Source organism: Heterodontus francisci, unplaced genomic scaffold (assembly GCF_036365525.1).
Source record: "Heterodontus francisci isolate sHetFra1 unplaced genomic scaffold, sHetFra1.hap1 HAP1_SCAFFOLD_745, whole genome shotgun sequence".
Lineage (NCBI taxonomy): Eukaryota > Metazoa > Chordata > Chondrichthyes > Heterodontiformes > Heterodontidae > Heterodontus > Heterodontus francisci.
Genome location: NW_027141721.1, coordinates 1,845 through 290,202, shown reverse-complemented (window position 1 = coordinate 290,202; position 288,358 = coordinate 1,845). Strand labels below are relative to the sequence as shown.

The following is a 288,358-nucleotide window of genomic DNA, read 5'->3' as shown; positions in this document are numbered from 1 at the left end:
AGTGCCAGGAAACAAAGGGTAATTGTTGATGGGTGTTTTAGCGACTGCAGGGCTGTTTGCAGCGGCGTTGCACAGGGCTCAGTACTGGGTTCCCTGCTTTTTGTGGTATTTATTAACGATTTGGATGTAAATGTAGGGGGGCATAATCCAAATGTATGTAGATAACACAAGGATTAGACCTGTGGTACATCGCGAGGTGGATAGCTGTAGGCTGCAGGAAGATATTGATGGTCTTGTCAGATGGGCAGAACAGTGGCAAATGGAATCCAACTTGGAGAGGTGTGAGGTGATGCATTTGGGGAGGTCAAACAAGGCAAAGGAATACACGATAAATGGGAAAATACTGAGAAGTGCAGAGGAAGTGAGGGACCTTGCAGTGAATGTCTACAGATCCCTGAAGGTAACAGGACAGGTCGATAAGGTGGTTAAGAAGGCATATGGAATCCTTTCCTTCATTAGCTGAGGTATAGAATACAAGAGCGGGGAGGTGATGCTGGAACTGCATAACTCATTGGTTAGGCCACAACTTGAGTATGTGTGAAGTTCTGGTCACCTCATTACAGAAAGAATGTAATTGCACTAGAGAGGTTACAAAGGAGATTAACAAGCATGTTTCCCGAACTGAAAATGCAGCTATGAGGAAAGATTGGATAGGCCGGGGTTGTTCTCCTTGGAACAGAGAAAGCTGCGGGGAGATCTGATTGAAATGTACAAAATATTGAAGGGGCCTGGATAGAGTGGATGTGAAGGGTCTATTCACCTTGGCAGAGAGGTCAGTGAAGAGGGACCATAGATTTAAAGTGATTGGTAGAAGAATTAGAGGGGAGATAAGGAAAATCATTTTTCACCCAGAGGGTGGTGATGGTCTGGAACTCACTGCCTGAAAGGGTAGTTGAGGCAGAGACCCTCAACTCATTCAAAAGGAGTCTGGATTTGCACCTCAAGTGCTGCAATCTGCAGGGCTACGGACCAAATGCTGGAAGGTGTGATTAGAATAGGTGGATCGTTTTTCGGCCGGCACTGATGTGATGGGCCAAGTGGCCTCTTTCTGTGCCTTATACCTTCTATGAGACTATTGGAGTGATAGAGTGTATGTGAAAGTGCCAAGGAATGAGAGAGAGACAGAGTCACAGAGGATGATATGGAGAAAAACAGTTAGAGAAAAAGAGAGTCTTTGATAGAGATAGATGGAGAGAGGGAGAAAAAGATATGCCTGTCTGTCTATCTATATAGCTATCTATCTATCTATCACTGTAGCTATCTGTCTATCTTTCTCTCTATCTATCTATCTGCATGGCTGTGTGTCTGTCTCTCTATCTGTGTCAGTTTGTCTCTCTATCTGTATGAATCCGTCTGTCTGTCTACCTACCTATCTTTTTGTCTGTCTGTCTTCATATTTACCTATTTGCATATCTGTCTGTCTATCTATCTATTTGACCATTTGCCTATCTATCTGTCTACCTATCTGTCTGTCTATCAATCAATCTGTCTGTCAATCGATCTATCTGTCTGCCTATCTGTCTACCTATCTGTCTGTCTATCAATCAATCTGTCTGTCAATCGATCTATCTGTCTGCCTATCTGTCTACCCATCTGTCTTTCTATTTATCTGTCTGTATATCTATCTATCTAATGTCTGTCTCTCTGCCTTTCCATCCATCCATCTATCTATCTATTTATCTATCTATCTATCTATCTGTCTATCTATCTATCTATCTATCTATCTATCTATCTATCTATCTATCTATCTATCTATCTATCTATCTGTTTGACTATCTATATGTCTGTCTATCGATCTATCTGTCTGTCTATCTATCTGCCATCTGCCTTTCTACCTTCCTAGCTATCTATCTGCCTGTCTATCTGTCGATCTAATGTCTGCCTGTCTGCCTTCCTACCTATCTATCTATCTATCTATCTATCTATCTATCTATCTATCTATCTATCTGTCTATCTATCTGTCTATCTACCAATCTGTCTGTCTGTCGATCTATCTGTCTGTCTATCGATCAAATGTCTGTCTATCTATCCATCTGTCTATCGATCTATCTATCTAATGGCAGTCTCTCTGCCATCCTAGCTACCTATCTGTCTGTCTATCGATCTATCTGTCGGTCTATCTATCTATCTATCTATCTATCTATCTATCTATCTATCTATCTATCTATCTATCTAATGTCTGTCTGTCTGCCTTCCTAGCTATCTATCTGCCTCTTTATGCTGCCTATGACATGGTGCAGCACACCAATTGGCTTCCGTGTTTTAAGTACACTGCTCTCTGAAATGACCTAGCAAACTCTTCAGTTATCTACAAGGCATCACGCACCTTCTCCAGGGCAATGAGTGATGATGAATAACTACTGACTTTCTGAGACCCAGGCACCCAGAATGAATAAAAAAAAATTAAAGCAAGAGAAGAGATAGCAGAGGATCTGACCATCATTTTCCAGTTGTTAATTGGCTGTTTTGGGGCACCTTGAAGTCGTGGAAGACCTTATATATATATATCTTTTCTTATTCGTTCATGGGACGTGAATTTCTTTTGCAAGGCCAGCAATTATTTCACAATACTGATTGCCCTTGAGAAGGTGGTGGTGAGCTGCCTTCTTGAACCGCTGCAGTACATGTTGGATAGGTACACCCACAGTGCTGTTAGGAAGGGAGTTCCAGGATTTTGACCCAGTGACAGTGAAGAAACGGCGATATAGTTCCAAGTCAGGATGGTGTATGACTTGGAGGGGAACTTGCAGGTGGTGGTGTTCCCATGAGTCTACTGCCCTTGCCCTTCTAGGTGATGGAGTTGGTGGGTTTGGAAGGTGCTGTCTAAGGACACTCGATGCTTTGCTGCAGTGCATCATGTCGATGGTACACACTGCTTCCACTGTTGTGAAGGGAGTGAGTGTTGAAGGTGTTAGATGGGGTGCTGATCAAGCGAGCTGCTTTTTTCCTGACTGGTGTTGAGCTCCTTGAGTGTTGTTGGAGCTGCATCCATCCAGGCAGGTGGAGAGTATTCCATCACACTCCTGACTTGTGCCTTGTAGATGATTGATACTCTATACATCACTTCACAATGGTGATGTAAACTATCTGTCTTATTTACATCATTAATTAACCTTTTAATTAATCAAGTATAGGACAGCGACTGTGACTCAGTTTTAACATACTCAGTGCCAGAAATTAAACAGTGCAGACGAGGACCTTGAAATTTTGCAGGGGATTAGGGTGAGCCCCTGCCGGCATACTGCCGATACCACAGCACAATACTCTTTCTACTGTCATTCTGGTAACAGTTTAATTCTGCTGGTTCGCCTCTCTTCACTGCCACCAGAGTTGGCCACTGGTGTATCACCTCTGCTAGAGTTTTGCCTTGAGAAATAAGGAGAATAGTTTAAAAAGTTTAGAACATATTGTGACATATGATAACCAACTATAACTATCAAAATAGATAAGTAGATAATACTAGATAACTATATAGGCAGAAAATAAATAGTTAAATGATATATTGGTAGATATATAGATAATAAACAGATAGATATAGTGACTGAAAAATAATGTAGCAAGTGACATGAGAGAGACAAATTAACCCAGAATTAGGGCAAACTTATCGGTTAAAGATAGCTGTAGTAGCGTCACGAATATATAAGTAACTTCCATTCAGTCAACAATTTCATTAAGTAAATATTATTTACAGTGAAAGTAAAGTATGTAGTTTAAGAAATGACAGAAAATCGACTGCAATGATGTTGTATCAATCTAGTTTGATAGAACTTAGTAGTGAATGAAAACACAGCATGTATTTTAGCAGAGGTATCTTTATGAAGGATGAATACCTACATGGAAGAAGAGAGCAGACGATTAGGAAGAGTTTGACTAACTGCATCCTGCAGACTTGGGGCTGAAACTGTTCATGAATCAATATCAGGCGGCTGAAGATAAAGCAGAGAGTGGAAATGACAGCACTGGAATCAGGGTTTCCTTCTGACCCCTCACTTCTGGGTATGACAGAATAATAACACCCCCTGGTCGAAAGGAGCTTGAATAAGGAACTGCTTCCCGTCTGTATCTGGCTCTCGTTGCTTGTGTCTGATTGGTGTTGCATAGGGTAGCTCTTTCGAACAGACGGGCCAGGCTCGATAGGCTGAATGGCCTTTGCCTGTGCTGTATGATTCTATAAATATATAAGACGCATCAAGTTGCTTGTTTGTATTAGGCAGATCAAAATTTATTTTCCCTGTGCTAAACAACAATTCAAGGGTTATGTTTTACATTGGGGTGAAATCTTAGATACTTTGAAAAGCGACAGTGTCATGAAGAAGTGGGTTAACTGTTTTGAACGGATGCTCAAACCACCGTCAAGAGGCAGGTGTTCCAGTGAGAGACCTATCTGGGGAGGTGTCTCACTTTTGCATTGTATGAATCACTGGGGACATGTACAACAGGGAGCTATGTGTAACTCTTGTCATAAACCACCGACAGCTCATTCAACAGGACCATGAACCCATTTACCCCACCTCGGAATCTGTTCTTGACAGGTAGAGGCTGCCTGAACGAGAAGGATCTGAGCACATTGCTGCAGCATTGTTAATAATTCATAATGTATTGATGTACTCTGAGTCGAAGGAGAGCAAGAAGATGAAACTATCAGCAAAATACAATTCATGATATATCAATAATTAAACTGGTATGGTGTGAATAATGGTGTTAGATAAATGATAAACGTCAGATATATGGTGGATGCATATTTAGAAAGGTGAGAGACAGGTCGATAAATCGATGGCAAATATATATATATGATCAAGGTAAATAGAGAGATAAATAGTGCAATATAACCAAAACTGGACAGAGAGACAGACAGATCGACAGATAGATAGATAGATCGATAGATAGATAGATAGATAGATAGATAGATAGATAGATAGATAGATAGATAGATAGATAGATAGATAGATAGATAGATAGATAGATAGATAGATAGATAGATAGATAGATAGATGGATAGATGCAGAGACGCACAAAGAGACACAGAAAATCGCAGATAGTCAGAGAGACAGAAAGACACAGAGATAGACAGACAGGTTTATCTCCCACAAGTGCTTTCCTCCTCCTTTAGAGTTTTTGCTGAACTCCGGCGCCTTTCTGAGTCACTGTGCAGACTCCAGGCACAGTAATACACGGCTGATTGATTCGCCCACAGGCTGGAGGACTCCAGGTAAAAATGGGTGTTGTCGGGCTTTCTGGCAGTGAAACCGTCCACCTCACCGGAGGGAATGACCGTTCCAGCGAGGTTGGAATAGAAAAGGTTCTCTGGATCACGGTCCGGATGCCACCGGTACCAGTAGAAATAGGAGCCAGCATCTGCCTTTGTGTAAACGCACTGGATACTGACTGGAGAGCCTGGGGAATGGGATATGGAAGCAGGAGTCTGTTGGATCAACACGGCCCCCACATCTGTAATACAGAGAGAGAGAGAAAGAGATTTACCCAGGGACATTGTCTATATCGTTACAAACAAGAAGAGGTAGAAGTGGGCAGAGAGAGAGAGAGCGCGCTGGGGACAAGTTAGAGGCAGAGAGGCAGAGATAAAGGCAGAGAGAGAGAGAGAGATTGAGAGACAGAGAAAGAAATATAGAGGGAGAAGGAGAGAGACAAAGACAGACAGAGACTGAGAAGCAGAGACACATGTACATCATTGTAACCTCACAGTTCAGACACCTCCTTACCCGTTAACACCAACAACACAACCCAGAGCTGAGAGACAGCCATCTCTGGAGGGTAAAGGATCCGTGTGGTTTTATATGAAGTGACTGAGCACTTTTATTGTAGAGTATCTCAAAGTTCTGGGCACTGACTGAAATTCACAGCTTTCCTCTCCATCACTTTATCATTCAGATAGGCGGGACCCAGTTTTCTTTCATTTCCGGGGTAGACTCCTGGTAATCGCTTTCTGGAACTGCAGTTCTGTTTCATTGACATCTGCAGCCCGATCATTCGGATCCCTGTCCAAATATGTGCACACAGTACTCCAGGTGTGTTCTCTCCAAGACCCAATACAAGTGTAATACGACTTCCTTATTCTTGTACTCCCATCCCCCATGAAACTAAGACCAACATGCCTGTAATTCAACAGAAGCACTTCATTGGCTGTAGAACTCCTTCGGAAGTTCCAGATCGGCTTTCCAACTTTCTCCCCTCTTTCAGATACTGACGTTGACTATATAGAACTGCAGACAATATAGAACACAGCATCAGGTGAACGGATCTATGCAGGTGTTGATGTTCCACAGATACATCCTTTCATCCCTCTTTATCTCATCCTCTCAGCATCTCCTGTCAGTCCTTTCTGCCTCGTATGTCTACTGGTTTCCCACTGAATACTATTTACCGCCACCACTGCCTGTGGTGGTGAGTTCCCCATTCTCACTAATCTCTGGGGAATGAAGTTTGTCCTGAATTCACGTTTGGATTTTTAGTGAGTATCTTATGCCTTATAATTCTGGTCTTTAGCCTCAAGTGAAAATATCTTCTCTACGTCTATCCTATCAAACCTATTAATAATATTAAAGACTTCTTATCTGGGCACCCCTCATTTCCAGAGAAGGACCCCAGCCTGTTCGATCTTTACTGCTATTTATATTTATACCGTGATCTAAATGTGGTCTAACCAATGTATATAGATTCCAGAACTGTGCATAATGCTCCAGTTGTGATCTAACCAATGTATAATGAGAACGGTACAGTGCACAGTTCTCCAAATGAAGTCGAACCAAGGTATGAGGAAACCTGAAATGTTGACAGTGCACCCAGTGTGTTTTAACCAAGGAGGTTGGAGACCAAAAATGTGCAAATTCCAATTTTGGAACCCAGGTTCTTGATGATAAAACTGTGGATGAGGCACTGCTCTTTGAGTTCTTGGGAAAATTACGTGAGTTTGAGGTCAGTCTGTGTGTGGTTCTTTGTCTCGACAGTGGATAACTCTGAACTGCTTTGTCCCGTCAGTCACTGCTCATAAATACACCTCCACATTGACCTTACCTTGGAGAACCGACAGTAGACACCTCAAAGCACAGGAGAAGTAACACCAGAGGTGCCTCCGCATTATCCTCCAACTCCAGTGGCAAGACAGGTTGTCCAACAGCATCGTGCTCTCCCAAACCAACCTGCCTCGTGTCAGGGCGCGAAACACCCCACACCAGCTCCACTGGCTGGGACATGTCATTCACATTCCTGCCACCAGACTCCCCAAAGCAACTGTTCTACTCAGAACTTGGTCGTGGCAGGAGACTCCCAGGAGGATAGCGGAAAGGCTTTAGAGGTGTCCTCACAGCATCCCTGGAGAGATGAAACATCCCCGTCGATTCCTTGGAGACCCAGGCTCCTGACCATCCCAGACGGAGGAAGGACAAACGGGAAGGCATCGGACACCACGAGGAACTTCAGGAACATGCAGAGGTAAGGCCGAGGCATCGGAGGGAGCGCACAAACCTGCAAACTACTCACCTACCTGATCCTACAAGCACCACCTGCCCCTCATGTGACAGAGTCTGCAGATCATACACTGGACTCATCAGCCATCTCAGAACCCATTGAACCGGAGTGGAAGCAAGTCATCCTCAATCCCGGGGGAATGCCTAAGAAGGTGAACTCTCTCCAGCTTCCTTGTTAATTTATTATTTTGCACTGATCTGCAAAAGCAAACATGCTCTTAAAACCTCAACATACTGAGTTTCACCTCCTCAATAAACAGACCTGATTAATACAGCCCCTCCACCGGCGGAGTGTGGATATCTCAACATGTCAGTGTGAAGCCTTCTGTTCTGAAAACTGTCTCTCACTTAATCACATGAAGTGAGCACCAGATCTCCCGTTATTCCACCTGGAGACAGGGAGCGTGGGGGGGGAAATGTTACTTTGCACTTGGCACGATAGATGTGGGAGTTGTGCTAAAGTCACGATGGACATTCAGGCTCTCTCCTAGTTTCCTACAAACACCTGGGACAATGTAATTGTAAAATAGAACCTGGAAATCTACAAACTGGCATCTGGGTGCAAATATTTCAAAGTTGGACAGATATTAATGTCACTTAATGCCCCCATAACGATCAGATTAAAGGCTCAATCTACCTTATATCAAATCATTGACTTTTTTCCATTGTCGGAATATTTTGTGTGAAATAGTTGAGAAGTGAAACATTTCAGAAGCAGCCAAGTTGACCTGTGGAGCTGTTGCGGGTAAAGCTCACTCTGAGCATGTTCTCGGCAGCGGCTGCAGTGGAGTAACACTGGCACCTAGTGGCTCCAGGTGTAACTGCAAGCACCGATTCTGCAGGCGTTTCAGTGTCAGACCCTGAACCTGTTTCAGTCATTAGTTATATTCTCCTACTTGACTCGTGTTGGCGCTTGTGGCACAGAACGAGATGGAAGTTAATGCACAGATCCGCGCCATTCGACCCGACGGCTCTCTGCTTCACTCCAGCCTCAACCAGTCAAATATATTTTGAAATGCAGTCGCTGTTGTAATGCAGGGAAGGAGAGAGACAAGCTGCAAGATCAAGTGCAGGGTTATTCAGAAAGAACAGGGAGTGGGAGTAATTGGACAAGGAAGATGAAAACCAGGGATCATAAATGTAACGTAGACCTTAATAAATCCAATTGGGAATTCAGGAGGAGGTTCATTAACTAAGAGAATCAGAGACCAAAAATAATGGGTTGAGGTTGAATAGAGACGATGCAGTTTAGGGGGGAGCTGAATAAATACATGAGTGAGAAAGTAATTGAAGAATCTGTTGATAGGGTAAGATGAAGAGAGATGGGAAGAGGTCGCTCTTCGAACAGCCAGGCCAGGATCGATGGGCTGAATGGCCTGGATTTGTCCTGCATGATTCGATGATCCAATAAGACCCGTCAAACTGCTGCCTTGTTTCAGGGTCAAGACAGATTCATTTCCCCCACCACCACCCCCATGTGCTAAACGGGAGTTAAAGGGTTAAGTTCTTCACCGCACTGAACTCCAGTGAATGTGAAAATTCTTCAAAAGAGTCCGAGAGACTGAGAGACAAGTGGGTTAACAGTTTTGAACAGATGCTGAAGCCGCCGTCTGGAGGCAGGTGTTCCAGTCAGAGATGGATCTGGAGAGGTTTCTCGCCTTTGCACTGTATGAATCATCAGAGACATGATTAAAGGTTCCAAGATCAACCATTTCCTATTTGTATGGACTTGTGTCCATTAGAGTAATGAGGGTAAGGGGAGATTTTAAAGATGTTGTCAGAAGTGTCTTGACAGAGGAACTGTATCCAGATGGTTGTATCTACTGTCAGGAGTGTCGATAAACCAGGGACCAAGAATTGAAGGCAATTGGGAAAGGAACCAGAGTGGGAGATGAGTGGAATCTTTCTCCTCAGTGAATTGTTATCATGTGGAGGGCACTGACTGAAGGCGGTGAAAGACCATCCAATAGTAACTTCCAGATGTCAATTGGAGAAGTAGATGTAGGGGAGATTTATTAGTGCAATGGAGAACTAGTCAGTGAATGGGAACTAGTTAGACAACTCTGTCAAAGAGCCAGTTCATTCAACAGTAGACATAGAAACTGACAGATAGTCAGAGTGATAGAATGACAGCCCAGATAGACAGGTCTATCTCCCACAGGTGAGCTCTCTCAATGTTTAGAGTTTTTGCTGAACTCCGGCGCCTTTCTGAGTCACTGTGCAAACTCCAGGCACAGTAATACACGGCTGATTGATTCACCCACAGGCTGGAGGACTCCAGGTAAAAATGGGTGTTGTTGGGTCTCCTGGCGGTGTAACCGTCCACCTCTCCGGAGGGGGTGACCGTTCCGCGGGGTCGGAATAGAAAACGTTCTCGGGCTTACGGTCCAGATGCCATTGGTACCAGTAGAAAACAGAGCTAGCTGTTGCTTCAGTGTAAATACACTCGATCCTGACTGGAGAGCCTGGGGAATGGGATATGGAAGAGGGAGTCTGTTGGATCAACACGGCCCCCACATCTGTAAAACAGAGAGGGAGAGAGAAAGAGTGAGATAAAACCATGGACAATGTCTATATTGTTAACAGCAAGAAGAGGTAGAAGTGGGCAGACAGAGAGAGTGAGAGAGAGAGAGAGAGAGAGAGCGGTGGGGACCAGTTAGAGGCAGAGATGAAGGCAGAGGGAGAGAGAATGAGAGACAGAAAAAGTAATATAGAGGGAGAAGGAGAGAGACAAAGACAGACAGAGACTGAGAAGCAGAGACACATGTCCATCATTGTAACCTCACAGTTCAGACACCTCCTTACCCGTTAACACCAACAACACATGGGTGGCACAGTGGCGCAGTGGTTAGTACCGCAGCCTTACAGCTCCAGGAACCCGGGTTCGATTCCGGGTACTGCCTGTGTTGAGTTTGCAAGTTCTCGTCTGTGTCTGCGTGGGCTTTCTCCGGGTGCTCCAAAAGGCTTGCAGGTTGATAGGTAAATTGGCCGTTATAGATTGTCATTAGTATAGGCAGGTGGTAGGGAAATATAGGGACAGGTGGGGATGTTCGGTAGGAATAGGTGATTAGTATAAATGTGTGGTTGATGTTCGGCACAGACTCGGTTTGCCGAAGGACCTGTTTCTGTGCTGTATCTCTAATCTAATCTAAACACAACCCAGAACACAGGTGTCTCTGGAGGGTGAAGGATCCGTGTGGTTTTATATGAAATGACTGAGCACTTTTATTGGAGAGTATCTAAAAGTTCTGGGTACTGACTGGAATTTACAGCTTCATCTTCAACATTTTCCTAGGCGGATCCAAGCTTTCTTTCTTTGCTCTTGGGCTCACCGAGGACTCGTCATTTCTGGGGAGTCAAACCAATGTTTGAGCCCCAGCTCATCGGTTTCTGGGCCTGCAGTTCTGTTTCATGTCTTTGAAAGTTGCAGAAAGGAAGGGAGCAAATGTGATGTAAACTATCTTCTGTGGTGGAGAGGTGATTAAATGGGCGGGTGTGTTGGGATCATCAATACCTTCAGTACTCCCATGATCATCACCGCATTCATCCTGACACCATCCTCACATTCATCATTACCATCTGAGGCCACATTATCACCCTCGTCCCGACCGCCAGTATCTGTGTCAACCTCACCCTCAGCAGCCTCATCACCATAAAGAGATGCTCACTCCACCATCATTATCAAGCTTGCTCACTTCCAATTGTATCTGAATGTATTCAGTGATGGGATGTGTGCATTGCTGGAAGGGTCATTTCAGAAAAGCTGAGATGTTACAAGAGCAAATGTTCACTATCTTTCTTAAATATCCATCAGGACTCGGTAACATGGAAATGTTAAAGGTTAGACCAGGAGTGGGGGTGACAAGTTAACTATTCCAGAGATGCACTTTCCATGAAGTGGGAAGATCATGGATGAAATGGGAAACATTCCAAAGTGTGTGGATTGAATGAGCAGTGGCGGGTTCCATCATCGCACCCCTGACCTTCTGGATTGGGCTCTGGGACTTTTTGTAAACTTGTCTGTTCCAATGAACAGCTTCGCTGAAATCCCTCACGCCCGGTCACCTCCTCTTAAATCTCCTTTGCACCCTCTCCATCCTCCCTACAATGTCATGTACAGAAGTGGACGCGCTACACCAGTTGAGGCCAAACCAGGCTTTTTATAAAGGGTTTAGCATCAATTAGTGGCGTTTGTGCTGCATTCAAAATTGTGTGCGTTAATTCTGCTTAATCAGAGGAAATAGTGTGAAATATGCATTTGTGTCCGAAATTTTTGGTCGGTGGATTTGTTTTGACTTACCTGCAGTTTTTTGGCACTAAAGTGTCAGCCTTTTCATTGGCTCCAGTCTGTGGAGTGGGTCCTTCTAACTCAGAGAGGAGAGTTCTATCCACTCAGGCAGCGCACGTTGAGTCTTGAGTACCTCACCTCCTGACTCCCCAAAGCCTGTCCACCATCTATAAGGTACAAGTCAGGAGTGTGTTGGAATACTCTCCACTCGATTGCAGCTCCAACAACACTGAAGAAGGTCGACACCATCCAGGACAAAACAGCCCACTTGATTGGCACCCTATCCACAAACATTCACTCCCTCCATCACCAACGCACTGTGGTAGCAGTGTGGACTATATACAAAATGCACTGCAGCAACTCCCAAAGGCTCCTTCGACAACACCTTCCAAACCCGCGACCTCTGCCACCTAGAAGGACAAGGACAGCAGATGCATGGGAACATCACCACCTGCAGGTTCCCCTTCAAGCCACATGCCATCCTGACTTGGAACTTCCTCACCGTTCCTTCACTGTCTCTGGGTCAAAATCCTGGAACTCCCTTCCTAACAGGACTGTGGGTGGACCTACCCCACATGGACTGCAGTGGTTCAAGAAGGCAGCTCGCCACCACCTTCTCAAGGGCAATTTGGGATGGATAGCAAATGTTGGACTGGTCAGCGATGCTCACATCTCAATAAAGAATGTTTTTTTTTAATGTAAATGAACAGAAGCTGCTTCTATAGGCAGAAGGCAACCAGGAGACATTGATTAAATGTAACTGGCAGATGAATTAGTGGGAGGAGGAGGGAGTTGTGATGATTTATTTAAGCAGCGAGTTGTTATGATGTGGCGAGCACTGTCTGAAAGGGTGTTGGAAGCACTTTGAACAAGAACGTTCAAAAGGCAATGGATTGCACACGTGAATGGAATCAATGTGCATGGCGATGGGGAAGTAGCAGGGGGGAAGAGCATTAACTGGAAGTTCTTTCAAATAAGCCAGTACGGGGAAGATGGGCCGAATGGTCTCCTTCTGTGCTGTTATCCAAGATGATTCATTGATCTGGTTCCAGTAAATGAGCAGTCAGTCTACTGCTGCCCCCTGCCGGTGGAAGATGAGTACTGACATTCAATCTACTGCTGCCCCCTGCTGGTGAATGATGAGCACTGAGTTCCAATCCACTGCTGCCCCCTGCCGGTGGACGATGAGCACTGAACTCCCGTTCATCCGCTGCAGGTTTTTGCAGCTGCGGATCCGCTTTCTCAAGCACTGTGCGATACTACAAGTGCAGAAATAGACAGCGGTGAGAGATGGAGCGGCGTCTCTCAGTGCCAAAGTAAACAGTGTATCGCTGGCTCTGACTGCCTGAAATGACTCGGACGTGTAATTAGTGACAGACCCTTCTGTAGCAGAATAGAACAGAGCTTCCAGTGCCCTGTCTGGTTGTTGTCTGTACCAGTACATATAGTAATATGCAGTATTGGTCAGCGTGCATCTGAGTGTTGTCGACTCTCCTGCAGCAATCGATAGGATAGAGGGTGACTGTTCCACATAGGAGGCGAGTATTCCTGTGGAATGGAACATCGATTAAATTATTATTTCAGTCTATAATGGATTGGAGCAGGGGCTGCATTATCAGAAAGAGAGGGATTACATTAATTTAGCGCCGTTCAGGACCTCAGGACCTCAGAAAGGGCTTTGCAACCAATGTAGTTACTCCCTCAGCACTGCCTCTGCGGAAGTGCAACACTCCCTCAGTCCTGACACCTGAGTTGTCAGCCCTGACTTTGAGCTGAAGTGTTCTGGAGTGAGAGTCAGACACAGGAGTGTTCCAGAACAGAATCACCGCTGACATTACAATACATTATTCTACAGTTTCAGACTTTGACTTACGTGGGAAGAATGCAGCCATCAAGATTAGACAGAGAACTTCATGCAACATGATTTCTTCATTCGATACTAACTCGATGTGTGAACGTGTGGAGTTTTCAACAACACACTTGCAGTCGGTTTCTATATTGTGTTCAATTAAATACCCAGCATCCGGTTGTCATTGTGATTGGCAGTCACTTACTGCGACACTCTGCTCCACCCCATTACTTTACATAGCAATGTCGTAGAATGAGACAACACAAGGGGATAGGGGGAGATTGAATAGAGGTGTTCACATTTCAGAAAGGGATTTGATAGAGTAGAATTCAGGGAAACACCCCTCTATACCCAGAGAGTGTGCCGATCCCTTATTGCCCTTGAGTTGGTGGTGGTGAACCATCTTCGGGAACACCTGCTGGGCCAAATCAGAGGGCAGTTAGTAGTCAACAACATTGCTGTGGGTCTGCAGTCACATATAGGCCAGACCGGGTAGGAATGGCGGATTTCCTTCCTTGAAGGTTGCTGAATCGGAGTTAAAGTGTGAAATTGTTCACTGGTCTGAACTGCTAGTTTCTTTGAAGAACACATTAAATGTGACTCGAGTCTGAGGTGAAAGTGGGTAAAGAGTTTTCAGCAGCTTCTGAACTCGCTGTCAGGAGGCAGGTGTCCCAGAGATGAAGTTATCTGGAGAGGGGTTTCGCCTTTGAACAGTGTAATACAGTGCTCACATGGTTCAGGGTTCTGAGCTGAGTTAGTTTCTGTGCATTGGGGAGTTGTTCACCTCTGTGCAGTGAAGGTTAGAGGGAGATTAACCAGACAGGTACCTGGGATGAGGGACTTCAGTTACTGTGGAGAGACTGGAGAAGCTGGGGGTTTCTCTCCTTGGAGCAGAGAAGGTTAATGGTAGATATGATACAGATATTGAAGATCATAGAGGATTTTGATAGATAATTGATAACACATCACATCATCTACTGGCCAATATATAGAAAATCTATGCAAAGATGGTCATTCATTACATCACTGCAGTATGTTTAATTAGTTCATACAAACTGTAATCACCTAAAGATATAGTTAGATAGTGACAGAGACAGAGAGATAGGTAACCAGGTAGAGAGATAGATAGATAGAGAGACAGAGAGATAGATAACCAGGTAGAGAGATAGATAGATAGAGAGACAGACAGGCAGGTTGACAGATAGTTATGAACACTGACCTTCAATCTACTGCTGCCCCCTGCAGGTGGAAAATGAGCAGTGAGACTCAAACCACTGAAATCCTGTTCATCTGCTGCAGGTTGATGCAGCTGCGGATCCGCTTTCTCAAACACTGTGCGATACTGCAAGTGCAAAAATAGACAGCGGTGTGAGATGTAGCAGCGTTTCTCAGTGCCAAAGTAAACAGTGTATCGCTGAATCTGACTGCCATAAATGACTCGGATGTGTAATTGGTAACAGTCACTTCTGTAGCAGAATAGAACAGAGCTTCCAGTGCCCTGTCTGGTTGTTGTCTGTACCAGTACATTAAGGTCCAGCCAGTATTGGTCAGCGTGCATCTGAGTGTTGTCGACTCTCCTTCTGCAATCGATAGGATCGAGGGAGACTGTTCCACATAGGAGGAGAGTATTCCTGTGGAATGGAACATCGATTAGATTATTATTTCAGTCAATAGCGGATTAGAGGAGGGACTGCATTGCAAGAAAGAAAGGGCTTACATTAACATAGCGCCGTTCAGGACCTCAGAAAGGGCTTTGCAACCAATGTAGTTGCTCAATCAGTACTGCCTCTGCGACAGTGCAGCACTCCCTCAGTACTGCCTGTGCGACAGTGCAGCACTACCTCAGTACTGCCTGTGCGACAGTGCAGCACTACCTCAGGACTGCCTCTGCGACAGTGCAGCACTACCTCAGTACTGCCTCTGTGACAGTGCAGCACTTCTCCAGTACTGCCTCTGCGACAGTGCAGCACTCCCTCAGTCATGCCACCCGGGGTGTTCAGCCTTGATTTTGAGCTGAAGTGTTCTGGAGTGAGACTCTGACACAGGAGTGTTCCGGACAGAATCACCGCTAACATTACAGTACGTTATTCGACACAGTTTCTGACTTTGACTTACGTGGGAAGAATGCAGCCATCAAGATTAGACAGAGAACTTCATGCAACATGATTTCTTCATCCGATACCAACTCGATGTGTGAACGTGTGGAGTTTTCAACAACACACTTGCAGGCGGTTTCTATATTATATCCAATTAAAAACCAGCATCCGGTTGTCATTGTTATTGGCAGTCACTTACTGTGACACTCTGCTCCTCCCCATTACTTTACATAGCAATGTTGTAGAATGATGCAACACAAGGGGATAGGGGGAGATTGAATAGAGGTGTTCACATTTCAGAAAGGGATTTGATAGAGTATAATTCAGGGAAGCAACCCTCTATACCCAGAGAGTGTGCCCATCCCTTATTGCCTCTGAGAAGGTGGTGGTAAACCATCTTCGGAATTACCTGCTGGGCCATATCAGAGGGCAGTTAATAGTCAACTACATTGCTGTGGGTCTGCAGTCACATATAGGCCAGACCGGGTAAGAATGGCAGATTTCCTTCCCTGAAGGTCATCAATGAATACGTTAGGTTTTTACGACACTCCATGTTCAGAATTGCTCTTACTTTCCATTACAGATTTTATTTATTTACTTAATTAAATTTAAATTCAATTTCTGCCCTGGTGAGAATTGAACTCATGTCTGGGGATCATTAGTCCAGGCCTCTGGATTACTAGTCCAGTAACATAACTGCTCTGCTACCGTGCCTCCTTGCTGAATGGCGGTTAAAGGGTTAAATTGTTCACTGGTCTGAACTGCTAGTTTCTTTGAAGAACACATCAAATGTGACTCGAGTCTAAGATGAAAGTGGGTAAAGAGTTTTCAGCAGCTTCTGAACTGGAGAGGGGTCTCACTTTGAACACTGTGAAACAGCGCTCAGATGGTTAATGGTTCTGCGCTGAGTTAGTTCCTGTGCATGAGGGGGTTGTTCGCCTCTGTGTAGTGAAGTTTAGAGGGAGATTAACCAGACTGGTATCAGGGATGAGGGACTTCAGTTACTGTGGAGAGACTGGTGAAGCTGGGGGTTTCTGCCCTTGGAGCAGAGAAGGTTAATGGTAGATGTGATACAGATATTGAAGATCATAGAGGATTTTGATAGATAATTGATGACTAACCACATCTTCTACTGGTCAAGATATAGAAAATCTATGAAAAGATGGTCATTCATTACATTACTGCAGTCTGTTTAATTAGTTCATACAAACTGTAATTACCTAAAGATAGAGTTAGATAGATAGAGAGACAGAGAGATAGATAACCAGGTAGAGAGATAGATAGATAGAGAGACAGAGAGATAAACAATCAGGTGGACAGATAGATATGAACAATAAGCTTCAATCTACTGCTGACCCCTGCCAGTTGAAGATGAGCACTGAACTCCCGTTCATCCGCTGCAGGTTTTTGCAGCTGCTGATCCGCTTTCTCAAACACTGTGCGATACTACAAGCGCAGAAATAGACAGCGGTGTGAGATGGAGCGGCGTCTCTCAGTGCCAAAGTAAACAGTGTATCGCTGGCTCTGTCTGCCTTAAATGACTCGGACGTGTAATTGGTGACAGACCCTGTTCCAACAGAATAGAACAGAGCTTCCAGTGCCCTGTCTGGTTGTTGTCTGTACCAGTACATTGCAGGATAGCCAGTATTCTTCAGCGTGCATCTGAGTGTTGTCGACTCTGATGCGGAAATCGATAGGATAGAGGGCGACTGTTCCACATAGGAGGAGAGTATTCCTGTGGGACGGAACATCGATTAGATTATTATTTCAGTCAATAATGGATTGGAGCAGGGGCTGCATTACAAGAAAGAGAGGGCTTACATTAATATATCGCCGTTCAGGACCTCAGGGCATCAGAAACGGCTTTGCAACCAATGTAGTTACTCCCTCATTACTGCCTCTGCGAAAGTGCGGCACTCCCTCAGTACTGCCTCTGCAACAGTGCAGCACTCCCTCAGTACTGCCTCTGCGACAGTGCAGCACTCCCTCAGTACTGCCTCTGCGACAGTGCAGCACACCCTCAGTACTGCCTCTGCGACAGTCCAGCACTCCCACAGCCCTGACACCTGGGGTATTAGTTTTGACTTTGAGCTCAAGTGTTCTGGAGTGAGACTCTGACACAGCAGTGTGATGGAACAGGATCACCGCTGACATTACAATACATTATTCGACACAGTTTCTGACTTTGACTTACGTGGGAAGAGTGCAGCCATCAAGATTAGACTGAGAACTTCATGCAACATGATTTCTTCATTCGATACTAACTCGATGTGTGAACGTGTGGCGTTTTCAACAACACACTTGCAGGCGGTTTCTATATTGTATCCAATTAAATACCCAGCATCCGGTTGTCATTGTGATTGGCAGTCACTTACTGCACACTCTGCTCCACCCCATTACATTGTATAGCACTGTTGTTGAATGATGCAACACAAGGGGATAGGGGGAGATTGAATGGAGATGTTCACATTTCAGAAAGGGATTTGATAGAGTAGAATTCAGGGAAACTACCCTCTATACCCAGAGAGTGTGCCCATCCCTTATTGCCCCTGAGAAGGTGATGGTGAACCATCTTCGGGAATACCTGCTGGGCCATATCAGAGGGCAGTTAATAGTCAACCACATTGCTGTGGGTCTGCAGTCACATATAGGCCAGACCTGGTAGGAATGGCGGATTTCATTCCCTGAAGGTAATCAATGAAGACGTTGGGTTTTTAAGACACTCCATGTTCAGGATTACTCATACTTTCCATTCTAGATTTTTATTTATTTAATTAATTGAATTTAAATTGCATTTCTGCCCTGGTGGGAATTGAACTCAAGTCTGGGGATCATTAGTCCAGGCCTCTGGATTACTAGCCCAGTAACATAACTGCTCTGCTGCCGAACCTCCGTGGTGAATGGGAGTTAAAGGGTTAAATTGTTCACTGGTCTGAACTGCTAGTTTCTTTGAAGAACACATTAAATGTGACTCGAGTCTAAGATGAAAGTGGGTAAAGAGTTTTCAGCAGCTTCTGAACTCGCTGTCAGGAGGCAGGTGTCCCAGAGATGAAGTTATCTGGAGAGGGGTCTCACCTTTGAACAGTGTGAAACAGCGCTCAGATGGTTAATGGTTCTGTGCTGAGTTAGTTCCTGTGCATTGGGGGGTTGTTCGCCTCTGTTTTGTGAAGGTTAGAGGGAGATTAACCAGACTGGTATCAGGGATGAGGGACTTCAGTTACTGTGGAGAGACTGGAGAAGCTGGGGGTTTCTGCCCTTGGAGCAGAGAAGGTTAATGGTAGATGTGATACAGATATTGAAGATCATAGAGGATTTTGATAGATAATTGATGACAAATCACATCTTCTACTGGTCTTTATATAGAAAGTCGATGAAAAGATGGTCATTCATTACATTACTGCAGTATGTTTAATTAGTTCATACAAACTGTAATTACCTAAAGATAGAGTTAGATAGATAGAGAAACAGAGAGATAGATAACCAGGTAGAGAGATAGATAGATAGAGAGACAGAGAGATAAACAATCAGGTGGACAGATAGATATGAACAATAAGCTTCAATCTACTGCTGACCCCTGCCAGTTGAAGATGAGCACTGAACTCCCGTTCATCCGCTGCAGGTTTTTGCAGCTGCTGATCCGCTTTCTCAAACACTGTGCGATACTACAAGCGCAGAAATAGACAGCGGTGTGAGATGGAGCGGCGTCTCTCAGTGCCAAAGTAAACAGTGTATCGCTGGCTCTGTCTGCCTTAAATGACTCGGACGTGTAATTGGTGACAGACCCTGTTCCAACAGAATAGAACAGAGCTTCCAGTGCCCTGTCTGGTTGTTGTCTGTACCAGTACATTGCAGGATAGCCAGTATTCTTCAGCGTGCATCTGAGTGTTGTCGACTCTGATGCGGAAATCGATAGGATAGAGGGCGACTGTTCCACATAGGAGGAGAGTATTCCTGTGGGACGGAACATCGATTAGATTATTATTTCAGTCAATAATGGATTGGAGCAGGGGCTGCATTACAAGAAAGAGAGGGCTTACATTAATATATCGCCGTTCAGGACCTCAGGGCATCAGAAACGGCTTTGCAACCAATGTAGTTACTCCCTCATTACTGCCTCTGCGAAAGTGCGGCACTCCCTCAGTACTGCCTCTGCAACAGTGCAGCACTCCCTCAGTACTGCCTCTGCGACAGTGCAGCACTCCCTCAGTACTGCCTCTGCGACAGTGCAGCACACCCTCAGTACTGCCTCTGCGACAGTCCAGCACTCCCACAGCCCTGACACCTGGGGTATTAGTTTTGACTTTGAGCTCAAGTGTTCTGGAGTGAGACTCTGACACAGCAGTGTGATGGAACAGGATCACCGCTGACATTACAATACATTATTCGACACAGTTTCTGACTTTGACTTACGTGGGAAGAGTGCAGCCATCAAGATTAGACTGAGAACTTCATGCAACATGATTTCTTCATTCGATACTAACTCGATGTGTGAACGTGTGGCGTTTTCAACAACACACTTGCAGGCGGTTTCTATATTGTATCCAATTAAATACCCAGCATCCGGTTGTCATTGTGATTGGCAGTCACTTACTGCACACTCTGCTCCACCCCATTACATTGTATAGCACTGTTGTTGAATGATGCAACACAAGGGGATAGGGGGAGATTGAATGGAGATGTTCACATTTCAGAAAGGGATTTGATAGAGTAGAATTCAGGGAAACTACCCTCTATACCCAGAGAGTGTGCCCATCCCTTATTGCCCCTGAGAAGGTGATGGTGAACCATCTTCGGGAATACCTGCTGGGCCATATCAGAGGGCAGTTAATAGTCAACCACATTGCTGTGGGTCTGCAGTCACATATAGGCCAGACCTGGTAGGAATGGCGGATTTCATTCCCTGAAGGTAATCAATGAAGACGTTGGGTTTTTAAGACACTCCATGTTCAGGATTACTCATACTTTCCATTCTAGATTTTTATTTATTTAATTAATTGAATTTAAATTGCATTTCTGCCCTGGTGGGAATTGAACTCAAGTCTGGGGATCATTAGTCCAGGCCTCTGGATTACTAGCCCAGTAACATAACTGCTCTGCTGCCGAACCTCCGTGGTGAATGGGAGTTAAAGGGTTAAATTGTTCACTGGTCTGAACTGCTAGTTTCTTTGAAGAACACATTAAATGTGACTCGAGTCTAAGATGAAAGTGGGTAAAGAGTTTTCAGCAGCTTCTGAACTCGCTGTCAGGAGGCAGGTGTCCCAGAGATGAAGTTATCTGGAGAGGGGTCTCACCTTTGAACAGTGTGAAACAGCGCTCAGATGGTTAATGGTTCTGTGCTGAGTTAGTTCCTGTGCATTGGGGGGTTGTTCGCCTCTGTTTTGTGAAGGTTAGAGGGAGATTAACCAGACTGGTATCAGGGATGAGGGACTTCAGTTACTGTGGAGAGACTGGAGAAGCTGGGGGTTTCTGCCCTTGGAGCAGAGAAGGTTAATGGTAGATGTGATACAGATATTGAAGATCATAGAGGATTTTGATAGATAATTGATGACAAATCACATCTTCTACTGGTCTTTATATAGAAAGTCGATGAAAAGATGGTCATTCATTACATTACTGCAGTATGTTTAATTAGTTCATACAAACTGTAATTACCTAAAGATAGAGTTAGATAGATAGAGAGACAGAGAGATAGATAACCAGGTAAAGAGATAGATAGATAGAGAGACAGAGAGATAAACAATCAGGTGGACAGATAGATATGAACAATAAGCTTCAATCTACTGCTGCCCCCTGCCAGTTGAAGATGAGCACTGAACTCACGTTCATCCGCTGCAGGTTTTTGCAGCTGCAGATCCGCTTTCTCAAACACTGTGCGATACTACAAGCGCAGAAATAGACAGCGGTGTGAGACGGAGCGGCGTCTCTCAGTGCCAAAGTAAACAGTGTATTGCTGGCTCTGTCTGCCTTAAATGACTCGGACGTGTAATTGGTAACAGTCCCTGTTCCAGCAGAATAGAACAGAGCTTCCAGTGCCCTGTCTGGTTGTTGTCTGTACCAGTACATTGTAAGATAGGCAGTATTCTTCAGCGTGCATCTGAGTGTTGTCGACTCTCCTGCGGAAAGCGATAGGATAGAGGGTGTCTGTTCCACATCGGAGGAGAGTATTCCTGTGGGACAGAACATCGATTAGATTATTATTTCAGTCAATAATGGATTGGAGCAGGGGCTGCATTACAAGAAAGAGAGGGCTTACATTAATATATCGCCGTTCAGGACCTCAGGGCATCAGAAAGGGCCTTGCAACCAATGTAGTTACTCGCTCATTACTGCCTCTGCGAAAGTGCGGCACTCCCTCAGTACTGCCTCTGCAACAGTGCAGCACTCCCTCAGTACTGCCTCTGTGACAGTGCTGCACTCCCTCAGTACTGCCTCTGCGACAGTGCAGCACTTCCTCAGTACTGCCTCTGCGACAGTGCAGCACACCCGCAGTACTGCCTCTGCGATAGTCCAGCACTCCCTCAGCCCTGACACCTGGGGTGTTAGTTTTGCCTTTGAGCTCAAGTGTTCTGGAGTGAGACTCTGACACAGCAGTGTTATGGAACAGAATTACCGCTGACTTTACAATACATTATTCGACACAGTTTCTGACTTTGACTTACGTGGGAAGAGTGCAGCCATCAAGATTAGACTGAGAACTTCATGCAACATGATTTCTTCATTCGATACTAACTCGATGTGTGAACGTGTGGAGTTTTCAACAACACACTTGCAGGCGGCTTCTATATTGTATCCAAATAAATACACAGCATCCGGTTGTCATTGTGATTGGCAGTCACTTACTGCGACACTCTGCTCCACCCCATTACATTGGTTAGCAATGTTGTAGAATGATACAACACAGGAGGATAGGGGGAGATTGAATGGAGATGTTCACATGTCAGAAAGCGCTTTGATAGAGTAGAATTCAGGGAAACAACCCTCTATACCCAGAGAGTGTGCCCATCCCTTATTGCCTCTGAGAAGGTGGTCGTGAACCATCTTCGGGAATACCTGCTAGGCCATATCAGAGGGCAGTTAGTAGTCAACTACATTGCTGTGGGTCTGCAATCAGATATAGGCCAGACCGGGTATGAATGGCAGATTTCCTTCCCTGAAGGTAATCAATGAAGACGTTGGGTTTTTCCGACACTCCATGTTCATGATTACTCATAGTGTCTCTGATAGATTTTTATTTATTTAATTAATTGAATTTAAATTGCATTTCTGCCCCAGTGGGAATTGAACTCAAGTCTGGAGATCATTAGTCCATGCCTCTGGATTACGAGTCCAGTAACATAACTGCTCTGCTGCCGAACCTCCGTGGTGAATGGGAGTTAAAGGGTTAAATTGTTCACTGGTCTGATCTGCTAATTTCTTTGAAAAACACATCAAATGTGACTCGAGTCTAAAATGAAAGTGGCTAAACAGGTTTCAGCAGCTTATGAACTCGCTGTCAGGAGGCAGGTGTCCCAGAGATGAAGGTATCTGGAGAGGGGTCTCACCTTTGAACAGTGTGAAACAGCGCTCAGATGGTTAATGGTTCTGAGCTGAGTTAGTTCCTGTGAATTGGGGAGTTGTTCGCCTCTGTGTAGTGAAGGTTAGAAAGAGATTAACCATCTGTTACCAGGGATGAGGGACTTCAGTTACTGTGGAGAGACTGGAGAAGCTGGGGGTTTCTCTCCTTAGAGCAGCGAAGGTTAATGGTAGATGTGATACAGATATTGAAGATCATAGAGGATTTTGATAGATAATTGATGACAAACCACATCTTCTGCTGGTCAATATATAGAAAATCTATGAAAAGACGGTCATTTATTACATTACTGCAACATGTTTAATAAGTTCATACAAACTGTAATCACCTAAAGATAGAGTTTGATACATACAGAGACAGAGAGCTAGATAATCAGGTAGAGAGATAGATAGATAGAGAGTCAGTCAGGTTGACAGACAGCTATAGAGAGAGGTAGAGATATAGGGAGATCGAGGGAAAGTCATGTAGGTAGAAAAATAACGAGCTAGATAGAGAGACAGTCACTGCCCTGTAAAAGACAGGGATGTTAATTGGCATTCTCTCATTTTACACCAGCTTGGTAGCGAGAGTGAGAGAGTGGGATGGAGAGAGAGGGAGAGAGCATGATGGCGAGAGAGGCAGAGATGGATGGCGAGAGAGGGAGAGAGAGGAATGGAGATAGGAAGAGAGAGGGATGGAGAGGAGCAGAGAGAGGGATGGAGAGTGTAGGAGAGAGAGGGATGGAGAGAGATGGAGGGAGAGAGATGGAGAGAGGATGAGAGAAGGATGGAGAGAGAGAGGGAGAGAGAGGGATGGAGACAGGAAGAGAGAGGATGGAGAGTGGGAGCGAGAGGGATAGAGAGAGAGGGAGAGAGAGGGATGGAGAAAGAGAGGGATGGAGAGAGGGAGAGAGAGGGTTGGAGAGAGAGAGCGAGGGGAAGTTATCGATCAGTCATGATCTCAGTGAAATAAAGGATTACTGACCCGAAAGAAGGGTCACTGACCCGAAACGTTAACTCAGCTTCTCTTTCCACAGATGCTGCCAGACCCGCTGAGTGGTTCCAGGATTTCTTGTCTTTATTTCATGATCACAGTGAAGGTCGGAATGTTTCCGAGGTGATGAATGAACTCCTTGTGTTCCCAGGTCACTGTTAAAGTGTGTTTCAGACTCTGATGTTTATCATGGTCCAACAGCGCACTCTACTGTCCCTTTGGAGAAAGAAAACACAGTGACATAAAACCACACCTTCAATATCCATTCATCAATCCATCCATCTCTCTCTATCTTTCCCTCTCTCTCTATCTCTCTCTCTACTTCTCTTTATCTCTCTCTCACTGTCTCTGTCTCTCTCCCTCTCTCTATCCGTGTCTCTCTTTCTCCCTCTCTCTATCTATCTCTCTATCTATCAATCTCTCTCTGTCTCTCTCTATCTATCTATCCATCTCTATTTATTTCCCTCTCTCTCTCTATCCGTCTCTCTTTCTCTCTCTTTATCTCTCTATCTATCTATCTATCTCTCTCTCTCTCTCTCTCTCTCTCTCTCTATCACTCTCTCTATCTATCTATCTATCTATCTATCTATCTATCTATCTATCTATCTCTCTCTCTCTCTATCTCTCTCTCTCTATATATATCTTTGTCTCTCTCTTCATCTCTCTCTGTATCTCTCTCGATCTCTCTATCAATCTCTGTCTCTCTCGCTGTTGTTTCTGATCTTCACTTCACATATTAAAATCTTTAACAATCTCTCTAAGACCGCTGAAGGTTTACCCTTCATTCTTCTCTTTTCTGGAGCAAAGATACCCCGATATTCAAACTATCATGTTCGCTTTAAACTCTGTGTTCCTGTAAAGTCTAATTCGCAATTCCTCGGTGCTTCGAAATCTAACCTCTCACTTTCTCTTTAAATCCGCGCTGACTTCTTGTGAAGAACATGTTCCCAATGATGAAATCACCCAACAAGACGCAGCACCGCCTGGTTTTATCTGAAACATGTGTTTCCTGCTGCCTTTGGGGTTTTTGTTGAACTGCTCCATCCCTCTGGGTCACTGTGAAGACTCCAGGCACAGAAATACACGGCCGAGTGATTCTCCCGCAGGCTGGAGGACTCCAGGTGGAACTCGGAGTTACTCCGTCTCTCGGCGGTGAAACCCTCCACCGTCCCCTCTGAGTTCACGCTTTGTCCACTTCGGGAGTAAAACATCAGCTGAGGCTCCTTCCCTGGCTGTTGTCTGTACCAGAACATGTCAGGGTTACTGCTGCCCTGCACGGTGCATTTCAGCTTCACCTGCTCCCCAGACAATTTGGAGACAGCGGCGGGAGTCTGGTGCATCGTCTGTGAGTTCACATCTGGGAAAGATACAGGGAGAGGAAGAGATCAATAAACAGGGACATTCAGTCCAGTGGGGAGAAAGGGGAGAGAGAGAAAATCAAAGAAAAATAAAACGAAAGAAATGTTAAGTAGAATTATTGTTTTAATAAAACGCCTTACGGTGAAACAGGGTGATCAGAGCCAGTAACAGATACATCTTTTACTTTAAGCTGCCCTCTGAATCAGCAAAGGGGAGAGAGCAGGAGTGATCAGTGTTGTCAATAACCAACCCACTCTTTACAAATCATTGGGAGGAACAGGAAGAGCATTAGGAAGTGATGCAGAGATGGTGACGCCCAGGTAAACAAGTCAGAGTGGAGTAGTTTGTCAATGTCTCTCTCTATCGATCTCAATCCGCCTTCCTCTCTCTTTCTTACTCATTGTTCCTCACTCTCTCTCTCTGCATGTATCGAGCTTTATGTCTCCCACTCTTTCAATCTCTTTCTCTCTTTTTCTGTGTGTGTGTGTGTGTGTGTGTGTATTTCTCTCTCTGTCTCCCTCTGTCCCGTTCTTTTACGTTGAGTTTTTCCTCTCTATGTCTCCCTGATTCACCCTCTCTGTCTCTGTGTTTCATGGGCGGATGTATTGATAACCAGAGGGCACTTACTGAAGGTAATTGGCAAAAGATCCAAAGGTGAACTGAGGAAACGTTTTGACACAGTGAGTGGTGAGGATCTGGAATGCACTACCTGAGAGTGCGGGGGAGGCAGGTTCAATCGTGGCTTTCAAAAGGAAATTTGGATAATTATCTGAAGGGAAAATGTGCAGTGTTATTTAGAAAGGGCAGGGGGAGTGGGACCAGCTGCAGAGACCAAATACAGCACCAAGGTGACAGCATTGTGGAACATCCTGCATTCAGGCAGCAAGAGTGACCCTGAGATTCTGGTTAGTGGACACTTTTAATTCCCATTCCCACTCCCACCCTGACCTCTCTGTCCTCGACCTCCTCCTCTGCTCCAGTGAAGCTCAACAGAAACTCGAAGAACAGCCCCTCATCTTTCAATCGGACACTTTACAGCTTTCTGGACTCAACAGCCAATTTAACCATTTCTGATCATAACCACTGCTCCGGTTTATTTGGACAGAGGCTTGTTGGTAATGATTGTGTTTCTGCCAGTTCTGCCTCTTCTGGACCCATCGTTTGTTCTTTACTTGACCCATTAACATCCATTTTGTCTTGCACCAGCCTCAGTTTTGTTATTAAATCTCTTTTGCATTTCTCCCATTCCCCCTCTCTCTGACTTTGTGCTGCTTAAAACTTAATAGATCTCTAAATCCTTCCAGTTCTGTTGAAAGATCTACGACCTGATATGCGAATGTTTTTTTCTCCCTCCACAGAGGCTGTCTGATCTGATTAACATTTCCATCCTTATTTATTTATAACCCAGAAATGCAACGAGCACCAATATAGTGACAGAGGACCCAGAACCGAAACCATCCAGCATCTGCGGTACCTTGTGTTCAGTTCACCAGTCTGTAACCGGGATGTAGTTATTTAATTATCAGGAGATGTTCATGGACAAGTTTCAAAGTCCCGATTGAAACATCATCAATAATCTGATACTTATCACGGTCCTACACCGCCCTCTGCTGTCACTGTGGAGAAAGACAACACTGTCAGTGAATAAAACACAACAGTGTCTGTATATCTATTTACCTATCTATCTCTCTTCTGATCGATCTACCTACCTATCTACCTATCTATCTACCCATTTATCTATCTAGTTATCTATCTATCTTCCTACTTATCTATCTATCTATCTATCTATCTATCTATCTATCTATCTATCTATCTATCTATCTATCTATCTATCCATCTACCTTACTGTCTATCTATCTATCTATCTATCTATCTATCTATCTATCTATCTATCTATCTATCTATCTATCTATCTATCTATCTATCTACCAACCTATGTATCTACCTATCTATCTGCCTACCTACCTATCTATCTATCTGTCTATCTATCTATCTATCTATCTATCTATCTATCTATCTATCTATCTATCTATCTATCTATCTATCTACCTCCCTATCTGCCGATCTAGCTACCTATCTATCTATCCACCTATTTATCTATCTACCCACCTATCTATCTACCTAGCTATCTACCTATCTATTTATCTACCTACCTACCTATTTATCCACTTATCTATCTACCTATCTATCTATCTATCTATCTATCTATCTATCTATCTATCTATCTATCTATCTATCTATCTCCCGACACGTCTATCTGCCTACCTGTCTATCTGTCTGTATGTCTGTCTATCTATCTATCTATCTATCTATCTATCTATCTATCTATCTATCTATCTATCTATCTATCTATCTATCTATGTACCTAATCTGCACTTCACACATTAAACCCTTTCAGAATCTCTCTAAGAACACTAAAGGTTTATCCTTCAGTCTTCTCTTTTCTGGTTCAGACTTCTTTGATCGTTATAACTTCTCAGTATCGGTTTCATTCCTCGAAATTCTATCTCGCAATTTTCCACTGTCTCTAAATCTAATCTCGTTCTATTTAAATCCGCCCTGTCTTCTTGTGAAAAACATGTTCCCAATGATAAAAACACCCAACAAGACGCAGCACCGTCTGGGTTTATCTGAAACAGGTGTTTCCTGTTGCCTTTGGGGTTTTTGTTGAACTGCTCCATCTCTCTGAGTCACTGTTAGGACTCCAGGCACAGAAATACACGGCCGAGTGATTCTCCCGCAGGCTGGAGGACTCCAGGTTGAACTGGGAGTCAGTCGGCCTCTCGGCGGTGAAACCGCCCACCATCCCCTCTGGATCCACACAGTTAGCAGTACTGGAGTAAAACATCAACAGCGGCTCCTTCCCCGGGTACTGTCTGTACCAGTACATTCCAGCAGTACTGGTGCCCTCCACTGTGCACCTCAGTTCCACTGCCTCTCCACGCAATCTGGAGACAGCGGCGGGAGTCTGGTGGATAGTCTGTGAGTTCACATCTGGGAGAGAGATGGAGAGAAGAGCAGATCAGTAAACAGGAAACTTCTGGGAATGAAAGGGAGACAGGGAGAAGAGAGGAAAGTTATTAACGATAGTTTTTGTATTTCACACTCACTTACAATGAAACAGGATTATCAGACCCAGTAACTGATACATCTTTCACTATAACCTGTTCTCTTAATAGACACAGGAGTGAGATCAGGAGCTTCGAGTCTTGTAACGGTCCAAATCCACTCTTTTCAAATCATTGGGAGGAACATGAAGAGCATTAGGATGTGATACAATGTTGGAGACGCCCATTCACCCAGTTCAACAAATCAGAATTGAATTGGCTGCCATTCTGCTTCTCTCTCTCTCTCTCTATCTATCTCTATCTCAGTTTACCTTCCGCTCTCTTGCACTCTCTCTCTGTCTCTCTCTCTCTCTCCCCTCATGTGTCTAGGTTTATGTCTCCCACTCTCTTCCTTTCTCAGGCTCTCTCTCCCATTCTATCTCAGTCTATCTTCGCTCACTTTTTCTCTCTGACTCTCTGTCTCCTCATGTATCTAAGGTTATGTCTCCCATTCCCTCCTTCTCTCTGACTCTCCCTCTCTCTTACTCTTGTTATCTCTTCAGTTTATTTCCCTGTCTCTGTCTCTCTCTTGATCTATCTTCCTATCTGTCGCAGGCTCTTTAGCTCAGTCTCTCTTTCTCTCCGTCTCTCTCTCAGTGTCTCTCTCTCTCTCTCATTATGTGTCTCTTGCTGTCTCACTGTCTTTGCCTCTATCTCTGTCTCCCTCTCTGTCTCAGTCTCTTTAACTCTACCTGTCGTTTTTCCTCTCTCTCACTGGATCTCGCTCTCTCTTTCACACACATACACTCTCTGTCTCTCTCTAAAGGAGTGGGTGTCCTTGTCCTGTTGATGTATATCAAGCTGGATCTGCATGATCTCCTGCTCTATTAGTTTTCTCACTAAATCCTTCTCAAAGCCATTGTCCGGTCTATGGTCCTGGATCCCCCTCTGCTGTCCCTGTGGAGAAGGTCAACACAGGGTCAGTGTATGAATACCCAGATTATTGTCATTGATTCCTGATAGTTACATTCTGAAATCTCGTGACATCCTTATTAATCGTTCTCTGCACCCTCGGCAGTACCTGTAAATCTAGTGTGTCACTACAATCATAACTCAACTCTTTTTATTGCAATAAACGCTATCACTCTGCATCAGGGAACGGTAGGTCAAGGTACCGAGCAATTTTATCTGAAACAGGTGTTTCCTGCTGCCTTTGATGTTTTTGTTGAACTGCTCCATCTCTCTGAGTCACTGTGATCTCTCCAGGCACAGAAATACACGGCCGAGTGATTCTCCCGCAGGCTGGAGGTCTCCAGTTTGAAGTCGTATTTATTTAGTCTTTGGGAGTAGATAGAGAGAAACTATTACCGCTGGTTTGGGAATCTAGGACTAAGAGGCCAAGACTAAAAATTAGAGCCAGACTTTTCAGGAGTGAAATTAGGAAACACTTTTACACACAATGGGTGGAGAGGTTTGAACTCTCTTCTGCTCACGGAAATTGATGCTGAATCAATTGTTAATTTGAAATCGGAGATGGATAGGTTTTTGTGATCCAAAATAAATATTAAGGGATATGGGGCAAAGGTGGGAACATGGAGTTAGATCACAGATCAGCCATGGTCTCATTGAATGGTGGTACAGAATTGAGGGCCTGAATGGCCCCTTCCTGTTCCTGCCTTTGTCTTAGCAGTTTCTGCTGGCATTGAATTCTGTATTTTGGGTAAAGAATTCTCCTCAACTCCCTATCGGATTTCAGTTTTTCTCAGCTTTTATTCTCTGTTTTGTTCCTATCCTCTTCGTCCCCTAGTCTTTGTACAATCAGCTAATGGGAACAGTTTTTCTTTGTCTACTTTATCTAAACCTCTCTTCATTTTGTACACTTCTGTGAAATCTCCCCTCAATTTCCTTTGCTCCAAGGAGAACAACCCCAGCTTCACCAAACTAACCATGTAGCTAAAATCTCTCATCCCTGGAACCATCCCGGTAAATCTCCTCTGCACCCTCTCAAGGACCCTACATCCTTCCGAAAGTGTGGTGACCAGAACCGGGCTCAGTACTCAAGTTGGGGCCTAACCAGAACCTCATATATGTTGAGCATAACCACCCTGCTTTTGTACTTTATACCTCTGTTCATGAATCCCAAGATCCCATAAGCTTCGTGAACCTCTCTCTCAATATGTCCTGCCACCTTCAAAGATCTATGCACATTAACCCCCAGGTCCCTCTGCCCTTGAACACTCTTCAGGCCTGTGTCATTAAGTCTGTATTTCCTCTCTGTCTCCCTGCTGCCAAAATGCATCACCTGATAGCAATGTAGTTCACTGTTAACTGCCTCTGAAATGGGCGAGCAAGTCATTCAGTTAAGGGCAATTCGGCATAGATAATGAATACTGACATTGTCAGTGATGTGCACATCCCTGAATGTGTTTCTTTATATGAAATTCCTCCTTCTCCATTTTTCTTTCACTGTTTTCTAACTTTGCTTCCCCTCTTTACTTCCTTCAGATCATTTGTTTTAGTATATCACAAGTGTTTGCTCAAACCAGTCACTATGAACGAGCAGACTTGGGGAAATCCAGTTGTCTATTTTGGGTGGAATGGTTATGATTTTAATCTGTTTCAGAGTTAGTGGAATTGACTATTTGGTAGATTGGTCAAGTCACTGCTGCTTTGCTCGCTCAGTCTTTTCAGAAGCAAGTGGGACTCAGACTGCGGTGGAGCTCCATCCCCATCTCGTGGCTGTAATGTGTAACTACAGGCACCTGAGATTTGCACAGTGCAATTGATAAAATAGGCATTATGAAGACATGCTTTGTAATTGCTCCGTCTTCCCATTTTTTATCCATTGCTTCGGCTGCTGACGCTGGTGACATCGAATTAGGCCGGGGTGAATCTCTACGGGACATGCGTTAGAATCTTACCAGGTCAGATGGTGGAATTTAAATTCAATTAATGAATAAATACAATCATTTCATCAGAAAATCTGCAATTGAAAGCTTGTCTCTGTTAAGGGGCCCTGACACCCAGCTGGCTCACTCATTTCTTTTAGGGAAGGAAATCCACCGTCCTTACCTGGTCTGGCCTACATGTGACTTGAGACCCACAGAACACAAGAAATTGGAGCGGGTGAAGACAATATATCCCATCGAGCCTGCTCCGTCATTCAATACAATCATGGCTGATCTTGGGCTTCAATTCCACTTTCCTGCCTGCTCCCCATATCCCTTCATTTCCTGAGGGATCAAAAATTCCAGCCTTAAATGTATTCAGTGAAGGAGCATCCACAACACTCTGGGGTAGAGAAATCCAAAGTTTCACAAACCTTTGAGTGAAGTCATTTCTCCTCATCTCAGTCCGGAATGACTGATCCCTTATCCTGAGATTTCTCACTGCCTCTTTTCTTGAAAAGCCGTGGAACATTTGTTAACTTTCATTCCGATGGGACCATTCCTGAATCTAAGGAATTCTGGCAAATCATAACCAGCGCCCACACTCTCTCTGCAGCTATCTCTTTTAGAACTCTGGTATATAATCCATCTGTTCCAGGGGACTTGTCAGATTTTAATCCCTCAGGTTTCTCCAAAAGTTTTTCTCAATTGATATGAATATCCTTAATTTCCTCACTCTTTTTAAGCCCCAGATAACTGCCTATTTCTGGGATGGAACTTGTGTCTTCAACTGTGAAGACAAGCACAAAATATTAGTTCAATTCCCCTGCTATTTCCCCATTCCTCATGATGATTTCACCTGCCTTTACCTCGAAGGAACCAACGTCAGCTTCAGCTACTCTCTTGCTTTTTATGTAAAAGCTCCGACCATCTGTTTTTATATTGCTGGTTAGCTTATTCTCACATTTTATTCCCACATCCGATGAAAGAACATGAACAATGTCTTCAACCAGCCCTATCAGTATGACGTGCTATTTCCTGCTCCCTAATGTTTTTATCCAGCATCCATTTATATATATCTGGTTATACACATCATTTTTCTGTGTGCTAGCGAATTCCACATTCTTACCACTCTGTGTAAATTCATTTCTTGGAGTTATTAGTGAGTATGATGTATTCATTACCTTCCTCACAAATGCAGACATCTTCTCTGCCCTGTCATATTCTTTCATAATCTTGAGCACCTCTATCAGGTCACCCCTCAGCCTTCTCTTGACTGGGGAAAAGAATCCCAGACTTTTCAATCTTTCCTCATAGTTATAACCTTTTGTGCTCCGGTATCATTCTTGTAAATCGTTTTTGTACTTCTGCTCGTATCTCTCTGTGTAATATGGAGACCAGCACTCTGCACAGCACTGCAGATTTGGTCCAATCAAGGTCGATGGAAACCAGAACTGTACACAGGGCTCCAAATGCGCACTAGGTAAGGTATTTGGATGTAAGAACTGTCCCCAGCACTTCAGATGTCGTCTACACAGGCATATTGAACTGAGAATTGTGCACAGTGCTCCAGGTGTGGTCTGACAGAGGTACGTGTTGAAGAGCCGTTCTATGAACCATTATTCAGGTGTGGGCACAGACAGTGTGTGTTGCCTGTCTGGAGGTTGTGGGGAGTTAGAACATGGGCGTTCTGCCACTCGAACGGGCACTGAACAGGTGCAGATCCGCATCCGATCAGCCAGGGCTGCTCTTCACGGAATGCTGGGTTAAATGCACCCGTTTGAAGGGAGACGTGTGAGGGTTTTTGTCAAGGCGGCCAATGACTCTGAACCGCTGTGTCCCATCACCAGCTGCACAGAAATACACCGCCTCGTCCGTGGCGTTCACACTCTCGATCGTCAGAGTGGATTTCTTATTGTTCAGAGTCCTGGTAATAACAAACCCGCTCTTAAATCCATCTTCATACTGAGGTTCACCTGCTGTATAGGTAAACCCGATTAACAGGAATCCTCCGCCGGGGGACTGACGATACCAGTACATGTAGTTGCGAACTGTTCCTTTCTGCAGACAGTTAATTTCCACGGGTCCTGGTTGTTTAACAGCCAGTGACTGAGGCCATTGATGTATCACATCACCTAGAAAGAGAAATTAGAGTGAATGAACTAGTATCGATGGAGTTACAATTGAGACGATGGACGTCGGTGTTGCACCGAATTAACGACGGAAATTCGGTCTGTGTCCTAATTTCCTGCAAGCACCTGGATCTTTACAACTGTAAAATAGAATCGTGGAATCCACAAGTTTGCAAGTGGGTGCAAACATTAAAGAGTTAACATCATATTAATAACACTTGTCTTCCCGAACTAGGGGACAGATGAATGAGTTCACTGTCTGATATGAAATAATCGATTACTGATTTCACAAGTCACCGCCGCTCAGTTTTATAGAGATTATTAATCATCCCTTTCAGTTAAACAAATGTAGAAGATTGATTGGGACAGAATTTTAACCTACTCAGCGCCAGAAGGGAAATAGCAAAGACGATGAAACTGAAAGACATGTTTGCTGTGGATCTGAGAGACTTTCTGCTGGTTACTCTGGGTTTTAAGGGAGGGAGAGAGATGAGGTGTAGGCAGAGCGGATCGTCATCAGAGGAAGTTATCTCAAGGCAATGATCCCCGCCCCTACCTTTAAGTTGTCCCCCATTCTTTTGTTTGCTTCCTTCCGCCCCTTTCCACTTGTTTCTTCTCTCCATTTCCCTCCTTCCTCCCCACTTTCTACTCTGCTGCCAATATCTTCACTCTCTTCCCTTTGTGAGCTTGCTTTCATGCTGAATCGAGGGAAATTTTGAAGGTAGCGAGGTGTTGGAGAGGGTAGGTGAAAAAAGCAAGGAGCGGTGCAACGATAGCTGCTTTGGGTGACTCCAGAGCTTATGGCGCACAACAGGGGATTATTAACATCCTTTTGCAAATTAAAATCAGTAGTGGAGGAAGAGAAGGTGGATAGTTCGATGGCAGCGGCGGCGGCTCATATAACATCACTGTAAAGTGGAAATCTAACTGCATTTAGCCTTTAAAGTGAAAAGATTGCGGAAGCAGAGGAATTGACTCATTGATCAGCGGCGCCAAAGCCTGTGGTGGCGCGAAATATAGTGAAGCCACTGCGCCGACCAGTGGCAGCATGGTGCAACTGCAACAAGCTGTGTTTGTTACTTTCCCAGTGAAACCCATGCTGTGGGCTTCTTCAAGTCAATTCCCGAAATTCATCCTCCTTCTCAGTGTTTCATCCTCTCCTGCAGAGGATTATTACCCGCAGAATTAACGATACAAATTCAGTCTTTGTCCTAATTTCCTGCCAGTATCTGTACAGATGTAAAGCAGAAGAGTGAAATCTACATGAGCAAAAGTGGGTGTAGATGTTATATGGTTAACAGTATATTCTTCACACTTTTGTTGCCAAAAAAGGGGGAACAGATTAATGAGTTCACTGTCTTATATTCAATAATTGATTGCTGATTTCACAAGTCACCGCCGCACAGTCTTGTTGAGATCATTAATCAGTTGATCAAATGTAGAACAGTGATTGTGACAGAATTTAAACATACTCAGCGACAGAAGGAAAATAGCAAACGTCGATGAAATTGAATGGCATGTTTGCGGCGGAATTAAGACACTTTCTGCTGGTTGCTCTGGGTTTAAGGGAGCGAAGCTGAGGGAGGAAACATTATTTGGATTAGCATCCTTGAAAGTTGATAAATCACCAGGGCCGGATGAAATGAATCCGAAGCTGCAAAAAGAAGCAAGAGAAGAAATAGCAGAGGGTCTGACCATCTTTTTGCAGTCCTCACAGGTGTGGTGCCGGAGGATTGGAGAATTGTTAATGTTGTGCCTCCGTTTAAAAAGGGAGAGAAGGATAGACTGACTAATTACAGGCCAGTCAGTCTGACCTCAGTAGTGAGAAAATTATTGCAATCTATTCTGGGAGACAGGAAAAACTGTCACTTAGAAAGGCATGGGTTAATCAAGGATAGACAGCATAGATTTGTTAAGGGACGATCTTGTTTTATCAACTTGATCTAATTTTTTGAAGAAGTAACAAGGAAGATAGATGAGGGTAGTGCAGTTGACGTGGTCTACATGGATTTTAGCAAGGCTTTTGAAAAGGCTGCACATGGCAGACTGGTTCAAAAAAAACAAAATCCCATGGGATCAAGGGAAATGCAGCAAGGTGGATACAAAATTGGCTTAGTGGCAGGAAACAAAGGGTAATTGTTGATGGGTGTTTTAGCGACTGGAGGGCTGTTCCCAGTGGCGTTCCACAGGGCTCAGCACTGGATTCCCTGCTTTTTGTGGTATGTATTAACGATTTGGATGTAAATGTAGGGGGGCATTTTCAAGATGTATGCAGACAACACAAGGATTAGCCGTGTGGTAGATCGCGAGGTGGATAGCTGTAGGCTGCAGGAAGATATTGATGGTCTTGTCAGATGGGCAGAAGAGTGGCAAATGGAATCCAACTTGGAGAGGTGTGAGGTGATGCATTTGGGGAGGTCAAACAAGGCAAAGGAACATACGATTAATGGGAAAATACTGAGAAGTGTAGAGGAAGTGAGGGAACTTGGAGTGAATGTCTCCAGATTACTGAAGGTAGCAGGACAGGTCGATAAGTTGGTTAAGAAGGCATATGGAATCCGTTCCTTTATTAGCTGAGGTATGGAATACACGAACAGGGAGGTTATGCTGGAACTGTATACATCATTGGTTAGGCCACAACTTGAGTACTGTGTGCAGTACTGGTCACCTCAATGCAGAAAGAATGTAATTGCACTGGAGAGGGTACAGAGGGGATTTACGAGGATGTTGCCAGAACTGGAAAATGCAGCTGTGCGGAAAGATTGGATAGGCTGGGGTTGTTCTCCTTGGAACAGAGAAAGCTGAGGGGAGGTCTGTTAGAAATGTAAAAAATATTGAAGGGGCCTGGATAGAATGGAGGTGAAAGGTCTATTCATCTTGGCAGAGAGATCAGTGACGAGGGGGAAGAGATTTTATGTGATTGTTAGAAGAATTGGAGGGGAGAAAAGGAAAACCTTAGAAGTGGTGGGGGTCTGGTACTCGCTGCCTGAAAGGGTAGTTGAGGCAGACACTCTCAACTCATTCAAAGGAGTCTGGATATGCACCTCAAGTGCCGTAATCTGCAGGGCTATGGACCAAATGCTGGAAGGTGTGATTTGAATAGGTGGATTGTTTTTCAGCCGCCACAGACACGATGGGCCAATTGGCCTCTTGCTGTGCCTTAAACTTTCTACGATTCTATTGGAGTGATAGAGTGTATGTGAAAGTGCCAAGGAATGAGAGAGAGACATAGTGCGAGACAGAGTCAGAGAGGATGATATGGTGAAAAACAGTTAGAGTAAAAGAGAGGCAGTGATAGAGATAGATGGAGAAAGGGAGAAAAAGATCTCTGTCTATTTATCTATACAGCTATCTATCTATCTCTGTAGCTATCTGTCTATCTTTCTCTCTATCTATATATCTGCATGGCTGTGTGTCTGTCTGTCTATCTGTGTCAATTTGTCTCTCTATCTGTATGAATCCGTCTGTCTGTCTTCATATCTACCTATCTGCATATCTGTCTGTCTATCTAACAATCTATTTGACTATTTGTCTATCTATCTGTCTACCTATCTGTCTTTTTATCTATCTGTCTGACTGTCTGTCTGTCTATCTATCTGTCTATCTATCTATCTATCTATCTATCTATCTATCTATCTATCTATCTATCATCTGCCTGTCTGCCTTCCTAGCTATCTATCTGCCTGTCTATGCTGCCTATGGCATGGTGCTGTACACCAATTGGCTTCCGTGTTTTAAGTACACTGCTCTCTGAAATGACCTAGCAAACTCTTCAGTTATCTACAAGGCAGCACACACCTTCTCCAGGGCAATTAGCGATGTTGAATAACTACTGGCCTTCTCAGAGGGACCCAGGTCCCCAGAATGAATAAAAAAAAATCAAAGCAAGAGAAGAAGTAGCAGAGGATCTGACTATCATTTTCCAGTTCTTAATTGGCTGTTAACTGTCTTGGGGCGTCTTGAAGTCGTGAAAGACCTGATATAACTTTTTTTCTTATTCCTTCATGGGACGTGAGTTTCTTTCACAAGGCCAGCAATTATTTCACAACACTGATTACCCTTGAGAAGGTGGTGGTGAGCTGCCTTCTTGAGCCATGGGGGGTAGGTACACCCACAGTGCTGTTGGGAAGGGAGTTCCCGGATTTTGACCCAGTGTCAGTGAAGAAACGGTGATATAGTTCCAAGTCAGGATGGTGTGTGACTTGGAGGGGAACTTGCAGGTGGTGGTGCCCCCATGTATTTGCTGCCCTTGTCCTTCTAGTTGGTACAGTTGGTTGGTTTGGAAGGTGCTGTCTAAGGACACTCGATGCTTTGCTGCAGTGCATCTTGTCGATGGTACACACTTCTGCCATGTGATAAAGGGAGTGAGTGTTGAAGGTAGTAGATGGGTTGCTGATCAAGAGGGCTGCTTTTTCCTGGATGGTGTTGAGCTTCCTGAGTGCAGTTGGAGCTGCACCCATCCAGGCAAGTGGAGAGTATTCCATCACACTCCTGACTTGTACCTTGTAGATGATTGATACTCTATCGATCACTTCACAATGGTGATGTTAACTTTCTGTCTTATTTAGATCATTAATTAACCTATTATTTAATCAAGTATGAGACAGCGACAGTGATTTAGTTTTAACGTACACAGTGCCAGAAATTAAACAGTGTAGACGAGGACTTTGAAATTTTGCAGGGGATCTGAGGCACATCTCTTTCTTTCCTTCTCTCTCTTCCTCGTACCTTCTGCTATTCCCTGTCATTCAGCCCTTGATGAAGGTTCAGGAATCCGGGAATCACCAGCTTGGAAAATGGCTGGTGTGGCAGGGAACCATTGTCACTGCTCCTGTCTGTCAGTCAGTTGTGTTGTTCACCCTGTTGGTTTTTGCACTGGCACTAAGGCAGTCTGCAGCGCTGTGCTCACTGGCTGCACAGTAATACACTGCCGCATCCGCAGCCTTAACCTTGAGGACCCTCAGGCTGCATCGTCTCTCCTTGGGCCTTAAAATCTTCACCTCCTCCTCAAATTTTCCTTCGTATGTGACTGGGATTCCATTAATAAAATGACCCATTAGGGTGAGCCCCTGCCCGGCATACTGCCGATACCACAGCATAACGCTCTTACTACTGTCATTCTGGTAACAGTTTAATTCTGCTGGTTCACCTCTCTTCCCCACCACCAGAGTTGGCCACTGGTGTATCACCTCTGCTAGAGTTTTGCCTTGAGAAATAAGGAGAATAGTTTAAAAAGTTTAGAACATATTGTGACATATGATAACCAACTATAACTATCCAAATAGATAAGTAGATAATACTAGATAACTATATAGGCAGACAATATATCGTTAAATGATATATTTGTAGATATATAGATAATACACAGATAGATAAAGAGATTGTAAAATAATGTAGCAAGTGATATGAGACAGACAAATTAATCCAGAATTAGGGAAAACTTATCGGTTAAAGATAGGTATAGTAGCGTCACGAATATATAAGTAATTTTTATTCAGTCATAAATTTCATTAAGTAAATATTATTGACAGTGAAAGTAAAGTAAGTAGTTTAAGAAATGACAGAAAATCGACTGCAATGATGTTTTATCAATCTAGTTTGATAGAAGTTAGTAGTGAATGAAAACACAGCATGTATTTTAGCACAGGTATCTTTATGAACGATGAATACCTACATGGAAGAAGAGAACAGACGATTAGGAAGAGTTTGACTAACTGCATCCTGCAGACTGAGGGCTGAATCTGTTCATGAACCAATATCAGGCGGCTGAAGATAAAGCAGAGAGTGGAAATGACAGCACTGGAAGCAGGGTTTCCTTCTGACCCCTCACTTCTGGGTATGACAGAATAATAACACCCACTGGTCGGAAGGAGCTTGAATAAGGAAATGCTTCCCGTCTGTATCTGGCTCTCGTTGCTTGTGTCTGATTGGTGTTGCATTGGGTAGCTCTTTTCCCTGTGCTAAACGACAATTCAAGGGTTATGTTTTACATTGGGGTGAAATCTTAGATACTTTGAAAAGCGACAGTGTCATGAAGAAGTGGGTTAACTGTTTTGAACAGATGCTCAAACCGCCGTCAGGAGGCAGGTCTTCCAGTGAGAGACCTCTCTGGGGAGGTGTCTCACTTTTGCATTGTATGAATCATCGTGGACATGTACAATAGGGAGCTATGTGTAACTCTTGTCACATACCACCGACAGCTCATTCAACAGGACCATAAACCCATTTACCCCACCTCGGAATCTGTTCTTTACAGGTAGAGGCTGCCTGAACGAGAAGGATCTGAGCACATTGCTGCAGCATTTTTAATAATTCATAATGTATTGATGTACTCTGAGTCGAAGGAGAGCAAGAAGGTGAAACTATCAGTAAAATACAAATCATGATGCATCAATAATTAAACTGGTATGGTGTAAATAATGGTGTTAGATAGATGATAAACGTCAGATGTATGGTGGATGCATATTTAGAGAGGTGAGAGACGGAGAGATAAATCGATGACAAATATATATATAATCAAGGTAAATAGATAGATAAATAGTGCAAATAACCAAAAATGGACAGCGAGATAGATAGACAGATAGACAGATAGACAGATAGATAGATAGATAAATAGATAGATAGATAGATAGATAGATAGATAGATAGATAGTTAGATAGATAGATAGATAGATAGATAGATAGATAGATAGATAGATAGATAGATAGATAGATAGATAGATAGATAGATGCAGAGACGCACAAAGCGACACAGAAACCTGCAGATAGTCAGAGAGACAGAAAGACACTGAGATAGACAGACGGGTTCATCTCCCACAAGTGCTTTCCTCCCCCTTTAGAGTTTTTGCTGAAATCTGGCACCTTTCTGAGTCACTGTGCAGACTCCAGGCACAGTAATACACGGCTGATTGATTCACCCACAGGCTGGTGGACTCCAGGGAAAAATGGGTGTTGCTGGGTCTCCTGGCGGTGAAACCGCCAACCTCTCTGGAGGGAATGACTGTTCCAGCAGAGGTGGAATAGAAAAGGTTCTCGGGCTCACGGTCCGGATGCCACGGGTACCAGTGGATATCGGAGCCAGCATCTGCCTTTGTGTAAATACACTGGATACTGACTGGAGAGCCTGGGGAATAGGATATGGAAGCGGGAATCTGTTGCATCAACACGGCCCCCACATCTGTAAAACAGAGAGAGAGAGAGAGAGAGATAAACCCAGGGACAATGTTTAAATTGACATCGGCCACGAAGAGGGGAGAGGCACGATGGGCTGAATGACCTGCTGTGTGCCCTAAATGTCCCGTGTTTCTTCGTAAGAAGGGAGAGGTGGGAGACGGGGAGCTGCAAAGAGAGAGAGAGACATAGAGTGAAAAAGAGTGAGAGAAAAGGAGAGAAGCAGAGACAGAGAGAGAGAGAGAGAGGGAAGCACAGACAGAGAGAGAAAAACAGCAACATTCTAGACATCGGCAACAGACATGAAGGAGCTAAGAGGACAGGGAGAGAGAGTAAGAGAGACAGAGAGACAGGGAGACTGGGAGGGACAGACATAGAGGAACATTTATTGTTAGACAGAGAGAAAGAGAGATAGAGAAAGGGATACAAAAAGAGAAAGAGAGCAGCTAAATTAACAATCACAGTGACGGTGCCTTGTAAGGGGGTAAACTCCCAATGGGGTCACACAGGGAAAGAGCAGTGAAGATGACTGACATCTCCCAGTCGAGGTCCACCTTACCCCTTAACACCAGCAACACAACGCAGAGGTGAGACACAGTCATCTCTGGAGGGAGACAGATCCATGTGTTCATTGTGTGAAATCACTGAGCTGGTTTATTGCAGAAAATCTCAATGTTCTGAGTGACATTTACTGTCTCCTCCTCCCCACTGTTTCATGTTCCCATTGGGGGGAGGGAGGGGGTGCAAATTCCTGATGGTTCATTGGCTCCCACATGTTGACATGTTGACAGGTCATTTCATGGGCTGAGCTAAGGAGGCCTCAGGCGAATCCGGGGTGCTCTGGTCACTATTAAAGACCAAACATGATGAAGTCCAACTGCGTTTTTTTTTTTGTGTGTCTGTGAAATAGTTGAGAAGTGAAACATTTCAGAAGCAGCCAAGTTGACCTGTGGAGCTGCTGTGGGTAAAGCTCACTCTGTCTGAGCATGTTCTGGGCAGCGGCTACAGTGGAGTAACACTGGCACCTAGTGGCTCCAGGTGCAACTGCAAGCACTGATTCTGCAGGCGTTTCATTGTCAGATACTGAACCTGTTTCAGTCATTAGTTATATTCTCCTACTCGACTCGTGTTGGCGCTTGTGGCACAGAACTAGATGGAAGTTAATGCAAAGATCCGCGCCATTCGGCCCGACAGTTCTCTGCTTCACTCAAGCCTTAACCAGTCAAATACATTTTGACGTGCAGTCACTGTTGTCATGTCGGGAAGGAGGCAGACAAGCTGCAAGATCAAGAGCAGGGTTATTCAGAAAGAACAGGGAGTGGGAGCAATTGGACAGGGAAGATGAAAATAAGGGATCATAAATGTAAGGTAGTCCTTAATAAATCCAATTGGGAATTCAGGAGGAGGTTCTTTAACCCAGGGAGCGGTGATAATGTGGAATTACAGACCAAATGGAATGGGTTGAGGTCGAATAGAGACGATGCAGTTAAGGGGGAGCTGAATAAATACATGAGTGAGAAAGGAATAGAAGAATCTGTTGATAGGGTAAGACGAAGAAAGATGGGAGGAAGTCGCTCTTTCGAGCTGCCAGGCCAGGATCGATGGGCTGAACGGCCTGGATTTGACCTGCATGATTCTATGACCCAATGCGACCCGTCAACCTGCTGCCTTGTTTCGGGGCCAAGACAGTTTTATTTCACCCCCTTCTGCTAAACGGGAGTTATAGCGTTAAGTTCTTCACCGCACTGAAGTCCAGTCATTGTGAAAATTCTTCACTGTCACTGGGTCAAAATCCTGAAACTCTCTTCCTAACAGCACTGTGGGTCAACCTACCCCACATGACTGCAGCGGTTCAAGAAGGCAGCTCAGCACCACCTTCTCAATTAGACGATTAGGGATGGACAATAAATGCTGGCCACAACCAAAATCTCATGAATGAATTAAAAAAGAGAAAATAACCTCAGCAGGGGGGAAAAAACTCCAAAAAATACAACAACATGCAAAAACCAAATTGAACAACAACTGAAGCAGGGAAGGAAACAAGTACAACAAAAACGTCAGCAGGGAAAACACCAACAAACACAACAACGACCTCAAAAGGAAAACAACGCCAACAAATTCAAGAACAGATCAGCAGGAGATTCAAACACCAACAAATTCAACAACAGATCAGCAGAAGATTCAAACACTAACAAATTCAACAACCTCAGTCGGAGAAAAGCACCAGCAAATACAACAACAAATACAACAACAACTTCAGCAGCAGATCTATACCAACAAATGCAACAGCAACTACTGGCAGCCAATGGTAGAGAGAGGGGCGTGGGTACCTCATCAGGGAGGAAGGTGTTGGACAAACCTGAATCACTTGCTTGAGTCTTCATGTGGCTTCTCACAAGACTCAAATCTCTTCTTTCCACTGATTTCCCAATTGCAGGATAAGCTTCCAGTGGAAGATGTATCTGTTACTGAGTCTCATGGTCTTATTTCAAAGTAAGGGATCTTTCTCACCTCCACCCCACACCCCCATTGTTTGTGTTAACAGCTCTCTTTCTTATTTTCTTTCTCTCTATCTTTCTCTCCTTCCTTCATTCTTCACATCCCAGATTGTCCCTGTTCACTGACCTTCTTCTCTCCCGGTCTCTTCCTTCAGGCGCGATCTCAGCGAGGGTCCGCCAGACTCCCACCGCCGTCTCCAGATTTCCTGGGGAGGGAGTGGGACTGGAGTGCCGTGTGGAGGGCGAGAGTAGCGGTTACATGTTCTGGTACAGACAGGACCTGGGGAAGGAGCTGCGGCTGATGTTTTACTCCGCAGTTACACCAAGTGTGAACTCAGAGGGGACGGTGGAGGGTTTCACTGCCAAACGACCGACTGGTTCCCAGTTCAACCTGGAGTCCTCCAGCCTGCAGGAGAATCGCTCGGCGCTGTATTTCTGTGCCTGGAGTCTGCACAGTGACTCAGAGAGATGGAGCAGTTCAACAAAAACACCAACAGAAACACCTGTTTCAGATAAAAGCCTGCAGCTCTGTATCCTGTTGGGTTTATCTACTGCAGTGTGAACATGTCTTCGACATGAAGAAGACACAGAAAGATGTTCAAGGATGATATCAGAACTGAGAGGTTTTAATGATCAGGAAAAGACTGAACAGACTGGGGCTCTTTTCCCTAGAAAAGAGAAGGCTGAGGAGTGACCTGATAGAGCTCTTTAAGATTATGAAACGGGTTTTGATCACATTATTGTGGAGAAGATTTTTTCCATTTGCAGGTGAGACCAGAAAAAGGGGGAGGGGTCATCAATATAAGACAGTCACCAATAAATCCAATTTGGAATTCGGGAGAAACATCTTCACCCAGAGAGTGGGGAGAATGTGGAACTCATTACCACAGGCTGAGGGGAATAGGCAAGATGTATTTAAGCTTGGGGGGATGGGGAAGCTGCATAGGACATGAGGGAGAGAGGAACAGAAGGAGATGCGGCTGGGGGCGAGATGAAGAGGGCGTGGAACGATGTTCGTGTGGACCAAAAAGGCCTACATGGACGTGTCTGGCCGAATGGTCTGTTTCTGTGCTGTAAATTCCCTGCAGCTGGAGCGAGGAGCAGGAACACCAACACTGTGGGACTAGTCAGTGGAGCTGGGGAACTGACTCCTGGGTGAGGAGCAGCTTTTCTTTGTGATCCTCATCTAAACCTGTCACAATCTTGCACACCTCTATCAGGTCTCCACTCAATCTCATTTTCTCCAGGTTTTCCAACCTAACCTTGTAACTAAAATCCCCCATCCCTGGAACCATTCTGGTAAATCTCCTCTGCAACCTCTCAAGGAAACTCACCTCCTTCCTAAAGTGTGGTGACCAGAACTGGATGCAATTGTCCAGTTGTGGCCTAACTAGAGCTTTATAAAGATTCAGCATAACTTCCCATATTTTGTAGGCTCTGCCGCTATTTATGAAGCCCAAGATCTCACAGTTTTGCTAATCTCATATGTTTTGCTATTCCCATATTCTTTGCGACTGTTTCGAAGTACAGCCACTGCTGTAATGCAGGAAGTGTGGCAGCCAGTTTCTACAAGGCAAGATCCCACGAACAGACAACGTGCAGAGCCTGCTGAGGTTGTTGTTGAATTTGCTGTTTTTTTCTCCAGCTGAAGTTGTTGTTGACTTTGTTGGTGTTTTTCCTGTTGAAGTTGTTGTTGCATTTGTTGCTTTTTTTCCTGTTGAGGTTGTTGTTGAATTTTTTGGTGTTTTTCCTGTTGAGGTTGTTATTGAAATTGTTGGTGTTTTTCTCCTGCTGAAGTTGTTGTTGAATTTGTTGATGTTTTTCCTGTTGAAGTTGTTGTTGAATTTGATGGTGTTTTCCCTGTTGAGGTTGTTGTTTTGAATTTGTTGTTGTTTTCTCCTGCTGAAGTTGTTGTTGAATTTGTTGGTGTTTTTCTTGTTGTTGAATTTGTTGGTGCTTTTCCTCTTGAGGTTGTTGTTGAATTTGTTGGTGTTTTTCTCCTGCTAAAGTTGTTGTTGACTTTGTTGGTGTTTTTCTCCTGTTGAAGTTGTTGTTGATTTTATTCGTACTTTATTTTTCTCCTGTTAAAGTTATTGCTGAGCTTGTTCGTGGGTTATTTTTCTGGTGCAGTTGTTTTTGTATTTTTTCCTGTTTGTCTCCTGCTAAATTTGATGTTGAATCTATTGGTGTTTTTTCTCGATGTTGTTGTTTTTCTCCTGAAGTTATTGTTGAATTTGTTGGTGTTTTTCCTGTTGAGGTTGTTGCTGAATGTTTTGGTGTTTTTCCGTGTTTAACGTGTTTTTAACGTGTTTGACTCCCTGACCACCCGGTGTGATTGTAAATCTGATTGTAAACTGTGTCTTTAAAGTTTTATTGCAGTCTCTGTCTGCTCAACACATCTATGAACGCTGAACATGACCGTCTCAAGAAGGTTTTGATTTTGCTGGAATGACTTTCCCATCTGATCATGGAAATCCAGTGTTTTTGTTCTGGGAGGGAACACTCACTCTTAAATAATTGCTGAGGGATGGGGTCAGAAGGGATGTGACTGTGCATGGTGGGTCTGCCCAGCATTCCCCAAACCTCGTGCTGCTCCATTCTTTTCTGGTCAGTGCTTCCACCCTGGATAATCCAGCTCACTCAAATCCTGACAGAGGAAAATGAGAAATCCTGGCAGCAGGAATGGGCCATTCGGCCCATTCAAGCTTGTTCCGCCATTCAGGGAGATCATGGATCATCTACAACTTATTTCCATTTGCCCATCTGGGTTCCATATCATTTAATACCCTCACCTAACATCAATCTAGCAAGCTCTGCTTTGTAATGTCTGATTAACCCCCCTCACACCCCCATCTGTAGAGCTTTTGAGGGATAGAATTCCAGATTTCCACTACCAGCTGTGTGAACCAGCGTTTCCTGACATCACTCCTGAACAGCCCCACCCCACCTTGCCCTGGACTCCCCCAGCAGAGGAAATTGTTTCTGTCCATTAACATCATCGAATCCTTTAATCGTCCTAAATATTTCAATGAGATCACCCTTTAATCTCCTACACTTAAGAGAATATGACATTAGGCCATGCAAACTGTGAAGCTAATTTAACCCTTTTAGACCTGGTGTCATTACCTCCAAGGCTGAGACATCCTTCCTGAGTTTTGATGCACAGAACTGAACATGGTTTCTCCAGAAGGGGTCTAATCCGAGCTGCATACAACAGTAACACAACATCCAGCGCTTTCTATTCCAGCCCCCTTGAGGGAAAAGGGACAATACTCTTTGTTGTAATAGTTACTTAATGTTTTAATTATTTGACCTGGAAACGAACCTGCAGAAAGGTTATTTCAATGAGCAGGAGGTCGCTCTGTGGAACAGGGTCCCAGGGAGACGCTGGAAGCAGATATTACCTGCACATTAGAGAGATTTCACTCAGGGATACACTTATAGTGTAAGCTGAGTCATGAGGGGTGGTGAGTGTAACATGTTCAGGAGGAACAGGGGAATTCAACAACTACTTCAGGAGGGGGAAAAAGAACAACAAATACAACAACTTCAGGAGCAGAAAGACACCAACAAATTCAACAACTTCTTCAGGAGAAATAAAAACAAACATCACAACAACTTCAACAGGAAAATTACACCAACAAATTCAACAACAACTTCAGGAAGCAATCACCAACAAATCCTGCAACTTTAGGGGAAGGGGGGAGTAAAGAAAACAACTAATATTCTCATAACGTCAGCAGGGGAAACACCTACAACTTCACCAACAACTTCAGGGAAGTACATCAAGCAATGCAGCAGCAACTTCAGCTGGGGAAAGACACCAACAAGTTCAACAACAACTTCAGTGAAAAAAAGACAATAAATACAGCAACAACTTCAGCAGGGGAAAAACACTAACAAATTGAACAACATCAGAAGGGGGTAAAACACTGACAAATGGGGAAATTGCACAACTTGTTGAGGTTGATGGGAATTCGTTCACAAAAGCTCCGAGTATCTGATCAGACCTGGATGATGTAATCGTTGCAAACAAAGCCCATTTCAGCCTCAATGTGGAAAGCGGAGAGGGAGATTCATAAAAGGGGCTCAAAGATCTACTACCAGCACGTAAATAGTAAGTGAGTAGTAAGAGGTAAAGAGGGGTCAAGTAAGGACGGAGAGAGTAATATGTGCTTTGAGGCACAGGGCAAAGCTAATATACTTAATGAGAACTTTGTATCAGTGTTCACGAAGGAACTGGAGGCTGAAAATTATCTGTAGAAGCAGAGAGAGTAGAGGCAATGGATAGGATAACAATTGAGAGCTGGTACTAAAAGGGCTGGCTATGCTTTGGGTGGATAAGTCACCTGGTTCAGATAACTTGTATCCCAGGTTGCGAAAGGAAGTGGGGGATAGAGATAGAAGAAGGGCTTGCCGTAATCTTCAAATCTTCCCTGGTTATGGGGGAGGTGCCAGAGGATGACAGAGTGGCAAATCCATATTCAAGAAAGGGTGTAAGGACAGTCCGAGCAACTACAGGCCACTTAGTTTAACATCACTGATGGGTAAGGTTCTAGAAACAATAATCAGAGAAAAATCAATAGACGGTTGGAGAGGTTCGAGTTTAATTAAGGATAGCCAGCATGGATTTTCAAAAGGCAGAACATTATTGACTAATCTAATTAAATTCTTTGATGAAGCAACAGAGAAGGTCGATGGAGTGAATGTGGTGGATGTTGTTTATGTGGATTTTAAGAAAGCGCTTGACAATTTACCACATAAAAGGCTGGTTAACACAACTGAGGCTCATGGATGAGAGGGTCAGTGTTCAGTTTAGTTTAGTTTAGAGATACAGCACTGAAACAGGCCCTTCGGCCCACCGAGTCTGTGCCGACCGTCAACCACCCATTTATACTAATCCTACACTAATCCCATATTCCTACCACATCCCCACCTGTCCCGAAATTTCCCTGAAAAAGTGCCGTCAGGACAGGAAACAGCGAATCGTAGTAAATGGTTGCTTTTTAGACTGAGGGATGGTAGTCAGTGTTGTTCCCCCATGGGTCAGTGCTGGGACCACTGCTTTTTCTGCTATATATAAATGACTTGGATCTTGAAATACAGAGCAGAATCTCAAAATTTGCTCTCCACACCAAACTTGGAGGTGCGGCAAACAGTGTGGATGATATGAACTGCCTGGATCAGGGCATAGATAGGCTAGCAGAATGGACAGAGAGGTGGTCAATGGAATTTCATACTGACAAGTGTGAGATGATGCATTTTAGCAGAAGGAATAGGGAGATGCAATATATACTTAATGGCACAGTTGTAAAGATTGTGCAGGGACAGAGGGACCTGGGGGTGTATGTGCACACATCTTTGAAGGTGGCAGGACATCGTGAGAGAGTGGTTAGGAAAGCAGGTGGGATCTTGGGCTTCATAAATAAAGACATAGGGCACAAAAGCAGTGAAGCCATTGTGAACCTTATAAAGCTCTGGTTCGGCCCCAGTTGGAGAGTTGTGTCCAGTTCTGATCACCACACTTCAGGAAAGATATGAGGGTCCTTGAGAGGTGCAGAGAAGGTTTACCAGAATGGTTCCAGTGATGGGGGACTTTAGTTGCAAGGTTAGGTTGGAAAAACTGTGTTTGTTCTCCTTAGAACAAAGGTGGTTTGACAGAAATGTACAAGATTATGACAGACTTAGATAACTCAGACAAGAAAAAACGGTTCCCATTAACTAATGGTACAATAGGGAGGTTGTAGGTTTGGGTTAGAGATGCAGGGGAATATGAGGAAGAACATTTTTGGCACTGCGGGTGTTAATGACCTGGGACTCGCTGCCCACAGGGTGGTGAAAGCGAAGATGATCAATGACTTCAAGAGGAAGTTGGATTTCCACCTGAGAGAAATAGACTTGCAGGGCTACAGGGATCGAGCTTGGGGAGTGGACTTACTTCACAGCACCGTGGACAGCCAGCATGAACACGATGGTCCGAATGGCCTTCTTCAGTGCCGTAAATGGCTCGATGCCTCCTTCAAAAGAAGCAACCCTTGACTCCTCTGTCCTTACAAAATACTGTCCCATCTCCAACATCCCTTTCCTCTCCGAAATCCTGGAACAAGCTGTGCCCATCTTTCCCAGAATTCCATGTTTGAATCCATCAGCCCCTTGCTATGGCTCTGATATTAATCCCAGCCATATCAGTAATGGGTCAGTATTTGACAATAGCCTGTCAATAACTCCCTCAGATATACAGACTAATGCTTCGAGAAATACACCCTTGCCAATGTTTGACTTGAAATTTAAATACAGAGCCCATCGCAGTCCCATCACTGTCCCAATGTTAGGGTGTGACCAGCAGTCAGTGTCTGGTCCATTGATAGCTGGGCAGAGGCTTCACAATGTCACGTTTCCTGGTTACACAGCGACTCTCACAGCTCTCTCCCTCTCTCTCTCTCTCTCTCTGGCTGTCTTCACTCTTGTTTGCCTATGTACCTGAATATGTACCGGTGCCTTTTCAGGAGATCCTATCTGTGCCTCTGATCTAAACAGTCCATTGTCCTCAGTCTGTGAGACTCATCTGACTGGCACGACATCAGTACTGGGTCATATTGTGGCAATGTGCTCTGTATCCTCTCAGATTAATGGACACTGAGTATCCGACAGAAAATATTCACAGGATAAATACATCCCATATCAGTAATGTGTCAGTATTGAGCAATAGGCTGTGTATATTAGATCATAAATGGACACTGAGTGTCCCAGACAGATCATTCTCATGATAAAGTGCTTCAATATGTCAGCAACAGTCCAGGACCCCAAACTCTCCTTCCAGGTGAAACAGCGATTCACTTGGACTTTCAATATCAAATAGAAAGAGGGAATTATTGACAGAATATTTTATAACACCCTCATGACGACCCGCCAAAGTGCTTTACAGCCAATGAAATGCTTGTTTTGCTGCAGTGCAGTCACTGTTGTAATGTAAGAATCATGGCAGCTGATTTGTGCACAGCAAGCTCCCACAAACAGCAATGTGAGAATGACCAGGTAATCTGTTTTAATGACGTTGATGGAGGGATAATTATTGGCCAGGACACCAGGGAGAACTCCCCTGTGTTTCTTCAAAATAGTCCAATGGGATCGTTTATATCCACGGGAGTAAGAGGATGGAGTCTCTGTTTAAGGTGACATCTGAAAGAGGGCATCCTGACAGTGCAGCACTCACTCAGTACTGCCGCTCTGACAGTGCAGCACTCACTCAGTACTGCCGCTCTGACAGTGCAGCACTCACTCAGTACTGCCCCTCTGACAGTGCAGCACTCACTCAGTACTGCCGCTCTGACAGTGCAGCACTCACTCAGTACTGACCCTCTGACAGTGCAGCACTCACTCAGTACTGCCGCTCTGACAGTGCAGCACTCACTCAGTACAGACCCTCTGACAGTGCAGCACTCCCTCAGTACTGACCCTCTGACAGTGCAGCACTCACTCAGTACTGACCCTCTGACAGTGCAACACACCCTCAGTACAGACCCTCTGACAGTGCAGCATTCCCTCAGTACTGACCCTCTGACAGTGCAACACACCCTCAGTACTGACCCTCTGACAGTGCAGCACTCACTCAGTACTGACCCTCTGACAGTGCAGCACTCCCTCAGTACTGCCCCTCTGACAGTGCAGCACTCACTCAGTACTGACCCTCTGACAGTGCAACACACCCTCAGTACTGACCCTCTGACAGTGCAGCATTCCCTCAGTACTGACCCTCTGACAGTGCAGCACTCACTCAGTACTGCCCCTCTGACAGTGCAGCACTCTCTCAGTACTGACCCTCTGACAGTGCAGCTCTCCCTCAGTACTGCCCTCATGACTGAAGCTATTGTTTCCAGTTTCCGCTCCAAACTCCACTCTTTAACTACTGACTCTATCCCTCTCCCTGGCAGCAGTCTGAGTTTAAGCCAGTCTGTTCGAAAGGCTGGTGTCACATTTGATGCCGAAATGGGCTTCTGACCTCATGTAGGCACCATCACTAACGCTGCCCATTTCCACCTCTGTAACATCACCCAAACTCGCCCCTGTTTCAGCTGATCTGCGGCTGAAACCTTCATTCACGCCTTTGTCAGCTCTAGACTTCACAATGTCAAGACACTCCTGATGCTCTCCCACTTTCTGTAAACCTGAGGTAATCTAAAACTCTTCTGCCTGTGTCTTCAGCTACTCCAAGTCCCGTTCCCCTGTCACTCCTGTGCTCGCTGCCCGACATTGGCTCCCGGTCAAGCAACATCCACATTTTAAAATTCTCGTCCTTGTCCTCAAATCCCCCCATGGCCTTTCCCCTTCCTATCTCTGTAATCTCCACCAGTCTCTACAACCCTCCCTATCTCTGTAACCTCCACCAGTCTCTCCAACCCTCCCTATCTCTGGAACATCCACCAGTCTCTGCAACCCTCCCTATCTCTGTAACCTCCACCAGTCTCTACAACCCTCCCTATCTCTGTAACCTCCACCAGTCTCTACAACCCTCCCTATCTCTGTAACCTCCTCCAGTCTCTACAACCCTCCCTATCTCTGTAACCTCCACCAGTCTCTGCAAACCTCCCTATCTCTGTAACCCCCACCAGTCTCTGCAAATTCTCTATCGCTGTTACCACCTCCAGTTCCTACAACCCTCCCTATCTCTGTAACTGCCTCCATCCCCTAATGCCCTCACTTCCTCTGTAACGTCCTCCAGCGCCTACAACCCTCCCTTGTCTCAATAACCTACTCCAGCTATTGCAACCCTCCCTATCTCTGTAACTGCCTCCAGCCCGACAACACTCCCTATCGATGTAACCCCCTTCAGTCCCTCCAACTCACGATATCTCTTTAACTTCCTCCAGCCCTGACAGCCCTCCTTATATCTGAAACTTCCTGCAGTCTCAACAACCATCCCTATCTCTGTAACCTCCTCCAGCCATTGCAACCCTCCCTAACTCTGTAACAGCCTCCAGCCCGAAAACCCTCCCTATCTCTGTATCCGCCTCCAGCCCCAACAGCCCCCTATCTCTGAAACCTCCTCCAGTCCCTAGAGCCCTCCATATCTTTTACCACCTCCAGCACCTCGAGCCCTCCCTATTTCTGTAACCTCCACCTGCACCTAAATCCCTCCCTCCCTCTGTAACGTCCTCCAGCCCCGACAACCTCCCGCAATCTCTGCACTCCTCTAATACTGGGCTTTTGAGCAACCCCGACCTTAATCGTTCAACCACTGGTGGCCGCAGCAGGGACATTGATATCTGCTCAGGGGCCTCACAGTGTCGTGTGTACTGCCTACAAAAGCCTTCTCCCAGCTCTCTGGCTTTGCTCATTGTTGTTTGCATATGTTGCTGAATGTGTACCTGTGGCCTGTGGGAGATCTTATCTGTGCCTCTGATATGAACAGTCCACTGTTCTCCGACTGTGAGCATCTTCTGACAAACATTTTTACTTTGCAGGTATTTTATCAGCTGCCATAGAGCAGGAAGGATACAGAGGAGCAGAGCTGAAAAGAAATAACTGAGGGTGAAAAAAATTATGTGATGATTTGAGACTTTAACTACCCCGATATTGAATTGGGCAGTCAGTAAGATTATACGAAATGGGAGCAAGGAGTAGGCCATTCGGCCCCTCGAGCCTGCTCAGCCATTCTATAAGATCATGGCTGATCTGATTGTCGCTTTCACTCCACTTTCCTTTCTGCCCTCTATAACCATGACACCCTTGTAGAATCAAAATCTGTCAAACTCAGGCTTGAATATATTCAATGACCCAGCCTCCGTTGCTCTCCAGGGAACGGAGTTCCACAGACTCACAATTCTCTGAGAGAAAAATATCCTCCACATCTACGTCTTAAATGGGAGACCCCCTTATTCTGAAATTGTGCCCCCAAGTTCTAGATTCCCCCACGAGGAGGAACATCCACTCAGCATCTACCCAGTCAAGCCCTGTCAGAATCTTACATGGTTCATTTTTCTAAACTGCAATGAGTATCTGCCCAACCTCTTCAAACGTTCCTCATAATAATCGTAGAATCACAGAACTGTGACCACGCAGAAGGAGGCCATTCGGCCCATCGTGTCTGCACCGGCTCTCTGAAAGTGCAACTCCCTCAGTTCCACTCCCCCGGCCTCTTCCTGGAACCCTGCAAATTCTTCCATTTTATGTAACTGTCTAATTTTATTTTAAATGTTTCAGATGAATCTGCCTCCACCATGTTCCCAGGCAGCGCATTCCAGACCTTAACCACTCGCTGCATGAAAACTTGTTTCCCCATGTCACTTTTGCTTCTCTTACCAAATACTTTAAATCTGTGCCCTCTCGTTCTCGATCCTTTCACGAGTGGAAACAGTGTCTACACTGTCCAGGCCCCTCATGATTTTGAATATCTCTCTCAAATCACCTCCCAGCCTTCTCGTCTCCAAGGAAAACTGTCCTAACTTCTCCAATCTATCTTCATAACTGAAATTCCTCAACCCTGGAACCATTCTTGTGCATCTCGTCTGTACTCTCTCAAATGCCCTCACATCTTTTCTCAAGTGCAACACCTAGAATTGGAGTCAATACTCCAGCTGAGAACAAACTAGTGTCTTATACGGGTTCAACATAACTTCCTTGCTCTTGTAATCTATGCCCCTATTAATATAGCCCAGGATACTGTATGCTTTATCAACCACTCTCTCAATCCTTCCTGCCATCTTCAATGACTTATGCACTGATACACACAGGTCTCTCTGCTCCTTCACCCCCTTTAGAATTGTAACCTCGATTCTATATTTTCTCTCCATGTTCTTCCTAACAAAATTAATCACTTCACATTTCTCCACATTGAACCTCATCTGTCACTTGTCTGCCCATTCCACCAACTTGTCTCTGTCCTTTTGAAGTTCTACACTATCCTCCTCACAGTTCACAATGCTTCCAAGTTTCGTATCATCTGCAAATTTTGAAATTGTGCCCTGCACACCGAGGTCTAGGACATTAATATATATCAGGAAAAGCAAGGGTCCCAACACTGATCCCTGGGGAACTCCACTACAAACCTTTCTCCAGTCCGAAAAACATCCATTAACCACTATTCTCTGTTTCCTGTCACTCAGCCAATTTCGTAATCCATGTTGCTACCGTCCTATGTATTCGAAGAGCTACATGTTTGCTCACAAGTCTGATGTGTGGAACTGTATCAAATGCCTTTTGAAAGGCCAGGATTTCTCATTTTCCTCTGTCAGGCCTTGAATGAGCTGGATTATCCAGGGTGGAAGCACAGACCAGAATAGAATGGAGTAGCACAAGGTTTGGGGAATGCTGGGCAGTCCCACCACGTACAGTCACATCCCTTCTGATCTCAGCCCTCAGCAATCATTTAACAGTGAGTGTTCCCTCCCAGAACAAAAAAACACTGGATTTCCATGATCAGATGGGAAAGTCATTCCAGCAACATCAATCAGCTTCTTGAGACGGTCAGGTTTAGCATTCATAGATATATTGAGCAGACAGAGAATGCAATAAAACTTTAAACACACAGTTTACAATCAGATTTACAATCACACTGGGTGGTCAGGGAGTCAAACACGTTAAAAGCCCTTTCCAAGCTGCAGCTCTCCTTGTTTGAATGTCCATCAATGGAAGATACACAGCCATGTTCACTTATTGCAGACGTTTTACATTGTTACACTGGAGAGTTGTGACCAATGAGTCATTTCACAACAGTTCAACAGACTGATCAGGATGTTAATATTGGGAAATTGGAGAGGAGCAGGGAGTCAGTGAATGGCAATAGTTCCAGGGATTATGGGTGAACAGGGTTCGGAGTGAGTTAAGACACAGGCAGCAAATGTTTGTATGAGGATCTGATCAGGAAGTGTGAAGGATGTGCGGTTGGCCAGGAGAGTATTGGAATAGTCCAGTCTGGAGGTAACAGAGGCACTGATGAGGGTTCCAGCAGCAGATGAGCTGAAGCAGGGGCGGAGTCGAGAGATGGTATGGAGGTGCAAAATGGACAGTCTTGGTGATGGTGTGGATATGTGGTCGAAAATTCATCTCGGGGTCAAACACAACAACAAAGGCTGAAAACTGTCTTGATCAGTTTCAGACAGGTACCAGAGATGGTGTCGGTGGTCCAAGAATGACATTTGTGTCGGGGACCACAGACATTGGCTTCAGTCTTCCCAATATTTAGTAGGAGAAAATAACTGCTCATCCAGTATTGGATGTTAGACAAGCAGTGTGGCAGAGCAGAGACAATGGAAGCGTTCACAGAGGTGTTATTGAGATGGAGTGTTGTCAGCATGAGGTTCCTGAGCTCAGTACAACTCCCTTCCTTTGTTATTAAACATTTGACATATGCCACACATAAATGCTTTGTACTCAATGAAATCTTTCCTTTTCAATATATTTTGATTCTGCAAAGTTCAGCATCAACCGATCCCCCATTCTGCATGAACCCTCAATTTAAAAGATGTTATCTACCCTGAGGTTCTCCTTGGACAAGGACCAACTGTTTTCCTTGCCCCTATTCTCAGTGCTGACAGCTCCATGAAGCTTAGGGACCTCTACTCAATGGTAGATCTTTAAAGAAACTCCCTCATTAAACCTGAGATCACTTCATCCTGAAACTGGCCAGAGCTGTCAGGTTAGTCTGGGTTCAGCTGACCAGTGGTCACTGGATACAAATGGGATCGTACTTCTCTATTTAACAAAGCAATAGCTTAAAGCTCCCACACCCCTGCAGTATAAAGACACACCAATTACAGTATAACATTAGCATACTTCTAGTCGGAGATTAACCCTTTGCTGACAATTTCCTTGAGTTAAACAAGGTGAAGATAAGATGGCACAGTGATTGAGTGAGGATGCAAAACACACAGAGACTGGATCACACGTGTTGGATGCTTGTTGACATGTCCAAACTCCTTCACACTTCCACAGGCGCACTAGCCGAGCACTGAACGTTTTCTGGATCCAATTCGAGCTTCGTGTGTGGACACTGATCCTGGAACATGTGCTTCATCTGCATCGCAGAGAGGAGAAACGATGAGTATTACTGCAAGGGGAGGAGTGAATAGAAAGAGACAGAGAGGATACAGACAGAGATCGGGAGAAAGGGTGGGGACAAGACAGTGAGAGACAGGGTGAGGCAAAGATACTCAGATAGAGGGAGAGATGGAGAGGGAGGGTGGGAGAGCTACAGGGATTGAGACAGAGGTAGAGAAACAGATGGCGTGAGAGCGAGAGGTCGTCAGAGATGCAGTGAGGGAGAGACAGACACAGACAGAAAGAAAGACAAAGAAAGAGAAATACAGAGTGGGTGAGCGAGGCAGAGAAAGAGACAGAGATAGAAAGGACATAAAGAGAGAATGGGGTGAGTGAGAGGGAAGATCAGAGAGAGGTTACCGTACAACGAGGAGGCCATTCATCCCCTCGAATCTGTTACACAGGAACAGGAGGAGGCCACTGAGCCCCTCTTTCGAGTTCTTACACAGGAACAGGAGAAGGCCATTCAGCCCCCTCACCCGCTCTCGAGCCTTTCACACAGGCTCAGGAGGAAGCCCATTCAACCCCTCACAAGCCTGATCTGGGGGACCAGTTGATAAGCAGAGGGGAATTAGAGCTGTTTAAATAATGACCTGGAGTTCCCATTCAGTGAATACAGACAGTGAGAGGGAGGATCTGTTGTCTCCCGTGTTTCTCCTCAGTACAGTGCAGTCTCTCACCCTCTCCACAACGATTCTCTTTGCAGATTCTTCATCCAGATCAGTCATTGAAGTGATCTTCACATTAATCCTCTTGTATTTGGTACCTAAACACAACAGTCACAACATCAACAGGTTGAACACACCCAGAGTTTAGCACAGGGCACGGGACGTATTTCGACTGAACTCTCCTCTCTAATTTAAACTCTCTTTCCTCCAGTTTGTCATAAACTCGTTTGTTCATCTGTCTCTGTTATTCTCTCTATCTCAACTCGTCTTGTCTCTAATCTGACCTCCCTTTGTTATCATCCTCTATCCTGCACTCTCTTCTCTGTTGCCTCTTGTTCCATCTCCCGAGATCATTTGCATTCCGTGTTTACTCCGGTCTCACTGCCCTTTTCTCTGTCTCTGTCTCTCACTCTCACTCTCTCTCTCTCTCTCTGATGCTCTCTGTCCCTCTGACAAAGACAAAGACAGAGAGACAGACAAAGAGCATCTGTGAGAGAGACAGAGAGAGAAAGTGAGAGTCAGAGAGACAGACAGGGAGACAGAACATCAGAGAGAGTGGGAGACAGAGTGAGGCGAAAGAGGGAGCTGGAGAAACTGAGACCCGCATCGGAGAGAGGCGGTTACAGAAATGAAATATATTTATATATGCGTGTGAAAGGCAGATAAAGGAGAGACAGAGATAAAACTGAGAGTAAGAGAGAGAGGGATGTGAGATAGAAGCTCAAAGATATTTCTGAAGGAATTTCTGAACGTTTACGTTTCTGTGTTTCCCAATGATTCCACTCAGACTGAACACAAGCGACTGCAACTCTTGTCTGACAGCACAGACAAGGCAGAGAGAGAGAGTGAGAACGATGGGTTTCCCTACACAGAACGATCACACAGCTGTTTGGAGGCCCTCGGTCCTGATATATTTGTGCCAGACTGAGACAGGAGGAGGGATTTAATATTCCTGAAATGTGGAGAATCTGAAATGTTCCCACCATCATCAGAAACAGGCTGGGAGTCGGGAGGTTCCTCGGGAGTAGACGGAATCCCCGAGTCTGAGAGGATCAAATAAAGACAAGAGGAATTTCACTGGGATTCAGAACGCTGGATGAGTGGACAGAAGTGTTTTAACACAGAACCTCCTCTCGTATGTAATCTAACTCCCTCGACACACTGAATCAATGTATACCAGCCTTTACCGAGGGGAGACACCAGACATCATCGGCTGCAGAATCAGTTACGACTCCGACAAGGAAAAAAAACTAACAGAGAAAATTCAGGAGATTATCAAAGTGATCAGCGAAACGACAGGGGGAAAGTGGAGTCAGAGAACAACAGAGAGCAGGAATGAGAGAAAAGGAGGGAAGGCGACAGGAGTGAGACAGAAAAGAGTAAGGGAGATCTGGAATGAGTGAGAACAAGAGAGAGAAAAGAAAACAGCACTGCAATGTTCCCCTTAATCAATACTGATACCCCTCCTCCTTTCCTTCCTCCCCTCTCTTTCCTGAACACCTTGTAGTCAGGAATATTCACTACCCAGTCCTGCCCCACTTAGAGCCAGGACCCTGTTATTGCCACAACATCATATTTCCACGTGGCTATCTGCGCCTGAAGCTCAACAACCTTATTTACCACTCTCCGTGCATCCATATACACACACATTAAACTGAATTTATAGCTTATCTCCTTTCCTCTTCCACTGCCCCCGTCTAATACGATACTCTTATCGACTCCAGTGTTATCTGTCCCTCCTAATTCTCTGTGCATCTGTGCTTTGCTCTCTAATATTGCTCAGACCACTGTTTTTCCTGATGTATATATTAATGACATAGACTGGGGCGTACAGGGCACACTTTCAAATTCTGCAGATGACACAAAACCTGGTTGTATTGTGAACTGTGAGGAGGACAGTGATAGACGTCAGGAGGTCATAGACAGGCTGGTGGGATGGGCAGACACTGGCAAATGAAATTTATCACAGAGAATTGTGAAGTGATTCATTTTGGTCGGACGAACGAGAGGCAATATAAAATAAAGGCTACAATTCTAAAGGAGGTGCAGGGGCAGAGGGACCTGGGGGGACATGTGCACAAATCATTGAAGGTGGCAAGACAGGTCGAGAGAGCGGTCAATACTTTGGAAGGATGTTAAGGTATTCGAGAGGGTGCAGAGAAGATTTACCAGAATGGTTCCCGGGATGAGGGACGTCAGTGACATGAATAGATCGGAGAAGCTGGGGCTGTTCTCCGTGGAGAAGAGACGATTAAGACGAGATTTGAGCAAGATGTTCATAATCAAGAGGGAACTGGACAGAGTAGTCAGGGAAAAACTGTTCCTCTTGGTGGGAGGATCCAGAACTAGAGAGCAACGCATTTAGGTGAGTGGTAAAAGTCACAACAGAGACAGGGAAACCTTATCACACAGTGAGTGGTTAGGATCTGAAATGCACTGCATGAGAGTGTGCTGGAGGCAGGTTTAATTGAGGCTTTCAAAAGGGAATTGGATAATTGTCATGGCAGAAAAAATCTGCAGGGCGACAGGAAAATGGCAGGAGTGGGAGTAGGTGAGTTGCACTGCCAGAGAGCTGGCTCAGTGAAGATGGGCTGAACAGAAACTTTCTGTGCCGTAACCAGTCTTTGATTCCATGATTCTGCGATGATAACCCCACAAAGCAGATACCTTAGCTTCCAGAGCCCGCTCGGGTAGTGGATGAAACCTCAGTAGATTCTCTCGTCTATTGTTCCTCGGATTGCTGAGTTTGAGCATCATGCTGCCCTAAGTCTCTATCACAGTCCCCTCAGTCACTGCATTACACTCTCCTCAGTCGCTGTATCACACTCCCCTCAGTCACTGCAACACACGCCCCTCAGGCACTGTATCACACTCCCCTCAGTCACTGCAACACACGCCCCTCAGGCACTGTATCACACTCCCCTCAGCCACTGCATTATATTCCCTTCAGTCACTGCACTCCACTCCCCTCAGACAGTGTATCACACTCTCCTCAGTCACTGTATCACACTCCCCCAGTCACAGTATCACACTCCCTTCAGTTCACTGTATCCCACTCCCCTCAGACAGAGTCTCACACTCCCCTCATTCAATGTATCACACTCCACTCAGTCACTGCATTATATTCGCTTCAGTCACTGCATCCCACTCTACTCAGACAGAGTATCACACTCCCCTCAGTCAATGTATCACACTCCCCCAGTCACTGTTTCACACTCTATCAGTCACTGTATCGCACTCCCCGCTGTCGCAGTATCACACTCCCCCAGTCACTGTATCACACTCTATCAGTCACTGTATCCCACACATTCAGTCACTGTATCCCACTTCCCTCAGTCACTGTATCACACTCCCCTCAGTCACTGTATCCCACACATTCAGTCACTGTATCCCACTTCCCTCAGTCGCTGTATCACACTCTCTCAGTCAGTGTATCACACTCCCCTCAGTCACTGTATCACTCTCCCCCAGTCACTGTATCACACTCCCCTCAGTCACTGTATCACACTCTCTCAGTCAGTGTATCACACTCCCCTCAGTCACTGTATCACTCTCCCCCAGTCACTGTATCACACTCTATCAGTCACTGTATCGCACTCCCCGCTGTTGCAGTATCACACACCCCTCAGTCACTGTATCCCACACATTCAGTCACTGTATCCCACTTCCCTCTGTCACTGTATCACACTCTCTCAGTCACTGTATCACACTCTCTCAGTCACTGTATCCCACTTCCCTCTTTCACTGTATCACGCTCACCTCAGTCACTGTATCCCACTCCCCTCAGTCACTCTATCACACTCCCCTCAGCCACTGCATTCCACTCTCCTCAGTGACTGTATCATACTCCCCTCAGTCACTGCATCACACTACCCTCAGTCGCTGCATCCCACTCCCCTCAGTGACTGTATCCCACTCCCCTCAGTCACTGCATCCCACACCCCTCAGTCACTGTATCACACTCCCTTCAGTCACTGTATCCCACTCCCCTCAGACACTGCATCACACTCCCCTCAGTCGCTGCATCGCACTCCCCTCAGTGACTGTATCACACTCCCTTCAGTCACTGTATCCCACTCCCCTCAGTCGCTGCATTCCCCTCTCCTCAGTGACTGTATCACACTCCCCTCAGTCACTGCATCACACTCCCCTCAGTCACTGCATCACACTACCCTCTGTCACTGTATCACATCCCCCTCAGTGACTGTATCACACTACCCTCAGTCACTGTATCACATCCCCCTCAGACACTGCATCACACTCCCCTCAGTCGCTGCATCGCACTCCCCTCAGTGACTGTATCATACTACCCTCAGACACTGTATCACACTCCCCTCAGTCGCTGCATCGCACTCCCCTCAGTCACTGCATCCCACACCCCTCAGTCACTGTATCACACTCCTCCAGTCACTGGATCACACTCCCTTCAGTCACTGTATCACACACCCCTCAGTCTCTGTATCACACTCCCTTCAGTCACTGTATCCCACTCCCCTCAGTCGCTGCATTCCCCTCTCCTCAGTGACTGTATCATACTCCCCTCAGTCGCTGCATCGCACTCCCCTCAGTGACTGTATCATACTACCCTCAGACACTGTATCACATTCCCCTCTGTAACTTTATCGCACTCCCCTCAATCACTGTATCACACTCCCGGAGTCACTGTATCACACTCCCCTCAGTCACTGTATAATGCTCCCCTCAGTCGCTGCATCCCACTCCCCTCAGTGACTGTATCACACTCCCCTCAGTCTCTGAATCACACTCCCTTCGGTCACTGTATCCCAATCCCCTCAGACAGTGTATAACACTACCCTCCGTAACTTTATCGCACTCCACTCAATCACTGTATCACACTCCCTGAGTCACTGTATCACACTCCCCTCAGTCACTGCATCACACTCCCCTCAGTCACTGTATCACACTCCCCTCAGTCACTGCATCACACTCCCCTCAGTCACTGCATCACACTCCCCTCAGTCACTGTATCACACTCCCCTCAGTCACTGTATCACACTCCCCTCAGTCACTGTATCACACTCCCCTCAGTCACTGTATCACACTCCCCTCAGTCACTGCATCACACTCCCCTCAGTCACTGTATCACACTCCCCTCAGTCACTGCATCACACTCCCCTCAGTCACTGTATCACACTCTCCTCAGACACTGCATCACACTCCCCTCAGTCACTGCATCCTACTCTCCTCAGACAGTGTATCACACTCCCCACAGTCACTGTATCACTCTCCCCCAGTCACCGTATCACACTCTCTCAGCCACTGTATAATGCTCCCCTTAGTCACTGTATCACACTCCCCTCAGTCACTCTATCACACTCCCCTCAGTCACTCTATCACACTCCCCTCAGTCGCTGCATTCCACTCTCCTCAGTGACTGTATCATACTCCCCTCAGTCACTGTAACACACTACCCTCAGTGGCTGCATCCCACTCCGCTCAGTGACTGTTTCCTACTCCCCTCAGTCACTGCATCCCACACCCCTCAGTCACTGTATCACACTCCCTTCAGTCACTGTAAACCACTCCCCTCAGTCGCTGCATTCCCCTCTCCTCAGTGACTGTATCACACTCCCCTCAGTCACTGTATCACACTACCCTCAGTCGCTGCATCCCACTCCCCTCAGTGACTGTATCCTACTCCCCTCAGTCACTGCATCCCACACCCCTCAGTCACTGTATCACACTCCCTTCAGTCACTCTATCCCACTCCCCTCAGTCGCTGCATTCCACTCTCCTCAGTGACTGTATCATACTCCCCTCAGTCACTGTATCACACTACCCTCAGTCGCTGCATCCCACTCCCCTCAGTGTCTGTATCCTACTCCCCTCTGTCACTGCATCCCACACCCCTCAGTCACTGTATCACACTCCCTTCAGTCACTGTAAACCACTCCCCTCAGTCGCTGCATTCCCCTCTCCTCAGTGACTGTATCACACTCCCCTCAGTCACTGTATCACACTACCCTCAGTCGCTGCATCCCACTCCCCTTTGTGTCTGTATCCTACTCCCCTCAGTCACTGCATCCCACAGCCCTCAGTCACTGTATCACACTCCCTTCAGTCACTGTATCCCAATCCCCTCAGTTAGTGTATAACACTCCACTCCGTAACTTTATCGCACTCCCCTCAATCACTGTATCACACTCCCTTCAGTCACTGTATCCCAATCCCCTCAGTTAGTGTATAACACTCCACTCCGTAACTTTATCGCACTCCCCTCAGTCACTGTATCACACTCCCCTCTGTCACTGTATCACATCCCCCTCAGACACTGCATCACACTACCCTCAGTCGCTGCATCGCACTCCCCTCAGTGACTGTATCATCCTACCCTCAGACACTGTATCACACTCCCCTCAGTCTCTGTATCACACTCCTCCAGTCACTGGATCACACTCCCTTCAGTCACTGTTTCCCAATCCCCTCAGTCAGTGTATAACACTCCCCTCTGTAACTTTATCGTACTCCCCTCAATCACTGTATCACACTCCCGGAGTCACTGTATCACACTCCCCGCTGTCACAGTATCACAATCCCCTCAGTCACTGTATCCCAAACATTCAGTCACTGTATCCTACTTCCCTCTGTCACTGTGTCACACTCTCTCAGTCACTGTATCACACTCTTTCAGTCACTGTATCACACTTCCTCTGTCATTGTATCACACTACCCTCAGTCACTATGTCCCACTGCCCTCAGTCACTATATCCCACTCCCCTCGGTCAGTGCAACCTTCTCCCCTCAGTCACTGCATCACTCTCCCCTCAGTAACTATGTCCCACTCCCCTCAGTCCCATTGGTGCGAGGATCCAGAACTAGAGGGCACCGGTTTTAGGTGAGTGATGTAAGTCACAACAGAGACAGGAAAATCTTTTCACACAGCGAGTGGTTAGGATCTGAAATGCACTGCCTGAGAGTGTGCTGGAGGCAGGTTCAATTGAGGCCTTCAAAAGGGAATTGGATAATTATCATCGGAGAAACAATCTGCAGGGAGATGGGGAAATGGCAGGAGTGGGAGTAGGTGAGTTGCTCAGGCAGAGAGCTGGCACAGTGACGATGGGCAGAACGGCCTCTTTCTGTGCTGTAACCAGTCTCTGATTCCATGATTCTGCGATGATAACACCACAAGGCAGGTACCTGAGCTTCCAGAGCCCGCTGGGGTGGAGGATGAAACCTCAGTAGATTCTCTAGTCGATTGTTCCTCGGATTCCTGCGTTTGGGAAGTCACGGGTTCTGTAGTAAAGGGAGGGAGACATTGCAAAGTGAGACATGGAGAAAAACACATCAGGTCAACAGGATGGTGCTCGTGTCAGGAGAATGACAGATAACAATCTTTATAAAACCATTATCTTCCATCCTGTTCACGACATTACTGCGTCACACTCCCCTCAGTCACGGCGTCACGCTCCCCTCAGTCTCCATCACAATCCCCTCAGTCACGGCGTCACGCTCCCCTCAGTCTCCATCACACTCCCCTCTGTCACTGTATCACACTCCCAGCAGTCACTGCATCACACTCACCTCAGTCACTGCATCACAATATCTCAGTCACTGTATCAACTCCTCTCAGTCACTGTATCCCACTGCCCTCAGTCACTGTATCACACTCACCTCAGTCACTGTATCCCACTCACCTCAGTCACTGCATCCCACACTCCGCAGTTACCACATCCCACTCTGCACAGTGAATACATACCACTGCCCACAGTCACTATAACCCACTGCCCTCAGTCACTACGACCCACTCTGCTCAGTGACTATCTCCCACTGCCCTCAATCACTGCATCCATATCCCATCAGTCACTATATCCCACTCACCTCAGTGACTATGTTCCACTGCCCTCAGTCACTATGTCCCACTGCCCACAATGACTATATCCCACTCCCCTGAATGACTATATCCCACTCCCCTCAGTCACTATGTTCCGCACCCCTCGATGACTATATCCCACTGCCCTCAATCACTATGTCCTACTGCCCTCAGTAACTATATCCCACTCCCCTCAGTCACTATATCCCTCTCCCCTCACTCACTATATCCCACTCCCCTCATTCACTATGTCTCACTCCCCTCAGTCACGACATCCCACTGCCCTCAATCACTATGTCCAGCTGCCCTCAGTAACTACATCCCACTCCCCTCAGTCACTATGTCCCACTCCCCTCAGTCACTACATCCCTCTCCCCTCACTCACTATAACCCACTACCCTAAGTCACTCTGTCCCACTCCCCTCAGTCACTACATCCCTCTCCCCTCACTCACTATATCCCACTGCCCTCAGTCACTATGCCCCACTGCCCTCAGTCACTATATCCCACTCACCTCGGTCAGTGCAACCTTCTCCCCTCAGTCACTACATCCATCTCCCCCACTAACTATGCCCCACTCCCCTAAGTCCCATTGGTGGGAGGATCCAGAACTGGAGGGCACCGGTTTTAGGTGAGTGGTAAAAGTCACAACAGAGACAGGAAAACCTTTTCACACAGCGAGTGGTTAGGATCTGAAATGCACTTCCTGAGAGTGTGCTGGAGGCAGGTTCAATTGAGGCTTTCAAAAGGGAATTGGAAAATTGTCATTGGAGAAATAATCTGCAGTGCGACGGGGAAATTGCAGGAGTGGGTGTAGATGAGTTGCACAGGCATAGAGCTGTCAAGGTGATGATGGGCTCAATGGCCTCTTCCTGTGCTGTAACCAGTCACTGATACCATGATTCTGCGATGATGACCCCACATGACAGGTACCTGAGCTTCCAGAGCCCGCTGGGGTGGAGGATGAAACCTCAGTAGATTCTCTAGTCGATTGTTCCTCGGATTCCTGAGTTTGGGAAGTCACGGGTTCTGTATTAAAGGGAGGGAGACATTGCAAAGCGGGACATGGAGAAAAACACATCAGGTCAACAGGATTGTGCTCGTGTCAGGAGAATGACAGATAACAATCTTTATAAAACCATTATCTTCCATCCTGTTCACTACATTACTGCGTCACACTCCCCTCAGTCACTGTATCACACTCCCAGCAGTCACTGCATCACACTCCCAGCGGTCACTGCATCACACTCACCTCAGTCACTATATCATACTCCCCTCACTCACTGTATCCCACTCACCTCAGTCACTGTATCACACTCACCTCAGTCACTGCATCACACTCCCCTCAGTCACTGCATCACACTCTCTCAGTCACTGTATCACACTTCCCTCAGTCACTATATCACATTCCTCTCAGTCAATGTATTCCACTCCCCACAGTCACTCGATCACACTACCGTCATTCGCTGCATCCCACTCCCCTCAGTGACTGTATCATACTCCCCTCAGTCACGGTGTCACAGTACACTCAGTCGCTGCATCCCACTCCCCTCAGTGACCGTATCCTACTCCCCTCAGACACTGTATCACAGTCCTTGAGTCACTCCATCACACTCCCCTCAGTCACTGTGTCACACTCGTTCAGTCACAGTATCACACTTCCCTCTGTCACTGCATCACACTCCCCTTAGTCACTGTATCACACTCCCCTCACTCACTGTGTCAGACTCCACTCTGTCACTGTATCACACTTCCTCTGTCATTGTATCACACTCCCCTCAGTCACTGTATCACATTCCCCTCAGTCACTGCATCACACTCCCCTCACTCACTGTATCACATTCCCCTCTGTCACTGTATCACACTCCCTCTGTCACTGCATCACACTAACCTCAGTCACTGTAACAAGTTCCCCTCAGACACTGTATCATACTACCCTCAGTCGCTGCATCACACTCCCCTCAGTGACTGTTTCATACTCCCCTCAGACTCTGTATCACACTCCCCTCAGTCATGTATCACATTCCCCTCAGTCACTGTATCGCACTCCCCTCAGACACTGTATCACACTCCCCTCAGACACTGTATCACACTCCCCTCAGTCACTGTGTCACACTCGCTCAGTCACAGTATCACACTTCCCTCTGTACTGCATCACACTCCCCTCAGTCACTGTATCACACTCCCCTCACTCACTGTGTCAGACTCCACTCTGTCACTGTATCACACTTCCTCTGTCATTGTATCACACTCCCCTCAGTCACTGGATCACATTCCCCTCAGTCACTGTATCACACTCCCCTCACTCACTGTATCACACCCCCTCTGTCACTGCATCACACTACCCTCAGTCACTGTATCAAGTTCCCCTCAGACACTGTATCTCACTACCCTCAGTCGCTGCATCACACTCCCCTCAGTGACTGTTTCATACTCCCCTCAGACACTGTATCATACTACCCTCAGTGACTGCATCACACTCCCCTCAGTTGCTGTATTCCACTCCCCTCAGACACTGCATCATACTACCCTCAGTCTCTGTATCCCACTCCCCTCAGTCACTGTATCCCACTCACCTCAGTCACTACATCCCACTCTCAGCAGTTACCACATCCCACTCCGCAAAGTCAATACATCCCACTGCCCTAAGTCACTATATCCCACGGCCCTCAGTCACTACGTCCCACTCCGCTCAGTTACTACATCCCAGTGCCCTCAATCACTATATCCCACTGCCTTCAGTCACTATGTCCCACTGCCCTCAATGACTATATCCCTCTCCCCTCAGTCACTATGTCCCACTCCCCTCAGTCACTACATCCTTCTCCCCTCACTCACTATATCCCACTACCCTAAGTCACTATGTCCCACTCCCCTCAGTCACTACATCCTTCTCCCCTCACTCACTATATCCCACTACCCTAAGTCACTCTGTCCCACTCCCCTCAGTCACTACATCCCTCTCCCCTCACTCACTATATCCCACTGCCCTCAGTCACAATGTCCCACTGCCCTCAGTCACTATATCCCACTCACCTCGGTCAGTGCAACCTTCTCCCCTCAGTCACTACATCCCTCTCCCCCAGTAACTATGCCCCACACCCCTAAGTCCCATTGGTGGGAGGATCCAGAACCAGAGGGCACCGGTTTTAGGTGAGTGGTAAAAATTACAACAGAGACAGTAAAACCTTTTCACACAGCGTGTGGTTAGGATCTGAAATGCACTGCCTGAGAGTGTGCTGGAGGTAGGTTCAATTGAGGCTTTCAAAAGGGAATTGGAAAATTGTCATTGGCGAAACAATCTGCAGTGCGACGGGGAAATAGCAGGAGTGGGAGTAGGTTAGTTGCACAGGCGTCGAGCTGTCACAGTGACGATGGGCTCAACGGGCTCTTTCTGTGCTGTAACCAGTCTCTGATTCCATGATTCTGCGATGATAACACCACAAGGCAGGTACCTGAGCTTCCAGAGCCCGCTGGGGTGGAGGATGAAACCTCAGTAGATTCTCTAGTCGATTGTTCCTCGGATTCCTAAGTTTGGGAAGTCACGGGTTCTGTCATAATGGGAGGGAGACATTGCCAAGTGAGACATGGAGAAACACACATCAGGTCAACAGGATGGTGCTCGTGTCAGGAGAATGACAGATAACAATCTTTATAAAACCATAATCTTCCATCCTGTTCAATACATTACTGTGTCACACTCCCCTCAGTCACGGCGTCACGCTCCCCTCAGTCACTGCATCACACTCATCTCAGTCACTATATCACACTCCCCTCAGTCACTGTATCACATTCCCCTCAGTCACTCAATCACAATCACCTCAGTCCCTATATCACACTCCCCTCACTCACTGTATCACACTCACCTCAGTCACTGTATCACACACACGCCAGTCGCTGTATCTCACTCCCCTCAGTCGCTGTATCAGACTCTCCTCAGTCGCTGTATTACACTCCCCTCAGTCACTGCATCACACGCCCCTCAGTCACTGCATCACACTCTCTCAGTCACTGTATCACACTCCTCTCAGTCACTGTATCCCACTCCCCACAGTCACACTATCAAACAGCCCTCAGTCGCAGCATCCCACTCCCCTCAGTGACTGTATCATACTCCCCTCAGTCACTTTATCACAGTACCCTCAATCACTATGTCCCACTGCCCACAGTCACTATATCCAACTCCCCTCAGTCACGATGTCCCATTCCCCTCAGTCACTGCATCCCTCTCCCCTCACTCACTATATCCCACTGCCCACAGTCACTATATCCCTCTCCCCTCAGTCATTACATCCCTCACCCCTCAGACAGTACATCCCACTCCCCTCGGTCATTATATCCCACTGCCCTCTGTCATTTCCCCACACTCCATCAGTAAGAGACTGGATGGGTCACTGAGACTGAGCACGTCAGGTATCACACTATGTGTGTCTATAATATTATTCCAGTTTATTTGGGTCAGATCTGTTCTCACTCTACTGAGATTGGTTCTCCCTCAATGAATTATCTTTCCTCCGGATTTCTCATTGTCCTTTTCCATTGCCAACCTAAACCACATGATATGATGGTCACTGTCCCCTAAATGTTCCCCGACTGACCCATAATTCACTTATCCAACCACATTTCCCAGAACCAGATCCAGCAATGCCTCCTTCCTCGTTGGACTGGAAACAAACTGACGGAGGGAATCCTTCTGGACACACTCTAGAAATTCTTGTCCCTCTCTGCCCTTTACACTATTACTATCCCAGTCTATATTCAGACAACTAAAGCCCAACGATATATCTACACTTTAACTCTTGCACTTCTTGGTTGCTCCATGCAAATCTGTTCCTCTATATCTTTCCCACTACTTGTTGGCCTATAGAATACACCCAGAAAGGTAATGGTATTTCTTTCCTTGTTTCATTCTAATCTGATGGATTCTATCCTTGGTTCCTCTCCGACATCATCTCTTTCCAGCACTGTAATGTTCCTCTTTATCAATACTGATACCCCTCCTCCTTTCCTTCCATCCCTCCCTTTCCTGAGCACATTGTAGTCAGGAATATTCACTACCAGGTCCTGCCCCTCTTAGAGCCAGGACTCTGTTATTGACACAACATCATATTTCCACATGGCTATCTGCGCCTGCAGCTCAACAACCTTTTTTACCACTCTCATTGCATTCTCATATACACACACATTGAACTGAATTTACAGCTCATCACCTTCCCTCTTACATTGTCCCTGTCTAATACGTTACTCTTTTCTACTCCAGTGTTATCTGTCCCTCCTAACTCTCTGTGCATCTGTGTTTTGATCTGTAATATTGCTCGGACCCCTGTTTTCCCTGGTGTATATTAATGACATAGACTGGGGCGTACATGCCACAATTTCAAAATTTGCAGATGACACAAAACCTGGAAGTATTGTAAACTGTGAGGAGGATAGTGATAGACGTCAGGAGGTTATAGACAGGCTGGTGGGATTGGCAGACAGTGGCAGATGAAACTTAACGCAGAGAATTGTGAAGTGATTCATTTTGGTCGGACGAACGAGGAGAGGCAATATAAAATAAAGGATACAATTGCAAAGGGGGTGCAGGGGCAGAGGGACCTGGGCGTACGTGTGCACAAATCATTGAAGGTGGCAAGACAGGTCCAGAGAGCGGTTAATACGTTCGGAAGGATGTGAAGGTATTCGAGAGGGTGCGGAAATGATTTACGAGAATGGTTCCTGGGATGAGGGACGTCAGTTACATGGATACATTGGAGAAGCTGGGGCTCTTGTCCCTGGAGAAGAGAAGCTTAAGAAGAGATTTAATCGAGATGTTCAAAATCACGAGGGATGTGGACAGAGTAGACAGGGAGAAATTGTTCCCATTGGTGGGAGGATCCAGAACCAGAGGGCACCGGCTTTAAGTGAGTGGTAAAAGTAGCAACAGAGACAGGAAAACCTTTTCACACAGCGAGTGGTTAGGATCTGGAATGCACTGCCTGAGACTGTGCTGGAGGCAGGTTCAATTGAGGCTTTCAAAAGGGAATTGGATAATTATCACAGGAGAAACAATCTGCAGGGAGATGGGGAAATTGCAGGAGTGGGAGCAGTTGAGTTGCTCAGGCAGAGAGCTGGCACGGTGACGATTGTCTGAACGGCCTCTTTCTGTGCTGTAACCGGTTTATGATTCCATGATTCTGCGATGATAACCCCACAAGGCAGATACCTGAGCTTCCAGAGCCCGCTGGGATAGAGGAGGGCCCCTCAGTGGATTCTGCAGTCGATTGTTCCTCGGATTCCTGAGTTTGGTAAGTCACGGGTTCTGTAATAAAGGGAGGGAGACATTGCAGAGTGAGACATGGAGGATAACACAATAGGTCAACAGGATGGTACTAGTGTCAGGAGAATGTCAGATATCAATCTTTATAAAACCATAGTCTTCCATCTGTTCACTACATTATTGTGTCAAACTCCCCTCAGTCACGGCGTCACACTCCCCTCTGTCTCTATCACACTCCCCTCAGTCACTGCATCACACTCATCTCAGTCAGTGTATCACACTCATCTCAGTCGCCCGATCCCACTCCCCTCAGTCACTGTATCGCTCTCCCCTCAGTCAATGTATCACACTCCCCTCAGTCACTGTTTCACACTCCCCTCAGTCACTGATTCACTCTCCCCTCAGTCGCTGTATCACACTCTCCTCAGTCGCTGTATCACACTCCCCTCAGTAACTGTGTCCCATCCCCTCAGTCACTGTATCACACTCCCTTCAGTCACTTCATCCCACTCCCCTCTGTCACTGTTTTCCAACTGCCCTCTATCATTGCCCCACACTCCATCATTAAGAGACTGGATGCGTCTCTTGGAATGAGCACTTCAGGCGTCACAGTGTGGGAATCTGTAATATGATTCCAGATTATTTGGGTCAGATCTGTTCTCACTCTATTGAGATTGGTTCTCCCTCACTGAATTATCTTTCCTCCGCATTTCTCCTTGTCCTTTTCCATTACCAACCTAAACCACATGATACGCTGGTCACTGTCCCCAAATGTTCCCCGGCTGACCCTTAATTCACTTGTCCAACCTCATTTCCCAGAACCAGATCCAGCAATGCCTCCTTCCTCGTTGGACTTGAAACAAACTGACGTAGGAAATTCTCCTGAACACACTCGAGAAACTCTTGTCCCTCTCTGCCGTTTACACTATTACTATTCCAGAGTATATTCAGATAATTATAGCCCAATGATATATCTACACTTTAACTCTTGCATCTCTTGGTTGCTCTATGCAAATCTGTTCATCTATATCTTTCCCACTAGTTGTTGGCCTATAACATACACCCAGAAAGGTCATGGTATTTCTTTCGTTGTTTCACTTTAATCTGATGGATTCTATCCTTGGTTCCTCTCCGACATCATCTTCTTCCAGCACTGTAATTCTCCCCTTAAACAATACTGATGCCCCTCCTCCTTTCCTTCCTTCCCTCTCTTTCCTGAACACCTTGTCAGGAATATTCACTACCCAGTCCTGCCTCTCTTGGAACCAGGACTCGGTTATTGCCACAACAGCATATTTCCACGTGGCTATCTGCGCCTGCAGCTCAACAACCTTATTTACCACTCTCCGTGCATCCATATACACACATTAAACTGAATTTTCAGCTCATCACCATCCCTCTTGCACTGTCCCAGTCCAATACGTTACTCTTTTCTACTCCAGTGTTATCTGTCCCTCCTAATTCTCTGTGCATCTGTGTTTTACTCTTTAATATTGATCGAACCCTGTTTTTCTTGATGTATATTAATGTGTTGCATTTGTGTGTACAGGGCAGAATTTCAAAAGTTGTGGAGGGCACAAGACCTGGAAGTATTGTGAACAGTGAGAAGGATAGTGATGGACTTCAAGTGGACATAGACAGACCTGTGGAATGGGCAGGCAAGTGACAGATGAAATTTAATGCAGAGAATTGTGAAGTGATTCATTTTGGTCGGACGAACGAGGAGAGGCAATATAAAATAAAGGATACAATTGTAAAGGGGGTGCAGGGGCAGAGGGACCTGGGCGTACGTGTGCACAAATCATTGAAGGTGGCAAGACAGAGAGCGGTGAATACTTAGGAAGGACGTTAAGGTATTCGAGAGGGTGCGGAGATGATTTACGAGAATGGTTCCCAGGATGAGGGACGTCAGTTACTTGGATAGATTGGAGAAGATGGGGCTGTTCTCCCTGGAGAAGAGAAGATTAAGAGAAGATTTGATCGAGGTGTTCAAAATCGCGAGGGATGTGGACAGAGCTGACAGGGAGAAACTGTTCCCATTGGTGGTAGAATCCAGAACCAGAGGACACCGGTTTTAGGTGAGTGGTAAAAGTCGCAACAGAGACAGGAAAACCTTTTCACACAGCGAGTGGTTAGGGTCTGGAATGCACTGCCTGTGAGTGCGCTGGAGGCAGGTTCAATTGAGGCTTTCAAAAGGGAATTGGAAAATTATCATAGGAGAAACAATCTGCTGGGTGATGGGGAAATGGCAGGAGTGCGAGTAGGTGGATTGCTCTGGCAGAGAGCTGGCACGGTGACGATGGGCTGAATGGCCTCTTTCTGTGCTGTAACCAGTCTCTGATTCCATCTTTCTGTAATTATAATCCGGCACGGCAGATACCTGGGGTTCCAGAGCCCACTGGGATAGAGGATGAAACCTCAGTGGATTCTCCAGTCGATTGTTCCTCGGATTCCTGAGTTTGGGAAGTCATGGGCTCTGTAATAAAGGGAGGGAAACATTGCAGAGTGAGAGATGGAGAAAAACACAACATTTCAACAGGATGGTACTAGTGTCAGGAGAAAGTGAGATATCAATCTTTATAAATCCATCATCTTCCATCCTGATCATGACATTACTGTATCCCACTCCACTCAGTCACTGTATCCCACTCCCCTCAGTTGCTGTGTCCCATGCCCCTCCGTCGCTGTATCCCACTCCCCTCAGTCGCTGTATCCCACTCCCCTCTTTCGCTGTATCCCACTCCCCTCAGTCACTGTATCCCACTCCCCTCAGTCACTGTATCACTCTCCCCTCAGTCACTGTGTTACACTCCCCTCAGCCTGTGTAACCCACAACCCTCGGTCTCTACATTCCACTCCCCTCAGTCACCGCATCCCACTCCCATAGGTCACTACATCCCACTCAGCTCCGTTAGTCTATCCCACTCCCCTCAGTCACTGCATCCCACCTCCCTCTGTCACTACATCCCACTACTCTCAGGCTCTAACTCGCACTCCCACTTCCCTCAGTCACAACATCCCACTCCCTCAGTCAGGCCATCGCACTGCCCTCAGTCACGGCATCCCAAGCCCCTCCGTCACTGCCTCCCACTCTCCCTCACTCTCTGGATCTAATATCAGTCACAGTATTCCACTCCCCTCATTCACTACAACTCACTCCCCTCAAACCTTTCACACAACTCCGCTCAGCCACTCCATCCCAGTCCCCTCAGTCATTGCATTCCATTCACCTCCATCAGTCTATCCCACTCTTCTCAGTCATTACACCCCACCATCCTCTGCCATTACATTGCACTCCCCTTAGTCACTACATCCCACTCCCCTCAGTCAATGCATCCCACTCCCCTCAGTCAATGCATCCCACTGCCCTCAGTCACTGTGAGTGAGAGATAACGTGTGAGAGTTAGAGACAGTGAGAGTGGGAGACAGAGTGAAAGAGGGCAACAGAGGGAGAGAAAAATGAGAAGAAAGAGAGCGATAGAAAATGTGAGAGATCAAGAAAGAGTCCGAGAGTGAGAGCAACAGATACAGACAGCGAGAGAAGAAGCGAAATGGGGAGAGCAGTGAGTTACAGAGATAAAGAGAGAGACAGAGGGAAAACGAAATTGTCAGATAGAGATAGACAGAGACTAAGTGAAAATGGCAGACAGAGAGAGAGAGCAAATATAGAGATATAAAGAGAAAGATACACAGAGAGCAAAAGAGATACTGACAGGAAGTGCAGAAAGAGGCAGTGGGAGAGGAGGGTGGAGAGAGAGGGATAGAAAATAAAACAGTCACAAGTAAATCCAGTGGTGATTTCAGAGGAAGCCTCTTTACTGAAAAGTGCGTCACAGCCCTAGACTCATACAATTATACAGCATGGAAACAGGCCCTTCGGCCCATCGTGTCCATGCCGATCATCAAGCACGTAGCTATTCTAATCCCATTTTCCAGCACTTGGCCCGTAATCATGTATGCTGCGGCGTTTCAAGTGCTTATCTACATACTTATTAAATGTTGTGAGGGTTCCTGCCTCTACCACCTCTTCAGACAGTGTGTTCCAGATTCCAACCACCCTCAGGGTGAAAATCTGTTTCCTCAAATCGCCTATAAACCTCTTGCCTTTTATCTTAAGTCTATTCCCCCTGGTTACTGACCCCTCCGCTAAGGGAAATAGTTTCTTCCAATCTAACCGATCAATGCCCTTTATAATTTTGTATACCTCAATCAGGTCCCCCCTCAGCCTTCTCTGCTCTAAGGAAAACAACCATAGCCTAGCCAGCCTCTCTTAACAGCTGAAATGCTCCAGCCCAGGCAACCTCCTGGTGAATCTCCTCTGCACCCTCTCCAGTGCAATCACATCCTTCCTATAGTGTGGTGCCCAGAACTGTTCTCAGTACTCCAGCTGTGGCCTAACTAGTGTTTTGTACAGCTCCATCATAACCGCCCTGCTCTTATATTCTGTGCCTCGGCTAAGACAGGCAAGTATCCCATATACCTTCCAAACCACATGATCTACCTGTGCTGCTGCCTTCAGTGAACTATGGACAAGTACACCAAGGTGTAGTGAGAATGTAGAATTAATCCTGAATTGTCCAGGGCAATGAAATTTGAGGTAAATCTGGTTAAACACCTGAAGGAGAAAGGAAAAGAGGGATAAGGTTGGATAAAGAGGAGTAGCAAGAGGGGCCGAGTGGCCTCTTACTGTGCGGTAGATTCCATTCACCCAAATCAGGCAGTCAGTGTAAGAATCTACCCGTCCTGCTTGATCAACACAAAACTGACACCTGAGGTGAAAGTATCGATTGGGTTAGATGGTGATTTCTCAATGGAGTGTGGAGTTGTTTGCTCCTTGGTTCTTGAGGTTGTTGAAGTCTCTGGATGTGTAATAAAGGGAAAGAAACATGGGGGAGAGCAGGAGTGAGAGGAAGCTCGAACTGGATAGATTAGAGTACAGTAAATCACAGATGCTAGTCTATATGAAAACCATTGTGAGACAATCCACTGTCCACACTCACCGCATCCCAGTTGGCACAGGAACTGCATTACATTTTCCCCAGTCATAAAATGTCACTGCCCTCAGTCATTGCATCCCACTCCCCGCAATCACATCTTCTCAATCCCCTTAGTCACTAAATCCCACTCCCCTCAATTACATCATCCCACTCCCCTCCGTCACTGCATCCCACTCCCCTCTGTCACTGCATCCCACTCCCCTCAATTACTTCATCCCACTCCCCTCCTTCACTACATCCCAATCCCCTCAATTACATCATCCCACTCCCCTTAATCACTGCATGCCACTCCCCGCAGTCTCTACATCCCACTCCCCTCAGTCACTACATCCCACTCCCCTCAATCACTACATCCCACTCCCCCTCAGTCACCCCATCCCACTCCCCTCAGTCACCCCATTCCACTCCCCTCAGTCGCCCCATCCACTCCCCTCAGTCACTACATTCCACTCCCCTCAGTCACTCCATCCCACTTCCCTCAGTAAGAGACTGGATGATCTCCAGGACTGATCTTCTATGATGTAACATTGGGTGTGGAATCTGTTTCGAATGGGCCCACAAGGGGGGTACCTGATGTTCCAGACACCGCTGGGGTAGACGATGATCCCCTCGTGGATTCTCGAGTTGATTGTTCCTCGGGTTCCTCAGTTGTGGCAGTCTCTGGATCTGTAATAAAGGAAGAGGGCGGAGAGGAGGAAACCCGAAGAGCTCATGTATTTAGTACTCGAGTCCAGACAGTGTCAGATTTTCATCTTTATCAAACCCTCGACTATCCAATCTGACTCCTCGTGAACATTGTTTCCTGGAGAGGGAGTGTGAGGTATCCAGCACTGCAGTGGGGACCTGACGTGAGCCATGAACACTGCAGGGATCAGAGTGCCTGATAGACAGGGACAGCAGAGTTCAGTTCCCTAGAGTTTCAGTGAAGTACACTTTGTGTTTCAGACACTTTATTCACTGTGTCCCTTTCAATAAGGAGGGGAGCGAGTAAACTGTCTCATTTCGGTGAGTGACAAAGGATATCCCAGAATCAGCCTCTGAATGATATAGAAACATCAATGTACCTGTACAATACGCAGCACAACGAAACAACGACTTCAACTCATAAACGAAGTAACTGCTGCAGTTTTTGATCTTTATCTCATGGACCTTGTAGCAGTGATTTGTACCCCAGTGTAAACAAACTGTCCGTGTTACTTCCCCCTCTCCCACGCTGGGATGGGAACCTGAAATGAGAATTTAGAAATATTGAAGAATGTAACCCATGTGAACAGTGCTGGACAGTGAATGTAAATCTGATATTATAAAGGCTGACAGTACCCTGTAACCAGCTTGTAACATGTGTGGAGCAGTGATGATGTGGGACAGCAGTCTCCGGAATCTTCCATCCACCAGAACTGAAATAACAATCACAGAGTCAGTCCCTGAACTGATGGTAAATATTAACTGTTAGAGAGACTGGTACCATCAGATAGTACCAGAAGGTAGGGGAAATCCCTTATTCTGCCCATATTGACGAGATTACCCTGAAATTGTTCCTTTACATTACCTTTTAAATCGGTACCATCCGAAGTGAAGACCATCATCACACTTCACCTGGCTGAAGCACCGAGTGTCATCACAATCGCTGCTCCTCCAGGGCTGGTCCAGGACTGTGTGATTTACACACGGGTCAGTGAGTGCAGAGTCTGTGACTGAGTAACAGAAAGATGTTTAATGTTAATATGTGACCTTACATCAGAACTGGGAAAAGTTCAAGTGACAAGTGAAAGCGAGGAGGATGTGAAGATAAATGGAAGGGATCACACACCCCTCAGTCACTGTATCCCATTCCCCTCAGTCACTGTATCCCAGTCCCCTCTGTCACTGTATCCCACTCCCCTCTGTCACTGTATCACACTCCCCTCAGCCACAGTATCACACTCCCCTCATCCACTGTATCACACACCCCTCAGTCACTGTATCCCATTCCCCACAGTCACTGTATCACACTCCCCTCAGTCACTGTATCCCATTCCCCTCAGTCACTGCATCCCACTTCCTTCAGTCTCTGTATCCCACGCCCCTCAGTCACTGTATCACACTCCCCTCAGTCACTGTATCCTACTCCCCTCAGCCACTGCATCCCACTCCCCTCAGCCACAGTATCACACACCCCTCAGTCACTGTATCACACTCCCCTCAGTCACTGTATCCCATTCCCCACAGTCACTGTATCACACGCCCCTCAGTCACTGTATCCCACTCCCCTCAGTCACTGCATCCCCCTCCCCTCAGTCACTGCATCCCACTCCCCTCAGTCACTGTATCACACTCCCCTCAGCCACAGTATCACACACCCCTCAGTCACTGTATCACACTCCCCTCAGTCACTGTATCCCATTCCCCACAGTCACTGTATCACACGCCCCTCAGTCACTGTATCCCACTCCCCTCAGTCACTGCATCCCCCTCCCCTCAGTCACTGCATCCCACTCCCCTCAGTCACTGCATCACACTCCCCTCAGTCACTGGATCCCACTCCACTCAGTCACTGGATGCCACTCCCACTCAGTCACTGGATGCCACTCCCCTCAGTCACTGCTTCCCACTCCCCTCAGTCACTGTATCACACTCCCCTCAGTCACTGTATCCCACTCCCCCCAGTCACTGTATCCCATTCCCCATAGTCACTGTATCACACTCCCCTCAGTCACTGTATCACACTCCCCTCAGTCACTGTATCCCACTCCCCTCAGTCACTGCATCCCACTACCCTCAGTCACTGTATCCCACTCCCCTCAGTCACTGCTCCTACTACCCTCAATCACTGCATCCCACTTCTCTATGTCACCACACCCAGTCCACCGAATCACTCTATAACATGCCCTTCATTCACTGCACCTCACTCCCCGCATCTCTACATCCTACACCCCTCAGTTACCACATCCTACTCATCAGTCACTGCATCCCACTTCCCTCAGTCACTGTATCCCACTCCCATCAGTCACTACATCCTACTCCCCTCAGTCTCGTCATCCCACTCCCCTCAGTCACTGTACCCCACTCCCCTCAGTTACCACATCCTACTCATCAGTCACTGCATCCCACTTCCCTCAATTACAGCATCCCACTCCCTTCAGTCACTACATCCCACTCCCCTCAGTCACTGTACCCCACTACCCTCAGTCACTACATCCCACTCCCCTCAGTCACTACATCCTACTCCCCTCAGTCTCGTCATCCCACTCCCCTCAGTCACTGTACCCCACTCCCCTCAGTTACCACATCCTACTCATCAGTCACTGCATCCCACTTCCCTCAATTGCAGCATCCCACTCCCTTCAGTCACTACATCCCACTCCCCTCAGTCACTGTATCCCACTCCCTTCAGTCACTACATCCCACTCCCCTCAGTCACTGTATCCCACTCCCTTCAGTCACTACATCCCACTCCCCTCAGTCACTGTACCCCACTCCCCTCAGTCACTACATCCCACTACCCTCAGTCACTGTACCCCACTCCCTTCAGTCACTACATCCCACTACCCTCAGTCACTGTATCCCACTCCCTTCAGTCACTACATCCCACTACCCTCAGTCACTGTATCCCACTCCCTTCAGTCACTACATCCCACTCCCCTCAGTCACTGTACCCCACTCCCCTCAGTCACTACATCCCACTACCCTCAGTCACTGTATCCCACTCCCTTCAGTCACTACATCCCACTCCCCTCAGTCACTGTACCCCACTCCCCTCAGTCACTACATCCCACTACCCTCAGTCACTGTATCCCACTCCCTTCAGTCACTACATCCCACTCCCCTCAGTCACTGTACCCCACTCCCCTCAGTCACTACATCCCACTACCCTCAGTCACTGTATCCCACTCCCATCAGTCACTACATCCTACTCCCCTCAGTCTCGTCATCCCACTCCCCTCAGTCACTGTACCCCACTACCCTCAGTCACTGTATCCCACTCCCATCAGTCACTACATCCTACTCCCCTCAGTCTCGTCATCCCACTCCCCTCAGTCACTGTACCCCACTCCCCTCAGTTACCACATCCTACTCATCAGTCACTGCATCCCACTTCCCTCAATTACAGCATCCCACTCCCTTCAGTCACTACATCCCACTCCCCTCAGTCACTGTATCCCACTCCCTTCAGTCACTACATCCCACTCCCCTCAGTCACTATACCCCACTCCCCTCAGTCACTACATCCCACTACCCTCAGTCACTGTATCCCACTCCCCTCAGTCACTGTATCCCCCTCCCCTCAGTCGCTACATCCCACTCCCCACATTCACTGCATCCCACTCTCCTCAGTCACTACATCTCATTCCCCTCAGTCACTACATCCCACTGCCCTCAGTCGCTGCAGCCCACTCCTGACCGAGCTGCTAGTCTGGGACTGCGGCAGGTGATGACAGAACCAACAAGGGGAGAAAATATACTTGACGTCATCCTCACCAATCTGCCTGCCACATAACCATCTGCTGATGACAGTATTGGTGGGAGTGACCACCGCACAGTCCTTGTGGAGACGAAGTCCCGCCTTCACATTGAGGATACCGTCCATCGTGTTGTGTGGCACTATCACCGTGCTGAATGGGATAGATTCAAACAAGTCTAGCAATGCAACAATGGGCATCCATGAGGTGCTGTGGGAACAACAGCAGCAGCAGAAATGTACTCAACCACAATCTGTAACCTCATGGTCCGGTATATCCCCCACTCTATCATGACCATCAAGCCAGGAGACCAAACGTGGTTCAATGAAGAGTGCATGCAAAGTGCAGCACAAGGCATACCTCAAAATGAGGTGTCAGCCTGGTGAAGCTACAACCCAGGACTATCTGCATGCCAAACAGCAGAAGCAGCATGTGATCGACAGAACTAAGCGATCCGATAACCAACGGATCAGATCTAAGCTCTGCAGTCCTGCGACATCCAGTCGTGAATGGCAGTAGACAATTAAACAACTAACTGGAGGAGGTGGCCCCACAAACATCCCCATCCTCAATGATCAGGGAGCCCAGCACATCAGTGCGAAAGATAAGGCTGAAGCATTTGCAAAATTCTTCAGCCAGAAGTGCCGAGTTGATGAGACATCTCGGCCTTCTCCTGCAGTCCCAAGCATCACAGATGCCAGTCTTCAGCCAATTCGATTCACTCCGCTTGATATCAAGAAATGACTGAAGGCACTGGATACTGCAAAGGCTATGGGCCCTGACAATATCGCGGAAGTACCTGTGCTCCAGAACTTGTTGCATCCTTAGCCAAGCTGTTCCAGTGCAGCTACAACACTGGCATCTACCCTGCAATGTGGAAAACTGCCCAGGCATGTCCTGTACATAAAAAGCAGGACAAGTCAAAGCAGGGCAAGTTCAACCCACCCAATTACCGTCCCATCAGTCTACTCTCTATCATCAGTAAAATGATGGAAGGTGTCATCGACAGTGCTATCAAGTGGTACTTGCTCAGCAATCGCCTGTTCAGTGATGGTCAGTTTGGGTTCCGCCGGGGTCACTCAGCACCTGACCTCATTACAGTGTGGTTCAAACATGGACAAAAGAGTGGAACTCAAGAGGTGAGGTGAGAGTGACTGCCCTTCACATAGAGTCTGTCAGGATCCTGCTGCTGTGTCTGATACTCACCAGAAAACCTGAATCTCCTCAATTGCAGACCTGACAGAATACGACCCAGACATGCCAGCCCTCTCTCCAGACAGTGAGCGTCTGGTTCAGTTCCCTAGAGTTTTAGTGAAGAGTTCACTCTGTTTTACAGATCTTTTATTCACTGTGTCCCTTACAAAAAGGAGGGCAGTGAGTAAACTGTCTCATTTCTATGGGTGACACGGGACATCCCAGAATCACCCATCTGCACCATATACAAACAGCAATCTACCTGTACAATAAACAGCTTCACAGTCAGGTGGAGGCTTCAACTCATAAACAAAATAACTGCTGCAGTTTATGATCTTTATTTCCTGGGTCCAGTGACAGCGATTTCCAGCCTTGTTAAAACAAACTGTCCTCGTTACTTCCCCATTTCCCACACTGGGATGGGAACCTGAAATGAGAGTTTATAAATATTGAAGAAGGTAACCCACGTGAACAGTGCTGGACAGTGAATGAAAATCTGATATTTTTATGACGGAAATTACCCTGTAACCAGCCTGTGGCACGTGTGGAGCAGTGGCTATCTGGGACAACAGTGTCCGGAATCTTCCATCCACCAGAACTGAAACAACAATCACAGAGTCAGTCCCTGAACTGATGGCAAATATTAACTGTTAGAGAGACTGGTAACAGCAGATAGTACCTGAAACTGGGGGAAATCCCTTACTCCTCCCTCATTAACTGATTTACCCAGAATTTGTTCCTTTACATTACCTTTTAAATCTGTACCATCCTTGAGCAAGATTCTGATCACACTTAACCTGATCAGAGCACTCAGTCTCATTACAATCGATGCTCCTCCAGGACTGGTCCAGGACTGTGTGATTTACACACGGGTCAGTGAGTGTGGAGTCTGTGACTGAGTGACAGAAAGATGTTTAATGTTAATATAAAGTACAGTTAATGTTACACAGCGCCTTGTACCCTCCCAAAATACCAATAATCTCAGTTTCACCCTCCGTCCTGGTCAAAACCCCCCAGATTAAAGCTGGAAAATGTCCTCCTTCTCTAAACTGGGTTTCCATCTGTCTCCCAGCTCAGCCTCCCCCTCTAACTCACTGCTCACAGACAGTACTCCCTATTCTGGATTAACCACCAGCTCTCAGGTAGCAGAAAGCAGTAAATATCTCAGCTTCACTTCATCCCAGTAGGAAAGATGTAAAGTGGAGGAGGAGCGAGAACTGCCAGGTGGAGCACAAGCGACCCAGTGTGACTGGTGGGTCCTGGAGAGGGAACGTGTAGTCTCAAAACCAACAACAACCTGCATTTATGTACTGCCTTTGATGTAATAAAATGTCCCAAAGCACTTCATCGGTGTGTTACCATCCCGAACTGACACCGATCCACAGAAGCAGCTGGTCGGGCAGGTGGCCAAATGCTATGTCAAAGAGGTAGGTTTTAAGGAGTGTCTGAAAGGATGAAAGAGAGGTGGAGAGACGGAGAAGTTGAGGGAGAGAATTCCATAGCGTTAAGCCTCGGCAGGTGAAAGCATAGCTGCCAATGGTGGAAGGGATTCGAATCGGGAATATTCAAGAGGCCTGAATTAGAGTAGCGCAGAGATCTCCGAGGGTTGTGGGGCTGGAGATGATTTCATAGGTAGGGAACGGCGAGGTGATAGAAGGATCTGGAAACGATTGTGAGAATATTGAAATCCAGGCCTTGCTGAACCGGGAGCCAGTGCAGGTCAGTGAGCACGGAGATGAAAGGTGAACGGGACTTGGGCAGTATCATACTGGATGACCAAAATGTACAGAAGGTGGAATGTGAGAGATCAGCCAGGAGGTCTTTGGAATAGTCAAGTTAGAATTTTTTTTTTTAGAATATTACAGCGCAGTACAGGCCCTTCGGCCCTCGATGTTGCGCCGAGCTGTGAAACCATCTGACCTACACTATTCCATTTGAATCCATGTGTCTATTCAATGTCCACTTAAATGCCCTAAAAGTTGGCGAATCTACTACTGCTGCAGGCAGGGCATTCCACGCCCTTACTACACTCTGAGTAAAGAAACTACCTCTCACATCTGTCCTATATCTATCACCCCTCAACTTGAAGCTATGTCCCCTCGTGTTTGCCATCACCATCCGAGGAAAAAGACGCTCACTATCCACCCTATCTAACCCTCTGATTATCTTATATGTCTCTATTAAGTCACCTCTCCTCCTCCTTCTCTCCAACGAAAACAACCTCAAGTCCCTCAGCCTTTCCTCGTAAGACCTTCCCTCCATACCAGGCAACATCCTAGTAAATCTCCTCTGCACCCTTTCCATAGATTCCACATCCTTTCTATAATGTGGTGACCAGAACTGTACGCAATACTCCAGGTGCGGTCTCACCAGAGTCTTGTACAGCTGCAGCATGACCTCGTGGCTCCGAAACTCGACCCCCCTACTAATAAAAGCTAACACACCATATGCCTTCTTGACAGCCCTATTAACCTGGTTAGCAACCTTCAGGGATTTATGCACCTGGACACCAAGATCTCTCTGCTCATCTACACTAACAAGAATCTTCCCATTAGCCCAGTACTCTGCATTCCTGTTACTCCTTCCAAAGTGAATCACCTCACACTTTTCCGCATTAAACTCCATTTGCCATCTCTCAGCCCAGCTCTGCAGCCTATCTATGTCTCTCTGTACCCTACAACATCCTTCGGCACTATCCACAACTCCACCGACCTTAGTGTCATCTGCAAATTTACTAACCCACCCTTCTACACCCTCTTCCAGGTCATTTATAAAAATGACAAACAGCAATGGCCCCAAAACAGATCCTTGCGGTACACCACTGGTAACTAAACTCCAGGATGAACATTTACCATCAACCACCACCCTCTGTCTTCTTTCAGCTAGCCAATTTCTGATCCAAAGCTCTAAATCACCTTCAACCCCATACTTCCGTATTTTCTGCAATAGCCTACCGTGGGGAACCTTATCAAACGCCTTACTGAAATCCATATACACCACATCCACTGCTTTACCGTCATCCACCTGTTTGGTCACCTTCTCGAAAAACTCAATAAGGTTTGTGAGGCACGACCTACCCGTCACAAAACCGTGCTGACTATCTCTAATGTACTTATTCTTTTCAAGATGATTATAAATCCTGTCTCTTATAACCTTTTCCAACATTTTACCCACAACCGAAGTGAGGCTCACAGGTCTATAATTACCAGGGCTGTCTCTACTAGAGTTACCAAAGAACTGGTAAAGTGTTTGAGCAGCAGTGAAGCTGCAAGAGCCAAGTCAGGAATACTGTTTCTGATCATCCTTCTCGAATTGTCGGCAGCCTTTGACACAATTCACCACACTATCCATCGCCAACACCACTCCTTCCATGTCCAGTTGGGTGGAACTGCTCTGGCCTATTTCCACTCTACCCAGTCTAGTCTCAGGCAGAGAATCTCCTGCAGTGTCTTCCCTACCCACTCCAGCACTGTTACCTCTAGGGTATCCCGAGGATCTATCTTGTCCCTCTCCAATTTCTCATCAGCTTCCGACTGTGCCCAGCTTCCTTCCCTGTCGCCTCCTCATCACAAGGACATCCAATTACAACCTCCTTAATATCCACCATCACAGATTTTGCCTCAGCCAATCCTCTACCAAAAACCCTCAACTTCTAGAGAATCAAATCTTCTAATCCTCTCCTGGCCAGCCTCCCAGCTTCCACTTTCCAGAAGTCAGGTCTCCTCCAACACACTGCTGTTGCATGTTATCTTGCAGAAAGTTTAAGTCACACATCACCCCTGTGCTCTCTGACCCACATTGGTTCACAGCTGCAAACGCCTTTGATGTACAACTACCATCTTCCTGTTCAAATTCTTTCATGACCTCTCCTCCCTCTCCCACCTCATTTCTGTAATCTTCACCAACTCTCTGTTTCTCTGACCCAAGCCTCCTGTAGAACTTCCCTCCACTCCCTTTCCTCCAGCAGTGTCTGATGTGGCTTCAAGATGTCCAGCCTCCTAAACCTTTCTGCCTCTCCACCTCCACCTGCTCTTTTAAACTAACAGTCAGCCCTCCAATCATCTCCTTCCCTGCCGTGTCAGACATTTCTTCCATCAGATTTCTGTGCAACAGCTTGGGAGATTATTCTATATAACGGTGTGAATAAACACAGCTTGTTCTAGTTGTACTGGGGGTGAACTTTGTCGAGAATGAAAGTTACTCACTCAGGTAACCCAGAATGATCAGCAGAGTCCACATCTTACTGGTGAGATTCTGGAAAGGGAAACACAAGACAAACATTTGAGAGAGCTAAAGGAATCGTGCAATTGGAGGGAATATTAAATAAGGAGTTGAAGAGGAGTTTGTCAGTATATCTGTTCAGAGAGGTGAGCTCCATCTATCTATCTCTCTCTCACTGTGGCTCCTACAGACAGAGGTGAGCTCAACTATATGTTCTTGATAAACCTCAGTAACTTGACTCCAATCCTTCACCCTTTCCACTCTCCAAAACTTTTATGAACAAACCACATGTGTTCCTGACTCTCTCCTCCAGGTCTGTCTCCTGCATTCCTGTAACGAACCTCTTTGAATTTCTGACAAAGGTTATTACTGAGGATGGTGTTGTTTCAGGAAAAGCAGGACACATTCCCCCTGGGTCAACACCTAGCAAATGACAAACTCCTGTGCTTTTTCTAACACTCCTCCCATACCCGACTGCTTACCAGAGTCTCCAAAGTAGATGTCGCTGGGTGGGAGATGTTGTCGGTTCAGTTCCAGCTGCTTGCTCCTCAGTCTCGGGTCCACTCTGCTGTGAACAGTGTCAGTCTCAGTGACAGCTCCAACCCCTATATACACCACGGCGGATTGACCAGTGACTGACCGCAGTGCTGGTTGGCTGAAATATTTACATTCAGTAATAATTAATAATATGACATAATCTATGCAAACGAAGGCCTTTCGGTGAAAGGAGCTGCCATAATAAAGCAAGTTAATATTTCTCCTGGGCCTTTGCTAACCAACTGGACTTTGCTGTTGTAACATAACTTGTCGTCACTTACCCAACAGGAAGGGTGTAGGGAGATTGGAGCCTGGGGCTGGGTCTCTGAAAATTATAGTCAGTATTGTGTCGGTATTTTCCAATTGGCTGTGTATATTTGATCTTTCATAGGCACTGAATGTTAGGGAGAGAATATTCCCAGGAGACATGCCTCTCTTATCAGTCGTGGGTCAGTATTGGGGGGATGATGAGAGGGCCAGAGAAACAAGATGCTCCACAGAGACAAATGACATGACATCCATTTTCTTCCTTGAGGTCGTTGGGGATAAAGTAAATGATTGTGTTTTTCAGAATATAGTCACAGAATGAGAACAATGAAATCCTCACATCAGCGACAGTGATACCATCTCCGAAATAGCACAGATACAGCGTTAGTAACACATACAAACCAGAATGAGGAGGACATAAATTTCTCAGTGAGAGAGTGTTTGAGTATTCAGGACATGGGATATTGTGAGGGGTCCCTGACCAAATGTTAATGTCTCAGTCACTGACTGCTCCACACCTGCTAACATTGGGATAGCAGTGGGCTTTCGGTATAAACTTCAATACAAGAATCACCGAGAATATTGTTTTATGGAAGGAAAAGTGTTGTATGTAAACTTTATCGAGTTACTGGCAGACCATTGTCCATTACTGACTGAATAATAATAAGCGGGTAATTTGTCCCAGATATGAGTGGGATTAGTCTTTGATATGTTTGATTTTGACTGAAAGAATGAGGAGAGATGAAACAATACAATTTGTGAAGAGGTGCAAGAACAGAGAGACCTGGGGGATGCTTGTGCAGGAATATTTAAAGGCGGCAGGGTAGGTTGAGAAAGCGATCAATAAATCAGATTGGCGTCTGGGCTTTGTAAATAGAGAGGTCGAGTACAAAAGTCCGGGAGTCATGTCAAACCTGTATAAACCACCAGTTCGGCCCCTGTTGGAATATTGTGCCCAGTTCAGGGCACCACACTTCAGGAAAGACCTGTAGGCTTTGGAGAGGGTGCAGAAGAGATTTGCTCGAATGGTTCAGTTAGTGAGGAATTTCAGTCAAGTAAAAAGACTGGGCAAGAAAGGGACGTTCTCCTTCGAGCAGAGAAGGTTCAGGGGAGATTCGATAGATCACCAGAGGGCACAGCTTTAATATGATGGGGAAAGGTACCAGAGGTGATATGAGGATAAATGTTTTTTAATGTCATGAGTGGTTTGGATTTGGAGGGCAATGTCTGATAGGGTGGTGGAAATTCAATGGTATTATTCAAACAGGGAATTGACTCAATAATTGAAGGGGAATTAATTGAGGGAATTAAGTGTGAAAGAGTGGGGATTTGGATTAACTGGGTTGATTTTCGAAAGAGATGGCAAAACCTCAATGGGCCGAATGGCCTCCCTCTGTTGTACTATTCTAGGATTTGTTTCTGATGGGGTGGGATTCGTCTGTCCCCACATTTCTCTGTTAGATCATTAGCACATTGGGCAGTGCAGTCAGTCCAGGGCTCTAGATAATATTCCTGTGACAGAATCACAATGTCACTGTCCCCTCAGTAATCACAATCACCTTGCAGCACATTGTTATTCAATGTTACCTGTGCCTGTGAAAAGGGGCGTCTGAATGTGCATCTCAGTCCCAACCAGCCCATGTCCGACGCCTAGTCCTTGATAGTTTCCACAGTTTCCATTCTCTCTGGATTGCTGATTCTGTCAGTGCCCCTGAGTCCATGCCAGGTTGTCAGATATTCATTCAGTCCCACAATCGGCCCATTAACACTTCTGAGCCGGCTTTGATATTTGCATTCCCTGGGACTAACAGATTTGAATGTTGTGCCGTGTGTCACTGATAGGAAAATATCAACCTTTACAAAGCAGGAAGCTGTTGTGTTTGTCAAGGACTGAGAACAATAGACTCTTCACATCATAGGCACAGGTAAGATCAGCTAAAGGGCAAAGGTGCACAACTAACAACATAGTCAAACAAACTGAGGAGGGAGAGAGAGAGAGGGAGTGAGAGTTGGGAGTGTGTGTGTGCATGCATCCAGTCATGTATTATTGAACGTGTGATTAATGAAAGAGTCTAAAATACAAAGGGTTTGGAGGTAATGCCACAGTTGTAGGAGGCTCTGGTTAAACTATGTCCGGAATATTGCACTCAGTCTGGACACCTTACCTCAGCAAGCAGCTGTTGGCCACCGACCAGACACAGCTGAGATTCACCAGAATGATACTGGGGTTGACAGTGAATACATTCCATGATCAGTGAGAGATATCACTCTCTCTGTAACCTCCTCACGTCCAAACAACTCCACCTATCTCTGTAACCTCCTGCAGCTCCTACAGCCCTCCCTATCACAGCAATCTCCTCAAGGTAATACAGCCCTCCCTATCTCTGCTACCTCCGTAAGATAATGCAACCCTTCCGACATCTGTAACCTCCTCCAAACTCCGACAACCTTCCCTGTTTCTGTAACTTCCTCTAGCCCCGAAAACTCTCCCTATCTCCCTAAAATCACCTCCAGCCCCGACAACACTCCCTATCCCTGTAACCTCCTCCAGCCCACTGCAACCTTCCCTATTTCTGTAACTTCCTCTAGCCCCGACAACCATCCCGATCTCTGTAATGACCTCCAGCCCCGAAAACCAACGCTATGTCTGTAACCTCCCCCAGTCTACAACCGTCCCGATCTCTGTAACCTCGTCCATCCCGTACAACCCTCCCTATCTCTGTAACCTCCTCCAGCCTACAATGCTCCCTATCTCTGTAACCTCCACCATCCCCTACAACCCTCCCTATCTCTGTAGCTTCCTCCAGCCCGACAACCATCCCTATCTCTGTCACTTCCTTCAGCACCAACAACCATCCCTATCTCTGTAACCTCTTTCAGCCGCTACAACCCTCCCTATCTCTGTAGCTTCCTCCAGCCCGACAACCATCCCCATCTCTGTAGCCTCCTCCAGACCCTGCCACACTCCCTAACACTGTAACCTCCTCCAGCCCCTACAACCCTCCCTATCTCTGTAGCTTCCTCCAGCCCGACAACTCTCCCTATCTCTGTAACTTCCTTCAGAACCAACAAGCCTCCCTATCTCTGTAACCTCCTTCGGCCCCTACAAGCCCCTTATCTCTGTAACAGCCTCCAGCCCCAACAACGTCCCTATCTCTGTAACCATCTCCAGCCCCTACAAACTTTCCTATCACTGTAACCTCCTCCAGCCCCAACTACCCTCCCTATCACTGTAATCTCCTCCAGCCCAACAAACCTCCCTATCTCTGTAACCTCCTCCAGCCCCTACAACCCTCCCTATCTCTGTAACTGCCTCCAGCCCCAACATCCCTCCCTATCTCTGTAACCTCCTCCAGCCCCTCAACCCTTCCTATCTGTGTAACCTCCTCCAGCCCGACAACCCTCCCTTTCTCTGTAACCTCCTCCAGCCCCAACATCCCTCCCTATCTCTGTAACCTCCTCCAGCCCCTACAACCCTTCCTATCTGTGTAACCTCCTCCTGCCCGACAACCCTCCCTTTCTCTGTAACCTCCTCCAGCCCCAAGAAGCCTCCCTCTCTCTGTAACCTCCTCCAGACCCCTACAACCCTTCCTATCTCTGTAACCTCCTCCCGCCTGTCAACCCTCCCTTTATCTGTAACCTCCTCCAGCCCCAACATTCCTCCCTATCTCTGTAACCTCCTCCAGCCCCGACAACCCTTCGTATCTCTGTAACCTCCTCCGGGCAATACGACAAATGCAACAAAAACCTCAGCACGAAAATCATTAACAAATTCAACAACAACCTCAGCAGGGGAAAACACCAACAATTTGAGAAGCAACGTTGGCAAAAAAAAAGCTCACCAACAAATACAACAACGTCAGGAGGAGAAAGAACATCAACAGAATTCAACAAGTGCTTCAGGAGGAGAAAAGTAATAAATACAACTTCAGCAGGCGAAACACAGCAACAGATGCAACAACATGTCGAACCTGCAAAATCCTCCTTACCAACATTTAGGGGCTTGTGCCAAAGTTGGGAGAGCTGTCAAGCAACAGCCTGACATCGTCATACTCAGGGAATTATGCCTTACAGACAATGTCACACACCTCGTCATCCCCATCCCCGGGTATGTCCTGTCCCACAATCTTCAACTGCTTCATCAATGAACTCCCTTCAATCAAAAGATCAGAAGTGGGGATGTTCACTGATGATTGCACAATGTTCAGCATCATTCGTGACACCTCAGATTCTGATGCAGCCCGTGTTCAGATGTCGCAGGACCTGGACAACATCCACGTTTGAGCTGATAATTGGCAAGAAACATTCGTGTCACATAAGTGCCAGGCAATGACCATCTCAAATAAAAGAGAATCTAACCATCTCCCCTTGACATTCAATGGCATTAACATCGCTGAATCCCCCACTATCAACATCCTAAAGGGTTACCGTTGACCAGAAACTGAACTGGGATAGCCATATAAATATTGTGGCTTCAAGAGCAGGACAGAGGCTGGAAATCCTGTGACAAGCAACTCACCTCCTGATTCCCCAAAGCCTGTCCACCATCTACAAGGTACAAGTCAGGAGTGTGATGGAATACTCTCCACTTGCCTGGATGGGTGCAGCTCCAACAAAACTCAAGAAGCTCGACACCATGCAGGACAAAGCAGTCCGCTTGATTGGCAAACCATCCACAAACTTTCACTCCCTCCACCCATCCACAACTTTCACTCCCTCCACCACCGATGCTCAGTGGCAGCAATGTGTACCATCTACAAGATGCACTGCAGCAATGCACCAAGGCTCCCTCGTCAGCACCTTCCAAACCCTCGACCTCTACCACCTAGAAGGCCAAGGGCAGCAGATCCTTGGGAACACCATCACTTGCAGGTTCCCCTCCAAGTCACACACCATCCTGACTTGGAACTATATCGCCGTTCCTTCACTGTCGCTGGGTCAAAATCCCGGAATTCCCTTCCTAACAGCACTGTGGGTGTACTTACCCCACATGGACTGCAGCAGTTCAAGAAGGCAGCTCACCACCACCTTCTCAAGGGGCGAAAAGGATGGACAATAAATGCTGGCCTCCAGCAGCATCGCCCAAAATCTCAAGAATGAATTCAAAAAGAGAAAATAACCTCAGCAGGGAATATAAACGCAAAAAAATACAACAACAACCACAACATTAAAAAATGCAACAACAAGTTAAGCAGGGAAGGAAACAACAAACTCAACAAAAACCTCAGAAGGGAAAACACCAACCAACACAACAATTACCTCAGCAGGAGAACAACGCCAACAAATTCAACAACAGATCAGCAGGAGATTCAAACACCAACAAATTCAACAACCTCAGTCGGAGAAAAACACCAGCAAATACAGCAACAAATACACCAACAACTTCAGCAGCAGAATGATACCAACAAATTCAACAGCAACGAGTGGAAGCCAATGGTAGAGAAAGGGGCGTGTGTTTCCCATCAGGGAGGGAGGTGTTGTGCAAACTTGAATCACTTCCTTGAGTTTTCATGTGGCTGCACACAAGACTCAACTCTCTTCTTTCCACTGATTTCCCAATTGCAGGATCAGCTTCCAGTGGAAGATGTATCTGTTACTGAGTCTCATGGTCTTATTTCAAAGTAAGGGATCTTTCTCACCACCACCCCACACCCCCATTGTTTGTGCTAACAGCTCTCTTTCTTATTGTCTTTCTCTCTATCTTTCTCTCCTTCCTTCATTCCTCACATTCCAGATTGTCCCTGTTCACTGATCTTCTTCTCTCCCTGTCTCTTCCCCCAGGCACGATCTCAGCGAGGGTCCGTCAGCTTCCACCGCCATCTCCAGACTTCCTAGGGAGGGAGTAGGACTGGAGTGTCGTGTGGAGGGTGAGGGTAACGGTTCCATGTTCTGGTACAGACAGGACAGGCGAAGGAGCCGCGGCTGATGTTTTACTCCTGGGATAATGGGGTTGTCTTCTGAGGAATGGTTGAACAGGTTGGGCCTGTACTCATTGGGATTCAGAAGAATGAGAGGTGATCTTATTGAAATATACAAAATACATAAAGGGATAGACAGGTTCGATGCAGGTAAGATGTCTCCTTTGGTTCGGGAGTCTAGAACCAGGGGACACAATTTCAAAATAAGGGGGAAGCCACTTAGGACGGAGATGAGGAGAAATGTCTTTACTCAGAGGGTTGTGAATCTTTGGAATTCTCTACCCCAGAGGGCTGTGGAAGCTCAGTCATTGAGTATGTCTAAAGCAGAGATTGACAGATTTCTAAATACCAATGACATAAAGGGATATGAGGATAGTCTGGGGAAAAGGCATTGAAATGGATGATCAGCCATGATAGTATTGGATGGTGGAGCAGGCTCGATGGGCTGAATGGCCTACTCCTGTTCCTATGTTCCCAAGCTGCTGAAATACTTTCTCCAAAACTACCCCATCAGTTCCCCTTAATATCTCAACAACTTTGAACAAATCACCTTGATCCTCCTAACTTTCAGGGAATAAATCCCCAGTTTGTGTAATATCACCTCGTAATTTATCCCTTTGAGTCCAGTTATCATTCTGGTAAATCTACACTGCACTCAAATGGACATGGACCCCCCAAGTCTCTTTGGACCACCAGTGTTTCTTGTTTTTCAGCATTTGTAAAGTACTCTGCTCTAGTATTTTTTACCGACATTGAAATCTATCTACCACAGTTTTGCCCATTTATTTAAGATATTATTATCTCTTTGTAATTTGATGCTTCCAGCTACACTGCTTACAACGCTGCCTATTTTTGTGTCATTGGTGTCATTCTACCCCATCATCTTAAATCGTTCATGAATGCAGCAAAATTGAGACACACACGGGCTTTGCACTAGTAGACAGGAGTGAATCATTCCATCCGAGAGGTTTTTTAATTCCAGATTGATGTTTCTTTTTGAAAAAACAGAATTCAAATTCACAACAGCCCAGTGTGGGATTTGAACTCCTGCTTTTTCAATCATCAGTTCAGGCCTTCAAATTAAAACACATAAAAAGCGATTCATTTTCCTACTGCTGTTGTCTGACTGTCTCAGGTTTTGTATATTGTTCCCTTCTCCTCTTCTTCCATGTGTCTGAATTCTTTGAAGTTTGTCAGACATTGGTAAACTACTTCATGTGGTGTTCTGTAAATACCTTCAATTCTGTGGATCTGTAAGGGAAACTATTCAAATTCTCACCTTATTGCATCAACCAAAACCTGCTGGTCCATTCAAACACCCCTATTTCCTGTCTCTGCAAAGATAGCTCAAACGTCCACAATGCAGGAATGTCTGAATGGAAACAGCTTTTGACACATTTCCCAACACGTTTGTTAACACTTTTCGGGATGAAGCTAGATTCAACTTACAGATTGCAAGCCCCAAATTGAATCTTTAAGATATAAAAAGTGACACAAGTGAAATCCCAGATCTCTTTGTCCCTGCACCCATTTTAACATGATACCATTTAGTTTATATCGCTTCTTCTCAGCCTTCCTTCCAAAATGCATCATTTTACATTTCTCAGCATTGAAGTTAACCTGCCATGAGTCTCACCATTTCACCAGACTGCCTCTATCCAACTGAAGTCTACTACTATTCCCTTCCCTGTTTGTTCCATTGCAGATGGCACAATGTTGAAGTTATGCCCTGTAAACCCAAGTCCAAGTCATTAATATATATCAAAACGATCAGTTGTCCTAATCCAAACCACTGGGGAATACCCCTGCACCATAATGTACACTGTATACAGTGAGTACAAAAGCAGGGAGGTTATGCTGAACATTTATAAAGCTCTGGTTAGGCCCCAATTGGAGAATTGTGTCCAGTTCTGGTCACCACACTTTAGGAAGGAGGGGATAGTCCTTGAGAGGTTGCAGAGGAGATTTAGCAGAATGGTTACTGGGATGAGGGATTTTAGCGACAAAGTTAGGTTGGAAAAGCTGGGTTTGGTCTCCATAGAGCAAAGGAGATTGTGGGAAGAGTGAATAGAAGTGCATAAGATTATTTCAGGGATAGATTCGGACGTCCAGTCTGAACCAACCATTCACCACTACTCTCTGTGTTCTGTCCCTTATCCAATGTTGTATACACTCTGTCCCTCTACAGAACACTCCAGAAGCTCGACACCATCCAGGACAAAGCAGCCCACTTGATTGGCACCCCATGCACCACTTCAAACATTGATCAGATCACCCCTTAACCTTCTAAATTGCAGGGATACAGAGTAAAGCTCCATCTACACTGTCCCATCAAATGCTGCCAAGCTATTAGTTAGCTATTGAGTCAATCTCTGCCTTCTCTGTTCTATCAAACACTCCCAGGGCAGGTACAGTGTGGGGTTAGATACAGAGTAAAGCTATATATGCCTCTCCTTCTCCTCCTCCATCCAGATGGAGAGAGTAACAGTGCGAAAGACAGGGATGGGTATAGAGATAGAAAAGAACAAAGAGAGAGGGAAGGATAGCACTGGGGAGAGATTACCAGAGAGAAAGAGGAAGAGATTGGGAAGGACAGTGTCGGTCAGTGTTTCCGCAAAACTGTGTGCAGCATCGTTGAAGGTATGAAACGGCTAGAGATTGGGATTGAGAGGGTACAGAGGGAGATCGAGATAGAGAGAGAAGAGGAGAGAGATAAACATGGACAGATTAGCAGAGAGGGGAACTAGTGATTGAGTGAGTAAGAGAGAGGGGAAGACAGAGATGGAGAGAGATTACCAGTAAGAGTAGCTCTCCACTTCTCTCTCCATGCCTATCTCTCCCTTTCTCACTGGTACCCTCTCTCCATCTGTATTTATCCCTCTCTCCTGATGTTTCTCACTCTAAGCCTATTTCTTGTACATCTGTGTACACAGGATTACATCAAACTATGAATATATTTGACATTTGCCCTTTCGATCTAGCCTAACAACGTGACTGTTCTCCAACATTGTCTCTTTGTCTGTGAACCCTGGGGGGCCTTGAAGTGAATGTTCACTGATTCCTGAGGCTGACAGGACAGGTGGGTAAGCTGGTTAGGAAGGGATAAGGGAGGCTTTCATTTCCCGAGCAGCGGTAACAATCTCTCAGTGTCGATCCTATCCAGTCCCTTTAGAATCTGATATGTTTCAATAGGATCACCTCTCATTCTTCTAAACTCCAGAGAATACAGGTCCAATTTACTCAGCCTCTCATCAGAGGACAAAGGCAGAGAAACTAAACAAATACTTTGTGTCTTTCTACATGTTCTCAGTCATGCTCTGCCATCTTCCTCCAATCATTAAACACTGCAGTTTATGGATATTTCACTGTTTGCTGTAGAGCTGATGAATTTGTTTGATTGGCAGTGATAATATTTTTGGACCATTGTATCGAGTCCAATGGGTTGCAACCAGGATTACTGGGTGACTTCTCTCTGCAACTTTTAATCTTTAATAAAGCTTATCTGGGCCTTAACCTGCAATCTGTTTTTTATATGTCTGACTCCACTCATTCACCCGGGAATAAAGTTACTTTTGTCTGGTTGTGCACCCAATTAAATGACTGATTAACACGGCGAGTCTTTCTATACTATGAACGTGTGCTGATCTCTCTCTCTCTCTCACGCACACACACACTATCTGCCTCTCTCTCTGCCCACATCTATCCCGGAATTCCCCTCTCTCTCTGACGGACACTCATTCATTTTTCGCTCTTTCTGTACACCCTGTGTCTACTCGTTTCCTCTGATTTCTCATTTTCCTTCCCACTCTCTCTCTCTCTTTCACTCTGTTACTCTTTCCTCACCTTTATCTCTCCATTTGTCTGTTTCCTCACTCTCAAACTCTACCAGTCCCTCACTCTCCACCTTCCTTTCTCTTTGATCGCTCTTTACATCTCTCTATCACTCTCTCTCCATCTCTATCCAATTGAGGAAATTCTCCCTCCATTTCTCACCATCTCTTGCTCTCTCACTCTCTCCCCATCACCTATTTTCTCTCAGTCTCTCCATCTCTCTATTATTCTTTCAAGCTCATTTCTCTCTCTCTCTCCCCCATCACTCTCTCTTTTCTATTTCCCTCTCTGTCACTTGCTCTCTCAGTCTCTTGCTCTGTCTGTCCACGTTGGGTCCCTTTAAGAGTTTGGGACAGTTCTGGCGGTGCAGTTTGGTGCTGGCCCCTCCCCCCACATGCGTGCTCACATGTCGCCGAAACCGCGGTTGCGCGGAAGCTGGAGGCAGCTTTTGACCCCTTTGACCTCCAAACATGTGGGGCGCTGCAGCCAATCAGATACTATGTCCCCCCGTGAACGATTTCCTGTCCCTCCAACAGCTTGTGCCATTGCCCAATTTATCGGTGTGTTTTCCCCTTCTGCTGATGTTGAATTTGTTTGTGATTATCAGCTACTGAAGTTGTTGTATTTGTTAGATTTTTTTTGTCCTCACAAAGCTGTTCTTTTCCGGTTGAAATTGTTGAATTTGTTGGTATTTTATCCTGTTGAGGTTGTTTTTGTATTTGTTGGGGTGTTTCTCTGGCTGACGTCGTTGCTGTTGAATTTGTTTGTGTTTTTCTGCCGAAATTACTTTTGAATTTGTTGGTGCTTTTCGCTTGCTGAACTTGTTGTTGAAGTTAACTGTTTTTGCTTCTGCCAAGGGTGGTGTTGTATCTGTTGGTGTTTTTCTCTTGAAGTTGTTGCTGTATCTGTCGGTGTTTTTCACTCGATGTTGCTCGATTTCTTGGTGCTTTTCTCCACCTGCAGTTGTTTTTGAATTTGCTGTGTTTCTCCTGCTGACCGTGTTTTGGAACTTGTCGGTGTTTTTCTCCTCTTGAAATTGATGCTGCAATTGTTGGTGTTTCTGCCCTGTTGAGGAGGTTTTTGTATTTGTTGGTGTTTTTCTCCTGTTGAGATTGTTGTTGAGTTTGTTGGTTTCTCTGCTGCTGAGGTTGTTGTTCTTTGTTGTTGTTTCCCTCCTGTTGAGGTTGTTGTAGAATTTGTTGGTGCTCGTTCTCTGTTCAAGTTGTTGTTGCATTTGTTAGTGTTTCTCTCCTGGTGAGGTTGTTGTTGAATTTGTTGGTGCTCTTTCCCTGTTCAAGATGCTGTTGAATTTCTTGGTGTTTCTCTCCTGTTGAGGTTGTTGTTGAATTTGTTGCTGCTCGTTCCCTGTTCGACTTGTTGTGGCATTTGTTTATTTCCCTCCTGAAGTTATTGCTGTATTTGTTCGTGTATTTTTGCTCCTGAAGTTATTGTATTTGTTGTTCTTTTTCCCCCTCCTGAAATTACTGTTGAATTCCCCTGTTCCTCCTAAACATGTTACACTCACCACCCCTCATGACTCAGCTTACACTAAAACTGTATCTCTGAGTGAAATCTCTCGAATGTACATGTATTAATTGCTTCCAGCATCTCCCTGGAAGCCTGTTCCATGGAGTGACCTCCCGCTCGCTGAAATAACCTTTCTGCAGATTTGTTTCCAGGTCAAATAATTAAAATGAAGTAACTACTACAACAAAGAATATTGTCCTTTTTCCATCAAGGAGGCTGGAATAGAAAGCGCTTGATGTTGTGTTACTGTTGTATGAAGCTCTGATTCGACCCCATCTGGAGGAATTCTGTTCAGTTCTGTGCACCTGCACCGCAGCTCAGGAAGGATATCTCAGCCTTGGAGGCAGTGACATCGGGTTTAAAAGGGTTAAATTAGCTTCACAGTTTGTATGGTCATGTGTCATATTCCCTTGAGTATAGGAATTTAAAGGGTGATGTCATTGAGGTAGTCGTTTGGAAGTACAGAACTTGAGTATTGCCGAAAATAGCGACATGTTGTCAAAGCTCTTCATCTTGCACTCACCAGGACAATCCGCAAGAATGCCAATTTTAAATTTTTTGTCAGTGTAATTCTTAGCATATGATTATTTAGCAAATGTTGTCCATTTGCAGAATCACATCTCATGTTGGAAACTGTGTATTTAGTTTTGCAAGCATGGGCTGGTGAGATACGGCCCGTACCTTGCCTGTTGCAAACAGTGGAAGGGATATGTGGGGATTATCCTATAAGCAGAGGTTGAGAAGTCTGCTCTGTGTATGAACAGTGAGGGGGTTCAGTGACAGAGCCATTCCTGATATCAGCAATTAACTCAACAGGAGTTGAACTGATATCATTGCGTGTTTGTTGGCCCCTCGAGCCTGCTCAGCCATTCTATAAGATCATGGCTGATCTGATTGTAGCTTTAACTCCACTTTCCTGTCTTCCCCCTATAACCCTGACTCCCTTGTAGATCAAAAATCTGTCCAACTCAAGCTTGAATATATTCAATGGCCCAGCCTCCGATGCTCTCCGGGGAACCGAGTTCCACAGACTCAACCTTTGAGTTGAGTCGATTTGGCCAAACTCTTCAACCTTTCCTCATAACAATCATAGAATTGTGATAATGCAGAAGGAGGCCATTCAGCCCATCATGTCCACTGGCTCTCTGAAAGAGCAACTTCTTCAGGTCCATTCCCCCGGCTTCCTCCTTTCACCATGCACATTCTTCCTTTTCATATAACTGTCTAATTCCCTTTTGAATGCTTCAATTGAACCTGCCTCCACCACGTTCTCAGGTAGCGCATTCCAGACTCGCTGTGTGCAAAGTCTTTCCTCATGTCACTTTTGCTTCTCTTACCAAATATTGTAAATCTGTGTCCTCTCGTTTAATATTTATTAGAGATACAGCATTGAAACAGACCCTTCGGCCCACCCAGTCATGCCGAACTTCTTCTTTGGCCTCCTTGTCTCGAAGACAATGGGTAAGCGCCTGAAGGTGGTCAGTGGTTTGTGGAACAGCGCCTGGAGTGGCTATAAAGGCCAATTCTAGAGTAACAGACTCTTCCACAGGTGCTACATATAAAATTGGTTGTCGGGGCTGTTACACAGTTGGCTCTCTCCTTGCGCTTCTGTCTTTTTTCCTGCCAACTGCTAAGTCTCTCCAACTCGCCACTCTTCAGACCCACCTTTATGGTTGTCTGCCAGCTCTGGCGATCGCTGGCAACTGACTCCCACGACTTGTGATCAATGTCACAGGACTTCATGTCGCATTTGCAGACGTCTTTAAAGTGGAGACATGGACATCTGGTGGGTCTGATACCAGTGACGAGCTCGCTGTACAATGTGTCCTTGGGGATCCTGCCATCTTCCATGCGGCTCACATGGCCAAGCCATCTGATGCTCCGCTGGCTTATATGCTGGGGATGTTGGTCGTCTCGAGAACGTCTGTGTTGGAGATACGGTCCTGATGCCAAGCATTCTCCGGAGGCAGTGAAGATGGAACGAATTGAGGCGTCGCTCTTGGCTGACATACGTTGTCCAGGCCTTGCTGCCATGCAGGAAGGTACTGAGGACACAGGCATGATACACTTGGACTTTTGTGTTCTGTGTCAGTGCGCCATTTTCCCACACCCTCTTGGCCAGTCTGGGCATAGCAGCGGAAGCCTTTCCCATGCGCTTGTTGATTTCTGCATCGAGAGACAGGTTAATGGTGATAGTTGAGCCTAGGTCGGTGAACTCTTGAAGCACTTCCAAAGCGTGGTCGCCGATATTGATGGATGGAACATTTCTGACATCCTGTCCCATGATGCTCGTTTTCTTGAGGATGATGGTGAGGTCAAATTCGTTGCAGGCAGCCGCAATCCTGTCGATGTGTCTCTGCAGACACTCTTCAGTGTGAGATGTTAATGCTGCATCGTCAGCAAAGAGGAGTTCCCTGATGAGGACTTTCCGTACTTTGGTCTTCGGTCTTAGACGGGCAAGGTTGAACAACCTGCCCCCTGATCTTGTGTGGAGGAAAGTTCCTTCTTCTGAAGACTTGAACGCATGTGTGAGCAGCAGGGAGAAGAAGATCCCAAACAGTGTAGGTGCGAGAACACAGCCCTGTTTCACGCCACTCAGGATAGGAAAGGGGTCTGATGAGGCGCCGCTGTGCTGAATTGTGCCTTTCATATTGTCATGGAATGAGGTGATGATACTTAGTAGCTTTGGTGGACATCCAAACTTTTCTAGTAGTCTGAAGAGACCACGTCTGCTGACGAGGTCAAAGGCTTTGGTGAGATCAATGAAAGAAATGTAGAGGGACATCTGTTGTTCACAGCATTTCTCCTGTAGCTGGCGAAGGGAGAACAGCATGTCAATAGTAGATCTCTCTGCTCGAAAGCCTCACTGTGCCTCAGGGTAGACATGCTCAGCCAGCTTCTGGAGCATGTTTAATTCGACTCGAGCGAAGACTTTCCCTGCTATGCTGAGCAGAGAGATTCCACGGTAGTTGTTGCAGTCACCGTGGTCACCCTTGTTCATATAGAGGGTGATGATATTGGCATCGCGCATGTCCTGTGGTACTGCTCCCTCATCCCAGCACAGGCAAAGCACTTCGTTCAGTGCTGACAGTATAGCAGGCTTGGCACTCTTGACTATTTCAGGGGTAATGCTATCCTTTCCCAGGGGCTTTTCCACTGGCTAGAGAATCAATGGCATCACCAAGTTCCAATTTTGTTAGCTGTACGTCCAGCTCATCCATGACTGGCAGAGACTGGGCTGCATTGAGGGTGGTATCAGTGACAACATTTTCCCTGGAGTACAGTTCTAGGTAGTGTTCCACCCAGCGGTCCATTTGCTTGCGTTGGTCAGTAATTGTGTCCCCTGATTCAGATTTGAGAGGGGCGATCTTCTTGATGGTTGGCCCAAAAGTTCTCTTCATGCCATCATACATTCCTCTGATATTTCCAGTGTCCGAGCCCAGCTGAATATGACTGCATAGGGGCTGCCAGTAGTCATATGCACAGCGCTTCTGGCTGCTTTAAGTGCTGCGGATGTTAACTCGCTGGGGGCTTTCGTGTAGTTCAGCAGTGTAATGCACTTAGTGGCTATGATCGGTTCCAGATCTTCAATGTGAGATTGAAACCAGTCTGCATTCCGCTTCACACATTTGCCATAGGTGGTCATTGCTGAGTCATAGATGGCGTCTCTGATGTGGGCCCATTTGGTCTCTGCATCCCCTGTGGGAGTGTTTTGAAGGGCTTTTTCAGGTGAATTTAGAAACTTATGTAACCGCTGTGGATGAGAAATTCTGCCAGTGTGATGCGCGGGCAGCCCTTCTGCTTGGAGTGATGCAGCTTCTTTGGTTTGAGTCCAACCTTGCTGCACACCAGGGGCTGGTCGGTGTCGCAGTCCATGACAACCACCCATGAAGACTAACCCTGCATATTCCCTATCACCGACCTACACTCGGGGCAATTTCCAATGGCCAATTTACCTATCAACCTGCAAGTCATTGCTGTGGGAGGAAACCAGAGCAGCCAGCAGAAACCCACACGGTCACAGGGAGAACTTGCAAACTCCGCACAGGCAGTACCCAGAATCGAACCCGGGTCGCTGGAGCTGTGAGGCTGCAGTGCTAACCACTACATCACTGTGCACCCTGTTCTTGATCCTTTCACGAGTGGGAACAGTTTCTCTCTATCTACTCTGTCCAGACCCCTCATGATTTTGAATATCTCTCTCAAATCACCTCTCTGCCTTCTCTTCTCCAAGGAAAACAGCCCTAACTTCTCGAATCTATCTTCATAACTGAAATTCCTCATCCCTGGAACCATTCTTGTGAATCTCGTCTGTACTCTCTCCAATGCCCTCACATCTTTTCTCAAGTGCAGCACCCAAAACTGGAGGCAATACTCCAGTTGAGGACGAACTAGTGCCTTGCACAAGTTCAAAATAACTTCGTTGCTCTTTTAATCTGTGCCACTATTAATAAAACCCAGGATACTGTATACTTTATGAACCACTCTGTCAACCTGTCCTGCCACCTTCAATGACTTATGCACAAATGCATCCAGGTCTCTCTGCTCCTGCACCCTCTTTAGAATCGTAACCTCTATTCTATATTGTCTCTCCATGGTCTTCCTCCCAAAATTAGTCACTTCACATTTCCCCACATTGAACCTCATCTGTCACTTGTCCGCCCATTCCACCAATTTGTCGATGTCCTTTTGAAGTTCTACACTATCCTCCTGACAGTTCACAATGCTTCCAGGTTTCGTATCATTTGCAAATTTTGAAGTTGTGCCCTGTACACCGAGGTCTAGGACATTAATATATATCAGGAAATGCCAGGGTCCCACCACCGATCCCTGGGGAACTCCACCACAAACCTTCTTCCAGCCCGAAAACATCCATTAATCACTATTCTCAGTTTCCTGTCACTCAGCCAGTTTTATATGCATGTTGTTACCATCCCTTTTATTCAATGAACTACATGTTTGCTCACAAGTCTGTTGTGTGGAACTGTATCAAATGTCTTTTGAAGGGCCAGGTTCATCACGTCAACAGCAAGCTCGAATGGGCCGAATGGTCCACTCCTGTTGCCAGGATTTCTCATTTTCCTCTGTGAGTCCTCAAGTGAGCTGGAATATCCAGGGTGGAAGCACTGACCAGAATAGAATGGAGCAGCATGAGGTTTGGGGAATGCTGGGCAGATCCACTACGTACAGTCACATCCCTTCTGATCCCAGCCCTCAGCAATCATTTAACAGTGCGTGTTCCCTCCCAGAACAAGAAAACACTGGATTTCCATGATCAGATGGGAAAGCCATTCCAGCAACATCAATAATCTTCTTGAGACGGTCAGGTTCAATATTCATAGATATATTGAGCAGACAGAGAATGCAATAAAACTTTAAACACACGGTTTACAATCAGATTTGCAATCACACTGGGTGTTCAGGGAGTCAAACACGTTAAAAGCCCTTTCCAAGCTGCAGCTCTCCTTGTCTGAATGTCCATCAATGGAAGATACGCAGCCATATTCACTTATTGCAGACGTTTTACATCGTTACACTCGAGAGTTGTGACCAATGAGTCATTTCACAACAGTGCAACTGACTGATCAGGATGTTAATATTGGGAAATTGGAGAGTAGCAGGGAGTCACTGAATGACAATCATTTCAGGGGGATGGGTGAACAAGGTTCTGAGTGAGTTAAGACACAGCAAATGATTGCATGAGTATAAGATCAGGAAGTGTGAAAGATGTGAGCTTGGCCAGGAGAGCATTGGAATAGTCCAGGCTCGAGGTAACAGAGACACGGATTAGGGTTTCAGCAGCAGATGAGCTGAGGCAGTGTCGGAGTAGAGAGATGGTATGGAGGTGGAAATGGACAGTCTTGGTGATAGTGCGGATATGTAGTCGGAAACTCATCTCGGGGTCAAACACAACAACAAAGGCTGAAAACTGTCTTGATCAGTTTCAGACAGGTACCAGAGATGGTGTCGGTGGTCCAAGAATGACATTTGTGTCGGGGACCACAGACAATGGCTTCAGTCTTCCCAATATTTGGTCGGAGAAAATATCTGCTATCCAGTATGGGATGTTAGACAAGCAGTGTGACAGAGCAGAGACAATGGAGGGATTCACAGAGATGTTAGTGAGATAGAGTGTTGTCAGCATTCGTTTCCTGAGCTCACTATAACTCCGTCCTTTGTTATTAAACATTTGACACTTGTCACACATAAATGCTATTGTACCAAATGAAAGCTTTCCTTTTAAATATATTTTGATTCTCAAAAGTTCAGCATCAACCGATGCCCCATTCTTCATGAACTCTCAATTTAAAAGATGTTATCTACCCAGAGGTTCTCCTTGGACAAGGACTAACTGTTTTCCTTGCCCCTGCTCTCAGTGCTGACAGCTCCATGAAGCTTTGGGACCTCTACTCAATGGTAGATCTTTAAAGAAACTCCCTCATTAAACCTGAGACCACTTCATCCTGATAGTGGCCAGAGCTGTCAGGTTCGTCTGGGTTCAGCTGACCAGTGGTCACTGTATACAAATGGGATCGTACTTCTCTATTTAACAAAGCAATAGCTTAAAGCTCCCACACCCCTGCAGTATAAAGACACACCAATTACAGTATAACATTAGCATACTTCTAGTCGGAGATTAACCCTTTGCTGACAATTTCCTTGAGTTAAACAAGGTGAAGATAAGATGGTACAGTGATTGAGTGAGGTTGTAAAACACACAGAGACTGGATCACACGTGTCGGGTGCTTGTTGACATGTCCAAACACCTTCACACTTCCACAGGCTCACTAGCCGAGCACTGAACGTCTTCTGGATCCAATTCGAGCTTCGTGTGTGGACACTGATCCTGGAACATGTGCTTCATCTGCATCGCAGAGAGGAGAAACAATGAGTATTACTGCAAGGGGAGGAGTGAATAGAAAGAGACAGAGAGGATACAGACAGAGATCGGGAGAGAGGGTGGGGACAAGACAGTGAGAGACAGGGTGAGGCAAAGATACTCAGATAGAGGGAGAGATGGAGAGGGAGGGTGGGAGAGCTACAGGGATTGAGACAGAGGTAGAGAAACAGAGGGCGTGAGAGCGAGAGGTCGTCAGAGATGCAGTGAGGGAGAGACAGACACAGACAGAAAGAAAGACAAAGAAAGAGAAATACAGAGTGGGTGAGCGAGGCAGAGAAAGAGACAGAGATAGAAAGGACATAAAGAGAGAATGGGGAGAGTGAGAGGGAAGATCAGAGAGAGGTTACCGTACAACGAGGAGGCCATTCATCCCCTCGAATCTGTTACACAGGAACAGGAGGAGGCCATTCAGCCCCTCTTTCGAGTTCTTACACAGGAACAGGAGAAGGCCATTCAGCCCCCTCACCCGCTCTCGAGCCTTTCACACAGGCTCAGGAGGAAGCCCATTCAACCCCTCACAAGCCTGATCTGGGGGACCAGAAGATAAGCAGAGGGAAATTAGAGCTGTTTAAATAATGACCTGGAGTTCCCATTCAGTGAATACAGACAGTGAGAGGGAGGATCTGTTGTCTCCCGTGTTTCTCCTCAGTACAGTGCAGTCTCTTACCCTCTCCACAACGATTCTCTTTGCAGTTTCATCATCCAGATCAGTCATTGAAGTGATCTTCACATTAATCCTCTTGTATTTGGTATCTAAACACAACAGTCACAACATCAACAGGTTAAATACACCCAGAGTTTAGCACAGGGCACGGGACGTATTTCGAATGATCTCGCCTCTCTAATTTAAACTCTCTTTCCTCCAGTTTGTCATCCACTCGTTTGTTCATCTGTCTCTGTTATTCTCTCTATCTCAACTCGTCTTGTCTCTAATCTGCCCTCCCTGTGTTATCATCCTCTATCCTGCACTCTCTTCTCCGTTGCCTCTTGTTCCATCTCCCCAGATCATTTGCATTCCGTGTTTACTCCGGTCTCACTGCCCTTTTCTCTGTCTCTGTCTCTCACTCTCACTCTCTCTCTCTCTCTCTGATGCTCTCTGTCCCTCTGACAAAGACAAAGACAGAGAGACAGACAAAGAGCATCTGTGAGAGAGACAGAGAGAGAAAGTGAGAGTCAGAGAGACAGACAGGGAGACAGAACATCAGAGAGAGTGGGAGACAGAGTGAGGTGAAAGAGGGAGCTGGAGAATCTGAGAGCCACATAGGAGAGAGGCGGTTACAGAAATGAAATATATTTATATATGCGTGTGAAAGGCAGATAAAGGAGAAAAAGAGAGACAGAGATAAAACTGAGAGTTACAGAGAGAGGGATGTGAGATAGAAGCTCAAAGATATTTCTGAAGGAATTTCTGAACGTTTACGTTTCTTTGTTTCCCAATGATTCCACTCATACTGAACACAAGTGACTGCAACTCTTGTCTGACAGCACAGACAAGGCAGAGAGAGAGATTGAGAACGATGGGTTTCCCTACACAGAACGATCACACAGCTGTTTGGAGGCCCTCGGTCCTGATATATTTGTGCCAGACTGAGACAGGAGGAGGGATTTAATATTCCTGAAATGTGGAGGATCTGAAACGTTCCCACCGTCATCAGAAACAGGCTGGGAGTCGGGAGGTTCCTCGGGAGTAGACGGAATCCCCGAGTCTGAGAGGGTCAAATAAAGACAAGAGGAATTTCACTGGGATTCAGAACGCTGGATGAGTGGACAGAAGTGTTTTAACACAGAACCTCCTCTCGTATGTAATCTAACTCCCTCGCCACACTGAATCAATGTATACCAGCCTTTACTGAGGGGAGACACAAGATATCATCGGCTGCAGAATCAGTTACTACTCCGACAAGAAACAAAAACTAACAGAGAAAACTTAGGAGATTATCAAAGTGATCAGCGAAACGACAGGGGGAAAGTGGAGTCAGAGAACAACAGAGAGCAGGAATGAGAGAAAAGGAGGGTAGGCGACAGGAGTGAGACAGAAAAGAGTGAGGGAGATCTGGAATGAGTGAGAACAAGAGAGAGAAAAGAAAACAGCACTGTAATGTTCCCCTTAATCAATACTGATACCCCTCCTCCTTTCCTTCCTCCCCTCCCTTTCCTGAACACCTTGTCGTCAGGAATATTCACTACCCAGTCCTGCCCATCTTCGAGCCAGGACCCTGTAATTGCCACAACATCATATTTCCACGTGGCTATCTGCGCCTGAAGCTCAACAACCTTATTTACCACTGTCCGTGCATCCATATACACACACATTAAACTGAATTGACAGCTTATCTCCTTTCCTCTTCCACTGCCCCCGTCTAATACGATACTCTTATCGACTCCAGTGTTATCTGTCCCTCCTAATTCTCTGTGCATCTGTGCTTTGCTCTCTAATATTGCTCAGACCACTGTTTTTCCTGATGTATATTAATGACAAAGACTGGGGCGTACAGGGCACACTTTCAAAATCTGCAGATGACAAAAAACCTGGAAGTATTGTGAACTGTGAGGAGGACAGTGATAGATGTCAGGAGGTCATAGACAGGCTGGTGGGATGGGCAGACACTGGCAAATGAAATTTATCACAGAGAATTGTGAAGTGATTCATTTTGGTCGGACGAACGAGAGGCAATATAAAATAAAGGCTACAATTCTAAAGGAGGTGCAGGGGCAGAGGGACCTGGGGGGACATGTGCACAAATCATTGAAGGTGGCAAGACAGGTCGAGAGAGCGGTCAATACTTAGGAAGGATGTTAAGGTATTTGAGAGGGTGCAGAGAAGATTTACCAGAATGGTTCCCGGGATGAGGGACGTCAGTGACATGAATAGATCGGAGAAGCTGGGGCTGTTCTCCCTGGAGACGAGAAGATTAAGAGGAGATTTGATCAAGATGTTCATAATCAAGAGGGAACTGGACAGAGTAGTCAGGGAAAAACTGTTCCTCTTGGTGGGAGGATCCAGAACTAGAGAGCAACGGTTTTAGGTGAGTGGTAAAAGTCACAACAGAGGCAGGGAAACCTTTTCACACAGTGAGTGGTTAGGATCTGAAATGCACTGCATGAGAGTGTGCTGGAGGCAGGTTTAATTGAGGCTTTCAAAAGGGAATTGGATAATTGTCATGGCAGAAAATATCTGCAGGGCGACAGGAAAATGGTAGGAGTGGGAGTAGGTGAGTTGCACTGCCAGAGAGCTGGCACGGTGAAGATGGGCTGAACAGAAACTTTCTGTGCCGTAACCAGTCTTTGATTCCATGATTCTGCGATGATAACCCCACAAAGCAGATACCTTAGCTTCCAGAGCCCGCTGGGGTAGTGGATGAAACCTCAGTAGATTCGCTAGTCAATTGTTCCTCGGATTCCTGAGTTTGAGAATCATGCTGCCCTCAGTCTCTATCACAGTCCCCTCAGTCACTGCATTACACTCACCTCAGTCACTTTATCACATTCCCCTCAGTCACTGTATCACACTCTCCTCAGTCGCTGTATCACACTCCCCTCAGTCACTGCAACACACGCCCCTCAGGCACTGTATCACACTCCCCTCAGTCACTGCATTATATTCCCTTCAGTCACTGCACTCCACTCCCCTCAGACAGTGTATCACACTCTCCTCAGTCACTGTATCACACTCCCCCAGTCACAGTATCACACTCCCTTCAGTTCACTGTGTCCCACTCCCCTCAGACAGAGTCTCACACTCCCCTCATTCAATGTATCACACTCCACTCAGTCACTGCATTATATTCGCTTCTGTCACTGCATCCCACTCTACTCAGACAGAGTATCACACTCCCCTCAGTCAATGTACCACACTCCCCCAGTCACTGTATCACACTCTATCAGTCACTGTATCACACTCCCCTCAGTCAATGTACCACACTCCCCCAGTCACTGTATCACACTCTATCAGTCACTGTATCCCACACATTCAGTCACTGTATCCCACTTCCCTCTGTCACTGTATCACACTCTCTCAGTCAGTGTATCACACTCCCCTCAGTCACTGTATCACTCTCCCCCAGTCACTGTATCACTCTCCCCCAGTCACTGTATCACACTCTATCAGTCACTGTTTCGCACTCCCCGCTGTCGCAGTATCACACACCCCTCAGTCACTGTATCCCACACATTCAGTCACTGTATCCCACTTCCCTCTGTCACTGTATCACACTCTCTCAGTCACTGTATCACACTCTCTCAGTCACTGTATCCCACTTCCCTCTTTCACTGTATCATGCTCACCTCAGTCACTGTATCCCACTCCCCTCAGTCACTCTATCACACTCCCCTCAGCCACTGAATTCCACTCTCCTCAGTGACTGGATCATACTCCCCTCAGTCACTGCATCACACTATGCTCAGTCGCTGATCCCACTCCCCTCAGTGACTGTTTCCTACTCCCCTCAGTCACTGCATCCCACACCCCTCAGTCACTGTATCACACTCCCTTCAGTCACTGTATCCCACTCCCCTCAGTCGCTGCATTCCCCTCTCCTCAGTGACTGTATCATACTCCCCTCAGTCACTGCATCACACTACCCTCAGTCGCTGCATCCCACTCCCCTCAGTGACTGTATCCTACTACCCTCAGTCACTGCATCCCACACCCCTCAGTCTCTGAATCACACTCCCTTCGGTCACTGTATCCCAATCCCCTCAGACAGTGTATAACACTACCCTCCGTAACTTTATCGCACTCCACTCAATCACTGTATCACACTCCCTGAGTCACTGTATCACACTCCCCTCAGTCACTGTATAATTCTCCCCTTAGTCACCGTATCACACTCCCCTCACCCATTGTATCACACTCCCCTCTGTCACTGTATCACTCTTCCTCTGTCATTGTATCACTCTCCCCTCTGTCACTGTATCACATCCCCCTCAGACACTGTATCACACTACCCTCAGTAGCTGCATCGCACTCCCCTCAGTGACTGTATCATACTACCCTCAGACACTGTATCACACTCCCCTCAGTCACTGTATCACACTCCCCCAGTCACTGTATCACACTCCCTTCAGTTCACTGTATCCTACACCACTCAGACACTGCATCACACTCCCCTCAGTCACTGCATCCCACTCTCCTCAGACAGCGTATCACACTCCCCACAGTCACTGTATCACTCTCCCCCAGTCACCGTATCACACTCTCTCAGCCACTGTATAATGCTCCCCTTAGTCACTGTATCACACTCCCCTCAGTCACTCTATCACACTCCCCTCAGTCGCTGCATTCCACTCTCCTCAGTGACTGTATCATACTCCCCTCAGTCACTGTAACACACTACCCTCAGTGGCTGCATCCCACTCCCCTCAGTGACTGTTTCCTACTCCCCTCAGTCACTGCATCCCACACCCTTCAGTCACTGTATCACACTCCCTTCAGTCACTGTATGCCACTCCCCTCAGTCGCTGCATTCCCCTCTCCTCAGTGACTGTATCACACTCCCCTCAGTCACTGTATCACACTACCCTCAGTCGCTGCATCCCAAACCCTCAGTGTCTGTATCCTACTCCCCTCAGTCACTGCATCCCACAGCCCTCAGTCACTGTATCACACTCCCTTCAGTCACTGTATCCCTATCCCCTCAGTTAGTGTATAACACTCCACTCCGTAACTTTATCGCACTCCCCTCAATCACTGTATCACACTCCCGGAGTCACTGTATCACACTCCCCTCAGTCACTGTATAATGCTCCCCTTAGTCACTGCATCACACTCCCCTCACCCACTGTATCACACTCCCCTCTGTCACTGTATCACTCTTCCTCTGTCATTGTATCACTGTACCCTCTGTCACTGTATCACATCCCCCTCAGACACTGCATCACACTACCCTCAGTCGCTGCATCGCACTCCCCTCAGTGACTGTATCATACTACCCTCAGACACTGTATCACACTCCCCTCAGTCACTGTATCACACTCCTCCAGTCACTGGATCACACTCCCTTCAGTCACTGTATCCCAATCCCCTCAGTCAGTGTATAACACTCCCCTCCGTAACTTTATCGCACTCCCCTCAATCACTGTATCACACTCCCGGAGTCACTGTATCACACTCCTCTCAGTCACTGTATAATGCTCCCCTTAGTCACTGCATCACACTCCCCTCACCCACTGTATCACACTCCCCTCTGTCACTGTATCACTCTTCCTCTGTCATTGTATCACTCTACCCTCTGTCACTGTATCACATCCCCCTCAGACACTGTATCACACTACCCTCAGTCGCTGCATCGCACTCCCCTCAGTGACTGTATCATACTACCCTCAGACACTGTATCACACTCCCCTCAGTCACTGTGTCACACTCCTCCAGTCACTGTATCACACTCCCTTCAGTCACTGTATCCCAATCCCCTCAGTCAGTGTATAACACTCCCCTCCGTAACTTTATCGCACTGCCCTCAATCACTGTATCACACTCCCGGAGTCACTGTATCACACTCCCCTCAGTGACTGTATAATGCTCCCCTTAGTCACTGCATCACACTCCCCTCACCCACTGGATCACACTCCCCTCTGTCACTGTATCACTCTTCCTCTGTCATTGTATCACTCTACCCTCTGTCACTGTATCACATCCCCCTCAGACACTGTATCACACTACCCTCAGTCGCAGCATCGCACTCCCCTCAGTGACTGTATCATACTACCCTCAGACACTGTATCACACTCCCCTCAGTCACTGTATCACACTCCTCCAGTCACTGGATCACACTCCCTTCAGTTCACTGTATCCTACACCCCTCAGGCACTGCATCACACTCCCCTCAGTCACTGCATCCCACTCTCCTCAGACAGTGTATCACACTCCCCACAGTCACTGTATCACTCTACCCCAGTCACCGTATCACACTCTCTCAGTCACTGTATCACACTCCCCGCTGTCACAGTATCACAATCCCCTCAGTCACTGTATCCCACACATTCAGTCACTGTATCCCACTTCCCTCTGTCACTGTGTCACACTCTCTCAGTCACTGTATCACACTCTCTCAGTCACTGTATCCCACTTCCCTCTGTCACTGTATCACACTCTCTCAGTCACCGTATCCCACTCCCCTCAGTCACTCTATCACACTCCACTCAGTCGCTGCATTCCAGTCTCTTCAGTGACTGTATCCAACTCCCCTCAGTCACTGGAACACACTCCCCTCAGTCGCTCCATCCCACTCCCCTCAGTGACTGTATCCTACTCCCCTCAGTCACTGCATCCCACACCCCTCAGTCACTGTATCACACTCACTTCAGTCACTGTATCCCATTCCCCTCAGTCAGTTTATCACACTCCCCTCAGTCACTGCATCACACTCCCCTCAGTCACCGTATCACACTACCCTCAGTCACTGCATCCCACACCCCTCAGTCACTGTATCACACTCCCTTCAGTCACTGTATCGCTATCCCCTCAGTCACTGTATCACACTCCCCTCAGTAACTGTATCATGCTCCCCTCAGTCACTGTATCACACCCCCCTCACACACTGTATCACACTCCCCTCTGTCACTGTATCACACTTCCTCTGTCATTGTATCACACAACCCTCAGTCACTGTATCACACCCCCCTCAGACACTGTATCACACTACCCTCAGTCGCTGCATCACACTCCCCTCAGTGGCTGTATCATGCTACCGTCTGACACTGTGTCACAATCCCCTCAGTCACTGTATCATACTACCCTCAGTTACTATATCGCACTCCCTTCAGTCACTGTATCCCACTCCCCTCGGTCAGTGTATCACACGCCCCTCCGAAACTGTATCACACTCCCCTCAGTCACTGTATCACGCTCCCTGAGTCACTGTATCACACTCCCCTCAGTCACTGTATCATGCTCCCCTCAGTCACTGTATCACACACCCATCACTCACTGTAGCACTCTCCCCCAGTCACCGTATCACACTCCCTCAGTCACTGTATCGCACTCCCCGCTGTCACAGTATCACACACCCCTCAGTCACTGTATCCCACTTCCCTCTGTCACTGTGTAACACTCTCTCAGTCACTGTATCACAGTCTCTCAGTCACTGTATCCCACTTCCCTCTGTCACTGCATCACACTCTCTCAGTCACTGCATCCCACACCCCTCAGTCACTCTATCACAGTGCACTCAGTCGCTGCATTCCAGTCTCCTCAGTGAATGTATCATACTCCCCTCAGTCACTGTATCACACTACACTCAGTCGCTGCATCCCACTTCCCTCAGTGACTGTATCCTACTCCCCTCAGTCACTGCATGCCCCACCCCTCAGTCACTGGATCACACTCCCTTCAGTCACTGTATCCCACTCCCCTCAGTCAGTGTATCTCACTCCCCTCAGTCACTGCATCACACTCCCCTCAGTCACCGTATCACACTACCCTCAGTCGCTGCATCCCACTCCCCACAGTGACTGTATCCTACTCCCCTCAGTCACTGCATCCCACACCCCTCAGTCACTGTATCACACTCCCTTCAGTCACTGTATCCCTCTCCCCTCAGTCAGTGTATCACACTCCCTCCGTAACTGTATCGCTATCCCCTCAGTCACTGTATCACAATCCCTTACTCACTGCATCACACTCCCCTCAGTCACTGTATCATACTCCCCTCAGTCACTGTATCACACCCCCCTCACACACTGTATCACACTCCCCTCTGTCACTGTATCACACTTCCTCTGTCATTGCATCACACTACCCTCAGTCACTATGTCCCACTGCCCTCAGTCACTATATCCCACTCCCCTCGGTCAGTGCAACCTTCTCCCCTCAGTCACTGCATCACTCTCCCCTCAGTAACTATGTCCCACTCCCCTCAGTCCCATTGGTGGGAGGATCCAGAACTAGAGGGCACCGGTTTTAGGTGAGTGATGTAAGTCACAACAGAGACAGGAAAATCTTTTCACACAGAGAGTGGTTAGGATCTGAAATGCACTGCCTGAGAGTGTGCTGGAGGCAGGTTCAATTGAGGCCTTCAAAAGGGAATTGGAAAATTGTCATCGGAGAATCAATCTGCTGGGAGATGGGGAATTGGCAGGACTGGGAGTAGGTGCGTTGCACAGGCATACAGCTGTCACAGTGACGATGGGCTCAATGGCCTCTTTCTGTGTTGTAACCAGTCTCTGATTCCATGATTCTGCGATGATAACACCACAAGGCAGGTACCTGAGCTTCCAGAGACCGCTGGGGTGGAGGATGAAACCTCAGTAGATTCGCTAGTCGATTGTTCCTCGGATTCCTGCGTTTGGGAAGTCACGGGTTCTGTATTAAAGGGAGGGAGACATTGCAAAGTGAGACATGGAGAAAAACACATCAGGTCAACAGGATGGTGCTCGTGTCCGGAGAATGACAGATAACAATCTTTATAAAACCATTATCTTCCATCCTGTTCACGACATTACTGCGTCACACACCCCTCAGTCACTGTATCACACTCCCAGCAGTCACTGCATCACACTCACCTCAGTCACTGCATCACAATATCTCAGTCACTGTATCAACTCCTCTCAGTCACTGTATCCCACTGCCCTCAGTCACTGTATCACACTCACCTCAGTCACTGTATCCCACTCACCTCAGTCACTGCATCCCACACTCTGCAGTTACCACATCCCACTCTGCACAGTGAATACATACCACTGCCCTCAGTCACTATAACCCACTGCCCTCAGTCACAACGACCCACTCTGCTCAGTGACTATCTCCCACTGCCCTCAATCACTGCATCCATATCCCATCAGTCACTATATCCCACTCACCTCAGTGACTATGTCCCACTGCCCTCAGTCACTATGTCCCACTGCCCACAATGACTATATCCCACTCCCCTGAATGACTATATCCCACTCCCCTCAGTCACTATGTTCCGCACCCCTCGATGACTATATCCCACTGCCCTCAATCACTATGTCCTACTGCCCTCAGTAACTATATCCCACTCCCCTCAGTCACTATATCCCTCTCCCCTCACTCACTATATCCCACTCCCCTCATTCACTATGTCTCACTCCCCTCAGTCACGACATCCCACTGCCCTCAATCACTATGTCCAACTGCCCTCAGTAACTACATCCCACTCCCCTCAGTCACTATGTCCCACTCCCCTCAGTCACTACATCACTCTCCCCTCACTCACTATAACCCACTACCCTAAGTCACTCTGTCCCACTCCCCTCAGTCACTACATCCCTCTCCCCTCACTCACTATATCCCACTGCCCTCAGTCACTATGCCCCACTGCCCTCAGTCACTATATCCCACTCACCTCGGTCAGTGCAACCTTCTCCCCTCAGTCACTACATCCCTCTCCCCCACTAACTATGCCCCACTCCCCTAAGTCCCATTGGTGGGAGGATCCAGAACTGGAAGGCACCGGTTTTAGGTGAGTGGTAAAAGTCACAACAGAGACAGGAAAACCTTTTCACACAGCGAGTGGTTAGGATCTGAAATGCACTTCCTGAGAGTGTGCTGGAGGCAGGTTCAATTGAGGCTTTCAAAAGGGAATTGGAAAATTGTCATTGGAGAAATAATCTGCAGTGCGACGGGGAAATTGCAGGAGTGGGAGTAGATGAGTTGCACAGGCATAGAGCTGTCAAGGTGACGATGGGCTCAATGGCCTCTTCCTGTTCTGTAACCAGTCTCCGATACCATGATTCTGCGATGATGACCCCACATGACAGGTACCTGAGCTTCCAGAGCCCGCTGGGGTGGAGGATGAAACCTCAGTAGATTCTCTAGTTGATTGTTCCTCGGATTCCTGAGTTTTGGAAGTCACGGGTTCTGTATTGAAGGGAGGGAGATATTGCAAAGTGAGACATGGAGAAAAACACATCAGGTCAACAGGATGGTGCTCGTGTCAGGAGAATGACAGATAACAATCTTTATAAAACCATTATCTTCCATCCTGTTCACTACATTACTGCGTCACACTCCCCTCAGTCACTGTATCACACTCCCAGCAGTCACTGCATCACACTCCCAGCGGTCACTGCATCACACTCACCTCAGTCACTATATCATACTCCCCTCACTCACTGTATCCCACTCACCTCAGTCACTGTATCACACTCACCTCAGTCACTGCATCACACTCCCCTCAGTCACTGCATCACACTCTCTCAGTCACTGTATCACACTTCCCTCAGTCACTATATCACATTCCTCTCAGTCAATGTATTCCACTCCCCACAGTCACTCGATCACACTACCCTCATTCGCTGCATCCCACTCCCCTCAGTGACTGTATCATACTCCCCTCAGTCACGGTGTCACAGTACACTCAGTCGCTGCATCCCACTCCCCTCAGTGACCGTATCCTACTCCCCTCAGACACTGTATCACAGTCCTTGAGTCACTCCATCACACTCCCCTCAGTCACTGTGTCACACTCGCTCAGTCACAGTATCACACTTCCCTCTGTCACTGCATCACACTCCCCTTAGTCACTGTATCACACTCCCCTCACTCACTGTGTCAGACTCCACTCTGTCACTGTATCACACTTCCTCTGTCATTGTATCACACTCCCCTCAGTCACTGTATCACACTCCCCTCACTCACTGTATCACACTCTCTCTGTCACTGCATCACACTAACCTCAGTCACTGTAACAAGTTCCCCTCAGACACTGTATCATACTACCCTCAGTCGCTGCATCACACTCCCCTCAGTGACTGTTTCATACTCCCCTCAGACTCTGTATCACACTCCCCTCAGTCATGTATCACATTCCCCTCAGTCACTGTATCGCACTCCCCTCAGACACTGCATCACACTCCCCTCAGACACTGTATCACACTCCCCTCAGTCACTGTGTCACACTCGCTCAGTCACAGTATCACACTTCCCTCTGTACTGCATCACACACCCCTCAGTCACTGTATCACACTCCCCTCACTCACTGTGTCAGACTCCACTCTGTCACTGTATCACACTTCCTCTGTCATTGTATCACACTCCCCTCAGTCACTGTATCACATTCCCCTCAGTCACTGTATCACACTCCCCTCACTCACTGTATCACACTCCCCTCTGTCACTGTATCACACTCCCTCTGTCACTGCATCACACTACCCTCTGTCACTGTGTCAAGTTCCCCTCAGACACTGTATCACACTACCCTCAGTCGCTGCATCACACTCCCCTCAGTGACTGTTTCATACTCCCCTCAGACACTGTATCACACTACCCTCAGTGACTGTATCACACTCCCCTCAGTTGCTGTATCCCACTCCCCTCAGACACTGTATCATACTACCCTCAGTCTCTGTATCCCACTCCCCTCAGTCACTGTATCCCACTCACCTCAGTCACTACATCCCACTCTCCGCAGTTACCACATCCCACTCCGCAAAGTCAATGCATCCCACTGCCCTAAGTCACTATATCCCACGGCCCTCAGTCACTACGTCCCACTCCGCTCAGTTACTACATCCCACTGCCCTCAATCACTGCATCCCTCTCCCATCAGTCACTATATCCCACTCACCTCAGTGACTGTGTCCCACTCCCCTCAATCACTATGTCCCACAGCCCTCAGTCACTATATCCCACTGCCTTCAGTCACTATGTCCCACTGCCCTCAATGACTATATCCCACTCCCCTCAGTCACTATGTCCTAATGCCCTCAGTCACTATATCACACTTCCCTCAGTCACTATGTCCCACTGCCCTCAGTCACTATGTCCCACTGTCCTCAATGACTATATCCCACTCACCTCAGTGACTATGTCCCACTCACCTCAGTCACGATGTCCCACTGCCCTCAGTCACTATGTACCATTGCCCTCAGTCACTGTGTCCCACTGCCCTCAATGACTATATCCCACTCCCCTCAGTCACTATATCCCTCGCCCCTCAATGACTATATCCCACTGCGCGCAATCACTATGTCCTACTGCCCTCAGTAACTAAATCCAACTCCCCTCTGTCACTTTGTCCCACTCCCCACAGTCACTATATCCCTCTCCCCTCACTCACTGTATCCCACTGCCCTCAGTCACTATGTCCCACTGTCCTCAATGACTATATCCCACTCACCTCAGTGACTATGTCCCACTCACCTCAGTCACTATGTCCCTCTGCCCTCAGTCACTATGTACCATTGCACTCAGTCACTGTGTCCCACTGCCCTGAATGACTATATCCCAATCCCCTCAGTCACTATATCCCACAGCCCTCAGTCACTATGTCCCACTGTCCTCAGTCACTATGTCCCACTCCCCTCAGTCACTATATCCCTCGCCCCTCACTGACTATATCCCACTGCGCTCAATCACTATGTCCTACTGCCCTCAATAACTATATCCCACACCCCTCAGTCACTTTGTCCCACTCCCCACAGTCACTATATCCCTCTCCCCTCATTCACTATGTATCACTCCCCTCAGTCACTACATCCCACTGCCCTCAATCACTATGTCCAACTTCCCTCAGTCACTACATCCCACTCCCCTCAGTCACTATGTCCCACTTCCCTCAGTCACTACATCACTCTCCCCTCACTCACTATATCCCACTGCCCTCAGTCACTATGTCCCACTTCCCTCAGTCACTATATCCCACTCCCCTCGGTCAGTGCAACCTTCTCCCCTCAGTCAATGCATCCCTCTCCCCTCAGTAACTATGTCCCACTCCCCTGAGTCCCATTGGTGCGAGGATCCAGAACTGGAGGGCACCGGTTTTAGGTTAGTGGTAAATGTCACAACAGAGACAGGAAAATCTTTTCACACAGCGTGTGGTTAGGATCTGAAATGCACTGCCTGAGAGTGTGCTGGAGGCAGGTTTAATTGAGGCTTTCAAAAGAGAATTGGAAAATTGTCATAGGAGAAACAATCTGCAGTGCGACGGGGAAATGGCCCGAGTGGCAGTAGGTGAGTTGCACAGGCATAGAGCTGTCACGGTGACGATGGGCTCAATGGCCTCTTCCTGTGCTGTAACCAGTCTCTGATACCATGATTCTGCGATGATGACCCCACAAGACAGGTACCTGAGCTTCCGGAGCCCGCTGGGGTGGAGGATGAAACCTCAGTAGATTCTCTGGTCGATTGTTCCTCGGATTCCTGAGTTTTGGAAGTCACGGGTTCTGTTATAAATGGAGGGAGACATTGCAAAGTGAGACATGGAGAAATACACATCAGGTCAACAGGATGGTGCTCGTGTGAGGAGAATGACAGATAACAATCTTTATAAAACCATTATCTTCCATCCTGTTCACTACATTACTATGTCACACTCCCCTCAGTCACGGCGTCACGCTCCCCTCAGTCTCCATCACACTCCCCTCAGTCACTGCATCACACTCCCCTCTGTCACTGTTTCACACTCCCTCTGTCACTGGATCACACTACCCTCAGTCGCTGCATCACACTCCCCTCAGTGACTGTATCATACTCCCCTCAGACACTGTGTCACACTCCCCTCAGTCACTGTATCATACTACCCTCAGTCGCTGTATCCCACTCCCCTCAGTCACTGTATCCCACTCACCTCAGTCACTGCATCCCACTCTCCGCAGCTACCACATCCCACTCCGTGCAGTGAATACATACCACTGCCCTCAGTCACTATATCCCACTGCCCTCAATCACTGCATACCTATCCCATCAGTCACTATATCACACTCACCTCAGTGACTATGTCCCACTGCCCTCAATGACTATATCCCACTCCCCTCAATGACTATATCCCACTGACCTCAGTCACTATGTCCCACTGCCCTCAGTGACTATGTCCCACTGCCCCCAATGACTATATCCCACTCCCCACAATGACTATATCCCTCTGCCCTCAGACAATATGTCCCACTGTCCTCATTCATTATATTCCACTGCCCTCAGTCACTATGTTCCGCACACCTCGATGACTATTTCCCACTGCCCTCAATCACTATGTCCTACTGCCCTCAGTAACTACATCCCACTCCCCTCAGTCACTATGTCCCACTCCCCTCAGTCACTACATCCTTCTCCCCTCACTCACTATATCCCACTACCCTAAGTCACTATGTCCCACTCCCCTCAGTCACTACATCCCTCTCCCCTCACTCACTATATCCCACAGCCCTAAGTCCCATTGGTGGGAGGATCCAGAACTAGAGGGCACCGGTTTTAGGTGAGTGGTAAAAATTACAACAGAGACAGTAAAACCTTTTCACACAGCGTGTGGTTAGGATCTGAAATGCACTGCCTGAGAGTGTGCTGGAGGTAGGTTCAATTGAGGCTTTCAAAAGGGAATTGGAAAATTGTCATTGGAGAAACAATTTGCAGTGCGACGGGGAAATAGCAGGAGTGGGAGTAGGTTAGTTGCACAGGCATCGAGCTGTCACAGTGACGATGGGCTCAACGGGCTCTTTCTGTGCTGTAACCAGTCTCTGATTCCATGATTCTGCGATGATAACCCCACAAGGCAGGTACCTGAGCTTCCAGAGCCCGCTGGGGTGGAGGATGAAACCTCAGTAGATTCTCTAGTCGATTGTTCCTCGGATTCCTGAGTTTGGGAAGTCTCGGGTTCTGTAATAAAGGGAGGGAGACATTGCCAAGTGAGACATGGAGAAACACACATCAGGTCAACAGGATGGTGCTCGTGTCAGGAGAATGACAGATAACAATCTTTACAAATCCATAATCTTCCATCCTGTTCAATACATTACTGTGTCACACTCCCCTCAGTCACGGCGTCACGCTCCCCTCAGTCACTGCATCACACTCACCTCAGTCACTATATCACACTCCCCTCAGTCACTGTATCACATTCCCCTCAGTCACTCTATCACAATCACCTCAGTCCCTATATCACACTCCCCTCACTCACTGTATCACACTCACCTCAGTCACTGTATCACACACACGCCAGTCGCTGTATCTCACTCCCCTCAGTCGCTGTATCAGACTCTCCTCAGTCGCTGTATTACACTCCCCTCAGTCACTGCATCACACGCCCCTCAGTCACTGCATCACACTCTCTCAGTCACTGTATCACACTCCTCTCAGTCACTGTATCCCACTCCCCATAGTCACACTATCAAACAGCCCTCAGTCGCAGCATCCCACTCCCCTCAGTGACTGTATCATACTCCCCTCAGTCACTTTATCACAGTACCCTCAATCACTATGTCCCACTGCCCACAGTCACTATATCCAACTCCCCTCAGTCACGATGTCCCATTCCCCTCAGTCACTGCATCCCTCTCCCCTCACTCACTATATCCCACTGCCCACAGTCACTATATCCCTCTCCCCTCAGTATTACATCCTTCACCCCTGAGACAGTACATCCCACTCCCCTTGGTCATTATATCCCACTGCCCTCTGTCATTTCCCCACACTCCATCAGTAAGAGACTGGATGGGTCACTGAGACTGAGCACGTCAGGTATCACACTATGTGTGTCTATAATATGATTCCAGTTTATTTGGGTCAGATCTGTTCTCACTCTACTGAGATTGGTTCTCCCTCAATGAATTATCTTTCCTCCGGATTTCTCATTATCCTTTTCCATTGCCAACCTAAACCACATGATATGATGGTCACTGTCCCCTAAATGTTCCCCGACTGACCCATAATTCACTTATCCAACCACATTTCCCAGAACCAGATCCAGTAATGCCTCCTTCCTCGTTGGACTGGAAACAAACTGACGGAGGGAATACTTCTGGACACACTCTAGAAATTCTTGTCCCTCTCTGCCCTTTACACTATTACTATCCCAGTCTATATTCAGATAACTAAAGCCCAACGATATATCTACACTTTAACTCTTGCACTTCTTGGTTGCTCCATGCAAATCTGTTCCTCTATATCTTTCCCACTACTTGTTGGCCTATAGAATACACCCAGAAAGGTAATGGTATTTCTTTCCTTGTTTCATTCTAATCTGATGGATTCTATCCTTGGTTCCTCTCCGACATCATCTCTTTCCAGCACTGTAATGTTCCTCTTTATCAATACTGATACCCCTCCTCCTTTCCTTCCATCCCTCCCTTTCCTGAGCACCTTGTAGTCAGGAATATTCACTACCAGGTCCTGCCCCTCTTAGAGCCAGGACTCTGTTATTGCCACAACATCATATTTCCACATGGCTATCTGCGCCTGCAGCTCAACAACCTTTTTTACCACTCTCATTGCATTCTCATATACACACACATTGAACTGAATTTACAGCTCATCACCTTCCCTCTTACACTGTCCCTGTCTAATACGTTACTCTTTTCTACTCCAGTGTTATCTGTTCCTCCTAATTCTCTGTGCATCTGTGTTTTGATCTGTAATATTGCTCGGACCCCTGTTTTCCCTGATGTATATTAATGACATAGACTGGGGCGTACATGCCACAATTTCAAAATTTGCAGATGACACAAAACCTGGAAGTATTGTAAACTGTGAGGAGGATAGTGATAGACGTCAGGAGGTTATAGACAGGCTGGTGGGATTGGCAGACAGTGGCAGATGAAACTTAACGCAGAGAATTGTGAAGTGATTCATTTTGGTCGGACGAACGAGGAGAGGCAATATAAAATAAAGGATACAATTGCAAAGGGGGTGCAGGGGCAGAGGGACCTGGGCGTACGTGTGCACAAATCATTGAAGGTGGCAAGACAGGTCCAGAGAGCGGTTAATACGTTCGGAAGGATGTGAAGGTATTCGAGAGGGTGCGGAAATGATTTACGAGAATGGTTCCTGGGATGAGGGACGTCAGTTACATGGATACATTGGAGAAGCTGGGGCTCTTGTCCCTGGAGAAGAGAAGATTAAGAAGAGATTTAATCGAGATGTTCAAAATCACGAGGGATGTGGACAGAGTAGACAGGGAGAAATTGTTCCCATTGGTGGGAGGATCCAGAACCAGAGGGCACCGGCTTTAAGTGAGTGGTAAAAGTAGCAACAGAGACAGGGAAATCTTTTCACACAGCGAGTGGTTAGGGTCTGGAATGCACTGCCTGAGACTGTGCTGGAGGCAGGTTCAATTGAGGCTTTCAAAAGGGAATTGGATAATTATCACAGGAGAAACAATCTGCAGGGAGATGGCCAAATGGCAGGAGTGGGAGTAGTTGAGTTGCTCAGGCAGAGAGCTGGCACGGTGACGATTGTCTGAACGGCCTCTTTCTGTGCTGTAACCGGTTTATGATTCCATGATTCTGCGATGATAACCCCACAAGGCAGATACCTGAGCTTCCAGAGCCCGCTGGGATAGAGGAGGGCCCCTCAGTGGATTCTGCAGTCGATTGTTCCTCGGATTCCTGAGTTTGGTAAGTCACGGGTTCTGTAATAAAGGGAGGGAGACATTGCAGAGTGAGACATGGAGGATAACACAATAGGTCAACAGGATGGTACTAGTGTCAGGAGAATGTCAGATATCAATCTTTATAAAACCATAGTCTTCCATCTGTTCCCTACATTATTGTGTCAAACTCCCCTCAGTCACGGCGTCACACTCCCCTCTGTCTCTATCACACGCCCCTCAGTCACTGCATCACACTCATCTCAGTCACTGTATCACAGTCATCTCAGTCGCCCGATCCCACTCCCCTCAGTCAATGTATCACACTCCTCTCAGTCACTGTTCCACACTCCCCTCAGTCACTGAATCACACGCCCCTCAGTCGCTGTATCACACTCTCCTCAGTCGCTGCATCACACTCCCCTCAGTCACTGTGTCCCATCCCCTCAGTCACTGTATCACACTCCCTTCAGTCACTGTATTCCACTCCCCTCAGTCCCTGTATCACACTCCCCTCAGTCACTGTATCACACTGCCATAGTCGCTGTATCACTCTCCCCTCAGTCGCTGTATCATTCTCCCCTCAGTCACTATGTCACACTCCCTCAGTCCCTGTATCACACTCCCCTTTCTCACTGTATCGCTCTTCCCTCAGTCAGTGTATCACACTTCCCTCAGTAACTGTATCACCGTTCCCTCAGTCACTGTATCGCTCTCCCCTCATTGACTGTATCACACTCCCCTCAGTTGCTGCATCACACTCCCCTCAGACACTGTATCCCAATCTCCTCAGACACTGTATCCCAATCTCCTCAGTCACTGTATCCCAATGCGCACAGTCAATACATCACACTCCCTTCAGTCACTAAATCTCACTGCCCTCAGTCACTATGTCCCACTGCCCTCAGTCACTATGTCCCGCTGCCCTCAGTCACTGCATCCCAATCCCCTCGGTCACTGCATCCCACCCCGCCCCCCTCAGTCACGAGATCCCTCTCCCCTCAGTCACTGTTTTCCAACTGCCCTCTATCATTGCCCCACACTCCATCATTAAGAGACTGGATGCGTCTCTTGGAATGAGCACTTCAGGCATCACAGTGTGGGACTCTGTAATATGATTCCAGTTTATTTGGGTCAGATCTGTTCTCACTCCATTGAGATTGGTTCTCCCTCAATGAATTATCTTTCCTCTGGATTTCTCCTTGTCACTTTCCATTGCCAACCTAAACCATATGATACGCTGGTCACTGTCCCCAAATGTTCCCCGGCTGACCCTTAATTCACTTGTCCAACCTCATTTCCCAGAATCAGATCCAACAATGCCTCCTTCCTCGTTGGACTGGAAACAAACTGACGTAGGAAATTCTCCTGAACATATTCGAGAAACTCTTGTCCCTCTGTGCCCTTTACACTATTACTATTCCAGACTATATTCAGATAATTATTGCCCAATGATATATCTACACTTTAACTCTTGCATCTCTTGGTTGCTCTATGCAAATCTGTTCATCTATATCTTTTCCACTAGTTGTTGGCCTAGAACATACACCCAGAAAGGTCATGGTATTTCTTTCGTTGTTTCACTTTAATCTGATGGATTCTATCCTTGGTTCCTCTGCGACATCATCTCCTTCCAGCACTGTAATTCTCCCCTTAAACAATACTGATGCCCCTCCTCCTTTCCTTCCTCCCCTCTCTTTCCTGAACACCTTGTAGTCAGGAATATTCACTACCCAGTCCTGCCTCTCTTAGAACCAGGACTCGGTTATTGCCACAACAGCATATTTCCACGTGGCTATCTGCGCCTGCAGCTCAACAACCTTATTTGTGGAGGGCACAAGACCTGGAAGTGTTGTGAACAGTGAGAAGGATAGTGATGGACTTCAAGTGGACTTAAGCAGACCTGTGGAATGGGCAGGCAAGTGGCAGATGAAATTTAATGCAGAGAATTGTGAAGTGATGCATTTTGGTCGGAAGAAGGAGGAGAGGCAATATAAAATAAAGGATACAATTGTAAAGGGGTGCAGGGGCAGAGGGACCTGGGGGCACATGTGCACAGATCATTGAAGGTGGCAAGACAGGTCGAGAGAGCGGTTAATACTTAGAAAGGATGTTAAGGTATTCGAGAGGGTGCGGAGATGATTTACAAGAATGTTTCCCAGGATGAGGGACGTCAGTTACTTGGATAGATTGGAGAAGATGGGGCTGTTCTCCCTGGAGAAGAGAAGATTAAGAGAAGATTTGATCGAGGTTTTCAAAATCACGAGGGATGTGGACAGAGCAGACAGGGAGAAACTGTTCCCATTGGTGGGAGAATCCAGAACCAGAGGACACCGGTTTTAGGTGATTGGTAAAAGTAGCAACAGAGACAGGAAAATCTTTTCACACAGCGAGTGGTTAGGGTCTGGAATGCAATGCCTGAGAGTGCACTGGAGGCAGGTTCAATTGAGGCTTTCAAAAGGGAATTGGAAAATTATCATAGGAGAAACAATCTGCAGGGTGATGGGGAAATGGCAGAAGTGGGAGTAGGTGGATTGCACTGGCAGAGAGCTGGCACGGTGACGATGGGCTGAATGGCCTCTTTCTGTGCTGTAACCAGTCTCTGATTCCATCATTCTGTAATTATAATCCGGCACGGCAGATACCTGGGGTTCCAGAGCCCACTAGGATAGAGGATGAAACCTCAATGGATTCTCCAGTCGATTGTTCCTCAGATTCCTGAGTTTGGGAAGTCATGGGCTCTGTTAGAAAGGGAGGGAAACATTGCAGAGTGAGAGATGGAGAAAAACACAACATTTCAACAGGATGGTACTAGTGTCAGGAGAAAGTGAGATATCAATCTTTATAAATCCATCATCTTCCATCCTGATCACTACATTACTGTATCCCACTCCCCTCAGTCACTGTATCCCACTCCCCTCAGTCGCTGTGTCCCATGCCCCTTACTCGATGTATCCCACTCCCCCTCAGTCGCTGTATCCTACTCCCCTCAGTCGCTGTATCCCACTCCCCTCAGTCACTGTATCCCACTCCCCTCAGTCACTGTATCACACTCCCCTCAGTCACTGTATTACACTCCCCTCAGCCTGTGTAACCCACAACCCTCGGTCTCTACATTCCACTCCCCTCAGTCACCGCATCCCACTCCCATAGGTCACTACATCCCACTCAGCTCCGTTAGTCTATCCCACTCCCCTCAGTCACTGCATCCCACCTCCCTCTGTCACTACATCCCACTACTCTCAGGCTCTAACTCGCACTCCCACTTCCCTCAGTCACAACATCCCACTCCCTCAGTCAGGCCATCGCACTGCCCTCAGTCACGGAATCCCAAGCCCCTCCGTCACTGCCTCCCACTCTCCCTCACTCTCTGGATCTAATATCAGTCACAGTATTCCACTCCCCTCATTCCACAGTATTCCACTCCCCTCATTCACTGCAACCCACTCCCCTCAAACCTTTCACACAACTCCGCTCAGCCACTCCATCCCAGTCCCCTCAGTCATTGCATTCCATTCACCTCCATCAGTCTATCCCACTCTTCTCAGTCACTACACCCCACCATCCTCTGCCATTACATTGCACTCCCCTTAGTCACTACATCCCACTCCCCTCAGTCAATGCATCCCACTCCCCTCAGTCAATGCATCCCACTGCCCTCAGTCACTGCGAGTGAGAGATAATGTGTGAGAGTTAGAGACAGTGAGAGTGGGAGACAGAGTGAAAGAGGGCAACAGAGGGAGAGAAAAATGAGAAGAAAGAGAACGATAGAAAATGTGAGAGATCAAGAAAGAGTCCGAGAGTGAGAGCAACAGATACAGACAGCGAGAGAAGAAGCGAAAGGGGGAGAGCAGTGAGTTACAGAGATAAAGAGAGAGACAGAGGGAAAACAAAATTGTCAGATAGAGATCGACAGAGACTGAGTGAAAATGGCAGAGAGAGAGAGAGCAAATATAGAGATATAAAGAGAAAGATACACGGAGAGCAAAAGAGATACTGACAGTAAGTGCAGAAAGAGGCAGTGGGAGAGGAGGGTGGAGGGAGAGGGATAGAAAATAAAACAGTCACAAGTAAATCCAGTGGTGATTTCAGAGGAAGCCTCTTTACTCAAAAGTGCGTCACAGCCCTAGACTCATACAATTATCCAGCATGGAAACAGGCCCTTCGGCCCATCGTGTCCATGCCGATCATCAAGCATGGAGCTATTCTAATCCCATTTTCCAGCACTTGGCCCGTAATCATGTATGCTGCGGCGTTTCAAGTGCTTATCTAAATACTTATTAAATGTTGTGAGGGTTCCTGCCTCTACCTCCTCTTCAGACAGTGTGTTCCAGATTCCAACCACCCTCAGGGTGAAAATCTGTTTCCTCAAATCCCCTATAAACCTCTTGCCTTTTATCTTAAGTCTATTCCCCCTGGTTACTGACCCCTCCGCTAAGGGAAATAGTTTCTTCCAATCTAACAAATCAATGCCCCGCATAATTTTGTATACCTCAATCAGGTCCCCCCTCAGCCTTCTCTGCTCTAAGGAAAACAACCATAGCCTATCCAGCCTCTCTTCACAGCTGAAATGCTCCAGCCCAGGCAACCTCCTGGTGAATCTCCTCTGCACCCTCTCCAGTGCAATCACATCCTTCCTTTAGTGTGGTGCCCAGAACTGTTCTCAGTACTCCAGCTGTGGCCAAACTAGCGTTTTGTACAGCTCCATCATAACCGCCCTGCTCTTATATTCTGTGCCTCGGCTAAGACAGGCAAGTATCCCATATGCCTTCCAAACCACATGATCTACCTGTGCTGCTGCCTTCAGTGAACTATGGACAAGTACATCAAGGTGTAGTGAGAATGTAGAATTAATCCTGAATTGTCCAGGGCAATGAAATCTAAGGTATATCTGGTTAAACACCTGAGGGAGAAAGGAAAAGAAGGATAAGGTTGGATGAAGAGGAGTAGCAAGAGGGGCCGAGTGGCCTCTTCCTGTGCGGTAGATTCCATTCACCCAAATCAGGCAGTCAGTGCAAGAGTCAACCCGTCCTGATTGATCAACACAATACTGACACCTGAGGTGAAAATATCGATTGGGTTAGATGGTGATTTCTCAATGGAGTGTGGAGTTGTTTGCTCCTTGGTTCTTGCAGTTGTTGAAGTCTCTGGATGTGTAATAAAGGAAGAGAAACATGGGGGAGAGAAGGAGTGAGAGAAAGCTCGAACTGGATAGATTAGAGTACAGTAAATCACAGATGCTAGTGTATATAAAAACCATTGTGAGACAATCCACTGTCCACACTCACCGCATCCCAGTTGGCACAGGAACTGCATTACATTTTCCCCAGTCATAAAATGTCACTGCCCTCAGTCATTGCATCCCACTCCCCGCAATCACATCTTCTCAATCCCCTTAGTCACTAAATACCACTCCCCTCAATTACATCATCCCACTCCCCTCCGTCACTGCATCCCACACCCCTCAATCAGTGCATTCCACTCCCCTCAGTCTCTACATCGCGCTCCCCTGAATTACTGCATCCCACTCCGCTCAATTACATCATCCCACTCCCCTCAGTCACTGCATCCCACTCCCCTCAGTCACTGCAACCCACTGCCCTCAATCACCACATCCCACTCCCCTCAGTCACCCCATCCCACTCCCCTCAGCCACTGCATCCCACTCCTCTCAGTCACTGCATCCCACTCCCCTCAATCAGTGCATCCCACTCCCCTCAATCAGTGCATGCCACTCCGCTCAGTCACTGCAGCCCACTCCCCTCAGTCACTGCATCCCACACCCCTCAATCAGTGCATTCCACTCCCCAGTCACTGCATCCCAATCCTCTCAGCCTCTACATCCCACTCTCCTCCGTCACTACATCCCACTCCCCTCAATTACTGCATCCCATTCCCCTCAGTCACTGCATCCCACTCTCCTCAGTCAGTGCATCCCACTCCTCTCAGTCAGTGCATCCCACTTCTCTCAGTCAGTGCATCCCACTCCCCTCAGTCACGACATCCCACTCCCCTCAGTCTCTGTATTCCACTCCCCTCAATTGCATCATCCCACTCTCCTTAGTCACTGCATCCCAGTCCCCTCAGTCAACACATCCCACTCCCCTCAGTCACCCCATCCCACTCACCTCAGTCACTCCATCCCACTTCCCTCAGTCACCCCATCCCACTCCCCTCAGTCACTCCATCCCACTTCCCGCAGTCACTCCATCTCACTCCCTCAGTAAGAGACTGGATGATCTCCAGGACTGATCTTCTATGATGTAACATTGGGTGTGGAATCTGTTTCGAATGGACCCCACAAGGGGGATACCTGATGTTCCAGACACCGCTGGGGTAGACGATGATCCTCTAGCGGATTCTCGAGTTGATTGTTCCTCGGGTTCCTCAGTTGCGACAGTCTCTGGATCTGTAATAAAGGAAGAGGGCAGAGTGGAGAAAACACAAAGAGCTCGTGTATTTAGTACTCGAGTCCAGACAATGTCAAATTTTCATCTTTATCAAAGCCTCGTCTATCCAATCCTACTCCTCGTCAACATTGTTTCCTGGAGAGGGAGTGTGAGGTATCCAGCACTGCAGTGGGGACCTGACGTGAGCCATGAACACTGCAGGGATCAGAGTGTCTGATGGACAGAGACAGCAGAGTCTGGTTCAGTTCCCTAGAGTTTCAGTGAAGTACACTTTGTGTTTCAGATCCTTTATTCACTGTGTCCCTAACAATAAGGAGGGGAGTGAGTAAACAGTCTCATTTCTGTGGGTGACACGGGACATCCCAGAATCACCCTCTGGATGATATAGAAGCATCAATGTACCTGTACAATATGCAGCGCAATAAAACGACGACTTCAGATCATAAACGAAGTAACTGCTGCAGTTTTTGATCTTTATCTCATGGACCTTGTGGCAGGGATTTCCACGCCAGTATAAACAAACTGTCCTCGTTACTTCCCCCTGTTCCACGCTGGGATGGGAACCTGAAATGAGAGTTTATAAATATTGAAGACTGTAACCCATGTGAACAGTGCTGAACAGTGAATATAAATCTGATATTATAAAGGCTGAAATTACCCTGTAACCAGCCTGTAACATGTGTAGAGCAGTGAAAATCTGGGACAGCAGTCTCCGGAATCTTCCATCCACCAGAACTGAAACAATAATCACAGAGTCAGCCCCTGAACTGATGGTAAATATTAAATTTTAGAGAGACTGGTACCAGCAGAGAGTACCAGAAACTGGGGGAAATCCCTTACTCCTCCCTCATTAACTGATTTACCCAGAATTTGTTCCTTTACATTACCTTTTAAATCTGTACCATCCTTGAGCAAGATTATCATCGCATTTCACCTGACCGGAGCACTCAGTCCCAGTACAATCGATGCTCCTCCAGGGCTGGTCCAGGACTGTGTGATTTACACACGGGTCAGTGAGTGTGGAGTCTGTGACTGAGTGACAGAAAGATGTTTAATGTTAATATAAAGTGCAGTTAATGTTACACAGCGCCTTGTACCCTCCCGAAATACCAATAGTCTCAGTTTCACCCTCCGCCCTGGTCAAAACCCCCCAGATTGAAGCTGGAAAATGTCCTCCTTCTCTAAACTGGGTTTCCATCTGTTTCCCAGCTCAGCCTCCCCTTCTAACTCACTGCTCACAGACAGTCCTCCCTATTCTAGATTAACCACCAGCTCTCAGGTAACAGAAAGCAGTAAATATCTCAGCTTCACTTCATCCCAGTAGGAAAAATGTAAAGTGGAGGAGGAGCGAGAACTGCCAGGTGGAGCACAAACGACCCAGTGTGACTGGTGGGTCCTGGAGAGGGAACGTGTAGTCTCAAAACCAACAACAACCTGCATTTCTGTAGTGCCTTTGATGTAATAAAATGTCCCAAAGCACTTCATCGGTGTGTTACCATCCCGAACTGACACCGATCCACAGAAGCAGCTGGTCGGGCAGGTGGCCAAATGCTCTGTCAAAGAGGTAGATTTTATGGAGTGTCTGAAAGGATGAAAGAGAGGTGGAGAGACGGAGAAGTTGAGGGATAGAATTCCATGGCGTTAAGCCTCGGCAGGTGAAGGCACAGCTGCCAATGGTGGAAGGGATTCGAATCGGGAATATTCAAGAGGCCTGAATTAGAGGAGCGCAGAGATCTCCAGGGTTGTGGGGTTGGAGATTCTGTCAGCGGTAGGGAACGGCGAGGTGATAGAAGGATCTGGAAACGATTGTGAGAATATTGAAATCCAGGCCTTGCTGAAACGGGAGCCAGTGTAGGTCAGTGAGCACGGAGATGAAAGTGAACGGGACTTGGGCAGTATCATACTGGATGACCTCAATGAACGGAAGGTGGAATGTGAGAGATCAGCCAGGAGGTCTTTGGAATAGTCAAGTCTAGAGTTACCAAATAACTCGTAAAGGGTTTGAGCAGCAGTGAAGCTGCAAGAGCCAAGTCAGCAATACTGTTTCAGATCATCCTTCTCGAATTGTCGGCAGTCTTTGACACAATTCACCACACTACCCTCTGCCAACACCACTCCTTCCATGTCCAGCTGGGTGGAACTGCTCTGGCCTATTTCCACTCAACCCAGTCTAGTCTCAGCCAGAGAATCTCCTGCAGTGTCTTCCCTACCCACTCCAGCACTGTTACCTCTAGGGTATCCCGAGAATCTATCTTGTCCCTCTCCAATTTCTCATCAGCTTCCGACTGTGCCCAGCTTCCTTCCCTGTAGCCTCCTCATCACAAGGACATCCAATTACAACCTCCGTAATATCCACCATCACTGATTTTGCCTCAGCCAATCCTCTACCAAAAACCCTCTACCTTCTAGACAGTCAAATCTTCTAATCCACTCCTGGCCAGCCTCCCAGCTTCCACTTTCCAGAAGTCAGGTCTCCTCCAACACACTGCTGTTGTATGTTATCTTGCAGAAAGTTTAAGTCACACATCACCCCTGTGCTCTCTGACCCACATTGGTTCACAGCTGCAAACGCCTTTGATGTACAACTTCCATCTTCCTGTTCAAATTCTTTCATGACCTCTCCACCCTCTCCCACCTCATTTCTGTAATCTTCACCAACTCTCTGTTTCTCTGACCCAAGCCTCCTGTAGAACTTCCCTCCACTCCCTTTCCTCCAGCAGTGTCTGATGTGGCTTCAAGATGTCTAGCCTCCTAAACCTTTCTGCCTCTCCACCTCCGTCTGCTCTTTTAAACTAACAGTCAGCCCTCCAGTCATCTCCTTCCCTGCCGTGTCAGACATTTCTTCAATCAGATTTCTGTGCAACATCTTGGGAGATTATTCTATGTAACGGTTTGAATAAACACAGCTTGTTCTAGTTGTACTGGGGGTGAACTTTGTCGAGAATGAAAGTTACTCACTCAGGTAACCCAGAATGATCAGCAGAGTCCACATCTTACTGGTGAGATCCTGGAAAGGGAAACACAAGACAAACATTTGAGAGAGCTAAAGGAATCGTGCAATTGGAGGGAATATTAAATAGGGAGTTGCCGAGGAGTTCGTCAGTATATCTGTTTTAGAGAGGTGAGCTCCATCTAATTATCTCTCTCTCACTGGGGCTCTTACAGACAGAGGTGAGCTCAGCTACATGTTCTTGTTAAACATCAGGAACTTGACTCCAATCCTTCACCCTTTCCACTCTCCAAAGCTTTTATGAATAAACCACATGTGTTCCTGACTCTCTCCTCCAGGTCTGTCTCCTGCATCCCTGAAACAAACCTCTTTGAATTTCTGACAAAGGTTATTACTGAGGATGATGTTGTTTCAGGAAAAGCAGGACACACTCCCCCTGGGTCAACACCTAGCAAGTGACAAACTCCTTTGCTTTTTCTAACAGTCCTCCCATACCCGACTGCTTACCAAAGTCTCCAAAGTAGATGTCGCTGGGTGGGAGATGCAGTGGGTTCAGTTCCAGCTGCTTGCTCCTCAGTCTCGGGTCCACTCTGCTGTGAACAGTGTCAGTCTCAGTGACAGCTCCAACCCCTATATACACCACGACGGATTGACTGCAGTGCTGGTTGGCTGAAATATTAACATTTAGTAATGATGAATGACATTACATAATCTATGCAAACGAAGGCCTTTTGGTTAAAGTAGCTGCCATAATAAACCAAATTAATATTTCTCCTGGGACCATGCTAACCCACGGAGCTTTGTTGTTGCAACATAACTTGTCTTCAGTTACCCAACAGGAAGGGTGTAGGGAGATTGGAGCCTGGGGCTGGGACTCTGAATATTAAAGTTAGTATTTGCCAGTTGGCTGTGTATATTTGATATTTCATAGACACTAAGTATTAGGGAGAGAATATTCACAGGAGACATGCCTCTCTTATCAGTAGTGGGTCAGTATTGGGGGGATGATGAGAGGGGGCAGAGAAACAAGATGTTCCAGAGAGACAAATGATCAGACATCCATTTTCCTCCCTGAGGTCGTTGGGGTTAAAGTAAATGATTCTGTTTTTCAGAATATAGTCACAGAATGAGAACAAGGAAATCCTCACATCAGCGACAGTGATACCATCTCCGAAATATCACAGATACAGCGTTAGTAACACATACAAACCAGAATGAGGAGGACATAAATTTCTCAGTGAGAGAGTGTTTGAGTATTCAGGACATGGGATATTGTGAGGGGTCCCTGACCAGATGTTAATGTCTCAGTCACTGACTGCTCCTCACCTGCTAACATTGAGATAGCAGTGGGCTTCAGGTATAAACTTCAATACAAGAACCACCCAGGATGTTGTTTTATGGAAGGAAAAGTGTTGTATGTAAACTTTATAGAGTTACTGGCAGACCATTGTCATGACTGACTGAATAATAATAAGCAGGTAATTTGTCCCAGATATGGGTGGGATTAGTCTTTGATATGTTTGATTTTGACAGCAAGAATGAGGAGAGATGAAACAATACAATTTGTGAAGTGGTGCAAGAACAGAGAGACCTGGGGGTGCTTGTGCAGGAATATTTAAAGGTGGCAGGGTAGGTTGAGAAAGCGATTAATAAATCATATTGCAGTCTGGGCTTTGTAAATAGATAGGTCAAGTACAAAACTCCCGGAGTCATGCCAAACCTGTACAAAACACCAGCTCGGTCCCTGTTGGAACATTGTGCCCAATTCAGGGCACCACACTTTCGGAAAGACCTGCAGGCTTTGGAGAGGGTGCAGAAGAGATTTGCTCGGATGGTGAAGTTGGTGAGGAATTTCAGTCAAGTAAAAAGACTGGGCTAGAAAGGGACGTTCTCCTTAGAGCAGAGAAGGTTAAGGGGAGATTCGATAGATCACCAGAGGGCACAGCTTTAATGTGATGGGCAAAGGTACCAGAGGTGACATGAGGATAAATGTTTTTTAATATCATGAGTGGTTTGGATTTGGAGGGCAATGTCTGATAGGGTGGTAGAAATTCAATGGTATTATTCAAAAAGGGAATTGGCTCAAAACTTGAAGGGGAATTAATTGAGGGAAATGGTGAAAGAGAGCGGAGTTGGATTAACTGGGTTGATTTTCGAAAGAGATGACAAACCTTCGATGGGCCGAATGGCCTCCCTCTGTTGTACTATTCTAGGATTTGTTTCTGATGGGGTAGGATTCGTCTGTCCCCACATTTCTCTGTTAGATCATTAGCACATTGGGCAGTGCAGTCAGTCCAGGGCTCCAGATAATATTCCTGTGACAGAATCACAATGTCACTGTCCCCTCAGTAATCACAATCACCTTGCAGCACATTGTTACTCAATGTTACACTGCCTGTGAAAAGGGGTGTCTGAATGTGCATCTCAGTTCCAACCAGCCCATGTCCAACGCCTAGTCCTTGATAGTTTCCACAGTTTCCATTCTCTCTGGATTGCTGATTCTGTCAGTGCCCCTGAGTCCATGCCAGGTTGTCAGATATTCATTCAGTCCCACAATGGACTCATTAACACTTCTGAGCCGGCTTTGATATTTGCATTCCCTGGGACTAACAGATTTGAATGTTGTGCCGTGTGTCAACTAGGAAAATGTCAACTTTTGCAAAGCAGGAAGCTGTTGTGTTTGTCAAGGACTGAGAACAATAGACTCTTCATATCAGAGGCACAGATACGATCAGCTGAAGGACAAAGATGCACAACTAACAACATAGTCAAACAAACTGAGGAGAGAGAGGGGGTGGGGGAGAGAGAGTTGGGAGTGTGTGTTTGGTGTATGCGTGCATCCAGTCATGCATTATGGAACGTGTGATTAATGGAAGAAGCTACAATACAAAGGGTTTGGAGGTAATGCCACAGTTGTAGGAGGCTCTGGTTCGACTACATCTGGAATATTGCACACAGTCTGGGCACCTTCCTCAACAAGCAGCTGTTTGCCTTAGACCAGATACAGCTGAGATTCACCAGAATGATACTGGGGTTAACACTGAGTACACTCGATGAACAGTGACAATTATCCCTGTCTCTGTAACCCCCTCCAGCCCCCGACAAGCTTCCCTATTTCTGTAACCTCCTCCAGCCCCGACAATGCTCTCTATCTCTGAAACTTCCTCGAGCCCTACATCCCTCCCTCTCTCTGTCACTTCCTCCAGCCCCTACAATACTCCCTATCACTGTAACCTCCTCCAGCCCCTACAATACTCCCTATCACTGTAACCTCCTCCAGCCCAACAACCCTCCTTATCTCTGTAACCTCCTCTGGGCAATACAACAAATGCAACAAAAACCTCAGCACGAAAAGCATCAACAAATGCAACAACAGCCTCAGCGAGGGAAAACACCAACAAATTCAGAAGCAACGTTGGCAAAAAAAAGCTCACCAACCAATGTCAGGAGGAGAAAAAAACACCAACAGAATTCAAGAAGTGCGTCAGGAGGAGAAAAGCAACAAAGACAACTTCAGCAGGTGAAACACAGCAGCAGATGCAACAACATGTTGAATCTGCACGGTCCTCCTTACAAACATTTCGGGCCTTGTGCCAAGGTTGGGAGAGCTGTCAAGCAACAACCTGACATAGTCATACTCAGGGAATCATGCCTTACAGAGAATGTCACAGACCTCGCTATCGCCATCCCCGGGTACGTCCTGTTCCACCATCTCCAACTGCTTCATAAATGAAATTCCCTTCAATCATAAGCTCAGAGTGGGGATGTTCACTGATGACTTCACAATGTTCAGCATCATTCGTGACAGCTCAGATTCTGAAGCAGCCTGTGTTCAGATGTAGCAAGACCTGGACAACATCCAGGCTTGGGCTGATAAGTGGCAAGTAACATTCGTGCCACACAAGTGCCACGCATTGACCATCTACAACAAGAGAGAATATAACCATCTCCCTTTGACATTCAATGGCATTACCATCGCTGAATCCCCCACTATCAACATCCTGGGGATTGCCATTGAACAGAATCTGAACTGGAGTAGCCATATAAATACTGTGGCTACAAGAGCAGGTCAGAGGCTAGGAATCCTGCAGCCAGTAACTCACCTCCTGACTCCCCAAAGCCTGTTAACCATCTACAAGGCACAAGTCAGGAGTGTGATGGAATACTGTCCATTTGCCTGGATGGGTGCAGCTCCAACAACACTCAAGAAGCTCGACACCGTCCAGGACAAAGCAGCCCGCTTGATTGGCACCCCATCTACAAACATTCACTCCCTCCACCACTGATGCTCAGTGTCAGCAGTGTGTACCATCTGCAAGATGCACTGCAGCAATTTCCAAGGCTCCCTCCGTCAACACCTTCCAAACCCGCAACCTCTACCACCTCGAAGGACAAGGGCAGCAGATGCATGGGAACACCACCACTTGCAGGTTCTCCTCCAAGTCACACACCATCGTGACTTGGAACTATATCGGCTGTTCCTTCACTAACTGTGGGTCAAAATCCTGAAACTCCCTTCCTAACAGCACTGTGGGTGTACCTACACTACATGGACTGCAGTGGTTCAAGAAGGCAGCTCACCACCACCTTCTGAAGGGGCAATTAGGGATGGACAATAAATGCTGACCTCAACCAGCATCGCCCAAAATCCCATGAATGAATTAAAAAAGAGAAAATAACCTCAGCAGGGAAAGAAAAACACCAAAAATACAACAACAACCTCAGCATGCAAAAACCGAATTGAACAACAATTTAAGCAGGGAAGAAAACAACAAGTACAACAAAAACCTCAGCAGGGAAAACACCAACCAACACAACAACTACCTCAGCAGGAGAACAAGGCCAACAAATTCAACAACAGATCAGCAGGAGATTCAAACACCAACAAATTCAACAACCTCAGCCGGAGGAAAACACCAGCAAATACAACAACAACCTCAGCAGCAGAATGATACCAACATTTGCAACAGCAACTACTGGCAGCCAATGGTAGAGAGAGGGGCGTGGGTTCCCCATCAGGGAGGGAGGCGTTGTGCAAACCTGAATCACTTGCTTGAGTCGACAAGTCAGTGCCGACCACCAACCACCCATTTATACTAATCCTACACTCATTCCATATTCCTACCACATCCCCACCTGTCCCTGTATTTCCCTCCCACCTACCTATACCACGGGCAATTTATAATGGCATGTGGGAGGAAACCGGAGCACCCAGAGGAAAGTACGCAGACACAGGAAGAACTTGCAAACTCCACACAGGCAGTACCCAGAATTGAACCTGGGTCGCTGGAGCTGTGAGGCTGCGGTGGTAACAACTGGGCCACTGTACCGCCCTTTTCATTGGTGCTTTTATTTTTACTGTTGAAGTTATTGTTGAATTTGTTAGTGTTTTTTTCTGCTGCAGTTGTTTTTGTATTTTTGGGGGGTTTTCTCCTCCAGGGGGACAGCAGTGGGCGAGCAAGCACCAGGAAACACATCAGACTTCACCAATATTGATTATAAAAAACATCGTTTACATTGTTCTGTAAAATTGTTTCCTTACTCTCTCTCGTCATGTCTGTTTCTCTGTCTCTGTTGGTCTTGTTATCTTTCCTCTCTCACACACACTCACTCTCATTCTCTTTCTTTATCCCTGTCTCTCTTTCCTTCTCTCATTTCCTCTCAGCTCTGATGCTTTTTCTGTCTCTCACACACGCACCCATTCTCATTCTCTCTCTTTATCTCACTCTCTTCTTTCCTTCCCCTCTCTTTCTCGCCTCTCATTTCCTCTCTTACTCTTGCTGTCTGTCTCTATTCCTCTCTCACACGCACTCAGTCTCATTCTGTCTCTCTGTCTCTAATTAATTCTGCCTATCTCCTCTCATTTACTGTCTCTGTGTCGCTCTGTCTCTGTCTCTCCCTGTCTGTCTCTGCACCTCCTATTGCCTCATTCTCTCTATCTGTCACTAGTTCTCTCAATCTCTCTCTCTCTTTCCAACTAATTTTCCCTGAATCATTCCATCTCTCAGTGGCTGTGTTGATCAGTCTGTCTCTCTCTCTCTCTGTCTTTGCCTCACTCTACCTCTCCCTTGCTCCCTCCCAGTTGTTCTCTCTCTCTCATTCTCTCTTTATTTCTCCCTATGTGGGGTTCCCCGGGATGGCCTCTCCCTGTCCGGCTCTGTTCCCCTCTAAGGTTTTGTTGGTATGATGTGGTCAGATGGTGCTCTGCAAGGAATACAACGCCAGTGACACTGGTTATTTGACCTATCTGCAGTTTCCACAGCAGCAGGGGCGGTTTGATCACACTGCTTATAACGAGCCTCCTCCTCTGAAAAGAATCTCAAAGTAGTTTGAGATCTGCTTTCCATATTCCTGCTTTCCAGCTTTAAGACAGGAAACACCACTATCCCCATTTGGTCCCATTGTTGATGAAATTAATGTTTGTAATAGTTACTTTATGCATCGCTTACATAATCTCCTCGTCAACCAAATTGAAATAATTTACTGTTCCTTGATGTGAACAGCAGTTAGGATTATTCTGACAGAGTATCATCATTAAACATTACCAATTTTCTTTTTTCTCAGATGCAGACTGAATTGGTTTGTGTTCATCCTTCCGAGTTTGGTGCATTTATAGTTTTATCAATGTAATAAATCTGATTTATAATTGGGCTTAACCTGTGGAGCAAATATAAGTATGAATGTAGCAGCGTGACTGGAGAAGAATAATTTGTCTCCTTCTTATTCCCTCTCTTCTGCTTTTGCCTCTGTCCCGCCCTGTAACCCGCTGTCGTTCTCTCCCCATTGATTTGCGATCCTGTGTCAAGAATCTTGTTAGATGGTTCTCCAGTCCCCGGTGGTCAAAACCCTGGTTCCCGTGGAGGAAGCCACGTTCCACAGAAGCATTGGGCAGGGCAACATGACTGAGTGTTATTTGGACTGGTACTTGCAGATTGGTGACTGCATGGAATGGATCAGATAGAGTGTACTTTCTTCATTGAACGACAGGAAAAGGATTGAAACCCAGCACGAGACTCAGGCAAACATTTTCACTCTGTCATTGAAAAGCTCCCGGGTCCAAGCCAACAGCACTTACTACTGTGGGGCTCACAAGGATACACACAGTGTAACTAGAATGCAAGGAAACATGGCAAAAACTTGGGAATTGTGTAATACACCTAACCCCAGTCTCTGGGAGTACGGTGGCACAGCTGTTATTTTACAGGGACTAGTAATCCAGAGGCCTCGACCAAATGATCCAGAGCACAGGAGTTCAAATCCCACCACAGCAGCTGGGGGAATCTAATTAAACAAACACCACCTTAAATATTCACTCCCTCCGCCACCGACGCACAGTGGCAGCAGTTTGTACCAGCTACAAGATGTACTGCAGTAACGCACCAAGGTTCCTTTGACAGCACCGTCCAAACACATGAGCTCTACCAACTAGAAGGACAAGGGCAGCAGACGCATGGGAACATCACCGTCTGCAAGTTCCCTTCCAAGTCACACACCATCCTGACTTGGAACTATATCACCGTTCCTTCACTTTCGTGGGTCAAAATCCTGGAACACCCTTCCGAACAGCACTGTGGGTGTACCTACCCCACATGGACCTAGTGGTTCAAGAAGGCAGCTCACCACCACCTTCTCAAGGGCGATTAAGGATAGCCAATAAATGCTGGCCTCAACCAGCGTCGCCCAAAATCTCATGAATGAATTAAAAAAGAGAAAATAACCTCAGCAGGGGGCAAAAAAACCTCGAAATAATGCAACAACAAGCTCAACATTAAAAAAATTCCAACAGCAACTGAAGCAGGGAAGAAAACAAAAAACACAACAAAAACCCCAGCAGGGAAAACACAACAACTACCTCAGCAGGAGAACAACGCCAACAAATTCAACAACAGATCAGCAGGAGATTCAAGCACCAACAAATTCAACAACCTCAGTCGGAGAAAAACACCAGCAAATACAACAACAAAAACAACAACAACTTTAGCAGCAGAGCGATACCAACAAATGCAACGACAACTACTGGCAGCCAATGGTAGAGAGAGGGGTGTGGGATCCCCATCAGGGAGGGAGGTGTTGGACAAACCTCAATCACTTGCTTGAGTCTTCATGTGGCTTCTCACAGGACTCAACTCTCTTCTTTCCACTGATTTCCCAATTGCAGGATCAGCTTCCAGTGGAAGATGTATCTGTTATTGAGTCTCATGGTCTGATTTCAAAGTAAGGGATCATTCTCACCACCACCCCACACACCCATTGTTTGTGTTAACAGCTCTCTTTCTTATTTTCTTTCTCTGTATCTTTCTCTCCTTCCTTCATTCTTCACATCCCAGTTTGTCCCTGTTCACTGACCTTCTTCTCTCCCGGTCTCTTCCCGCAGGCGCGATCTCGGCGAGGGTCCACCAGACTCACACCGCCGTCTCCAGATTTCCTGGGGAGGGAGTGGGACTGGAGTGCCATGTGGAGGGTGAGAGTAGCGGTTACATGTTCTAGTACAGACAGGACCCGGGGAAGGAGCCGCGGCTGATGTTTTACTCTGCAGCTACACCAGGTGTGAACTCAGAGGGGATGGTGGAGGGTTTCAATGCCAAACGACCGACTGGTTCCCAGTTCAACCTGGAGACCACCAGCCTGCGGGAGAATCACTCGGCCCTGTATTTCTGTGCCTGGAGTCAGCACAGTGACTCAGAGAGACGGAGCAGTTCAACAAAAACACCAACAGAAACACCTGTTTCAGATAAAAGCCTGCAGCTCTGTATCCTGTTCGGTTTATCTGTTGCAGTGTGAACATGTCTTCCACATGAAGACACAGAAAGATGTTCAAGGATGATATCAGAACTGAGAGGTGATAATGATCAGGAAAAGACTGAACAGACTGGGGCTCTTTTCTCCAGAAAAGAGAAGGCTGAGGAGTGACCTGATAGAGCTCTTTAAGATTATGAAAGGGGTTTTGATCAGATAAATGTAGAGAAGATTTTTTCCATTTGCGGGCGAGTCCAGAAAAAGGGGGAGGGGTCATCAATATAAGACAGTCACCAATAAATCCAATTGGGAATTCGGGAGAAACATCTTCACCCAGAGAGTGAGGAGAATGTGGAACTCATTACCACAGGCTGAGGGGAATAGGCAAGATGTATTTAAGCTGGGGGTGGCGGGGGTCGGGGGGGTCGGGGGGGGGGGTGCTGCATAGGACATGAGGGAGAGAGGAACAGAAGGAGATGCGGCTGGGGGCGAGATGAAGAGGGCGTGGAACGACGTTCGTGTGGATCAAAAAGGCCTGCATGGACGTGTCTGGCCGAATGCTCTGTTTCTGTGCTGTAAATTCCCTGCAGCTGGAGCGAGGAGCAGGAACACCAACACTGTGGGACTAGACAGTGGAGCTGGGGAACTGACTCCTGGGTGAGGAGCAGCTTTCCTTTGTGATCCTCATCTAAACCTGTCACAATCTTGTACACCTCTATCAGGTCTCCACTCAATCTCATTTTCTCCAGGTTTTCCAACCTAACCTTGTAATTAAAATCCCCTATCCCCGAAACCATTGTGGTAAATCTCCTCTACACCCTCTCAAGGAAACTCACCTCCTTCCTAAAGTGTGGTGAGCAGAACTGGATGCAATTGTCCAGTTGTGGCCTAACTAGAGCTTTATAAAGATTCAGCATAACTTCCCATATTTTGTAGGCAGTGCCTCTATTTATGAAGCCCAAGATCTCACAGTTTTGCTAATCTCATATGTTTTGCTATTCCCATATTCTTTGCTACTGTTTCGAAGTACAGGCGCTGCTGTAATGCAGGAAGTGTGGCAGCCAGTTTCCACAAGGCAAGATCCCACGAACTGACAATGTGCAGATCCTGCTGAAGTTGTTTTTGTTTCTTTTGTTTTTTTCTCCTGCTGAAGTTGTTGTTGACTTTGTTGGTGTTTTTCCTGTTGAAGTTGTTGTTGCATTTGTTGCTGTTTTTCCTGCTGAGGTTGTTGTTGAAATTTTTGGTGTTTTTCCTGTTGAGGTTGTTGTTTTGAATTTGTTGTTGTTTACTCCTGCAGAAGTTGTTGTTGAATTTGTTGGTGTTTTTCTTGTTGTTGAATTTGTTGGTGCTTTTTTCCTTCAGGTTGTTGTTGAATTTGTTGGTGTTTTCTCCTGCTAATGTTGTTGTTGACTTTGTTGGTGTTTTTCTCCTGTTGAAGTTGTTGTTGATTTTATTAGTACTTTATTTTTCTCCTGTTGAAGTTATTGCTGAGCTTGTTAGTGGGTTATTTTTCTGGTGCAGTTGTTTTTGTATTTTTTCCTGTTTGTCTCCTGCTAAAGTTGCTGTTGAATCTATTGGTGTTTTTTCTCGATGTTGTTGTTTTTCTCCTGAAGTTGTTGTTGAATTCCATATCATTTAATACCCTCACCTAACATCAATCTAGCAATCTCTGCTTTGGAATGTCTGATTAACCCCCTCAAACCCCCATCTGTAGAGCTTTTTGAGGGAGAGAGTTCCAGATTTCCACTTCCTGCTGTGTGAACCAGCGTTTCCTGACATCACTCCTAAACAGCCCCACCCCACCTTGCCCTGGACTCCCCCAGCAGAGGAAATTGTTTCTGTCCATTAACACCATCGAATCCTTTAATCGCCCTAAATATTTCAATGAGATCACCCTTTAATCTCCTATACTTAAGAGAATATGACATTAGGCCATGCAAACTGTGAAGCTAATTGAACCCTTTTAGACCTGGTGTCATTACTTCCAAGGCTGAGACATCCTTCCTGAGTTTTGATGCACAGAACTCAACATGGTTTCTCCAGAAGGGGACTAATCCGAGCTGCATACAACAGTAACACAACACCCAGCGCTTTCTATTCCAGCTCCCTTGAGGGAAAAGGGACAATACTCTTTGTTGTAATAGTTACTTAATGTTTTAATTATTTGACCTGGAAACGAACCTGCAGAAAGGTTATTTCAATGAGCAGGAGTTCACTCTGTGGAACAGGGTCCCAGGGAGACGCTGGAAGCAGATATTACCTGCACATTAGAGAGATTTCACTCAGGGATACACTTATAGTGTAAGCTGAGTCATGAGGGGTGGTGAGTGTAACATGTTCAGGAGGAACAGGGGAATTCAACAACTACTTCAGGAGGGGGAAAAAGAACAACAAATACAACAACTTCAGGAGCAGAAAGACACCAACAAATTCAACAACTTCTTCAGGAGAAATAAAAACAAACATCACAACAACTTCAACAGGAAAATTACACCAACAAATTCAACAACAACTTCAGGAAGCAATCACCAACAAATCCTGCAACTTTAGGGGAAGGGGGGAGTAAAGAAAACAACTAATATTCTCACAACGTCAGCAGGGGAAACACCAACAACTTCACCAACAACTTTAGGGAAGTACATCAAGCAACGCAGCAGCAACTTCAGCTGGGGAAAGACACCAACAAGTTCAACAACAACTTCAGTGAAAAAAACAATAAATACAGCAACAACTTCAGCAGGGGAAAAACACTAACAAATTGAACAACATCAGAAGGGGGTAAAACACTGACAAATGGGGAAATAGCACAACTTGTTGAGGTTGATGGGAATTTGTTCACAAAAGCTCCGAGTATCTGATCAGACCTGGATGATGTAATCGTTGCAAACAAAGCCCATTTCAGCCTCAATGTGGAAAGGGGAGAGGGAGATTCATAAAAGGGGCTCAAAGATCTTCTACCAGCTCGTAAATAGTAAGTGAGTAGTAAGAGGTAAAGAGGGGTCAAGTAAGGACGGAGAGAGTAATATGTGCTTTGAGGCACAGGGCAAAGCTAATATACTTAATGAGAACTTTGTATCAGTGTTCCCGAAGGAACTGGAGGCTGAAAATTATCTGTAGAAGCAGAGAGAGTAGAGGCAATGGATAGGATAACAATTGAGAGCTGGTACTAAAAAGGCTGGCTATGCTTTGGGTGGATAAGTCACCTGGTTCAGATAACTTGTATCCCAGGTTGCGAAAGGAATTGGGGGGTAGAGATAGAAGAAGGGCTTGCCGTAATCTTTATATCTTCCCTGGTTATGGGGGAGGTGCCAGAGGATGACAGAGTGGCAAACCCATATTCAAGAAAGGGTGTAAGGACAGTCCGAGCAACTACAGGCCACTTAGTTTAACATCAGTGATGGGTAAGGTTCTAGAAACAATAATCAGAGAAAAATCAATAGACGGTTAGAGAGGTTCTAGTTTAATTAAGAATAGCCAGCATGGATTTTCAAAAGGCAGAACATTATTGACTAATCTAATTAAATTCTTTGATGAAGCAACAGAGAAGGTCGATGGAGTGAATGTGGTGGATGTTGTTTATGTGGATTTTAAGAAAGCGCTTGACAATTTACCACATAAAAGGCTGGTTAACACAACTGAGGCTCATGGATGAGAGGGTCAGTGTTCAATTGGGTGAAAAAGTGCCGTCAGGACAGGAAACAACGAATCGTAGTAAATGGTTGCTTTTTTGACTGAGGGGTGGTCGTCACTGGTGTTCCCCCATGGGTCAGTGCTGGGACCACTGCTTTTTCTGCAACATATAAATGACTTGGATCTTGAAATACAGAGCAGAATCTCAAAATTTGCTCTCCACACCAAACCTGGAGGTGCAGCAAACAGTGAAGATGATATGAACTGCCTGGATCAGGTCATAGATAGACGAGCAGAATGGGCAGAAAGGTGACCAATGGAATTTCATTCTGACAAGTGTGAGGTGATGCATTTTAGCAGAAGGAATAGGGAGAGACAATATATACTTAATGGCACAGTTGTAAAGAGTGTGCAGGGACAGAGGGACCTGGGGGTGTATGTGCACACATCTTTGAAAATGGCAGGACATAGTGAGAGCTTGGTTAGGAAAGCATGTGGGATCTTGGGCTTCATAAATAAAGGCATTGGGTACAGATAACTCAGACAAGGAAAACTGGTTCCCATTAACTAATGGTACAATAAGGAGGTTGAAGGTTTGGGTAAGAGATGCAGGGAATATAAGGAAGAATTTTATTTGCACTAAGGGTGTTAATGACCTGGAACTCACTGCCCACAGGATGGTGGAAGCGGAGATGATCAATGACTTCAAGAGATAGCCGGATAGCCACCTGAGAGAAATAGACTTACAGGGCTACAGGGATCGAGCCAGGGGAGTGCACTGATTGCACAGCACCGTGGACAGCCAGCATGGACCCGACGTTCCGAATGGCCTTCTTCAGTGCCGTAAATGACTCGATGACTCCTTCAAAAGAAGCAACCCTTGACTCCTCTGTCCTTACAAAATACTGTCCCATCTCCAACCTCCCTTTCCTCTCCGAAATCCTGGAACAAGCTGTGCCCAGCTTTCCCAGAATTCCATGTTTGAATCCATCAGCCCCTAGCTATGGTTCTGATATTAATACCAGCCATATCAGTAATGGGTCAGTATTTGACAATAGCCTGTCAATAACTCCCTCAGATATACAGACTAATGCTTCGAGAAATACACCCTTGGCAATGTTTGACTTGACATTTAAATACAGAGCCCATCGCAGTCCCATCACTGTCCCAATGTTAGGGTGTGACCAGCAGTCAGTCTCTGGTCCATTGATAGCTGGGCAGAGGCTTCACAATGTCACGTTTCCTGGTTGCACAGCGACTCTCACAGCTCTCTCCCTCTCTCTCTCTCTCTCTCTGGCTGTCTTCCCTCTTGTTTGCCTATGTACCTGAATATGTACCGGTGCCTTTTCGGGAGATCCTATCTGTGCCTCTGATCTAAACAGTCCATTGTCCTCAGTCTGTGAGACTCATCTGACTAGCACGACATCAGTACTGGATCATATTGGGGCAATGTGCTCTGTATCCTCTCAGATTAATGGACACTGAGTATCTGACATAAAATATTCACAGGATAAATACCTCCCATATCAGTAATGTGTCAGTATTGAGCAATAGGCTGTGTATATTAGATCATAAATGGACACTGAGTGTCCCAGACAGATCATTCTCATGATAAATTGCTTCAATATGTCAGCAACCGTCCAGGACCCCAAACTCTCCTTCCAGGTGAAACAGCGATTCACTTGGACTTTCAATATCAAATAGAAAGAGGGAGTTATTGACAGGCTATTTTATATCATCCCTCACGACCACCTGCCAAAGTGCGTCACAGCCAATGAAATGCTTGTTTTGCTGCAGTGCAGTCACTGTTGTAATGTAAGAATCATGGCAGCTGATTTGTCCACAGCAAGCTCCCACAAACAGCAATGTGAGAATGACCAGGTAATCTGTATTAGTGACGTTAATTGAGGGATAATTATTGGCCAGGACACCAAGGAGAACTCCCCTGCTGTTATTCAATATAGTCCAATGGGACTGTTTATATCCACGGGAGTAAGAGGATTTTTTTATATTATTTATATTAGATATACAGCACTGAAACAGGCCCTTCGGCCCACCGAGTCTGTGCCGAACATCAACCGCCCATTTTATACTCATCCTGCACTAATCCCATATTCCCAACAAACATCCCCACCTATCCCTATATTTCCCTACCACCTACCTATACTAGTGACAATTTATAATGGCCAATTTACCTATCAACCTGCAAGTCTTTTGGCTTGTGGGAGGAAACCGGAGCACCCGGAGAAAACCCACGCAGACACAGGGAGAACTTGCAAACTCCACACAGGCAGTACCCGGAATCGAACCCGGGTCCCTGGAGCTGTGAGGCTGCGGTGCTAACCACTGCGTCACTGTGCAGGATGGAGTCTCTGTTTAACGTCACATCTGAAAGCGGGCTCCTGACAGTGCAACACTCACTCAGTACTGCCGCTCTGACAGTGCAGCACTCACTCAGTACTGCCCCTCTGACAGTGCAGCACTCCCTCAGTACTGCTCCTCTGACAGGGCAGCACTCCCTCAGTACTGCCGCTCTGACAGTGCAGCACTCAATCAGTACTGCCCCTCTGACAGTGCAGCACTCACTCAGTACTGCTCCTCTAACAGGGCAGCACTCCCTCAGTACTGACCCTCTGACTGTGCAGCACTCACTCAGTACTGCCCCAATAACAGTGCAGCACTCCCTCAGTACTGATCCTCTGACAGTGCAGCACTCCCTCAGTACTGACCCTCTGACAGTGCAGCAATCCCTCAGTACTGACCCTTGACAGTGCAGCACTCACTCAGTACTGACCCAATAACAGTGCAGCACTCACTCACTGCTGACCCTTGACAGTGCAGCACTCACTCAGTACTGACCCTTGACAGTGCAGCACTCACTCAGTACTGACCCAATAACAGTGCAGCACTCACTCAGTACTGACCCAATAACAGTGCAGCACTCACTCAGTACTGACCCTTGACAGTGCAGCACTCACTCAGTACTGACCCTCTGACAGTGCAGCACTCCCTCAGTACTGACCCTCTGACAGTGCAGCACTCACTCAGTACTGCTCCTCTGACAGGGCAGCACTCCCTCAGTACTGACCCTTGACAGTGCAGCACTCACTCAGTACTGCTCCTCTCACAGTGCAGCACTCCCTCAGTACTGACCCTCTGACAGTACAGCACTCACTCAGTACTGACCCTCTGACAGTGCAGCACTAACTCAGTACTGCTCCTCTGACAGGGCAGCACTCCCTCAGTACTGACCCTCTGACAGTGCAGCACTCACTCAGTACTGCCCCAATAACTGTGCAGCACTCCCTCAGTACTGACCCTCTGACAGTGCAGCACTCCCTCAGTACTGACCCTCTGACAGTACAGCACTCACTCAGTACTGACCCTTGACAGTGCAGCACTCACTCAGTACTGCTCCTCTCACAGTGCAGCACTCCCTCAGTACTGATCCACTGACAGTGCAGCACTCCCTCAGTACTGACCCTCTGACAGTACAGCACTCACTCAGTACTGACCCTCTAACAGTGCAGCACTCCCTCAGTTTGTCCCTCTGACAGTGCAGCACTCCCTCAGTTCTGACCCTCGCACAGTGCTGCACTCCCTCAGTTAGCCCCTCTGACAGTGCAGCACTCACTCAGTACTGACCCTCGGACAGTGCAGCACTCCCTCCGTACTGACCCTCCGACAGTGCAGCACTCCCTCAGTTTTCCCCTCTGACAGTGCAGCACTCACTCAGTACTGACCCTCTGTCAGTGCAGCACTCCCTCAGTACTGGCCCTGTCACAGTGCAGCACTCACTCAGTACTGACCCTCCGACAGTGCCGCACACCCTCAGTCCTGACCCTCTAACAGTGCAGCACTCCCTCAGTACTGACCCTCTGTGAGTGAAGCGCTCCCTCAGTACTGACCTTGCAACAGTGCAGCACTCCCTCAGTACAGACCCTCTGACAGTGCAGCACTCCCTCAGTATTGACCCTCTGACAGTACAGCACTCTCTCAGTACTGACCCTACGACAGTGCAGCACTCCCTCAGTACTGCCCTCATAACTGAAGCTACTGTTTTCAGTTTCCGCTCCAAACTCCATTCCTTCACTACTGACTCTACCTCTCTCCCCGGCAGCGGTCTGAGTTTAAGCCAGTCTGTTCGAAATCCTGGTGCCACATTTGATGCCGAGATGCGCTTCTGACCTCATGTAGGCACCATCACTAACTCATTTCCACCTCTGTAAGATCACCCGAACGCGCCCCAATTTCAGCTGAAATGTGGCTGAAACCCTCATTCAAGACATTGTCAGCTCTGGACTTGACAATGTCAAGGCAGTCCTGATGCTCACCCAATTTCTGTAAACCTGAGGTCATCTAAAACTCTTCTGCCTGTGTCTTAAGTTGCTCCAAGTCCTGATCCCCTGTCACTCCTGCTCTCACTGCCCTACATTGTCTCCCAGTCAAGCAACATCCACATTTTAAGTTTCTCGTCCTTGTCCTCAAATCCCCCATGGCCCTTCCCCTCCCTATCGCGTTGACCTTCTACAGCCCTCCCTATCTCTGTAACCTGCACCAGTCTCTACAACCCTCCCTATTGCGTTAACCTCCTCAGCTCCTACAGCCCTTCCTATCTCTGTAACATCCACCAGCTCCTACAGCCCTCCCTATCTCTGTAACCTGCACCAGTCTCTACAACCCTCCCTATCGCGTTAACCTCCTCCAGCTCCAACAGCCCTCCCAATCTCTGTAACCTCCACCAGCTCCAACAATCCTCCCTATCTCTGTAGCCTCCACCAGTCTCTACAACCCTTCCAATCGCGTTAACCTCCTCCAGCTCCGACAGCCCTCCCTATCTCAGTAACCTCCACCAGCTCCAACAATCCTCCTTATCTCTGTAATCACCACCAGTCTCTACAACTCTCCCTATCTCTGTAACCTCCACCAGTCTCTACAACCCTCCCTATCTCTGTAACCTCCACCAGCTCGTACAGCTCTCCCTATCTCTGTAACCTCCACCAGTCTCTACAACACTCCCTATCGCGTTAACCTCCTCCAGCTCCTACAACCCTCCCTATCTCTGTAACCTCCACCAGTCTCTACAACCCTCCCTATCTCTGTAACCTCCACCACCTCCAACAACCCTCCCTATCTCTGTAATATCCAACAGCTCCTACAATCCTCCCTATCTCTGTAGACTCCACCAGTCTCTACAACCCTTCCAATCGCGTTAACCTCCTCCAGCTCCGACAGCCCGCCCTATCTCTGTAACCTCCACCAGCTCCAACAATCCTCCTTATCTCTGTAATCACCACCAGTCTCTACAACTCTCCCTATCTCTGTAACCTCCACCAGTCTCTACAACCCTCCCTATCTCTGTAACCTCCACCAGCTCGTACAGCTCTCCCTATCTCTGTAACCTCCACCAGTCTCTACAACACTCCCTATCGCATTAACCTCCTCCAGCTCCAACAACCCTCCCTATCTCTGTAACATCCACCAGCTCGTACAGCTCTCCCAATCTCTGTAACCTCCACCAGTCTCTACAACCCTCCCTATCGCGTTAACCTCCTCCAGCTACTAGAACCCTCCCTATCTCTGTAATCTCCACCAGTCTCTACAACTCTCCCTATCTCTGTAACCTCCACCAGCTCCAACAATCCTCCCTATCTCTGTAACCTCCACCAGTCTCTGCAACCCTCCCAATCGCGTTAACCTCCTCCAGCTCCTACAGCCCTCCCTATCTCTGTAACCTCCACCAGCTCCAACAATCCTCCCTATCTCTGTAATCTCCACCAGTCTCTACAACCCTCCCTATCTCTGTAACCTCCACCAGCTCCAACAACCCTCCCTATCTCTGTAACATGCACCAGCTCGTACAACTCTCCCTATCTCTGTAACCTCCACCAGCTCCAACAATCCTCCCTATCTCTGTAACCTCCACCAGTCTCTGCAACCCTCCCAATCGCGTTAACCTCCTCCAGCTCCTACAACCCTCCCTATCTCTGTAATCTCCACCAGTCTCTACAACTCTCCCTATCTCTGTAACCTCCACCAGCTCCAACAATCCTCCCTGTCTCTGTAACTTCCACCAGTCTCTACAACCCTCCCAATCGCAGTAACCTCCTCCAGCTCCTACAGCCCTCCCTATCTTTGTAACCTCCACCAGTCTCTACAACTCTCCCTATCTCTGTAACCTCCACCAGTCTCTACAACCCTCCCTATCTCTGTAACCTCCACCAGCTCCAACAACCCTCCCTATCTCTGTAATATCCACCAGCTCCAACAGCACTCCCTATCTCTTCAAACTCCACCAGCTCCTACATCCCTCCCTATCTCTTTAACCTCCACCAGCTCCAACAGCACTCCCTATCTCTGTAACCTCCACCAGCTCCTACAACCCTCCCTATCTCTGTAACATCCACCAGTTCCGACAGCCATCCCTCTCTCTGTAACCTCCACCAGCACCTACAGCCCTCCCTATCGCTGTAACGTCCTCCAGCCTCTACAACCTTCCGAAATCTCTGCACTCCTCTAATTCTGGCCCTTTAAGCATCCCCGACCTTAATTGTTCAACCATTGGTGGCCACACCTTCAGTTGCCTGCGGCCTAAGCTCTGGAATTGCTTCGCTACACCTCTCCGCCTCTCCACCTCACTTTTCAATTTAAAATTCTCCTTAAAACTTACCTCTTTGACTGAGCTTTTGATTGTCTGACCGAATCTTTCCTTACGTCACTCAGTTTCATATTGTGTTTATAATGCTCCTGTGAAGAGCCTTGGCAAGTTTTATTACATTAAAGGTGCGAGAGTATTATAAATTGTTGTTTTGTCCCTTTCCCTGCCTCTGTACTTTATTAAGACCTGTTCCATCTCTCACCATTGCCGTTCTGAAGAAGGCTGACCAAGCTGAAACGTTAACTCTGTTTCCATCTCCACAGATGCTGCCAGACCTACTGAATATTCTGTTTGTGTTTCAGAGTTCCAGCATCTGCAGTATTTTCCCATTGGTGCAATGTGTTGGTTGTGGGTGAGGGATCTCTCAATAACTCCCTCAAGTGGGCAGAATTCATTCATCTTTCTGCAATGTAACCTGGGCAATGCTTGACTGTAAATGCAAATCCATTGCAGTCCCAATGTCAGGGGCACAGCAGCAGGGACATTGATATCTGCTCAGGGGCCTCACAGTGTCGTGTGTCCTGCCGACAAAAGCCTTCTCCCAGCTCTCTGGCTTTGCTCATTGTTGTTTGCATATGTTGCTGAATGTGTACCTGTGGCCTGTGGGAGATCTTATCTGTGCCTCTGATATGAACAGTCCACTGTTCTCCGACTGTGAGCATCTTCTGAAAAACATTTTTACTTTGCAGGTATTTTATCAGCTGCCATTGAGCAGGAAGGACATAGAGGAGCAGAGCTGTAAAGAAATAACTGAGGGGTGAAAAAAATTATGTGATGATTTGAGACTTTAACTACCCCGATATTGAATTGGGCAGTCATTAAGATTATCCGAAATGGGAGCAAGGAGTAGGCCATTCGGCCCCTCGAGCCTGCTCAGCCATTCTATAAGTTCATGACTGATCTGATTGCAGCTTTAACTCCACTTTCCTTTCTGCCCACTATAACCCCGACTCCCTTGTAGAATCAAAATCTGTCAAACTCAGGCTTGAATATATTCAATGACCCAGCCTCCGTTGCTCTCCAGGGAACGGAGTTCCACAGACTCACAATCCTCTGAGAGAAAAACATCCTCCTCATCTCCGTCTTAAATGGGAGAGGCCCTTATTCTGAAATTGTTACGCCTAGTTCTAGATTCCCCAACGAGAAGGAACATCCACTCAGCATCTACACAGTCAAGCCCCCTCAGAATCTTACGTGGCTCATTTTTCTAAACTCCAATGAGTATCTGCCCAACCTCTTCAAACATTCCTCATAATAATCAAAGAATCACAGAATTGTGACCATGCCGAAGGAGGCCATTCGGCCCATCGTCTCCCCACTGGCTCTCTGAAAGAGCAACTCCCTCAGTTCCACTCACCCGGCCTCTTCCTGTCACCCTGCAAATTCTTCCATTTCATGTAACTGTCTAATTTTATTTTAAATGTTTCAGTTGAATCTGCCTCCACCATGTTCTCAGGCAGCGCATTCCAGAGCTTAACCACTCGCTGCATGAAAACTTGTTTCCTCATGTCACTTTTGCTTCTCTTACCAAATACTTTAAATCTGTGCCCTCTCGCTCTCGATCCTTTCACGAGTGGAAACAGTGTCTACTCTGTCCAGGCCCCTCATGATTTTGAATAGCTCTCTCAAATCACCTCCCAGCCTTCTCTTCTCCAAGGAAAACAGTCCTAATTTCTCCAATCTATCTTCATAACTGAAATTCCTCATACCTGGAACCATTCTTGTGAATCTCGTCTGTACTCTCTCAAATGCCCTCACATCTTTTCTCAAGTGCAACACCCAGAATTGGAGGCAACACTCCAGCTGAGGACAAACTGGTGTCTGATACGAGTTCAACATAACTTCCTTGCTCTTGTAATCTATGCCCCTATTAATATAGCCCAGGATAGTGTATGCTTTATCAACCACTCTCTCAACCTGTCCTGCCATCTTCAATGACTTATGCACAGAAACACACAGGTCTCTCTGCTCCTTCACCCCCTTTAGAATTGTAACCTCGATTCTATATTGTCTCTCCATGTTCTTGCTACCAAAATTAATCACTTCAAATTTCTCCACATTGAACCTCATCTGTCACTTGTCTGCCCATTCCACCAACTTGTCTATGTCCTTTTGAAGTTCTACACTATCCTCCTCACAGTTCACAATGCTTCCAAGTTTCGTATCATCTGCATATTTTGAAATTGTGCCCTGTACACCGAGGTCTAGGACATTAATATATATCAGGAAAAGCAAGGGTCCCAACACTGATCCCTGGGGAAGTCCACTACAAACCTTTCTCCAGCCCGAAAAACATCCATTATCCACTATTCTCTGTTTCCTGTCACTCAGCCAATTTCGTAATCCATGTTGCTACCGTCCTATGCATTCCAAGAGCTACATGTTTGCTCACAAGTCTGATGTGTGGAACTGTATCAAATGCCTTTTGAAAGGTCAGGATTTCTCATTTTGATCTGACAGGCCTTGAATGAGCTGGATTATCCAGGGTGGAAGCACAGACCAGAATAGAATGGAGTAGCACAAGGTTTGGGGAATGCTGGGCAGTCCCACCACGTACAGTCACATCCCTTCTGATCTCAGCACTCAGCAATCATTTAACAGTGAGTATTCCCTCCCAGAACAAAAAAAAAACTGGATTTCCATGATCAGATGGTAAAGCCATTCCAGCAAAATCAATCAGCTTCTTGAGACGGTCAGGTTCAATATTCATAGATATATTTAGCAGACAGAGAATGCAATAAAACTTTAAACACACAGTTTACAATCAGATTTGCAATCACACTGGGTGGTCAGGAAGTCAAACACGTTAAAAAGCCTTTCCATGCTGCAGCTCTCCTTGTTTGAATGTCCATCAATGGAAGATACACAGCCATGTTCACTTATTGCAGACGTTTTACATTGTTACACTAGAGAGCTGTGACCAATGAATCATTTCACAACAGTTCAACAGACTGGTCAGGATGTTAATATTGGGAAATTGGAGAGGAGCAGGGAGTCAGTGAATGGCAATAGTTCCAGGGGTTATGGGTGAACAGGGTTCGGAGTGAGTTTAGATACAGGCAGCAAATGTTTGTATGAGGATAAGATCAGGAATTGTGAAAGATGTGCGGTTGGCCAGGAGAGTATCGGAATAGTCCAGTCTGGAGGTAACAGAGTCACGGATGAGGGTTTCAGCAGCAGATGAGCTGAAGCAGGGGCGGAGTCGAGAGATGGTATGGAGGTGCAAAATGGACTGTCTTGGTGATGGTGTGGATATGTGGTCGAAAACTCATCTCGGGGTCAAACACAACAACAAAGGCTGAAAACTGTCTTGATCAGTTTCAGACAGGTACCAGAGATGGTGTCAGTGGTCCAAGAATGACATTTGTGTCGGGGACCACAGACAATGGCTTCAGTCTTCCCAATATTTAGTAGGAGAAAATATCTGCTCATCCAGTATTGGATGTTAGACAAGCAGTGTGGCAGAGCAGAGACAATGGAAGCATTCACAGAGGTGTTATTGAGATGGAGTGTTGTCAGCATTAGGTTCCTGAGCTCAGTACAACTCCCTTCCTTTGTTATTAAACATTTGACATATGCCACACATAAATGCTTTGTACTCAATGAAAGCTTTCCTTTTCAATATATTTTGATTCTGCAAAGTTCAGCATCAACCGATCCCCCATTCTGCATGAACCCTCAATTTAAAAGATGTTATCTACCCTGAGGTTCTCCTTGGACAAGGACGAACTGTTTTCCTTGCCCCTATTCTCAGTGCTGACAGCTCCATGAAGCTTAGGGACCTCTACTCAATGGTAGATCTTTAAAGAAACTCCCTCATTAAACCTGAGATCACTTCATCCTGAAAGTGGCCAGAGCTGTCAGGTTAGTCTGGGTTCAGCTGACCAGTGGTCACTGTATACAAATGGGATCGTACTTCTCTATTTAACAAAGCAATAGCTTAAAGCTCCCACACCCCTGCGGTATAAAGACACACCAATTACAGTATAACATTAGCATACTTCTAGTCGGAGATTAACCCTTTGCTGACAATTTCCTTGAGTTAAACAAGGTGAAGATAAGATGGTACAGTGATTGAGTGAGGATGTAAAACACACAGAGACTGGATCACACGTGTCGGGTGCTTGTTGACATGTCCAAACACCTTCACACTTCCACAGGCTCACTAGCCGAGCACTGAACGTCTTCTGGATCCAATTCGAGCTTCGTGTGTGGACACTGATCCTGGAACATGTGCTTCATCTGCATCGCAGAGAGGAGAAACGATGAGTATTACTGCAAGGGGAGGAGTGAATAGAAATAGACAGAGAGCATACAGACAGAGATCGGGAGAGAGGGTGGGGGCAAGACAGTGAGATACAGGGAGAGGCAAAGATACTCACATAGAGGGAGAGATGGAGAGGGAGGGTGGGAGAGCTACAGGGATTGAGACAGAGGTAGAGAAACAGAGGGTGTGAGAGCGAGAGGTCGTCAGAGATGCAGTGAGGGACAGACAGAGACAGAAAGCAAGACACAGAAAGAGAAATACAGATTGGGTGAGCGAGGCAGAGAAAGAGACAGAGATAGAAAGGACATAAAGAGAGAATGGGGAGAGTGAGAGGGAAGATCAGAGAGAGGTTACCGTACAACGAGGAGGCCATTCATCCCCTCGAGTCTGTTACACAGGAACAGGAGGAGGCCATTCAGCCCCTCGTTCGAGTTATTACACAGGAACAGGAGAAGGCCATTCAGCCCCCTCACCCCCTCTCCAGCCTTTCACACAGGCTCAGGAGGAAGCCCATTCAACCCCTCACAAGCCTGATCTGGGGGACCAGAAGATAAGCAGAGGGGGAATTAGAGCTGTTTAAATAATGACCTGGAGTTCCCATTCAGTGAATACAGACAGTGAGAGGGAGGATCTGTTGTCTCCCGTGTTTCTCCTCAGTCCAGTGCAGTCTCTCACCCTCTCCACAACGATTCTCTTTGCAGTTTCATCATCCAGATCAGTCATTGAAGTGATCTTCACATTAATCCTCTTGTATTTAGTATCTAAACACAACAGTCACAACATCAACAGGTTGAACACACCCAGAGTTTAGCACAGGGAACGGGACGTATTTCGAATGAACTCTCCTCTCTAATTTAAACTCTCTTTCCTCCAGTTTGTCATCCACTCGTTTGTTCATCTGTCTCTGTTATTCTCTCTATCTCAACTCGTCTTGTCTATAATCTGACCTCTCTGTGTTATCATCCTCTATCCTGCACTCTCTTCTCTGTTGCCTCCTTGTTCCATCTCCCCAGATCATTTGCATTCCGTGTTTACTCCGGTCTCACTGCCCTTTTCTCTGTCTCTGTCTATCACTCTCACTCTCTCTCTCTCTCTCTCTGATGCTCTCTGTCCCTCTGACAAAGACAAAGACAGAGAGACAGACAAAGAGCATCTGTGAGAGAGACAGAGAGAGAGAAAGTGAGAGTCAGAGAGACAGACAGGGAGACAGAACATCAGAGAGAGTGGGAGACAGAGTGAGGTGAAAGAGGGAGCTGGAGAAACTGAGAACCACATAGGAGAGAGGCGGTTACAGAAATGAAATATATTTATATATGCGTGTGAAAGGCAGATAAAGGAGAAACAGAGAGACAGAGATAAAACTGAGAGTTACAGAGAGAGGGATGTGAGATAGAAGCTCAAAGATATTTCTGAAGGAATTTCTGGACGTTTACGTTTCTGTGTTTCCCAATGTATCCAGTCATACTGAACACAAGCGACTGCAACTCTTGTCTGACAGCACAGACAAGACAGAGAGAGAGACAGAGAGAGAGTGAGAACGATGGGTTTCCCTACACAGAACGATCACACAGCTGTTTGGAGGCCCTCGGTCCTGATATATTTGTGCCAGACTGAGACAGGAGGAGGGATTTAATATTCCTGAAATGTGGAGAATCTGAAATGTTCCCACCATCATCAGAAACAGGCTGGGAGTCGGGAGGTTCCTCGGGAGTAGACGGAATCCCCGAGTCTGTGAGGGTCAAATAAAGACAAGAGGAATTTCACTGGGATTCAGAACGCTGGATGAGTGGACAGAAGTGTTTCAACACAGAACCTCCTCTCGTATGTAATCTAACTCCCTCGACACACTGAATCAATGTATACCAGCCTTTACTGAGGGGGGACACAAGATATCATCGGCTGCAGAATCAGTTACTACTCCAACAAGAAACAAAAACTAACAGAGAAAACTCAGGAGATTATCAAAATGATCAGCGAAACGACAGGGGGAAAGTGGAGTCAGAGAACAACAGAGAGCAGGAGTGAGAGAAAAGGAGGGAAGGCGACAGGTGTGAGACAGAAAAGAGTAAGGGAGATCTGGAATGAGTGTGAACAAGAGTGAGAAAAGAAAACAGCACTGTAATGTTCCCCTTAATCAATACTGATACCCCTCCTCCTTTCCTTCCTCCCCTCTCTTTCCTGAACACCTTGTAGTCAGGAATATTCACTACCCAGTCCTGCCCCTCTTCGAGCCAGGACCCTGTAATTGCCACAACATCATATTTCCACGTGGCTATCTGCGCCTGAAGTTAAACAACCTTATTTACCACTCTCATTGCATTCACATACACACACATTAAACTGAATTTACAGCTCATCACCTTTCCTCTTACACTGTCCCCGTCTCATACGATACTCTTATCGACTCCTTTGTTATCTGTCCCTCCTAATTCTCTGTGCATCTATGTTTTGCTCTCTAATAATGCTCAGACCACTGTTGTTCCTGATGTATATTAATGACATCGACTGGGGCGTACAGGGCACACTTTCAAAATCTGCAGATGACACAAAACCTGGAAGTATTGTGAACTGTGAGGAGGATAGCAATAGACGTCAGGAGGTTATAGACAGGCTGGTGGGATGGGCAGACACTGGCAAATGAAATTTATCACAGAGAATTGTGAAGTGATTCATTTTGGTCAGACGAACGAGAGGCAATATAAAATAAAGGATACAATTCTAAAGGAGATGCAGGGGCAGAGGGACCTGGGGGGGACATGTGCACAAATCATTGAAGGTGGCAAGACAGGTCGAGAGAGCGGTCAATACTTAGGAGGGATGTTAAGGTATTCGAGAGGGTGCAGAGAAGATTTACCAGAATGGTTCCCGGGATGAGGGACGTCAGTGACATGAATAGATCGGAGAAGCTGGGGCTGTTCTCCGTGGAGAAGAGACGATTAAGAGGAGATTTGAGCAAGTTGTTCATAATCAAGAGGGAACTAGACAGAGTAGTCAGGGAAAAACTGTTCCTCTTGGTGGGAGGATCCAGAACTAGAGAGCAACGGTTTTAGGTGAGTGGTAAAAGTCACAACAGAGACAGGGAAACCTTTTCACACAGTGAGTGGTTAGGATCTGAAATGCACTGCATGAGAGTGTGCTGGAGGCAGGTTTAATTGAGGCTTTCAAAAGGGAATTGGATAATTGTCCTGGCAGAAACAATCTGCAGGGCGACAGGAAAATGGCAGGAGTGGGAGTAGGTGAGTTGCACTGCCAGAGAGCTGGCACGGTGAAGATGGGCTGAACAGAAACTTTCTGTGCCGTAACCAGTCTTTGATTCCATGATTCTGCGATGATAACCCCACAAAGCAGATACCTTAGCTTCCAGAGCCCGGTGGGTAGTGGATGAAACCTCAGTAGATTCTCTAGTCGATTGTTCCTCGGATTCCTGAGTTTGAGCATCATGCTGCCCTCAGTCTCTATCACAGTCACCTCAATCACTGCATTACACTCACCTCAGTCACTTTATCACATTCCCCTCAGTCACTGCATCACACTCCCCTCAGTCGCTGTATCCCTCTCCCGTCAGTCGCTGTATCACACTCTCCTCAGTCGCTGTCTCGCACTCCCTTCAGCTCACTGTATCACAATCCCCTCAGTCACTGCATTATATTCCCTTCAGTCACTGCATTCCACTCTCCTCAGACAGTGTATCACACTCTACTCAGTCACTGTATCACACTCCCCCAGTCACTGTATCACACACCCTTCAGTTCACCGTATCCCACTCCCCTCAGACAGTGTCTCACACTCCCCTCAGACAGTGTATCACACTCCCCTCAGTCACTGTATCCCACTCCCCTCAGACAGTGTCTCACACTCCCCTCAGACACTGTAGTGCAGTCCCCTCAGTCACTGTATCACACTCCCTTCAGTCACTGTATCCCACTCCCCTCAGTCAGTGTATCACACTCCCCTCGGACACTGTATCGCACTCCCCTCAGTCACTATATCACACTCCCTTCAGTCACTGTATCCCACTCCCCTCAGTCAGTGTATCACACTCCCCTCAGTCACTGCATCCCACACCCCTCAGTCACTGTACCACACTCCCTTCAGTCACTGTATCCCACTCCCCTCAGTCAGTGTATCACACTCCCCTCCGTAACTGTATCACACTCCCCTCAGTCACTGTATCACACTCCCTGAGTGACTGTATCACACACCCCTCAGTCACTGCATCACACTCCCCTCTGTCACTGTATCACACTTCCTCTGTCATTGTATCACACTACCCTCAGTCACTGTATCACATCCCCCTCAGACGCTGTATCACATCCCCTCAGTGACTGTATCATACTAACCTCAGACACTGTATCACACTCCCCTCAGTCACTGTATCACACTCCCTGAGTCACTGTATCACACTACCCTCTGTCACTGTATCACACTCCCCTCAGTCACTGTATCACACTACCCTCTGTCACTGTATCACATCCCCCTCAGACACTGTGTCCCACTCACCTCAGTCAGTGTATCACACTCCCCTCCGTAACTGTATCACACTGCCCTCAGTCACTGTATCACACTCCCTGAGTGACTGTATCACACACCCCTCAGTCACTGCATCACACTCCCCTCTGTCACTGTATCACACTTCCTCTGTCATTGTATCACACTACCCTCAGTCACTGTATCACATCCCCCTCAGACGCTGTATCACATCCCCTCAGTGACTGTATCATACTAACCTCAGACACTGTATCACACTCCCCTCAGTCACTGTATCACACTCCCTGAGTCACTGTATCACACTACCCTCTGTCACTGTATCACACTCCCCTCAGTCACTGTATCACACTACCCTCTGTCACTGTATCACATCCCCCTCAGACACTGTGTCCCACTCACCTCAGTCAGTGTATCACACTCCCCTCCGTAACTGTATCACACTGCCCTCAGTCACTGTATCACACTCCCCTCAGTCTCTGTATCACACTCCCTTCAGTCACTGTATCACACTCCCCTCAGTGACTGTATCACACTACCCTCTGTCACTGTATCACATCCCCCTCAGTCACTGTATCACACTCCCCTCAGTCGCTGTATCACACTCCCCTCAGTGACTGTATCACACTCCCCTCAGCCACTGTATCCCACTCCCCTCAGTCACTGTATCACACTCCCCTCAGTCGCTGTATCACACTCCCCTCAGTCGCTGTATCACACTCCCCTCAGACACTGTATCACACTCCCCTCAGTGACTGTATCACACTCCCCTCAGTCACTGTATCACACCCCCCTCACACACTGTATCACACTCCCCTCTGTCACTGTATCACATCCCCCTCAGTCACTGTATCACACTCCCCTCAGTCACTGTATCACATCCCCTTCAGACACTGTATCACACTCCCCTCAGTCACTGTATCACACTCCCCTCAGTCACTGTATCACACTACCCTCTGTCACTGTATCACACTCCCCTCAGTGACTGCATCATACTACCCTCAGACACTGTATCACACTCCCCTCAGTCACTGTGTCCCACTCACCTCAGTCAGTGTATCACACTCCCCTCAGTCACTGTGTCCCACTCACCTCAGTCAGTGTATCACACTCCCCTCAGTCACTGTATCACACTCCCTGAGTGACTGTATCACACCCCTCAGTCACTGTATCATACTACCCTCAGACGCTGTGTCCCACTCCCCTCAGTCACCTCATCCCACTCCTCTCAGTCTCTACATCTCACTCCCCTCGGTCACGGCATCCAACTCCCCTCAGTCTCTACATCGCACTCCCTTCAGTCTCTACATCCCATTCCCCTCATTCACGGCATCCAACTCCTCTCAATCACTACATCCCAATCCTCTCAGTCTCTTCATCCCACTCCCCTCAGTCACAGCATCCAACTCCCCTCAGTCACTACATCCCACTCCCCTCAGCCACTACATCCCACTCCCCTCAGTCTCTACATCGCACTCCCCTCAGTTTCTACATCCCACTCCCCTCAGTCTCAACATCGCACTCCCCTCAGTCATTACATCCCACTCCCCTCAGTCACTGCATCCCACTCCCCTCAGTCACTACATCCCACTCCCCTCAGCCAGTACATCCCACTCCCCTCAGTCTCTACATCGCACTCCCCTCAGTCATTACATCCCACTCCCCTCAGTCACTGCATCCCACTCCTCTCAGTCTCTACATCCCACTCCCCTCACTCACTACATGCCACTCCCCTCACTCACTACTTCCCACTCCCTTCACCCACTACATGCCACTCCCCTAATCACTTCTTCCCACTGCCCTCAATCATTACTTCCCAGTCCCCTTAGTCAATGCATCCCACTCCCCTCAGTCACTTAATCCCACTCCCCTTAATTACATCATCCCACTCCCCTCAGTCACTGCATCTAACTCCCCTCAGTCACTGCATCCCACTCCCCTCAGTCACTACATCCCACTCCCCTCAGACTCTACATCCCACTCCCCTCAGTCACCCCATCCCACTCCCCTCAGTCACCACATTCAACTCCCCACAGTCTCTACATCCCACTCCCCTAAGTCTCTAAATCCCACACCCCTCAGTCACTGCATCCCACTTCCCTCAGTCACTGCATCCCACTCCACTCAGTCCATGCATCGCACTGCCCATGTCACGACATCCCACACCACTCAATTACATCATCCCACTCCCCTCAATCACTGCATCCCACTCCCCTCAATTACATCATGCCACTCCCCTCAGTCCCTCCATCCCATTCCTCTCAGTCACTGCATCCCACTCTCCTCAGTCACCACATCCCACTCCCCTCAGTCACCCCATCCCACTCCCCTCAGTCACTGCAACCCACACCCCTCAGCCACTGCATCCTACTCCTCTCAGTCACTGCATCTCTCTCCCCTCAATCAGTGCATCCCACTCCTCTCAGTCACTGCAACCCGCTCCCCTCAGCCACTGCATCCCACTCCTCTCAGGCACTGCATCCCACTCCCCTCAATCGGTGCATCCCACACCCCTCAATCAGTGCATTCCACTCCACTCAGTCTCTACATCCCACTTCCCTCAATTACTGCATCCCACTCCGCTCAATTACATCATCCCACTCCCCTCAGTCCTTTATAGCCACTCCAGGCGCTGCTTCACAAACCACTGACCACCTCCAGGCGCGTATCCACTGTCTCTCGAGATAAGGAGGCCCAAAAGAACTCCCCTCAGTCACTGCATCCCACTCCCCTCAGTCACTGCATCCCACTCCCTTCAATCACCACATCCCACTCCCCTCAGTCACCCCATCCCACTCCCCTCAGCCACTGCATCCCACTCCTCTCAGTCACTGCATCCCACTCCCCTCAATCAGTGCATCCCACTCCCCTCAGTCACTGCATCCCACTCCCCTCAGTCACTGCATCCCACTCCCCTCAATCAGTGCATTCCACTCCCCAGTCACTGCATCCCAATCCCCTCAGCCTCTGCATCCCACTCCCTTCCGTCACTACATCCCACTCCCCTCAATTACTGCATCCCACTGCCCTCAGTCCACTGCATCCCATTCCCCTCCGTCACTGCATCCCACTCCCCTCAGTCAGTGCATCCCACTCCTCTCAGTCACTACATCCCACTCCCCTCAGTCACTACATCCCACTCCCCTCAGTCACTACATCCCACTCCCCTCAATTACATCATCCCACTCTCCTTAGTCACTCCATCCCAGTCCCCTCAGTCACCACATCCCTCTCCCCTCAGTCACCCCATCCCACTCACCTCAGTCACTCCATCCCACTTCCCTCAGTCACCCCATCCCACTCCCCTCAGTCACTCCATCCAACTTCCCTCATTCACTCCCTTCCACTTCCCGCAGTCACTCCATCCCACTTCCCTCAGTAAGAGACTGGATGATCTCGAGGACTGATCTTCTATGGTGCAACATTGGGTGTGGAATCTGTTTCGAATGCACCCCACAAGGGGGATACCTGATGTTCCAGACACCGCTGGGGTAGACGATGATCCCCTAGTGGATTCTCGAGTTGTTTGTTCCTCGGGTTCCTCAGTTGCGACAGTCTCTGGATCTGTAATAAAGGAAGAGAGCAGAGTGGAGAAAACCCGAAGAGCTCGTTTATTTCGTTCTCTAGTCCAGACAGTGTCAGATTTTCATCTTTATCAAACCCTCGAAGATCCTATCCAACTCCTCGTGAACATTGCTTCCTGGAGAGGGAGTGTGAGGTGCCCAGCACTGCAGTGGGGACCTGACGTGAGCCATGAACACTGCAGGGATCAGAGTGCCTGATAGACAGAGACAGCAGAGTCTGGTTCAGTTCCCTAGAGTTTCAGTGAAGTACACTTTGTGTTTCAGATCCTTTATTCACTGTGTCCCTGACAATAAGGAGGGGAGTGAGTAAACCGTCTCATTTCTGTGGGTGACACGGGACATCCCAGAATCACCCTCTGGATGATATAGAAGCATCAATGTACCTGTACAATACGCAGCGCAATAAAACAAGGACTTCAACTCATAAACGAAGTAACTGCTGCAGTTTTTGATCTTTATCTCATGGACCTTGTCGCAGTGTTTTCTACCCCAGGATAAACAAACTGTCCGTGTTACTTCCCCCTGTCCCACGCTGGGATGGGAACCTGAAATGAGAGTTTATAAATATTGAAGACTGTAACCCATGTGAACAGTGCTGTACAGTGAATGTAAATCTGATATTCTCAAGGCTGAAATTACCATTTAACCAGCCTGTAACATGTGTGGAGCAGTGAAAATCTGGGACAGCAGTCTCCGGAATCTTCCATCCACCAGAACTGAAACAAAAATCACAGAGTCAGTCCCTGAACTGATGGCAAATATTAACTGTTAGAGAGACTGGTACCAGCAGATAGTACCAGAAACTGGGGGAAATCCCTTACTCTGCCCATATTGACTAGATTACCCTGAAATTGTTCCTTTACATTACCTTTTAAATCTGTACCATCCTTGAGCAAGATTATCATCACACTTCTCCTGACCGGAGCACCCAGTGACATCACAATCGCTGCTCCTCCAGGGCTGGTCCAGGACTGTGTGATTTACACACGGGTCAGTGAGTGCAGAGTCTGTGACTGAGTGACAGAAAGATGTTTAATGTTAATATGTGACCTTACATCAGAACTGGGAAAAGTTCTAGTGACAAGTGAAACCGGGGAGGATGTGATGATAAATGGAAGGGAACACACTCCCCTCAGTTACCGTATCACACTCTCCTCAGTCACTGTATCCCACTCCCCACAGTCACTGTATCCCAATCCCCACAGTCACTGAATCACACTCCCCTGAGTCACTGCATGCCACTCCCCTCAGTCACTACACCCACTCCCCTCAGTCAGTGCACCCACTCCCATCAGTCGCTACATCCCACTCCCCACAGTCACTACATCCCACTCCCCTCAGTCACTACATCTCACTGCCCTCAGTCACTGCATCCCTCTCCCCTTAGTCGCTGCATCCCACTCCCCTCAATTACTGCATCCCACTCCCCTCAATCACTGCATCCCACTTCTCTATGTCACTGTACCCACTCCACCGAATCACTCTGTACCATTCCCTTCAGTCACTGCACCTCACTCCCCGCTTCTCTACATCCTACTCCCCTCAGTTACCACATCACACTCAGTAGTCACTACATCCCACTTCCCTCAATTACAGCATCCCACTCCCCTTAGTCACTACATCCCACTCCCGTCAGTCACTGTATCCCACTCCCCTCAGTCTCTGTATCCCACTCCCCTCAGTCGCTACTTCCCACTCCCCTGTCACTACACCCCACTCTCCTCAGTCACTACACCCCACTCTCCTCAGTCACTACATCCCACTCCCCTCAGTCACTACATCCCACTCCCCTCAGTCACTACATCCCACTCCCCACATTCACTGTATCCTACTCCACCTAGTCACCGCATCTCATTCGCTCAGTCACTGTATCCCACTCCCCTCAGTCTCTGCATCCCACTCCCCTCAGTCGCTACTTCCCACTCCGCTCAATCACTGCATCCCACACCCCTTAGTCACTACCTCCCACTCCCCTGTCACTCCACCCCACTCCCCTCAGTCACTACATCCCACTCCCCACATTCACCGTATCCTACTCCACCTAGTCACCGCATCTCATTCGCTCAGTCACTACATCCCACTCCCCTCAGTCTCTGCAGACCACTCCTCTCAGTCACTGCAGCCCACTCCTTACCGAGCTAGCCGTGTCCTAAAAGACAAAGCTGCTAGTCTGGGACTGCGGTAGGTGATGACAGAACCAACAAGAGGAGAAAATATACTTGACTTCATCCTCACCAATCTGCCTGCCACATATCCATCTGTCCATGACAGTCTTGGTGGGAGTGACCACCGCACAGTCCTTGTGGAGCAAAAGTCCCACCTTCACATTGAGGATACCGTCCATCGTGTTGTCTGGCACTATCACCATGCTAAATGGGATAGATTCAAACAAGTCTAGCAATACAACAATGGGCATCCATGAGGTGCTGTGGGAACAACAGCAGCAGCAGAATTGTACTCAACTACAATCTGTAACCTCATGGTCCGGTATATCCCCCACTCGATCATGACCATCAAGCCAGGAGACCAAACCTGGTTCCATGAAGAGTGCAGGAGGGCATGCAAAGTGCAGCACAAGGCATACCTCAAAATGAGGTGTCAGCCTGGTGAAACTACAACACAGGACTATCTGCATGCCAAACAGCATAATTAGCATGCGATGGACAGAGCTAAGCGATCCCATAACCAACGGATCAAATGAGTTCCGAAGAAGGGTCGCTGACCCGAGACGTTAACTTTGCTTCTCTTTCCACAGATGCTGCCAGACCCGCTGAGTGATTCCAGTATTTCTTGTCCTGCCACATCCAGTCGTAAATGGCAGTAGACAATTAAACAACTAACTGGAGGAGGTGGCCCCACAAATATCCCCATCCTCAATGATCAGGGAGCCCAGCACATCAGTGCAAAAGATAAGGCTGAAGCAGTTGCAAAAATCTTCAGCCAGAAGTGCTGAGTTGATGATCCATCTCGGCCTTCTCCTGCAATCCCCAGCATCACAGATGTCAGTCTTCGGCCAATTCGATTCACTCCGCTTGATATCAAGAAATGACTGAAGGCACTGGATACTGCAAAGGCTATGGGCCCTGACAATATCCCGGAAGTAGAACTGAAGACCTGTGCTCCAGAACTTGTTGCATCCTTAGCCAAGCTGTTCCAGTACAGCTACAACACTGGCATCTACCCTGCAATGTGGAAAACTGCCCAGGCATGTCCTGTGCATAAAAAGCAGGACAAGTCAAAGCAGGGCAAGTTCAAGCCACCCAATTACCGTCCCATCAGTCTACTCTCTATCATCAGTAAAATGATGGAAGGTGTCGTTGACAGTGCTATCAAGCGGCACTTGCTCAGCTATTACCTGTTCAGTGATGGTCAGTTTGGGTTCCGCCGGGGTCACTCAGCTCCTGACCTCATTACAGTGTGGTTCAAACATGGACAAAAGAGCTGAACTCAAGAGGTGAGGTGAGAGTGACTGCCCTTCACATAGAGTCTGTCAGGATCCTGCTGCTGTGTCTGACACTCACCAGAAAACATGAATCTCCTCAATTGCAGACCTGACAGAATACTACCCAGACATGCCAGCCCTCTCTCCAGACAGCGAGCGTCTGCTTCAGTTCCCTAGAGTTTTAGTGAAGAGTTCACTCTGTTTTACAGATCCTTTATTCACTGTGTCCCTTACAAAAAGGAGGGCAGTGAGTAAACTGTCTCATTCCCATGGGTGACACGGGACATCCCAGAATCACCCATCTGCACCATATACAAACAGCAATCTACCTGTACAATAAACAGCTTCACAGTCAGGTGGAGGCTTCAACTCATAAACAAAATAACTGCTGCAGTTTATGATCTTTATTTCCTGGGTCCAGTGACAGCGATTTCCAGCCTTGTTAAAACAAACTGTCCTCGTTACTTCCCCATTTCCCACACTGGGATGGGAACCTGAAATGAGAGTTTATAAATATTGAAGAAGGTAACCCACGTGAACAGTGCTGGACAGTGAATGTAAATCTGATATTTTTAAGACGGAAATTACCCTGTAACCAGCCTGTGGCACGTGTGGAGCAGTGAAAATCTGGGACAACAGTGTCCGGAATCTTCCATCCACCAGAACTGAAACAGTTAATCACAGAGTCAGTCCCTGAACTGATGGTAAATATTAACTGTTAGAGAGACTGGTAACAACAGATAGTGCCAGAAACTGGGGGAAATCCATTACTCCTCCCTCATTAACTGATTTACCCAGAATTTGTTCCTTTATATTACCTTTTAAATCTGTACCATCCTTGAGCAAGATTATCATCACACTTCTCCTGACCGGAGCCCACAGTGACATCACAATCGATGCTCCTCCAGGGCTGGTCCAGGACTGTGTGATTTACACACGGGTCAGTGAGTGTGGAGTCTGTGACTGAGTGACAGAAAGATGTTTAATGTTAATATAAAGTACAGTTAATGTTAAACAGCGCCTTGTACCCTCCCAAAATACCAATAATCTCAGTTTCACCCTCTGCCCTGGTCAAAACCCCCCAGATTGAAGCTGGAAAATGTCCTCCTTCTCTAAACTGGGTTTCCATCTGTCTCCCAGCTCAGCCTCCCCCTCTAACTCACTGCTCACAGACAGTCCTCCCTATTCTAGATTAACCACCAGCTCTCAGGTAACAGAAAGCAGTAAATATCTCAGCTTCACTTCATCCCAGTAGGAAAGATGTAAAGTGGAGGAGGAGCGAGAGCTGCCAGGTGGAGCACAAGCGACCCAGTGTGACTGGTGGGTCCTGCAGAGGGAACGTGTCGTCTCAAAACCAACAACAACCTGCGTTTATGTACTGCCTTTGATGTAATAAAATGTCCCAAAGCACTTCATCGGTGTGTTACCATCCCGAACTGACACCGATCCACAGAAGCAGCTGGTCGGGCAGGTGGCCAAATGCTATGTCAAATAGGTAGGTTTTAAGGAGTGTCTGAAAGGCGGAAAGAGAGGTGGAGAGACGGAGAAGTTGAGGGAGAGAATTCCATAGCGTTAAGCCTCGGCAGGTGAAGGCACAGCTGCCAATGGTGGAAGGGATTCGAATCGGGAATACTCAAGAGGCCTGAATTAGAGGAGCGCAGAGATCTCCGAGGGTTGTGGGGCTGGAGATGATTTCAGTGGTAGGGAACGGCGAGGTGATAGAAGGATCTGGAAACGATTGTGAGAATATTGAAATCCAGGCCTTGCTGAAACGGGAGCCAGTGTAGGTCAGTGAGCACGGAGATGAAAGGTGAACGGGACTTGGGCAGTATCATACTGGATGACCAAAATGTACAGAAGGTGGAATGTGAGAGATCAGCCAGGAAATCTTTGGAATAGTCAAGTCTAGAGGTACCAAAGTACTGCTAAAGGGTTTGAGCAGCAGAGAAGCTGCAAGAGCCAAGTCAGGAATACTGTTTGTGATCATCCTTCTCGAATTGTCGGCAGCCTTTGACACAATTCACCACACTATCCATCGCCAACACCTCTCCTTCCATGTCCAGCTGGGTGGAACTGCTCTGGCCTATTTCCACTCAACCCAGTCTAGTCTCAGCCAGAGAATCTCCTGCAGTGTCTTCCCTACACACTCCAGCACTGTTACCTCTAGCGTACCCCGAGAATCTATCTTGTCCCTCTCCAATTTCTCATCAGCTTCTGACTGTGCCCAGCTTCCTTCCCTGTAGCCTCCTCATCACAAGGGCATCCAATTACAACCTCCGTAATATCCACCATCACAGATTTTGCCTCAGCCAATCCTCTACCAAAAACCCTCTACCTTCTAGAGAATCAAATGTTCTAATCCTCTCCTGGCCAGCCTCCCAGCTTCCACTTTCCAGAAGTCAGGTCTCCTCCAACACACTGCTGTTGTATGTTATCTTGCAGAAAGTTTAAGTCACACATCACCCCTGTGCTCTCTGACCCACATTGGTTCACAGCTGCAAACGCCTTTGATGTACAACTTCCATCTTCCTGTTCAAATTCTTTCATGACCTCTCCCGCCCTCTCCCACCACATTTCTGTAATCTTCACCAACTCTCTGTTTCTCTGACCCAAGCCTCCTGTATAAATTCCCTCCACTCCCTTTCCTCCAGCAGTGTCTGATGTGGCTTCAAGATGTCTAGCCTCCTAAACCTTTCTGCCTCTCCACCTCCGTCTGCTCTTTTAAACTAACAGTCAGCCCTCCAATCATCTCCTTCCCTGCCGTGTGTCAGACATTTCTTCAATCAGATTTCTGTGCAACATCTTGGGAGATTATTCTATGTAACGGTATGCATAAACACAGCTTGTTCTAGTTGTACTGGGGGTGAACTTTGTCGAGAATGAAAGTTACTCACTCAGGTAACCCAGAATGATCAGCAGAGTCCACATCTTACTGGTGAGATTCTGGAAAGGGAAACACAAGACAAACATTTGAGAGAGATTACCGAGTCGGGAAATTGGAGGGAATATTAAATAGGGAGTTGCCGAGGAGTTCGTCAGTATATCTGTTTTAGAGAGGTGAGCTCCATCTAATTATCTCTCTCTCACTGGGGCTCTTACAGACAGAGGTGAGCTCAGCTACATGTTCTTGTTAAACATCAGGAACTTGACTCCAATCCTTCACCCTTTCCACTCTCCAAAGCTTTTATGAATAAACCACATGTGTTCCCGACTCTCTCCTCCAGGTCTGTCTCCTGCATCCCTGAAACAAACCTCTTTGAATTTCTGACAAAGGTTATTCATGAAGATGGTGTTGTTTCAGGAGAAGCTGGACACACACCCCCTGGGTCAACACCTAGCAAGTGACAAACTCCTTTGCTTTTTCTAACAGTCCTCCCACACCCGACTGCTTACCAAAGTCTCCAAAGTAGATGTCGCTGGGTGGGAGATGTTGTCGGTTCAGTTCCAGCTGCTTGCTCCTCAGTCTCGGGTCCACTATGCTGTGAACAGTGTCAGTCTCAGTGACAGCTCCAACCCCTATATACACCACTGCGGATTGACTGCAGTGCTGGTTGGCTGAAATATTTACATTTAGTAATGATGAATAATATGACATAATCTATGCAAACGAAGGCCTTTTGGTGAAACTATCTGCCTTAATAAACCACATTAATATTTCTCCTGGGCCCATGCTAACCCACGGGGCTTTGCTGTTGCAACATAACTTGTCTTCAGTTACCCAACAGGGAGGGTGTTGGGAGATTGGAGCCTGGGGCTGGGACTCTGAATATTAAAGTTAGTATTTGCCAGTTGGCTGTGTATATTTGATCTTTCATAGGCACTAAGTATTAGGGAGAGAATATTCACAGGAGACATGCCTCTCTTGTCAGTAGTGGGTCAGTATTGGGGGGATGATGAGAGGGGGGAGAGAAACAAGATGTTCCAGAGAGACAAATGATCAGACATCCATTTTCCTCCTTGAGGTCGTTGGGGTTAAAGTAAATGATTGTGTTTTTCAGAATATAGTCACAGAATGAGAACAATGAAATCCTCACATCAGCGACAGAGATACCATCTCCGAAATAGCACAGATACAGCGTTCGTAACACATACAAACCAGAATGAGGAGGACATAAATTTCTCAGTGAGAGAGTGTTTGAGTATTCAGGACATGGGATATTGTGAGGGGTCCCTGACTAGATGTTAATGTCTCAGTCACTGACTGCTCCTCAACTGCTAACATTGGGATAGCAGTGGGCTTTCGGTATAAACTTCAATACAAGAACCACCCAGGATGTTGTTTTATGGAAGGAAAAGTGTTGTATGTAAACTTTATAGAGTTACTGGCAGACCATTGTCCATGACTGACTGAATAATAATAAGCAGGTAATTTGTCCCAGATATGGGTGGGATTAGTCTTTGATATGTTTGATTTTGACTGCGAGAATGAGGAGAGATGAAACAATACAATTTGTGAAGTGGTGCAAGAACAGAGAGACCTGGGGGTGCTTGTGCAGGAATATTTAAAGGTGACAGGGTAGGTTGAGAAAGCGATTAATAAATCATATTACAGTCTGGGCTTTGTAAATAGAGAGGTCGAGTACAAAACTCCGGGAGTCATGCCAAACCTGTATAAAACACCAGTTCGGTCCCTGTTGGAACAATTCTGGGCACCACACTTTAGGAAACACCTGTAGGCTTTGGAGAGGGTGCAGAAGAGATTTTCTCGGATGGTTCAGTTGGTGAGGAATTTCAGTCAAATAAAAAGACTGGGTTAGAAAGGGACGTTCTCCTTAGAGCAGAGAAGGTTAAGGGGAGATTCGATAGATCACCAGAGGGCACAGCTTTAATGTGATGGGCAAAGGTACCAGAGGTGACATGAGGATAAATGTTTTTTAATATCATGAGTGGTTTGGATTTGGAGGGCAATGTCTGATAGGGTGGTGGAAATTCAATGGTATTATTCAAAAAGGGAATTGGCTCAATACTTGAAGGGGAATTAATTGAGGGAAATGGTGAAAGAGAGGGGAGTTGGATTAACTGGGTTGATTTTCGAAAGAGATGACAACCCCTCGATGGCCCGAATGGCCTCCCTCTGTTGTACTATTCTAGGATTTGTTTCTGATGGTGTGGGATTCGTCTGTTCCCACATTTCTCTGTTAGATCATTAGCACATTGGGCAGTGCAGTCAGTCCAGGGTTCTAGATAATATTCCTGTGACAGAATCACAATGTCACTGTCCCCTCAGTAATCACAATCACCTTGCAGCACATTGTTACTCAATGTGACACTGCCTGTGAAAAGGGGTGTCTGAATGTGCATCTCAGTTCCAACCAGCCCATGTCCAACTCCTCGTCCCTGATAGTTTCCACAGTTTCCATTCTCACTGGATTGCTGATTCTGTCAGTGCCCCTGTGTCCATGCCAGATTGTCAGATATTCATTCAGTCCCACAATGGGTCCATTAGCTCTTCTGAGCCGGCTTTGATATTTGCATTCCCTGGGACTAACAGATTTGAATGTTGTGCCGTGTGTCAACTAGGAAAATGTCAACTTTTGCAAAGCAGGAAGCTGTTGTGTTTGTCAAGGACTGAGAACAATAGACTCTTCATATCAGAGGCACAGATAAGATCAGCTGAAGGACAAAGATGCACAACTAACAACATAGTCAAACAAACTGAGGAGAGAAAGGGGGTGGGAGAGAGAGAGGGTTGGGAGTGTGTGTGTGGTGTATGCGTGCATCCAGTCATGCATTGTGGAACGTGTGATTAATGGAAGAAGCTACAATGCAAAGGGTTTGGAGGTAATGCCACAGTTGTAGGAGGCTCTGGTTAGACTACATTTGGAATATTGCACACAGTCTGGGCACCTTCCTCAACAAGCAGCTGTTTGCCTGAGACCAGATACAGCTGAGATTCACCAGAATGATACTGGGGTTAACACTGAGTACACTCGATGAACAGTGACAATTATCCCTGTCTCTGTAACCTCCTCCAGCCCCTGCAACCCTCCCTATCTCTGTAACTTCCTCCAGTCCCTACAATACTCCCTATCACTGTAACCTCCTCCAGCCCTACAACCCTCCCTATCTCTGTAACCTCCTCCGGGCAATACAACAAACACAACAAAAACCTCAGCACGAAAAGCATCAACAAATTCAACAACAGCCTCAGCGAGGGAAAACACCAACAAATTCAGAAGCAACGTTGGCAAAAAAAAGCTCACCAACCAATGTCAGGAGGAGAAAAAAACACCAACAGAATTCAAGAAGTGCGTCAGGAGGAGAAAAGCAACAAAGACAACTTCAGCAGGTGAAAAACAGCAGCAGATGCAACAACATGTTGAATCTGCACGGTCCTCCTTCCCAACATTTCGGGCCTTGTGTCAAGGTTGGGAGAGCTGTCAAGCAACAACCTGACATAGTCATACTCAGGGAATCATGCCTTACAGACAATGTCACAGAGCTCGCTATCGCCATCCCCGAGTACGTCCTGTTCCACCATCTCCAACTGCTTCATAAATGAAATTCCCTTCAATCATAAGGTCAGAGTGGGGATGTTCACTGATGATTTCACAATGGTCAGCATCATTCGCAACAGCTAAGATTCTGAAGCAGCCCGTGTTCAGATGTAGCAAGACCTGGACAACATCCAGGCTTGGGCTGAAAAGTGGCAAGTAACATTCGCGCCACACAAGTGCCAGGCATTGACCATCTACAACAAGAGAGAATATAACCAGCTCCCTTTGACATTCAATGGCATTACCATCGCTGAATCTCCCACTATCAACATCCTGGGTATTGCCATTGAACAGAATCTGAACTGGAGTAGCCGTATAAATACTGTGGCTACAAGAGCAGGTCAGAGGCTAGGAATCCTGCGGCGAGTAACTCACCTCCTGACTCCCCAAAGCCTGTTACCCATCTACAAGGCACAAGTCAGGAGTGTGATGGAATACTGTCCATTTGCCTGGATGGGTGCAGCTCCAACAACACTCAAGAAGCTCGACACCATCCAGGACAAAGCAGCCCGCTTGATTTTCACCCCATCTACAAACATTCACTCCCTCCACCACTGATGCTCAGTGTCAGCAGTGTGTACCATCTACAAGATGCAATGCAGCAATGAACCAAGGCTCCCTCCGTCAACACCTTCCAAACCCGCAACCTCTACCACCTCGAAGGACAAGGGCAGCAGATGCATGGGAACACCACCACTTGCAGGTTCCCCTCCAAGTCACACACCATCCTGACTTGGAACTATATCGGCCGTTCCTTCACTAACTGTGGGTCAAATTCCTGGAACTCCCTTCCTAACAGCACTGTGGGTGTACCCACCCAACATGGACTGCAGCGGTTCAAGAAGGCAGCTCACCAAAACCTTCTCAAGGGGCAATTAGGGATGGACAATAATTGTTGGCCTCAACCAGCATCGCCCAAAATCCCATGAATGAGTTAAAAAACAGAAAATAACCTCAGCAGGGGAAAAACTCCAAAATAAAACAACAACCTCAACGTAAAAAAAATTCAACAACTTAAGCAGGGAAGGAAACAAGAAGTACAACAAAAACCTCAGCAGGGAAAACACCAACAAAAACAACAACTACCTCATCAGGAGAACAGCGCCAACAAATTCAACAACAGATCAGCAGGAGATTCAAACACCAACAAGTTCAACAACCTCAGTTGGAGAAAAACACCAGCAAATACAACAACAACTTCAAAATTATACCAACAAATGCAACAACAACTACTGGCAGCCAATGGGAGAGAGAGGGGCGTGGGTTTCCCATCAGGGAGGGGGGTGTTGTGCAAACCTGAATCACTTGCTTGAATCTTCATGTGGCTTCTCACAAGACTCAACTCTCTTCTTTCCACTGATTTTCCAATTGCAGGATAAGCTTCCAGTGGAAGATGCATCTGTTACTGAGTCTCATGGTCTTATTTCAAAATAATGTTTTACTCCCCAGCTGTACCAAGTGTGATTTCAGAGGGGACGGTGGGGGGTTTCAGCGCCAAGTGACCGACTGACGCCCAGTTCAACCTGGAGTCCTCCAGCCTGTGGGAGAATCACTCGGCCATGCATTGCTGTGCCTGGAGTCTGCACAGTGGCTCAGAGAGATGGAGCAGTTCAACAAAAACACCAACAGAAACACCTGTTTCAGATAAAAGCCTGCAGCTCTGTATCCTGTTGGGTTTACCTACTGCAGTGTGAACATGTCTTCGACATGAAGAAGACACAGAAAGATGTTCAGGGATGATACGAGAAGTGAGAGGTCATAATGATCAGGAAAAGACTGAACAGACTGGGGCTCTTTTCTCTAGAAAAGAGAAGGCTGAGGAGTGACCTGATCGAGCTATTTAAGATTATGAAAGGGGTCTTGATCAGATAAATGTAGAGAAAAATGTTTGCATTTGCGGGTGAGACCAGTAAAAACGGGGCAGGTGCGTCAATATAATACAGTCACCAAAACATCCAATTGGAAATTTGAGAGAAACATCTTCACCCAGAGAGTGGGGAGAATGTGGAACTCAGTACCACAGGATGAAAGGAATAGGGAAGATGTATTTAAGCTGGGGGGGAGGGGGGCAGTTGGATAGGACATGAGGGAGAGAGGAACAGAAGGAGATGTGGCTGGGGGCGAGATGAAGAGGGCGTGGAACGACGTTCGTGTGGACCAAAAAGGTCGGCAAGGACGTGTCGGGCTGTAAATTCCTTGCAGCTGGAGCGAAGAGCAGGAACACCAACACTGTGGGACTAGTCAGTGGAGCTGGGGACTGACTCCTGGGTGAGGAGCAGCTTTTCTTTGTAATCTTTATCTAAACCTGTCACAATCTTGTACACCTCTACCAGGTCTCCACGCAATCTCAGTTTCTCCAGGGAGAACAACCCCAGCTTCTCCAACCGAACCTTGTAACTAAAATCCTCCATTCCTGGAACCATTCTGGTAAATCTCCTCTGCACCCTCTCAAGGAACCTCACCTCCTTCCTAAAGTGTGGTGACCAGAACTGGATGCAATTTTGCAGTTGTGGCCTAACCAGAGCTTTATAAATGTTCAGCATAACTTCCCAGTTTTTGCACTCAATGGCTCTATTTATGAAGCCCAAGATCTCGCATGTTTTGCTATTCCCATATTCTTTGCTACTGTTTCGAAGTACGGCCACTGCTGTAATGTAGAAACAGTGACAGCCACTTTCTAAAAGGCAAGATCCCATGAACAGACAACGTGCAGATCCTGCTGAAGTTGTTGTTGAATTTTTTGGTGTTTTTCTCCTGCTGAAGTTTCTGTTGAATTTGCTGTTTTTCTCCTGCTGAAGTTGTTGTTGACTTTGTTGGTGTTTTCTCCCGCTGAAGTTGTTGACTTTGTTGCTGTTTTTCCTGTTGAGGTTGTTGTTGAATTTGTTGGCGTTTTTCCTGTTGAGTTTGTTGTTGAACTTGGAGGTGTTTTTCTCCTGTTAAAGTTGTTGTTGAATTTGTTGGTATTTTCCCATTTGAATTTGTTGTTGAACTTGTTGGTGCTTTTCCTGTTGAAGTTGTTGTTGAATTTGTTGGTGCTTTTTCCTCTTTAAGTTGTTGTATTTATTTGTGCTATTTCCTGTTGAGGTTGTTGTTGAATTTGTTTGTGTCTTTCTTGTTGAGGTTGTTATTGAATTTATTGTTGTTTTTCTTTCCTCCTGTTGAAGTTATTGTTCAATTTGTTCGTATTTTTATTCTGCTGCCGTTGTTTTTGTATTTTGGGGGGGGGGTTTCTCCTCCAGGGGAACAGCAGACTTCACCAATATTGATTTTTTAAAAAGGTTAACATTGTTCAGTAAAATTGTTTCTTGGCTCTCTCTCTTCATGTCTGTTTCTCTCTCTCTGTTGCTCTTGTTATCTTTCCTCTCTCACACATTCTCATTCTCTCTCTTTATCACTGTCTCTCCTTCCTTCTCTCATTTCCTCTCTGCTCTGTTGCTCTTTCTGTCTCTCACACACGCACCCAATCTCATTCTCTCTCTTTATCTCACTCTCTTCTTTCCTTCCCCTCTCTTTCCCGCCTCTCATTTCCTTGCTTACTCTTGCTGTCTGTCTCCATTTCTCTCTCACACACACTCACTCTTATTCTCTCTCTCTCTCTCATTAATTCTTACAATCTCCTCTCATTTTCTGCCTCTGTGTCGCTCTGTCTCTGTCTCTCCCTGTCTGTCTCTACACCTCCTATTGCCTCATTCTCTCTATCTGTCACTCGTTCTCTCAATCTCTCTCTCTCTCTTTCGAACTAATTTTCCCTGAATCATTCCATCTCTCAGTGGCTTTGTTGATCAGTCTGTTCCTCTCTCTCTGTCTTTGCCTCACTCTACCTCTCCCTTGCTCCCTCTCAGCTGTCCTCTCTCTCTCACTCGTTCTTTATCTCTCCCTATGTGGGTTTCCCTGGGATGGCCTCTGCCTGTCCAGCTCTGTTGCCCTCTAAGATTTTGTTGGTATGATGTGGCCAGAGGGTGCTCTGTATGGAATACAATGCCAGCGACAGTGGTTATTCGACCTGTCTGCAGTTTCCACAGTAGCGGGGCGGTTTGATCACATTGCTTATAACGAGCCTCCTCCTCTGAAAATAATCTCACAGATCCAGCCTCACAGCTCCAGCGACCCGGGTTCAATTCTGGGTACTGCCTGTGTGGAGTTTGCAAGTTCTCCCTGTGTCTGCGTGGGTTTCCTCCGGGTGCTCCGGTTTCCTCCCACATGCCAAAGACTTGCTGGTTGATAGGTTAATTGGCCATTATATATTTGCCCCTTGTATAGGTAGGTGGTAGGGGAATATAGGGACAGGTGGGAATGTGGTAGCAATATGGAATTAGTATCGGATTCGTATAAATGGGTTGTTGATGGTCGGCACAGACTCGGTGGGCAGAAGGGCCTGTTTCAGTGCTGTTTCTCTAAACTAAAGCAAACTAGTTAGAGATCTGCTGACAGAAGATACTGAAGTGTTATTCGGAGATACTGGTCATGATTCCTTGCCTTTCCATATTTCTGCTTTCCACCTTTAAGACAGGAAACACCACTATCCCCATTTGGTACCATTGTTGATGAAATTAATGTTCGTAATAGTTACTTTATGCATTGTTATACATCATCAGCTCGTCAACCAAACTGAAATAATTTACTGTTCCTTGATCTGAACAGCAGTTAGGATTCTTTTAACAGAGTATCATCCTTAAACATTACCAATTTTCCTCTTTCTCAGATGCAGACTGAGCTGGTTTGTGTTCATCCTTCCGAGTTTGGCGCATTTATAGTTTTATCAATGTAATAAATCTGATTTATAATTGGGCTTAACCTGTCGAGCAAATATAAGTGTGAAGGCAGCAGCGTGACTGGAGGAAATTATTTTGTCTCCTTCTTAATCCCTTTCTTCTGCTTTTGCCTCTGTCCCTCCCTGTAACCCTCTATCGTTCTCTCCCCATTGATCTGCCATCCTGTGTGAAGAATCTTGTCAGATGTTAGATGGTTCTCCAGTCCCCGGCGGCCAACGCCCTGGTTCCTGGGGAGGAAACCACGTTCCACAGCAGTATTGGGCAGGGCAACATGACTGGTATGGACTGGTACTTGCAGATTGGTGACTGCCTGGAATGGATTAGATAGAGTGTACTTTCTGCATCTAAATGCAGGAAAAGGATTGAAACCCAGCACGAGACTCAAGCCAACACTTTGACTCTGTCCTTGAAAAGCTCCCGTGCACAAGACAACATCACTTACTACTGCGCGGCTCACAAGTACACACACAGTGTAACTAGAATGCAAGGAAACACGGCATAAACTCGGGAATGATGTAATACACCTTCCCCCAGTCTTTGGGGGTATGGTAGTATCGCTGTTATGTTACTGGGACTAGTAATCCAGAGGCCTCGACTGAATGATCCAGAGCACAGGAGTTCAAATCCCACCACAGCTGCTGGGGGAATCTAGCTAAACAAACACCACCTTAAATATTCACTCCCACCACCACCGACGCACAGTGGAAGCAGTATGTCCCAGCTGCAAAAAGCACTGCAGGAATGCACCAAGGCTCCTTCGACAGCACCTTCCAAACCCGCGGCCTCTACCAACTAGATGGACAAGGGCAGCAGAATCATGGGGACACCACCGCCTGCAAGGTCCCCTCCAAGTCACACACCATCGTGACTTGGAACTATATCACCGTTCCTTCATTGTCGCTGGGTCAAAATCCTGAAACTCCCTTCCTAACAGCACTGTGGGTGTACCGACACTACATGGACTGCAGTGGTTCACGAAGGCAGCTCACCACCACCTTCTCAAGGGGCAATTAGGGATGGACAATAAATGCTGACCTCAACCAGCATCGCCCAAAATCCCATGAATGAATTAAAAAATAGAAAATAACCGCACCAAAAATACATCAACAACCTCAACATGCAAAAACCAAATTGAACAACAATTTAAACAGGGAAGAAAACAACAAGTACAACAAAAACCTCAGCAGGGAAAACACCAACCAACACAACAACTACCTCAGCAGGAGAACAAGGCCAACAAATTCAACAACAGATCAGCAGGAGATTCAAACACCAACAAATTCAACAACCTCAGTCGGAGGAAAACACCAGCAAATACAACAACAACTTCAGCAGCAGAATGATACCAACAAATGCAACAGCAACTACTGGCAGCCAATGGTAGAGAGAGGGGCGTGGGTTCCCCATCAGGGAGGGAGGTGTTGTGCAAACCTGAATCACTTGCTTGAGTCTACATGTGGCTCCTCACAAGACTCAACTCTCTTCTTTCCACTGATTTCCCAATTGCAGGATAAGCTTCCAGTGGAAGATGTATCTGTTACTGAGTCTCATGGTCTTATTTCAAAGTAAGGGATCTTTCTCACCACCACCCCACACCCCCATTGTTTTTATCAACAGCTCTCTTTCTTATTTTCTTTCTCTCTATCTTTCTCTTCTTCCTTCATTCTTCGCATCCCAGATTGTCCATGTTCACTGACTTTCTTCTCTCCCGGTCTCTTCCCCCAGGCGCAATCTCCACGAGGGTCCGCCAGACTCCCACCGCCATCTCCAGATTTCCTGGGGAGGGAGTGGGACTGGAGTGCCGTGTGGAGGGTGAGAGTTGCGGTTCCATGTTCTGGTACAGACAGGACCGGGGAAGGAGCCGCGGCTGATGTTTTACTCCGCAGCTACACCAGGTGTGAACTCAGAGGGGACGGTGGAGGGTTTCAATGCCAAGAGACCGACTGGCTCCCAGTTCAACCTGAAGTCCACCAACCTGCGGGAGAATCACTCAGCCCTATATTTCTGTGCCTGGAGTCAGCACAGTGACTCAGAGAGATGGAGCAGTGCAACAAAAACACCAAGAGAAACACCTGTTTCAGATAAATGCCGGCAGCTCTGTATCCTGTTGGGTTTACCTATTGCAGTGTGAACATGTCTTTGACATGATGAAGACACGGGTTGCATTGAACCTCGGGGAAATGTTGCACGGAAATATCTTCAAGGATGATACGAGAACTGGGAGGTTACAATGATCAGAAAAAGACTGAACAGATTGGGCTCTTTTCGCTTGAAAAGAGAAGGCTCAGGAGTGCCCTGATAGAGCTCTTTAAGATTATGAAAGGGTTTTTGATCAGATAAATGTAGAGAAGTTTTTTTTCACTTGCAGGTGAGACCAGAAAAAGGGGTGGGGCATCAATATCAGACAGTCAGCCATAAATCCAATTGGGAATCCGGGAGAAACATCTTCACCCAGAGAGTGGGGAGAATGTGGAACTCATTATCACAGGCTGAGGGGAATAGGGAAGATATATTTAAGCTGAGGGGAAGCTGGATAGGACATGAGGGAGAGAGGAACAGAAGGATATCTGGCTGGGGGCGAGATGAAGAGGGCGTGGAACAACGTTCGTGTGGACCAAAAAGACCAGCATGGATGTATCGGAACGAATGGCCTGTTTCTGTGCTGTATATTCCCTGCAGCTGGAGCGAGGAGCAGGAACACCAAGACTGTGGGACTAGTCAGTGGAGCTGGTGGACTGACGCCTGGGTGAGTAGCAGGAACACCAACACTGTGGGACTCGTCAGTGGAGCTGGTGGACTGACGCCTGGGTGAGAAGCAGGAAGATTAGATTAGATTAGAGATACAGCACTGAAACAGGCCCTTCGGCCCACCGAGTCTGTGCCGACCATCAACCACCCATTTATTCTAATCCTACACTAATCCCATATTCCGACCAAACATCCCCACCTGTCCCAATATTTCCCTCCCACCTACCTATACTAGTGACAATTTATAATGGCCAATTTACCTATCAACCTGCAAGTCTTTTGGCTTGGAGCACTGACGCCTGGGTGAGGAGCAGGAACACCAACACTGTGGGACTGGTCAGTGGAGCTGGAGCACTGACGCCTGGGTGAGGAGCAGGAACACCAAGACTGTGGGACTAGTCAGTGGAGCTGGAGGACTGACTCCTGGGTGAGCAGCAGGAACACCAACACTGTGGGACTAGTCAGTGGAGCTGGAGGACTGACTCCTGGGTGAGCAGCAGGAACACCAACACTGTGGGACTAGTCAGTGGAGCTGGAGGACTGACGCCTGGGTGAGTAGCAGGAACACCAACACTGTGGGACTAGTCAGTGGAGCTGGGGGACTGACGCCTGGGTGAGGAGCAGGAACACCAACACTGTGGGACTGGTCAGTGGAGCTGGAGCACTGACGCCTGGGTGAGGAGCAGGAACACCAACACTGTGGGACAAGTCAGTGGAGCTGGGGGACTGACTCCTGGATGAGTAGCAGCTTTTCTTTGTGATCTTTATCTAAACCTGTCACAATCTTGTACACCTCTATCAGGTCTCCACTCAATCTCAGTTTCTCCAGGGAGAACAACCCCAGCTTCTCCAACCTAACCTTGTAACTGAAATCCTCCATTCCTGGAACCATTCTGGTAAATCTCCTCTGCACCCTCTCAATGACCCTCACCTCCTTCCGAAAGTGTTTTGACCTGAACTGGATGCAATTCTCCAGTTGTGGCCTCACTAGAGCATTATAAAGGTTCAGCATAACTTCCCAGTTTTTGTAGGCAGTGCCTCTATTTATGAAGCCCAAGATCTCGCATTTTTTGCTAATCTCAGGTTTTTCTATTCCCATATTCTTTGTTACTGTTTCGAAGTACGGCCCCTGATGTAATGTAGGAACAGTGGCAGCCACTTTCTACAAGGCAAGATCCCAGGAACAGACAACGTGCAGATCCTGCTGAAGTTGTTGTTGAGTTTGTTGGTGTTTTTCCTGTTGAGGTTGTTGTTGAATTTGTTGCTGTTTTTCCTGCTGAAGTTGTTGTTGACTTTGTTGGTGTTTTTCTCCTGCTAAAGCTGTTGTTGGCATTGTTGGTGTTTTTCCTGTTGCAATTGTTGTTGAATTTGATGGTGTTTTTCCTGTTGAGGTTGTTGTTGAATTTGTTGGTGTTTTTATCCTGCTGCAGTTGTTGTTGAAGTTATTGGTGTTATGTCCTGTTGAAGTTGTTGTTGAATTTGTTGATGTTTATCCTGTAATAAGTTGTTGTTCAATTTGTTGGTGTTTTTCCTGTTGAAGTTGTTTAGTTTAGAGTTTAGTTTAGAGATACAGCACTGAAACAGGCCCTTTGGCCCACTAAGTCTGTGCCGACCATCAATCACCCATTTATACTAATCCGACACGAATTCCATATTCCAACCACATCCCCACCTGTCCCTGTATTTCGCTACCACCTACCTATACCACGGGCAATTTATAATGGCATGTGGGAGGAATCCGGAGAACCCAGAGGAAAGTACGCAGACACAGGGAGAACTTGCAAACTCCACACAGGCAGTACCCAGAATTGAACCCGGGTCGCTGGAGCTATGAGGCTGCGGTGCTAACAACTGGGCCACTGTGTCGCCCTTTTCATTGGTGCTTTTTTTTTCCTGTTGAAGTTATTGTTGAATTTGTTAGTGTTTTTTTCTGCTGCAGTTGTTTTTGTATTTTTGGGGGGTTTTCTCCTCCAGGGGGACAGCAGAGGGCGAGCTAGCACCAGGAAACACATCAGACTTCACCAATATTGATTAAAAAAAACATCGTTTACATTGTTCTGTAAAATTGTTTCCTTTCTCTCTCTCTTCATGCCTGTTTCTCTGTCTCTGTTGCTCTTGTTATCTTTCCTCTCTCACACACACTCACTCTCATTCTCTTTCTTTATCCCTGTCTCTCTTTCCTTCTCTCATTTCCTCTCAGCTCTGTTGCTCTTTCTGTCTCTCACACACACACCCATTCTCACACAGTGCAACTAGAATGCAAAGCAAAAACTTGGGAATTCTGTAATACACCTTACCCCAGTCTCTGGGGGTATGGTAGCATTGCTGTTATGTTACATCTCACACTGAAGAATGCCTGCAGAGTCATCGACAGGTTTGCGTCTGCCTGCAATGAATTTGGCCGAACCATCAGCCTCAAGAAAACGAACATCATGGGGCAGGACGTCAGAAATGCTCCATCCATCAATATTGGCGACCACGCTCTGGAAGTGGTTCAAGAGTTCACCTACCTAGGCTCAACTCTCACCAGTAACCTGTCTCTAGATGCAGAAATCAACAAGCGCATGGGTAAGGCTTCCACTGCTATGTCCAGACTGGCCAAGAGAGTGTGGGAAAATGGCGCACTGACACGGAACACAAAAGTCCGAGTGTATCAGGCCTGTGTCCTCAGTACCTTGCTCTACGGCAGCGAGGCCTGGACAACGTATGCCAGCCAAGAGCGATGTCTCAATTCATTCCATCTTCGCTGCCTCCGGAGAATACTTGGCATCAGGTGGCAGGACTATATCTCCAACACAGAAGTCTTGAAGCGGCCAACACCCCCAGCTTGCACAGGCTGCTGAGTCAGCGGCGCTTGAGATGGCTTGGCCATGTGAGCCGCATGGAAGATGGCAGGATCCCCAAAGACACATTGTACAGCGAGCTCGCCACTGGTATCAGACCCACCGGCCGTCCATGACTCCGCTATAAAGACGTCTGCAAACGCGACATGAAATCCTGTGACATTGATCACAAGTCGTGGGAGTCAGTTGCCAGCGTTCGCCAGAACTGGCGGGCAGCCATAAGGGCGGGGCTAAAGTGTGGCGAGTCGAAGAGACTTAGCAGTTGGCAGGACAAAAGACAGAGGCGCAAGGGGAGAGCCAACTGTGCAACAGCCCCGACAAACAAATTTCTCTGCAGCACCTGTGGAAGACCCTGTCACTCCAGAATTGGCCTTTATAGCCACTCCAGGCACTGCTTCACAAACCACTGACCACCTCCAGGCGCGTATCCATTGTCTCCCGAGATAAGGAGGCCCAAAAGAAAACTGGGACTAGTAATACAGAGGCTTCGACCGAATGATCCAGAGCACAGGAGTTCAAATCCCACCACAACAGCTGGGGGAATCTAACTAAACAAGCACCACCTTATATATTCACTCCCTCCACCACCAACGTACAGTGGCAGCAGTGTGCACCAGCTACACAATGCACTGCAGTAACGCACCAAGGCTCCTTCGACACCACCTTCCAAACCCGCGACCTCAATCTAGAAGGACAAGTGCAGCAAACGCATGGGAACACCACCACCTGCAAGTTCCCCTCCAAGTCACACACCATCCTGACTTGGAACTATATCGCCGTTCCTTCACTGTCACTGGGTCAAACTCCTGGAACTCCCTTCCTAACAGCACTGTGGGTGTACTTACCTCACATGGACTGCAGTGGCTCAAGAAGGCAGCTCACCACCACCTTCTCAAGGGCGATTAGGGATGGGCAATAATTGCTGGCCTGGCCAGTGATTCCCACGTCCAATGAAGTAATAAAAGAATGTTTGCAGATGTCACTAAAATCTGTGCACGGGTTAAGACAGTAGAGGGGTCCTGTGGAATCCAAAGTGATTTACCTGTGGCAGGGGATTAGGCCACACAATGGCAACTGGCATTAAATTTAGGCAAATGTTGTGTTATGTACGTTGATGGGGCCAGAAATGAATCCAAGTATCACTTGCAGGGAAGACACTGAAAAAGGTCAGCAGAGAATTATTCTGGTCAGATCATTGAAGGGTGAAGACTGATGTAAAGAGCCTGCAGTAAAAGTTAACGGGTTTTTCGATTGTGTTAATGGAATCATCATGAATCAAATGACTAGATTTTAGAATAACATGAGAAATCGGAGCAGGAGTGGACTATTCGGCCCGTCGATCCTGCTCTGTCATTCAATTCCATCATGACTGATCCTCGAACTCAACTCCACTTTTCCACCCGCTCCCCATATCCCTTCAGTCCCTGAGTGACCACATATCTGTCTATCACAACCTGAAATATATTCAATAATGGAGCATCCACCACCCCCGAGGGTAGAGAATTCCAAAGATTTACCACCCTTTGAGTGAAGAAACCTCTCCTTATCTCAGTCCCAAATGCTTGGCCCCTTATCCTGAGGCTGAAATAGATTCCCCAGCCAGGGGAAGCAACTTCTCAGTGTTTACCCAGTCAAGCACCTTCAGAATCTTGTATGTTTCACTGAGATCACCTTTCATTCTTCTAAACTCCATAGACTACAGGCTCTCTCATCATAGGACAAACCTCTCATCCCAGGAACCAATGGAGTGACCCTTCGTTGTACTGCCACCAAGGCAAGTGTAGCCTTCCTCGGATATGGAGACCACAACTGTGTACAGTAAAGCAGGTGTGATCTTACCAAAGCGCTGGCCAATTGTAACAAGACTTCCTTATTCCTGTACTCCAATCCCACTTGCAATAAAGGCCAACAGGCCATTTGCCTTGCTAATTTCTTGCTGCACCTGCATGTGAACTTACTGAGTCTCATGTACGGGGACACCCAAGCCTCTCTGAACATCAACATCGAGAAGATTCACGCCTTGTAAAAAATTATATTCTTACAACCAAAGTGAACAACCTCATTCTTCCCCACATTTTACTCCATCTGCCAATCACTTATTTTGAAATTATGCTGCCTAGTTCTAGATTCGCCCACCAGGGGGAAACATCCTCTCGGCTTCCAAGCTGTCAATCCCCCTTAAAATATTACATGTCTCGGTAAGATCACCTCTCATTCTTCTAAACTCCAGTGGGTATCGGCTCAAACTGCTCAACATTTCCTCATAAGACAACCCCTTCATTCCAGGTATCAGCCGAGTGAACCTTCTCTGAACTAATTCCAATGCATTTATGTCCTTTCTTAATTACGTAGACCAATACTTTACTCAGTACTCCAGATGTGGTCTAACTAAGGCCCTGTACAGCTGTAGCAACACTTCCCTACTTTTATATTCTATTCCCCTTGCAATAAACAACAACATTTCATTTGCCGCCCTAATCACTCGCTGTACCTACATGCTGACTTTTTGTGATTCACGTACCAGGACACGCAGATCCCTCTGTCCTGTAGAGACCTGCAGTCTCTCTCTATTTAAATAATATTCTGAATTCCCATTCTTCCTGCCAAAGTGGGCAAGCTCACATTTGCCCACAGTATACTCCATCTGGCAATTTTTGCCCACTTACTTAACCTATCTATAACCCTCTGCAGACTCTTTGTGCCCTCCTCACAATTTGTTTTCCTACCTATCTTTCACATGGTCAGCACGTTCCTGACCAATCAAAAAATAAGGCAATATTCCATGGAAGGAAAGGTGGGAATGTTGGGAAGGGAAGAGGGAAAGTCGGGCTCAGGGGCTTGCAGCAATCTGCATAAATAACAGCAATGTTGCCGACGGAAGTGCTCCTCATTTGTTCACTCTGCTGACAGGCGTGGTCGAGGTACAGGATGGGCGGCCAATCGTTCCACTCTCTTCATCACAACCGGTGGCATTTCCATTTACCAGGCGCTGGCTTGTTGCTCAGTAAGGGCTGCCTCTCTGCTTCTGAGAAGGACGATGGCACTCTTAGCTGAAAACGTCTCTATCTTGGTCATCTTATTGCTTGGACATTGGATTTTTTGTAAGTGCTATCCCTTCAGCAGGAGGAAGTAGATTCAATAGTAATCTCCCAAATGGCTATTGGATCAGGGCTTGGAGCGGGGAAATTGGGAGGGCAATGGGGTAGGAGCAGGGGCAAGTGAGACTAACTCGATAGCTCTTTCAAACAGCCAGCGCAGATACGATGGGCAGAACGGCCTCTTTCTATTCTGCTAGATTTTATGATTTATGCTACCATTTTCCTTCCATGAGTCTGAATTACTTTCTTTTATGGAATGTGTTCCAGGGGTTCAGTCTGCACCCACTGTTGTCCAGGCTCCAGCCGCGGCTTCTATTCGACCGGGGAAGCCCCTCGCCCTCGGCTGCAGCTTGAAGGGAGCCAGCATGGGCAGCTACACCATGCACTGGTACAGGCAGGAGGGGAAGGCAATAGAGTGGATGTGCAATGAATACAGCAGCTGTGGGCCAGGCTTTGAGAAGCGGTTCACTGTGCAACACGACGCTGCAAGCAACCGATTCTCCCTGCAGCTGGTCGACCCCCAGCCGACAGACACTGCGACCTACTACTGTGCAGCGAGTATGGGCACAGCGATACAACCCTGCGGCAGAGTGAGACAAAAACATCCTCACCCTCCCAACCTGCCCCTAAAACACCCAGCTGTGAGCAGCATCATCGTGAAAGCTTAGCAAACCAACGAGCCCCTGTGTATCCCTATTGGTGACCTTTGCAACACCATTTCATCTGAAAACACTTTACAGCCAGTTAGCCAGAAAGTCATACAGCCTGTATGGTACAGAAGGAGGCCATTCTGCCCATCGAGTCCATGCAATCCAGTCAGTCCCATTCTACCTCTCTATCCCTGCGGCCCAGCAAGATTATCTCCTTCAAGTGTCCAATCAATTTCCTTTTGAAATCATTCATTGTCTCCACTTCCACCACCCTGGTAGGCAGTGAATTCCCTGTTGTTACCACTCACTGTGTATAGAGGTTCTTCCTCAAATACCCCAGTATCTATTGTCCAGAATCATCAATCTGTGACCAATAGTCCTTGCACCATCCACTAATGGGAACAGGTTTACTCTGTCTACCTTAACTAACACTGTCACAATCTTGTTTCCTCTATCAGATCTCCCCTCAATCGCCTTTGCACCAAGGTAAACAACCCCAGATTCTCCAAAATAACCATGTAACATCCCTGGAACCATTCTGGTAAAATCTCCTTTGCACCCTGTCATGGACACTCACATCCTTCCTAAAGTGTGGTGACCAGAACTGAACGCAAACTTCCAGTTACAGCCTAACCAGAGCTTTGGAAAGGTTCATCATAGCTTCCCAGCGCTTGTGCTCCATGCCTCCATTTATAAAGCCCAAGAACCCGAGTGCTTTACTAATCCCATATTCGTTGCTAGTACTTCTTCGAAGTGCAGCCACTGCTGCAAGATAGGAACAGTGGCAGCCAGTTTCTACAAAGCAAGATCCATCAAACAGGCAATAGTGTCCAGATCATCTGTGGTTATTGTCGGAGCAATTTTGATTGGAGGATAATCATTGCTGAGGATTGCCCCCTCTGACTGTGCAGTTCTGCCCTTCTGGACATCAGAGGTTGTCCTCTGTACAGTCCCAGGATGTCACCAAAACAAAACCCAATACTAGCCAATGAAATGTTTCTCATTTGTTCATCCCATTGACCTGTGTAGTCTAAGCACATGCTTTGTTGTTGGATCATTATGCATAGTTCCTTACATCCGGTGGCATCTGTGCTGAGGAGGACAATATTATTGGTGGCAAATTGGCCCCCTCTAACACTGCATCGCAGGAGTAAAACAGCAACAAATTCAAGAAAAATATCAACAAATTCAACAACAACTTCAGCAGGTGAAAAACACAAACAAATTCAACAACAACTTCAACAGGTGAAAAGCACCAACAAATTCAACAACTTCAGCAGGAAAAAAAAAATCAACGATTGCAACAACAACTTCAGCAGGAGAAAAACACCACAAATTCAACAACATTAGCGGGAAAAAACATTCAACATATACAACAACAACTTCAGCAGGAGAAAAACACCATAACATTCAACAACAAAGTCAGCAGGGTTTAAAGAACACCAACAAATTCAACAACAACTTCAGCAGGAAAAAAACACCAAAAAATTCAACAACAAAGTCAGCAGGCAGTAAAGAACTCCAACAGATTCAACAACAACTTCAGCAGGAAAAAATCAACGAATACAACAACAACTTCAGCAACAGTTAAAAAGCCCCACAATTCAACAACAACTTCAGCAGGAGAAAAACACCACAAATTCAACAACAACTTCAGTCAGCAGGTGATAAGCACCAACAAATTCAACAACAACTTCAGCAGTAGAAAAACACCAACAAATTCAACAATAACTTCAGCAGGAGAAAAACACCAAAAAAAAACAACAACAACTTCAGCTGCAGTAAAACAAAACCCAACAAATCCAACAATAACTTCAGCAGGAGAGAAAAACACCAAAAATCCAACAACAACTTCAGTCGGAAGAAAGCATCAACAAATTCAACAACAACTTCAGTCAGAAGAAGGCACCAACAAATTCAACAACAACTTCAGTCAGAAGCAGGCACCAAGAAGTTCAACAACAACTTCAGTCGGAAGAAGACACCAACAAGTTCAACAACATCTTCAGCAGGAGAACAACACCAACATTTAGGGGTGTCGAAAGGGATTGGTGAAGTTGGTGGAAATAACACAGCAGGCACATGAGCATTTTGTGGGAGTTTAGGATGGAGGGTTACTGGGGAATGTTAATCAGGGATGCTGGATGGGAGCTCAGCCAAGTAACTGTGCATGTATCGCTTGCATGGAAGAGGCTGGGGTTAGCTACAGAGCAGTGAGGGGAAAGATTGAAACAGACCAGATGATGTGTCTGGGGGTGAGGACAGGCCATGCAGTGTACACACACCCGTGTTGAGGCCTCTATTCTATTATATTTCTCAATCTCTCTATCTGCTTTCATTCACAGGATGTGGTTGTGGCACTTTTATGCAGAATTCAGTGCCCACCACCTCATCGTCTTTGAGAAGATGGTGATGAGCCCACCCCCATTGCTGTCTGTTCCCGTCACAGCTTTTGTATGACCGACTGTCTTGCCCGGCCAATTCAGAGGGCCCTTTAAGAATCAACCATATTGTTGTGGGACTGGAGTCACCTCTTAGGCCAGACCGGATAAGGATGGCAGGTTTCTTTCTCTCAGTGACGATGAGTTTTTTGTCCAATACTGTAGGTTGATGTTCACCATGACTGAGTGCAGCTTTTCATCAATCAAACTTTATCTAATGAAGGGAATTGAAATAATCCAGCATGCTGGGATTTGAATTCACATCTCCAGGTTATTAGCCCAGGCCTTTACATTACTAGCCCAGGAACATAACACTTTGTTACCTTACCCTTTAACCTACTGTTTTGCCTCGGGCCTAGGAGTGGAAAAATACAAAGGTGTGTCGGTTAAACCCACAAAACAGGCTGTTTTTTTCTTGCTGCATCCGTGAACATGTTGAAACATTTACAGCTGCACTCTGATAACCACACATACTAACGGTGCCTTCCCTGTCTCTGTGTCTCTCTGTACAATGCGATTCTGTTGCTGTGTTGTGCTGACAAAGTCCTTCCACAAGAGCATGCGAAGGAAACAGCGCAGAGGAATTTGCAGGTGGTTATGGCGACAAATTGAATTGACAGGAGAGATAGGAGGAGTTGCACTAGCTGGGTTGATCTTGCAGAGAGCTGGCATGGACTCGATGGGCGGAATGGACTCCTTCTGTACTGTAACCAGTCTCTGATTCTATGAAAGATTTCCTGTGTTCAGAGTTTCTGAAAATATCTTTGATCAGTCAATCAAGGGTGAAGGAAATGCAACACCCAACATGTTTACATTGCTTGTTCCTTATTCCCTCAGGTATAGAAGATTAAATGGTGATCTGACTGAGGTGTTTAAAATGATTGAATGTGTTGATAGGGTAGATGGAGATAAACTATTTCCTCTTGTTGTGGGCGGGGCACGGGGGCAGAACAAGGTGGTCTAAACCCAAACATCGAGCCAGGCTATTCAGGAGTGATGTCAGGAAGTACTCCTTCACACAAAGGGGCGGGGGAATCTGTTTCCTGTGTGCAGATTAGTGTTTGGAAGGTAAATAAAATGTATTCATTTTGTACAAATGGTGTGATAGTGAATCCTTCAGAACAACAGTACTTTATTTTTAAGACTGGCAGCTAAACTATAAAAGCACGTGTTAGAGTGACATTTACCCCATACATGACAGTATTGTTGTTCATTACCCCTCTGGTCTTTATCAGAATGTCTATTGCACCATCTATCTCTCTGTATCTCCCTTTCTCTGAATCTATCTATCTATGAATCTGCATATCTAACTTTATATCTATCTATCTCTCCGTCTATGTATCGGTCTCTCCATCCATCACTCTATCTATCTGTCTATCTATGTTATCTAATTATCTGTATATCTGCCTATTTCACTACCTAACTATATAGAATCTCTATCTATCAATATTTATTTACATATCTCTTTCTCTCTGTCTAACGATATATGTTCCTCTATGTCTGTCCCTCCCACTCTCCCTTTCTCTCTGTCTCTCTTTCTCTCTCTCCCTGTCCTCTTAGCTCCTTCATGTCTGTTGTCCATGTATGGATTGTTGCTGTTTTTCTCCCTCTGTCTGTGTGCTTCTCTCTCTCTCTGTCTCTGCTTCTCTCCTTTTCTCTCACTCTTTATCATTCTATGTCTTTCTCTGAGTCTCTCTTTCTCTCTCTGCGCATCTCTCCCTCTCCCACCTCTCCCTTCTTACATAGAAACACGGGACATTAAGGACACTTAAGAGATCGTTCGGCCCATCGTACCTGCCCCCTCTTCGTGGCCGATGTCAATTTAAATCATGTCTCTGGGTGTATCTATCTCTTTCTCTCTCGGTTTTACAGATGTAGGGGCCGTGCTGAACCAACAGTCTCCCACTTCCATATCCCATTCCCCACGCTGTCCAGTCAGTATCCAATGTATTTACACAGAATCTTTCTACTGGTACTGGTGGCATCCGGACCATGAACCCGAGAACCTTTTCTATTCCAGCTTCACCAGAACGATCAATCCCTCCAGTGAGGTGGACGGTTTCACCACCAGGAGACCCGACAACACCCAGTTTTACCTGGAGTCCTCCAGCCTGTTGGCGAATCAATCAGCCGTGTATTGCTGTGCCTGGAGTCTGCACAGTGACTCAGAAAGGCGCTGGAGTTCAGCAAAAACTCTAAAGGGGCAGGAAAGCACTTGTGGGAGATAAACCTGTCTGTCTATCTCAGTGTCTTTCTGTCTCTCTGACTATCTGCGAGTTTCTGTGTCTCTTTGTGCGTCTCTGCATCCATCCATCTATCTATCTATCTATCTATCTATCTATCTATCTATCTATCTATCTATCTATCTATCTATCTCGCTGTCCATTTTTGGTTATATTGCACTATTTATCTATCTATTTATCTCGATCATATATATACATTTGCCATCGATATATCTACCTGTCTCTCACCTCTCTAAATATGCATCCACCATATATCTGACGTTTATCATCTATCTAACCCCATTATTTGCACCATACCAGTTTAATTATTGATCTATCATGATTTGTATTTTACTGATAGTTTCATCTTCTTGCTCTCCTTCGACACAGAGTACATCAATACATTATGAATTATTAAAAATGCTGCAGCAATGTGCTCAGATCCTTCTCGTTAAGGCAGCCTCTACCTGTAAAGAACAGATTCCGAGGTGGGGTAAATGGGTTCATGGTCCTGTTGAATGAGCTGTCGGTGGTTTATGACAAGAGTTACACATAGCTCCCTGTTGTACATGTCCCCAATGACTCACACAATGCAAAAGTGAGACACCTCCCCAGATAGGTCTCTCACTGGAACACCTGCCTCCTGACGGCAGTTTGAGCATCTGTTTAAAACAGTTAACCCACTTCTTCATGACACTGTCGCTTTTCAAAGTACCTAACATTTCACCACAATGTAAAACATAGCCCTTGAATTGTCGTTTAGCAAAGGGGAAATAAATCTTTATCTGCCTAATATAAACAAGCCACTTGATGTGTCTTATATATTTATAGAATCATACAGCAGAGCCGAGGCCATTCAGCCCATCGAGCCTGGCCCGGCTGTTCGAAAGAGCCACCCTATACAACACCAATCAGACACAACCAACGAGAGCCAGATACAGACGGGAAGCAGTTCCTTATTCAAGCTCCTTCCGACCAGTGGGTGTTATTATTCTGTCATACCAGAAGTGAGGGGTCAGAAGGAAACCCTGTTTCCAGTGCTGTCATTTCCGCTCTCTGCTTTATCTTCAGCCGCCTGATATTGGTTCATGAACAGATTCAGCCCTCAGTCTGCAGGATGCAGTTAGTCAAACTCTTCCTAATCGTCTGTTCTCTTCTTCCATGTAGGTATTCATCGTTCATAAAGATACCTCTGCTAAAATACTTGCTGTGTTTTCATTCACTACTAACTTCTATCAAACTAGATTGATAAAACATAATTGCAATCATTTTCCTGTCATTTCTTAAACTACATACTTTACTTTCACTGTCAATAATATTTACTTAATGAAATTTATGACTGAATAAAAATTACTTATATATTCGTGACGCTACTATACCTATCTTTAACCGATAAGTTTGCCCTAATTCTGGGTTAATTTGTCTGTCTCATATCACTTGCTACATTATTTTTCAATCTCTATATCTATCTGTTTATTATCTATATATCTACAAATATATCATTTTACGATATATTGTCTGCCTATATAGTTATCTAGTATTATCTACTTATCTATTTGGATAGTTATAGTTGGTTATCATATGTCACAATATGTTCTAAACTTTTTTAACTATTCTCCTTATTTCTCAAGGCAAAACTCTAGCAGAGGTGATACACCAGTGGCCAACTCTGGTGGTGGTGAAGAGAGGTGAACCAGCAGAATTAAACTGTTACCAGAATGACAGTAGTAAGAGCGTTATGCTGTGGTATCGGCAGTTTGCCGGGCAGGGGCTCACCCTAATGGGTCATTCTATTAATGGAATCCCAGTCACATACGAAGGAAAATTTGAGGAGGAGGTGAAGATTTTAAGGCCCGAGGAGAGACGATGCAGCCTGAGGGTCCTCAAGGTTAAGGCTGCGGATGCGGCGGTGTATTACTGTGCAGCCAGTGAGCACAGCGCTGCAGACTGCCTTCGTGCCAGTACAAAAACCAACAGGGTGAACAACACAACTGACTGACATACAGGAGCAGTGACAATGGTTAATGTCTCTCCCTGCCTCACCAGCCGTTTTCCCAGCTGGTGATTCTCGGATTCCTGAACCGTCATCAAGGGCTGAATGACACGGAATGGCAGAAGGTCCGAGGAAGAGAGAGAAGGAAGGAGAGAGATGTGTCTCAGATCCCCTGCAAAATTTCAAAGTCCTCGTCTACACTGTTTAATTTCTGGCACTGTGTATGTTAAAACTGAGTCACAGTCTCTGTCCTATACTTGATTAATTAAAAGGTTAATTAATGATGTAAATAAGACAGATAGTTAACATCACCATTGTGAAGTGATGGATAGAGTATCAATCATCTACAAGGCACAAGTCAGGAATGTGATGGAATACTCTCCACTTGCCTGGATGGGTGCAGCTCCAACAACACTCAGGAAGCTCAACACCATCCAGGAAAAAGCAGCCCTCTTGATCAGCAACCCATCTACCACCTTCAACACTCACTCCCTTCACCACGGTGGCAGCAGTGTGTACCATCGACAAGATGCACTGCAGCAAAGCATCGAGTGTCCTGAGACAGCACCTTCCAAACCAACCAACTCTACCACCAGAAGGACAAGGGCAGCAAATACATGGGGGCACCACCACCTGCAAGTTCCCCTCCAAGTCACACACCATCCTGACTTGGAACTATATCGCCGTTTCTTCACTGACACTGGGTCAAAATCCGGGAACTCCCTTCCCAACAGCACTGTGGGTGTACCTACCCCCCATGGTTCAAGAAGGCAGCTCACCACCACCTTCTCAAGGGTAATCAATGTTGTGAAATAATTGCTGGCCTTGTGAAAGAAACTCACGTCCCATGAAGGAATAAGAAAAAAAGTTATATCAGGTCTTCCACGACTTCAAGACGTCCCAAAGCAGTTAACAGCCAATTAAGAACTGGAAAATGATGGTCAGATCCTCTGCAACTTCTTCCCTTGTTTTGATTTTTTAAAAATTCATTCTGGGGACCTGGGTCCCTCTGAGAAGGCCAGTAGTTATTCAACATCGCTAATTGCCCTGGAGAAGGTGTGTGCTGCCTTGTAGATAACTGAAGAGTTTGCTAGGTCATTTCAGAGAGCAGTGTACTTAAAACACGGAAGCCAATTGGTGTACAGCACCATGCCATAGGCAGCATAGACAGGCAGATAGATAGCTAGGAAGGCAGACAGGCAGACTATAGATAGATAGATAGATAGATAGATAGATAGATAGATAGATAGATAGATAGATAGATAGATAGACAGACAGACAGACAGATAGATAGACAGACAGACAGTCAGACAGATAGATAGAAAGACAGATGGGTAGACAGATTGATAGATAGACAGACAGATAGGTAGACAGATAGATAGACAAATAGTCAAATAGATTGTTAGATAGACAGACAGATATGCAGATAGGTCGATATGAAGACAGACAGACGGATTCATACAGATCGAGAGACAAATTGACACAGATAGACAGACAGACACACAGCCATGCAGATATATAGATAGAGAGAAAGATAGACAGATAGCTACAGAGATAGATAGATAGCTGTATAGATAAATAGACAGAGATCTTTTTCTCCCTTTCTCCATCTATCTCTATCACTGCCTCTCTTTTACTCTAACTGTTTTTCACCATATCATCCTCTCTGACTCTGTCTCGCACTATGTCTCTCTCTCATTCCTTGGCACTTTCACATACACTCTATCACTCCAATAGAATCGTAGAAAGTTTAAGGCACAGCAAGAGGCCAATTGGCCCATCGTGTCGGTGGCGGCTGAAAAACAATCCACCTATTCATATCACACCTTCCAGCATTTGGTCCATAGCCCTGCAGATTACGGCACTTGAGGTGCATATCCAGACTCCTTTGAATGAGTTGAGAGTGTCTGCCTCAACAACCCTTTCAGGCAGCGAGTACCTGACCCCCACCACTTCTAAGGTTTTCCTTTTCTCCCCTCCAATTCTTCTAACAATCACATAAAATCTCTTCCCCCTCGTCACTGATCTCTCTGCCAAGATGAATAGACCTTTCACCTCCACTCTATCCAGGCCCCTTCAATATTTTTTACATTTCTAACAGACCTCCCCTCAGCTTTCTCTGTTCCAAGGAGAACAACCCCAGCCTATCCAATCTTTCCGCATAGCTGCATTTTCCAGTTCTGGCAACATCCTCGTAAATCCCCTCTGTACCCTCTCTAGTGCAATTACATTCTTTCTGCAATGAGGTGACCAGAACTGCACACAGTACTCAAGTTGTGGCCTAACCCATGATGTATACAGTTCCAGCATAACCTCCCTGCTCTTGTATTCTATACCTCAGCTAATAAAGGAACGGATTCCATATGCCTTCTTAACCAACTTACCGACCTGTCCTGCTACCTTCAGTAATCTGGAGACATTCACTCCAAGTTCCCTCACTTCATCTACACTTCTCAGTATTTTCCCATTAATCGTATGTTCCTTTGCCTTGTTTGACCTCCCCAAATGCATCACCTCACACCTCTCCAAGTTGGATTCCATTTGCCACTCTTCTGCCCATCTGACAAGACCACCAATATCTTCCTGCAGCCTACAGCTATCCACCTCGCGATCTACCACACGGCTAATCCTTGTGTTGTCTGCATACATCTTGAAAATGCCCCCCTACATTTGCATCCAAATCGTTAATATATACCACAAAAAGCAGGGAATCCAGTGCTGAGCCCTGTGGAACGCCACTGGGAACAGCCCTCCATTCGCTAAAACACCCATCAACAATTACCCATTGTTTCCTGCCACTAAGCCAATTTTGTATCCACCTTGCTGCATTTCCCTTGATCCCATGGGATTTTGTTTTTTTTGAACCATTCTGCCATGTGCAGCCTTTTCAAAAGCCTTGCTAAAATCCATGTAGACCACGTCAACTGCACTACCCTCATCTATCTTCCTTGTTACTTCTTCAAAAAATTAGATCAAGTTGATAAAACAAGATCGTCCCTTAACAAATCTATGCTGTCTATCCTTGATTAACCCATGCCTTTCTAAGTGACAGTTTTTCCTGTCTCCCAGAATAGATTGCAATAATTTGCTCATTACTGAGGTCAGACTGACTGGCCTGTAATTAGTCAGTCTATCCTTCTCTCCCTTTTTAAACGGAGGCACAACATTAACAATTCTCCAATCCTCCGGCACCACACCTGTGAGGACTGCAAAAAGATGGTCAGACCCTCTGCTATTTCTTCTCTTGCTTCTTTTTGCAGCTTCGGATTCATTTCATCCGGCCCTGGTGATTTATCAACTTTCAAGGATGCTAATCCAAATAATGTTTCCTCCCTCAGCTTCGCTCCCTTAAACCCAGAGCAACCAGCAGAAAGTGTCTTAATTCCGCCGCAAACATGCCATTCAATTTCATCGACGTTTGCTATTTTCCTTCTGTCGCTGAGTATGTTTAAATTCTGTCACAATCACTGTTTTACATTTGATCAACTGATTAATGATCTCAACAAGACTGTGCGGCGGTGACTTGTGAAATCAGCAATCAATTATTGAATATAAGACATTGAACTCATTAATCTGTTCCCCCTTTTTTGGCAACAAAAGTGTGAAGAATATACTGTTAACCATATAACATCTACACCCACTTTTGCTCATGTAGATTTCACTCTTCTGCTTTACATCTGTACAGATACTGGCAGGAAATTAGGACAAATACTGAATTTGTATCGTTAATTCTGTGGGTAATAATCCTCTGCAGGAGAGGATGAAACACTGAGAAGGAGGATGAATTTCGGGAATTGACTTGAAGAAGCCCACAGCATGGGCTTCACTGGGAAAGTAACAAACACAGCTTGTTGCAGTTGCACCATGCTGCCACTGGTCGGCGCAGTGGCTCCACTATATTTCGCGCCACCACAGGCTTTGGCGCCGCTGATCAATGAGTCAATTCCTCTGGTTCCGCAATCTTTTCACTTTAAAGGCTAAATGCAGTTAGATTTCCACTTTACAGTGATGTTATATGAGCCGCCGCCGCTGCCATCGAACTATCCACCTTCTCTTCCTCCACTACTGATTTTAATTTGCAAAAGGATGTTAATAATCCCCTGTTGTGCGCCATAATCTCTGGAGTCACTCAAAGCAGCTATCGTTGCACCGCTCCTTGTTTTTTTCACCTACCCTCTCCAACACCTCGCTACCTTCAAAATTTCCCTCGATTCAGCATGAAAGCAAGCTCACAAAGGGAAGAGAGTGAAGATATTGGCAGCAGAGTAGAACGTGGGGTGGAAGGAGGGAAATGGAGAGAAGAAACAAGTGGATAGGGGCGGAAGGAAGAAAACAAAAGAATGGGGGACAACTTAAAGGTAGGGGCGGGGATCATTGCCTTGAGATAACTTCCTCTGATGACGATCCGCTCTGCCTGCACCTCATCTCTCTCCCTCACTTAAAACCCAGAGTAACCAGCAGAAAGTCTCTCAGATCCACAGCAAACATGTCTTTCAGTTTCATCGTCTTTGCTATTTCCCTTCTGGGGCTGAGTAGGTTAACACTCTGTCCCAATCACTCTTCTACATTTGTTTAACTGAAAGGGATGATGAATGATCTTAATAAAACTGAGCGGCGGTGACTTGTGAAATCAGTAATCGATTATTTCATATAAGACAGTGAACTCATTAATCTGTCCCCTAGTTTGGGAAGACAAGTGTTATTAATATGATGTTAACTCTTTAATGTTTGCACCCACTTGCAAACTTGTCGATTCCACAATTCTATTTTACATTTGTAAAGATCCAGGTGCTTGCAGGAAATTAGGACACAGACCGAATTTCCGTCGTTAATTTGGTGCAACACCGACGTCCATCGTCTCAATTGTAACTCCATCGATACTAGTTCATTCCCTCTAATTTCTCTTTCTAGGTGTTTGCCGGGGTGATGTGATACATCAATGGCCTCAGTCACTGGCTGTTAAACAACCAGGATCAGTGGAAATGAACTGTCTGCAGGAAGGAACAGTTCGCAACTACATGTACTGGTATCGTCAGTCCCCCGGCGGAGGATTCCTGTTAATCGGGTTTACATTAGCAGCAGGTGAACCTCAATATGAAGATGGCTTTAAGAGCGGATTTGCAATCACGAGGACTCTGGAAAATAAGAAATCCACTCTGACGATCGAGAGTGTGAATGCCACGGACGAGGCGGTGTATTTTTGTGCAGCTGCTGATGGGACACAGCGGTTCAGAGTCATTGGCCGCCTTGACAAAAACCCTCACACGTCTCCCTTCAAACGGGTGCATTTCACCCAGCATTCGGTGAAGAGCAGCCCTGGCTGATCGGATGCGGATCTGCATCTGTTCAGTGCCCGTTCGAGTGGCAGAACGCCCATGTTCTAACTCCCCACAACCTCCAGACAGACAACACACACTGTCTCTGCCCACACCTGTATAATGGTTCATCGAACAGCTCTTCAACCCGTACCTCGGTTACACCACACCTGGAGCACTGTGCCCAATTCTCAGCTCTATATACTTTGTTTAGACGACACCTGAAGTGCTGAGGACAATGCTGAGGGTGACCTGTTAGAGGTGTTCAAGATTATGAAGGAATATGATAGGGTAGAGGAATAGAAGATGTCTGCACTTGCAGGGAAGGTCATGAATACATCATACTCACTAATAACTCCAAGAAATGAATTTATACAGAGTGGTGAGAATGTGGAATTCACTAGCACACAGAAATAAATGATGTGTATAACCAGATATATGTAAATGGATGCTGGATAAAAACATTAGGGAGCAGGAAATAGCACGTCATACTGATAGGGCTGGATGAAGACATTGTTTATGTTCTTTCATCAGATGTGGGAATAAAATATGAGAATAAGCTAACCAGCAATATAAACACAGATGGTCGGAGCTTTTACATAACAAGCAAGAGTGCAGCTGAAGTTGACGTTGGTTCCTTCGAGGTAAAGACAGGAGAAATCACCATGGGGAATGGGGAAATGGCAGTGGAATTGAACTAATATTTTGTGCCTGTCTTCACAGTTGAAGACACAAGTTCCATCCCAGAAATAGGCAGTAAAAAAGAGTGAGGAAATTAAGGATATTCATATCAATTGAGAAAAAGTTTTGGAGAAACTTGGGGGATTAAAATCTGACAAGTCCCCTGGAACAGATGGATTATATACCAGAGTTCTAAAAGAGATAGCTGCAGAGAGAGTGGGGGCGCTGGTTATGATTTTCCAGAATTCCTAAGATTCAGGAATGGTCCCATCGGATTGAAATCTGACAAATGTTACACGGCTTTTCAAGAAAAGAGGCAGTGAGAAATCTCAGGACAAGGGATCAATCATTCTGGACTGAGATGAGGAGAAATGACTTCACTCAAAGGGTTGTGAAACTTTGGATTTCTCTATCCCAGAGTGTTGTGGATGGTCCTTCATTGAATACATTTAAGGCTGGGATTTCTGATCCCTCAGGAAATCAAGGGATATGGGGAGCAGGCAGGAAAGTGGAATTGAAGCCCAAGATCAGCCATGATTATTGAATGATGGAGCAGGCTCGATGGGATATATGGTCTACACCTGCTCCAATTTCTTGTGTTCTGTGGGTCTCAAGTCACATGCAGGCCAGACCAGGTAGGTACGGCGGATTTCCTTCCCGAAAAGAAATGAGTGAGCCAGCTGGGTGTCAGGGCACCTCAAGAGAGACTAGCTTTCAATTGCAGATATTCTGATGAAATAATTGTATTTATTCATTAATTGTATTTAATTTCCACCATCTGACCTGGTGGGACTCTGACGCATGTCCCCTGGAGATTCACTCTTGCCTCTGGATTACTAGCTCAGTGACATGTCAAGTGCACCGCCATCTACCCCAGGCTAGTCTGGAACATGGGCCCATCGGGCCGAATAGCCTAACTCTGTGCTGCATATTCCTTCTAATTCGATGTCACTAGCGTCATCAGCTGAAACAACGGATAACAAATGGGAAGACGGAGCAATTTCAAAGCATGTCTTCACAATGCCTATTTTATCAATTGCACTGTGCAAACCACAGGTACCTGTAGTTACACATGACAGCCACGAGGTGGGGATGGAGCTCCACCGCAGCCTGAGTCCAACTTGCTTCTTGAAAGACTGAGTGAGCAATCCAGCAGTGACCTGACCAATCTACCTAATAGTCAATTCCACTAACTCTGAAACAGATTCAAATCATAATCATTCCACACAAAATAGACAACTGGATTTTCCCAAGTCTGCTCGTTCATAGTGACTGGTTTGACCAACACTTGTGATATACTAAAACAGATGATCTGAAGGACGTAAAGAGGGGAAGCAAAGTGAGAAAACAGTGAAAGAAAAATGAAGAAGGAGGCATTTTATATAAAAAACACATATTCAGGGATGCGCACATCACTGACAAGGCCAGAATTCATTGCCTATGCAGAATTTCCCTTAACTGAATGACTTGCTAGTCCATTTCAGAGGCAGTTAACAATGAACTACATTGCTATCAGGTGATGCATTTTGGCAGAAGGGAGACAGAGAGGAAATACTGACTTAATGACATAGGCCTAAAGAGTGTTCAAGGACAGAGGGACCTGGGGGTTAATGTGCATAGATCTTTGAAGGTGGCAGGACATATTGAGAGAGAGGTTCACAAAGCTTATGGGATCTTGGGATTCATGAATAGGGGTATAAAGTACAAAAGCAGGGTGGTTATGCTCAACATATATGAGGTTCTGGTTAGGCCCCAACTTGAGTACTGAGCTCGGTTCGGGTCACCACACTTTAGGAAGGATGTAGGGTCCTTGAAAGGGTGCAGAGGAGATTTACCGGGATGGTTCCAGGGATGAGAGATTTTTGCTACATGGTTAGTTTGGTGAAGCTGGGGTTGTTCTCCTTGGAGCAAAGGAAATTGAGGGGAGATTTGACAGAAGTGTACAAAATGAAGAGAGGTTTAGATAAAGTAGACAAAGAAAAACTGTTCCCATTAGCTGATTGTACAAAGACTAGGGGACGAAGAGGATAGGAATAAAACAGAGAATAAAAGCTGAGAAAAACTGAAATCCGATAGGGAGTTGAGGTGAATTCTTTACCCAAAATACAGAATTCAATGCCAGCAGAAACTGCTAAGACAAAGGCAGGAACAGGAAGGGGCCATTCAGGCCCTCAATTCTGTACCACCATTCAATGAGATCATGGCTGATCTGTGATCTAACTCCATATTCCCGCCTTTGCCCCATATCCCTTAATATATTTTGGATCACAAAAACCAATCCATCTCCGATTTCAAATTAACAATTGATTCAGCATCAATTTCCGTTAGCAGAAGAGAGTTCAAACCTCTCCACCCATTGTGTGTAAAAGTGTTTCCTAATTTCACTCCTGAAAAGTCTGGCTGTAATTTTTAGTCTTTGCCTCTTAGTCCTAGATTCCCAAACCAGCGGTAATAGTTTCTCTCTATCTACTCCCAAAGACTAAATAAATACAACTTCAAACTGGAGACCTCCAGCCTGCGGGAGAATCACTCGGCCGTGTATTTCTGTGCCTGGAGACATCACAGTGACTCAGAGAGATGGAGCAGTTCAACAAAAAACCCAAAGGCAGCAGGAAACACCTGTTTCAGATAAAATTGCTCGGTACCTTGACCTACCGTTCCCTCATGCAGAGTGACAGTGTTTATTGCAATAAAAAGAGTTGAGTTATGATTGGAGTGACACACTAGATTTACAGGTACTGCCGAGGGTGCAATGAACGATTAATAAGGATGTCACGAGATCTCAGAATGTAACTATCAGGAATCAATGACAATAATCTGGGTTTTTATGACCCTGTTTTTACCTTCTCCACAGGGACAGCAGAGGGGGATCCAGGACCATGGAACGGACAATAGCTTTGAGAAGAATTTAGTGAGAAAATTGAAAGAGCAGGAGATCATGTAGATCCAGCTTGACATACATCAACAGGACAAGGACACCCACTTCATTAGAGAGAGAAAGAGTGCGTGTGTGAGAGAGAGATCTAGTGAGAGAGAGGAAAAACGGCAGACAGTGTTAAAGAGACTGAGACAAAGAGGGAGACAGAGCTGGAGGCAAAGACAGCGAGACAGCAAGAGACACATAATGAGAGACAGAGGGAGAGAGGGACAGAGAGAGAGAGACAGAGAGAAAGAGAGACTGAGATAAAGAGCCTGCGGCAGATAGGGAAATAGATCTCGAGAGAGACAGAGAAAGAACTAAAGAGATAGTAAGAGTAAGAGAGAAGGAGAGTCAGAGAGAATGAGAGAGTGGGAGACATGACCCGAGATACATGAGGGGAGAGGGAGAGTCAGAGAGAGAAAGTGAGTGAAGATAGACTGAGATAGAGAGGGAGAGAGAGTCTGAGAAAGGAAGAGAGTGGGAGACATAACCCGAGACACATGAGGAGAGACAGAGAGAGAGCGCAAGAGAGCGGAAGGTAAACTGAGATAGAGAGAGAGAGAGACAGAGAGAGAGAAGGAGATTGGCAACCAATTCAATTCTGATTTGTTGACCTGGGGGAATGGGCGTCACCAACATTGTATCACTTCCTAATGCTCTTCATGTTCCTCCCAATGATTTGTAAAGAGTGGATTTGGACCCTCACAAGACTCTAAGCTCCTGCTCTCACTCCTGTGTCTATTAAGAGAACAGGTTATAGTGAAAGATGTATCAGTTACTGTGTCTGATAATCTTGTTTCATTGTAAGTGAGTGTGAAATGCAAAGCTTATCGTTAATAACTTTCCTCTCCTCTCCCTGTCTCCCTTTCATTCCCAGAAGTTTCCTGTTTACTGATCTCCTCCTCTCTCCATCTCTCTCCCAGATGTGAACTCACAGACAATCCACCAGATTCCAGCCGCTGTCTCCAGATTGCGTGGAGAGGCAGTGGAACTGAGGTGCACTGTGGAGGGCACCAGTACTGCTAGAATGTAGTGGTACAGACAATACCTGGGGAAGGAGCCGCTGTTGATGTTTTATTCCAATACTGCTAACTATGTGGATCCAGAGGGGATGGTGGACGGTTTCACAGCCGAGAGACCGACTGACTACCAGTTCAACCTGGAGTCCTCCAGCCTGCAGGAGAATCACTCTGCGGTGTATTTCTGTGCCTGGAGTCCTAACAGTGACTCAGAGAGATGGAGCAGTTCAATAAAAACCCCAAAGGCAACAGGAAACACCTGTTTCAGATAAAACCAGGCGGTGCTGCACCCTGTTGGGTGTTTTTATCAATGGGAACATGTTTTTCACAAGAAGACAGAGCGGATTGAAATAGAAAGAAATTAGATTCAGAGACAGTGGAAAATTGTGAGATACAATTTAGAGGAATGATACCGGTACTGAGAAGTCATAACGATCAAGGAAGTCTGAACAGGCTGGGGGATCGTTTCTCCAGAAACGAGAAGACTTCAGGATGAAACTTTAGAGTTCATAGAGAGATTATGAAAGGGTTTCATGAGTGAAGAGCAGATTAGATAGATAGATAGATAGATAGATAGATAGAGAGATAGATAGATAGATAGATAGATAGGTAGATGGATAGATCGATGGATAGATAGATAGGTAGATGGATAGATAGATAGATAAATAGATAGATAGATAGATAGATAGATAGATAGATAGATAGATAGATAGATAGATAGATAGATAGATAGATAGATAGATCGATAGATAGATAAATAGATAGATAGATAGATAGATAGGTAGATGGATAGATCGATGGATAGATAGATAGGTAGATGGATAGATAGATAGATAGATAGATAGATAGATAGATAGATAGATAGATAGATAGATAGATAGATAGATAGATAGATAGATAGGTAGATGGATAGATCGATGGATAGATAGATAGGTAGATGGATAGATAGATAGATAGATAGATAGATAGATAGATAGATAGATAGATAGATAGATAGATAGATAGATAGATAGATAGATAGATAGATAGATAGATAGATAGATAGATAGATAGATAGATAGGCATGCAGGCAGGCAGGCAGACAAGTAGGTCGATCGGAACAGAGACAGATAGGTAAATAGATATACAGACACTGTTGTGTTTTATTCACTGACAATGTTGTCTTTCTCCACAGCAACAGCAGAGGCCGGTGTTGGACCGTGATAAGGATCAGATTATTGATGATGTTTCAATAGGTACTTTGAAACGTGTCTATGAACCTCTCCTGATAATTAAATAACTACATCCCTGTTACAGACTGGTGAACTGAACACAAGATACCGCAGATGCTGGATGGTTTAGGTTCTTGGGGCTCTGTCGCTATATTGGTGCTCATTGCGTTTCTGGGTTATAAATAAATAAGGATGGAAATACTAATCAGGTCAGACAGCCTCTGTGGAGGGGTAAAAATTAACATATCAGGTCCTAGATCATTCAGCAGAACTGGAAGGATTTAGAGGTCTATCAACTTTTAAGCAGCACAAAGCCAGGGAGAGGGAGAATCGGAGGAATGCTGGAGAGATTTAATAACAAAACTAAGGCTGGTGCAAGACAAAGGGGAAGTTAATGGGTCAAGTAAAGAACAAGAGATGGGTCTAGTGGAGATGGAAATGGCAGAAACACAATCATTACCAACAAACCTCTGCCCATATAAACCGGAGCAGTGGTTATGATCAGAAATTGTTTAACTCACTGTTGAGCCCAAAAAGCTGTCAAGAATCCAATTGAAAGATGAGGTGCTTTTCTTCGAGTTTCTGTTGAGCTTCACTGGAGCAGAGAAGGAGGTCGAGGACAGAGAGGTCAGGGTGGGAGTGTGAATGAGAATTAAAAGTATCCGCTAACCGGAATCTCAGGGTCACACTTGCAGCCTGAATGCAGGATGTTCCAAAATGCTGTTAGCCTGTTGCTGTACTTGGTCTCTGCAGCTAGTCCCACTCCCCCTGCCCTTTCTACATAACACTGCACATTTTCCTTACACATAATTATTCAAATTTCCTTTTGAAAGCGACGATTGAAACTGCCTCCCCCGCACTCTCAGGTAGTGCATTCCAGATCCTAACCATTCACTGTGTCAAAACGTTTCCTCAGTTCACCTTTGGATCTTCTGCCAATTACCATCAATAAGTGACCTCTGGTTCTCAATCAATCCGGTGATGAAACATAGAGACAGAGAAGGTGAATCAGGGAGACGTCGTGAGGAAAAGCTCAGTGGAAATGAACGGGACAGAGGGAGACAGAGACAGAAAGATGCACACACACACAAACACACACAGATACAGAGAGAGAAAGAGAATGAAAGAGTTGTAGACATAAAGCTGGATGTATGCAGACAGAGAGAGAGAGACATTGTCAACCTACTCCACTCTGACTTGTTTACCTGGGCGTCACCATCTCTGCATCACTTCCTAATGCTCTTCCTGTTCCTCCCAATGATTTATAAAGAGTGGGTTGGTTATTGACAACACTCATCACTCCTGCTCTCTCCCCTTTGCTGATTCAGAGGGCAGCTTAAAGTAAATGATGTATCTGTTACTGACTCTGATCACCCTGTTTCACTGTAAGGCATTTTATTGAAACAATAATTCTACTTAACATTTCTTTAGGTGATGTTTTTATTTATTTATTTCTCTCTTTCTCTCTCCCACTGGACTGAATTTCCCTGTTTACTGATCTCCTCCTCTCCCTGTCTCTTTCCCAGATGTGAACTCACAGAATATCCACCAGACTCCCGCCGCTGTCTCCAAATTTTCTGAGGAGCAGGTGAAGCTGAAATGCACCGTGCAGGGCAGCAGTAACCCTGACATGTTCTGGTACAGACAATACCCGGGGAAGGAGCCACAGTTTATGTTTTACTCCACAGGTACTGATCACATAAATCCGGAGAAGGCGGTGGACGGTTTCACCGCCGAGAGACCGACTAGCTCCCAGTTCAATCTGGAGCCCTCCAGCCTGCGGGAGAATCACACGGCCGTGTATTTCTGTGCCTGGAGAGATCACAGTGACTCAGAGAGTTGGAGCAGTTCAACAAAAACACCAAAGGCAGCAGGAAACACCTGTGGAAGGTAAAACTGCCCGAAGCCTCGAATTTCTTTCGTTTTGCAGAGCGAAAGTGTTTATGATAACAAGAAGAGATGGGTCAGCGTGGTAGTGAGAGATTAGATATACAGTTAGTGGAGATTGTGCAATGAACAATTAACAAGGTGACACCAGATCTGAGGTTGTAACTATCAGGAAAGATCAACTATAAAACGACTTGAGTTTTTCTGCATTGACACTGAGTTTTCCTCCTCTATAGGGTTAACAGAGGGTGCTCTCGGACCATGAATACACAATGGCCGGGCAAACATTTAACAGGAAAACAGAAAGAGGCAGAGGTCAAACAGCCCTCGAGCTTCCGACACATTGACAGGAGAAGCACATTCATCACCTTAGAGAGGGATACACACACACTCAACGAGAGAGACAAAGAGATGGAGACCGAGTGTGTGAGAGAGGGATAGAACAAGATTGAGAGGAAAACTGACAGATACAGAGAGACTGAGACAGAGAGACAGAGACAAAGAGACAGAGAGAGACGAGAGAGACTGAGAGAGAGAGACTGAGAGAGACTGAGAGAGACTGAGAGAGACTGAGAGAGAGAGACTGAGAAAGAGAGATTGAGACAGAGAGGAGAAGAGAGAGGAGAGCGAGGAGGACAGAGAGGGAAAACAAAAAACACAGAGGAAGAGACTGAGACAGAGAAACTGAGACAGAGAAACAGTGAGAGAGACTGAGAGAGCGAGACTGAGAGACAGAGAGAGACAGAGAGAGAGAGAGGGACAGAGAGACAGAGAGATAGAGAGACTGAGGGAGAGATAAACTGAGAGCGAGAGACTGAGAGAGAGAGGGACAGAGAGAGAGAGACTGAGAGAGAGAGACTGAGAGAGAGAGACTGTGAGAAAGCGACTGAGGGAAAGCGACTGAGACAGAGAGACAGACAGAGGAGAGAGAGGAGGACAGAGAGGGGGAAGAAGGAAGTGCGAGAGAAAAACAAAAAAACACAGAGGAAGAGACTGAGACAGATTGGAAGACAGACAGACACACACACAGAAAGAGACAGGGCGAGAAAGACAGAGAGCAGTAAAACAGAGGGAGACAGTGAACTAAAGACAGAGCAAGTGAAAAACACACGCACACACATGCACAGCTTTGTATCCGTGCCCATTCATCTTCCAACTCATTGAAGAAGAATATCCCGTGATCTCAGGATTGTAACTATCAGGAATGAATAACAATAAAAGGACTGGGGCTGTTATAGACTGACACTGTGTATGTTTTCACCACAGGGACAGCTGAGGACGCTCTTGCACCATGTGATGTACAATGGCTTTTGAGAAGGAGTTCACAGGAAAACTGAAACAGTGGGAGATCATACAGTCCTCCAGGTTGATATACATGACCAGGAGAAGGAAATCCACATCCTTAGAGAGAGAGAAGAGAGAGAGAGAGACACACACACACAGCGAGAGAGGCAGAGAGACAGAGAGAGAGACAAAGAGAGAGAGAGAGACACACACACACAGCGAGAGAGACAAACAAAGACAGAGAGAGAGACCTAATGTGTGTGTATCTGTGAGAGAGAGTCTGAAATAAACAGACTGAGACATATAGGGAGGCATAGAAGAGAGACAGAGAGGAAGAAAGGAGCATCACAAGTAAAGGACAGGGAGAGACAGAGAGAGAGAGAGAAAGTGGGACATTGGCAACCAACTCGATTCTCATTTGTTGATGTGGGAAATGAACGTCACCATCTCTGCATCACTTCCTAATGCTCTCCCTGTTCCTCCCAATGATTTGTAAAGAGTGGGTTGGTTATTGACAACACTCATCACTCCTGCTCTCTCCCCTTTGCAGATTCAGAAGGCAGCTTGAAGTAAAAGATGTATCTGTTACTGACTCTGATCACCCTGTTTCACCGTAAGGGATTTTATTGAAACAATAATTCTACTTAACATTTCTTTAGGATATGTTTTTATTTATTTCGTTCTCTCCTTCTCTCTCTTTCTCTCTCCCCACTGGACTGAATTTCCCTGTATACTGATCTCCTCCTCTCCCTGTCTCTTTCCCAGATGTGAACTCACAGACTATCCTCCAGACTCCCGCCACTGTCTCCAGATGTTCTGAGGAGCAGGTGAAGCTGAAATGCACCGTGGATGGTACCAGTAACCCTTACATGTACTGGTACAGACAATACCCGGGGAAGGAGCTGCAACTGATGTTTTACTCCCTAACTGCACAAAGAGTGGACTCAGAGGGGAGGGAGGAGGGTTTCACCGCCGATAGACCGACTGACTCCAAGTTCAACCTGGAGTCCTCCAGCCTGCGGGAGAATCACTCGGCCGTGTATTTCTGTGCCTGGAAAGACCACAGGGACTCAGAGAGATGGAGCAGTTCAACAAAAATCCCAAAGGCAGCAGGAAACACCTGTGGGGGATAAAACCGTTTGGTGCCTCTACCTGTTGTTTCTTTATGCAGAGTGAAAGTGTTTGTTACAAAAAAAAGAGTTGAGTTATGATTATAGTGACACACTAGATTAACAGGTACTGCCGAGGGTGCAATGAACGATTAATGAGGATGTCACGAGATCTCAGAATGTAACTATCAGGAATCAATGACAATAATCTGGGTTTTTATGCACTGACCCTGTGTTTACCTTCTCCACAGGGACAGCAGAGGGGGATCCAGGACCATGGACCAGACAATGGCTTTGAGAAGGATTTAGTGAGACAACTAAGATAGCAGGAGATCATGTCGATCCAGCTTGATACACATTAGCAGGACAAGGACACCCACTCCTTTAGAGAGAGAAAGAGAGTGCATGTGTGTAAAAGAGAGAGCGAGGTTCAGTGAGTGAGAGGAAAAACGACAGACAGAGTTAAAGTGACTGAGACAGAGAGGGAGACGGAGATAGAGGCAAAGACAGTGAGACAGCAAGAGACACATAATGAGAGAGAGAGGGACACTGAGAGAGAGACGGAGAGCAAGAGAGACTGTGATAAAGAGCCTGTGATGGATAGGGAGATAGATCTAGAGAGAGGCAGAGAAAGGGAAATAACTAAAGAGATAACAAGAGTATGAGAGAGGGAGAGTCAGAGAGAAGGAGAGAATGGGAGACATAACCTTAGATATATGAGGAGAGAGGGAGAGTCAGAGAGAGAAAGTGAGTGAAGACAGACTGAGATAGAGAGGGAGAGAGAATCTGAGAAAGGAAGAGAGTGGGAGACATATCCCGAGACACATGAGGTGAGAGAGAGAGAGAGACAGAGAGGGAGTGCAAGAGAGCGGAAGGTAAACTCTGATAGAGATAGATAGATAGATAGATAGAGAGAGAGAGAGAGAGAGAGAGAGAGAGAGAGAGAGAAGCAGATTGGCAGCCAATTCAATTCTGATTTGTTGACCTGGGGGAATGGGCGTCTCCAACATTGTATCACTTCCTAATGCTCTTCATGTTCCTCCCAATGATTTGTAAAGAGTGGATTTGGACCTTCACAAGACTCTAAGCTCCTGCTCTCACTCCTGTGTCTATTAAGAGAACAAGTTGAAGTGAAAGATGTATCAGTTACTGTGTCTGATAATCCTGTTTCATTGTAAGTGAGCATGAAATACAAAGATTATCGTTAATAACTTTCCTCTCCTCTCCCTGTCTCCCTTTCATTCCCAGATATTCCCTGTTTACTGATCTCCTCCTCTCTCCATCTCTCTCCCAGATGTGAACTCACAGACTATCCACCAGACACCCGCCGCTGTCTCCAGATTTCCCGGGAAAGGAGTGGAACTGAGGTGCACTGTGGAGGGGAGCCGCAGTAACTTCAACATGTACTGGTACAGACAAGAGCTGGGGAAGGAGCTGCTGTTGATGTTTTACTCCAGTACTGCTAACTATGTGGATCCAGAGGGGACGGTGGATGGTTTCACCGCCGAGAGACCTGATTAGTGCGAGTTCAACCTGGAGTCCTTCAGCCTGTGGGAGAATCACTCGGCCGTGTATTTCTGTGCCTGGAGTCTTCACAGTGACTCAGAGCGATGGAGCAGTTCAAGAAAAACCCCAAAGGCAGCAGGAAATACCTGTTTCAGATAAAACCAGGCGGTGCTGCGTCCTGTTGGGTGTTTTTTTCATTGGTAACATGTTTTTCACAAGAAGACAGGGCGTATTTAAATAGAAATTGAGAGGTTAGATATAGAAACACAGGGGAATTGTGAAATAGACTTGACAGGAATGATATCAGAACACAGAGGTTAAAGTTATCAAGATAGTTTGTACATCGGGGGATTATTTCTCCAGAAAGGAGAAGACAAGGGTAAACTTTCAGCGGTCTTAGAGAGATTATTAAAGATTTTAATATCTGAAATGAAGATCAGATAAAAACAGACAGACAGACAGTCAGATAGACAGATAGATAGATCCGGTGTGGTTTTATTTCACTGCGTTTTCTTTCTCCAAAGGGACAGCAGAGTGCGCTGTTGGACCATGATAAACATCAGAGTCTGGAACACAGTTTAACAGTGACCTGGGAACACAAGGAGAACATTCATCACCTCGAAAAAACTCCGCCCTTCAATGAGTTCGTGACTTTTCAATAACTTTCTGTCGCTCCCTCTCTCCATCCCTCTCGCTCCATCCCTCTCTCTCCATCCCTCTCTCTCCATCCCTCTCTCTCCATCTCTCTCGCTCCCTCTCTCTCTATTCCCCACTCTACCACTAGCTACAAAGCCGGCGTAAAATGGGAGTTTGCGAATTAACATTCCTGTCTTTTACAGGGGCAGTGACTGTCTCTCTATGTAGCTCGCTATTTCTCTACCTGTCTGACTTTCCCTCCAACTCTCTATTTCTCTACCTCTCTCGATATCAATCTATCTCTCTACCTGGTGATCTATCTCTCTGTCTCTCTATCTATCCAACTTTATATTTAGGTGATTACACTTTGTATGAACTAATTAAACATGCTGCACTAATATAATGAATGACCATCTTTTCCAGGATTTTCTATACATTGACCAGTAGATGATGTGGTTTGTCATCAATTATCTATCAAAATCTTTTATCACCTTCAATATCTGTATCACATCTACCATTAACCTTCTCTGCTCTCAGGAGAGAAACCCCCAGCTTCTCCAGTCTCTCCACAGTAATTGAACTCCCTCATCCCTGGTACCAGTCTGGTTAATCTCCCTCTAACCTTCACTACACAGAGGCGAACAACCCCCCAATGAACAGGAACTAACTCAGCTCAGAACCCTTAACCATCTGAGCGCTGTTTCACACTGTTCAAAGGCGAGATCCCTCTCCAGATAACTTCATCTCTGGGACACCTGCCTCCTGACAGCGAGTTCAGAAGAGCACAAGTGTCCTTCTTGAATAATGGTACCACATTCGCTATCCTCCAGTCCTCTGAGACCACTCCTGTGGCCAGAGAGAATTGAAAATTTGTGTCAGAGGCCCTGAAATCTCCTCCCTTGCCTCACATAACAGCCTGGGATATGTCTCATCCGGGCTGCGGTCTTATCCACTTTTAAGACTGCTAAAACAGCTAATACTCCTCCCTTTAAAAGCTAATATGTTCAAGAATATCACAACCCCCCTCCCTGATATCTACACCTACATCATCCTTCTCCATAGTGAACAGAGTGAAATATGCCGTTCTTACCCGGTCTGGCCTATATGTGCCTCCAGACCAACAGCAATGTTGTTGACTATTAACTGCCCAGCAGGCATTCCCGAAGATGGTTCACCACCACCTTCTCAAGGGCAATAAGGGATGGGCACACTCTCCGGGAACAGAGGGTTGTTTCCCTGAATTCTACTCTATCAAATCCCTTTCTGAAATGTGAACACCTCTATTCAATCTCCCCCTATCCCCTTGTGTTGTATCATTCTACAACATTGCTATGTAAATTAATGGGGTGGAGCAGAGTGTCGCAGTAAGTGACTGCCAATCACAATGACAACCGGATGCTGGGTATTTAATTGGATACAATATAGAAACTGCCTGCAAGTGTGTTGTTGAAAACTCCACACGTTCACACATCGAGTTCGTATCGAATGAAGAAATCATGTTGCATGAAGTTCTCAGTCTAATCTTGATGGCTGCACTCTTCCCACGTAAGTCAAAGTCAGAAACTGTGTCGAATAATGTATTGTAATGTCAGCGGTGATTCTGTTCCATAACACTGCTGTGTCAGAGTCTCACTCCAGAACACTTGAGCTCAAAGTCAAAACTAACACCCCAGGTGTCAGGGCTGAGGGAGTGCTGGACTGTTGCAGAGGCAGTACTGAGGGTGTGCTGCACTGTCGCAGAGGCAGTACTGAGGGAGTGCTGCACTGTCGCAGAGGCAGTACTGAGGGAGTGCTGCACTGTCGCAGAGGCAGTACTGAGGGAGTGCTGCACTGTTGCAGAGGCAGTACTGAGGGATTGCCGCACTGTCGCAGAGGCAGTACCGAGGGAGTAACTACATTGGTTGCAAAGCCCTTTCTGATGCCCTGAGGTCCTGAACGGCGATATATTAATGTAAGCCCTCTCTTTCTTGTATTGCAGCCCCTGCTCCAGTCCATTATTGACTGAAATAATAATCTAATCGATGCTCCATTCCACAGGAATACTCGCCTCCTATGTGGAACAGTCACCCTCGATCCTATCGATTGCAGCAGGAGAGTCGACAACACTCAGATGCACGCTGAAGAATACTGGCTATCCTACAATGTACTGGTACAGACAACAACCAGACAGGGCACTGGAAGCTCTGTTCTATTCTGCTGGAACAGGGTCTGTCACCAATTACACGTCCGAGTCATTTAAGGCAGACAGAGCCAGCAATACACTATTTACTTTGGCACTGAGAGACGCCGCTCCATCTCACACCGCTGTCTATTTCTGCGCTTGTAGTATCGCACAGTGTTTGAGAAAGCGGATCAGCAGCTGCAAAAACCTGCAGCGGATGAACGGGAGTTCAGTGCTCATCTTCAACTGGCAGGGGGCAGCAGTAGATTGAAGCTTATTGTTCATATCTATCTGTCCACCTGATTGTTTATCTCTCTGTCTCTCTATCTATCTATCTCTTTACCTGGTTATCTATCTCTCTGTCTCTCTATCTATCTATCTCTCTACCTGGTTATCTATCTCTCTGTCTCTCTATCTATCTAACTCTATCTTTAGGTAATTACAGTTTGTATGAACTAATTAAACATACTGCAGTAATGTAATGAATGACCATCTTTTCATAGATTTTCTATATATTGACCAGTAGATGATGTGATTTGTCATCAATTATCTATCAAAATCCTCTATGATCTTCAATATCTGTATCACATCTACCATTAACCTTCTCTGCTCGAAGGGCAGAAACCCCCAGCTTCTCCAGTCTCTCCACAGTAACTGAAGTCCCTCATCCCTGATACCAGTCTGGTTAATCTCCCTCTAACCTTCACTACACCGAGGCGAACAACCCCCTCATACACAGGAACTAACTCAGCGCAGAACCATTAACCATCTGAGCGCTGTTTCACACTGTTCAAAGTGAGACCCCTCTCCAGTTCAGAAGCTGCTGAAAACTCTTTACCCACTTTCATCTTAGACTCGACTCACATTTGATGTGATCTTCAAAGAAACTAGCAGTTCAGACCAGTGAACAATTTAACCCTTTAACCGCCATTCAGCAAGGAGGTACGGTAGCAGAGCAGTTATGTTAGTGGACTAGTAATCCAGAGGCCTGGACTAATGATCCCCAGACATGAGTTCAATTCTCACCAGGGCAGAAATTGAATTTAAATTTAATTAAGTAAATAAATAAAATCTGTAATGGAAAGTAAGAGCAATTCTGAACATGGAGTGTCGTAAAAACCCAACGTATTCATTGATGACCTTCAGGGAAGGAAATCTGCCATTCTTACCCGGTCTGGCCTATATGTGACTGCAGACCCACAGCAATGTGGTTAACTATTAATTGCCCTCTGATATGGCCCAGCAGGTATTTCCGAAGATGGTTCACCACCACCTTCTCAGGGGCAATAAGGGATGGGCACACTCTCTGGGTATAGAGTGTTGCTTCCCTGAATTCTACTCCATCAAAGCCCTTTCTGAAATGTGAACATCTCTATTCAATCTCCCCCTATCCTCCTGTGTTGTATCATTCAACAACATTGCTATACAATGTAATGGGGTGGAGCAGAGTGTCGCAGTAAGTGACTGCCAATAACAATGACAACCGGATGCTGGGTATTTAATTGAACACAATATAGAAACCGCCTGCAAGTGTGTTGTTGAAAACTCCACGTGTTCACACATCGAGTTGGTATCGGATGAAGAAATCATGTTGCATGAAGTTCTCTGTCTAACCTTGATGGCTGCACTCTTCCCACGTAAGTCAAAGTCAGAAACTGTGTCGAATAATGTACTGTAATGTTAGCGGTGATTCTGTCTGGAACACGCCTGTGTTAGAGTCTCACTCCAGAACACTTCAGCTCAAAATCAAGGCTGAACACCCCGGGTGTCATGACTGAGGGAGTGCTGCAATGTCGCACAGGCAGGACTGAGGGAGTGCTGCACTGTCACAGAGGCAGTACTGAGGTAGTGCTGCACTGTCGCACAGGCAGTACTGAGGGAGTGCTGCACTGTCGCAGAGGCAGTACTGATTGAGTAACTACATTGATTGCAAAGCCCTTTCTGAGGTCCTGAACGGCGCTATGTTAATGTAAGTCCTTTTTTCTTGCAATGCAGTCCCTCCTCTAATCCGCTATTGACTGAAATAATAATTTAATCGATGTTCCATTCCACAGGAATACTCGCCTCTTGTGTGGAACAGTCTCCCTCGATCCTATCGATTGCAGCAGGAGAGTCGACAACACTCAGATTCACGCTGACCAATACTGGCTGGACCTTAATGTACTGGTAGAGTCAACAACCAGACAGGGAATTGGAAGCTCTGTTCTATTCTGCTGCAGAAGTGACTGTTACCAATTACACGTCCGAGTCATTTATGGCAGTCAGATTCAGCGATACACTGTTTTCTTTGGCACTGAGAAACGCTGCTACATCTCACACCGTTGTCTATTTTTGCACTTGCAGTATCGCACAGTATTTGAGAAAGCGGATCCGCAGCTGCATCAACCTGCAGCAGATGAACGGGATTTCAGTGCTCATCATCCACCGGCAGGTGGCAGCAGTGGTTTGAGTCTCACTGCTCATTTTCCACCAGCAGGGCGCAGCAGTAGATTGAATGTCAGTGCTCATCTTCCACCAGCAGGGGGCAGCGGTAGATTGAATGTCAGAGTTCATAACTGTCTGTCTGCCTGCCTGTCTGTCTCTCTATCTATCTATCTCTCTACCTGGTTATCTATCTCTCTGTCTCTCTATCTAGCTACCTCTCTACCTGGTTACCTATCTCTCTGTCTCTGTAACTATCTAACTATATCTTTAGGTGATTACAGTTTGTATGAACTAATTAAACATACTGCAGTAATTTAATGAATGACCATCTTTGCATAGATTTTCTATATATTGACCAGTAGATGATGTGATGTGTTATCAATTATCTATCAAAATCCTCTATGATCTTCAATAACTGTATCATATCTACCATTAACCTTCTCTGCTCCAAGGAGAGAAACCCCCAGCTTCACCAGTCTCTCCACAGTAACTGAAGTCCCTCATCCCTGGTACCAGTCTTGTTAATCTCCCTCTAACCTTCACTAAACAGAGGTGAACAACTCCCCAATGCACAGGAACTAACTCAGCGCAGAACCCTGAACCATCTGAGCGCTGTTTCACACTGTTCAAAGGCGAAACCCCTCTCCAGATAACTTCATCTCTGGGGCACCTGCCTCCTGACAGCGAGTTCAGAAGCTGCTGAAAACTCTTTACCCACTTTCACCTCAGACTCGAGTCACATTTAATGTGTTCTTCAAAGAAACTAGCAGTTCAGACCAGTGAACAATTTAACCATTTAACTCCCATTCACCACGGAGGTTTGGCAGCAGAGCAGTTATGTGACTGGGCTAGTAATCCAGAGGCCTGGACTAATGATCCCCAGACTTGAGTTCAATTCCCACCGGGGCAGAAATGCAATTTAAATTCAATTAATTAAATAAATAAAAATCTGTCATGGAAAGTATGAGTAATCCGGAACATGGAGTGTCTTAAAAACCCAACGTCTTCATTGATTACCTTCAGGGAAGGAAATCCGCCATTCCTACCCGGTCTGGCCTATATGTGACTGCAGACCCACAGCAATGTGGTTAACTATTAACTGCCCTCTGATATGGCCCAGCAGGTTTTCCCGAAGATGGTTCACCACCACCTTCTCAGGGGCAATAAGGGATGGGCACACTCTCTGGGTATAGAGGGTTGTTTCCCTGAATTGTACTCTATCAATGCCCTTTCTGAAATGTGAACACCGCTATTCAATCTCCCCCTATCCTCCTGTGTTGTATCATTCTACAACATTGCTATGCAAAGTAATGGGGTGGAGCAGAGTGTGCAGTAAGTAACTGCCAATAACAATGACAACCGGATGCTGGGTATTTGATTGGATACAATATAGAAACCGCCTGCAAGTGTGCTGTTGAAAACTCCACACGTTCACACATCGCGTTAGTATCGTATGAAGAAATCATGTTGCATGAAGTTCTCTGTCTAATCTTGATGCCTGCCCTGTTCCCACGTAAGTCAAAGTCAGAAACAGTTACGAATAATGTATTGTAATGTTAGGGGTGATTCTGTCCGGAACACTCCTGTGTCTGAGTCTCACTCCAGAACATTTGAGCTCAATGTCAACGCTGACAAACCACGTGTCAGGACTGAGGGAGTGCTGCACTGTCGCAGAGGCAGTACTGGGGAAGTGCTGCACTGTCGCAGAGGCAGTACTGAGGGAGTGCTGCACTGTCGCAAAGGCTGTACTGAGGGTGTGCTGCACTGTCGCAGAGGCAGTACTGAGGGAGTGCAGCACTGTCACAGAGGCAGTACTGAGGGTGTGCTGCACTGTCGCAGAGGCAGTACTGAGGGAGTGCAGCACTGTCACAGAGGCAGTACTTAGTGGGTGCTGCACTGTCGCAGAGGCTGTACTGAGGGAGTAACTACATTGGTTGCAAAGTCCTTTCTGATGTCCTGAGGTCCTGAATGGCGCTATATCAATGTAAGCCCTTTTTTTCTTGCAATGCAACCCCTGCTCCAATCCATTATTGACTGAAATGATAATCTAATCGATGTTCCATCTTCAGGAATACTCGCCTCCTATGTGGAACAGTCGCCCTCTATCCTATCGATTGCAGCAGGAGAGTCGACAACACTCAGATGCACGCTGACCAATACTGCCTATTCCTGTATGTACTGGTACAGACAACAACCAGACAGGGCACTGGAAGCTCTGTTCAATTCTGCTACAAAAGGGTCTGTTACCAATTACACGTCCGAGTCATTTAATGCAGTCAGAGCCAGCGATACGCTGTTTACTTCGGCACTGCGAGACGCCGCTCCATCTCACACCGCTGTCTATTTCTGCGCTTGCAGTATCGCACAGTGTTTGAGAAAACGGATCCACAGCTGCAAAAACCTGCAGCGGATGAACGGGAGTTCAGTGCTCATCAACAACCGGCAGGGGGCAGCAGTAGATTGGAACTCAGTGCTCATCATTCAACAGCAGGTGGCAGCAGTAAATTGAAACTCAGTGCTCATCATCCACCGGCAGGGGGCAGCAGTAGATTGAATCTCTGCGCTCATCTTCCACCGGCAGGGGGCAGCAGTAGACTGGATCTCAGTGCTCATCCACCCCCGGCAGGGGGCAGCAGTGGACTGAATCTCAGTAGTCATTTTCCGCCAGCAGGTGGCAGCAGTTGATTTGAGCATGACTGATGGTTTTGGGCCCGGTAATGAGCACAGACCAAGCTGCAGAATAGATCAGCAGCCCAGTGTGACCCAGATATTATTGCACCTACATCCCCCGGGCCAGTGTTGCAAAAAATGTTTGCCAAGACTCCCACCTGACTATTTGTGAATCAACATCTGTCTGTTTTTCTGAATTCGTTCATGGGATGTGGGCCTCGCTGACTCTGCCAGCATTTATTGCCCATCCCTAATTGCCGTTTAACTGAGTGGCTTGTTAGGCCTTTGCAGAGGGCATTTAAGAGTCAACCACATTGTGTGGATCTGGAGTCAAATGTAGACCAGACCAGGTGAAGGCGGTAGATTTCCTTCCCTAACATCAGTGAACCAGATGGATTGTTGCAATAATGGTCACCATTAGACGAGATTCTTTTGAAAATGTAGATTTATAAATGACATTGAAATTTCATTATCTGTGTTGGTGGGATTAACCCCCACGTCGCTAAAACACTAGCTGGGGCTGTGGTTTAGGTGTCAAATTACCAACACACCAATACATCCCCGACAGGAGCAGATCATTTGGAATCCAGATGACTGTAATTGGAAATCTACATGTGGCTAATGTGGGAATGCCAATGTGGTTTATTGGGAATCTGGATATGTACAATTGGAGATTTTTAATCAGTAAATTAGTAACTGAAAAACAGACACCCTTGTTGGGGATATTAACAACACTTAATCCAGTCACTCAACCATCATAAGCAACCACGTCCATTCTGATTGGTTGAGTGGTGGAAGGGGGCGTGTCCAACACTGCATCACTTCTTCATGCCCTTCATGTTTTCCTCAATGATTTGTAAAGAGCGGATTGGTTAGTCACAGAACTGATCTCCTCTGTTCCACTTCGTTTGCTGTTTGAGAGGGCAGTGTCAAGTGGGAGATGTATCTGTTCCTGGCTCTGATAATCCTGGTTCAAGGTGAGTGCCAAATACAAAGATTATCCTTCAGAACCTTCCTCTCCTCTCCCTGTCTTCCTTTCATTCCCAGAAGTTCCCTGTTTACTGATCACATCCTCTCTCCATCTCTCTCCCAGATGTGAACTCACAGTCTATCCACCAGACTCCCGGTGCTGTCTCCAGATTTCACTGGAAAGGAGTGGAACTGAGGTGCACCGTGGAGGGGAGCAGCAGTACCCTCTACATGTACTGGTACAGACAAGAGCCGGGGAAGGAGCCGCTGTTGATGTTTTACTCCAATACTGCTAACCATGTGGATCCAGAGGGGACGGTGGACGGTTTCGCTGCCCAGAGATCGACGAGCTCCCAGTTCAAACTGGAGACCTCCAGCCTGTGGGAGAATCACTCGTCCGTGTATTTCTGTGCCTGGAGTCTTCACAGTGACTCAGAGAGATGGAACAGTTCAACAAAAAGCAGAAAGGCAGCAGGAAACACCTGATTCAGTTAAAACCAGGCTGTGCTGCGTCCTGTTGGATGTTTTTCTCATTGAGAACATGTTTCTCACAAGAAGACAGTGCGGATTTAAACAGAAAGTGACAGGTTCGATATAGAAACACAGGGGAATTGTAAAATAGACTTTACAGGAATGAAAGCAGGACACAGAGGTTAAAGTTATCAAGATAGTTTGAACATCGGGGGATCTTTGCTCCAGAAAGAAGAGACTGAAGGGGAAACCTTCAGCCATCTTAGAGAGATTATTACAGATTTTAGTGTGTGGTCAAGATCAAATAAAAACAGATAGAGAGAGAGAGAGAGAGAGAGAGAGAGAGAGAGAGAGAGATATGGAAAGATATATAAATACAGCGAAAGATAAACAGATGCATAGGCAGATTGATAGATAGATAGATAGATAGATAGATAGATAGATAGATAGATAGATAGATAGATAGATAGATAGATAGATAGATAGATAGATAGATAGATAGGTTGTTAGATTGATAGATACATACAGACATCTATACGGTGTGGTGTTATGTCACTGTGTTTTCTTTCTCCAAAGGGACAGCAGAGTGCGCTGTTGGACCATGATAAAAATCAGTGTCTGGAACACACTTTAACAGTGACCTGGGAACACAAGGAGTTCATTCATCACCTCGAAAACAGACCGACCGTCACTGAGATCATGACTGATCAATAGCTTCCTGTCGCTTCCTCTCTCCATCTCTCTCTCTCCATCTCTCTCGCTCCCTCTCTCTCTATTCCCCACTCTACCACAAGCTACAAAGCCGGTGTAAAATGGTAGAATGCCAATTAACATCCCTTCTTTTACAGGGCAGTGACTGGCTCTCTATCTAGCTCGCTATTTCTCTACCTGTCTGACTTTCCCTCTATTTCTCTATTTCTCTACCCTTCTCTATATCAACCTATCTCTCTACCTGGTTGTCTATCTCTCTGTCTCCCTATCTATCTAACTCTATCTTTAGGTAATTACAGTTTGTATGAACTAATTAAACATGTTGTTGCACTAATATAATGAATGACCATCTTTTCAAAGTTTTTCTATATATTGACCAGTAGATGATGTGGTTAGTCATCAATTATCTATCAAAATCCTCTATGATCTTCATTATCTGTATCTCATCTACCAGTAACCTTCTCTGCTCTAAGGAGAGAAACCCCCAGCTTCTCCAGTCACTCCACAGTAACTGAAATCCCTCATCCCTGATACCAGTCTGGTTAATCTCTCTCTAACCTTCACTACACAGAGGCGAACAACCCCCCAATGTACAGGAACTAACTCAGCTCAGAACCCTTAACCATCTGAGCGCTGTTTCACACTGTTCAAAGGTGACACCCCTCTCCAGATACCTTCATCTCTGGGACACCTGCCTCCTGACAGAGAGTTCAGAAGCTGGTGAAAACTCTTTACCCACTTTCATCTCAGACTCGAGTCACATTTGATGTGTTCTTCAAATAAACTGGCAGTTTTTAAGTGAACAATTTAACCCTTTAACTCCCATTCAGCAAGGCGGTACTGTAGCAGAGCAGTTATGTTACTGGACCAGTAATCCAGAGGCCTGGATTAATGATCCGCAGACATGAGTTCAATTCCCACCAGGGCAGAAATGGAATTCAAATTCAGTTAATTAAATAAATAAAAATCTGTCATGGGAAGTATGAGTAATCCTGAACATGGAGTGCCGTAAAATCCCAAAGTGTTCACTGATGACCTTCAGGGAAGGAAATAGAGTTATACAGCACAGAAACAGGCCCTTCAGCCCATCGTGTCTGTGCCGGCCATCAAGCACCTAACTATTCTAATCCCATTTTCCAGCACTTGGCCCGTAGTCTTGTATGCTATGGCGTTTCAAGTGCTCATCTATATACTTATTAAATGTTGTCAGGGTTCCTGCCTCTACCACTTCTTCAGGCAGTGTGTTCCAGGTTCCAACCACCCTCAGGATGAATTTCCTTTCCTCAAATTCCCTCTAAACCTCCTGCCCCTTACCCTAAATCTATGCCCTCTGGTTATTGTCCCCTCTGCTAAGGAAAAAAATGTTCTTCCTATCTAACCTATCAATGTTCCTCATAATTTTGTATACCTCAATCATATCTCCCCTCAGCCTTCTCTGCTTTAAGGAAAACAACCCTCGCCTTTTCAGTCTCTCTTCATAGCTGAAATGCTCCAGCCCAGGCAACATCCTGGTGAATCTCCTCTGCGCTCTGTCCCGTGCAATCACATACTTCCTGGAGTGCGGTGACCAGAATTGTACACAGTACTCCAGCTGTGGCCTAACTGGCGTTTTATACCGATCCATCTTAACCTCCCTGCTCTTATATTCTATGTCTCAGCTTATAAAGGCAAGTATCCCATATGCTTTCCGAACCACTTTAACTACCTGTGCTGCTGCCTTCAGTGATCTATGGACATGTACACCAAGATCCCTCTGACCCGCTGTACTTCCTAGGGTCCTACCATCCATTGTATATTCCCTTGCCTTGTTTGTCCTCCCAAAATGCATCACCTCACACTTCTCAGGATTAAATGCCATTTTCCACAGCTCTGCCCATCTTACCAGTCCATCTATATCGTCCTGTAATCCAAGGCTTTCCTCCTCACTATTTACGACACCACCAATGTTCGTGTCATCTGTGAACTTACTGATCATACCTCTGATATTCACGTTTAAATCATTAATGTACGCTACAAACAGAAAGGGTCCCAGCACCGATCCCTGCAGTACACCACTGGTCACAGGCTTCCACTCGCAAAAACAACCCTCGACCTTTATACTCTGCCTCCTGCCAATAAGCCAATTTTGGATTCAATTTGCCGAATTGCCCTGGATCCCATGGGCTCTTACCTTCTTAACCAATCTCCCATGCGGGACCTTATCAAAAGCGTTATTGAAGCCCATGTAGACTACATCAACTGCTTTACCCTCATCTACCCATTTAGTCACCTTCTGAAAAAATGTGATCAAGTTAGTTAGACACTATTATCCCCTGACAAAGCCATGCTGATTATCCTTGATTAATTCCTGCCGCTCCAAGTGGAGATTAATCCTGTCCATCAGAATATTTTGCAATATTTTACCTACCACTGATGTTAGACTCACCGGCCTGTAATTACCTGGTTCATCCCTGCTGCCCTTTTTAAATAATGGTAAAACATTCGCTGTCCTCCAGTCCTCTGGTACCTCTCCTGTGGCCAGAGGGGAATTAAAAATTTGTGTCAGAGGCCCTGCAATCTCCCCCCTTGCCTCACATAACAGCCTTGCTTACATTTCATCTGTACTGTGGACTTATCCACTTTTAAGACTGCTAAAACAGCTGATACTCCTCCCTTTAAAAGCTAATATGTTCAAGTATATCACAACCCCCCTCCCTGATATCTACACCGACAGTGACCTTTTCCATAGTGAACATAGTGAAATATGCCGTTCTTACCCGGTATGGCCTATATGTGACTGCAGACCCACAGCAATGTGGTTGACTATTAACTGCCCTCTGATTTGGCCCAGCAGGCATTCTGGAAGATGGTTCACCACCACCTTCTCAGGGGCAATAAGGGATGGGCACACTCTCTGGGGATAGATGGTTGCTTCCCTGAATTCTACTCTATCAAATGTGAACACCTCAATTCAATCTCCCCCTATCCTCCTGTGTTGTATCATTATACAACATTACTTTGTAAAGTAATGGGGAGGATTAGAGTGTCGCAGTAAGTGACTGCCAATCACAATGACAACCGGATGCTGGGTATTTAATTGGATACAATATAGAAACCGCCTGCAAGTGTGTTGTTCAAAACTCCACACGTTCACACATCGAGTTCGTATCGAATCGAAAAATCATGTTGCATGACGTTCTCAGTCTAATCTTGATGGCTGCATTCTTCCCACGTAAGTCAAAGTCAGAAACTGTGCAGAATAATGTAGTGTAATGTCAGCGGTGAGACTGTCCGGAACACTCCTGTGTCTGACTCTCACTCCAGAACACTTGAGCTCGAAGTCAGGGCTGACACCCCAGGTGTCAGGACCGAGGGAGTGCTGCACTGTCGCAGAGACAGCACCGAGAGAGTGCTGCACTGTCGCAGAGATAGCACTGAGAGAGTGCTGCACTGTCGCAGAGGCAGTACTGAGGGAGTAACTACATTGGTTGCAAAGCCCTTTCTGATGTCCTGAGGTCATGAACGGCGCTATATTAATGTAAGCCCTTTCTTTATTGCAATGCAGTCCCTGCTCCAATCCATTATTGACAGAAATAATAATCTAATCGATGTTCCATTCCACAGGAATCCTCTCCTCTTATGTGGAACAGTCGCCCTCGATCCTATCGATTGCAGCAGGAGAGTCGACAACACTCAGATGCACGCTGACCAATACTTACTATACAAGAATGTACTGGTACAGACAACAACCAGACAGGGCACTGGAAGCTCTGTTCTATTCTGCTACAGAAGGGTCTGTTACCAATTACACGTCCGAGTCATTTAAGGCAGTCAGAGCCAGCGATACACTGTTTACTTTGGCACTGAGAGATGCCGCTCCATCTCACACCGCTGTCTATTTCTGTGCTTGTAGTATCGCACAGTGCTTGAGAAAGCGGATCCTCAGCTGCAAAAACCTGCAGCAGATGAAATGGAGTTCAGTGCTCATCATCCACCGGCAGGGGGCAGCAGTAGATTGAATCTCAGTGCTCATCAACCCCCGGCAGGGGGCAGCAGAAGATTGAATCTCAGTGCTCGTCATCCACCGGCAGGGGGCAGCAGTAGATTGAATCTCAGTGCTCATCATCCACCGGCAGGGGGCAGCAGTAGATTGAATCTCAGTGCTCATCTTCCACCGGCAGGGGGCAGCATTAGATTGATTCTCTGTGCTCATCTTCCACCGGCAGGGGGCAGAAGCAGATTGATTCTCAGTGCTAATCTTCCACCGGCAGAGGGCAGCAGTGGATTGAATCTCACTGCTCATCATCCACCGGCAGGGGGCAGCAGTGGATTGATTCTCAGTGCTCATCTTCCACCGGCAGGGGGCAGCAGTAGATTGATTCTCAGTGCTCATCTTCCACCGGCAGGGTGCAGCAGCAGATTGATTCTCAGTGCTCATCTTCCACCGGCAGGGGGCAGCAGTAGATTGAATCTCAGTGCTCATCTTCCACCAGCAGGGGGCAACAGGACATTGAATCTCAGTGCTCATCTTCCACCGGCATGGGGCAGCAGTAGATTGCATCTCAGTGCTCATCTTCCACCAGCAGGGGGCAGCGGTACATTGAATCTCAGTGCTCATCTTCCACCGGCAGGGGGCAGCAGTAGATTGCATCTCAGTGCTCATCTTCCACCAGCAGGGGGGGCAGCAGTACATTGAATCTCGGTGCTCATCTTCCACCGGCAGGGGGAGGCAGTAGATTGACTCTCCGCTCATTTTCTGCAAACAGGTCATGGAATCATCTTGGATAACAGCAGAGAAGGAGACCATTCGGCCCATCTCTGCATTATTTGAAAGAACTATCCAGTTAATGCTCTTCGCCCCTGCTACTCTCCCATAGCCGTGCACATTGTTTCCATTCACGTGTACAATCCATTCCCTTTTGAACGTTCTTGTTCAAAGTGCTTCCAACACCCTTTCAGACAGTGCTAGCCACATCATAACAACTCGCTGCTTAAATAAAACGTCACTTCTCCCCCCTCCCCCCACTAATGCATCTGCCAGTTACATTTAATCAATGTCTCCCGGTTGCCTTCTGCCTACGGAAGCCGTTTCGCTTCATTTACAGATTTATAAAAATTCTTTATTGAGATGTGAGCATCGCTGACCAGTCCAACATTTGCTATCCATCCCAAATTGCCCTTGAGAAGGTGGTGGTGAGCTGCCTTCTTGAACCACTGCAGTCCATGTGGGGTATCTACACCCACAGTCCTGTAAAGAAGGGAGTTCCAGGATTCTGACAGAGCGACAGTGAAGGAACGGCGGTATAGTTCCAAGTCAGGATGGCATGTGGCTTGAAGGGGAACCTGCAGGTGGTGGTGTTCCCATGCATCTGCTGTCCTTGTCCTTCTAGGTGGCAGAGGTCGCGGGTTTGGAAGGTGTTGTCGAAGGAGCCTTTGGGAGTTGCTGCAGTGCATTTTGTATATAGTCCACACTGCTACCACAGTGCGTTGGTGGTGGAGGGAGTGAATGTTTGTGAATGGGGTGCCAATCCAGCGGGCTGTTTTGTCCTGGATGCTGTCGAGCTTCTTCACTGTTGTTGGAGCTGCACTCGAGTGGAGAGTATTCCAACACACTCCTGACTTGTACCTTATAGATGGTGGACAGGCTTTGGGGAGTCAGGAGGTGAGGTACTCAAGAATCAACTTGCGCTGCCTGAGTGGGTAGAACTCTCCTCTCGAAGTTAGAAGGACCCACTCCGCAGACTGGAGCCAATAAAAAGGCTGACACTTCAGTGCCAAAATAATTCAGGTAAGTCAAACCAAATCCACCGACCAAAAATGTCGTACCGAAATGCATATTTCATACTATTTTCTCTGATTAAGCAGAATTAACGCAATTTTGAATGCAACATAAACGCAACAAATTGATGCTAAACCCTTTATAAAAAGCCTGTTTTGGCCTAACTGGTTTAGCGTGTCCACTTCTGTACATGACATTGTAGGGAGGATGGAGAGGGTGCAAAGGAGATTTACAAGGAGGTGACCGGGTGTGAGAGGTTTCAGCTATGTGGAGATGTGGGAGAAGCTGTGCATTGGAAAAAACAAGGTTCCAAAAAGTCCCAGAGCCCAATCCAGAAGGTTAGAGGTGCGATGATGGACCAGACCACTGCTCATTCAATCCACATACATTGGAATGTTTCCCATTTCATCCATGGTCTTCCCACTTCATGTCAAGTACATTTATGGAATAGTTAAGTTGTCACTCCCACTCCTGGTCTAACCTTTAACATTTCCATTGTTACCGAGTCCTGATGGATATTTAAGAAAGATAGTGAACATTTACTCTTGTAACATCTCAGCTTTTCTGAAATGACCCTCCCAGCAATGCACACATCCCATCACTGAATACATTCAGATACAATTGGAAGTGAACAAGCTTGATAATGATGATGGAGTGAGAATCTCTTTATGGTGATGAGGCTGCTGAGGGTAAGGCTGACACAGATACTGGCGGTCGGGACGAGGGTGATAATGTGTCCTCAGATGGTAATGATGAGTGTGAGGATGGTGTCAGGATGAATGTGGTTATGATCAGGGGAGTACTGAAGGTATTGATGATCCCAACACACCCGCCCATTTAATCACCTCTCCACCACAGAAGATAGTTTAAATCACATTTACTCCCTTCCCTTCTGCAACTTTCAAAGACATGAAACAGAAAAGCAGGCATAGAAACCGATGAGCTAGGGGTCAAACATTGGTCCCTCCCCAGAAATGACGAGTCCTCGGTGAGCCCATGAGCAAAGAAAGAAAGCTTGGCTCCGCCTAGGCAAGTGTTGAAGATGATGGAGACGGAAGCTATAAATTCCAGTCAGTGCCCAGAACTTTGGGATACTCGACAATAAAAGTGCTCAGTCGTTTCATATAAAACCACACGGATCCTTCACCCTCCAGAGATGGCTGTGTCTCAGCTCTGGGTTGTGTTGTTGGTGTTAACGAGTAAGGAGGTGCCTGAACTGTGAGGTTACAATGATGTACATGTGTCTCTGCTTCTCAGTCTCTGGCTGTCTTTGTCTCTCTCCTTCTCCCTCCATATTTCGTTCTCTGTCTCTCATCTCTCTCTCTCTGCCTCTCTGCCTCTAACTGGTCCCCACCGCTCTCTCTATCTCTGTCTGTCTGCCCACTTCTACCTCTTCTTGTTGGTAACGATATGGACATTGTCCCTGGGTTTATCTCTCTATTTCTCTCTCTCTCTCTCTCCCTCTTTGTCTTACAGATGTGGGGGCTGTGTTGATCCAACAGACTCCCGCTTCCATATCCCATGCCCCAGGCTCTCCAGTCAGGATCCAATGTATTTACACAGAAGCAACAGCAGGCTCCTGTTTCTACTGGTACCGATGGCATCTGGACCGTGAGCCTCAGGACCTTTTCTATTCCAGCTACGCCGGAACGGTCAACCCCTCAGGTGTGGTGGACGGTTTCACCGCCAGGAGACCCGACAACACCCATTTTTACCTGGAGTCCTCCAGCCTGTGGGTGAATCAATCAGCCGTGTATTACTGTGCCTGGAGTCAGCACAGTGACTCAGAAAGGCGCCGGAGTTCAGCAAAAACTCTATACATTGACAGAGCTCACTTGTGGGAGATAGACCTGTCTATCTGGGGTGTCATTCTAACACTCTGACGATCTGTCAGTTTCTATGTCTACTGTTGAATGAACTGGCTCTTTGACAGAGTTGTCTGACTAGTTCCCATTCACTGACTATTTCTCCATTACATTAATAAATCTCCCCTTCATCTACTTCTCCAATTGACATCTGGAAGTTACGATTGGATGGTCTTCCACCGCCCTTTCAGTCAGTGCCCTCCACATGATAACAATTCACTGAGGAGAAAGATTCCACTCATCTCCCACTCTGGTTCCTTTCCCAATTACCTTCAATTCTTGGTCCCTGGTTTATCGACCCTCCTGACAGTAGATACGACCCTCTGGATACAGTTTCTCTATCAAGACACTTCTGACAACATCTTTAAAATCTCCCCTTACCCTCATTACTCTAATGGACACAAGTCTATACAAATAGGAAATGGTAGATCTTGGAACCTTTAATCATGTCTCTGATGATTCATAAAGTGCAAAGGCGAGAAACCTCTCCAGATCCGTCTCTGACTGGAACACCTGCCTCCAGACAGCGGCTTCAGCATCTGTTCAAAACTGTTAACCCACTTGTCTCTCAGTCTCTCGGTGTCTTTTGAAGAATTTTCACAATGACTGGAGTTCAGTGCGGTGAAGAACTTAACCCTTTAGCTCCCGTTTAGTATAAGTGGGGGAAGGGGGGGGAGGTGTGGGTGGGGAATGAAACTGTCTTGGCCCTGAAACAAGGCAGCAGGTTGACGGCTCTTATTGGATCATGGAATCATGCAGGACAAATCCAGGCCATTCAGCCCATCGATCCTGGCCTGGCTGTTCGAAAGAGCGACCTCCTCCCATCTCTCTTCATCCTACCCTATCAACAGATTCTCCTATTCCTTTCTCACTCATGTATTTATTGAGCTCCCCCCTTAACAGTATCGTCTCTATTCGACCTCAACCCATTCCAGTTGTTCGCCAATTCCACATTCTGACCGCTCCCTGGGTTAAAGAACCTCCTCCTGAATTCCCAATTGGATTTATTAAGGACAACCTTACATTTATGATGCCTGGTGTTCACCTTCCCTGTCCAATTACTCCCACTCCCTATTCTTTCTGAATAACCCTGCACTTGATCTTGCAGCTTGTCTGCCTCCTTCCCGACATTACAACAGTGACTGCACTTCAAAATGTATTTGACTGGTTGCGGCTTGAGTGAAGCAGAGAGCTGTCGGGCCGAATGGCGCGGAAGAGTGCATTAACTTCCATCTGGTTCTATGCCACAAGCGCAAACGGGAGTCGAGTAGGAGGATAAAGCCAATGACTGATACAATTTTAGAGTCTGAGACTGAAACGCCTGCAGAATCGATGCTTGCAGTTGCACGTGGAGCCACTAGGTGCCAGTGTTACTCTCCTGTCGCCGCTGCCCAGAACATGCTCAGACAGAGTGAGCTTTACCCACAGCAGCTCTGCAGGTCAACTTGGCTGCTTCTGAAATGTTTCACTTCTCAACTATTTCACACAAAATATTCTGGCAATGTCAAACAAATCAATGATTTGATATCAGGTAGATGAGCTTTAAATCGGATCCTTTTGGGGTCATTAAGTGACATTAATATCAGTCCAACCTTGAAATAGTTGCAGCCAGATGCCTGTTTGTAGATTTCCAGTTTGTATTTTACAATTACATAGTCCCAGGAGTTTATAGGAAACTAGGAGAGAGCCTGAATGTCCATCCTGACTTTAGCACAACTCCCACATCTATCGTGCCAAGTCTAAAGTAACATTTGCCCCCCATGCTCCCTGTTTCCAGGTGGAAAACGGGAGATCTGGTGCTCACTTCATGTGATCAAGTGAGGGACAGTTTTCAGAACAGAAGGCTTCACAATGACATGTTGTGATATCCTCACCCCGCTGGTGGAGGTGCTGTATTAATCAGGTCTGTTCTTTGAGGAGGTGAAACTCAGTATGTTGAGGTTTTAACAGCGGGTTTGCTTTTGCAGAATGGTGCAAAATAATAAATTAACCCGGAAGCTGGAGAGAGTTCACCTTCTTAGGCAGTTCCCCCTGGATTGAGGATGACTTGCTTCCACTCCGGTTCAATGGGTTCTGAGATGGCTGATGAGTCCAGTGTATGATCTGCAGACTCTGTCACATGATGGGCAGGTGGTGCTTTGAGGATCAGGCAGGTGAGTAGTTTGCAGGTTTGTGCGCTCCCTCCGATGCCTCGGCCTTGCCTCTGCATGTTCCTTAAGTTCCTCGAGGTGTCCGATGCCTTCCCGTATGTCCTTTCTCCAACTGGGATGTTCAGGAGCCATGTTCTCCCAGGAGTCAATGCGGATGTTTCATCTCTCCAGGGATGCTGTGAGGACATCTCTAAAACGTTTCCGCTGTCCTCCTGGGAGTCTCCTGACACGGCTAAGTTCTGAGTAGAACTGCTTCTTTGGGGAGTCTGGTGGCAGGAATGTGAACGACATGTCCCAGCCAGTGGAGCTGGTTTTGGGTGACTCGAACCCTGACACTAGACAGATTGGTTTGGGAGAGGACGATGCTGTTGGACTACCTGTTTTGCCACTGGATTTGGAGGTTAATGCGGAGGCACCTCTGGTGTTACTTCTCCTGTGCTTTGAGGTGTCGACTGTAGGTTCTCCAAGGTAAGATCAATGTGGAGGTGCATTTATTTACAGTGACTGACAGGACAAAGCAGTTCAGAGCTATCCACTGTCTAGACAAAGAACCACATACAGACTGACCTCAAACTCACGTAATTTTTACACGAACTCAAAGAGCAGGGCCTCATCCACAGTTTTATCTTCATGTACCTGGGTTCCAAAATTGGAATTTGCACATGTTTGGCCTCCAACCTCCTTGGTTAAAACACACTGGGTGCACTGTGAACATTTCAGGACTCCTCATTCCTTGGTTAGACTTCATTTGGAGAACTGTGCACTGTTCCATTCTCATTATACATTGGTTAGATCACAACTGGAGCACTGTGCACAGTTCTGGCGTCTACATACATTGGTTAGACCACATTTAGATCACGGTATAATTATACATAACAGTAGAGATCGAACAGGCAGGGGTCCTTCTCTAGAAATGAGGGGTGCCCAGATAAGAAGTCTTTAATATTATTAATAGGTTTGATAGGATAGTCGTAGAGAAGATATTTTCACTTGAGGCCCAAGACCAGAACTATAAGGTATAAAATACTCAGTACAAATCCAGACGTGAATTCAGGACAAACTTCATTACCCAGAGATTGGTGAGAATGGGGAACGAACCACCATAGGCAGTGGTGGAGGCAAATAGTATTCAGTGGGATACTAGTAGACATACGAGGCAGAAAGGATTGACAGGAGATGCTGAGAAGATGAGATAAAGAGGGATGAAAGGATGTATCTGTGGAACATCAACACCTGTATAGATCCGTTCACCTGATGCTGTGTTCTATATTGTCTGCAATTCTATATAGTCAACGTCAGTATCTGAAAGAGGGGAGAAAGTTGGAAAGCCGATCTGGAACTTCCCAAGGGGTTCTACAGCCAATGAAGTGCTTCTGTTGAATTTCAGGCATGTTGGTCTTTATTGCAAGGGGGATGGGAGTACAAGAATAAGGAAGTCGTATTACACTTGTATTGGGTCTTGGTGAGAACACACCTGGAGTACTAGGTGCACATATTTGGAGAGAGCTCCGAATGATCGGGCTGCAGATGTCAATGACACAGAACTGCAGTTCCAGAAAGCGATTACCAGGAGTCTAACATTGGTCCCTCCCCGGAAATGAAAGAAAACTGGGTCCCGCCTATCTGAATGATAAAGTGATGGAGAAGGAAGCTGTGAATTTCAGTCAGTGCCCAGAACTTTGAGATACTCGACAATAAAAGTGCTCAGTCATTTCATATAAAACCACACGGATCCTTCACCCTCCAGAGATGTCTTTGTCTCAGCTCTGGGTTGTGTTGTTGGTGTTAACGGGTAAGGAGGTGTCTGAACTGTGAGGTGACAATGATGTACATGTGTCTCTGCTTCTCAGTCTCTGTCTGTCTTTGTCTCTCTCCTTCTCCCTCTATAATTCTTTCTCTGTCTCTCATTCTCTCTCTATCTCTCTCTCTGCCTTTATCTCTGCCTCCAACAGGTCCCCACCTCTCTCTTTATCTCTCTGTCTGCCCGCCTCTACCTCTTCTTGTTGATATCTTTATTGACATTGTCCTTGGGTTTATCTCCCTCGTTCCCTCTCTGTTTTACAGAAGTGGGGGCCGTGTTGATCCAACAGACTCCTGCTTCCATATCCCATTCCCCAGGATCTCCAGTCAGGATCCAGTGTATTTACACTGAAGCAACTGCTACGTCCTATTTCTACTGGTACCGGTGGCATCCGGACCGTGAGCCCGAGAATCTTTTCTATTCCTACCCCGCCGGAACGGTCAACCCCTCCGGTGAGGTGGACGGTTTCACCGCTAGGATACCCGACAACACCCATTTTTACCTGGAGTCCTCCAGCCTGTTGGCGAATCAATCAGCCGTGTATTACTGTGCCTGGAGTCAGCACAGTGACTCAGAAAGGCGCCGGAGTTCAGCAAAAACTCTAAACATTGACAGAACTCACTTATGGGAGATAGACCTGTCTATCTGGGGTGTTATTCTATCACTCTGACTATCTGTCAGTTTCTATGTCTGCTGTTGAATGAACTGGCTCTTTGACAGAGTTGTCTAACTAGTTCCCATTCACTGACTAGTTCTCCATTGCACTAATAAATCTCCCCTTCATCTACTTCTCCAATTGACATCTGGAAGTTACTATTGGATGGTCTTCCACCGCCCTTTCAGTCAGTGCCCTCCACATGATAACAATTCACTGAGGAGAAAGATTCCACTCATCTCCCACTCTGGTTCCTTTCCCAATTACCTTCAATTCTTGGTCCCTGGTTTATCGACCCTCCTGACAGACGATACCACCCTCTGGATACAGTTTCTCTATCAAGACACATCTGACCACGTCTTTCAAATCTCCGCTTACCCTCATTACTCTAATGGACTCACGTCCATACAAATAGGAAATGGTTGATCTTGGAACCTTTAATCATGTCTCTGATGATTCATACAGTGCAAAGGCGAGAAACCTCTCCAGATCCGTCTCTGACTGGAACACCTGCCTCCAGATGGCGGCTTCAGCATCTGTTCAAAACTGTTAACCCATTTGTCTCTCAGTCTCTCGGGGTCTTTTGAAGAATTTTCACAGTGACTGGAGTTCAGTGCGGTGAAGAACTTAACCCTTTAACTCCCGTTTAGCACAAGGGGGGAAATGAAACTGGCTTGGCCCTGAAACAAGGCAGCAGGTTGACGGGTCTTATTGGATCATAGAATCATGCAGGATAGATCCAGGCCATTCAGCCCAACGATCCTGGCCTGGCTGTTCGAAAGAGCGACCTCCTCCCATCTCTCTCTATCTTGCACCATCAGCAGATTCTTCTATTCCTTTCTCACTCATGTATTTAATCAGCTCCCCCCTTAACTGCATCGTCTCTATTCGATCTCAACCCATTCCATTTGGTCGTCAATTCTACATTCTCAACGTTCCCTGGATTAAAGAACCTCCTCCTGAATTCCGAATTGGATTTATTAAGGACTACCTTACATTTATGATCCCTGGTTTTCACCCTCCCTGTCCAATTACTCCCACTCCCTTTTCTTTATGAATAACGCTGCACTTGATCTTGCAGCTTGTCTGCCTCCTTACCGACATGACAACAGTGCACTTCAATATGTATTTGACTGGCTGAGGCTTGAGTGAAGCAGGGAGCTGTCAGGCCGAATGGCGCGGATCTGTGCACTAACTTCCATCTAGTTCTGTGCCACAAGCGCCAAAACGAGTCGAGTAGGAGAAGATAACTAATGACTGAAACAGGTTCAGGGTCTGACACTGAAACGCCTGCAGAATCGGTGCTTGCAGTTGCAGCTGGAGCCACTAGGTGCCAGTGTTACTCCACTGCAGCCGCTGCCGAGAACATGCTCAGACAGAGTGAGCTTTCCCCACAGCAGCTCCACAGGTCAACTTGGCTGCTTCTGAAATTTTTCACTTCTCACCTATTTCACACAATATATTCCGGCAATGCGAAAAAAAAACTCAATGATTTGATATCCCGTAGATGAGCCTTTAATATGATTGTTTAGGGGGCATTAAGTGACATTTATATCATTCCAAACTTGAAATATTTGCACCCAGATGCCAGTTTGTAGATTTCCAGGTTCTATTTTGCAATTACATTGGCCCAGGTGTTTGTAGGAAACTAGGAGAGAGCCTGAATTTCCATCGTGACTTTAGCACAACTCCCACATCTATCGTGCCAAGTCTAAAGGAACATTCCCCCCGCCCCCCACTCCCGTGCTCCCTGTTTCCAGGTGGAATAACGGGAGATCTGGTGCTCACTTCATGTGATCAAGTGAGAGACAGTTTTCAGAACAGAAGGCTTCACACTGACATGTTGTGATATCCTCACTGCGCTGGTGAAGGGGCTGTATTAATCAGGTCTGTTCATTGAGGAGGTGAAACTCAGTATGTTGAGGTTTTCAGAGCGGGTTTGGACGGATGATTTCCTTCCCGAAAAGACATGAGTGAGCCAGCTGGGTGTCAGGACACCTGAACTGAGACTAGTTTTCAATTGCAGATTTTCTGATGAAATAATTGCATTTATTCATTAATTGAATTTAAATTCCACCATCTGACCTGGTGGGATTCTAACGCATGTCCCCTGGAGATTCATCCCCGCTTCTGGTACACCAGCTCAGTGACATGACAACGACATCACCATCTGCCCCAGGCTAGTCTGGAACGTGGGGCCATCGGGCCGAATAGCCTGAATCTGTGCTGCAATTTCTATCTAATTCGATGTCACTAGCGTCACCAGCTGAAGCAATGGATAAAAAATGGGAAGACGGAGCAATTTCAAAGCATGTCTTCATAATGCCTATTTTATCAATTGCACTTTGCAAATCTCAGGTGCCTGTAGTTACACATTACAGCCACGAGATGGGGATGGAGCTCCACCGCAGCCTGAGTCCCACTTGCTTCTGGAGAGACTGAGCGAGCAATGCAGCAGTGACTTGACCCATCTACCTAATAGTCAATTCCACTAACTCTGAAACAGATTAAAATCATAACCATTCCACACAAAATGGACAACTGGATTTCCCCAAGTCTGCTCGTTCATAGTGACTGGTTTGACCAACACTTGTGATATACTAAAACAGATGATCTGAAGGAAGTAAAGAGGGGAAGCAAAGTCAGAAAACAGTGAAAGAAAAATGGAGAAGGAGGAATTTTATATAAAGAAGCACATATTCAGGGATGTGCACATCACTGACAAGGTCAGAATTCATTACCTATGCCGAATTGCCCTGAACTGAATGACTTGCCAGCCCATTTCAGAGGCAGTTAACAGTGAACTACATTGCTATCAGGTGATTCATTTTGGCAGAAGGGAGACAGAGAGGAAATACAGACTTAATGACACAGGCCTGAAGAGTGTTCAAGGACAGAGGGACCTGGGGGTTAATGTGCATAGATCTTTGAAGGTGGCAGGACATATGGAGAGAGAGGTTCACAAAGCTTATGGGATCTCGAGATTTATAAATAGAGGTGTAGAGTTCAAAAGCAGAGAGATTGAGCGAAACATTTATAAGGCTCTTGTTCGGCCCCAACTTGAGTATTGAGTCCAGTTCTGGTCACTACACTTGAGGAAGGTTGTAGGGTCCTTGAGAGGGTGTAAAGGAGATGGACTGGGATGGTTCCAGGGATGAGAGATTTTAGCTACATGATTAGGTTGTTGAAGCTGGGGTTGTTCTCCTTGGAGCAAAGGAAATTGAGGGGAGATTTGATAGAAGTGTACAAAATGAAGAGAGGTTTAGGTAAAGTAGACAATGAAAAGCTGTTCCCATGAGCTGATGGTTACAAATATTGTCCAGGTCTTGCTGCATGCAGGTATGGACTGCTTCACTATTTGTGAAGTTGCGAATGGTGCTGAATGGCTCGGGGACACAGATGTACGGTTTTGGGCAAGAGATACAGGGGCGAAGTGAGGAATATGTTGTTTACGCAGCGAGGTGTAATGACCTGGAACTCACTGCCTACCAGGGTGGTGGAATCAGAGAGAATGAATGATTTCAATATGAAAATAGATAGGAACTTAGAGAGAAATAAACTTGCTTGAGGAATGGGACAAACTGGATTGCTGTACAGAGAGCCCGCATAGACTCGAAGGGCCGAACAGGCTCCTTCTCTGCTGTTCTGCCCCCGTACCCCGCCCCCAACAAGAGGAAGCAGTTTATCTCTATCTACCCTGTCAACCCATTCAATCATTTTAAACACCTCAGTCAGATCACCGTTTAATCTTCTCCACCTGAGGGAATAAAGAACAAGCAATGTAAACATGTTGGGTGTTGCATTTCCTTCACACTTGATTGACTGATCAAAGATATTTTCAGATTCTCCGACCACAGGAAATCGATCAAAGAATCAGAGACTGGTTACAGTATAGAAGGAGGCCATTCGGCCCATCGAGTCCATGCCAGCTCTCTGCAAGATCAACCCAGCTAGTGCAACTCCTCCTATCTCCCCTGTTCATTCAATTTGTCGCCTTAACCACCTGTAAATTCCTCTGCACTGTTTCCTTTGCATGCTGTTGTGGAAGGACTTTGTCAGCACAATACAGCAACAGAATCGCATTGTACAGAGAGACACAGAGACAGGAAAGGCACCGTCAGGATGTGTGGTTATCAGAGTGCAGCTGCAAATGTTTAAACATGTTCACGGATGCAGCAAGAAAGATAAACAGCCTGTTCTGTGGGTTTACCCGACACACATTTTTATTTTTCCACTCCTAGGGCTGAGGCAAAACAGTAGGTTAAAGGGTAAGGTAGCAAAGTGTTATGTTACTGGGCTAGTAATCTAAAGGCCTGGGCTAATAACCTGGAGATGTGAATTCAAATCCCAGCATGCTAGATTATTTCTATTCCCTTCATTAGATAAAGCTGGAATTGATGAAAAGCTGCTCTCAGTCACGGTGAACATTAACCTACTGCATTGGACTAAAACCTCATCTGTCACAGAGAGAAGGATACCTGCCATCCTTATCCGGTCTGGCTGAAGAGGTGACTCCAGTCCCACAACAATATGGTTGATTCTTGAAGGGCCCTCTGAATTGGCCGGGCAAGAATGTCGCTCGTACAAAAGCTGTGATGGGCACAGACAGCAATGGGGGTGGGCTCATCGCCGCCTTCTCAAGGACAGTGAGGTGGTGGGCACTGAATGCTGCACATCACAGGCGCAACCACATCCTGTGACTGAAAGCAGATAGAGAGATTGAGAAATATAATAGAATAGAGTCCTGAACACGGGTGTTTTTACACTGCGTGGCCTGTCCTCACCCCCCGACACATCATCTGGTCTGTTTCAATCTTTCCCCTCACTGCTCTGTAGCTAACCCCAGCCTCCTCCATTCACACGATACATGCACAGTTACTTGGCATCCAGCATCCCTTATTTACATTCCCCAGTAACCCTCCATCCTAAACTCCCACAAAATGCTTATGTGCCTGCTGTGTTATTTCTACCAGCTTCACCAATCCCTTTCCACTCTCAATATGTTGGGGGTTTTCACCTGCTGAGGTTGTTGTTGAATTTTTTGGTGTTTTTCTCCGACTGAAATTGTTGTTGTATTTGTTGGTGCCTTCTTCTGATTGAAGTTGTTGTTGAAATTGTTGCTGTTTTTCACCTGTTGAGGTTGTTGTTGAATTTGTTGGTGTTTATCTCCTGCTGAAGTTGTTGTTCAATTTGTTGCTGTTTTTCACCTGCTGAAGTTGTTGTTGCATTTGATGGTGTTTTTCACCTGTTGAGGTTGTTGTTGAATTTTGTGGTGATTTTTCCTGCTGAAGCTGTTGAATTTGTTGGTGTTTTTCATCTGTTGAGGTTGTTGTTGAATTTGTTGGTGTTTTCCTCCTGCTGAAATTGTTGATTTTGTTTCCTGCTAATGTCGTTGAATTTATTGGTGGTTTTCACCTGCTGAGGCTTCTGTTGAATTAGTTGGTGTTTATCACCTGTTGAAGTTGTTGTTGAATGTTTTGGTGTTTTTCCCTGCTGAGGTTGTTGTTGAGTTTGTTGGTGTTTTTCACCTGGTGAGGTTGTTGTTGAATTTGTTGGTGTTTTTCTCCTGTTGAAATTGTTGTTGAAATTGTTGATTTATTTTCCTGCTAATGTTGTTGAATTTATTGGTGTTTTTCACCTGCTGAGGCTTTTGTTGATTTTTTTGGTGTTTTTCTCATGAGCTGATGGTACAAGGATTAGGGGACACTGGTTCTTTTGCCCATGATCTCAAATCTGTGCCCCTCTGGTTACCGACCCTCCTGTCACTGCAAACAGTGTCTCATTACTTACCCTATCAAAACCCCTCATGGTTGTGAACACCTCTATTGAATCTCCTCTTAACCTTCTCTGTGAAGAGGAAGACAGTCCTAACTCTTCCAAACTCTCCAAATAATCTACACCTCCACACATTGCACCCTTCAGGAGATTCCCGAACCTCTGGAATTGCTTGCACATTGCAAGTCATTGCTGTACATTCAATATTCTTCACAACTAAGGAGGAACAATGTGCTTTGCATTGATAAACAAGAGGTTCTGTTGGACGGTCATGCAGTGACGGCATCTCCGCACTGCAACACCAGAGGAGGCGCAGAGGGAGGGAGAGAGGGCTGCAGAGTGTGACAAGGGGGCTGAGATAGGAGGCTTCAAATCCCCACATCATGTTGTGTACTGTTTACCTACACCTGCTGTTTCTGCTGCTCCCAGGTTACTGCTCCGATTTGGAGGTTAATTCGGGCCCCGGTTAATCAGCTTTGAACATCAGCAACTCTTGTTGATATGAAAAGGTTCCAATCAGTTAAATCCTTCAGAGCTTTGGTTTTGCTATTGATTTCGAGCAGATTCAGTTCTGTTCAGCGGACACCGAGCCTCCAGACATTCTCTGGTTCTTTGATGAATCATCTTCAATCCGTGTCCCATGTTTACTGACCCTTCTACCACTGCAAACAGATTCTCCTTATTTACTCTATCAAAACCCTTCCTGATTTTGAACCTCTCTATCAAATCTCCAATTAACCTTCTCTGCTCTAAGGAAAACAGTCCCAGTTTCTCCATTACTAGTACAGCTGTCCTATGATGGGGAAGGTTTATATAGAGAGGTCTGACTTAACTATCCACTCACTGGCCACCTGAAATGCTGATTGGTGAAATTAGTTCTCCCCCGGGAGTTTCTACAGTCTCTTCACATCACATATCTCTCTATAAAGTACACATTTGTCAACCGTTTCAATCTTTCTGAACATCCCCAAACCCTGCAATAGATGGGACTTTGCAAGTCAATCCTGTGTCATTCTAATTCTTACATTCAGACATTGGAAAGGAGGATCTGATTTGCTTGGATACACAAGGGTCGTTCTATTGGTTGCCCTTGCAATAACGTCACTTGCACCCTAGATGACAAAGACATGTGCAGGACCAATAGGACTGCAGTGTGTGTGAAAGCCGGACAAATCTGGAAGGTGGAGAGCACGGTTCACATTCCTGCATCATGCTGTGTACTGTTTACCTCCATCTACTGTTTCTGCTGCTCCCAGGTTACTGCTCCTACTTTTAGGGAAATCCGGGCCCGGATTAATCTGCTCCTGGGCAACATCAATTCTCGTTGTTGCAGAAAGTCTTCAAACAGTTCGATCACTTGGAGGATTCTTCACTGTTTGAAGCAGTGAATTGTTCTGCTCTGAAATACATTGTCTGAAAGCCGGGTGGATGCAATTGCAACCTTTTCTTTTAAAAAAAAAGGGAGACCTGGATAAATTCCTGAATGGGCAATATTTGCAGGACTCTGGGTAAAGAGCAGGGGAGTTGGAATATTTGGAAAGGTTCTTCAAAGAGCTAGCACAGGCGCGATTGGCCGAAGGGCTTCCTGCTGAGCTGTATCATTCTCTGGCTCTGGAAATGCCTTTCTTTTGGGTCCTAATTGTTTCTTACTCTGTTCAATAATAAATGTAACTTGCCTTGTTCGCCCTGCCCATTACCTGAAGGTTGGCCAGTCCTAGGCAGCTGATTTTGGGCACATTGCCCACAATGTCAATGAGCTGACCCAGTCAGTGTCGCTGGACTGGCGGACGGTGCAAGGACATTGCAATAGAGCTAGTGTTGGCGGCGGGGAATGTGGGCAAGCTGGCTGACTTTTGTCCTCCCCAGCAATGGGCACTGAGGCCAAGTGCAGCGATTTGGGCGCAGCTGCAGGTGTGCCCAGCGGATACTGAGCCTCCAGAGATGACCGGTCTGTATGTTGGCTCAGATCGACTGTGGTGTGCATCGCAATTTTAAACATTAAGTATCTCTCTGTCCTTACTGTGCCTGTTTAAATGTTTGATCCGATCTGTTTCTCATGTTTCTCCACAGCCCGGTCCAGGAGTGCCCTCCTTACTCAGTGGGGGAACCGGTTGATGGTCGCAGAGGGGACAACTGCGGAAATGCACTGTTTCCAGAATGACACCAGCGAGAGTTACATGTACTGGTATCGCCAGCAGAGCGGAGCAGGGTTGCAGCTCATAGTGAACTCGATTGGTACATCTGATCCCAGGCCTGAAGAGGGTTTCAAGGAGAGATTTAAAATCACCAGACCCGATTTTAAATCCTGCAGCCTGAAAATACTGAGGGTGGAGCAGACTGACAGGGCGGTGTATTACTGCGCTGCTCGTGATCACAGTGATTCAAACAGGTGCAGGGCTGGGTCAAAAACATACCACCCTCTTATACTGTGAGCTGTTAGAGAGGAAAATTCAAGTAGGGAAACATGGAAACACAGAAAATAGGAGCAGGAGAATTCCACAGGTTCACCACCCTCTGAGTGAAGACATTTCTCCTCATCTCTGCTGTAAATGACATACCCTGTATTCTGAGACTGTGACCCCTGGTTCTGGACTCCCCAGCCATCGGGAACATCCTTCCTGCTTCTTGCCTGAATAGTCCTGTTAGAATGTTAGACGTTTCTACGAGATTCCCTCTCATTCTTTTAAACTCTAGTTAATATAGGCCGAGTCGGCCCAATCTCTCCTCATACGTCAATCCTGCCATCCCAGGAATCAGCCTAGTAAATCTTATTTGTACTCCCTCCATGGCAAGAACATCCTTTCTCAGATAATGAGACCAAAACTGCACACAATACTCCAGATCTGATCTCACCAAGGCTCTGTATAACTGCAGTAAGACATCCTTGCTCCTGTACTCAAATCCTCCTGCAACGAAGGCCAACATACCATTCTCCTTCCTAATTGCTTTCTGCACCTGAATGCTTGCTTTCAGCAACTGGGGTACAAGGATCCCCAGGTCTCACTGAACCTCCCCTTTCCCAGTCGATCACCATTCAGATAATCATTTGCCTTTCTGTTTTTACAACCAAAGTGGATAACCTCACATTTATCCACATTATACTGCATCTACCATGCATTTGCCCACTCACCCAACTTGTCCAAATCATATTGGAGTCTTTTTGCATCCTCCTCACAGCTCACATTACCCCCAGCTTTGTGTCATCTGCAAACTTGGAAATGTTACATTTAGTTCCCTCACCCAAGTCATTAATATATATTGTGAATAGCTGGGGCCCAAGCACTGATCCCTGTGATATCCCACTGGTCACTGTCTGCTTCCTGGAAAAAAGACCCGTTTATTCCTACTCTCTGTTTCATGTCTGTCAACCAATTTTCAATCCATGCCAGTATATTGCCCCCAATCCCATGTGCTTTAATTTTGCATGCTTACCTCTTATGTGGGACCTTATTAAAAGCTTTTTGAAAATCCAAATGCACCAGATCCACTGGTTCTCCCTTATCTATTCTACTTGTTAAGTCCTCAAACAACTGCAGTAGATTTGTTCAGCATGATTTCCCTTTCGCAAACCCATGCTGACTTGGTCCAATCCTGTTTATACTTTCCAGGAGAGATCATAAAGTCAACCGTTCATGGATGGAGCTTTGAGAAGTTTTCCAAACCCAGCAGAGTGTGGGATATTCCAATAGATTCTAAGTGCTCCCTGAGTGACAGTTCAATATCCAAAGACTCATTTCAGTACTTTCCAAAGCAGAGGAAATAATCTCCAGATAAGTTGAAAATCATAGAGGGCAGAGGAGGCTATTCGGCCCATTGTTCCTGTGCCAACATTTTGAAAGATCTACTTGTTTCATCCCACTCTACACACTATCCTCAATGGGTGGCAGATATTTCCTGTTCAAATATACATCCTAATCTCTTTTGAAAGTGACTGTTGAATCTGCTTCCTCCATCCTTTCAGGCAGTGCATTCCTGATCAGAATAACTCACCAAGTTAAAGAAAAAACTCCTAATCTTCCCTCTTCCTCTTTTGTGAATCCTTTAATTCTTGTCCTCTCTTTACCGACCCTTCTGCCACTGCAAACAGTTTCTCCTTATTTACTCTGTCTAAACCCTTCCTGATTTTGAACCTCACTATCAAATCTCCTCTTAACCTTCTCTGCTCTCCGGAGAACAGTCCCAGTTTCTACATTACTAAAAGTGCTGTCCTGTGATTGGAAATCTTTATAAGGGGACGCCTTGTTTGACTGTCTGCTCACTGCACTCCTGAGATTCCGAGCGGTGAAATGAGGTCTCCCCCAGGAGTTTCTACAATCACTTCAGGTGAGATATCTCTCTATAAAGCACATCTAGAGTCATACAGTTACACAGCACAGAAGCAGGCCATTCTGCCCATCCTGTCTGTGCCGGCCATCAAGGACCTGACTATTTTAATCAAATTTTGCAGCACGTGGCCCGTAGCGTTGTATGCTATGGCGTTACAAGTTCTCATCTAAATACTTCTGAAATGTTGTGAGGGTTCCTGCCTCTACCACCTCTTCAGGCAGTGTGTTCTAGATTCCAACCACCCTCTGTGTGAAGCATTTTTTCATGAAATCCCCTCTAAACCTCCTGCTTCTTACCTTAAATCTATGCCACCTGGTTATTGACCCCTCCAAGAACGGGATAAATGTCTTCCTAACTAACCTATCAGTACCCCGCATAATTTCAAAAAACACAATAATGTAACCCCTCAGAATGCTCTGCTCTGAGGAAAACGACCATAGTGTTTTCCGTCTCTCTTCACAGCTGAAATGCTCCATCCCAGGCAACATCCTGGTGAATCTCCTCTGCACCCTCTCCAGTGCAATCACATCCTTCCTATAGTGTGGTGCCCAGAACTGTACACAGTACTCCAGATGTGGCCTAACTAGTGTTTTATACAGCTCCATCATAACCTCCCTGTTCTTATATTCTATACCTCGGTTGATAAAGGCAAGTATCGCATATACCTTCCTAACCACCTTATCTACCTGTGCTGCTGCCTTCAGTGATCTATGGACAAGTACACAAAGATCCATCTGACACCCTGTACTTCCTAGGGTCCTACCATCCATTGGATATTCCCTTGCCTTGTTAGTCCTCCCAAAATGCATCACCTCACAATTCCCAGGATTAAACTCCATTTGCCACTGCTCTGCCCATCCGACCAGCCCATCTATATTGTCCTGTAATCTAAGGCTTTCCTCCTCACTGTTTGCGACACCACCAATTTTTGTGTCATCTGCGAACTTACGTAACATACCTCCTATATTCACACTTCATTCATTAATGTACACCACAAACAGCAAGGGTCCCAGCACTGATCCCTGTGGTACACCACTGTTCACAGGATTCCACTCAGAAAAAAAACCCTCGACCATCACCCTCTGCCTCCTGCGAAGAAACCAATTTTGAATCCATTTTCCCAAACTGCCCTGGATCCCATGGGCTCTGACCTTCCTAACCAATCTCCCATGCGGGACTTTATCAAAAGCCATGTAGACTATATCAACTGCTTGACCCTTATCTACACATCAAGTCACCGCCACGAAAAATTCAATCAAGTTGGTATATATGTCAACCATTCCAATCGTTATGCATATCCCCAAACCCTGCAATAGATGGGACTTTGCAAGTCAATCTTGTGTCATTCTAATTCCTACATCCACACAGGTGAAAGAACCATCTGCTTTGTTGGATACACAAGGAAGGTTCTATTGGTTGCCCTTGCAATGACGTCACTTCCGCACTGCATCACAAAAGCAGGCTGTGCACCAATAGGACTGCAGTGTGCATAAGAGCTGGACCAAGCTGGAAGGTTGAAAGAAGGGTTCACATTCCTGCATCATGCTGTGTCCTGTTTACCTCCATCTACTGTTTCTGCTGCTCCCAGGTTACTGCTCCTACTTGGAGGGAAATTCAGGCCCCAGTTAATCAGCTTTGAGACACAATTCCTGTTGATATCGAAGGGCTCCAATCAGTTAGAGATTTACTGGTTTGGTTTTACTGTTGAGGACAAGTGTCGTTATTTAGCACCGCTGCAGTTGTGCCCAGCGATTCTGGGAATCAGCACATGACCCCTGTGCTGGGGCGGCAGCGAGCTGATCGACTGTGGTGTGCATCGTGAGCTTTACCATTAAATCTCTCTCTCTCTCCTTATTGTGTCTGTTCTCTTTGACCCGATCTGTTTCTCATGTTCCTCCACAGCCCGGTCCAGGAGCACTCTCGTTACCCAGTGGGGGAACCGGCTGACGGTCGCAGAGGGGAAAACGGTGGAAATGCACTGTTTCCAGAATGACACCAGCGACAGTTACATGTACTGGTATCGCCAGCAGAGCGGAGCAGGGTTACTGCTCATAGTGACCTCGATTGGCACCTCTGATACCAGCCCTGAAGAGGGTTTCAAGGAGAGATTTAAGGTCACCAGACCCGATCTTAAAACCTGCAGCCTGAAAATACTGAGGGTGGATCAGACTGACAGGGCGGTGTATTACTGTGCTGCTAGTGATCACAGTGATTCAAACAGGTGCAGGGCTGGGTCAAAAACATACCACCCTCTTATACTGTGAGTGTTCGAGAGGAAAACTCAAGTAAGCAGAGTTCATAAAGACAGCTGTTCATTGATGAAACTTTGCAGAGTTTTCCATCAACTTTCAGAGTGTAGATATTTCCTGTTCAAATATATTTCCCAATCTCCTTTCTAAGTTACTGTTGAATCTGCTTGCTCCATCCTTTCAGGCATCGCATTCCTGATCAGAATAACTCAACAAGTTAAAAGAAAAATCTCTTCGTCTGTGCTGGTGTTGTCTGTGTGAGTCTGCATCTGTATCTTACAGCTTGCAAGCAGCTCTTAAAGTGATAAATAGATGGCTTGGTTCTGCTGAAAGATAGAGCTATCAAAGTCCCGATGGATAGATACATCTTATTATCTTAGAATATCACCCTGTACCATTTAAACTGAACATTGTTGTGTTTATCACAAATTTTACCCAACCTTGATCATCAGGTTAGCAATCAAGTTACTGCCACTTATCATCGATATTCCTAATCACAGAATCAGAAAATTGGAACAGTACACAAGAAGGCAATTCGACCCATTGTGTCTGAACCGGCCCTCCGAATGAGCAATTCACTCAGTCCCATTCCCTCGCCTTCTACCCGTAACCCTGCACATTCTTCCTTTTCATAATTCCATTTTGAATGCCCCGATTGCACCTGCCTGCACCATACTCTCTGAGCATGCACTCCAGACATTAACCATTCGCTTTGTGAAACAATGTTTTCCTCATGTCACTTTTACTTCTGTTTCCAATTAGTTTAAATGTGTGCCCTCTCATTCTCCATCCTTTCACGAGTGGGAGCAGTTTCTCTCTATCTGTTCTGTCCCGACACCTCATGATTTTGAATCCCTCTATCAAATCACCTCTCAGCCTTCTCTTCTCCAAGGAAAACAATCCCAACTTCTCCAAACTATCATCATAACAGAGGTCCCTCACCCGTGGAACCATTCTCCTGAATCTTTTCCTCACTCTCTCCAATGCTTTCATTTCTTTCCTCAAGTGCAGCTCCCAGAACTGGACACAATACTCCGGCTGAAGTCGAACTAGTGTCTTGTACAAGTGCAACTTACTTCCATGCTCTTGTACTCTCTGCCTCTTTTAATAAAGCCCAGGATACTGTATGCTTTATTAACTGCTCTCTCAACCTGTCCAGCGCCAACCATGAATAATGCTTGTGGTTAATCTGCGTATCAGTATCTTTTTATTGACAAACCGCTAACTTATCCATCTCATTTTCAGAAATTATATTCCGATATCCCTCGGTAGAGCAATCCCCACCTTCCTGGAATGCACTGTCTCATAACTGCATTCAATTCACGTACTTTGGTCTAACGAAGGCGCAGCAGGAACTCCCAGGCGCTGGGGCCGGTCTTTCAGCTGAAACTTGGTCCAACTGGGGGACGGTCCATCAAGTTGAATGAGGCTGTCACTGGTGTCACAGTGAATCTGAAGAATAAGGTTTATCTGGCATCTCTCAGCTCTGTACTCTCTGAATTAAACTGTGTTGGGTTCCAGCACTAAGCTAAACAGGCAGGCTTCGGAATGCAGGATTTGCTAGATGCCAAAAAAAAACCAGGACACCTCGTTCAACTTCTGGTATCCTTGTAGACCAATAATGTAGTTGTTGATGATGGTAGCCTTTGTAACAGTAGTTGTATTCCAGCAATGATGCTCAGCATAAAGCTGCTGGATTGGCGGAAAGAGCCACCTGGTTCAGTGATATCCTTTGGGGAAGGAATTTTGCCTCCCTCACCCAGTCTGGACACTCAGTAACTCCAGACCCCGGCAGCAATGCTGTTCACCCTTCACTGCCCTGAGGAATGGGCCTAGTCAGCCACGCAGTTGCATTCAAGAAGAAGTCTGCTCAAGAGCGGTTAGACTTGGAAATAAACGTAGCCCTCGCCAGCCCACATCCCGTAACAGAACAGAAATAAACCAATTGCGGTTACTTGATCTACAACAGGGCCCAGGCATGAGGTGTGGAAAGCACCAAAATGTCAGGCCCAAAGTCCCTGTTCCTCCCAAGCAGGCAACTCTTGTCACATGTCATGTCTCAACTTAATCCCAAAATGTTCCTCACTGAAGGAAATCTATCAAATCTGGATATGGATGGATCAATACCACGAGGCAAACACAGTCTTAGGGCCCCTATTGAATAAAGAATGACCGGTGTCTCATTGACATACTTCCACATGTCATGTTAAACCTCTTCAACACTGACCTGTTGAGATGATAACCAGCCTGCTCTTGACAGAATTCCCTGGTGTACCGGGAGGAATTTGTCCCAGGGCAGTTCCAACTCCAACACAGCCATATAAGTAGGGTTTGCTTGACTGGAACCCGGTCTGCAGTGAGAATGCACCCATAGAGATAACAGATAAGGTTCACCGTCTCCCAATAGCTTGGTTGTCATGCTTCATATGCCAAAGGGTGGAGAATAGTTTTACTTTTATTGAATAAAGGCAATGATGTCAAGTTGTTCCTTTCTGATCTGTACACATTATAGCATCACAGAAAGATTCAACACAAAGGAGATCATCCCGTCTCTGCTTGCTTTTGTGAAAAATCTATCCAGTTAGTCCCACTCTCCTGCCCTTTTGCCCTAGCCCTGGAAATCTTCTGCTCCAAGGATCTATCCAATTCCCTTTTGAAAGCGGAATCCCATTCCACTGCCGTTTCAGGCGATGCGTTCAAGATCGATAATACCCGTCCCACTCAGAATCTTTCTCCTCGTCCCGCTTCTGGTTCTTTTGCCACTGACCCTAAATCAGCGCCTCCCTGGTTAGCGACCTTCCTGCCTCAGAAAACAGCTTCTCCCTGTTCAATTTATCAAAATCCTTCCTGATTTCCAACACCACCTTCCGCTGGGTCCCTTAACCTTCTCTGCTCTGATTATAATTCTTTCCGATCGCCTGGAAATTGCACTGAAATCGACAAACTTCCCTTATCAAGATCTGGTTTGGCCTGTAACTGGCTTCAGGGTTTGCCATGACGTGACTTCATGGTCAAGTGAAACACGGGTTAGACCGGAAGAGAAAGATAATATTTTAGACCGTATGTGCTGTGATGACACAATGATCTGACACTGCAAACGCGCAGGAACCACTTACATCAGAACATTAGAAAATAGGAGCAGGAGTAAGCCATTCGGCCCGCCGTGTCTGCTCCTCCACATAATGAAGATCTTGAAGATCTGCTACCTTCACTCCACTTTCCCGCCATATTCCTACATCCCTGGATTCCCTTGGTGCCTAAAATCTATGGATCTCATGTCTTCAATTTTCTCAATGACTGAGAATTCCACAGCTCTCTGAATTCCAAAGAGTCATAACCCTCTGAGTGAAGACATTCCTCCTCATCTAAGTGTTGTAGATGGACCCCTTATCCTGAAGCTTCTTCCCCTTATTTCTAGGTTCTCCAGCCAGGGGGGAAGCAGCCTCTCAGTGTGTACCCTGTCAAACACTCTCATAATTTTGTACGTTTCAAATGGATCACCTCTGATTCTTCCAGAGAATAACAGCCCATTCGACTCAATTTCTCCTCATTGGGCAGCCTTCTCCTCCTTGGAACCAATTGAGTGAACCTTCGTTGCAACCTCCTCTAAGGCAAATACATGCTTCCGTAGATAAGGAGAGCAACACTCGACACAACACTATATTTGTTTTGTTACCAAAGTCCCAACTAGCTGCAGAAAGATTTCCTTACTCTTGTGTTTCAAACGCCTTACAATAAAAGCTAACATGTTACTCGCCTTCCTAATTCCTTGTTGTACATTGATGTAAAATTGCTCTCATTCATATACACGGGTCCCTCTTGCAATATCAATAATGGGAAGAATGTTGTTATTGAAATTACTCACCCTGTTGCTCGACTACTTTTACTACAGACCCAGATATTTTCAGATTGGACTGGAGTTCCCGAAATCTACAACATTCCGTCATTTCTTTTCTTTAGCTTTTATGAAGTGGAAGACTTTTAATGGGCTCCTGACGGTCAGATGTCCTCCAGCCTTTACGGATTCGAGATGCTGTGCACATTTCCAACCTCCATTATGCCAGTGGAGTCGAAAGTGAGTTCCTTAGCTGATGTGTTCTCTGAGGATTGAAGCAAAATTGCAGGGACGCAGATCAGAAGTCTTTTCCACGTGCCAACAAGATAGTAACCCTTTACTTGCAGGGTCCAATATCGAGCAGCGTTATAAAACTCCCGGTCGGCACCCTGTCTCGAAATTTCAATGTGAGGTGAATGCACATAACCAGGAATGAATTCCAACTGATGCATCTTGGATCCAATACTGGTAGCGGAGGGGTGGGTGGGGGAGGGGGGGAGTTTCGCTCCACTTGTCACCATCTGGTCATCTTTGCACATGGCAATAAATAATCCTACATCTCACTGGAAGTAGGTAGCATTGATCACACTCCGGCTGCGACTCGGTAACGCCAGAAGAATGATCCAAATGGTGAATGGTGATGAAAATTATTCAGACTTCATCGTATTCCCTCTGCGGCCGCTAGAGGGCGCGATCACTCGCTGAATGGAAATTCATTGTCTGACATCTGCTCGAATTCTATTTGCAGCCACGAGTTCTATGGAGAACTGCGCCATCTCCTGGTGGAAACTGAGAATGACCAGATAATCTGTTTTAGTAAAGTTGGTTCAGGGATGTCTATTGCCCCAGATAACCCTCGAGAATGCCCCTGTTATTCTCCGAAATAGTGGCTATGGCATTCTTCCCATCTGCAGTCGGGACCTCGTTTTAACATCTCAGCCAAAATAAAGAGAGTACCTCGGTGCTACACCTCCACACGGTGCAGCACTTCCTCTGTCCTGCACTGGGGGTGTCAGCCTCGATTGTATGCTTAAATCTCGGTCCGGGGACTTAAACCCACAAACCTCTGACTCAGTGCCGAGGTGCTCCCCACTAAACCACGTCTGATATATAAAGACACATCAGAGGAAGTGGTCAGTCATACAAGATGCTTTGAGGTTCTCCCATCTGTAGAGATGATGAATACTGCATGGCCTTTTGAAACAACCAGCACTCTGTAGACTAATCAGGAAACCAAGAGTCGGATACACATTTTTTGATGAGGTAACAGAGAGGGTTAATGAGGGTATTGCTGTTGATGTGGTGTACATGAACTTCAAAAAAAGCGTTTGATAAAGTACTACATAACAGGCTTGTCAGCAAAGATAAAGCCCATGCAATAAAAGGGGCATTAGCAACATGGATACAAAGCAACATGGAACAGAGTAGTGGTAAACAGTTGGTGTTCAGTCTGAAGGAAGGTCTATAGTGGGGTTCTCCAGGGACCACTGCTTGTCTTGATCGATATTAATAACATAGACTTGGGTGTGCAGGGCACATTTGCAAACTTTGCAGCATTGTGAACCGTGAGGAGGATGGTGATAGATTTTAAGAGGACGTTATATCAAGCGACAACATACAAGTGCTGAAAACTATAGCAACAGGACGCGAAATCCCGGTCGTGACAAATTCGAATCAAATTTTCTGTGAATGCAGAGTTTAATTCGTCTCCCCTCGTGGAAGAAACGTCAAGCGAAACTGCCGACAGAGTCCGTTTCTGGAAGACATGTTCCAAGTCCCAAACCTCCTGTTCACAGGTCAGCACGAGCGTGTAATTAAACAGCTGCAATTTGCATTTATATACCGACTTCACCGTCCCGAGATAAACGGCCCGAAGAGCGTAAATCTGCCAATTATTTGACACAGAGTTACAGCAGAAATTGTTAGGAGGTGTGGGCCAAAGCTGGGAAGATTTGGAGGAGAGAGATGTGGAGGGGCTTTGGGAGGGAATGGCAGACCTGAGGTCGCTGTCAGAGGAAGGAACGGCCGAGAAATGATCAGGATTAGTGGTGCAATAGCGCCACCTACCGCCCATCGATCGCCAATGCAGCCAATTTCGTTAATTCAGTACTGAGGTTTGCTGCATTGTTGGAGGGTCAGTACTGAGGGAGTGCTGCACTGTCAGAGGGTCAGCACTGAGGGAGTGCTGCACTGTTGGAGCGTCAGTACTGAGGGAGTGCCGCACCATCAGATGGTCAGCACTGAGGGAGTGCTGCACTGTCCGAGGGTCAGTACTGAGGGAGTGCTGCATGTCAGAGTGTCAGTACTGAGGGAGTGCTGCACTGTCAGAGGGTTAGTACTGAGGTAATGCTGCACTGTCAGAGGGTCAGTACTGAGGGAGCACTGCACTGGCAGAGTGTCTGTACTGAGGGAGTGCTGCATGTCAGAGTGTCTGTACTGAGGGATTGCAGCACTGTCAGAGGGTCAGTACTGAGGGAGTGCTGCTCTGTCAGAGTGTCAGTACTGAGGGAGTGCTGCACTGTCAGAGGGGCAGTACTGAGGGAGTGCTGCACTCTCAGATGGTCCGAACTGAGGGAGTGCTGCACTGTCAGAGGGTCAGTACTGAGGGAGTGCTGCACTGTCAGAGGGTCAGTACTGAGGGAGTGCTGCACTGTCAGAGGGTCAGTACTGAGGAAGTGCTGCACTGTCCGAGGGTCAGTACTGTGGGAGTGCTGCACTCTCAGAGGGTCAGTACAGAGGGAGTGCTGAATTTGCACCTGAGATTTTAAACCAGCGGCTTGTCTGCCTTCTCAGGTGAGACACACTTTATCCCTTGGACTGTGTCCTGAGGCAAATCGCAAAGAAACAGGCCATTCGGCCCAACACATTCATGCTGGCGTTCATCCTCCACACGAGCTTCCTCGCTCCCGTCTTCATCTCACCCCATCAGTAGATCCTTCCAAATCTCCCCCACCCCCATTTGTTTATCCAAATTCCCTCTTGAATACATCTCCGCTATTCGCCTTATCCCACTCCTTACATCCTCCCACTCTCTGGGTAAAGAAGTTTCTCCTGAATTCCCGATTTTATTTATTAGTGACTATCTTTCTATTGATGGTTCGGAGTTCCTGACTCCCCCACAAGTGAAAACATCTTTTGCACGTCGACCCTATCAAAAACTCTTTCATAATCTTAAATCCCTCCATCAGATCACCCCCTCAGCCTTCTCTTCACAGCCCTTCCTGATAATTATAACCTCTCAGTTCTGATATCATCCTTGTCATTATTTTTTTGCCCCTTCTCCTGTATCTCTATAGCTCTTTAAAATGAATACCAGAACTGGGAAAAGTGTTCCAACTGTGGTCTAAGCTAGATTCTATACAAGTTTAACATGACTTCTCATCGCTCTATAATGTCCAGGGAACATTTAGAAGCAGCAATGGATTCCTACTTTGTGCCATGTTTGCAAAAGGACAAAGGGAAATGTACTTACTTTGATGACTCCATAATCGCCTTTCTTTGAAAATGTTTTGTGTCCATATCCCAATCCTTCATTCAACGTCCGCCTTTATTGTTAGACATTTGTTGAACCTCTTCAACCCAGAACCTCGCGTTACCTTCATCTGAAGAGCAAACAGCATAAGAACCGAACAAAAGAGTAAAACCCTTAATGTTAGAGTTGAGGACCAGGTGCATGGGCTTTGGGTGTTGGTGTGCAGACAGATCAGCTGAAATGATAACAGCACCGCAACAGAACACCTGGGAACTTGCACACCCCTGGTTTGGCAGACCTGGGACTGTCTGAGTGATAGGTTAAGAGATTGCAGTGTGCACGATTTACTGTATACATTAAGAGTGTTCTGTTTGAGGACCCGTAGCCGGTGCTTCCTGAGATCCTGCAGGTTGTGGAGGGAAAATGCAGGTAAAGAAAAGGGTAAGGAACGGAGGCAGGGATTGGGATAAGGGGTGAATTGAGAGGGACAGAAAGAAAATAAGAGAGAAAGAAAGAAAGTGAGAAAGAAAGAAAGAAAGAAAGAAAGAAAGAAAGAAAGAAAGAAAGAAAGAAAGAAAGAAAGAAAGATAGAAAGAAAGAAAGAAAGAAAGAAAGAAAGAAATAAAGAAAGAAAGAAAGAAAGAAAGAAAGAAAGAAAGAAAGAAAGAAAGAAAGAAAGAAAGAAAGAAAGAAAGAAAGAAAGGAAGAAAGGAAGGCTCGAGAGTGGCTGAATGGCCTCCTCCTGTTCCGGTGTAACAGATTCAAGAGGGGCTGAATGTCCTCCTCCTGTTCCTGTGTAACAGACTGCAAAGGGCCTGATTGTCCCGCTCCTGTTCCTGTGTAACAGACTCGAGAGTGGCTGAATGTCCTCCTGCTGTTCCCGTGTAACAGACTGGAGAGGGGCTGAATGTCCTCCTCCTGTTTCTGTGTAACAGGCTCTAGCGGGGCTGAATGTCCTCCTCCTGTTCCTGTGTAATAGACTGGAGAGGGTCTGAAAGTCCTCCTCCTTTTCCTGTGTAACAAGCTCGAGCGGGGCTGAAAGTCCTCCTCCTGTTCCTGTGTAACAGACTGGAGAGGGGCTGAATGACCTCCTCCTGTTCCTGTGTAACAGGCTCGAGAGGGGCTGAATGTCCTCCTCCTGTTCCTGTGTAACAGGCTCGAGAGGGGCTGAATGTCCTCCTCCTGTTCTTGTGTAACAGGCTCGAGAGGGGCCGAATGTCCTCCTTCTGTTCCTGTGTAACACACTGGAGAGGGGCTGAATGTCCTCCTCCTGTTCCTGTGTAACAGACTGGAGAGGGGCTGAATGTCCTCCTCCTGTTCCTGTGTAACAGACTGGAGAGGGGTTGAATGTGCTCCTCCTGTTCCTGTGTAACAGACTGGAGAGGTGCTGAATGTCCGCCTCCTGTTCCTGTGTAACAGGCTCGAGAGGGGCGGAATGTCCTCCTCCTGTTCCTGTGTAACAGGCTCTAGAGGGGCTGAATGTCCTCCTCCTGTTCCTGTGTAGCAGACTGGAGAGGTGCTGAATGTCCTCCTCCTGTTCCTGTGTAGCAAGCTCGAGAAGGGCTGAATATCCTCCTTCTGTTCCTGTGTAACAGACTGGAGAGGGGTTGAATGTCCTCCTCCTGTTCCTGTGTAACAGACTGGAGAGGGGTTGAATGTCCTCCTCCTGTTCATGTGAAACAGATTTGAGAGGGGCTGAATGCCCTTTAATTGTGCTACAAAGGTCTAACTAAATTTCAGCACCTCAATCTCAACTGCCGTCACCAGGTGAAAGCCTCGGGAGCCGTTTAAGCGGCGGGGACTTGTAAATTTCGCGTTCCTCTTTTTTGTATGAGTGTCTATCACTGTGGGGACAACAGGGACACGGTGATAAAATCCAATGCAACCTCCGTACAAAAACCTCGCTCTACACACCTGGTGGAGGATCAGCAGAAGAGCAGTGACAACAGAGTGAACGAGTCAACATGGCCCAGGATTATGGCGGGAACTGGGCCCTTTTCATCATAAAGATGTCTCAGAATGGTCCAGCCTTATAAGTTAGAATATTCCTCTGGAAAAGAGAATAACTGTGTGTCATTTGTGTGGAAACTGGTAACTCTTTAACCTTTAAACCCCACCCTGGTGTCCTGGGACCAATATTGATCCCTCAACCAACATCACAAACAATGATCTGCTCATTAATCTCACTATTGTTTGATGGGACTTTCTTGGTACAATATCAGTTGCTGTGTCTCCCTGTGGTGACCACTTCATAAACAAACTGCTTCATTGGCTGTAAGCTGCTTTGTACGTCCTGATAATCTTGACCAGTGCTTCCGAAATGCTGAGCAGGTCAGTTTTAGCAATCAGTTTCCGACCGGGTTGATGTAACGAGATCTGCTGACGTGCTAACAACGCACCACTCAACTTCGGGACCGGCACCAAACTGACGGTGTTAGGTAAGAAAAAGGGACGTTTTTTTCCCACTCCCTTCATGTCCAGCTGTTTGCATTCCAAGCTTGTTCCCCCCCAACCCTCCGCGGGCGGTTTAAAAAGTCAGGCTGATGACACTGGCCCTTCTTTCTGGTTTGCAAAGACCAGTCCAATGTGACCCTCGTCTGTAAACCACCCCGTCCTGGCTCGTTCAGTTACAAGGGGAACATCTCCCGGGTCTGTTCATGACTGAGTTTAGAGCACCGTGCAGCAGAGATAGCTTACTTCAGCGATGGGACCAAGTTGACAGTGTTGGGTAAGGCGACTATGTATTTCTGTTCCTCCAATCGATCAGAATCTATGTCCAGTTAAAAAATCACCAGGAGTAATGTTCAGATATTAGATACATTAAAGGGTTAACTCATGAGGACTGGTTACTCAGACGAAGCTGACAGTCCCTCGAATATAGAATTTTAAGGGCTGATATCATGGAGGGGTTTGAGGTGTTGGATAGATAGAGAGAGAAACTGCTTCCTCAGGTTGGGGGGAGTCCAGAACAGTTTAAATTATTGCCATTCAGGGATGATATCAGGAAGCACTTCTTCATGCAAAGGTTAGTGGAAATGATGGATTCCACCCCGACCCCATAAAAAACAATCAGTTGAGACTGAGGATCAATTGATAAATACAAATCCAAGATTCATAGAGCTGTGTAAAACAAAAGTATTGAGGGTTACAGAACCAAGGCGGATTGATGGAGTTAAGATTCAGATCAACCTTGATCGAACTGATCAAAGGGCTGAACGGTCACCTTCTGTCCCCATGTTCCACCGACCTTTACGGTCATTGACATAATAGTAACTTCAGTGGAACAGACTTAACAATCCAGAGGGATTGAAGGGGATTTTGTGACAGCCCCATACCAGTGTGTTCCAATTACGAAGCATATTTCGGAGATGGGACCAAACTGGTGGTTTTAGGTGAGTGAATGCATTCCTAACACTGGAAAAGTTGATTCAATTTGGGAATTCACGTGGGGTGGTCGAGGGGGTGAAAATATAGAAATTTGGTGAATTAATTTCAATTCTTCAGCTTACAAGGGGAGACCTACAACTGCCGAATTCGTTTCACTGCAGGGAAGGGTTTTGAGTAGATACATAAGGGAGGGTCGCGAAAATAAACAGAACAAACAGTAATGTAGATACAAATAGAATGATTGCGCTTGTGAGAGCAAAACAAGAGGACACAGACATAGAACGAAAAATGTCAGATTGCATCGTTCAGTATGCAGTTCTGGTCTGCATATTATAAAATAAATGATGTAGAGGCTCTGGATAAGGTAAAACAAAACAGATTAACAGCTGTGCTGCCCAAACTGGGACGTTGTAACTATTGGGGAAGGTCGGACAGACTGGAACTCCTTTCTCGAGAGCAGTAAAGTTTGAGGGGTGACCTGGTAGAGGTCTGTACGATTTTGAAAGGGGTTTCGATAGGGTAGACACACCGAAGTTTTTTCCACTTGTGGGGAGACCAGAACGGGGAGAGCATAAATGTCAGACACTCAGTAATAAATTCAAAAGGGAATTCAGGAGAAATTTCTTTACCCAGACAGTGGTGCGAATGTGGAACTCACTACCACAAGGAGTGGGTTTAAAAAAGTAGATTGGATAAAAAAAATTGGATTAAATGAAGGGGATGAGAGGAGTCTCAAGTGGAGTGTAAACACTGGTATGGAGCAGATGGGCTGAATGGCCTGTTTGTGTGTTGTAAATTCTATGCAATTCGAAATATTCCCTCTTGGCCTCGAGTGGCAATGGATGAAACTGTTTTGAGACACACTATTTTCAAGTTACTAATCGAACTGGTGAGCTGTCCATATCCAGTGGACAATGAGGTGTCAAGGGCCTCATGACCTTTCCTCATTCACCAGGATAATACCGGTATTAAAATAATTTAATTTATGACGATGTGTTGTTTAAAGTAGGATTGCAGTAAATTGAGAATTGGAGATTCAGGAGTGATCCAATTGATGTGTTTAAGATAATGATAGGATCTGATATTTCCTCTGGTGTGACGGGTCCAGAACAAGAGAGCAAAACCTTACACTGATAGCTAGACCATTCAGGAGTGATGTCAAGAAGGACCTGTTTACAAAATGCACCGTGGAATCCAGAAATCTCTCCCACAGAAAGCTGAGGGGGTCAATTGAAAATTTCAAATGTGTGGTTGATTATTTTTTGATCGGCAAAGATGCTAAAGGTTATGGAACCAGGAAGGCAGGTCGATGGGGTTATGGTACAAATGATTTATAATCTAATTAAATGTCGGAATAAGCACGAAGGGCTGAATGGTCAACTCCTGTTCCCCAGTTGCTATGTTCCTATGGACAAATTTTCCTTATACTTGTCGGTTCTCCCTTATTATGAGGGGCTACTTCGGGAAAGGACTCAAAGACAGGTGATGTTTTAATACATGAGTTTATCATTGTGCTCTGGTGACATTTATTATTTCGGAGCTGGGACTAAACTCACTGTTTTAGGTAAGATTATGTTTGCACATGTATATATTTGTATATGTAAATACATCTTTTCATCTGTAAGTCTTTCTATTTCTTTATCTATCAATGTACCTATCTATTTGTTGGACTGTGGATCCATCTGTCTGTCTGTTTGTCCATCTATCTGTCTATTTGTTTGTCCAGACATCAGTCTACCCATCGTTGTATTTTGGTATTGTTGTTTAGTGCAGTGCGGGCGGGTATACCAACCTGCTACATTTTGGGGAAGGGTCCACGTTGACGATTTTGGGTGAGTTCAGTTTCTTTGTTTTCAATGAAGCAAGGGTCACCTGTAAACATCTTGCAAGAAGGATTGAATGAATAATTGGGAGGGACTTGCAGAAAATCTCCTATTGTCAGGACTGCCACGGTGGATAACTGACTAACAGGTACACATGTGGACGGGGCAGACAGTCTTGGGAATTCTGAGAGTTATAACTGCAAACTGCCTGGTTAGTCCACGAGTTTACATTAACTTACAGTTAGCTTGCGTTAACCAGAGGCCACTATCAAATATTAAGGAATGGGGCAGTGAATTTCTTTTCTTCCAGAAGAGAGTTGGGGAATGTTTTTGTGATGTGAGGTGATGATGTGGGAGCAGGGGGTATTCAACCTATGTATTTTGGAGATGGCACTAAATTAACTGTCCTGGGTAAGTGAGATGTTAGTCAAAATACGTCTCTTACTAGCATTGAAAACGTCGACTAGTTTACTCTCTTCAATTTAAAGAAAGGAGAGAGAATGTGAAAACAGGCAAAAGAGTAAGCATTGCATTGAAGAAGCAAGAATGTAAATAGCTAAATGTAGGAGATTGGAGGAGAGCTGGTGAGAGAGGAATTTGCAACCAGAGATCATGGCTGATCTGATGTTGGCCTCGATCCCTCTTTCCTACCTGTTCTCCATAATCCTTGGCTCCGCTCTCTATCTCAGTCTTGAATGCATTCACGGACTCAGTCTCCACAGGGCTGTGGAGGAGGGAATTCCAAAGATTCACGACTCCCTGATAGAAGACATTCCTGCTCCACTCCGTCCTAAATGAGCGACCCCTCATTCTGAAACTGTGCCCTTTAATTCTGCAGGGGAACATCCTCTCAGCATTTAACCTGTCAAGCGCACTCAGAATCTTAGAATTTCCCAGAAGATCATCTCCCATTCTTCTTAACTCCAGATGGAGAGCAAACAGCAGACAGAACTGGAGGGAGATGGGAAATTAGATTTAAAACAATAAAAAAGAGACAGAGATGAGGAGATCAATTGCAGCAGAATATAAGATAAAGAGCAATAGGGTGGAATAATGAATATAACACAATACAAAATGTTCCAACTATGTTCATTAACTATTGTGTATCGAGTTGAAGAAACGCAAGTTGTGTTACAACAGTATAACATTGAGTCAGGCAACGATGGTTATACTTTTGGGGGCAGTTTAAAACTCATGGTTTCAGGTAAGTGAGATAGAATCGAATTAGCTCTTTAAAGGAAAGTGGAATCAGAGGGATGTCTGGTTGAAATTTAAAATTATTCAAACCTAGTTGTGGATCTGAGGACCTTATATATAAACATACACCTTGTATTCGTGTTCAGACTCCATGCATTACTTCCGAGCCCCATATGGAATATTTCCTGAAATGAACGAGAGACGTATTGTGCATGTGGAAATCGACATGTGATGAGTACCTTGGATATCAGAGGTTGAATGGTCTAATCCAGTCCCTAATGTGGCTAAATTGGCGTAATACGAGTTGATGATAGGAGTGAGGTACAGGGACAAATACGTGACGATCAAGAGATTTAGAATGAAGAGTTGAGGAAGCTGGAAATCACCTTCGTTGATGAAGGATTGACGAGGAGTTGAGCAAGGGAGTTAAGCTGAACCTCGATGAATCGCTGGTTTGGTCCCAGCTGGAGAATTGTGGGTGTCACATGTTAGGATGGATGTCAAGGCCTTAGAGTGGTTGCACGAATGATTTATTCGACTGGTTCCAGCGATGAGGGTCTTCAGTTGCGTCTAGAGACTAGAGCAGAGAAAGTTTAGGGGGGATTTGACAGAGGTGTCCAAAGCAATGAAGGTTTTGGACACAGTACATGCTCAGAAACAATTTCCAATGCTCGAAGCGTTGGTAAACAAAGGACACAGAGTTGAGGTAATTGACAAAATAAACAGGGGTGATATGAAGAATAAAACAATTATGCGGTGTGTTGTTATCTGGAATGCGCTGCCTGAAAGGGTGGTGCAAACAGACTCAATAGTAACTTTCAAAGGGCGACTGGACAAATATTTGAAGGGGAAATTATTTCCTCTGGTGGGTGGGTCAATAAACAAAGGTCAGATATTTAAAATCATTGACAAAAGATCGACAAGGACAATTACTAGATTCCTTTTCACTCTGAGTTGTCAGAATTTGGGACATTCTAGCTGGAGCAGAATGCTGACTCTATGTTGAAATAGAAGTTACAGGAACATAAGATCATCGGTACACAGGAGCAGGAGTAGGCCATTCGGCCCCTCGAGTCTGCTCTGCCAATCAATACGATCATGACTGATCTGTGACCTAACTCCATCCACCCCCATTGCCCCATCATCCCTCAATAGCTGTGGTTAACAAAAATCTATCAATTTGAGACTTAAAATTGACGATTTTTTCCAGCAGAAGAGAGTTCCAAACTTCTACCATCCTTTATGTGAAAAGATGTTTTCTAATTTCACGCCTGAAAAGTTCTGGCTCTAATTCTTAAACTCTGCCCCGCAGATCTAGACTGCCCAACCAATGGAGATCGTTTCTCTCTATCTACATCATGTATTCCCCTTAATATCTTGAAAACTTTGATCAAACCACCCTTTAACCTTCTCATTTCCAAAGAATATGAAATGTGTAATATTTCCTTGCAATTTAACCCTTGGCGTCCAAGTATCAGTCTTTTTAAAGTCCACTACACTTCCCCCAAGACCAACATATCCTTCCTAATGTCTGGTGCCCATAAATGCTCAGAGGAACTCCAGATGTGGTGTAACCAAGGCTCTGTATAACTGAAACACGACTTCTACCTCATTCTACCTATTAACTATTTTGCTTTACTCTTAACTGCTTTCTAAAATAGACACTCAGTTGTCAAGGGCAACTAGGGATGGGTAACAAATGCTGGCCTTGTCAGCGATATCCACATCCCATGAAGGAGTTTTAAAAAATGGCCTCAACCTCCTCCAGCCACCTACAACCCTCCCTATGTCTGTAACCTCTTCCAGCCCCCTGCAACCCTCCCTATCTCTGTTACCTCCTCCAGCCTCTACAACTCTCCGAGATCTTTCTGATCCTGAAATTCTGGACTGTCCGATTTCCATCAATCCACAATTGAGAGCTGTGCACTTAACCACTCAGCTCTGCACCTTTCTTTCCATCCACCTTGACGATACGAAGATACATGATCTTTTTGCATGTCGGATCCCACTCGAAGGGCTGAACGGTCAGTTTATGCTCTCGTGCTGCTGTCAGCCAATATTCCTGTACTTGTATGTTCTCCATTGTTGTGAAAGGCTCTCTTGGGATAGAACCATAGAGAGGTGAGAGGTTTTATTCAGGGATTTAGCTTTTGCTCTGCTGATATTAATACTTCGGAACTGGATCTAAGTTTTAGGTAATATCCCATCGACATAAATGTGCAAATATCCATTGTTCGATCGATCCACAATGTATCTGTGCATCCATCTATGTGTTTAGATATAGATACATTACTTGTTTGAGACTGTACCTGTCTACCCAACGCTGTGTTTTGATACTGTTGTTTAGTATAGTGTAGGCGGGAACACCCAGCCTCTGCATTTTTGGGAAGGTTGGACTCGAACAGTTTTGGGTGAGTTAGATGTTTATTCGATTAAGCCAGGATGGCTGGGTTCATATTGCCTGTGCCATGCAAATGTTCCGTCCATGGCTCTCTGCTCCTTTTCGCCAGCAGGAGATATGAGAATGACAAGGGAAAAAGGTAGGTAAGGCGGTTTCCCGTTACTTTCGTCAGAACAAGACGATAACTGAACCCCTGCTGTTGACCTTGCTCTGAATCACACGTGAACCATCTAGCTAACTGAACTAATAGGTCCCCATCCTACATGCACAACTTACTTAATAATTATGACGAACTCCAAGTAAAATTTTCCAATATTGTCAGAGCTGTTTCTGTGGACATCTGACTAACTGGTCCATACATTGATGGAGAGCCAGTATTGGGAATGTTGCTAGTTTTAATTGCCAAACACCCTGGTTAGTTTATGAGTTTACTTTGGCCTATGTCACTCAAAGGCCCATATCGAATATTAATGATAGGGACAATGCAAATAAGCAGGACGCTATTGAGGAATGTTGTGACATGGTGATGTGGGAGCAGGAAGTAACCATCCATCATATTTTGGAGATGCCACGAAGTTAACGGTCCTGGGTGAGTAGAATATTGGTCGAAATATATCAGTGGGCTCAATCAGCACTGAAACTGTTGGGCAGTTTGCTCCCTTCCGTTTGAAGAAAGGGGAGAGAACATGAAATTTGTAAAAATAAACCGTAAGCATTACAGTAAAGAAGCAAAGGTTAAAACAATTAAACATAGAGGAAAGGCGAGGTGGAGAGTGGAGGAAGGCTAGGGAGGCAACCATATACAGAGAGACACAGATGCGGAGCAAAATACAGACAAAAATGAACAGGAAAAGTCATTGTTAATTCGTGCTGGGATGCATTTATTGCCCACCCATAATTGCCTTCTGAGTGGTTTGTTAGGCCATGTTTTTATTCTTGTCATGGGATGTGGGCACCGATGGAAAGGCCAACATTTGTTGCCCATCCCTAATTGCCCTTGAACTGAGTGCTTTGCAATTTCAGAGGGCAGTTAACAGTCAACTGCATGCTGCAGGTTTGGAGTCCCATATAAGATGGTAGATGGGTTTTTATGACAATCGACGACAGTTTCATGGCACCCTGACAGATTTTTATGAATCAGCTGAATTTAAATCCCATCTGCGGCCATTTGAATTCACACAACCAGAACACTAGCCCGGGCTGCTGGATTACTAGCCCAGCAACATTATCATTTTGCTAGCCTCACGCCTGCGTTCAATGTGGTTTAGGTATTTCCACAGTGCTGTTCAGGAAGGAGTTCCTTTTTTGACCCATTTTCTCAGAGGGCGGTTTATTCATTTTCAAACATTGCTCGAATCCCCCCAGAAATGTGTCATCAAGCCAGTGGTGATACTGAACACGAGCCTCCTCTCCCCCCCACTACACCATCTAAACTTCTATTCCTTTCTCCCTGATGTCAGGTGCATGGCGATGGGTGTTGGTGTGCAAAGTGATCTGCAGGAGTGATAACAGCACCACGCACATCAACACGACACCTGGGAAACTTGCACTAGTTTGGCAGATATGGGTCTCTCTGAGTGATAAGATAAGAGATAGCAGTGTGAACGATTTACTGTCTAGAGTAAGTGGCTTCTGTTTGAGGTCCCGTGGCCGGTATGTCCTGAGGTCCTGCACGTTGTCGAAGAGAGAATGCGGATCATGAAGCCGGTAAGGGATGGGGGAGGGGGAAGGGGAGAAGGGGTGCAACAGAGAGATGGAATGGAGAGAGAGAAAGCAAGAGAGAAAGCAAGCAAGAAAAAAAAGCATGAAAGGAAGGAAGGGAGGAAGGACGGAAGGACGGAAGGGAAGGAAGGAAGGAAGGAAGTAGAGGAAAGGAAGGAGGCTTGAGTGGAAGAATGGGCCTGTTACTGTGTAAGCAGCTCAAGAGGGGCTGAATGGGCCTCCTCTTCTTCCTGTGTAACAAGGTCTAGAGGGGCTGAATGGCCTCTTGCTGCACCTGTGTCGCAGGCTGAGAAGGGGCGGAATGGCCACCTCCTGTTCCTGCTAACAGTTTTGAGACGGAATGAACGGCCTTTAATTATGGTCCAAAGGACTAAAAAACTTTCAGCAGCTCAATCTAAACTGACTTCACCAAGTGAAGCCCTCGGGAGTCTTTTGAGAGGCAGGACCTTGCAAAATTCGCGTTCTTTTTTGTATGAGTGTCTATCACCGTGGGGACAGGGGGGACACTGTGATAGAATCCAATGCAGCCTTCGTACAAAAACCTCGCTCTGCATACCTCGAGGAAGATTAGCAGAAGAGCAGTGGCAACAGAGTAAACGAATAAACATCTCCTCTGGATTATGGCGGGAGCTGGGCACTTTCAATCTTGTAGATGCCTCAGAATGGTCCAGCTTTATAACGTCGAGCATTCCTCTGGAAAAGAGAATAACTGTGTGTTATTTGTGTGAAAACTGGTTACTCTTCAACCCCTGAAACACCACCCCGGTGTCCGGGGACCAATATTGATCCCTCAACCAACATCACAATGATCTACTCATTAATCTCACTGCTGTTTGATGGGACTTCCTTGGTCCAATATCAGTTGCTCTGTCTCCCTGTGGTGACCACTTCCTAAACAAACTGCTTCATTGGCTGTAAGCTGCTTTGTGCGTCCTGATTGTCTTGACCAGTGCTTCCTAAAAGCTGAGCAGGTCACTACTGGGTTCGTGCAACATGATTTGCTGATGTGCTACCAGCACACCACTCAATTTCGGGACCGGCACCAAACTGACGGTGTTAGGTAAGATAAAGGGGTATTTTGTTCTCTCTACCTTCATGTCAAGCTGTGTGCATTCCAAGCTTACTGGTGGTTTTAGGTGAGTGAATGCCTTCCAAACACTGGAAAAGTTGATTCAATTCGGGAATTCACGTGGGGTGGTTGTGGGAGTGAATATTTAGCAATTCGGTGAATTAATTTCGACTCTTGGGCTTACAAAGGGAGACCTACAACTGCTGAATTCATTTGGAAAGGGGTTTGAGTGGGGACATAAGGGAGGGTCTCTAAAATAAACAGTACAAACAGCAATGCAGCTGCAAATGAGAACAAAACAAGAGGACACAGACACAGAACGAAAACTGTCAGATTCAATTCTTCAGTATGCCGTTATGAACTGCATATGATTAAAAAAGCAGAGGCTCTGGATAGAGCAAAACAAAACATATTTACAAGTGTGCTCCCAAAATTGAGAGGATATAACCACAGGTCAAGAATGAAGAGGCTGGTGCTGTTTTCTCCAGAAAAGAGAAGGCAGAGGGGATAACCTGATCGAGGTCTTTATGATTATGACAGAGGCAAGATGATTCCACTTGTTGAGGAGACCAGAACCAGGGGACCATCAATATAAGACAGTCACTAATAAATCAAATATGGAATTCAGGAGAAGCCTTTTCAACCAGAGAGTGGCGAGAATGTGGAACTCACTACCACAGGGAGTGGGCTGAGGCGAATAGCAGAGATGTATTTAAGAGGGAAGCTGGATAAACATATGGGGGAGAAAGGAATAAAAGGACCTTTTAAAAGGATGGGGTGAGATGAAGAGGGTGTGAGAAGGATCATGTGGAGCATTTAATCGGCTAGGACGTAGTGGGCTGAATGGTCTGGTTCGCTGCTGAATCCTCGATATGATTTGATGTATTCCCCATTATCCTAAAGCGTTTGAATGGATGAGAAGTATCAAAGGGGATTTTTTTGTTTGTGAATGGACACTGGGTGTTGAATGCACATTGAACGGCCTGGGGAACGTGAGCGGAAAGTCCAGGGCAGATTGCGAATGATCTTTCCTCATTTACCAGAATGATGCCGGGATTAAATTATGGGGGCAGGTTGCTTCGAGATGTTGAGCATTGGAGATTAAGGATTGATCCAACTGATGTGTTTAAGATAATGAGAGGATTCGATAGGGTAGATAGAGCTGCAATTTACACGGGTGTCAGAGCCCAGAACAAGGGTGAGGGTGGAGGGGAGCATTAGCTTAACCTCAAAGCTTGGCCGTTCAGGGGTGATGCCAGAAAGGACATAACTGAACAAACGGTGGTGGAAATCTGGGCCTCTCTCCCCTATGAAACTGCTGAGGCCACAGGGTCAATTGTCACTTCCCAATCTGAGAATGATAGAGCCTTGTTAGGAAAAGGGTCTGGAACACAAACAGGCTAATGGGGTTACAATACAGATGATTCATGACCTCACTGAATGTCAGAACAAGCTCGACGGGCTGAATGGCCTACTCCAGCTACAGTATTTCTATGTTCCTTTGTGCCAATACTCCTGTAGGTTCTTTCTAGTTGTGAAAGGCTCCTTCAGGACAAGAATCAGAGAGAGGTGAGAGGTTTTGATGCAGGGATTTAGCTTTGTGCTCTTCTGATATTTACTACTTCGGAGCTGGTACCAAGTTAACTGTTTTAGGTACGTTACCGTCGATATAAACATCTATTGTTCCATCATCCACAATGTATCGGTCTGTGTATCCATCTTTATGTTTATCGATCTACGTAGCTACTTTTCTGTCGGTGTATCGGTCTATCCAAAGGTGTGTTTTGGTAATGTTGTTTAGTATAGTGCAGGCGGGAGCTACCAGCCTTTACATTTTGGAGAACGTTCGGCTCTAACAGTATTGGGTGAGTTAGACCTTCATTCAATGAAGCCAGGGATGCTGGGTTCATCTTGTCTGTGCAGGCTGGTGGTCATCTGATGTACTGGCTCTCTGCTCCTTTTCTCCAGCAGGAGAGAGGAGCATGAATCTGGAGCAGTGTCTATGAGGAGGCTTCCCCTTGCCTTCCCCAGACACGGTGAGAAATGAACCCGTTCTGTAAGCATTTTTCTAACTGGCACGTTAGACAACTGAGCTATCTGGTCCCCAACTTGTGTGTAGAAGTTAATTAATAATTATGAACAACTCCATGTAAAATCTTCCAGTATTATAAGCACTGTATCTGTGGACATCTAACATATTCACAGATGGATAGATAGACGGCACTGTGAATGTTGCTAGCTTTAATGGTCAAGCCCCCTCTCCCCCACCTCCCCACCCGGTTATTTTATGCGTGTACTTTGTTGTATGGTCAGCTCATGTTAGTCAAAGGGCAATATCAAATATTAATGAGATGGACACTGAAAACTGGCAGGGCGCTATTGAGGAATGTTTTTGTGTTGTCACATGATGATGTGGGTGCAGGAAATACCCAGCTATCATATTTTGGAGACGGCACTAAGTTAACAGTCCTGGGTGAGTGAGATATTTGTTGAAACATATCAGTGGTCTCAGCAATTATTAAAACTGTCGGCCAGTTTGTCCCCGTCAGTTTGAAGAAAGGGGAGAGACCATAAACTTTAGAAAAAAACAAAGAGTAACGAAGCAACAGTTAAAACAACTAAACATAGGGCAATGGCGAGGTGGAAATGGAGGAAGGTTAGGGAGGCAAACCTTATCTACAGAGAGACAGATTGGGAGCAAAATGCAGGGAAAAGGGGACGGAAAATTAGAGAGACAAAGATGGGAGAGGTCGAGACAAAGACAAAAGAAATAACAAAAAGAGGTAAAGAGGGAAAGGGCGGGGTAACAAATGCAACCCAATACAAAACGATGCAACTGCGCTTAATTAACCGGCGTGTAGAGAGTTAAAGATTCCCTAGCTTTGTTACAACTGTGTAACATTGTGTCAGGGAACAATGACTACACATTTGGCGATGGCACAAACCTCGTGGTTTTAGGTAACTGATTAACGTGGCGTCAGTGAGAATCATTCCGCACGGTCTGATATGGTATAGTCTGATTGAAATTTACAAGATTAATATATGAAGATAACGCTAATCAAATTCCCTATTCAGCTGCCATCCGTTTCTTCACTGTGACCGATTGTGTGTGTGGAAATCAACAAGTGATAGCTGTCTGGGAAATCAGACTCTGAATGGCCTACCCCTGTCCCGAATGTTACTCTATTGGTTTAATACGAGGAGTGAGATAGAGAGTGAGCTTGGTCAAAAAAAGGGTCAAGATGTTTGAAGTGACCAGTTGATGATGCTGGAACGCACCATTATTGGTTAAGAATTCACGAGGTGTTGAGTGAGGAAGTGAGGATTAACATTTACAAATCACTGGTAAGGTCCCAGCTGGAGTATTGTGTTCAGTCCTGGGTACCACACTTTATGACGGTTGTCGAGGCCTTAGATTGGGAGCAGAAATGATTCACCAGAATTGTACCAGAGATGAGGGACCTCAGATAGTTGGAGAGACTGGAGAACAGAAAAGGTTAAATGGAGATTGAATAGAGGTGTTCAAATTAGTGAAGGTTTTGGATAGAATTAATAATCAGAAACAGTCTCCATTGGTAGATGGGTCGGTAACCAGAGGACACAGGTTTTGAGGCAATTGACATAAAGGACCAGTGGCGGGATGAAGAGACATTCTCCCACAGAGGTAGTTACTGGATCGGGAAGGCATATCTGAACTGGTGGTGGAAGTTGGTTCAGTAGAAACTTTCAAAATGGAAATTGATAGATACTCGAAGGGAAATATACAGGACGATGGTAAAACCTTTCATAAAGCCAGCAGAGGTCCTATGGGCCGAATGGTCTCCCCTTCAGTGATGGATATTTCTGATTCTATGACCTTGCTCGTGAGCCACAAATGTAAATTAGGAGATATATAAACTAAGGAGATGTGATCTACAAACGCTTTCGAGGACAGGGTCCAAGTGTGATATAGACAAGACCTGCACCTCGCCTTGTGAGGTTTTGTTACAAGGGTCTCTCACTGTGTTCTGGCAATCAATATTACTTCGGAAGCGGTACCAAGTTAGTTGTGACAGGTGAGTCCAGGAATGTTAGGCCAATTCTGAGAATGCATGTTGTCTGAAATGGTCGGAAAGATGTTTAAGGCTCCGGGTTCATTGGTGAAAGACATTTTTCCAATGCATTTAAGATACAAACAGAGACAGAGAGAGAGAGAAGGAGAAAGACTGATTCTTGAACTGGATATGTGTTTAAAGAAGGGAAAATTTCTCCCATTTAGCTTACTATGGACAAACAAACAAGAGCTGTATTATTCACTCAAATATTCGGCAACTTTTCAGGGACCAGTCTAGTTTAGTAACAGGGCTGAAACACTGTGTTCTGGAAGCTACGACTATTTCTTTGGTGACGGGACAAAACTGACTGTGTTGGGTGAGTTGGACGTTCTTTGAAAAACAATGATTGCAGCTCACGCTGTTTCTGAGTTTCAGTTTGCAACTGAAATGTTGCATTGACAAGTAACAAAAAAATTTCAGGCAGCATTTCCAATGTGCATAAAAGCCAGAATACATGGAAAATACTAAGATGCACAGGGAAAGACATTTTTTTAATTCGTTCGTGGCATGTGGACCAGAATTTATTGCCCATCCCTAATTGCCCTCTGAGTGGTTTGCGAGCTCATTTTTTTTCATCAGATATGGGCGTCGCTGGCAAGGCCAAGATTTGTTGGCCAACCCTAATTGCTCTTGGACTGGGTGGTTTGATGTTTCAGAAGGCAGTTGCGAGTCAACTGAAGTCTGAAGTCACTTCTCTGACAACAGGCGGGATTTTCTGACAATTGACGATAGTTTCATGCAGTTAAACCAGACTTTCATTTATCAGTTGAAGTTTAATTCCTCTAGCTACCCTCGGGATTTGAACCAGAACATTACTAGCACAGTAACATTATCACTTTGCAACCATCGCCCCTGCACTCAATGGGGTGTAGGTCTTTCCGCAGTCCTGTCAGGGAGGCAGTAGCAGATTTATTAACCGTTTTCTCAGAGGGCAGATTATTTGTTTCCAAAAAATGCTGTCATCGTTCTTCCCCCAGAATGAGTGAAATAAAACATCATAATTACATTTAATTATATAGAATTTACAGTGTGTAAGCAAACCAGTGGTGAAACTGCACACGAGCCTCCTCTCACCCTTACTTCATCCAATCTTCTATTCCTTTCTCTCCCATGTCTTTTTCCAACTCACTCCTTGAAAGCATCTCCACAATTCACCTCAACCCATTCCCTGTGGTAGTGCATTCCACATTATTACCACTATCTGAGTAACGAACTTCCCTTTCTATTCCTCACAATGATTTTCTAATTAACATTATAATGCCCTTGACATAAAGAGTCAAATCGCCAGTGCATTGTGTGTGAAGTTTTGCATCAGTGCACCAGCTTCATTGCTCTTCGACCTGTAGTTATACTATTGTCATGTAACATTGTGTACAGGAAATACTCTGTATTACTTCGGTGACGGGACAAAATTGATTGTTTTAGGTGAGCACAGAACTGAAGCTTTTGTTGTTTTCGTCAATGAGGATCCTTGAGATTCTCAGACGAAATTAGATGCTCTAAAATACATCATGTTCTCGGTCACAGGATCACCTCGCCGATTTATATTGGCAGCAGAACCTGCAATATCTTGGTTTAAACATCTTTCACCTTTGTTTTCAACTCACCCCAAGGCCTCGCTGTCTCCCTATCCCTGTAACCGCCTCCAGCCTCTATAACTCTCCTTATCCCTGTAACATCCTCCAATCCCGACAAATCTCGCTGTCTCTGTAACCTCCACCAGGCCCTATAACTAACCTTTTGTTCTCCTGTCCAATATCTCGGGTGCATTGCCGCTGTCTTTACATCACACATTAATAGTATGTAAATCTACAATTTGAGTACATCATTTCGAAGACGGTGCATTTTAGCATTTCTAACTAGATGGGAGTTTTAAAACTGACAGGCATCACTGTGCTCAAATAACTACGATTATACTTTTGGCGATGGGACCAAGATAGTAGTTTTCGGTAGGTGAACGGTTACACCATTGTATTCATTTTACAGTTTAATTGCTATTATGTTGCCTGCAATGGGGAGTGGAGAGGGTTTAGTTCATGATTTGACCCAATCTCCAGCCTGCCTTTAAAAGAGATTAATTTGCTTCTCTTTTAGAGTAACACTATTGTTAAATTGTTCCATTCACTATCCACTGGGATAGTCAAACTTGATAAAGCCATTTGTTGGTCTATTGTTATATTCTGTGATTGCCCACAACTCTCCAGTATTCTAGTTATCAATGGGAATATCAAGAATCTCATTGTAGCTTTTTATGTGAAACTAACGCCGTACTGGGATGTCGAACATCAGATATTTTGATGGAAAACCCTCTGATTTCACCTCTCGCAGAGGAATCCGTAGTAAAAGTACATGATAATAATTGATTGTAAAAGATCTCTGGAACTCCCTCTTCAACAAAAAGCTGTGAATCCTGGAGGGCGATTAGACCTGACAAAATTGAGATGGAAATAACTTTGTTTGGGGAGGTTATCGAGGGATATCGAGATCAGAATGGTAAATGAAGTGAGGTACAGATCAGCCTTTGAATAGAGGAGCAGGATAGAGGGGCTGAATGGCCGCCTCCTGGTGCAATAGGTTGTCTGGAGGGTAATAGTTTTGTAATGGGAGTGTAACACTGTGTTATGGAAAGACCGAACCATTATATTTTGGCCAAGGGACCAAGCTCACAGTTTTGGGTATGTAAATGTTAAAGACTTTGTTTGTCTAACTAGTCCTTGAAGCGGCCAACACTCCCAGCTTATACACACTATTGAGTCAGCGGCGCTTGAGATGGCTTGGCCATGTGAGCCGCATGGAAGATGGCAGGATCCCCAAAGACACATTGTACAGCGAGCTCGCCACTGGTATCAGACCCACTGGCTGTCCATGTCTCCGCTATAAAGACGTCTGCAAACGCGACATGAAATCGTGTGACATTGATCACAAGTCGTGGGAGTCAGTTGCCAGCGTTCGCCAGAGCTGGCGGGCAGCCATAAAGACAGGGCTAAATTGTGGCGAGTCGAAGAGACTTAGTAGTTGGCAGGAAAAAAGACAGAGGCGCAAGGGGACAGACAACTGTGCAACAGCCCCGACAAACAAATTTCTCTGCAGCACCTGTGGAAGAGCCTGTCACTCCAGAATTGGCCTTTATAGCCACTCCAGGCGCTGCTTGACAAACCACTGACCACCTCCAGGCGCGTATCCATTGTCTCTCGAGATAAGTAGGCCCAAAAGAAAGAAAAGAAAGAAGAAGGGATAGTCTATCATCATATTCTGTAGTTTCCCATTAGTGTCCAGTTTTCGAATTATCAACCAGCACATCGACAATCTTATTATCCTTTCAAAAATATAGAAAATGCTGTGTGACATTAAACCGACAGAGAAGTGCATTGGGTTGTCCAACGTAGAATGTTATGTTGGAAATGCCTTCTTGTGATTGGCTGAATTGTTTTGGAATTGGGAGACATTCCTCAGGCTCTTTTCTCAGGAGGGTTATTGGGTGGAGTAGAATCCAGGATAGACATGGCTGGAAAGACATGACCCTAATACTTTTGTCAATCCATACTTTATGGGCTTGCAGCCAAAATTAAGTCAACAATTCTGAGCTGTTGCCGCATAAAATTGTTAACCTCACACTAATTAATAAAAATGACCGCTTCGATTTTGTTTTAGAAGATTGTGCTTTGCCTTCATCCGTATAAAATTCAATCCCATTCTGAAACAGAGTTTGTTCAGCTTGTTATGATTAACGTCCTGAAACAGTGATCTTCTGGAATGAATGCTCACTGTTGATAATGGGACAGACTTCTAAAAAAAACAGTTGATGGAAATAATTCGACAAGTATGCATGTTGGACACAAGAATACCACTCGGCCCATCTTACTCGAGTCGGCTGTTGGGAAATGTTCTCCAATTCGCCTCCCTCACCCCTTTTCTTTCTATACAGCCCTGCAATTTTCGCCTTTTTGAACTATGCTCCAATTCTTTTTTGAAGTTCAATATGCAATCAGTATCTATCACATTTTCAGGTAATGCATTCCATATCATAACAAGTCGTTGTGTAAAGAAATGGCCCCTCAATAAACATCTGGATCTTTTGCCAATTGCCTTAAATCTATGTTCTCTGGTTGTGAAATCTCCGGCCTGTGGAATCAGTCTCCCCCTACTGACTCTAACAAAGCCCTTCGTGGCTTTGAAATCAACTATTAAATCTCTCCTTCACCTTCTCTGGGAGAACAATCCCACCTTCTCCAGTCTGTCCACATAACTGAGTCCCTCATTTCTAGGACCATTCCAGTAAATCTCTCTCTGCACGCTCTCCAAGACCTTGACATCCTTCCAAAAGTGTGGTGCCCTGAATTGGGCACGAGACTCCAGCTCAGGCGTAACTGAGGGCCCTGGTAGTTTTACAACTGGCCTGTGATATTGTGTGCAGCTGGGACCTCGATCTCTTACTTTGGCTCTGGGATTACGTTCTAGGTAGGTGAACAAGAATAGATCTCAATATTCAAATTTAATTCCCTCTAAGTGTTCATTCATTGCTTCGTAATTCTGCCAAAACTCACAAACCTGGCCACATACTGGAAAACTTGAGTAAATTTGTATCCCAAGATGCACAATTTTGCAAAGACAACGTTACCAGACTTCTCTGTGTCTACCCTCTGGAACCCCCCAACCCTTTCATAATCTTAGACGCCTCTTTCAGGTCACCTCTAAGCCTTCTCTTATCTATCATAAAGGCTATTCAGTCTTTCCTGATAGGTAAATATGTATGAAGACGAGAACTGTGCACAGTGATCCAAGTGTGGTCTAACCGAGGGATATGGAGACCAGAACTGTGCACAGAGCTCCAAGAACGTCTAAGCAAATTTTACCATAATTTCTCTGCTTTAAAATGGAATGGTGGAGAAAAGGACAGACAAATCTACACATTGCAATTGGTTGAATTATAATTGTTCAAAGGTGTCAGAGCATTCGATGAAGTATCGTGTAATCATTGGTCCCCAGCAGTTTTAATACTGCTTGTAACACTGTGTGCTGGAAACAGCACACCTCTCCGCTTTGGCGATGGGACAAGATTAACAGTTCTGGGTATGTAAAACCGAGCGATGTGTCCCCCCAGTGGTCAATGTAAAAGCATTAATCTTCACCAATGTAAAAGCAGAGAGGCAAGGCTCAACTAGTAGTGATTATCTTAAAGGCTGAACTCAGGAAGGGCCACTGTCGAGTTTATAACAGATGCAAACCCGACTCAACGATTTTGAAAGGACTCCAATCAAACACAAGAAGCCACAAAGGACCATTCATCCCTTGAGCCTCTTACACCATTCACTTAAATCATGGCTGAGTTTTATCTTAGCTCCAGCTACCGTCTTTGGTTCCATAACCTTTAACACACTGACCCAACAAAAATGATTGAATGTAATAAACAAAGACTAGATCTAGTCAAGGTTGTAGAAGATTAGATACTAAATGGCAAACTCACCTAGTCTTCCTTCAAGAAAATAACTAAATTGAGTGCATAAGGAATTGACTTACATTTATGCTGAAACACTATTTCAAATCAGAATTCAAAGTGAGAGGTACTTGGCAATGTCCAAACAGTTTAACAATTTCACTACTTGCTTTCTTGGCATACTAAATAAATATAGGGAACAAGCTACTGCATTGGCAGTCTACGGGAACTGTTAGGCAATCCTAGTTTTCTGATAGGAATGTAGCATTGTGGATGTAACTACTAACTTTCATTTTGGCCCCGGTTCCAAATTAACAGTGTTGGGTAAGTTTTAAAAAATGTAACGTTTTGAGTGCGTCAATTAAGTTAGTTGCATATTTACCCATGGCATTGCACTCCAGTACGTAACTGCACAGTGCTGTATGTCTGACCCTGCTACCCAGATTTCCCTCGTTGCCCCACTTATTACCAAATTATCGTAATAATTATTATATTTATTTCGCAATATTTCAGCAAGATGTATTCTGAAAACAAGTAGGATAAAGCAGAGAAGATTAAGTGGTGGTGGGAGGATTGATACCAGGGAGAAAGGATTTCAGCTTTGTAGAGAGACTGGAAAAGCTGAATATTGTTCTCCTTGGAGCAGAGAAGGTTAAAGAAGATTTGCCAGTGTGGTACCAGGGATGAATGACTTCAATTGTGTGGAGATACTGGAGAAACTGGGGTTGTTCTCCTTAGAGAAGAGAAGGTTAAGGTGAGAATTAATATCATATTCAAAATGTCCAAAATCATATGGTTTGTAATAGAGTAAATAAGAATAACTCATTTCTGCTGGGAGAAGAGTCGGTAAGCAAAGAGAACAGATTTGTGATTGGCAAAAGAAACAAAGAGGGAGATGAGTATTTGCTTTTACACAGCCAATTGTTGTGATGTGGAATGCACTGCCTGAAAATAGCTCAAACAATGCATTTGATGCATACTTGAAGGCGAACAAATGTAGGGTTATGGTGAAGCAGCAAGAAGCTCTGGGTGTTCGCAGAAGATTGAGCAACCTGAAGGCTTAATTCTAATTGGTATCCCCTGATGCAGTGCGACATAGTACTTGTCTGCATCTTTAATATTGACTAATATCCAATAATAACAGCAAGCAAAGCACAGGGCTTCCTTTGCAGGGGATTAGCTAGCATTCCAAAGCACAGAAGTTACATGAAACTTATATAGAACTTTGGTTAGATTGTTGCGATTTCAATGAATTTCGATGTAAAATCCCCAGCACCAACTCCATCCATCTGGAGGGGAGAGACACTCTTGTTAGTTTTAGTGTAGGGTTGTAGCATGGTGCTTCAGGATATGAACAGTATTCTGGAGGGGGCACGAAGCTAAGCGTTTCGGGTGAGTAGCTGACAGTACAAGAGGTCTCAGTTAATGATGGATGGACAGAAGTCTGCTGTTGTTCTACGGATGCAGTTCTCTAATTGTGGGGAGGGATTTTAGCAGATGAACACGAGGATTCATTTCACGTGTAGGGGACATTTACGCGGGATTCGTGCATTGTTCTGTCAGTGAGGCGGTGGCTCCTTATTTCTGTAACTTCCTCTGGACCTAAAAGAAACCCTGATGATTTCTCTGTGCTCCTCCAATTCTGGCCTCTTGTGCATCCTGCCCTCCCTCGAACCCACCATTGGCGGCTGTGCCTTCAGCTGCCTGAGCCCTAAACCCTGGAATTCCCTCCTTATACACCTCTGCTTCTCTCCCTCTCTCCTTCTTTGAGAAGTATCTTAGAACCTACTTCTTTGACAGGTCACCTGTCCCTAATATCTACTTCGATAACTCGGTATCAAGTTGCTGTCTGAGTTGCTCTGATGGTGTGATTTTTCACTGCATCAACGGTGCTAGTTAAATGCAATTTTTTGTTGTTATTAATCACCAGGTAGGCCTCGCCTGGAGTATTGTGACCAATTCGTGGCGAACACACTTTAGGAAGGATGTCAAGGCCATAGAGAGGGTGCAGAAGATGTTTACTAGAATGGTACCAGACATGGGGAGGTTTCACTTGTGTTTAGAAATGGGAGAAGCTGGGATTGTTCTCCTTGGAGCAGAGAAGGCGAAGGGGAGATCAGTGTTGTTTTATTAAACTTATTCTTAAAATAAAGACACATTCGCAAGTAACCAGGAAAAGCAGACAAAATATAAAGGGAAAATTAATTGAAGACAAACAACAGCGTGGTGAATCCCGGAGGGAGGAAGTCCCAATAAAAGTACAATTGTTAAGACCAAAATTAAACTTGCGTTCAGCCCCTTTGCAAACAGGCAGATTTTGGACAGCAACGTGCGCAAGGCACTTTCGTGTATTGCAGCAAAGGTACCAAACGAACGAGTGCTTGGTAAAGACGCACCATTGTCAAACTGCATCTGTCAATTGCAGCTCAACTGGTTGAGAAAGAGACCAGTTCTCAAAATACATCTTGGGTTTAAGTATTTCAGTGAAGTTACACAGTGGTGACACTCTTACCTCCGAGTCAAAAAAAAAAGCGAATTCCACATTCTCACTATTCTCTGGGTGAAGAGGAGTCTCCTGAAATCTCCATTGGTTCAATATTCAGAACAAAAATGTAACAAAATTAGGCATCAGTCATTATGTTAATGATTGTATCATTTTAATATTCATGGCATTCTCACAGAGTCTTGACTGTAAACCCAAACCTGTTCAGGTATTTCTTTCGCAATATTACGCTCATAGAGCTTTAGAGTTAAAGAACTGACTGTGGAGTGTAGTCACTGTTGTAATGTAGGGAAAGGTTTCAGCCAAAATGCGCACAGCAAGATCCCACAAGCATCATTGCACTAAATGACCAGATAACCGGAAATGGTGGATGTGAAGTGCTGAATGAGGGATAAATATTGGCTCGGACACACTCCCCTTATTTTCTTTGAGCCAATACATTGTTTCTCAAACGGTACAATTTTAAATTGGGTGCAGGAACAGAGAAACCAGGGGGATGTATGTTCATAAATCTATGAAGGTGGCAGGGCAGGTTCAAAAGGCTATCAAAATGCACACTGAATCCTTTTGGCTCTGTAAACAGAGGCACAGAGGGCAAAAGCAAAGCTGTTATCATGAACATTTATAAAACACTGTTTAGGCCTCAGTAGCAGCATTGTATTCCATCCTGGTGCCACCCTTTGGAAAACAGGTTAAGTCCCCAGAGAGAATGCAGAGTAGATTGACTGGAATGGTTCCAGAGTTGAGGCACTTCAGATATCGTGAAGAGATTGTAGAAGCTGGGATTGTTCTCCTTGGAGCAGAGAAGGTACAGGGAAAATTTTAATTGAGGTGCTGAAACTCAGGAAGGCTTTTGATAGAGTTAAAAGGGAGAAACCTTTTTTTCCAGTGGGAGGAGGTTCGGTAACCAGAAGGACACAGATTTAAGGTCGTTGGCAAAAAAAAGGGGGATGAGGAAATATTTTGTTTAAACAGCGAGTTGTTGTGATTTGGAATGTAATGCCTGACATGGTGCTGAAAGCAGATTCAATAGTAGCTTCACTTCAATAGTAGCTTTCAAAAGGGAAATAGAGAGAGTTTGAAGGTACATAGTTTACTGGGTTATGTGAGAAGAACAGGGTGGGGAGTAGGATTAATTGGCTAGTTCTACCAAAGAGCTGGAATTCACACAACAGGCCGAATGGTCCCCTCCTTTCATGTGTGAGTTTATGGTAGCACTAATTATTAAATATTACATTTGGGGGAAGAGACAAGAGTAGGATTAGAATCATAATGCAGCACACAGGGGGGCCATTCCGCCCATCGAGTCCATGCCAGCTCTCTGTCTGGCAATCCAATCAGTCCCACTCCCTCGCTCTATCCCTGTGGCCCTGCAAGTTAATTTGCCTCAAGTGTCCATCCAATTTCCTTCTGAAATCATTCATTGTCTCCGCTTCCACCACCCTTGTAGGCAGCGAGTTCCAGGTCATTACCACACGTGGCATAAAAGTGTCCCTCCTCACATCCCCCTGCATCTTTTGCACAGCACCAGAAATCTGTCTCTTCTGGTCCTTGCACCAACAACTAATAGGTGACGCATTTCTTTGTCTACCTTATCTAAATCCGTCATAATCTTGTACGCTGCCATCAAATCTCCCCTCAATCTCCTTTGTTCCAAGCAGAACAATCCCAGCTTCTCCAACCTAACCTTGTAGCTAAAATCCTTCATCCCTGGAACCATTCTGTTAAATATCCTCTGAACCCTTTCAAGGACACTCACAACCTTCCTCAAATGTGGTGATCAGAAGTGGCTGCAAAACTCTAGTTGTTTCCGAACCAGAGCTTTAGAAATGTTCCCCATAACTTCCCTGATAGGAAAGGGCTCTAGATAATGGGACAAGGTGAGTGATAGCCTGGTTATTGAGAACAGGCTGGCCCAGAGTTCAGGGTAACACTTTTCAGATAGACAGGAGAACCTCTTTCATAGTGAAACAGACTTGTACTTCACTCAATGACTAAGAGGTTGAGATGATCAGTTTCTGCCACTTTGGGTTAAAATGTACAAAAGCAGGTCGAGGTTGCAAACTGATTCTACGTTTTATGACTGATCGGTGTTCGGGAAACAGAGAGGTTTATTCTGGAGTTGGCACAAAATTAACTGCTCTGGCTAGAATTGAAAGGTTGATATTGTTTGGTGGTTTAAAATTCTCAAGACGGGTTTCATACTCATCCATATTCTCTCCATTTACTTTTCCTGCAGGCGAAAACGATACGATTAGGCCTGCCAAAGTTACTGTCTTTGAGCCCTCTCCCGAAGAGATTAGAGAAAAGAAAAAAGCCACTGTGGTCTGCCTCGTAAGCGACTTCTACCCCGACAACATCAAGATCCACTGGCTTGTCGATGGCAAGGAGAAAGATGCCAATGACACGAACATTCACACTGATCTCAATGCCATCCTATCAAAAGAAAACACATCTTACAGCATCAGCAGCCGGCTGAGATTCGACGCCCTAGATTGGGCTCGGTCCAAGAACGTTGAGTGCAGAGTAGATCTCTACACTAACGAATCAGTGCCTACAACAAGCAGTTCAACATTAGCTGTCAAAGCAGGTAAGCACACTAGTGAGACCAATACCATTTTATTTCAGCTTCAAAGAAATCAGAAAGTTGCATTTATATAGTACCTGTGCTCTTATGAAAGTACGAATAAGCAAGTAGATGTATCAGTAAGTCAATAAATAATTAAATAATTCATGAAATAGAACAATATTGTAGTGCAAAGGGGAAGATATGGTTAAACACTCAATTAAAATGACTCTCAATATATTAGAGTACAGTGCGGGACTCAATTGTGATAATCTACATTTACACAGTGATTTCATAAAATATTCTGATGCTGAATGTTTATTGATTTTTCTTTCTTTTCCCAGAAATGTGCGGTATAAGTAAAGGTGAATATCTATCTGCTTCTATCTGTATCTGGTCTCCACACTTTGTAAAGGAGGTGAAGGTCCTTGAGAGGGTGCAGAGGAGATTTACCACAATGGTTCCAGAGATGAGGAATTTTAGCTACAAAGTTACATTGGAGAACCTGGGTTGTTCTCCTTGGAGGAAAGGAGATTGAGGGGCTATTTGACAGAGTTGTACAAGATTATGACAGGTTTACAATAGGTAGACAAAGAAAAGTTGTCCCCATGAGTTGCTGGCATAAGGACTGGGGGGGGGGGGGGGGTGGTCACAGTTTTCAGGCTTTGGGAAAAAGATGCACTGGGGGGGGATGTGAGGCAGAAGTGTTTTATGCAGCGAGTGGTAATGACCTGGAAGTCACTGTCTACGAGGGTGGTGGAAATGGCGATAATGAATGATTTCATAAGGAAACTGGACGGACTGTTGAGGGTAATTAACTTGCAGGGCAATGGAGATGGAAGGGGAGAGCTGGACTGATTGGATTGCTCTGTAGAGATCCTGCATGGACTCGATGGGCCGAATGACCTCTTTCCGTGCTGTAATGACTCCATGACTCAAAAAATATTCACCAATAATTCTGGAATTATTACTGTGTCAGACATTTCATGTATATACTCATTTCAACATTTCCAAGCTGTAGTTTTACAGTTATACATACTATCATGCACAACGAGTTTATGAGAAAACTCCTCTGGGAGGGAAAGGCCGTTGGAATTTCGAGACCAGCCTAGTCGAATGATATAACCTCACGGTCCTCTTGGGTTCACGACCTCAGGGAAATATGTTGCCCTGTGATGAGGGAGAGGGGACGCCTGGGGATGGGAGGGGAGGGAGCTGTGTACACCTGTCTTAAAACTTACAATTCCTTGGGAGTTGATAGTGTGAATCTGGCGTGGAGATAAGAGGGACAGTTCCACTTCCCAGAGGTTAAATTAGTTTAACACATCATCTCAAAGAAGGTTCCTCCAAAGTTGCAGTGCAGCACACACGCTGTCTGCTGGCACTGGGAGAGTCAGTCTGGATTATGGGGTTCATGTCTTTGGACTGGGGCATGAACCCACAATCGTACGACTCAGACAGGAGAGCGTTACCCACTCAGCTAGAGCTGATACATACGTGAGCCATAGCTGACACATAAGTTACAGCGGCCCCAATTCAGATCGGCCATATTGCTGAACTCCATTTGTAGTAAGGAATACCCCAGGGCTCCTTGCGTCAAAGGGAGATCAGTTCTGCTTTCGCAGCTCGACCCTTACATTGGGCTCCTTCACTGACACACATTACATTTTCACGCAGTAGCATTTCTTGCCTTGAGAGAACAGAGATTGCAACATTTCCTGTTACATTTATTTTACAGAGGCGAAAATCCAAAGCATGGCAACAGCAAAACTGACATACCTGATCCTCATCTGCAAAAGCATCTTTTATGCAATTTTCATCTCAACAATTGCTTGGAAAACTAAGGTAAGATTAAAATTACTGAAGTTCTTAACATAGGTATTGTCATGGTGAAACTGGGTAAAGAAGTTTCTCCTGAATTCCAGACTGAAATTACGAGTGACTATCCGATATTCACGAGCCCTAGTTTTGCATTCCTATTGCACGCAGATGGAATACACCAATTCACTTTCCATTCATTCCTGCGCCCACAACACTAACCAACCAATTTAATCCATTTGAACACAATTGTCAATGTTCTGGAATTTCCCTTGGAAAATAATTGAACTTATTGTAACTTTACAAGACTTTATATGCAAGGTTAGGAATGCATGAGCAGGAAAGAGCATGTGCATGGTTCGTCTCGATTATTCATGCACATGATGATCTGGTCAGGACAGTGATGTCGAGTCATTGGAGAGGGTGAAGGGGCGATTTACTTGAACGGTAACAGTGTTGAGGGACCTCAGTGATGTGAGGAGAATACGGAAGTTGGGATTGTTCTCCTTGGATCAGGGAAGGTTAAGGAGAGATTTAATAGAGGTGTGCACAATGATGAAGGGTTTGGATAGGACAGCGAATGGGGTAACAGCTTCAAAGAGGCAGCAGGATTGCCCAACCAAGGACACAGCTGTAAGGTGATTAGCCAAGGGAGCAGAGGGGCAGGTGAGAAATATATTTTGAGCCAGCGAGTTGTTGTGGTTGAGAATGCACTGGCTGAAAGGGCGGTGGAAGCTGATTCAGTAGTAACTTTCAAGAGGGAATTGGATGAATACTTGTTTGAGGGGGTGGAGGTAGTGGGGGAGGGAATAGTCTCAGGGCTATAGGGGAAAGAACTGTGAAATGGGACTAATTGGACAGCTCTTTCAAAATGCCAGTATAGGCACGCGGGACGAATGGCCTCCTTCTGTTCTGTATCAGTCCATAATTCCATGACGATAATAACTCCCTCTTTTTTTTATCATATACCAGACGTCTTACAGCAAAAGGTTTGACTGATCGTCGCAAATTAATGAACTCAAAAGATGGATAAGCAGCAGAACACACGAGGGAGCAAGGGGAGAGAAAATACGATTATTGTGAATATCTCGGGGGTGAATTTCGTCTAAACCACTCCCGCTGTACTCGCGTAACTTTGGCGGACAACCCTAAATACCCATCACCACTGCGGGAAACGAACAGAGGAAATTTTAAGCCCCAGTCTGTCTTTTCCACTCGAATAAGTCCTTTCATATTCTCGTCAATGTATTAAATTCCTGTTGTCTCAGTAGGTGAAGCTTTGAGAAACGTGCAAACTTTTTTTCCAGTTTATTTTGTCTGTTTATTAATTGTTAGTCTGTGTTGTTTGAAACGTTATAAAGAAACATACAACCTTACAGGACGAAAGGAGGCCACTTGGCCCATCGTGCAAGTGCTAGCTCTTTGAAAAAGCCAGTTGTTAATGCCAAGGCGATCAATTCCAGCTTTGCTGATCTCTCCATGAAACTTAAGTCCCTCATTCCGTGCAATTCTAGTAAAGCTGTGTATAATATTAAGCAGTAGTAAACAAATTGTAACTTCAAGTTCTGTTTAGTGCAACTATCAATGTCTTTTTTCCCTTTTCTGTTAATGCAATAATGTTATTACTATTTGTATCAGACACCTCATCGATTGCAGATGGAAAATGCGCTCATAATTGTCCATTATTTGTCGTGGGGTTCTCAGTGGATCCAGTATCGACAGCTCGCTTGTGATCTTCTATATTTTTTTTCTTTTCTTGTTCACTGGTTAAGAAATAAATAGAATATTTCGACAAAGAAAACCGTTTCTCTCCACTATTATTTCAGTTTTACCCCACGCGCTTGGCACAACATTTCCAAACAACATTAAAATATGCAGGTAGGCATTAGATGAATTTTATTGGGTAACGGGATCAAGGGATATTGAGCAAAGATGGGGAAATAGGGTTGGTGTGCAGATCTTCCATGATCTAATTGAATGGCGGAACATGTGCCGGGGTTTAATGGACTCCTCACACTATGCCTATGTAATAGGCTCGAGGGGCTGAATTGGACTCCTCCTGTTGCAATGCAACAGGCTCTCCTGGTTTGAATGACCTCCTCCACCCAATTCTATGCAACAGGCGTGAGAGGGCAGAATCGCTTCCTCGCTCTACGTGGCAGCTTCGAGTGGGCTAAATAGTCTCCTGTTTCCCTGTTGCTATGTGTAACCCATCCCTGACAGCCACTGAGAAGGTGTCGATGTACTACTTTCCTGAATACAAATGAATGTCTTTCTAGGCCATTTCAGAGAGCGGTTATGAGTCAACCACATTGCTGTGGGTCTGGAGTTGCATGTAGGCCAGGCCGGGTAACGGCTGCAGATTTCCACCCCAAAAGAACATGAGTTAACCAGATGGAGTTTGATACAAATCTCTCGCAGTTTCAAGGTCGCCATTGCTGATGTTAGCTATTTATTGCACATTTTGAGCTAATTAGCTGATTTGAAATTCCCCAGCGACCATGATGGGATTTGAACTCATATCTTGGGATTATGAGCCCAGCGCATTCCTACCACAATGCTGTCCTTCCAAGCAATTTCACCGATGAGTGCTTTACCAGACTGTTCTAGATTTGGGCAATTTCATCCCCGGCTTTGGCACCCAGGACGCTGCACCCCTCCTTTGTAAATGGTTTGCTCTGAGCGGGCAATGGCGCTCACAGTCGCCAAGGGATTGTCCACGTGGGAGATGGGTAATGACAGGTGGCTGCTGTCTCCCTTCTGCCCTATGGGGTTACTGAGGAATGCTGTTGGGGAGGGATCGAGCCAGTCACCTCTGTGTTTAACTGCACCAGACCCAGGCTGTGTTCATAGAAACCTAGGAACAAGAGGGGAGCCATTTTGATCCTCGCATCTGTTCTGCCATTCAGTGATACCTTGTCTGAACTGCACCCCAGCTCCATAGAGATTTCAGCACAGAAACAGGCCATTCAGCCCGTCTGGTCCATGCCAGTGTTTCAGCTCCACATGAGCCTCCTCCCACCCACGCTTCATCTCACCCCAGCACATCTCCTTCCATTCCGTTCTCTTTCAAGTGGTTTCCCAACTTCCCCTTAAAGGCATCGATGCTATTCTTCTTACAGTGGTAGCGAGTTCCACGTTCCCACCACTCTCTGGGTAAAGAAGTCTCTCCTGATTGGATTCAATAGTGATGTGTCTTATATTTATGGCCCCATCTCCCCTATCAAACCCCTTCGTAAGCCTAAAGACGTCTATCAGGTCACCCCTCAGCTTTCTTCATTCAACAGAAAAGTGTCCCAGCCTGTTCATTCTTTCCTGATGGCTAACAGTGCACACTGACCTGCATCTCAGGAATATGAACCCATTCTCACTGGCTACAGACATTGAAAGATACCTTCATTATCAGGCCGATTGATGTACGTAGATATCGAGTCAATCTTTAAACCAGCTTTCGAAGGCTACAAGCGTTGCATTTTTGGTAATAGGAAACTCTTTTTTGTCAGCTCTATCTACCCACTATTCTAGCTCCTGGTCTCTCTATCTCACCAGTTCTCTGTCTCCATACGTCCCCTGCCTTTCTCTATGCCCTGCATCTTTCTCTCTTTTTCTATTCCCCACTATCATTCTCCCTCTCTCTTTCTATTTTTCTCTCCCTGTATCTTTCATTTATCCCTTCTTTCTCTCTGTATCTCTTATACAGCCATTCCCCTACCTCTTTTCCTTTCTATCCCATTTCTTCCTCTTCCTGTGCGCTGCCTGCTTAATTCCCCATCACTCACCATGTTTGTCTCTCTCTCTCCCCTCCCCCTCTCTCTCTATCACCTCGCTTACCGTTTTCCAAGTTGCTGACTCCTCAGTATTTTTCATTGTCTGCCTTTCTGTCTCTCTGTAACCCTCTCTCTCTCTCGCTGCCTGTCTTTCTCTCCATATTCTATCCTGTCTGTCTATTTGTCTCTCTCCATCCCTTCCCCTCTCTTTCCCTCTGTCTTTCTCTCTCTCCATCGCTTCCCTTCTCTTTCCCTCTGTCTTTCTCTCTCTCCATCCCTTCCCCTCTCTTTCCCTCTGTCTTTCTCTCTCTCCATATCTTGCCCCCTCTGTTTGTTTATCTCTCTCTCTCGCTCCCTTGCCCCCTCTTCCCCTCACCCTCTCCCTCTCTTTGTCTCTCTCCCCAGCTCTCCCTAGCTCTTTCTCTCACACACACAATCTGGTCTCGAATCACATCCCTTCCCCTTTTTTCCCAGTACTTGCTCACTCCCCGTTCCAATTCTCCATATATAAAAAAAACAACCCGAAATGCAAAAATTTCAGCAGTAACACTGGAAAATATCAATGAGACAGAGCAGAGTCGGCCAAACGTTCACTGAAATCTTACATACTGTATGGGGGTAAACATTTTGCTTGTTAAAGTGATTGCCTGCTTGAGTGAACCGGAGCGATAATGTGCTGTGACTTTAAAATTCGGTTACAGTGTCATTTCCTCCGGAAAATATTAACTCAAAACAAGACTGGAGCTGGAAAATAACATTGTGCAGCTGCACGGAAAGATATCAAACGGAGGCCGTGGGATGTGAACTTTCAAATGGTGCAGCTCAGCTTTCTGCATGCAGGCGCGCTGCACGGTTTGTAAAATAGGTCATTGCGCCCGAGTTTCACCCTGTGGTTTAACGGAAAGTGCCACCTGTTATTGTTGCTGTGCTCTCCGCTCAGAGGCTGGCAGATTGAGCCCATGTTTGTCTCATTTCCTACTGGGTGAGACGCTGTCTCTGGGCCCCGTGCACCTGCCCCCTCCATGCAGAGGAAATGTGGCTGCTGGGTCAGTGCAGCAAAGTCTGTGATGCCTATTGCAGCTGAATTTCCTTCTTCAGCATTTTTATATCATTCATTTAGTTATGCTTTCAGTCTTCAGTTCCTTATTTTAATTATCTTTCTTCCTCCCCATCATTCTTTTATCCTTTCTTTAATTCTTTTCTTCCATCAATTTTTTTATTTCATCCAATCAAACTTTCTGTTATTGTATCGACCAATTTTCTACCTTTTGTCATTCCTTTCAATCTACTCCTCTCCTTTATTGTTTATCTTTCTTTCTCTCTATCTCTCTTCCTCTCTGTCTTTCTTTCTTGTTCTGATTTCTTCTCTCCATTTTCTTTCCCTTCTCTTTTTCTTTCTCTACTTTCTCATTCCTTCCCGCCCCCTTTTTCCTAAACTCTTCTCTTTCCTTGGATTTCTCTTGCAGTTCTTCTCTCTTTTCTCGTCACGTTCTTTCAATCTCTTTTTTCCCCCTTTTTCACCCAAACAAACTTTCTTTTTTCCTGCCCCCTGTCCTTCCTCCATCCTGTCTTTCTCACTGGAGCTCAGGATGATGGAATTGGATGAAATGTTGATCTCTGCTGCCACCTGCTGTCTGTGATCTTATATGCAGGTCCTGTCAATGAGAGTCCAATGTCAATCTGGTGTACAGAAAAATAGATAGATAGATGGATAGACGGATAGAGAGTTAGATGGATAGATAGACAAGGATTGACTGATAGGTAGAAAGGGATTGATAGATAGATATAAATATAGAAAGCTATTGATAGATATAAAGAGAGTTGGATGGAGACATCAATTGATAAAGTGGTAGATAGATAGATACTAATAGAGAGATAGGGCGTTAGATAGAAAGATCGATCTCTAGAGACATATATAGGCATATCATATCAGATCATATAGACCTATATAGACATATAGGAGATATAGATGGACAGAAAAGTCAATAGATAGAGATATCAATAGATAGAGAGGGAGATACAGGGAGAGAAATCGAGATGAAGAGATAGATGGATATAACGAAATAGATGGATAGAGGTATCAATAGATAGACAGAGTGTTGGGTAAATAGTTAGTTAAAGAAAGTTATGAATAAATGGATAGATGAACTGTTGGAATAAATGGATAGGTAGATAGTTGGATATAAAGAAAGAAAGTGATGGATGGAGAGAGCAATAGATAGATCGAGTGATATGTGGGTAGATAATGATAGAGAACTAAATAGAAAGATCGAGCAATGCAGGTATAGATATATATATAGGCATATAAGATAGATAGAGATACAGTTGGATAAAGGGATCAATAGATAGAGAAAGAGATAGACAGATTGATAGAGAGATGGCTAGACAGATAGATAAATAACTGGATAGAGAGAGTGAAAGAAATGAATTGGGAGTTCTGCAGGTGGTTTAGAGAATAGATAGACAGAGGGATCAACAGATAGATTTGTAGATAAATATTGATGGATAAAGATTCTATATAGAGAGTGAAATAGGTAGACAGACAGATAATTAGATAGCCATAGACAGACAGATAGGGAGGGAGACAGATAGATAGATGGACAGAGAGACAGATAGATAGATAGACAGATAGATAGACAGACAGACAGATAGATAGATAGACAGACAGATAGACAGGCAGATAGATAGATAGATAGATAGATAGATAGATAGATAGATAGATAGATAGATAGATAGATAGATAGATAGATAGATAGATTCAGAGAAACAGAGAGACAGAGAGAGAGAGAAAGAGAGATGGTGCAATAGACATTCTGATAATGAACAGAGGTGTAATGAAAAACAATACCGTGATGTGGGGGTAAATGCTACTCTGGCACATACATTTATAGTTTAACTGCTTGTCTTAAAGATAAAGTGTTGTTCTTCTAAAGGAATCACTACCACACCATTCGTGCAAAATTTTATTGACCTTACAAACACTAATCTGCACACAGGAAACAGATTTCCACGTCCCTTTGTGTGAAGAAATGCTTCCTGACATCACTCCTGAA

At 46.0% G+C, this 288,358-nt stretch overlaps 1 protein-coding gene, 1 long non-coding RNA gene and 1 gene segment (V, D, J or C); 1 reads left to right on the top strand and 2 right to left on the bottom strand.

Moving 5' to 3' along the window:
- Nucleotides 1-68,416: 68,416 nt before the first annotated feature.
- On the bottom strand, nt 68,417-73,614 carry LOC137364493 (uncharacterized). Its single transcript, XR_010973119.1, has 3 exons — nt 73,530-73,614; nt 71,096-71,191; nt 68,417-68,441 (listed from the first exon to the last, which is right to left on the bottom strand). It is a non-coding gene; the product is annotated as an uncharacterized lncRNA (long non-coding RNA).
- An 80,735-nt stretch (nt 73,615-154,349) lies between these two features.
- LOC137364494 (uncharacterized) lies at nt 154,350-253,791 on the bottom strand. Its single transcript, XM_068027677.1, has 11 exons — nt 253,525-253,791; nt 170,295-170,343; nt 168,219-168,363; nt 167,989-168,065; nt 167,730-167,894; nt 164,827-164,971; nt 164,598-164,674; nt 164,342-164,503; nt 163,843-163,938; nt 156,565-156,650; nt 154,350-155,864 (listed from the first exon to the last, which is right to left on the bottom strand). Exons 2-11 carry the CDS (start codon nt 170,326-170,328, stop codon nt 155,769-155,771), a joined length of 1,083 nt encoding a protein of 360 aa, XP_067883778.1. The 5' UTR covers nt 170,329-170,343; nt 253,525-253,791; the 3' UTR covers nt 154,350-155,768.
- Nucleotides 253,792-274,723: 20,932 nt separating this feature from the next.
- On the top strand, nt 274,724-283,339 carry LOC137364490 (T-cell receptor beta-1 chain C region-like). The segment is given in 5 exon segments: nt 274,724-274,778; nt 279,394-279,744; nt 280,065-280,085; nt 281,459-281,565; nt 282,511-283,339. Coding segments are annotated over 5 exon segments (546 nt in total).
- The last annotated feature ends 5,019 nt before the right edge of the window (nt 283,340-288,358 follow it).

Excerpts from the sequence above, each read along its gene's own strand:
- LOC137364494 (XM_068027677.1), bottom strand. The coding sequence starts at position 170,328 with ATGTGGACTCTGCTGATCATTCTGGGTTACCTGA. Across the intron at positions 168,066-168,218 it reads GGATGGTACAGATTTAAAAG|TTCTGGTGGATGGAAGATTC; the intron begins GTAATATAAAGG and ends TAACTGTTTCAG. Across the intron at positions 156,651-163,842 it reads AGCGGTGTCTGGAACATCAG|ATACTAAATACAAGAGGATT; the intron begins GTATCCCCCTTG and ends TGTTGTGTTTAG.